The following is a 249,276-nucleotide window of genomic DNA, read 5'->3' on the forward strand; positions in this document are numbered from 1 at the left end:
GAAAAGACCAGCTAGGTGAGGTGGGCCATGGGCAGGTCAGGGTCGGCCTCGGTAAACAGAAATATTAAACAAGGGCCTCTCCCAGCTCCACCCTAGCATTAAACCCCATGGTTTGCAAAGTTTGGCTCCAGAGGCCTCCCAGTGACCCCAGTCTAACTCCCCTCTACTCTTCAGTGATGGCTGAAGGCTGGAAGATAAGTGACTCCTTGAACCAGACAACCCCCAGGGAAATTCCATCAACCCCCTCAGAGGCTGCAGGGGCTCCATAAACGGGCTGGGGTCAGGATGGGAGGTGGTGAGGAGGGAGGGAGGGGGAGATAAGGCCTCTGCCTTCCAGGTGAGGCCTGTGCCTGAGGCAGGGGCCATGCTGGGGGTGGGGGGAAGTCCCAGGGGAAGGCACGTGCAGCCCTGTCCCCAGCCCTAGCTCATGGGGATGGGGTAGAAAGCCAGTGGGAATAATTAGGGTCAAATGTGGAGCTAGTAAGCTGTGGCCAGGATGAGATGTCCTCAGCCTAGGGCTACAGGGCAGGAGAATCCACCCCACTCTGCTTGCCTCAGCCTCTCCTCACTTCCTCCTTCCTCTCTACCCGCAGTCTCTACCTGCAGTCCAGTCCCCTGTATCCTCTGTATCCCCTGAAATGTCCCTGCCTCACCTTCGGGCTCTTCCTCTCCCCCCATCCCGTTCCTCCTCTCCCACTCTCCTCTCCCCAGTCCTCTGGCCCGCATGTCACCAACTGGTCCTCCATCCCGTTCCCCTCCTCTGACAGGGAGAGCCAGGCTCCAGGCTCCCAGGACAGGCTAGTGGTGAAGGGTGAACGCACGATCGTTGCTGAGGTGATGTGGAAGGTAGGACAAACACTGACCAACAGTCAAGGGAAGAGGGTGACCCACAGAAGATCCCAAGCCTGGAGTCCCTGTTCCTCACCCTCACCTGCGGTCCAGCCTGACTCCCATCCTGGGGAGCTGGTCCAGAGGGAACTCAGGCTGTCTGGTCCCCACCAGACTCCCTCACAGCTCCTGCCCCGTCCCAGAGCTGCTGGTCCATACCTAGCCTCCCCAGCCCCACTGCCTTCTCAGCAGCCCTCAGGCTTACTTCTTCCTCTAAAAGACCAGTCCCATCAGGGGAGCCCCAAAGAGGGCAGAGTTCCTCAGGTGGTTGATGAGGTGAACAAAAGACACAACACCTATCGCCACCCAGTGGCCACCAGCTTTGTAGAGGAGGGAGGAGCCGCAGGGCCTGCTTGCTGAGGGAGCGTGGAGGGGGCCTGGGGTTTTGAGGCGCTGCGGGGAGGATTTCTAGAGGTCTTGAAATCAGGACCCAGACTGGATTCTTCCTCATTAGGGGTTGAGTGAGTGCCTGGTGGGCAAGGATGCCATCTCTGTGGTGAGGGAAAGACTAAGTGACGAAGGCCTTGGGACCAGGCGTGGAGGTGAAGGCAAGATCTGTGAGTGGGACCTGAATGAAAAACTCAACGTGCACAGGTGATTTTGAGGCCTGCAGCCCCAAGTCAGGTGCCGGGCCTAAGGCTCTGCTCTCCTCAGGGAAAACCGTAGCACCTGTGACCTAAACCTTGCAAGCCAGAGAGGGCCCCACAGGTGCGCACGTGTGTGTGTATGAGGACACTTGCTGGGCCTGCAGAGGACTCAGGCTATAACTCATTATGAATTATAATTAACTCCTTATTAGTTGGCAGTGTTCCTGGGCCCCAGGGGGCTATCAAGTTATGTATTAGTCATGACCCTTAAATTCATGGGGACACACTCTTCCCAGTCTCTTCTCCCATTCACAGGCCCAAAGCCCAAAACTTCTAAGTGGCCATTTCCCTCCCTCCCTGCAGTGGCCTCAGCTGGCACCCACCATCCTGAGGCTGATGGGCTTCAGAGGGCAGTGCAGCTCCTGCCAGCCCCCTTCGCTCCCTAGTTGTGACCTCAGACCAGGCTTCAACCTTAACCTCTAAGGTCCTGCATTCAGTGAGGCCTGAAGACCCGCGGGGCCTGGTGCCCGGTACATAGTTCTCATCAAATATCTTCTCAAATGAATGACAGTCCTATGCTAGGCTACATGTTCCTTCTTAATCTCTACCTTTGGCAGTGCTAGGCTCCATTTACTTCAGAAAATCAAGCATGTCTATCTGGTGTCTGCGTCTTCAAAGGATCTCCCTCCCCAGCAAGTCCCAGCTCTCCTCATGGTCTCCCTTGGAGATCTTACATTTTCAAAAGGAAACAGTCACACCCATCCAAACCTTCTGAGAGCTGGGAAACGAATAGTGCTTTCTGGAACTGGTAAACCAACTTGATGCCCACTTCTTTTATGCCTGATCCTAACCCAGCTGTCCCCGGCTTGAGGCAGGAGACGGGAGATGGCACCAGTGAGCACACTCTACCTGTTTGCAGGCACACCACAGTGGGAGACACCAAGCCTGCCACCGAGAGAACTGGTTTTCCAGGCAGGGTTAAGTCTACAGAAAAGGCGTCAGAATCCTTGACATCTGCTGTTTGTAACTGGGAGGGCCTGCTACATCTATCAGGTTCTCTAGTCATCATTTTCTTTTAGAATAATACCCTTGGGAGTTGGAGCTTCAGGCAGGTGGAAGGTAAGCAGCCCAGCTGGGGTCTGAATATTGTTTAGTGTAGAGTATGGTATTTGCAATGTGCAGAAAGCCTCTTGGTATAAAAGCTCCAACTGCAGGAGCTAAGTGATAGCAACCCCACTTCGCTTCCTCTCCCTCCTGAGCCAGGCAGGTCATTGGTTTCCCCGGCCGCTAAGACTCTAGACTCTGCAGGACCCACTCAGACACTGGGCATCCGTGAGGTTGATCTTCCACGAGTTCAAGGCCTTACCTATGACGCTGCTCCCACCCTCTGTTTATTGATTGGTGGGGACCAAAAAGAAACACAGTCTAGGATCACCAGTCCCCCAGGGATTCTGGCCAAGAAATGTGACCACAGATCACTGCTTCCCCACAACCCTCCCCTTTCTTCCGCTAGAATAGACAACTGACACAAGCCTTTCTCCACCTGACGTGGATGCTTTTCTCCTTATAAATCGGTGGTATAGCGGTCCTCACAATGTGGTCCTTGAACCTACAGCAGCACCAACACACAGGAGCTTGTTAGAACTGCAGATCCTCCAGCTCCACCCCAGAGATACTGCATCAGATACTCTGGGGGTGAGACCCAGTTATCCAGATTTTTAACAAGCCCCCCAGGGGATTCTAAGTTTGAGAACACTGGCATTGTCTCTACACCTAAGAGCCCCTGGCAGGAAACCTCACTTGATTTTCTGGTCCACACATGGGGAACCTGTCCAGGTGCACGCGGCTTGTGATGCTGGAGTTTGTGCCCGAGGAAGATGGGCTCCCACGCTCCACCTGTAGCAGTCATCTGACCCCCCCCAATAGGGGAGGCCAGCGAAGGCTAGGTTTGGAATCTACTGCAGGGCTCCTCACACGCCCTTTTTTCCAGAAGGTGCAGCAGGAATTCAGATGGCTCTAGGCATTGCCATAGCAACGGTACCTTTCCGAAGCTGTCATGGACTACAGGAGCAGAGTGTAAGCAATGCAGAAGAGGGGGAGTCTGCTGGTGGAAAAAGCATGCCCAGCAGAGGAGGAGGTTATGAAAATAAACAGAATTGCAGCATGGCTCGGATTGATGAACCTGAGCTTGGTGGGGCCTTGACTTCCTCAAGACCTAGGGTGCATCTGGCACCTCTCCAGGGGTCTTCACAGCTACAAACCAGCACCAGGCCAGGAGGCCCACGATGCTAACAGCATATGTCAGTTCTCTCAAAAGATCATCTACCTAGGTTAAATGAGACTCCTAAATGGTCACAGAGCAATTAAGAAGGAAATGCCCACTGCAGGGTGACCACCTGTGTTCCAGGTCAGAACTGAGGAAAGGGACCCAACTTCACGATTCTGATGTGGGTTTGCATTCGAAAGCAGGTGCCAAGCCATCGGGAGGCACCTCAGGGGCCTTAGATCATGGTAGATACTCTAACTTGAAAAGAAATCAACTGTTGAGATTTTTACATAGAAATGGACCACTCACTCATCTGAGGCGCTCTCCAGCCCCCTTACCACCCCCTAGGTGCTGGTAACTAGCGGGAGGCTGGGAGTTGGGAGCCTCTCCTATATTCGAAGATGTTGGTGCTACTTCCTGTCAAAGGCAGGCAGAGAGCGCCCGCCGGATGGAGGGTGGTCCTGCGGCCCAGGCGCGGAGTAACCCAGGAGACAGGGCTATCAGCATGCTGCACTGCACCTGGGCCGAGCACTTGGGCTGTTTTGAAGCCACTGGCGCTCTTAATCTGACTGTCCCTTTGAATCATTTTGCTCTGGAAGAAGCAAGCAGTTCACGTGAGGAACCGGGAGCTGGGATTCTGCTCTGTCCTCAGGAATGGGGTACGAAGTGTGAGAAGTCAGGACTGTGGGAGAAGCACATGGTTACCGAATAGTGTCACCTGGTGGGCCCTGGTCTAGCCCTTAGACGCCTGATTTCACCATTGGTGAGACTGGTTCGCATTGAGTGTCCCCCTACCTTTCCATTTGGCTACTGTCACCCTTGCTCCTCCTGGTCCTCCAGGCAAGCCGGGACCCCCGTTTCCTGAGTGCGTGGGCATACCTTTACACCCATGTTTGTCTTTTTCGAGTGTTGCCGCAGCCTCAGCTCACTGCTGGTCACAGCGTCGGCCTCGGTAGGGCCCAGGAGCTGCCGTGGGAGGCACCTGGCCCGGGGGCTTCTCCTGAAGCCCAGAGTGGGTGTTTTTAACACCTGAGGGGTAACCAGCTCCGCAGCTCCCACGCTCCCTCCCGCTGTCCCACAGCCGGAGCCTTCCGACCTGTCTCATTACACGGAGGAGCTGGGCACTGTCCCCCTGCAGGAGCCTGGCCCTCCTTTAGGAATGTGAGTCATGGAGGGAGAGGGGACCGTGGGGAGGGGAGGGTGGCGAACTCGCCTAGCCCTGTGGTTTCACCCTGACTGCTCCCCTGGGTCCCGCGCAGCCATGGGTGGAGCCACGGGGTCCCGCAGGCAGCGGGCAGGGGTCTGCAGAACCGTGTGCATGGGGAGGGGGGGCGCCGAGAGCCAGCTGTGGGGCCTCTCGCTTCATTCCAGTCACTGCCCTTTATAAATATTTATAGCAGTTCTTCTACTAAAAATAACATCCTGGAGCCCAGGGAGGAGGAAAAAATAAATGAAAATCACCGAGAATTGGGATTGATTATCCTGAGTGCCGGAGCAGAGTGGACCCCGAGAGAGAGAGGCTGGGCGAGCGGCATCCTGGCGGCGCTCCCCCTGGCGGTCACGGTCAGCGCGCCCCGCGGGGCCAGTCCGGGGCTCCAGGGCTCCGGGGCTCCGGGGCTCCGGTGCTCCGCTGCACGGGAGCCTCCAGCACCGCTGCCGCAGCTGCCGCCGCCGCCGGAGGAGGAGTCGTCCGGGGCTACAGTGCAGAGCTCTCTCTGCTCCCGCTTCCCGCCTGGGCTGCAGAGCAGCAGCATCGAACCCGGCGGAAGACTAAGCAGTGAGAGAAAGGAAGGCTATTTTTAGCACTGTGGCCAGGGTGTGAATGTTTGTAGAACTGAGTAAGGCCCGAAGCTGTCTTTGCACGACGGAGGGGAGAAAACATGTTGGGTTTCTAAAGGTCAAAGGTAGGGAGGAAACTTGTGCCCCACTCCCTGGGGAGCACCCCGCGAGCTGGTGAGAAGCCAGCAAGAAGTCCATCAGGTCACACACACAGGAGATTCGTGCTGTTTCTTTTCTCTTTTCAACCTCCAGTAAATTCCTGGTGCAGCGATGAGACTGTGCCCGGAGGGGAGTGATGAAGATGCTAGTTCATGCAGGACTGTGCGAGGTGGGGGCACGCCCGCGGCGGCACCAGGGCTCCCTCCCACTTCCCAGCGGCTTGCACTTCCCTCTCCCCCGCAGGTGGTGACGTCTGGCAGCCTGCAAGCCTGGCCCAGGTGTGCAGTGGGAAAATGGACAGGAACGCGCCTCTGTGGGAGGACCTCGCCTTCTCGTGTCGGTGCCAGCTCACTTCACGTCCCCTGTGCCTGTGTGGGACAGACACACTGTGACTCACGGGCACTGCCAAGGGTCTCTGAACAAATGCTGCCAATGTCTGCTGGGGACAAAATGTACAGGGATGACAATGACGTGGTTGGGACGCTTACCTTTCAACCTGGGACGCGCAAAGAGCTGACAGTACTCACGCCCCCTTTTAGGGAAAAGGGTGTTCTCTTTTCTAGGGGTACCTGGAGTCTTTGCTTAGGTCACAGGGTCAGGAAATGTTTCCAGGAAGGAAAGAATTGTGTTTGCAGTGCAAGGTTTGGAATGTGGTGGTTTTATGGGAAAGAGAATTGTGACTGAGGAGAATGGCAAAGAGGTCGGAGATGTGCCGTGAAACACTGAGTAGAAGGGGAGGAAGCCTTAGCTTCATGCCCGAGGACAGCACAATGTAAGGGTTCATGAAACTGAGCCACCTGAGTTTTTATACTTTTGCTTGTCCACTACTGGTAAGTTTCTCCTAACTCCTGATGGGTCAGAGGACAGCATTAGCAGCAGAAGACCCAGCTCTGATTCCAGGTCTGGCACCAAGCTCCTGGGCAGTGGGCCTTAGTTTCCTCGTGTGCATGAAGAGGGAGTGGGCCAGATGGCTGCCACGCTTTCCTTGTCCCCCAGTTCCTCTGCACCCTGGAGAGAGGGGCTCTGGCAGGCTCCCCAAGGGCAAGTCAGCTCCTGACTTCCTCCTTGGCAGCGGCAGCCAAAGCCTGCTGTCAGGAAGGGCCTAGCCTGCGTGTGCAGTGAGCGCAGGGAAAAGCCTGTCCCGGCCTGGGCGGCTCTGTGATTTCCAGAGCAGCAAGAGAATGTCTGCAGCTCGAGTGCTGCCCGTCTTCAGCCTGCAGGATCCCTGAGTCAGTGGAGGCTCAGAGACAGGTGGTCCCGGGGTGCGAGGACAGAACCAAGGGCCTGGTGCAGATGGGGGAAGGCGGGGTGTCAGGAAAAGGCCCGGAGGCTGCTCCAGAACGAGACTACTCAGAAGGGCCTGGGGAAGTTCCTTTTCTGGATTATGAGCTGCAGCCCTGGTTTTTCTGCTTGAAAGATCTGCAACTGAGGAAGATGGCCTAACTTTTAAACACAAGAGGTGGGGGAGAGGAGGGAAGAAAAGACTGAAAAATAAAGAGAAAACTCACGGCTGCACCAATGGCATCTATCCTTGGAAGAACTCTCTGAACAGACTGGCTGTCCAATTATTTTCATCCCTGCTTTCAGCACGCAGGCCCAGAAGCTGCACTGCCTTGAAACTGGGACTAGATAAGAGTTAAGGTCCTGAGATGGAAAAATGTGAAAGAGTAACTCCTAAAGTGATGGGCATTTGCTTGTGAGGAAGTCTGTACTTTTTATGAATACTTTTAGGAAGTGAGAAGGTACAGCTTGGCCAGGCACTGTGGGAAACGGTTTGGTCGGCTTTATGGGGTCCGTTGGTCTTACACGACAGAAACACGTGGCAGGTTACAGCTCTGGGTGACGGAACCCCAGGGATGCACGGACTGTGGTTTGGACCTCTAGAGAGAAATGACAGTGGCTGTGGGAAATCAGGAACAAGGAGGCATAGGCAGCCCTGGGAAGTGACCTCTGACCCCTGCCCCCAGAGCCTGTTTCAGCCAGCAGTGTCTGGTCTGCCCCCTGCTTCCCGACACAGGTGACACCAAGGCCTGCCTGAGGCCCAGGCCTGGGGCAGTGCAAGACGTCCTGGGTCTGGGCATGGAAATGGGGCCAAGCAGGTATGCCGGTGGGCTACACACAGAGAAGACGTGCAGCTGAGTACAGAAGGGAAACCCTAACTTGGCTCTCACGTGGTGGGGTGGCTCTGGCTTGGGACGTGTTACTGAGGAAAGGGAGGAGGGAAAGGGGCAGTGGGGGAAGGCGGAGAAAACCGTACTCACCCGCGCATCCTCTCTGTCCTGGCTCCTCTGCTAACCTGTGCAGCGGGGACACAAACAACAGACCACGGTCACACCTGGGGTCTCCTCCGGGCCTCCCTGACCCACATACCCATGGGCTCCCAGGCTCGCCTCTCCCCTTTGCTCCTTGTAGGTTGACTTTCCCCGACCAGGTATGAAAACAGGGGGTCACACTACCTATAACCAGCAACTGCAGCTGACATAAAACAGCCTCGGAGACAAGAGCCTCGCAGGAGGAAGAAAATGATAACACTAAAATGGAAACGAATGCACCCGAAATCTAGGGAGCAGCTACATTAGCGGGTACAGCCCATCTGCTTCTGAAAGTGAACAAGGTGAAAATGTTCAAACTTTGATAAGAACAGTATTTCCTTCCTGCAGACGTATCTGCTTGGGAAATCTCAGTCATACTCTTGCTCACCCTGGAATCTTGAACCACCGCCTGGAACCTCAAAAGCCTGTATCTGTTCTCACCAAGGACCACTGCTCACAGTCTGCCAGACGTGCACCAGCCTTAAGTGTGCAACCTGGATTTACAGCTCCCAACACCGTGGTGGCAGGTTCTGGGAGAGGTGACTCTGAAGGACACAGGAGCATAGCATGTGGCCTGGGAGGAGCTGAGATGAATTTAGGGCTCTGATGTCATATGGGGGAAGTTACATTCACCTGTGCTTCATCTGTGTAGCCCTGGTGACAAGTACCACTCAAGGTGAGGGGCTGCAAGCAGGAAGGTACCCCAGCTGGAGCAGAAGCATTCCCCAGGATGCAGCAAGACTGAGCGCCGGGGTGGGGCAGGGCGAGGCCCGGGGCAGGGGTGAATGTGGCTGGGAAGCCCGGCTTGGTCATCAAGTCTTCAGAAATGTCCATTTGGCTCTCACAGTTTCTGCATTGAGCAGACTGCGTACGACAGGGTGCCGACCAAGTTGTTTTCATGTTATGTCAGCATGATTTCAACCCCCAAAGAAGCAAATCTTTTTGTCTTTTTGTGGTTGGCAGTTACATTGCTCTCTAATGCCTAGGTGACAGTAGTTACTGCTACCTCAGTCTACAGTAAAATCTCACGCCAAGTTTACAGTGGAGAATCAGAAGGTCCATCATAAAAACACTTGGTTTTACAACTATACCCACGTAACAGCTACAAGTTAGCTACAGGGGCATATCTGAGGACCTATACAATGTTGAGAGTCAAACTTTGTTTTTAAACCCTACCCATCTCTCATCCCAACTCATAACACTCTTCCCCTTGGGGGTGATACCTAAAAGCCACAGAAATGAAAATTGAGGCATCCTTACAGAAAGGCTTCCCATAGACATACAAAGCAGGAGGGACAGAAAGAGATGTTGACAGGGCAACACAGGAGCAAAGACAGAGGGCCCCTGGGGCCAGCAGGTACCAGACAAGGGAAACCGTACCCAGTCCATATGTGAGACACAGCCTACATCCAGACTCAGGACTACAGGCTGGAGTCTATGGTCAGGGCAAGGCCCAAGTGGTCAGGGCAGAGTCCTCTGTGTGCTTCGGGGGAGTGGGGGAGACTGAAGAGAGGCCATGGGAAAAGCTATGGGGGAAGGGAGGGTATAAGGGAAGAGAGGCCAAAACAGCAGCTGTTATGTCTTCAGCCAAGAACATTCCACACGAATGCCGGGGTCTGGTTGGATGGTGTGAGTGTGCATGCGTTTGTTTGCAGCTTGTGTTTACATAAGTGTAAATCTATCTCTGTGTCTCCTCTTCTCGTCACCTCCTGCATCACAACCCTTCTGCCTTCTTCCTAGTGCCCTGTCGGCCCAGAGAAGTCAGTCTTCTCTCCATTTCTTTGCAGCATTTCTAGATGTTTCAAACACTGCTGCCCTCTCCTTCTGACCTTTGGACGGCCATGCCAAATACGTCATTCTCATCAATTCATCAGTACTATTGTCCACTTTCTCCCAGGCCTCGCTCTGACTCACTCGATGATTTCAGCACCTGGAGTATGTTTTTCTTTTTCTCCCCATTTCTTCCTTGGCAATTCCAGTCTCCTTGCTGACAAACTCCAAAACCCTCCCTCTCTTGTCCGCACCAGACCCTACGGGCAAACACTCCAGACCCCGCCCCTCAAGGTGTGCCCCCCTCCCCATCACAGCCTCCCTTCCTGCATCCACGGCTTCCTACCTTCCTTAAGACTTCTTTCACTTCCCTCGGTCTCCCAGTCTGCTCAGACTAAAGCCTGGGCGCTGGCGTTAGAGGTACCTGGGCTGAGTCCAGGCTCTGTCACTCACTACTTGGGCAAGTTGTTTAACCGCCCTGAGCCCTGTCTGGAATCCTTTCCTCCAGGGGCTAAAGAATCAAACAGGAAGGGTGTGTTAAGTGCAGAGCATCCAGCAGGGACCTGGGAGAGCAGGGCTGGCTCCTTCTCAAGCTCCACCCCTCAGCCTCCCCAGGGTGGCCACCCACCTCTCTCCCTGACAACTGGCTCTCCAGCACACCACCCTGTTTATTTACTTCCTTAGATTTGTGGATTTACTTACATCCCACTACGTGCCAGGCACTGTTCTAGGCACTGCGGATACAACCTGAACAAAACAGACCATAATCTCTGCCTTGTGGATCTTACATTTTGAAGGAATCCAGTAACAGATGTATTAATATGTCACAGAAATAAGAGCTAACTCTCAAATGTCCAAAGAGCATTGTTATCTGTTCAGGGTAACGTAGAAACATGAAGATTAAGAGCATGAAGTCTGGAGTCAGAAAGACCCAGTTCAAATCCAATCTTTACCACTTAATAGCTACACGATCTCAATTTCTCTGAGCCTATTTTCTCATCGGTAAAATGGAGATATTATTATATTACACACCTCACTGGGTTGTTGAGGACTGAGTAAGATTAAACATGGAAACCATTTAGCACAGCTCTTTGAACATAACAAGTTATTAAGGAGGTTTTGGAGACAATAAAATGAGGAAGGCATTACTGTCCTTTGCTGATACCTTTCTCTATTGCTTTTAATTCCTCTGAGAAGCCACAAAACCATTTGGCTGTTCTGTCCACAACAATCTCTTCCTTTTCACAAACACTTCTTGCATTTACAATCCTACACTCAAAGTCTGACGACTGACTTTTCCTGCCACTTCATTTTATCTCTTATTTATTTTCCATATTTTAATTTTGCTTTCCTATAAACTCCCGGAGGCAAGGGGTCATGTTTGGTCTTTGACTTGGATCCACCTCCTGTATCCCTGCCACCCATCTCTCAAGAGCGTCAGGAAATCAGGAAGCTTTTGTTGATCCACTGACATGACCATCTCTAGAGAAAAACTTGACGGTCAGCTGGGAACAGCAGGGAGAAGGAACGGTAGGGGTCTGAAAGCTTTGGGGAAAGGTGGCAGCTGGAAGAAAGGCAGAAACAAAAGGGCAAGGAGGGTTTCATTCAGGGACTGGAGCTCTGGCTCTCATTCAGACTAGGGGTCCTGTGGAGCTGCCTTTACCTCTGTCTTTCCCATTCTGCATCTTCTCTTCTTCTTCCTCTGCACCTTCCTCTGCTGTGAAAACAAGTCCAAGGAGGCCAGTGACCCTTCCGCACGGCATAAGCATGGCAGGAGGGAGAAGGGAGTAACTTGAGAGGCGTGGGATGAAACCCTAGCTAAAGGCTCACGGCTGCAGGCCTCCAAGGGTGCTTAAATCACCTAGCCTGTAGCACCCACACCCCAGTATTGTGTCCCCATAAGCCCTGAGCCCAGAGAAATGTGCAGTCTGATGTCACCCACGTGGCTGCTGGCTCTGTTGCTGGCTTCCCTGAGGTGATGACATCCGCTAGGGATACAGCTAATACCTTGCATTCAGGTTCAAGAAAAGAACTGTAAACGTACCTGGTAGGGGACACCTAGGTGAATGCTGCCTTCTGTTAAAAAAACAAATCTAGACATTTTAGCTGACAACAAACTTAAAATGCCTGAACAGCATAAAGTGGCTGTGTGGGGAAGGGGAGTGCTGTCTAAGACTGCTTTCCTGGGGGGCTCACCAAGGGAGGCGGCAGCCGGCTGTGCTCTGCAGGGGGAAGACCCCCGCGACGTGCAGAAGGGTGTTGGCCCTGGGAACTGGCTCTGAACTGGGGCCTTGAAACACTTGGCCACATCCTGGTGTGGGCAGGCAGGATGGTCCGGTGAAACCCGCATGAGTTACAGCTGAAGGAACGGTGACCAGTTGCCCAAAGTGGGGAAGGCGGAGGGAGAACCCTGCCATCTGCCATCAAATACTTGAAAGGCTGACGTGAAGAGGAGGGACTGAGCTCAGTCTGGGTCACTTCAGAGAGTGGAACGAGAATGCAGGCATTACAGACAGGCAGGTTTTGGCTCCCTGATAAGGAAGAACTTCCCAGTGGGGAGAACTGGTCATGAATGAGCTCACCGGAAATATTCAAACAGAGGACTTATACTGAGCAGCAAGTTGGATTAAATGACTTCTAAGATCCTCTCCAACTCTAAGAGTCCGTTATTTTTGAAAGCATTTCAAAAAAGACGAGGTGGGCAAGCTATGGTATAAATAGTACGTCCGCGCTGTGCAGAATACATGTAAACACAATGTGAACATCTAATCGCATCCTCACAGAGACCTTGACAGTGATGGTAAAATGGTGCTGGTGTCGGGCGAGGCTCTTCCACTCATCGAGAGACTGCAGCCTCGCACGTAAAGGGGTTTTACTTCTGTGTTTTATAGAGACACTGTGCCACGTGTGGGCCTAGTCCACACCTCCCTGTGGACTTCAGGGCTTGGGAGAATGGAGCATCAGTGAAAGGGGCCCTCCTGGGACTGGAGATTTGACACCTTGTCCTGCGTGGGGATAAAGGCAGTGTGGTGGTAACAGCATCAGCTTAATGTTCAGACATAAGCTCTAAGACCAGCTTTGCCCCTTCAAGCTGCACAACTTCAGGCAAATCACTTTTCTGATCACCACTCGCTGCATTTCTAAAGTAAGAGGAGTAGACAGTGTAATCTCTAAGGTACCTTCTAAACACACTGCATAGTTTTGTTAAAAACCATCCTTTCCTCCTATGAGAGATTGCTGGGTGTCCCCATAAACTTACTTTTTTAGGAAGCTATTTTGTCTCTGTGTGCTTTGTGTTTAATGATATCCAGTTACCTCTCAAATCAGTGTGATGAGCTCACGAACCACTTATTTTGCACAAACCCCAAGAAGTGGCCACAAGGCACAAGTGTGGTTAATTTCCACGGCCTGAAATCCCCTAGGAAATTCCCTCCAAAAGTGGGATTTCTGGCATCTGTGGGGAGCTATATTAGGGAAGGGACTTTCTAATCACCCATGACGTCAGCTCTTCGGTTTGTGTATGTGGAGGGGGCAATGCTTCTAACGGGGGCTGAGAAATGGTACCAGACTGAAGACAGCGTCACCATAACTCCCAGCACAGGAGAACTGGCAACCTATCTTAACTGCACTGGAAAAACCAACCCAGGCCATACACTTATTCTCTTCTAAACAGAAACAGCAGATTTGAGAGCAGTAACACCACAGGTGTGTGTGTTCTCCTATGAAGGTCTAAAGAAACACCCAAGGCTTGCCTTCCCTAAGAGCGTGGACTGATGATTTCAGTGTATGTGTTCGGATAAGTATTTGTGTCTGAACAGCCCACAGAAAAACTGCTTTGTATTTTTATTTAATAATCTTGTTAAGCTAGCTCAAGGTATTTAAAAGCACTACATTAGGTGAAAAGAAACAGAAGAGGGCCATCTGTACGAGTGACCTACAGCACTTAGGAAAGGAGTCTGTTTGTTTAATATATAACATGGGAATATGACCACTGTAAAAAAAAATAGTAAAATATCTGGCAGCTACAAAACTGATGGAATCATGGGGATTCTTAAGATACTGATGGTATGGGAACAGCCTTCTATTTTTTCTCTCCTTCCTCGGTTTTATGTAAGGGCAAATATTCCATGAGGTAAGGGTCTCTGGAAAATCACTGAAATAGCCAGGTGACAGACAGAAGGGAGTCACAGATAAGACTGAACATGAGGAGTGAAGGAAGCAACAGACGCGGGTCATGAACTTCCAGTGAAATCAGAGCCTCATCGTGGACAAAAAGAGAGAATAGGGTTTCAAAACCAAGTCAAATAGGAGAGAGCAGAGAGGCAGCGAGAGAAAGTCCAGAAGCTTTTGTGGCTGATTCGGTTCCAGTCATCCAGGAAAGCTCCGGAATGAGACAGCCGAGCAGGCCTGAGGAGAGAGCAGCTGTGGACGAAGCACAGATGGAAGACAAATTAGGTGAGGAAGGGGCCTGACTGCACCGAGAGGTGGGAATTTTTCTCAAGTCTGCACTGTGTCTGCTGCACCAGGCATGTTCTTAAGAGAAGCCTAAACGCAGGACTGCCGCTACATGGTCCCGCGTGGGAGCGGCTCTGGGTCGGGGAGCCAGCGTGTCCTAGAAGGCAAAAAGACCGCAGGGTGACAGGTGGCGGCCTGCGCTCCGGGGCGACGTTTTACCACGTGGCCAGGCGGTGAGGAGGGCCTGGGTGCAGAGGGGGAGACGCGAGGCCGGGCGGGAGCTCTGGGCGTCACCTGAGTGGAGCTCCTTCACCAGGGACGACATGGTGTTGGTGATGGAGTCAGCAGCCACCAGCAGGTCATTGTGGAGGTTCCTCCTCGTACCTGAGGGGAGTCAGAGCAGATGGCGATGCCGGGTGGGTGGGTGGGGAAGAGAGGGCTGAGCAAATGCCTCGGTGGGCCGGGCCCTCGGGTGGACATGGTGCGCACTAAGGGGAGAGGGGCCACGCAGCTCCGCCCGCTCCCAGGCACATCAGGAGCATCGGGTACCCAAGTCCATGGTCCTCCCTCTTCTACACCTGCAGAGCAGGGCCCTGTCAACTCCATGCTTCTCAGCCACAATCAAGAGTTGGGTTGCTCCCAGGTGCTCCTAGCCTAAGGCAGGTCTTACTCTCCAGCTCCACCTCCGCTTCCCTGTGGAGTGAAGTCTCCATCCGAACCTTCCTCGTCTTCCCCCAACCACGTTACACTGCTGGCCATCAGCTCCGTGGACAAGGAGCCTTCGGCAAAGTCTTACTTAGAGTTCCACTCTTCCTTCTCTTGCTTGCTGTAAAGATTTTGCAGGCCGACACGTGGCTTTGGAATGAATCCATCAAATTCCTCCAGAGGAAGCAAAGCCCAAAGGACAAGGCACTTCCCAAAACCCGGGGAAAAAGAGCATAGAAGCCCAGGAGGTTTGTACTCAGCACACATACAAAGCCTGCAGACCTCCACTGGAGACCAGCCCATCTAATGAGAAGGGGTCAGCATTTGACTTACTTTTACTGTATATGAAGATTGGATCATTTAAAGCTAAGCGCACAAAGAAACTGGAAAAGCCTCAGTAGGAATCTTGCTCATGCTTCAAATCCCCTTCTGCTCTCCATTATCCCTGCTCTCGCACTCACCTTGGGCGAAGGCCTCCTGCATGTCCCCGCTGCCCAGCGAGTCCTGCGGGCAGTGGGTTGGGGTGGAGCCGGCCGACGTGGAGCGCACGGGCATGGGCATTGGGCGGCTGCCTCCGTGAGTGGGTGATGTATGTGGCGATCCTGTGGCCTGAGCCTGGGAGAATCAAAGAGATAAAGGATATTATCTCAGATGTCTTACCTCTTTGAGGAGGGGGGAAAGTCCTTTTTCTCAGTCTGAGCCAGCCCAGGGCTTCAGTTCAGTGGTGCCATGCACTCACTGCACTCACATGTGAAAGGAAGGAGTCAGGCTGCCTCCAGGGCTGGAGAGAGGAAGAAAAGAAAAAAAAAAAGGGAGATGAGGAGAGAACAAAAGGGGAGGAGAGAAAAGAGAGCGCGAGAACACTGCAAGAATGGACAGAAAGAGGGAGGGAAAGCACTGCAGAGGGAGGCGGAGGCCCTGCAGGTGGCCAGACTGAGCAGAGTGGCTGGTCGGAGGATCAGGGGTTGGGGGTCACACAGCTGGAAATAGTACACCAACAGCTTTCATTTTTGTTTGCAAACACATTCATGGGCACTATCTCATTTGAGCCTCACAACAACTTGTGAGTAGAAAGGACATACATTTTTGTATCCATTTTATTGGAGAAAACCCAGGATGAAGAGAGTAAGAGCTCGGTGTCAGGCCGCGCAGCCCGGCAGTGGGAGGGAGTGGAACAAGCCGTTCCACTCCGAGGGCAATGACAGCGGCCCAGCACCTCTGCAGCTGCCACAGGGACACACGCCACCCACACCCGCGTCTGCGTGTTGGGAGCCCAGCTGCAGGCTGTTCCCTGGAGCCGGCTCATCTGGCTGTCACACTGCACTTGCCACACACACAGTGAAGTCTTTCGCAGGCCATCCAGTGGGGACTGGGTGAGGATGAACACATGTTTAGTGGGAACCAAACTTTCCTTGTGAAGGCTCTGGTATAGTTTTGGAGAAAGCTTGGAGCAATGGGATAAAATTTTGAAACTTCTGTTAAAGGGAGCTTGCTGAGATCTGGGCTCTGCTGCTTTTCAGAGGAAGGGCAACTGAGTGTGGCATGTAGACTGGGCTTTTCTGTGGAAGCAAAACTGGGAAAATATAAACCAAAGTGTGCAAATGAGTTCAAAGGAAGATCAGTCTCTTTTGGGATCTAGCTCAGAAACCCCACATACAAACAGCATCTGCCCCAAACAGGCTGACAGGCTGTGCGCAAAGCATCACCTCAGTGCTTCAACCAGTGTGAGCACTGGGCTACACGGAAATGGTCTGTTGTCCATCGTTCTTGCTTTGATTAGTGTGTGCATTTTTAATTTGAGAAACTCAAAAAACATGAAAAGCTTAGAAGTAGAACATTACAGACCACCCAAATTGATAATTGTTAATATTGTGTCAAATTTATTTCAACCTAAGAACACGGCAGATAAATCTGAAGACCCCTTTGTCTACCAATTCTTTGAGTCCCCTCCTATCTTCCTTTCAGAGGCAACCATTGTCAAAGATTCTGGTGTGAAACTTCTTACCTATGTGTACATATGTAATTATGAATAATAGATGACATTTCATGCTTTTAAGTTTTGCACGAATGGGTATCATACTGCACGTATCATTTTCCAATTTGCTTTTATCGCCTAGCATACGTTTTGAGATCTTCCCATGATACAAATAAATATGAACTTAGACCTTACCTTACATACACAAAAACTAGCTCAAAATGGATCATGCCAAATATAAGAACTAAAACTATGAAACTCTTAGAAGGAATGATTAGACAATGACTTTTTAGATATGACACAAAAAGCAAACACTAGAAAAGAAAAACAGATACGATGGACTTATAATTAAAAACTTTTTTCAAAGGACACCTTTAAGAAAGTGAAAAAAGAACTCACAGAATGGGAAAAATTTTTGCAAATCATATATCTGATAGGGGACTTATATCTAGAATATATAAAGAACTCTTTGACACTGAACAATAAAAGGACAGATAACCTAATTTTAAAATGGGCAAAGGATCTGAATAGACATTCAAAGAAGATATACAAATGTCCAATAAACACATGAAAAAATGCTCAATATTATTAGCCATTAGGGAAATGCAAATTAAAACCACTATGAGATCCAACTTGACATCCACTAAGATGGCTACAAAAAAAAAAAAAAAAAAAAGACAGGTAATAACACACGTTGACAAGGATGTAGAGAAACTGAGACCCTCATAAACTGCTGGAAGGAATGTAAAATGGTGCAGCTGCTTTAGAAAACAGTCTGGCAGTTCCTCAAAAGGTTAAACATTGAATACCATATGACCCAGCAATTCTCCTCCTACATGTATAGACCGGAGAGAAATGAAAACATATGTATACATAAAAAATTGTACGCAAATGTTCACAGCAGCATTATACATAATGGCCAAAAGGGAAAACAAATTCAAATGTCATCGACTGATGAATGATTTCAATACAATGTGGTACATTCTTATAATGGAATACGATTAGGTAATAACAAGGAATGAAGTACTGACACATGCTACAACACGGATGAACCTTGACAATATTATGCCAAGTAAAAGAAGCCAGTTACAAAAGACTACATGTTTGATTCCATTTATATGAAATGTCCAGAATAAGCAAATCCACAGAAACAGAAAGTAGATTAGTGGTTGTCTGGGGTTTGGAGGCTTGAGAGGAATAAGAAGTGAGTGCTAATAGGTATGAAGTCATTTTGGGGGTGATTAAATGTTCTAAAATTGATCATGCTGATGGTTGCACAACTCTGTGATGATATTAAAAACTAGTGAATTGTACACTTTAAAAGGGTGAATTGTGTGGTAGATGACTTATATCTTAACAAAACTATTATTTAAAAAATGCCACTAAGAAAAATAAAAAGATAAGCCACAGACTGGAAAAAATAATTGAAAGTTATTTCTGATAAAGAAGTTGTGGGTCTTCACAACGATTTTTTGGATTTGACACCAAAAACAAAGCCAAGAAAGGCAAAATAACAAGTAGAACTACATTAAACTAAAAAGCTTCTGTAAAGCAAAGAAACCAACAACAAAATGAAAAGGAAATCTACTGAATGGAAGAAAATATGTGTAAGTCATATGTGTGATAAGGAGTTAATATCTAAAATATATGAAGAACTCATGCAACTCAATAGTGAAAAAGCAAAACAATCTGATTAAAAAATGGGCAGACGAACTGAACAGACCATTTTCCCAAAGAAGACATAAAATGGCCAACAAGCATACAAGAAAAGGTACTCAACATCACCAATCATCAGGGAAATGCAAATCAAAATCACCATGAGATATCACCTCATATCTGTTAGGATGGTTATTATCAAGAAGAGATAAGTATTGGCAAAGATGTGGAGAAAAGTGAATACTTGTGCAGTATTGGTGAGAATGTAAACTGATGCAGCCACTAGGCAAAAACAGTATGGAGGTTTCTCAAAAAATGAAAAATAGAACTACTATATGATCCAGCAACCCCACTTCTGGGTATATATCCAATGATGAAAACAAGATCTTAAAGAGATATCTGTACCCCTATGTTTACTTGTGCACTGCAGCATTATTCACAATAGCTCAGACGTGGAAACAACCTAAGTGTCCATCAACAGATGACTGGATAAAGAAGATGTGGCATATGTGTACAATGGAATATTATTCAGCCACGAAAAGAAGGAAATCCTGCTGTTTTATTTATGCTACGTGAAGTAAACCAGACAGAGAAAGACAAATCACTGCATGGTATCTGTATGTGGAATCTAAAAAAAAAAGGTCAAACCCAGAAACCAAGAGCAGAGTGGCTGTCAGGGGCTGAAGGGTGGGGGAAGTAGGGAGAGGTTGGTAAAAGTGTGTAAACTTTCAGCTATGAGGTATGAGGATCTAATGTAACATGGACTATAGTTGGTGACACACTATTGTATAGCTGAAATTTGCTGAGAGAGAACAACCTTAAATGTTCTCACACACACATAAAAAGATAGATATGTGAGGTAATGGATGTGTTAATTAACTAGATGAGGAAACCCTTTCACCATGTACATGTGTATCAAGTCACTACAATGTGTACTTTAAATATCTTCCAATTTTATATAGCAATTATACTTCAATAAAGTTGAAATAAAAACAGAATAAACTATAAAAAAAAAAAACTTGTGTCCAGAACATATAAAGACTCTTATAACTGAATAAGAAGGCAAGACAACCCAATTACAAGACAGGCAAAGACCTGAATAGACATTTCATGAAATAATATGTACAAATGGTCTGAAAATCACATGAAAAATGCTCAACATGGGTACCCACTAGGGAAATGAAAATTGAAATCACAAAAGATACCACTTACCCACTGAAGTAGCTACAATCAAAGCGACTGACAAGGCTGTGAGGAAACGAGAACTGTTGTACATTGCTGACAGACTGTAAAATGGAACCACCACTTTGGAAAACAGTTTGGCAGTTTCTTAAAATGTTAAATATAAACTTACCATACGATCCAACAATTTCACTCCTGAGTATATACCGAGGAGAAATAAAAACCTATGCCCACCCCAAACTCGTACACAAATGTCCATCAGCAATTGCTGAATAGGCCCAAAGTGGAAACAACCCCAAAGCCCATTGACTGCTGCATGAACCAACAAAATGTGGCTTATCCATTACTACAAAATCTTTTTGCTATTTTTACTACTGTTTAACCTTTATAATAATGTTCCATTGAAAATTCGACATGTTCTATCTTGTGAAATATTCTCTTCTATTTTTGTCAGTGGCTATAAAACACTTACTATTACTTACTTTATCAGGGTATGTATCTTGTCTTCCCAACTAGTTTATAACCATTTCAGGAGTCCTGTTTTGGCTAGATAACATTATCACATATTAATCACTGTATTTTGGGAAACCACCTCTCCCTTTTACCTTAAAATTACCATCAGCCTCTGCTTTCTGGTCATTTTTTATGGGAGTGGGGGCAAATAACAAAGCATACAATTTATTCTAGTTTGGAAAGTGCTTATGATGACCAGCCAGAACTAGCAGTTTCAGCCACAGTGCAAACTAGATAAGGAAGGTGGGAGAGAGGTGAGAGAATCTGGAGAAAAGGCAAGGAAGTCTGATGCTTGGCTTGGCAGGAGAATCCTGAGCCAGCACAGTTTGGGATGCAGAAGATCACAGAAGTGGCCTTTCCTGGGCCGAGGGGACCAGAACAAAGGTCATTTCTTGGGTTGCCTGGGCAGCCTCAAGGAAGAATCCAATGCAGCTGAACGCTTCCCATAGGCTGATACCGTGAGAGGTGATACACCTAAAGCTGCCTCTCAATCACAGAGGAACTGGAGCCTCAGTGAGGTCAGGTGTGGACCCTGGATGCTGGGGGAGCCTCAGCCACGGAACAGGGATGCTGCCTGCAAGAACGAGGCCTGGCCACAAGCAGAGGGCATGATGCCTTCAGCACAGATCAACCTGGAGCCGTGGACACCCCTCTGCCGATGTCACGGCATCCAGCCTGAGTCCTCCAGGCATAGCACTCATTTTTGGTGCAGGAAGGGGAATAATAATCTCTGAAGTGACTGGCTTCAGAGTTTTCCTGGAAATGCCCAGACTAAGTGTCTGGCCCAGACTAAGTGTCCGGCTCAGACAGTTAGTGCTTAAGAGGGAAATTAAGGCCACTTACAGATTTTTTTTTTTTTTTTGGCCTGAGTATGGCCTGTGAAATTCACACTCACTTCAATGTATGACAGTTACCTGTCGTCCCTTCAGAGGGCCAACCCAGCATTAAGCACGTGGCAAGTACTCAATAATCTCGCTCAGTGAGATTTGGGTCAGGCATCACTGCCTGAGGACCGAAGGTCAGGGTCGTAAGACCGGAGATGAACAAATAGGTTGCTTTAACATGAAACATGAGACTAAACCTTTGCAAATATTTTAATAGGAAAATGATGATGGGGGATGAAGCAAGAGGGAGGGACGGGGGTGGACAGGCACATGTGGCTAAAACTCCAGGGTCAGAAAATGAAACCTACTGCCCACCATCAGCTTGAAAATAATCAGGCCCCTTCCCCGGGATGACAGCCCAGGACATGCCTTCTGAGGAAGATGGAAACCAGACTTCGATGTTGTCTGTGTTCAGAGCAGGAGAAAGAGAAAAGCCCAGACCACTGGGAAGACGTAATTTTCCCCATGGATCTCAAGCTCCAGCCCTTGGCTTTAGGATCATGTTGGACTAAAACAGTGCTAGGATGGAGCTGTCAGGAGCCCTGTGGGAATTCTGGGTCCAGCAGAGCAATGTCAGTTTGGCATCCTGGTGGGTCAGTAAATCCCAAAGGCCCCGGGAGAGACACATGTCAGAGGCAACTGATGTACGTGACTTCCTCAGCCAGGCCTGAGGCTGAGGTCTAAGGGGGGGCCTAGAGACGGGGGCTGCCCTGGGATGAGGTAAATGTTAGTACAAGGGAGGTCAACTGACTCTGCTCTTGGGTGGTGTAGACAACAACAAAAAGTACCAGCAAGAGCTCCTTCAATCTGTGGAAAGGACTGCGCTCTCTCCTGCCTTCAGGCCTCTGCTTGCTGTTCTCTGTGCCAGGAGCACTGCCCGCTCCGTGTCCTCTGACCAGCTCCTCCTGGTCTCCCAGCTGTCTGCCCATTGTCACCTCTGCTAGGATCAGATTAGGTCTTCCTGGGATGCTCCCACAGAACCCTGTACAGCATTAATCTCACCTCTCACATTTATCTTCCTCACCATTGTGCCGACCACATGTAGAGGCTTAATGAGTATTTGTTAAATGACAATGAGGTGTATCAACTTTCTGACCCTTTTTCTTCTGTAATGGAAAGTGGGAACGTAGCCAGAGTGGGCAGTGATCTCCTGGGAGGACTAAATCTGTCAGTCATCAATAAAGCTTTATGTGAAATACTTTAACTAGATAACTAAGTGTGGTGGGCAGAGCCCTGAGGCAGCCTCCAGTGACACCTTCCCTCTCTGTAGTCACACTTTTGTGTAATCCCCACCTCATATATATCTGTGTGTATATGTGTATATTTTATTGAAGTGTAGTCAGTTTACAATGTGTCAATTTCTGGTGCACAGCACAATGCTTCAGTCATACATATACATACATGTATTGGTTTTTATATTCCTTTTCACCATAGGTTACTACAAGCTATTGAATATAGTTCCCTGAGCTATACAGCATGAACTTGTTGTTTATCTATTTTATTTTACATATATTAGTTAGTATCTGCACATCCCGAACTCCCAATTTATCTTTTCCCACCCCTTTCCCCCTCCCTGGTTATCATAAGTTAATTTTCTATGTCTGTGAGTCTGTTTCTGTTTTGTAAATAAATTCATTGGTCTTTCTTTTTAGATTCCACATATAAGTGATTTTTCTTTCTCTTTCTGGCTTACTTCACTTAGAATGACAATTTCCAGGTCCATCCATGTTGCTGCAAATAGCATTATTTTTATTATTTTTTATGGCTGAGTAGTATTCCATTGTATAAACATACCAAAACTTTCTTATCCAGTCATCTGTTAATGGACATTTAGGTTGCTTCCATGTTTTGGCTATAGTGCTGCTATAAACATTGGGGTGCATTTTTTGAATTGCATTTTTGAATTAAGTTCCCTTTGGGTATATGCCCAGGAGTGGGATTGCTGGATCATATGGTAAGTCTATTTTTAGTCTTTTGAGGAATCGCCATACTGTTTTCCATAATGGCTGTACCAGACTACATTCCCACCAACAGTGTAGGAGGGTTCCCTTTTCTCTACACCCTCTCCAGCATTTATCATTTGTGGACTTTTGAATGGTGGCCATTCTGTCTGGTGTGAGGTGATACCTCATTATCCCCACCCCTTGAAGGTGGGCTGGGCATAGTGACTGCTCCTAAGGAATCAGGCCAATGGGATGTCACTTCTGGGATTAGTATATAAAAGACCTTGACTTCTGTCTTGTCCACACACACTCTCTCTCCCCTGCTCACGCTAATGAAGCTGGCCATTATGTGAGCTGCCCTGTGGAGAGGCCCATGTGGCAAGGAATTGGGGGTGGCTTCTAGCCATCATCTGGCATTGAACTGTGGCCCTCAATCCAATAACCCATGAAGAATCCTGCCAACAATGAAGTAAGTCACTGAGCCTTGGGGTGACTGTTACCTTGTGAGAGACCCTGACCCTCAGCTGTGGGGACCCAGCTAAATAGCATCTGGATTCCTGACCCACAGACACCGTGAGGTAAAATTTGTTGTAAGCCGTTAAGTTTTGGAGTAAGTTGTTACACAGCAGTAGGCAACTCATGTGCTGGGCTTGACTTTTTTCTTTATATATTATTAGATCAGTCCCACCTGAAGAACATCTGACTGAGAGGGAGTAGGAGGGAGAACTCTGGGCTATGACAGACCAGGCCTAGTGGCCCTCAGGAGATGCCAAAGACCTTAGGAAAGAGGACTGTGCATGAGAAAGGACACAAAGATACAGAATCGAGAAACATTTTTCCTGATCTGAGAGTGTGCCTAGGTGCACAGCCTGTCCTGATGCTGAAAAGTTTCAATCCTCTTTCCTTTGTCAATAATTACAGCACCTGGAGACAATTCTCCACTGGGAAACCAGTGACTCAGGAGAGGAGGGGTTGCTGCAGGCGCTGAGATGGACTCTCACTCTCACCACCACCTCGGGCCAAGACTCAAAGGAGGCAGTGGGGTTCGGTGGGGCAGGCGCGGCTTGAAAGTCAGGAGACCTGGGTTTTTCTTCAGACTTGTGTGGCACGTGCATTTGAATCTTCCTGGGGTTCAGTCATCTCATTTACAAACTGAGCGGCATCAGCCAGATGACCTGTGAAGTATTTTTCACATACCAAACTCTGACTCTACGGCCTTTGCTAAGTCACTTAATCACAGACGTGCTGAGTCATCAAAGCATTGCTTTGGTCATAACCGCACTGTCAGCGAAGGATTCTCCTCTGAGGGCTTTTGGCAGCCACCTCGGGTCACACGAGGCATGTTTACTCCTACTTCACCTTTCTCACGAGTGGAGTCAACACCAGAGATGCCGCCCACTTAGGCCTCACGCACACGGAGCCGCTGAGGGGGTGCAGACAGGGCTGTCTCAAAAGAGACAGAGTTTGAAATCAGGTCCTTCTATTACATAAGGACAGACTGGAGCATCCAGAGCACACACAGCTGGAGGCAGAGCATGCAGCATCACTGCTGGCTTGGCGACCGTCACCTCTGAGCCCAGCCGGCACCGCTTGTCCTCTGCCCTCTTGACAGGTCTGTGCTGGATGGACATGCCGAAGGCAGCGCAGACAGGAGCCCTGTGCTGAGCAACTGCATCCTGCCTCAAGGCCACAAAACATACAAAAGTATGTTCAGAGAGGCAGGCCCTCCCCGGGGACACCGCCGAACACGCCACTGTAAGCAAACCAATCTAGAATAAGCGACCCTGTAGGAGGCTGGGGGTGGGGGGAGTCGGGGAGCATCATCGTTGGAACCTAGAGATTCCGGGGAACCTTAGAATCACACAGAAATCAGCAAAGGTGGAGGGACCAGTTAAGTGGCTCTGGGGGATGGGGACAATGAGGGTAAAAAGCAATCGTGTGCCTCGGGTTTCAAACAGCTGCCAGGAGAGGGGTGGTTAGTCTGGAGAAGCTGGGGAAGCTTTTGAGGTTTTGAGGTTTCCCGATGCGAGGACAGTGGGACCTTGCTGTAGCACAGCCTGTAACAAAGGCTTGGATAAAGCACAGGCCAATCATGTGTCTAACCAACAACTGGACACAATAAATGCCCTGTAACTCAGGTTCTGTGAGTACAGAGGTCCCTTGTAGTTGGAAACAATTCTGTTGGAAAGACAGAGCTAGAGAATGTTATTAATCTGAGAAGCTCTCTTGTCTGCTGGCCCTTCACTTCTTCTAACTCAGCGAGACTCTGAGAGACTCTGCGAACCTGAGAAAGCTATGTATCGTGTTTCAAGAAAACAGCTCAGAAATTATGCTTATAATTTCAGAGGGTTTGTTACCCCAGGAAAACAGCCTCTGTTCTGGTCCAACATTCATAAATATACCTGAGAAGACTGAGGCCGAGAGAGGACACAAGGTCACAAAGAAATTAGGAGCAAGGCTAAGACTGGTACCTGGGTCTTCTAATTGCCTTAAACTGCTGGGAGAAACCGAAGCACACTGGGACCCTGGCACCATGCTTCTGAGGTCAGAAGGAATGTGGATCAGTCGAGACTTCTCACTGCTGAGGCCAAACATGATTTTCGATAGCAATGCAGATTAATTTCCAACACGAGTCAGAAATGTGAGAAAGGAGAGTACGGTGATCACGACTCAGTCTTTTGTCTAGAGCGCAAATCTAATACTGGAGCCAAGACAGGTACAGTGAATGCCAGAGGAGGTGACTTGAGGACACTGAGCAGGGACAGGGACTCACACGCTGTGGCCGAGGGCACAGCCGCACAGGGAGAAAGGCACTGTCTGCAGCAGGGAGACGTGCACTGCTCAGGCCTCCCCAGCTGGGTGCCTGGCACACGGTAGGGGCTCCGTAAAGACTATTTCCTTCTCTTCTTTTTCCTTATGGAACAGGTATGAGATTTTTAAAAAATCTCCTTGATACATGTTATCGCCGGGTAATCAAGCCCAGAGAGGCTTATGACAAAAAGCCTGATTTGGGGAGTTAATGCCCTCTCCAGGGCACTGTTAACTGCACCCCCTCCACACACACACCCCTCCAGAGGAAACTCTGAGCTAAGTGGTTATCATGGTAACAGAAGGAGACACTTTATTCTCCATTTCTCTCTCTGACTCGTGGATACCTGCCAGGTAGCAGATGGCCTGTGTGGACAACTACCTTCCTTTTGCTGCAGTGTATTTAAATTAAACAAACTGGCCTCTTTGCTGCCAATTTTCATAGGCCCACTCAGAAAAACAACAACAAAACCAAGAAAACAACATTGGGAGAAAGGGGAAGTGCAAGTCTGCAGCCACTGTGAGTGTGCAGAGAACTGGGATATATACACAATGGACTTCGTACATTATTTTCTTCAAGAGAAGGTAAAAAAAAAAACAAAACACCAAATTGAGACTACTTTCAACTGGTGCTGATGGTGACTCTGCTAGGAAAATGCAGCTGTCTCATCAAATGTGCAAGGAAAAAGAGGGAGAGAAGGTTATCTGACACTGCACTGTCTGTCCTGCTGCAAGATTTGAAAATAATTGCCTAACATGACAAGAGTTAAGACTGCTGGGAGTCAGGCCCAGGGATGGAAGAGAGCACACAAGAGAAAGGCAGTCACGTGGCAGTGAGTGAAGCAGCAGTCTGGTTCCCTCCAGGGTGAATAAGAAACAGGTAAAGAACACGCCTGGAGACCTGCCTCCCTTGCCGAGGTGTCCACTTGCAAGCTTCAGTGCCGTGTAGCTTTTAAGGATGAACTTGGCTTCTAAACACCAGAGAGAAACGCCAAAGAGTGGTATGAGGTCTCGCTTCTCTCGCCACCGTTAATACACATTTATCTATCACGTATGTCTCTTGGGAGGAAGGGGGCCACCAAAAAGTCTACCATGAGGTCCCACCACAGAGGGTTGACATCTGTCTGTTCCCACATCACTTCAGGAAACTCAGGGCTTTCCCCTCACCTATCACTCCCTGCAGTGGCTTGTGGGGTTGGCTGCTACAGACGGGAAAGAGTGATGGCAGGACTGCTGGGTGTTGGGTGATCACATTGTTGGCAATGGGTAGAAGCTTATAGTTCTCAGTCTTCATGATTCTGCCCCCATTCAAGTTATACTGAATTATGTAGAAGACAAAACTTACCCAAGGCTGACAGGGGGTGGGGTGGGGCAAGGAGTCCAGTTATCTTTCTTAGCAGAAGGAGGGAAGTGTATTAAGTTCCTGAGACTGTCTCAAAAGAACAATCTATTAAAACTCACCATAAACCCAAAGATCAAAAGAAAGTTGAAATTTAAACTTTTAGATAGGGAAGCTCATAAATTCCGAGACCAGAATTACCTTCTTTCTGTTTGTTCCTCCTAGTTTGCCCAGCTCTATTTGAAAATGGTATCCCATTAGTTCTCACTGGAGGATTTCAAAGCCTCTTCAAGGGAAAGATCCCTGTCAAACGAAGACCCAATACTCAGACTGCATATTAGAAACCAAACGAGGACAGGATTCCAGGAGAGCATGGTCGTCACTCAGATGGCTAAATCATTGATCAGGCTGGCAGCCAGAACCTATCAATGGTATTTTAAAGTGCAATGAGTCAAACTGAAATGCTACTAAGTAGGAGAAACTTGCACAGTGAGATGTGGCGCTGACCCAGCACCACCACTCCATGTCGGGTCCCTGTTCCATATAATATGCTGCTTAGGGGTCAAGCTCTGCAGTCAGGTAGACCTTGTTTGGATTCCAGCTCTGCCATTTACTACTGTGTGATCTTGGGCAACTTACTTAAACCTCTCTGTATCTCAGATTTTTCATATCTGAAGGGGAGATAATAATAACTTCACAGGTTGGTCAAGATGCACATAAACTGCTTCTCATACGGGCTCAATGCAGTGCTACCTGCCACGCTTCACTGTGAATGGGGCACAGAAGGGGTGAGAAGGGGCCAGGTCTCCATGCTCAGCCGGCTCACAGCCTCCCAGGCAGTTCGGCAGGTGTGCCGGCAGCATCCAAAGGAGGAAGTCCGTGTCGCAGCGGAGGGACAAAGGGAAAGGGGCATGGATCCCAGAGGGTTTCACTCTGACCTTCTGGAACGGGGTAAGGTTTCACAGAAGAGGTGGCATCTGAGAGTGTCTTGAGGGGTATAATTTCAACAGGCAGAAGAGACTTGGGGAGGGCAATCCAGGTGAGGAAGGGGCAGGAGCAGAGGCACCACGAGAGGAAGCTGTGGGGCACAAAGAGCGTGTGGCAATGCTACTACACAGGGAGCACAGAAGACAAGTGGTGGCACAGAAGAGTGTGGGCCAGTCACCCGGAGCCTGGAATAAATGGTCAAGTCTATTACTAGGCCCTAGACAGGCAGACTACAGCCCACGGCCGAATCCTGCTCGCCACCTGCTTTTTTCCAGTCTGTGAGCTAAGAATGGTTTTTACGTTTTTTAGTGGTCTTATTTTAAATGGTTATGTAAGTCCTTACATAATATCTTTGATTCTGTTCACAAAGCCTAACATATTTACTATCTAACCTTCCAAGAAAAAGCTTGCTGACCCCTGCTATAGGCAATGGCAGAGGGAGCCAGTGAAGGCTTCCGAGGAGGGAACGGTGTCTGGTCTGATCAGAATCTGGCTCTGGGGCAACGTGAGGGAGGGGCAGAGAAGCAAGAGACAGGAGTCAAGGAGACCTATGTGCAGGCTCTTCCAACAGACCAGGTGACAGACGACGGAGGCTGGAATGAAGAATGGCGAGAAGAATTAGAGGAGAGAGATACAAGCAAGGTTTTGGAGGAAAAAGAGACCAGGCTTCGACAACTGAGTGGGAAGAGCAGAGGATTGGAAGGGAGCATGCGCGTAGGGAGTGCTGGCAATGACATTAACAGAAGCAGGAAATAGGGACAAGGGGGTGATTTGTGGGGGAAGGTGACTGGGGATTCTTTACCATCCATCCCATAGCTAAACCTCAGAATAAGGGATGCTGAGAATGGTATCACAGAGACAGGTTCTCTGGGCTCAGGGCAGAGCTTCTTAACCACAGATAATTTCACCTGCTAGGGACTTGGTTGGAGTGGGGAGGGGGCTACCACTGCAATTCAGTAGGCAGAGATCAAGGACGCTGCTAAACATACTACAAGTCCTTTACCTAACCACACACACACATACAAAAAGTTATCTGACCTCAAATGTCCATAGTGCTGAGGATGAGAAACCTGGCTGAGGGGGACAGAGTTACAAGGTCCTAGAGAGGGTGGCCTGTCCAGGGCTTCTTTTTCCAATGGGGAGCTGCTGTAGAAGGAAGGGCAGGCCACCAGTAGTCTCACATCAGGTTAGAAACTTCAAGGGGCCCAAGAATAAACTCTGATAATCTTCTGCACATTTGGGAGATATCCCGGGGGTAGCTACAGGCCTGAGAGTCTCTTAGATTCTCTCTTGGTTTTCCGAGGCCCGAACTGGTTAAATACAGGAGTTGAAATTTGAAATGTGAAAGCAGTGAATACACAGTGAATGTTACATATATTTAAGTTAATAAGAATACATAATACTGAAAGCATGGAAGGGTTTATGCTTAGCCAGCTTTACAGAGCAGTAGTGAGTTGGCATGGATTCTTATTAAAGGTACCACTTTAGCTGCAGTTACCTATCTTTCTGCATTGCCTCCAATTTTATAAAACATGCATCTATATTTTTTCTTCTCCTTTCTTTCTTTTTTTTTTTTTGAAGCATTGGGCATCTATATTGCAGCTCCAAATAAGAGTAATTTTACTTGCCAAATTATGATCAGCAGCAAATGGAGAAGAGCATAAAGGAGTCTACCGTAACTTTATAACATGCTTCTTTGGCTGAAACTAAGCAGGTGCTCATTTCGCTTAAGGACTCCAGGCCAGGAAGCTCCCTACCTCAGCATCGCTGTTGATGTGGAACATTGGAACCAGCCTGAGGGCAGCTATAAAACCCTAGAGATTGGTACAGCATCAGGATTCAAGGAAATGCCTTGAATGCTCTCCAAGTGGAGGGTCACAGATCCAACGGCAATGCCAAGTGAAGATGCTGACTGAGGTCTAACAGAAAGAGAGGGTAGGGAATCCTCTTCCTGTGGGAGGCGTCGCCAAGAATTCCAGAGATAAGCCAAAGGAGAGGGTACCATGGAGCAGCTGATACTGTTTCCTTAGGATGCTTTCTTTTGTCTAGAAAAGTGGGAAGTAGAAGGTTGGCATGAATAACCCCTGGGGAAGGAGTTGGTTAGAAAGTCCAGACAATAAAGGGAGGGCCAGAGGGTATCAAAGTCACAAATGGAGACACCAGTCAAATGAACCCAGATGGCTTTCTGTAGACCCTTCTTGGTTTATAGCTTTTCCCCAATATTCTGATGGGTAACAGAGATGAAAGATCAAAGAATTGTGGATTGGAAGTTTATAGGTGAGAAAACTGAGGTTTGTAAAGGTTATATACATGTTGAGACAGAAGAAATGAGGTTTTGTCAACAAGAGTCTGTGAGTCGGAAGAGCAATCCATTCACACATAACTCAATAAGGCAGACTGAAGATTTAACTCCTTCCTTTGTTGCAGTGAAACCAATGGGGGTGAGGAGGTTGAACAAGATAAAAACTGTTTTTCAGAGCTGTCTACACACCACCATACTGAGAATTTCCTTTCCAAGGTTGCTGATAACTTCCTTATTGTCAAATCCTTGTCTAACTGTCTTACTAACTTTTTTCTTGAAACTTCCTGGCTTTTTATGAGAACCCACAATCCTACCCCTCCCCTTTCTTCTTTTAGTCTACTACAGGGTTTCCCTAAGGCTCATATTCATGGTTTCAACCTTAATTTTACGTTGAAGACTTCCAAATCTACACTGCTAGCCCTGTTTCCCCAGTAAAATTCCAGTTGCATATCCTTAAATATCTAATAGACCAGACAAAAAGCTTGACCACCTACGTATTCTTTGTAACGCCATTTATTCAAATCAGATCAAAGTCTCCTTCCTGTGTCCCACATCATCTCCCCAGTTTCACTTTTTCAGTCATTTCCCACATTCCCGGGCTCAAGGCTGAGAAGCCATCTTCTTTTCTATTGACGTGTTGCTGAGACCCGGACTGGAGTTTTCTAGGGGAAGACACTGTGTCCTAGGAATCCCAATATTCCTCCAGTGCAAGGTGAAATTCTCCAGAGACTCTGGCATATAGTTTTCATATGTTGTATGCACTCTGGTCAGGAGAGGCAAAGGCAGAAATACAGTACAGGAGGGAAATAAACAAGCAGGTAAGGAAATCTCTCAGCTTGTGATTGATGAGAGAGATGAAAAATATTGGAGGTATGGAAAAAAGACACAAACGCTATTTCCCCCCATTTCCTTAGACTATAAATTTCCTGTAGGTACTCAAGGAGTTTTGGGGCAGTGAAATATAAGTACCTGTTTTCAATGTTATAATGATATTTCCTCTTTTTGGGAAAACAGACAAAACAACCGACCAAAAACCCCCAACAAGATGCCAGGTCCCTGCAGTGAGTACAGGAGCCAAGACTGATGAATGAGCATCCTTTGCAGACTTTCACGGGGCCATCTGTGGGCAGCCAGCATGGGCCGAGAGTCTATGTATAGAGACTAGGACCGGGCCCAGGCTGAAGGTTTGGGGCATAGTCACAGAGTACAGCACACTGATCTTTGTTTATGAAAAACATCAGTGCAGCTTGCAAACTTGGGAGGGGAGCAGTGGTGCCTAAGGCTCGGATGTGACTGACCAGGCTTGTGTTTCTGTATTTAGGGCATCATGCCAACCATGAAATAACTTCCATACTATCTGAGGGTGGAATTTGTGTAGGATTTCTCTTTTTATCCTCCAAAAGGCCAAGCTCACTGCCTTGAACATACGTAGTAAGACACTGCTGAAGATATAAATAAATGGCAATCCTTCGCCTTTCAGGAAGTAGACTCAGGCTTCTATTCAGAGTACGGCAGGGATAAGGGAGTCCAGAAGATTTTAGAGAGGCAGGGAATCACTTCCCGATGAGAATGCATCCAAAGGTTAAGTCAACCAAGAGGCACAATGACCCATGAGCACATCAAGGGGTTCCCCAATAATCTCTTTAGTGGACAAAGCGGAGGTTTTCATTTGTTGTGTAGGGTTATTTTTTTTTAAGTACTTTCTCGTAAACTTACAAAGTAAATATTCATGTGGTTTCTTGGAGTCCTCATGGGTCAAGCGTGGTTAACTAAATATTGAGTGCCCTTCCGTTAAGGCATATTTGGTGAAGCCGTGGTCAGAGATGGGGGCTCTTGAGAGCCAGCCCTCATCGTGCTTTCTTTGGTGTAGTCATGGTGGGGTATTTGTTTGGTTCTGGAAATCAGAAAGGGCATTGGGGCAAGATGCCACTTGATATCCCAACTGACTAAAGTAAAAAGAGAAACCCCAAGAGCGGCCATGTTCTCTTAGTGGAATCCCCAAGATTCCTCTAATTACATAATTTTCAGAGTAACACCTATATTACCCTCTGGACCACTACCCTACTAATCTGAGTCAAGGCCAACCTATCCTTATATAGCGCTGTGTACAGTTACAATCTAAGTCTGACATTGATCTGTACATAAAAAGTAATGATTGTCTAAGAGGAAGAACCAGAGATATGTTTAAAGAAATACACCCTTCATGAATAAACTGCACCCCTTGCCTTGGATAGCTCATTTTATTTGGGGTTAGCAATCCAGCAGTGCAATTTTATGGTATGTTGAGTCTCGCGGTAAAATGGAAGTGTCCCTAGAATAAATCTGTACATTGAGATCCCTCCACACTAGGATTGGGATATTGTCTGACCTGATGCAGCAGCCCACAGCTCAACAGTTAACACCACGGCTAGCGGGTCCTCAGTCTGTTGTTGCCCTAGTGCGCCCCTCTGTAACATGCTGGCAAGTCCTGCAGCCACGTTCCTGATTGTAGGCATTGGCTTCTTACTGAGCAATGCTCAAAATATTTCCAAATGATACAGATAACTACAGATATCCTGCATTTTATAGAGTGTCTGAGCCAAAAAAAAAAAAAAAAGGGAGGATGATTTTACTCTTCATAATCAGTATCTGTTCTCTAGACAAAAATAGTAACAGAGTTAATAATAACACTAGTGTATGAGCTTGCTCTTCCCGTTCTCTTGTTTTTCTGATTCCTTACTAGAAAGGACATTTCTAAACCATCACTTAGTCTCTTGACTGGATCTAACTATTACACAGGGGTACCTTGAACAAAATCACTGGTATAGGTACTTGAACCAGTTATGTCCCTTACAAGTAATAAACTTATGAATTCACACTGTTTTTTAAGTCAAAATCTTGTGAATTTGGTTAGTACCAGTTTTCATTCAGCAGCTATTCATTGACTATCACGTGGCAGGCACTGGGCTAGCAGGGAAGGGATGCAGTAGTGACAAAGGCAGACGAGGCCCTTTAATTACAGTCTGATGATTATCAGGGGCCTGATTAACCCTGACTCAACCGATACAATCTAATTCCTGAGCCTGTTAAACTGTAGGGTATATGGTGGGTTGAACAGTCACTCAGTGAAGTCTTATCTGAAATAGCCAAGCAGTTCTACCCTTAATTATAACCCTTGGATCTGAGAAAGCAGAAGGGGCAGGAGGGAGAGAGAGACGAAAGACAGAAGAATGATCAGTTGAGGTACTAATGTCACTCAAAACACTGGAAAAGTGGCCAAGGCTGAAGGTAGAGCCGTAGCCCCTGAAGTCACAGTTAAAGTCACAGTTACCCACTTCTCTCTTCAAATTCCACCACAGCCAAAATTAACCCCTAAAAGGGAATGAAGAAGACGGACTACATAAAAAGTTCTCTATAATGGATTTAGAGAGTCAGTTTGGGGAAGCATGCTGGTAAATTCTTCATTATGACTGAAAAATTGTGCTGTACACCAGAAATTGACACAACATTGTAAACGGACTGTAACTCAAAAAAAAAAAAAAAAGCCAATAGAGATAAACAACAAAAAGAAAAAAAAAAACTCTTTAACGATTATTTTATGACCCATATAGGGTAATACATTTTGATAGGGAAGAAATTAAACTATACCAGCCAGAAGCTGTCAGGGGGAAGAAAGGGTTACAACTTAGCTCTGTGTTAAATACCTTTTGGTGCCTCACTCAGTAATGATAATAGATTAAAACAGAAGTTCAAGTTCTAAAGCTTTACAGTCCTAGCAGTACATGTTAAAAATGCTGTTGAGCTATGGAAAGCCATTAGGTTTAAATCTGAGCCTCACTGCTGAGCCATAGGTGGGTCCAGTTTAAACCTGTGACGTGGAGAGAGGAAATTTCTACCTATATCCACAGAGCAGAATGTCTAACCTCACACCATAGTGGGGAAAGATGAGGAAAAAACAATCTGTACTGATTCATGCTACAGACAGTCCCCTGGGACAGTGAGGACTAGAACATGAGCTTAGATCCTCAGCCAGAGAACTTCTAATACACGCACATGAATGGCTTGACAGTGGCCGGCTTCAGAGCCCTGAGTCCAGCTTCCCGTTTTGTAAGGATGGTCTCACACACAATCAAAGGTCACTGGCGGGAACCTTGTTATTCAATTCCCTGTCTGCTCAAGATCAGCTTTAAATTGACATGAGAAATAATATGCCAGCAGTGATCATTTCTGGTTCTTGGATTACACAGGAATCCACAAAATTAAAAAAAAAAATGAAGTGTCTATTGGGAGTGCTACTGCTGGCATTAAAATAAATATCCGTAATGTCTGCCCTGTTCTGAAAGGAGTTCTCGGGGAAGGAGTGGGCTGTTCCCGATTACATTCCTTGCTCTGAGCCGGCACGTTCAGAGAGGGATCAGGAGATGCGAGTCTGGGTGGACTGCTAGAGGAGGTTCCCAGAAAGTGGTTTTAGCTGTAAAGCACATCTCTGGGATGTAGAGAGGTGAAGAAAAAGAGGGGGACATCAGTGCCAGCAATGACAGGTGAGGATGCCCTGATCTGCAGGAGGGGTATGGTCAACGGCAAGTGGACGAGACCATCAGGAAAGGAGTGGGAGAACGGAGCAGGAAGAACAGAAGTTTTCTCTCCTCCCCACCAACACAACCTCACTCAGCCTCCCACTGTGGTGGGCACTACCAGCATCTGCTTCTCTACTTCTTCCAAGCAAACTGGAGGATTATACTTCCCCTCCCCCCTGAAGTTAAGTGGGGTCATGTGACCTGCTTTGGCCAATGAAATGGAGCAGAAGTGATGTGTGTCACTTCCTGGTAGAAGCATTTAATGGCTGGGCTTGACTTTCCATCCTGGTCTTCCCCTGCTCTGCCCATGTGAATGTACCTATTGATACAAAAATACCATAAGATCAAAGTAATAAATTATGTGTGAATGAGGAAACAAAGCCAAATAAAGCAAAGACAAAAACACACATTTTGGTTGCATTAAAGCCATCGAGATTGATGGGTTGGTGGCCTTCCCTGACACCATACTCTGTCTTCTCTCCCTCTTTCTGACAGTCTCTCTCCTTCACTCTTTTCCTGCCTCTTCCTCTCATTACCTACCTCTCCTTCCTTTCCTCCCTCCTTTACCTTATGATTCCATTGCTCTCCTAAATGGAAATAATAGTAAGAAGAATGTTTTCTATTCCTCTTCTTAATCTAAAACATGCATACATTTGCTTTTTGAATAAGAAATGAGTACATTTTTTGGATTACACATTTCATATTTCTCTCTTTTAAAAAAAGCCCTGAGGTAACTTAAAAATCAGCTTTAGTTTGTGTAAAAAGGGTATGCTTTGAAAATCTTACTACGTTATATAAACATATGGTGTTACTAGTGTGGCTAGGCCCTCAACTGATTTTCCTGTGTGGGTTAGTGGCTATCAGGAAAAATACAAACAAACATAAACCTTCCCTAAACACCATGCAGCTTGGAAAAACCAGAGCTCCCTTTGGAGTTGGCTCTGAACAGGAAGTCACTTACAGCATAATCAGTCACTCAGTTTTCATTGGTAACTTTGGTAAGAAGGCTACTGGAGCTGGAGCACCCAGAAGCCTGTTGGAGACTAAAGGACATTAAAATTGTCAAAAGAACTACTCATCTTCATGCACAGTCATTCTCGACATAGTATTCAGCCCTGAGGTCACCCCCACCACCCTGAAAATTATTTCAAGCAATGAAAGTCACTCTAAACACAAAGCAGCAGAGAAGGTAAGCGCAGGAAAATGCAATTGTCGCCCGGCTAATCATGCATATTTAAATAAACACAAGGGATGTGTTCTCTGAAAACAAATTCAACAAGCTCTGGTTTCAAATAAGAACATGCTCGACTAGGTAAACATGACATGGCCTTGTAGGACATTTTACAACACCATGGAGAGAACTGCTGAGGGTTTTACACACAACTGATTCCGCAGAGAGGGTCTTGGTGCGGCGAGGGGAGGAGGAAGTATGTGACAGTTACATGAAGAAAAGAAGAGCATGCAAAGAGAGCAGAGTCAGGAGGAGAATTGTGACGTTCACTTACTGCCTGCTTTTGCTCTTCCTCCTACAGGTGTTGAAGACGAAAAAAGGCAGAGGGAAAAAGGAAAGAGATTAACGCCCATCACCACAAACATTTGGAAAAAAATGATAGAATGGGGCAAACCAGGCCAGGCCCAGGGGTTCAGAGATCCAAGGCTCCGACCATCATCTGAGCACCATCAACTGGATCGAGCAAACGGCGGGCCTCTGCCCCATCCAGTTCATTAAACGCGAACTTCTAGAGTCAGAAGGAAAGAATCTTATAAACCATCTTGTCCAACTTCCCCTTTTATACATGAAAAAGGCCTAGGCAGCCCTGACTCGCCCCAGGTCACATCCCTATTTAGGGTAAACTGAAAGCAGCAGCTCAACCATGACTCAAAAGCCCAATGATGGTTCTGTTTGACCATTCACATATCCATGTGTGTTTAGGTACAGTTCTCTATGCCAGTAGTTCTCAAAGTGGGGAACACAGACCAGCAGCAGCAGAAGCACTTGGAATACTGCCTGAGATGCAAACTGCCCACCCCCCACCTCTCGCCACCTACGAAGTCAAAACCCTCCGGGTTGTGAGTAGCACTGTTTCCTGAGCCTTTCAGCTGATTCTGAATCCTGCTCATTTGAGAACCACTGCTTTTAAGAACTTGCTAGAAACTGACAACTCCACCTGAACACAGATTCTCTTATTTAGTTCCCTGTCTTCTACTTTTGGAGCTTTTGGGCTGCTTTGTGGTTCTTTGCAAGGATGCACATGCATCCCCTTCCCCCTAGTAAACTGCAAACTGCTCCACGACTCTAAATGGCTTTTCAAAGAGAATTCTTGACCTCAGTGCCTCATTAGTTCCACACAGGTTTGTTTAGTGCTTCTTACATGAAGGTAAGATATGGTCTCTGTCTTTCAGAGTCTCACAGTGACGGTGCTCAGAGCAGGCCCTTGCTAACTCTCAGTTCTCAGAAGGCACCTCTAGACTGAAGCACGAAGCACAATGAAGATGAAATAAACACTTCCGAGTTCTTCTCTCCTCAGTCCTGTTCTCCTCAGCTACTCTGTCTTTTAATGGGTCTCTTCGCTTCCTTTTTCTGTGCCTCATCATGAGTAACTGTGGTCAGAAGCCTCTGCTCTTTGCCCTGAATACATAAATCTAAAAGCTGTTGCAATGATTCTATTTAAATTGGATCCATCCGTGCAGACCATCTCTACTGAACATGTGTGTAGGAAGTCTTAGGATTGGGTAAGTGCTTCTCAGTCTGCAGATCTGGTGCAACGGCGAGAATGATTTCAGTAAAGCCAAGGAATTACAAAAGGGAGCAGGGAAGTCAAAATTTGGAGAAAGTTATTTTATCCCTGCAAGGGAGACATGCACTAGAAATTAAATGGGCACCAAGAAATCTCTTGAGGAGACTCCAACTCAGCACCAGAAGATGTTTTTCATAATCAAAGCCAGCTGCTAGACGCTTGCCCAAACCTAAAATCACAGGCACCCAGGCAAAGAGGGCCCCGAGCACTAGCTGAGTTAGCTTAAGAAGTTAGCGTCTTGAAGCTTCTGCATCTGGTATGCATGGCTCCAGTTAGAAGGGGTGAGAGTTTCACAGGTGGGAAGCGATCGTCCTTCCTGGCCAGGCTTCCCTGTGGGGTAGAACACTTTTCTTCCATTCACTAGGCAAATAGCCATAGAAGAGTTATTAAACAATTGAAAATGTGTTTTTATTGCTGGCGCTAAATGTTGAAATGGAAATTGAGATGGTGGGGGAGGGACAGGGCAATCCTGACCAGCTGGAATTGCATCTGCGATCAAAAGAGCAGGATGTAATTTCTTAGAACTGTTTCTAAGACATCTCCCTGCTTTCACTGTTTTCTCCAGGCTTGGCATTAGAGACAACACTGCTTTGGTTCAACAGAAGAGGGAAACTCAGAAAGCAATGTTTCATGTTTGAACATTTGAACTCTACTGTACACAGTTTATCCGAGGACATGAAATTGTTATAATGTGCAGTAAACACGTGTCTGGTTAGGATGGGGAGAGCGGACAGGGCAGTGTCTTCAGGATGTAGAGGTCGCCCATGTGCACTGGGATTGGGAGAGGGTGGACTTTGGCAAAGTGTTACTTAGGATGGTGTTGTATAATCCAAACTCACAAAAGTTAATCAGATAAAGCTTTGAAGGCTCTGTCAACACAGTAAACAGGTCAGATATAAAGGCCTTAGAACCTTTGCATTATCAGTTAGTCAGTTGGGGTCAGTAAACATTGACTGATGACAAGGCATAGGAGCCCACTTGATTTAAAGGGGGTAATAATACCTTAATTATGAAGGGCCAACCTAGGACTGCTCAAGTCACCTAAAAACATGTGAGCCCCACTCACAGGGGGAATATCTGGCTAGGTGGCCAAAGAAATGCCACAGCCACTGTCGTCATCTATATAAAGACATGTTATGTTCAAAATCTCATTTGCAAATGAGGTTAAAATTCAAAACTACAGAATTCATCTGGTAAATGCATCTCAAAAGCAATAATGGACAAATAGAAAATGAGGCAGAAAAATATTGGGAACAGGATTTAGATACTAAAACACCAACACATAACTATTTCTAACTAAATAAGAAGTTTGAGGTAGACATTATCCAAATACTCATTAATCAAAGGAAAAAATGTAAAGAAAAGATACGTTCTGAAACATGGATACCTGAGTGTCAGGTAATATGTCATTAGGGAAAAAAACCAACAATAAGAAGGTCCCTGATACTTCTTGGTGACAGGGATTAAGTCTTAGTCACCATTGTACCTAAACATGACTCTCAGGAACTCAATACTTTTCTGGTTAAATAAACGTATGGTTAATTTTTACCTTGCCTTGTTCCCCAAAAAAGATTTAAGATTTTTGTTGAATGAATTAATAAACAATGGTGACACTCCATACGTACAGTTCTCTACATTATCGATTTTCAGATAAATAGACAAACTACACAGTATTTCAATGAAGCAGTAAAATGAAAGGACTCCCTGTGAAATGGAAATTTACTGCGTGGTGTATTTTAATTCATGTGTACCCAAGACCATGTGGCTCAACTGTCCATTTGACTAACTGCTTACAGCTGTTTTATGAGAGAATTAAATGCTAGCAGACTGAACATCAATGAAAGCAGGACAGTCCTTTGAAATTAAAATTAGGATTCTAAAGGGTACTTTTATTATGGGCTGGGGAATGTATCTTTTAATAGTAGGAAAACAACTCTGAGATTTTAATAGAAGTCAGTGATTCCTATGATGACCTTCGAAGAGTGCATATAATACACAAATTAAGATTATGCTATAATCCTTGTAGGACACTAAAGGTCTGTGATTTTCAACTGTGAATTTGAATCAATGGATAAAAAGACAACATTCCTGGTTTGTTTGCAAAATTGTCTTCCCTTTCTGAATAACCTCAGCCTGTTGCGTAGGTGAACGATAATGCACTTAACAACTTGGTTGGGGATCTTACAAAATAGAGCAGAGGGGTCTTGCTTATTTTACTGAAATTGTAACTGTAAGACAACAGCTGGAAATATAAAGACACTCAGGGTGGGGATTAGAGTTCCAGGCATCAGCTCACTCGGCTTAGCCCTTGAATATGAGTATCAGAGGTACACGACAAGGTCATGGTAATGCACACGGGGCTGAGCCAGGAACTCCAAGGAACATTGAGGGCAGCCAGCTGACGGGAAAGCTTACTGTAATACTTCGGGGAAATGCATTCTGACTTCCCTTCAGTTTGCATAAACCTTTGCCTTTACAAAAATCACCCTGGGGTACCTTCCCATCTCTGTTTAAGTAACATTTGAGAGCATCTTTCTGAAAAGGAGGTGAATCCCCTATGACCTTCTGTCCTACAAGTGGACTTAACCCCACAATGGCAGGGCTTTCAAAACCGAACAAGGCTCCAGATGTTACACAGGCCAAATGTACTTAAGCATATTTCTGTTCTCTCGAGTGGGTGATTGGGTTGCTTAGCTGAATACTTGACAGCTATTAGAGGGATTTGGGTCAGGTTTTAGGCATAAGGTTTTCTTTAAACAAGACTCATTTAGACATAAAATATTTCTCAGGAGAAATCCTGCTAACGGGCTTAATGCAGAAACAGGTCCATGCAAAACAACTCAAATACCCAGGACCAAAGCTAGAAAAAACTCAGCTCAAGACTAAAAGAAGTGATTGTTTTGAGCAAGTCAAAAGTCAGCTTAAAACACAAACACTCCATTTACCCAAAGTTGCTAATACCCACTGGCTTCATTATTAACGGACCGGTTTAGAATGGAGGAGTTGAAGGAAAGTCTTCAAGCTGACAGGCCTACCCCTCCTCGTCTAGACCCTTGTCACTGTGGGCCTGGATGAGCTCATTGCTCCTACTATTCTTTAGTTTCTCCTCTTCCTAACCTTTGTGCATATCTTCCTAAACTACTGCCTTCAAAATCTTTAATGACTCTACTTCATCACAGGATTAAATCCACTCCCTCAGCCCAGCTTTTGGGCTAGTCCGCACTGTGTGATTTCCACTCTGGCTTCTAACTCTGTGTCATACCATGAAACACAGTGAGTTCACAGTACGGACAGACAGACCTTAGGGATGAACAGCATGAACACATGTGTCCTGGTATTCCTGCTTCCGAGTTGGGTAAATATTTCTGTTCAGTGCCAGTCAAATTGTCCAGGTGAGGACATTTAAATGCCAAACATGCCTTTCTCTGCTCTAGGGTATAAGGGTTGTAATATATTTTTCAATAAAAATAGTGAGACCTGAATTATTCCAGATTTATTCAAGCCCCAATATACCAAGCCTAGAGTTATATGCTATCTTATTCCTCTGAATAAAGTAAAATTATTGATCAGAGTTGGTTAGATTAGGTTGGTATGCCTCTATAATACTTATTAAAATAGGACACAGTATTTAAGTATTTAGGGAGAATATTTGAAAGCTTGCCTTAAAAGAAGCTTTACACAGTTGAGAAATATTCATTTATACTTAGCTCATATCCTATTTATAAACATTCTTATTTTCTCATAAAAGCAACTATTCAAGGACATTACTCTAGTACCAGTTACTAATTTTTTTTTTGTAATCAGGCTTTACACTAATTTAGATGAACTTTATAGTATATTAGGCTAACTTCATGGAGGTTTACCTGAAAGTTGAGTCTCGGCAACAATATGTAACCCTTTAGCCTCATCCTGTTCTGACATCACAGGGGAGGCAGACACTGAGCTAGGGGTGAAGATGGACAAGAGGAGCTGAGCGGTGGGAGGATGAGACCTGAGTAGCCGCTGCTCTTACCTTCAGCAGCTTCATCAGCCCTTCCAGCTGGACCATCAGCTCCCGCCTGCTCTCCTGCAGCGCCGACATCCTCTGCTCCAGTTCATCTTTCCTCTGCCTATCAGAGAGGAGAAGCCCATTAGAAACGAAGAGATGGTCGGGGGGTGGGGGTATAGCTCGGTGGCAGAGCGCATGCTTTGCATGCACAAGGTCCTGGGTTCAATGCCCAGTATCCATTAAAAAAAAAAAAGAAAGAAATGAAGAAATGGAAGAATAGTTAGACCACAGAAAGATACTGTAAATTAAAAACATTAAAAAGCTGTTTGCAATGTGCCTATTGAACAAACATTACAAAAGAAGAAAGAAATGAAGACAAAGGGATCCTCAAAGAAGAGCAGTCGAAGGCCGAGGGAAATGGGTTTCACATCTGATTCTGTTATGGACCAGTGTAGGAGATGCTGAGCAAGTCATTTAAGCTCCTATACAGGGTGCATAAAAGGGAGATAATGTCTTTTTTGCTCACTTTCGTTTACTTTGTGAGACTAGTATGTAAAAATGCTTTGGAAAGCATACACTGCCATACAGAGAAAAAGTAGTTTTGTTTTTTTTTTTTACTTTTTTTATTGATATATAATCATTTTACAACGTTGTGTCAAATTCCAGTGTAGAGCACAATTTTTCAGTTATACATGAACATATATATATTCATTGTCACATTTTTTTCTCTGTGAGCTACCATAAGATCTTGTGTATATTTCCCTGTGCTATACAGTATAATCTTGTTTATCTATTCTACAATTCTGAAATCCCGTCTATCTCTTCCCACCCTCTGCCCCCTTGGCAACCACAAGTTTGTATTCTACGTCTATGAGTCTGTTTCTGTTTTGTATTTATGCTTTGTTTGTTGTTTTTGTTTTTGTTTTTTTTAGATTCCACATATGAGCGATCTTTTTTCTTTCTCTTTCTGGCTTACTTCACTTAGAATGACATAGCAGCACTATTTACAATAGCCAAGGCATGGAGACAGCCTAAATGTCCATCAACAGATGACTGGATAAGAAGATGTGGTATATTTATACAATGGAATACTACTCAGCCATAAAAACCAACAACATAATGCCATTTGCAGCAACATGGATGGTCCTGGAAAAAGTACTGTTAATACTACTAAAGTGACTTAAAAAATTCTTTAGAAAGTCAAATAGTTCATTTATACATAAAACTAGCCCCAATTTAAATTAATAGTGGAAGAAATGTATGAAAACAGCTCAGAGGAAACAGGGTTCAGGAGTCAGTGCTTCCAGAACCATACATCAGGATCAAAAAGTGTGACAGACATCTGGATGACTCTGTGTCTGAGAGAATTCACTTTCTCTGAGGACAGATTTCATGTCATCAATTCTAATTCAATCTGTCCAAAACCAAACTTAAGACATTCCTTTCCACCTGGTTCTCTTTCTCAGTTTCCCTGTCTCTCCCACTTTTTCTTATAGTTGTCATGGCTGGAAAACTCAGTCCTCTGATACTTCCCTGTTTATTTCCTATATTCAACCAATCACCCAGTTCAGGTGATTCTTGGACATTCACATCTTTCTATTTACGCTTCTCGGGCTTGATCCAAGTGTTCCTTACCTCACAGCAAGCAATGGCATCCTAGCTTCATTAATCCCGATTTCATCTCTTATGGTCAGAAAGAAGCAGGAGACTATAAATCAAGAGATTGAGGCCCACCATTTTACTCAATACGCAACCTTGGACAAGTCACTCCACCTGTCTGAGCATCAACTTTTTCTTCTCTAAAATAGGACTAATAATAAGTAACAGCAATATTTTGAGGATCAAGTAAGATAATGGACATGAAAGTGTTCTGTGAACTTTACAATGCTGCTCAAAGGAAAGCTGTGTTCATTTCATCATCCCATGCAATAATCTCAATAGCAGAATTTCTAGCATCACTGGCTCGCCCTGCACAATCTAGACTCTGTTGTCCACTGTGTAGCCACTAGCCACAAATGACTACTGGGCACATGTCTGAACTGAGATGCGTTGTGAGTGTAACATACACACTGGATCTTAAAAACTTAGTGTGAATAAAAGGAAAGTAAAATAGCTTGATAATTGTTCAATGTTTTTAATGATTAAATGTTGAAATGATAATATTTTAGATACGACAGGTTATATAAAAAATAGTGTTAATATTAATGACACCTATCTCCTTTTAGTTTTTCAACATGGTTGTTAGAAAATTTTTAGTATACATATGGCTCACATGACATTTCTATCAGAGAGTGCCGCTCCAGACCCCCCTACATTCTAATCCTTAGTTCCTCACTTCCTATTCCGTTCCATGTCTGGACCTCTGGCCATGGTTCATTTTCCCCTAAGTAGACCCCATCGTTTTACGACTCAAAGCTACTCCTGGACTCTCTTCAAAATGTTATTCACTCCTTAGTGTCCATCCCAAATGTCACTCTTTCCAGGAAGCTACTCCTGACTCCTTTCGGCAGGTATCAGACCCTGCTTAATTATAGAAATTGGTGCTTATCTTTGGCACTTAATTTATTTTACCTTGTACTGCTGTCATTCCTACCATGATGCAAAATCCTTGAGGTGAGGGGATGAGCCTTACTCATCTTTGCAGTTATTAAACGATTAAGAGAATATCATGCATCCATTGTGGACTCAATTAACATCTAGTGAACTTAACAAAACCATTATTTGAAGCCCTCCAAGGATTTCCAATGATGTATCACTTAAGGCTCTCCAGAATCTGGTTTCAATTATCTAACTAATTTAATCTCCTATCATTGGCACTGTAAAGATTAATTCACTGGATGATTGAAACAATTTCTTAGCATCAAGACTTGTTCCCCTCTCTGAAATGTCTTACTTATTTGGGGGATATTGCCAAACCCCAGGTCCACTTCTAATCTGAAATGGTCTGTCCCACATTCCATTCAAACCATACCTACCTTTTCATGGTCTAGCCCAAATTCTACTACCTCCATGGGTTTAACTGCTTCTGGCCTATGTATGTGTTTATATACATATATCTTTCCCTACTCAAATTTCTTTTAATATCCATACTATTTATTAACACTGCAAAATATTACTTAACTGATTATCAAATTATTTTACATTTTGTTTCTAAAACTAGATTATACATTTTTAAGGTAGAATCATTGTCTTCTGGTCTTCATGCTCCCTAAATTTCCAGCACAGGTATAAACTCAATAAGGAGAAGTTGACTCATTCTAATTTTCTAAAAAGCCTTTCTGAACTTCCAAGACTGAATGTAGTACTCTTTCTCCGTGCTGTGAGTGGTCAAATAATTATAATATGTGGCCAAAAATGAATGAACTACAGCTACATGCAACAACATGGAAGGACCCTAAAGAGTAATATTAAGGGGGAAAAAGTCCCAGAAGACTGCACACAATACCATTTTTATAAAGCTCAAAAAACAAAAAGCAAAGCTAGACACTTTATTATGTGGGCATACACATATATTTGACAATATTGTTTAAAAAGCAAGGGAATGATAAACCAAATTCTGGATGGAGGTTAGCTTTGGGGAGAGGGTGGAAGCAAAGAAGTGGGATAAGGGGGGCAGATATGCAGATGACATGGTTTAAGCAATATATGAGGTCTCAAGTAGGATGTGGGTTCCCGGGTGTTCATTTTATCATTATGCTTCAGATCTGACTCATTTGTCACTTACATCATTATTATAACAAACATATTAAAAATCATAATAAAGGAGAAAAGATAATCTTGGTGGCCAGGATTCATAACCACTAGCCCTAAGGATGAAACTCTCTTTTTTGCTTTATTACACTAGCTGGGTATTGGCAGTTCCAGGCTTCATATATACTGATCAAAACCAGAAGGATGTCAGAACCTACAAATGAATCTTGCCCTTTACATGTCTTATGATAAACAAAGGTTTGTACTATTAATATAAGTGAATTCAACAATTTCTTTCATGGCTAGTAATTCTGAGAAATTATTTTCTATTCCAAAATCCTAAAGAAATTCTTCTATGTTTTCTTCTAGGAGTTTTAACATTTTTGTCTCCATGTTTAATCCATCTGGTGGTGTTTTCTGCATATAGCCTGAGGAAGAGAGCCAATCTGTTTTGTCCTTATGCATGACCAATTAATTGATCCAGCACACATTAAATGGTCCCTTTTTTTTTTTCAGTGATATAGAAGCTGCTTTTGAGATTAAATACATTCTGATTTCTCAGGATTTAGACCTTCCTTGGACTTAAGATTAAATTCCTGCTTTTTACTGCCTCATGTGACACTGCTGGATTCAGCCCTTTGGCTATGTAAATCTAGGATTTTTTTCAGATCCCTCCAGCATATGGAAGCACTTCAAGCATCCCAGTTCCAGCAATAGTTAGACTAAAGTATGATAGCCTTTTGCTTTTCTAGATATAAAACAGTCACTTGTGCCTGAGCACTAGGAAAGAAAACAGTGTATCTTATGCCACTAGCTTAGAGTTCCACTTTACCTGAGTCAGCAGCTTTTGCTTTCTCATCCTTCCTAGTGTGACACCAACTGTGCTGATACCCCAACTGTGTGACAGTGGACCCAGAGCAACCAAAATCTCTGCCCAACTAAAGTTAGAAACTAAAATGAACGTTTAGGAGAATGGGCATTTCTGTATCTCTAATGATTTTCATCTGGATAGTTTAAATTCTTCATGATTTCTTTATTAATGATGTAAATCTAAATATCAGGATAGTTAAAGAAAAACAATGATCTCTATTCTCTAAGAAAAGAAATCATGGTTGGGATTCTAAATGACCTGAGCCAAAGGAAGAACTAAGAAAGAATATTCAGGGGGGAGGGTATAGCTCAAGTGGTAGAGCGCATGCTTACCATGCACGAGGTCTTGGGTTCAAATCCCAACTACCTCCTCTAAAAATAAATAAATGAATAAACCTAATTACCTCCCCCCTCAAAAAAAAATCCAATAAAAAAATCATAAAAAAAAGGACATTCAGCTGTGCAGAATCCCAGATGACAGCATATTTAAAATCAACTGTGGACTGTCAAATGTTCCAACCTAAACAGAAAGAACCCACTGTTTGGAAATCTCAAGGTCTGGTGAAAATCAAATCATTCACTTAGTTTCCATAATGTCCTCACTTATGGAAGAGGATACACACGTCTTTCTAAGATTGATAGGAAATAAGACCCTGACAACTTTGCTCGGGTCATGTGCATGTTATAGTCTTCCTGAAGATTCCTCATTCCCTCCTAGACAACATCAGGCAGGAGCTGAAGTTGCTTTCTACCCCAATCCAGATCCTTTGTTCTTAGTCTCTCAAGCCTTGAGACACTTTACATTTATGTTGAAGTGGGAAGGTACCACAGCCCTAGTGCAAGGGATTCCCACTTGGTTTCACATCTCAGAGGACATGTGTAGAATGCATGCTTTTCCTGCAACGGACTCCTACTCTGACTGTGCTGTGCCAGGAGACTGTACTCACAGCACAGGCAGAGCAGAATTCCTGCCAAGAGTCTCTACAGTTAGACTCATTTGCAAGATAAGATTAAGTGCAACGCACTGTCTTCTTAAAGCAATCACAACAGCCTAACCACTGCTATGCTCGTCCATGGGGCTGCAACAGTGTTAGCCTAGTTCTGGAACGAAGGCAGGAGACCTCAGAGTGATTAATAAAGGAACCCAAACATCCGACGCAGTAACAGAATGAGTGGAATGCTTTAGCTGTTTGTTCTAACATGACTAGTTACACTGCTAAACAGATCCTAGCCCACTAGTTTGGTTTCCTGAGCTGTAAGTTCCTCCCGCAGCAGATGAGAACTGGGGGACAGGTGCAGGAGCCTCCACATACCTCAGCAGTCGCAGCTCTGCCAGCAACGTGGGGTTCTGCTGGGCCTTCTCCGGGGTGGGCTGGGACGCCTGCTCGTGCTCCAGACGGAGACGCTGAATCTCCTGCAGGATCTCTCTAGAGAGGACGGGTGAAAAGGAGATGGCTACGTGGTGCCTCACAGCTCCCTCCCTCTCTTCTTTTTCCTGTTAGAAGTCTTTATTCCAGTAGTGCTGCCTCTGCCAATCTTGTTCTGATTGCTTCTGAATGACCAAGATGTGAAACGGACACCTTCTTGAAACTACTTCACTTGGGATTTCCTCAATAAACAATCCTTTGTGGTAGAAAGTCATACAATTCCTCTTCTCGAGAACTTGAAAATCTTCACAGAAGAAAAATGACATCTAGAATACTCCATTCCTCCTGGGGGTTAGGAAAAAACTCCCTGCAACCCCCTAATGCAGGTCCTGTGCTGACATTCCTCAAGTCCTCCTCTGTCTCCTTTCGTCTCCTGACCCCACCCCGCCCATCCCCACCAAGTGCTGATGGTTGCCACCTGTAAATGGCTTTTCAGTGGGAGAACAGACAGCTGCATGCAGCAACATGGGCCAGGACAGGATGACAAGATAGAGCAGAGGCTCCTGAGAGTAGAGTAGAGAAAGGAATCCTGAGAGGGGAACACACTAGGGGAGGGAGAAAGAGTCTATGGGAGGGCACGTGAGCAGGGTTTTGCACTCCCAGAGTGGACTGCATGCAGAGGTATACAAATTAGTGTCCAGGGCATGCACTGGACTTGGGCTGGCCTATCATCATTGAAGTGGGATCTCCCTTTGTGGTCAAAACCCACCTAGTCTGCAAAAAAAAAAAAAAGAGAGAGAATCAGATACTCACGTGATAGGCTCAAGCTTCAGAAACTGGCTTGACCTCTGCATTCTTACCTGTTTTTGTTTTCCAGTTCTGCAATAAGTTGTCTTTGTTGTTTGTTGGCATCAAAGTTAAAGCTCAAGTCAGTGGGAGGATGAGTCTAGAGTGAGGAAGAAGAAAGGTTTTACACCAGAAATTGACACAACATTGTAAACTGACTGTACTTCAATAAAAATATTTTTTAAAAAAGTTTTTTTCTTCTGATTTAAATATATCGAGTCCTAAAGGGGCTGTTGATTTTTTAAAAACAGATTTCTGAGGTATAATTTACATACCATAAAATCCACCCATTTTAAGTGCACAATTCAACAAGTCTTAGTAAATTTAAGCAGTTGAGCAAACCAACCACCACAGTCCAGTTTTAGAACATTTTTCGTCACCACAGAAATCTCCCTCATGCCAGTCTGTAGTCAACTACTGCTCCCACTGCCAACCACAGGCAACCACTCATCTGCTTTCTGTCCATAGTTTTGCCTTTTCTAGAAACTTCACATAAAGGGAATCATGCAACATGCAGTCTTGGTTTCTGGCTTCCACTTAGCATGATGTTTCTGAGGTTCATTCATGTTGCTCCATGAAACAGGAGTTCCTTTCTTTTTACTGCTGAATAGTACTCCATTGTTTCCAGCTTTTGGCTATTACAAGTGAAGCTGCTCTGAACCCTCATTTACAAATCTCTGTGTTGATATGTGTTTTCGTCTCTCTTGGATAAATACCTGAGAGGAAATCTTGAGTTATATGATAATTCTGTATTTAGCATTTTGAGAGTGTCAAACTGTTTTCCAGAGTGGCTGAACCATTTTATGATCTGACCAACAAAGAATGAGTGTTTCCAATTTCTCCATATCTTTGCCAATATTTGTCATCGTCTTTTTGATTTTAACCATTCCAGTGGGCGTGAAGTACCTACCTGTGGTTTTTTTGTTTGTTTTAAAATTGAGATATAATTTACATGTCATAAAATCTACCCTTTTAAAGTATACAATTCAGTGGTTTAAACTTATATTTATGAGGTTGTGAGCCCATCATCAGTATCTAATTCCAGTGCACTTTCATCATCCCAAAAAGAAACCCACAGTCACTCTCCATTCCCCCATCCCCACCCCCTGACAATTGCTAATCTACTTTCCTGCATCTATGGATTTGCCTATTCTGGACAGTTCATATAAACGGAATCATGCAATATGTGATCTTTTATGCATGATTTCTTTCCCTTAGCAAATATTTTCAAGGTTTATCCATGCTGTAGTATCGGTACTTCATTTCTTCTTATGGATGAATAATACTCCATCATACGATATATCATACCTTGTTTATCCATTCAATAACTGACATCTGGGTTGTTCCCATTTTGGGGGCTATTTTGAATAATGCATTTGTGAACAAGTTTCTGCATGGAGACATGATTTCATTTTTCTTGGGTATACATCTAACAGTGGAATTGCTAGGTCATATATAGTAACTGTCTTTTGAGGAACTGCCGAACTGTTTCTCTATGTGGCTGTATCATTTTTCATTCACACCAGCAAGATATGAGAGGTCCATTTTTCCCACATGCTTGCCACATTGCTTGTTATTGTCCATGTTTCTGATCAGTCATCCTAGTCAGTATGAAATGGTACCCTTTGTAAATTCAATTTGCATTTCCTCAATGATTAATATATTGCTCATACTTTCATGTGCTTTTTGGCCATCTGTATGTCTTCTTTGGAGAAATCATGATGGTTTTGATTTGCATATCCACTGATATTTCTGACCCTTGTTACCTCTTTTAAGAATATGGAAGCCACTCAACACAAAATAGAAAATGGATGACTAGGTGACATTTCCCTTTTACTGATTAACCAGAATGGAAGCTCTCAGTGAAGGCTCTGGGATGGCTATGCTTCACTCTGTATTCTCAGTTCTGCCCCAAATATGATCTACGATGAAGCAGAAACCTTGTTTCCTGTCCAGAGCTTAAAGATGCAATAAGTAATTCTTTTCATGTGGAATTTCCTAAATAAACAGGAGTAAAAGAGCATAGTAAATCTCAGTGACAGGCTTTTTTTTTTTTTTAATCAAATTACCAAATATTTTTCTTATTTAAAAGAAAAAAAAAAAGGTGATCTTTCTTCCTCCAGAGAAGAGTGGACCAGCAGCCAATTGAGCAAATTCTCTATATTCCATTTAGAGTCTTGTGAGAGTCTGAGTTAAATCTCAGAAAAACGGCTTACCTGAGACTGAACCTGCTACAGATAACAGATTTACTATTCCTGAAAACTGGAGTTAAAGCTAATAGCTCCTTATAAGAGTGGAACCAGGGGAAATTATGGGTGAGGAAGTGAGCTCTGAAAGGACTTTGCTTCATATGATGACAAGCAAACAGAAACCCCGTAGCACTTCACTGGAAATTTCTAAAGAATCTCTTTAGTTTTAAATGCCTGTACACTTGAAACTAACACAGTATTGAAAAATCAACTGTATTTCAATAAATTAAAACAAACAAGGAAAGTCAGAGAAGCTGTCACAGCCCTGATGAGCCTATGGAATCATGACAACTAAATGTAATGTGGTATCTTGCCTGGAACCCCAGAACAGAAAAAAGATAGAAAAATATTAGGTAAACACTGACAAAATCTGAATAAAGCACAGACTTTAGTTAATAATAATGAATTGGTATTGGCTTATTAACTACAATAAACATGTTAAGGTAAGATGTTAATAATAGGGGAAACTGAACATGGTTATAAGGAAACTGCTCTAGCTTCATAATTTTTCTATAAATCTAAAACTGTTCTATAATTTAAAAGTTCATTAAAAACAATCGCTGCTTCTGCTACTAAGTGGAGGATTTACTGTAGTGGGATAAGGATGGAAGCAGGTAGACCAGTTAGGAATCCTAAGTTTTGCTTACTTGCCATGTAAACCTTGAGTTATTTTATTTTACCATATACCTTTATTTTTTGGTCTGTAAAATAGGAATATTTTTGGAAAGAAATGTGAAGAGGATCCCTTCCTCTGGTACATGAGTATTCTCTTAGGTTTAGGTAATCTCACAGAGCTCCATCATCTTTAATGAGATGGAGACAGATCTGAAAAATATAAGGTAAGAAACAAGACCCCACTGAGTAAAGCTGGGCACATGTTATGAAACCAAGGAAAGCTGACAAGGTCAGCAAACTATAATCTGATAGTATGCATCTGTGGAGCCTCCTAAAAAGAGATTGGAAGCTTCCCATCTGTATGAACTTGGCAGGATGAGTTCTAAAGAGATGTGCCCAGTATCAACTAGACTTTTGTTGTGTCCCAGGGGAAGCTGTCCCATCATCCCAACCCCACTTAGACTAACTGAAGGGCTATGGGTTATTAATTTCTCTCTCAAAAACCCAATAATGTTATTTAGAGTGGTGGTTCCCAAGCTAGCTGTAAGTCAAAAGCCTGGAAATTTTCTTTTTCTTTTTTAAATTAAAATCAATGGACCCTGCTAAAGCCAGAGATTCTGATTCAGGAGGTCTGAGGCAAAGCCAAGAATCTATATATTTTAAAAATGCTGCATACATGATTATAGTATGTAGCCAAGTTTGACAATGACTACTTTATAGGGGTTTTAAGTCATTAAATGTGTGCAAAACGTCACATGAAAATACTGCTGATCTTCAATTCTAAGAAGCCATAAGGCTATTTCTGGCTTGGTGCAGGGGTGGAGCAGCTGACTCGACAATGAGGCTGAAGACTGGGACAGGGCTATGTGAAAACAATCTCTTTTCAAAAATGTGTAAATGTTAGGTAGTATGACAATGGACAGCAGTTTCCCTTTCCTTTCACCTTCCTTTCAAGTTGTCCGTAATGAGTTTTCAATTTTTTCATAGAGGAAAAAACAAACAAACAAAAAACCCAAAAAACCACTTGATTACATCAAATGCTAGTGATGCTTGTGGCAAAATTTTAAGATCTGCTGTTATTACTATGATTTGTCACACACTGTAGTTTTTCTAAAAAGTAATTTAGGCACTTCAGGGAAACAAATTAGCACTCCTGGCTTATCTAAACAACCTACAATTTCTTGATTTGAAGGTCAGCTTGAAGAGGTTTCAGTGGCCATGTCTGCTACCTGGGGAGACATGAGGGTCTGATGCTGGACCACGCTATAGGGTGTAATGCCAGCTGCTAAAATGATTTAATGATATTTCTCTGTGGAAGGTTTTTGAAAAAAAAAAAATCAATACAAAGCCTATCTGACAGGCTATAAATAAATTCTTTTGAGCACTACACCCACTTTATGCAAAGCACTTATATCAGTTGGAGATTAGCAGATTAGAAATTTTCTGTTTAACAGAAATCTAGTCAAGAAGAAATCTTCCTGAGAGACCCAATATTTATAAGATAATGACACTTTAGAAAATAGACTGCAGATGAAAGAGACCATATCAGTATTTAGTCTCAAGACCATTCTAACAATTATCATTTTCACATGAATTAGAGAATTGGCATCAGAAACTATCAGGTGTAAACAGACTTATCTTTTTTGCAGTAAAGCAGTACTAGGATCTCCTTTTCAGGGTAAAATGGCTTTGGAGCTTTTATTTACAAAATTTTAAAAGTACTATGTAAAACCAACAAGACTATATAATGGCATTAAGTACACTTAATTTTAAAAATCCAACCACAATGCTGTCCCATTTCAACAAATTTAATTAATTTTATTTATAAATTTTAATTTCTAGAATAACTCGAACGTTTGTGACTGATTGAGGGCATGTATAAGGTTTAACTAATTAAATAGAACTTGTCTTTTTCCCAGGTTTTTTTTTCCTACTCTGTTCCATATCACTAATCTTTAGCATTGATAGAGTCAGACATATGACAATATTAGATTCTCAAGGAAAAGATTTTGAAGTCTAGACAAACCCAAAGGAATAAATTATTCTTGGAGGGCGAAACAAAGCAAGACTCTACAGGCAGCTTTTATAACTCTACTTCCCTATGAAAAAGTACATATAAATTGGTACATATTTCTAAAATTAATATGTTGTGTTTGTAGAATATGGTCCTTCAAGACCTGGTCTGTATGTCCAGTCTAATTTCACTCTAGTATTGTTCTCTGGAGCACAGAGAACAATACTGGACCTAACGGTCTCTGATTCCTATAATTTCTCTAAGAAATCTATGCCGGCCCCACGGTCATCAAGATATTTTTCTATTTTCATTTAGTAGCTTTATTGTTTTAGCTTTTATGTTTAAGTTTATGATATACTTCAAATTGATTTTTATACATGGTGTGAGGTAGGGGTAGAGGTTCTTTCTTTTCATACAAATGAACAGTTGTTCCAACAGCAGTTGTTAAAAAAAATTTTCCTTTCCCAATTAATTACTTTTGTGCCTTGTCAAAAGTCATTTCAACTTATGACTCTGTTTTGTGGATGATTTGCATACTTTTGCCAACACCACTCTTTCTTGATTACTGTGACTTTAGAGTAGGTCTTGATGTTAAGTAGGGTTGAGTTCTCCAAATAGGCTCTTTTCCAAGACTGTTTTGGTTATTCTAAGTTCTTTGGTTTTTTAAAGATATATTTGAAAATCAGCTGGGTCATTTCTGCAAATAAAGTAGAGATTTTGATTGATATTGAATCTATAGATCAATTTGGGGAAATCTGCCATCTAATAACACTGAATCTTTCGATTCATGGATATGGCACACCTCTCCATTTATTAGGTTTTCTTTCATTTCTCTTAGCAATATTTTATAGTTCTCAGTTTTGAACACCTTTCATTAAATTTATCCATAAGTATTTGATAGTTTTTAATGTTATAGTAAATAGTATTTTTCCTAAATTTAATTTTCTAATGTTCACTGCTTGTAGATAGAAACACAATCAATTTTTACATATTGGGAGAGAAGCAAGATGGTGGAATAGAAGGACGCTTGTAGCTCACCCTCTCCCACAAATACACCAAAACTCACATCTACGGACCTACTTAGCCAACCAGAGCACCTGCCAAACTCCGACAGAACATCACCCTCTTTGAAAGACAAAGATGCCAAAAATCTGGTAGGAGAAAAGGAAAACAGAAAGAAGAAAAAGCAAAACAGTGCAGGACCGATCCTGAGGGGAGGGAGTGGCAATGGAGGACTGGTGCTCATTCGCTCGGTCTCCCTTCTCCAACGGAGAGGCCAGTGGGAAAGAGGGGGAGCCTCCGAGGCTCAGATCTGCCCCGAGCATCCCTTGACCGAAAGAACTGAGTTAAATGGGCACAAAGGGTCCCTGCGACACCCAGCCCGAGATGCGAGCTTGCAGCTGGGGCTGGGCCAGGCTGCCCGAGCCAGGCAGAGGACTGGGGCAGCTGCACTGAGGCAGCCCCGGGGAACTGCAGGGTGCTGCGCACTGTGGTTGGAAAGGGATACAGAGCAGAACAACCTCGGTCCCTCATAAATTGCGAAAAAAGCAAAGCAACACGGCTGGTGCGCCCTGGGGGGAGGGCGCCGTAGCCTTTGTCTCCTCAGACCTGTGCAGCCATTACTGGCGCTTCTCGCAAGAAGAGAGGTGGGGTGCAGCCACAGCCGCCATCTCCTCCTGTGCGCAGTGCCCAGGCGGGGGCGGGGCCGAGACCTGAATCTGCACCCAGGGGCTCCGCAACCTCCTAGGAAGGACTGAGACTTGTTTACAGCCCGAAGCAGATAGGATCTTTCTGCCCTGGCACTGCAGAGAACTAGCGCCGCCAAGACAAATAAGGAGCTGAGATTTGGCATGGAGCAGGGGCGGAGCCATTCTGCAGTCTTCCCCGAGCCCGCCTTCGGGGCGCCCACCCGAGGCGGAGCGGGCAGCTGCACAGAGCAGCAGAGCAACCAGCACCCAGAGAGGGCAGGCGGCCACCCGCCTTCCTGGCAGGAATGCAGCACCTGACCACAGTGCTGGGAGGGGGCATGATCCGCCCACCTGCCTCACCAAGCGCAGCATCTGACTGCGACATCGGGAGGGGGAGTGACCCACCCCCCCACAGGGTTAAGAGCTCAGCATCTGACCCAGTGTTGGGAGGGGGCACAATCTGCTAGCTGACAGCCACTGGGAGCAGCACAGACGAGGGCGCCAACAGAGGGCCCCTGGAAACAGCAAGCTGAGTTCGCAAAACAGGGCGAAGACACAAAGACCTCTCGATAAAATCATTAAGAGCACACTGTCTCCAGGAGAACTAGGTAACTGATACTCCTTAAGCCACAGTGCCAGAGAGATATAAGCAACATGAAGAAGCAGAGGAACCACTCCCAATTAAAAGATCAAGAGAAATCCCCTGAAAGTATGATCAAGGAAATAGACATTGATGGCCTACTAAATTAAGATTTCAAAAAAAGGAGGGATCAAAATACTAAAGGAACTAAAAGAAAGTGTTTAGAGATAAAATATGTCAAAAATGAAATAGAAGCTATAAAGAAGAACCAAGTAGAATTAGTAAACTCATTTGCTGAGATGAGAGCTGACCTAAAGGCCGTACAAAGCAGGCTAGCTAATGCAGAGGAACGAATAAGTGACCTAGAAGACAGGACAACAGAAAGCACCCAATCAGAACAGCTGAGAGAAAAACAAATAAAAAACAATGAAAACAATATAAGGGACCTATGGGATAATACAAAGTGTGCCAATCTATGCATAATAGGGGTTCTAGAAGGGGAAGAAAGAACAAAGGGGATTGAAAAGGTATTTGAAGAAATCATGACTGAAAACTTTCCAAACCTAAAGGAATCAGATATCCAAGTACAGGAGGCTCAGAGGGTCCCAAACAGGAAGAACCCAAACAGACCCACACCAAGACATACCATAATCAAGATGGCCAGAGTCAAGGATAAAGAAACAATCCTAAAGGCAGCAAGAGAAAAACAAAGAGTGAGTTACAAGGGAACTCCCCATAAGGCTCTCAGCTGATTTCTCTACACAAACACTACAGGCCAGAAGGGAGTGGCAAGATATCAAAGTCCCGAATGAAAAAAAGATGCAGCCTAGGATACTCTATCCAGCAAGGCTATCCTTTAGAATAGAAGGAGAGACAAAGAACTTCACAGACAAGCAAAACTTAAGACAGTTTAGCAACACTAAACCCATGCTAAAAGAAATATTAACAGGTCTACTCTAAATAGAAAAGAAGCAGGATGCTACAAAAATGAGAAACTCATAACCAGAAAGGAGATAACTGCCATGAATTACAAAAAGAATAAACACAAAATTATAAAAGAAGACATCTAAATCATTAAGAGTGGGAGAGGGAAGCAAGGAAAGCCACTGTGCAAAACAGTATGGAGATTCCTCAAAAGACTAGGAATAGACTTACCATATGACCCAGGAATCCCGCTCCTTGGCATATATCCAGAAGGAACCCTACTTCAAAATGACACCTGCACCCCAATGTTCATAGCAGCACTATTTACAATAGCCAAGACATGGAAACAGCCTAAATGTCCATCAACAGATGACTGAATAAAGAAGATGTGGTATATTTATATGATGGATTACTATTCAGCCACAAAAACCGACAACATAACGCATTTGCAGCAACATGGATGTTCCTGGAGAATGTCATTCTGAGTGAAGTGAGCCATAGAGAGAGAGAAAAATACTATGTGAGATCACTCATATGAGGAATCTAAAAAAAGAAAAAACCAAAACATAAATACAAAACAGAAACAGACTCATAGACACAGAGTACAAGCTTGGGGTTGCCGACGGGGAAGGGGTGGAAAGGGACAGACTGGGATTTTAAAATGCAGAGTAGATAAACAAGATTATACTGTATAGCACAGGGAAATATATGCAGGATCTTGTGGTATCTCACAGCAAAAGAAAAATGTGACAATATATGTATGTTCATGTATAGCTGAAAAATTGTGCTCTACACCGGAATTTGACACAACATTGTAAAATGACTATAACTCAATAAAAAATGTTAAAAAAATTTTTACATATTGATTTTGTATGCTGCCACGCTGTTATGAAGTCATATAACTGTTCTAGTAGTGTTCTTCCAGAACTTTCCTTAGGACTTCCTATATACAATCATGTCATCTGCAAATAATGACAGTTTTACGTCTTCCTTTCCAATATTTAAGCCATTTTTTTTTGTCACATTGCACTGCCTGGGACCTTGTGTACAATTTTGAATAGAGGTGGTGGAACTAAACATCTCTGACCTGTTCTCAATATTACAGGGAAATATTCCAAAATTTAATCTTTAAGTGTCTTTATTAGCTGTAGGTCTTTTGTAGGTGTTCTTTATCAAGTTAAAGAACTTCTATAGTATTGAGAAGTTTTATCAAAAATGGGTATTATATTTTGTCAAATGCCTTTTTTGCATCTACTGCAATACTACAATTTTCTTAATTAAATTGCTAACGTGGTGAATTACGCTGACTGATTTTCCTGTGTTAAATAAATTTGCATTCCTAGGATAAATCTCACTTGGTCATGGAGTATTATCCTTTTTACATATTGCTGGATTCAATTTGCTGATATTTTGATAAGATTTTTACAACTATGTTCATTGTAGAACTTGGTCATCAACTTTCTCTTCTTGTAGTGTCCTTGTATTGTTTTGGTATTGGGTTTTAGTGGCTTGATGATTTGGAAAGTGTTCCTTCTCTCTCTATTTTCTGAAAGTTTGTGCCAGACTGTTACTATTTCCTCTTTAAGTATATGATAGTATTTAATAGTTAAGCCATCTGAGCCTGGAGTTTTTGAAGTTAATTATGAATTCAATTTATTTAAAGGATTTTAAAACTATTGAGATTTTCTATTTATTCTGATGTCAGCTTTTGTTTATTTGTGTCTTTCAAATTGTCTATTTCATCTAGGTTGTCAAATTTATTGGCAAAGAGCTGTTCATAGTATTTCATCATCCTTATAAGGTCTACAGGATCTGTAGCGATGTCCCTTCTTTCATTCTTGATATTGGTAATTTGTGTTTTGTTTCTTTCCTTTTTTTCTTTTTTTAATTGAAGTATACTTGATGTACAATACTGTGTTAGTTTCAGGTATATAGTATAGTGGTTCAGAGTTTTTGCAGATTATATTCCATTATATGTTATTACAAGATAATGGGTATAATGTTCTGTGCTATACAGTAAACCCTTACTGCTTATCTACTTTATTATGTATAGTAGTTTCTATCCGTTAATCCCATATATCTAATTTGTCCCTCCCCACTTCCCTCTCTCCTTTGATAACCACAAGTTTGTTTTCTATGTCTGGGAGTTTATTTCTGTTTTGTTTATACATTTATTTGTATTGTTTTTTAAGATTCCACATATAAGTGATATCATATAGTATTTGTCTTTCTGACTTATTTCACTAAGTATAATAGTTTCTAGGTCCATCCATGTTTCTGCAAGTGGCAATATTTCATTCTTTTTTTAATGTCTTAATAATATTCCATTGTGTATGTATGTATGTATGTGTGTGTGTGTGTGTGTGTATATATATATATATATATATATATATATATATATATATGCCACATCTTCTTAATCCAATCGTCTGTTGATGGGCACTTGGGTTGCTTCCATGCCTTGGCTATTGTAAACAGTGCTAACATGAACACTGAGGTGCATGCATCTTTTCAAATTAGTGTTTTCGTTTTTTCCAGATACATACCCAGGAGTGGAATTACTGGATCATACAGTAGTTCTATTTTTAGTTTTTTTAAGGAAGCTTCATTCTGTTTTCCATACTGGCTGTACTAATTTAGATTCCCACCAACAGTGTACGCAGGTTCCCTTTTCTCCACTTCTTCTCTCTTTTTTTCTTGATCAAGATTTCTAGGGGCTTATTAATTTTATTGATCTTTTTTAAAGAACCAAATTCTGGTTATTTGACTTTCTTTTATTGATTCATTTTTTAAAGAAAGACAATATTGAAGATAAAATTAAAGGCTACTACAGTCCTTTCCCTAAACCCATTCTCTTCCTCCTGTCTCTGAGGTATCTACTGTCCTGAGTTTCATGTTTACCATTCCCTTACCAATTGCATATTAAAGTAATGCAAATTTCTGCTAGTCCACTGGAGTCCTCTATTTACTCACCATGTTTCCTGCCTCTGCAGCCAGCCGGGCAGCATAGCGAGCTATAAGCCGATGTTCCTCGTCCAGTCGGCTCGGACTGTCCAGGACACTGCCAAGGAGATAAAAATTCAACAGGTGTCTAATAAACATCCCTTACTCTTGCTTCTCTCTCAGAAAGCACAGATGGGAGAAATGCTTCTGAAAAAGAAGGATGACGAAAGAAATGGAGACCTGGGTCATAGATACTACTGGTCTTCTGAGACACAAGGGATTTAGAGAAATGATGAGGCCATGCGTATCACTTCTCTTTAGAAAGATATCCCTGTTGCTCCCACACCATCAGAGGGGAACTTCTTTTTGAATGCAAGGGCTGAGAAAAGACAGGGCATCTATAAATTCTGAGAGAACGATTTTCAATCGTTTAAAAAATCCTCATGACTTTTAGATATAGGTCTTGAATTCAAAAAGACCGAGAGAAAACTAAAGCACCATGAAAAACAGAGGGCTGAGGAAAAGTACACTTAACACTGGTTGAGCAGAACTGAGGAACTCAAGCTGGGGCAGGTTCAATAGAGGGTGGAGTTGGAGAAGATTCCTTGGTATCCAACATTCCCTTTCAGTGCCTCTTTCTCTTCTTTTACCATGCTTGCTCCACAACTGCAGCCCCGTCTTAGACTGAAATTATTTGGTCTGTTACTTTCTTTTCTTTTTTTTTTTAATGGAGGTACTGGAGATTGAACCCTGGACCTTGTGCATGCTGAGCATGTGCTCTGCCACTGAGCTACACCACCACTCCCCTAGTCCTTTACTCTAAACAAGAGTTCTGGCACTCTAAAAATGTGAAGATCCACTAAGGTGCGATATCAGATGGTGCCACACCTGGATGAAAGAAGGGTTTTTGAGTGGTAGGCTAGTGTTGTGTACCTGTGCTGCTAACAGGGAGCTTTTGGCTGATTATGATTTACTCCTTTAATTTAGCATGTTATGTTTAGCCCCATCAGGGCACACCTAAACTAACTGGGACTGTGGCTATATACTTCTCTGTGTTGAAGTCTGGCAGATGCTTTAAGACATGAGTGATGATGACTCACTGACCAGAGATGGCTGCCGTGGCTTGCATCTACTTTGGCTCTAGGTTCTTGGAGTTCCAAAAACCCTTGATTGGGATTTAGCAGGAAGACAAGATACTGAAATATGACAAAAATGTGAAAAAAATTAAAGACATGAGTTCAATATTCATTAAATCTTATTATAATTACTAAGGGGAATCTGGGAAGGATGAAGCTAAATTAACAGAGATCTGTCTGGACTTTTCCTGTATGAAATTAACTATATTTTCCTTAGTTTTTTTTTTTTTTAAACCTTCCTGTATTTCTGTCTCTGTGTTTAGCTTAACTTGGTCTTTCTTCTAAAATGGATTTTTTAAAAAAAATGTGCTGTAAGTCTCCTGCCAATGACACTTCTCAACACTACATAATTTTAGGTATGCAAATGTCAGTCTCTAGCATGTGTTATCATTTTCTCAAAAGATAACCTCGTAATAAGAACATGCCACCATAAGTTGGCTTTAATACTTTAGGGTCAAGGCCCCAAGGTCAGCGCTGAACTGTAATATTTGTGCCTTAAAGATGTTTCTCTGAAATAAGAGGACTATCTTCATCTTTTAAATGGGTGGTGGGTGTGGGCATGGACAACAAAATGAACATTTCACAATACAAGTGGACACTATCATGGAGGGAGTGGCAGCCTAAGAAGAGGGACTGAAAGTGGCTGTCCTCTGTTTTTTGGCAAAGAATACAATAGGTTCCTGTGTGCAAAAGAGCTCTCCTTTCCCCACCACAGCGCATCTCCCTGGGAGGGTCAGCCCTGTTTGTCATTTAGACCTGGGTGCGGATGACATAGTTGCTTTAACTGGTTATACTTTCCAGCCAGAAACTAGAACTTGACGTTGATGAGAGGTTTTAATGTCAGTGAAAACTATGAGGGAAATTAGAAAGGTTCCTTATTCTTCTGCTTGAGCTGATTTTCATTTTCAGAATTAGTTAGCCAGGAAATGTCTGACTTTGAGGAAGTATGCAGCTCAGTTCCTTAGACCTTAAATCAAGAAGAGATGCAGTACTCACCCAATCTTCATGTTCTTCCAGGGCTCCTGGCCACCAATTCTTGCTCAGCGAGCCTAATCCCTAAGCCATGAGACCTGAGATCCAGCTAAACCCTCCCAGCATAAATCTTCCTGGGCTGAAATATCAGGTAGTATTCTGACCAACATTCTGCTGCGATATTCACCGTGGAAACTTTTAATCCCTTGGACAATTGCCCTTACCAATAAAAAATAAGCTGTTCTGCTAGGAGTGAGACAACGCTCTTCCTAGAGACTGAGGGGCTTGGACAGAGTGCTTCGAAATCATCTGCTGGATGAGGAGACACTCTGCGTGATACAACTCACAATTATCAGGCCTCCCCGCCCATAGAACACAGCTGGGAGGCAGGAGAACCCTACAGTCTCTCTAAGGCTTTAGAGATAGGTAAATGCCTAAAAATAATAATGCTATTTGGTCATACTGGGAAAAGTATGGGGCACGCTATGATGTATATAATACTTAAAACAGTCCTTTTCATATACACACATATATAGATAGATTGTTAATTCATTTTTCTGTTATCATTAGGAATAAGGGTTTCCTGTGGAGCCATGGCATGTTAAGGGCAAAACTAAGATCAAAATTTAAGGTTCCATTCTCTCTTGTTTTTTGTTTATAATTAATTGTTTTCAATAATATCAGGTTCTTGGGCATAGAGACTCTTCTTTATTGCTATGTAGAGGGGTCAGATGGCTTTAGGTTATTTAAACTTGACCTGCCACTCTCCTTGCAAAATGGTAGTGGGTGTGGGCATGGACTGGGCAGGTGGCTTTGGGTCTGCCTGAATGGCACTTTGCTTAGTATTAACTCTTTTAAAAGATTAACTTTGCTATAGTTAGTTGTTATCAAATGTTTTTCCATCCTAATCCACTGAGGGATCAGTCATATTCCCATATTAACAGTGAGACACCACTACAGTAGTTTCCAGGGAAAGAGGTATGAGGAGCTATTACAATACATATAATTATTATAATATGAGAGGGTATATATAGTTTGGAAAAAGTCCCTCAGGTGACAATGACCCAATACGACTTTTGAAAATCATTGGTTTAAATAATTAATAATGATTGATTTTGGGGAACAGATGACGATGCAGCATACAAAGATGTAACAAGGTGATGGTGTCAAAACCCCCAGATTAGACAATATGTTGATCAACCCTAAACCTTGAATGTTGATTGAAAGATTTCATTATTTAGGCAAGAATGAACAGTAAGAGGCTGCATCAAATACCTCTGCGAATGCACATCTTTGGGACCACACACCTCTCTGAGGGTCATACACTCTTTAATTGTCATCTGAAGGAAGGGAACTCCACTTTAAAGAATTTCTGACTATATGTTTAGGTAAGTGCCCAAGCTTGGCAAGGCTCCTTCTCTTTTAGAAGCTAATGCTTTAGCAATTATTTAAACTCTGCCAAACACAGCTGGTAGCTTCTCAAGAAAAACCCCACATGCACAGCTTTTTCCAGCTGGCAACCCCGGGTAACAGAGCTCTCCCGCCCTTTGATCAGCCCTTGGCCACCCGCCTGCTGCTGCTACTCTACCACTGACCGTGTGCAGTGCTGCAGACGGGCCACATAGGAGGCTATCAGCGCATGCTCATCAGCCAAGTGACTGGGTATCTCCTGGCTATACTGTAACCTAGGAACAACGGAGGCAAAGACAGCAAGCGTGACACAGACACACACAGGGCGAGAAATGAACATGGATTAAAATGGGCAAACTTCAAAGAAAAATAGAAAAAAAATAATAAATTATGATACGGAAAACAATAAAAACCACAATGCACAATGGAATATGGTGTTAGACCACAGGGAATACACCTCACAAATCCTTTAAACAAAAGCAGTCCCCTAGGAGATGGCTCTGGCCGACTACACTACAGCCCTTAAGAAGGAGAAACCAAGGAAGGGTCGCCAAGGAGCCTTGCCGAACTTTGTCCAGGTTCTGGGCTCTGTGATGAATGCATCTTTTAGGGAACGCCTCCTGGCAGGAAAATTGAGTGGGTCCATTTAAGCACTAAATGGCCCCCTAGTGTTTCTATAGCTTTTGTCTACATGCAAGAGTTTTCAGAGTTACCTCATGACACCGGTTAAACCTTTTTATTCTATAAGGACATTGTCTTTAGCATCTTTCTATTTTCTCTCATAAAATTGGCATTTAAACCAAAATTAAATTAAAATTAAAATTGTTAAAATTGTATATAATTGTAAGACAATGTTGCACACAATCTGAGTGAGACTCTCTTACAGATACACGGAAGGCCCTTAAGCACATGACCTTTTTTTTTTAACTTTTTACCACAGAAATGTTAAAATATTGCACAAAACAGAAAAAGAATAATCTAAAGACTACCCTTCATGTACTCATCACCAGAATTCAACGAAAATCAACATTCTGTCAACTTGTTTAATTTATTCTTCCTTCTTCCAACTTTTGTGCAGGAGGAGGTGGCCAGAGCAATCCTAGATAATTTATTATTACACCTGGGAATACCTGAGCCTGTACGTCTATCAGAGAAGAAATTTATACAAGCTCAACACCATTATTACACCTAAAAAATAAACAGAAATTCTTTAATATCTTAGTCCATCTGAATAATTTCCTCAAATCTTAAAAAATATCCTTTTAAAGTCAAGATACAAACAGGTCTGCACTTTGCATTTGGTTGATATGTTTGTATATGATATTACGCTTCTGTTTTTAATCTATAACAGTTCTTCCTTTTTCCTGTTTCTTTCATGTCATTCATTTGTGAAGAAAACAGGTTATCTTGTAGCATATCCTACATTTTGGATCTGATTGATTGTTTCCTGTGTTGTCATTTAATTCATTTCTCTAGTCCCCGTGGGGTCAGAGCTTGAAGCCTGACTAAAGTTTTTGCTTTGGGAAGGGTCTAGAATCCATCATAAGTAATATGGTGTGCTTATAAATGGAGTAGAAGGCACATAATGGAATGGAAGGTAAATACTGATTAGTAGATTCAGATATTCTTGGTTTCATCTCTCCATTATTCCCCGATCAACTTTTCACCTAATAGTTTTAGCATGTACTGATGATTCTTGCCTAGATTCTCTATTTCATGAGGGGTTGCAAAATGTTGATTTTCCAATTTTATCATCTTTTCTGCTTATTAATTTCGCCTCTTTGCTTATTGTGAAACACTGCTCATTCAGGAAAGGTAAAACAAATGGTTAATATTTCTTATTATTTAACAATGACAAAAACAGAAAAACAAGTTAGTGCCCTAGCAGTTTGTTTTTTTTTTAGTATCATTATGAACTCATAGATTTTTATGTTTCTGATGTGCTTCAATCCATTGCAATCATCTTTTTGGGATTCAAATTGTCCTAACCTTTGGCCAGTGGGAGCCCCTGGAAGCAGGCTCTTGTGTTCTTCTGACATGTCCATTAGAGCTTCCTTGTCTGCACAATGAGATGTCCCAGTCTCATCTTGTATACATCCTGCTTCACACTTGCAATCAGCCATTCTTCCAAGGATCTCAGGTTTCCTTTACTGAGAAAGAGTATTCGGAGGCCACAATCACGGTACTAGGGTGCTCACTGTTTCTGGGTTGTCACTGCTTCCAGGCCTTTTCAGTGGACAAAGATAGGAAATTTTTGTATTTTAGGGAGAATAAAACAAAATTCTCTTAGCACTTTCAGACATCATTCCATCTTCCAGCTTGCATGGCTTTTAATGAGAAGTCATTGGAAAATCGTATCCTTGTTTCCCCGTGTGTAACACGAATTTTTCTCTCTAGCTGTTTTCAGTATTTTCTCTTACCACTAGCTTTTAGAAGTTGATTCTGATGTGCCTTGGTATGGTTTTCTCTGTGTTTATCCTGCGTATAGTATGCTGAGCTCCTTGTACCTGTGGGTTTGTAGTTTTCATTAAATATGTAAAAATTTATTTGGAAATTTGGAAGAAATTATTTTCTTGAATAATTCTTCTCTTCCTCCTCTGTTATACTGTGACATTGTCCCACAGGTCACTGAGGCTCTGTACATTTTTCAGCCATTCTTCTGTCTGTGCTTCACTGTGCATAGTTTGTATTGCTATGTCTTTAAGTTCAATGAACTCTTTTCTGCAACTTCTGATCTACTGTTAGATCCAACCATTTAATTTTTCATTTCAGGTATTATCCCTTTAAACTTTAGAAGTTCCATTTTTTTACTTAAAAATTTTTTTATGGAAGTAGACTCTATATGCAGAAAGTTCTAATTACATTTACACTTGGTTCTTTTTTCTCATGTTTCCTCCTGATTATGTTCATATTTTCCTTTATATTTTTTATTTTAATTTTTTTCCTTTGTATTTTTGATATTTATCATGGTTGCTTTAAAGTCCGTGTCTGCTAATTATATCATGTCTGTTATTTCTGGCACTGTTTATATAAACTAGTTTTCTCCTGGTTACAGGTCATACTTTTGTGCTTCCTCCTATGTCTTCTAATTCTTTTACCAGATGGTACAAATTCTGAGTACCATGTCATTGAATGTCTGGATTTTGTTGTCTTCCTCTTAAGAATGTGGCAATCAGTTAATTTACCTGTGGACAGTGTGATCCTTTTGAGGCTTCTCTTTAAGCTTCATTTGTGTGGATTGAGAATAACTTTTATTTAGGGCTATTTTCACCCAGCCCCTAACATGTGGTTTTTCTGGGGTCTTCACTGAATGCCTCAAGTGTTCAATGATGTCTCTCTACTCTGGCTGGCTGAAACTCAAACAACATGTGCGAGCTCAGGGAGCTGTTCCATTTTCAAATCCCCAGGAGTTGTTCTTTCCCTGGTAGTTGTTCTTTGCTGGTCTCGTGAAATCTCATTCTATGCAAATACAGCTTAGTTTTCAGCTAAAGACTCAAGGGAGTTCTCTTCGGAGTTCTTTCTCTGCACACTTCATCCTCTCTGGTGTTCTGCTGTGCAAATTCCAGCCTCCCCAAACTCCAAACTCTACCTTCTCATTCTCAGCAAGATTGCCTTGCTCCGCTTGTATCCCGCCCTGGAGTTTGGCAAATGCCTCCCAGCAGAAAGCCTGGGCAATCAGAGGCCTCTCTCGTTTGCTTCCCTTCCCTCAGGAATCAGTTCTATGCTACTTACTGGTTCAGACCAGTTTTCTAGCTGTTTATAGTGGGAGAGCTAATCTGATACCAGTTAGTTCACCATGACCAGAGTGGAAGCTCCTATGTAACTCATTTTATCATGCTTTTGTAAAGTATCAGTCCACTTCAAATGAGAAATTAAAACAAGCCAAACTGCTTCTTTATGGCAGACGGACTGAGAAGTAGTGCTATAAAACCTTGCACACCATTACAAAGGCTTTAGCTGTTACTCTGATATTAGAAGTTTCTGGAAGGTCTTGAGCAGAAGTGAGGGATGATGTAGTGTATACTTCAATAGGGTCATCTGCTCTATGAAAGATTAAGTGCCAGGGAGCAGGGGAAGCAGCAGCCAATTAGGAGGCTACTGAGCATTCCAGATGAGAGACAAGAGTGGCCAGGAAACAGAAGTAGCAGTAGAAGTGGTAAGAAATAGCACGATCTTGGATAGACTTTGACAGTGTTTTTGGATAGAGATGACCTCATAATCTGACAGTATAGATGGGAGAAGAATCAAGGGTCTGACTAAGCAGCTAGGAGAATAGGACTGCCATTCACTGAGATGGGGAAGACTAAGGGAGAAGTAGATTTGATGGGAGAAGACACACAAGTCACTTTAAAACCTGCTAATTGTGAAATATGTAGTAAATATCCAAGTGAAGGTACTGATTAGGAGCAAGATAAGTGAGGGAAAAGGGAAAGGCTCAGGGGGAAGGTCTGGGCCAGAAAAATAACTTTGGATGTCACCAGTATGTGGCTATCACCAGAAGCTATGAGTCTGGGTGGGATCACTTACAGGCAGTACAGACAGAAAAGAGAAGTGGTCCCTCTTATATACTAACATTTAGAGTTCAAAGAGGTATGGAAAACCCAGCAAAAGGGGCCGAGAAGAACCAGGAGGAAAACCAGAAGAGCACAGTATCTGGAGGCAAGTGCAGAAAGTGTTCAAGTAGAAGGGAGCGATCATCTACATTGAATGCCACTGAGAGGTCGAGTCAGACAGAGCCTGAGAATTCACCACTGGATTTAGCACCAGTGGAAGTCACTGGTTTCCTTGACAGAAGTGGTTCTGGCAAAGTAACAGGAAGTGAAAATCTGACCAGGGTATGTTCCAAAGGAAATGGCAGAACAGAAATTGGAGACATTCACCATGGAAGCAACAGCCCATTAAACTCCACTTCAGTGTTATACGAAGACTGCTATTTAGAGCAAGTGTTGTTTGCCAGATAATTATGGATCTAAATCAAAATGAAAAGCACTAACACTAGCCACCTATGGTAAATAAGAAATTTAAATGTCCATGAATTTTCTGACAGTTTTGTTTGGGGCATGGTGTTGTGTTGTTCAACTCACATTCAAAACTCTGTTTTCCCAGATTTACTTTTTGAATTTGAACTCTTTCCTTTTTTGACTATATATATGCATAATATGTGTTACATATACAATGCCCAATAATCTGTTTAGACAATAAATTGATACTTCTGAAACTGTGATACATGCTATTCGGACTGATTGAATAAGTAAATGGATGGCATAACAGGAGCCAGTTTCTCCCTGTTGGGGAGGGGAGTTACAGGGCACCGAGAGGGGGACCGCTGGAGTGGACCAGCTGGCACGATGCGTTAGAATCCAATGCTCCAGTGTAATGCACATCCTGCATTTCTCAGAGCTCAGTGAAACAAGCAGGCAATGTTATAAGATGTTATGTGCTTGAAATAACTGAAGAAGAAAATTGCTTTCCTATAAGAAGTGCTGATTAGGAGGCAAGCAGCAGCAAGATTTGAAGAAAAGGAATATGTTTCTGGATAAAGCCTGGTGAGTCCTCACCCTCAGGGAGCTTAGAGTCTAGAAAGGCATCGAACAAACAGGTAATTTCAATACAATGATATGTACAAGATGCCACAGACGAATACTGCATTTAGGGTATTAGGGAAGGCTTCCTGGAGGAGCTGAAGCTAAACTGAGAAGGCAGATTAGATGACAAAAGCAGGGAATAGCAGGAAAAGGATGGGAGGCACCAAGGCTGAAGCAGCATATGCAGAAACCTGCTTGGAGAGCTGTGAGTGATTAAAGCAATTCTGAGCACAGATGCCCAGTAGCAAGGGTGGAACCGGTACAGGTGGAGAGCCCAGCAAGGGTCAGCTCAGAAATGGCCCTGTAAACCACACTGAAAATGTGGGCCTTACCTTGCAGAGCTGTGCTGCTGCGCACTAGCCACACGTGGCTGTTTAAATTCAAACTAATTTAAATTAAATAAAATTAAAAATTCACTTCCTCTCTCACACCAGTCACATTTCAAGTGCTCAGTACACGTGGCTAATGGCTACCAGAGCACTTAGCACGAGACAATCCCATGCTCTCGGACAGCACTGCAGAGAGGACGAGCCACTGGAGGGTTTTGTCCAGGGGAGTAACATACTCAGATATGCATTTCAGAAAAATCCCTCTGGTTGCAAAGACAAGACAGGATTGCTGGGGAGTGGACTGAGGTTTCCTAATAAAAAGATCCAGGAAAAAGGTTAAGAACGGGTACAACAGCACTGATTTGTTTCAAATGTCTGCTTTACTAAAGGAAGCTGAAATATTTTAAAAGTTGATGTTAAAAGGAATGAAAACTATAGTTAAACATGGGTCTAAGGAGGATCAGTACAGGAATTTGAGCTTTGCTATAGGAATTTCCATCATGAGTGCAGACCTGCGGTGCTCCCCATCCTTAGAAAGCAGTGCACTGCACTCAGTCAGCTTCTTAGGACATGGGGCGGTCAAGAGGTACCTAAGCTAACAGCCTCCAAAGCATACGTAAAAATGTAAAAGAGAGAAGGTGAGCAAGAGAGCAAGAGAGCGAGTGAGCGAGCGTGTGTGTGTGTGTATGTGTGCGTGCGTGCGTGTATGTAGGTTCTACTGGTCATTTGTTGGATCTCAGTACTGGTCTGCCCTTTGATGGCATGAATCCAAGGTAGCTGGAAGAATCTGGATGACCAGAACTCATGCTATGGTCTGATTCCCCGGTGTCCCACAGGCATCTCTCACCAATATAACCTTGCTCTCTTCCTGACAAAGTCTTCCTCCTGTGTTTTGATCAAAGCTACCTAACTCAAGTCAGAAAGAGAACCAGCCACCCATTTCTTCAGCCCCTCATCTCCAAAGTCTACAGAGCCTGGCTCCCTCAGGCATCTCAGTCTGAACATGACAACTCTGTACTCATAGTCTTTCTCCCCAAACCTGTTCCTCCTTCCCCTCTGCTCGGCGGACAATCCATAATGGATGTTATTCTTGCTCATGTTCAAGACCTCAAGCCTCAGTCCAATGAGATGAGGAAACTATTCAGATCAAGGTTTTTAAGTATGGACTTAGAAGTACTCAAGCTTTTTGTTTGTACTAACCTGAGTTAGGACTGCTGAAGGGTTTACCTTAAATGCTTGAATGGAAATGGAATTTAATCCCAACTCAGAAGCAGAAAGTTGGCAGGCTGCCCAGGCCATCAGATGGACTTGGGAAATCTGCCAACACCGAGACCCTGCAGTTCCATAAGATTATGTGTTAATTTTCAATTACTCTGCTTTTCTGTCTTTCAAAAAAAGACTAGAGGAAAAAATAATTTCTGTGTTGCCTTGGAGAGGTTCTCACAAAGAATTCATACAAGGTAGTTATTTCACGGCCATGCTGAAAAACTCATTAGTTCTTGCTTTTCACCCGAACTCTATTTTTCTCATTTCACAGAAAGAGAGTCAGGGGCTTGAGTCCACTCATGATTAGTTTCTGACTTGACCAATTTCATTTTGCTTTCTTTCTCAGTTTCCCCAACATCTCTATTGTTTTCAGTCTGAAAAAATAGCATATTGTGGCTTTTGTCATTCTACTGTTTTCTGTAGACAACAAGACAAGCTCTTTACCTTAGCACCCATCAGAAAGCCAGTTTAAAATCCTTGTAGGGAAACTCTTTTCTTAACTTGGTCATGTTTCTATAGCTCAGAAATAATATTTATACTGTGGCACCTTCTGGCCTTTAACAACTGCTTTTCCTTCTTATGAAGTATGTATTAGAGTAAAAAAGCTCTGATAAAATCTTGCCTGATTTACTTAAGATTCCTCGAAATTGGCGACATACTCAGAATCAGTGGCTCTCACGTTTCCCTGTTACCACCAAAGATGGTGTTACGTCCCAACACAATGATATTCATAAACAGAACAGAATAGAAAGACTTAGCCCTTGAGAAAAATTAAAATGAGGTGGTAGGGGAAAAAAAGGTCTCCTGAAACAGATCTATGCAAATAGAGGTGCAATGGAACTTATACATGCAATTTTTTTTTTTCAGAAACCACCTGAAAAAGAAGCTTAAAGCTACATGTCTCTTCAACACCTCTACCTTCTCTCGGGACAGAAGACCCCCTTCTGTTAAGCACTGACCCCCCCACCCATTCAACCACGTTATTCTAGGTGGGGCCACTGAACAAAAAACCCTGGGGTGGGCAACATGATCCAAGATGGATCAAATGGAACTTTCACACAGTTTTCAAACCAGATCCCCGTAGGGTAATGAGGTTACAAAATGTGAACACGTGGGTCTCTTGGCTACCTTCCCTGCTGCGGGGAAGGCAGTTATATTAGCGACAGAGGAGTGGACGAGCAGTGAGAGGGTGGGGAGAGGGGGCAAGCAGGGAAACACCTACATGAATTAGAGTTCCCCTTGCTCTGTCATCGCTGAGGCTATATGCCACCCTGCTCTGCCCACAGTCTGGTTACAAAAACAAAAATCTGTTTGTTTTCCCTAAGCTCATTCAAACTGAGCTTCTGTTATTTACAGAAGCAGCGCAGAGTTCTGACGTAAACAGAAACTAATACTAGAAGTGGGGTGTGACACTCATTGAAATGAGCTGAGTCAGGCTGAGATGTAGATGGTAGCAGAGCCCTCCATCCCAGGGAGGGACTACAGCAGCCTTCGCTATATGGCTACAGCACAGGGCCACTGGTTGAACTGTAACCTCAGGGATCCTGGGACTTAGATCTTGTGTCCTTTACGCTGGAGTTCCAGGCACCTTGAGAGGAATAACAGGATGCTGCACTTCCTGAAGTCTTTAGTGTGACTTCGCAAGGGAAAGAGACGGGTTGTCTGCAAGCCAGTTGCCTCAGCTTGCCCAGGTGAGACACTGAAGACAACTAGGGTTTTTATGGTTGTTGTATTACTCCAGAAACCCCAAATATAAATCTCAACTCTTTGGCGGGGTGGAGTAGGGGCAGGTGCCCAGTTATGCAGACAATCTGAGGCTCTCAGTGCTCCTCAGATCAGCCGGTCAGCCTAGATCCTCCCACCCGAAGCCTTCTCATTCCTGCGTGGGCTTTCTTCTGGGTTTCTTGTCAGCTTAGGTTTCAGTTCTGTCCAGTGTGTTCAGTTACCATTCGTCCATCCGCTTCGCTGCTTCCAAAATGTTGCTGCTATTGTCTCCTCGTTCATTTTTCTCTGTTGTTGTTTCTACTAAAAAAAAAAGTCTTGACTGTCATTTTCGTGGTGTTTCAGGAGGAAATAGGCAAATGTGGCTAAATATGTCTTTTGTTACTTCCCTTTCCCCCTTCTCTAAATTGCAATCATCTTATTTTCAGATCTCGACCTTTGTAGTTTGAGCTGTAGTTGTGAGTTGTGAGTTGTAGAGATGTGTGGGTTTTTTTTATTTTAATATTTTTTTACTGAGTAATAGTCATTTTAAAATGTTGTATCAAATTCCAGTGTAGAGCACAATTTTTCAGTTATACATGAACATACACATATTCATTGTGAGTTCTTAAAACCCATTCGGTCCACGGTAGAATGGGTTAATGAACCATAAAAGACGTACCTACACCTGATCCTGACGAATGAACATGACCTAGATGTCTGGGACCCAGTGCTGTCTGCAGGCGGTGGCTAAGACGCCTGGGAAAGGCAGGTGTGCCCCTGCAGTTGTATATGGAGAGCTGCACTGTGTGAGGAAGGCAAGTGCTGGAAGTGGAAATGTGCATGGGAAGATGTGTGTGTGTGTGAGTGTACACACTTCTGCACACGTCTGTGTGCTGGGTGGCAAAGCAGCATTCTGTCAATGACCGCTGTTGTTTTTCTTCCCAGGGATCTCTCCTGTTCTTGACGGTACCACCTTCTTTCAGGGAAACGCGCCTCCCTCTGTTCTGATGACAGTAGCACTATCCAAGAGAACCAGAATCCTTTCCTGGAGTTTCCCAGCCCAAGAGAGGAGAGGCACAACCTCCTGAGGGACAGGCTGTGGATGTGAGTCTGAGGCCATCGGCACCTTGAGAGGTGGCTGCTCTGCAGGAGGAGTGCGCGAGGACAGCACACTGAGAGAAGCCAAGAGACAGAGAAGCCACAGGTGGACATCCTGGTGGCAGTTCAGTTGGTTTTGTTGTCTGTGGGGACCTCTGCCCTTCCCCCTCTCCTTTTGCCTTTGTCTTGTAGTTCGGCACCTTTTGTTTTCTTCTTCCTCTTCCTTTTTTTTTTTTAAACTGTGGTAAGAAGACAGAAGATCTACTAGAGAGTAATTTTTAAGCGTACAGTGCAGTATTGTTAAGTATAAGCACAAGGTTGTACACCAGATCTTCAGAGCTTTTTCATCTTGCTTAACTGAATTTGTGCTTTTTAGAGTTCGATTTTAATTCCTGAAGCTAAAAGAGTTGAAACTATTATACCAACCAAATGCACAGAACCAGCAAGTTTCATATTGGAGGTTTTTGTTACCAGCAGTCATATGAGATTTCCACAGAATTGTATATGTTTCTGTATGTATAAATAATTAAAGCTAAAGTTTTAGAACATATTAAAAATATTAGCATCATTTTCCACATTGGTCTGAATAAAAGGTGTGATCTAAAACACTACAACAGTACAGATAATTGCATAATCACTTTGAGAACCCTGGGGAGTTAAGAGGGGCAGGAGCAAGCCTTGGAGGAAGTCAGAGGGCAGAGGGGCACTTTAAGTCTCTGTTTTAAAGTTTGGAAAGTTTGTTTATAACTGTACTGTTCTGATTTTTTGACAGACATCAAATTCCCAGAAACCATTTAATCTAAGGCAAAGATGAAATTTCCTTTCAAATACAGAAATGTCAATATGGGAATATTAGAAAAATACTATAGAGGACAAATCTCTAGAGTGGAACCTTTCAGGAACATAATTTACAATTTCTCACATGATAGCCAGCATCTTTGCCATTTATAAGGTTTTCTTCTGTAAAAAGTAACCATTACATTTGAGGTCGTCCTTCATTTGGACTAATCAAGTATTGTGTTTGACCACTGGGGTTTATCACCATTTTTATATGCACTGCCTGTTGAAAAGGTAGAAACTGGAGCCCTTAATTTTTTCCTGCATTTTTGTTACTGTGCATGTTCTTGTCTGAGTCAGTGACTTACATCCTATGCTGAGTTCTACATTTCTGGAGAGTAGCTTTATGCCCCCTGAGGATTCTCTGCCCCAGCAGAGGAAGGAACTATGACTGGGATGACGTGCTGGGTTCCTGGCTTTCATCAGACTCTGGAGACACAGGTCTGACGACATTCAGAGGAGAAAATAAAAACTGATGAGTCCTCGAGGAAGCAAATAGGATACTATCTGGAAATTTATACTGTTTGGTAACCGGGGCCATGAAGAGCCAAATCTATAAATTATGCAATTAATGTCCACATGCTATGTCATAATCTCATCCTGAATAGAAGTGAAATCTAAAGTTCTAAGGACAACATTGTTAGGATGGAGCATCCTGTTGCCATGCTGCCGCTACTCCAGCAACCACTCTTCTTGGTAAGTTACAGAGCCCCGCCTTCCTTTCAGTTTCCTAAGGGCTTTGGCTGCATTTGGTCGGTCTGCTGCTCAGCCCCCAGAGCGTCTGTGATAACCACCTCTAGCGTCAGTTAAGTCCACCTCAAAAGAGATGCTAGCTGAAATGCTGACTTTAAAGTAAAATCTTAACCCAAGCTGCACTACATTATCTGAAACATATTTCAGAAATAGTAAATACTCTGTGACTGACGATTGCAGCTGGTCACTGACTGCCGAGCTGGGGCTTCATACAGCGACATCAAGCCATCGTAGTCCCTCTGCGCAGGCGGCTGCGATGATTACTGCTCCCGGGCCGTCTTCTTTCAGTCCTCTTGAGCATAAAACATCATCCAGAAAGATGCACTCCCTCTAACAGCCGCTAGCAGCTGCATTCAGCTGTGGTCACTGAATGCACAGTGTCCTCAGCCACCATGCCCTCAGGGCCCGCAGGGACTTAGGTGACTCACAGTGACAAAACTCGTAAATGAAGAACTCAGGTGAAGTGAAACCCTAAGAGATGGTGTTGTTACAACTAACATAAAACCTACAAGCTTCTTTCAATAATCTACCTTGTCCTCCTAGTTTTGAAACAGAAATATTTTTGAGTTAATATTTAGATTCTGGGTCTGGGTCTGAATGCTATGGGTGTTTAACATAAAAAGTTAAGGCCAGCAATGGTGGCTGTAATATCCAGGCAGGTGGGAGAAGTTTAATTGCTTTGTGTTCTTCTATAAGCCTCTGTTCCTCCTGGAGGGAGAGGGCATTACTCGTAAACTCTTCCGTCTCTTCCCTACCTGTTCTCTCATTACAGCTTACTTTGTCAAGAATGACAACAATATCTTACATTCTCACAGAAGCCCCACAACATATATACTATTGCTGTCCTCATTTTAGAAATAAAGCAGTGAAGATAAGAATCTTGCTCAAGGTCTGATGAGAATCAGGATTCGAATGCAGACAGTCTGGCTTGGAAGTCTGTGCTCCAGTACATGATTCCACTTAGTTCTGCCCAAAAGAAGCGGCTTGGCTATCCTCCTGCTAGAAGTGTCCCAGTAAGGCTGTGGACAAGCACTCTTGATCAGGGGCTTGAGTCTCCATGTGGATAACACTGTACTACCAAGTCACTCTGATTTAGTCAGTCCTTAAATCCTCTGTTCCAGGGCAGAGGATTCCTACATTGACTCCTTTGCTTCCTTCTATGGCAATTTCCCAAATTTGCTGGATGCTAAGAATTGTCTGCAATACTTGTTAAACGTGTAGCTTCACAGGATCTCAGGATCCACTGGGTCCGATGTGGTCCCAGAAACGTTTATTTTTAACGAGTGAACCAAGTGATTCTTCTTATCACTCAAGTTCAAGAAACACTGGTCTCGTGGTTTTAGCCAATGGGAACATAGCTGATGTTAAGTATTATATATTATAAATATTAAGTCAAAGTGTTATTAAGTAGATGACATTTCTATAGCCAAAGTAATCCAAAGCAATCAGTACATATGGTTTTCTTCAGGTTTGCAGTACGAAGTGCTTTTCTTCAGGAAGGATTTGGGTTGGAATGTCTTCGTTTTTTTTGTTGTTTGGTTTTTTGTTTTGTTTTGTTTTTTTCTTTTTGAGTGATGACTGTTAGAAAAAATTCTTTAATGGTTGTGCCCTTGAGCATGTTTCTGCATTGCTCTGGTGACGGAACAGCTTAAATCAGATAGAAAGTAAACCATTTCATACAGTTCTTTTAAGTCCTGCCTAAGAGAATTTTGGAGAAGAGTAAACTAAATAAAGAGGAGAGAGGAGTACACAGTTCTTGTTCCTTAAAGGACCCTAAGGAAACTCTTCATATAACTAAGAGGGGGACTCGGGCTTTTCAACTTAAATGTTTATGAATCCTATACAGGATGATTTAGGAGAAATAGGGATTCGTTCAGTTCACATAGTCTAATCAGGAAGCAGAAAAAATCTTTGACGCTCAAAGAACTCTAATGCAAGACTGTTGAAATTTGTGCTCATCAAAATATTGTTTAATGTTAAAAATAAAAAGATCTAAACATGCCTAATCTGCTTTGACACTATGTTCACTGCTTGTCACAAATGGAGAGTTTCCACCTCAGGCACCACTCAAAAGCGGGCTCCTTCAGTTGCTATATTTATAAGTTAGCAGGGAGCAAAAAAAGAAAGAAGATTAAAAAGTAGAAAATAATATTAAAAGACAGGCAAAAGAGAAGAAAGCAAGCCAGTCTCTTCTGCCCTGTGGAATGGCCTGCTTCCCAGGCCAGAGGCTGGGACCCAACTCTTAGCAAGACCCACCTACCTCTTGCTGGGAGTGGGCGCTCCGGAGGACAGGTGGCTCACCATGGTGTCATTCATATTAGTCAGAGGGCGAGGAGGACTGAAAGAAAAGACATTTACATTACATTAATAATTACTAGTGAGACCAGGGGAAACAAATGAAAAAGCGACAAAGGCAAAAGGACCAACCATCATTCCTGATAAGCACAGTGAGGCCCAAGGGGTGGAAATCCCTACTTCCAGCCTACGTAAACTCAACAAGAAGGGTTCTCTCGCACAAAGCCGAAGGGCCCCGAGCCGTGCCCTCGCAGGACAGGAGGAGCACTAACTGTACCCACATGGCCACAGGGATGTCGCTCCGGTGGCCCTTGTTTTATACTTTGAGCACACGAGAGGCTGAGTTCTGCAGTTTCGGTGTTTACAGGATCACTAGGTGTGTGGCGTCTGTGGTATGTTACAAAGGTCACAGCAGCAACACGCATGTTTTTCCTGAGATTTGGTTAGAGCTCACTGTCTTCTCTCTGATTAAGTTTGTATACTTTTTTTTACCAAAAACAAATTGTTAAAACTAAATTTTTTATTAATCCCTTACCAGAATCTTAACAATGAGTCCACATTTTATACCTGTACTCTAATCAGAAGGCTGTCCTTCATAACCTAATCCAGATTTAAATTGGAAGGTTAGCAATTTTGAATAACTTGTCTTAAGCTGCTGGTTTTCTGGACTCAAGATCTCTTTCTCCCTCTTGTGAGAGTCTTGAATGAATGATTTCAAATGTATCAAAAGGAATCTATGAGTCTGCCTTTCAGCCATCCTTCAGCCCTTCTCCCTCCTAAGCAGGTTTAGCTACAAAGGGCTTCTGTCTTGCACTTGGAGCCACATGACTATTGCTAAATATTCCTCCTGGGAAATTTTTCACTTCCTCTTCTAAACTGAAAGACGTACTTTTCAGAGAAATTTGTCCATCGAGAGCAGAAAAGTCCTCTCATATTTAGGTGTTTGGGAACTACCTCTTGGTTCCTCCTTATCTTTAAGAGCTGAGTTAATTATGAAACTGGTTTTCAGAGGTTATACTTAGCAAGTCTTGATGAATATTTAGGGACCAGAATCTTCATTGTTTCTGTAGGTTTCATAGAACATTCAGATATGAGCTCAAGGGAAAATTTTCAGGTAGAGCCAACTTACCTAGAGAAAAAGTTAAGAGGGATGGATGGATGGATGGATCTATCTCTACATCTCTCTCTACATTCCTTTTTTTAAAAAAATCAATTTCACTTCTGGGTAGCGAAATATCTTTAATGATTTCTCATTTAATGGAGAAGATCAAAGATGGGAAATAATTTGCAGGGAATGGATTTCGGTCTCTTGATTCTTAAGCCACAGCACTATGTTTCTTGTTACACATTCCTCCTTTTACGTGACAAAGTAACCAGATATTCAGAATTGAAATATGCCTTTCTAGGCTAGAATTCAATTCCATATTATTTATCTCACTACCCACCTTCCCAGTTTTGCCCCCAAACTTTCCAGCCTATTAATGGTAGTGCTGAGCTGAGCTGAGTTATAATCAATTAATCAACTGTTTTAGGTTGACCAATAATGGAAGTGAATACAGAGATTAGCTTAATTTTAAGTCCTAAATTTATATTTTTGTCTCTGATTTTTTTTTAATCCATTGTCCAAAGAGAATAGGGAGATAATTCCTATGAAAGAAACAAATCCAGTATCATAGCTTTTCATACTTGCAGGCATCAGAAACATTCTGGTATAGAAACTTACACAACTCATCAGATCAGTTTTGTTGATCTTCAACATTCAAAACATATCAAATACCCTGAACATGTAACCAGATGTTCTATATCTTCTTTGACAAGATCTCAGCAAGGTATCTTTATCTTTAGACACTGATAAGTTCCATGATACCCAAATGATCACCAAACATAACTTGGTACAGAGATTTGGGAAGTTCCTTTTTGTTAATGAGACAGACCAAATTTTTTTTTAAATGAGATTAAAACAGATGAATGATATAGGTGAAAGATAATTTTCTAGTCAGAAGAGGTGGGGGTAAAAAAAAGACATAATTTGTTAATTCTTCATCAAAAGGAAAGAGGCTTTCTTCCTGGGTGCCTACTCATACAAGATAAGGAAGACTATCTTTATCTCAATGACCTTATATATATATATATATATATATATATATCTGTGTGTTATATATATATAAACAAATCATCACAATGCAAAGTAATGAGAGTAGCAATACAAGTATACACAAAGTGTTGAGGTGTCACAGATGAAGAGCAGTTACTCCTGCCTGGAAGAATGAGGGAAAGAGCAGTCAGGGTGAAGTAACATTGAGGAGTTTCCCAGATGTAGAAAAAAGTTAAGGGCAACCTAGACAGAAGAAACTGTACGGAAAAAGGCACAGAAATCCAAAAGGATGTGGTGTATTTGGGTCTAACTTATTTGGCTAGACTCAAGGTCCTCAAAGGGAAGTAGTTGAAAATGCATCTGGAAAGGGAGATTAGGGCCCGGATGTGAATGATGCCTGTTCCATCACAAGCTAAGAACTAGGACTTTATGCTGCAGGCAGTGGGGGAAGCATTAAAAGGTTTTAAGCCAAAATGTGATGTGACTATAGCTGGGTTTTCAAACAATAGCTCCAGAAGCTTGTAAAATATTGGCTGTAATCCAGATGTGCATAAGAATCATCTGGGAAGATTTTGTGTGATGAGGTACCCAAGCTCTACCTTCAGTCTAGTGAATCTGAACCTTCAGGGGCAAGAGGATTCTTTCTAATGCACACCCTTATTTAAAAATTTATGTGGAATAGGTTTGGAAGGAGGAGGGAATGGAAGCTGGGACATGAATGAAAAGGTTATGGCAGTTGTCAGATCAGTGATTATGAAGAAGGACAGTGACAGTTAAGATGGGGAAGAGACAAAAGGAAAAACAGTGGGGAGGTAACACAGAGAAGATGTGGTGAAAGGTTAAGTCCACAGGGTTAGTGAATAAAAAATAATGGAGATTTTTACTGTGACTACTGGGTGGGATGTGATATCATGTCCAGCCTAGGGAACACAAGAGTACGAAACAGGATTTGGTGTTGGACGGGTGGGGGTAGAGAGAATAAGCAGGAGGGTTAGGGTGAACGAGATTTCAGACGGAATTTGCTGAATTGAAGAGCCACTGATAAGCATAGGTAAGCGATATCTAGAAAGCAGCTGGAAACAGGAGAATGGAACCCACGTGAAATGTTAAGTTTGAAAATATTTGAGTATCATCAAGTTAAATCGCAGCCGTTCATTTGAGTATTCTGATCATTATAAAGGTGCATTTTTATTTATTTTTTTAGGTGGAGCAGGGTAAGTTTGGGGAAATATACAGTAATAGGGTGGCTTAGATAATAGGTACAGAGCCTCTGGTTACTGGTTAGACAATTTTCCTATTAGGTAGTAAAAATGTAACTCACTGTACAAGTCATTTTCACTTTACTTCTCTTATGACCAGACCACTCCAATTCATTCTGGTGGATGCTCTGGAATGTAGACTAACTTGAAATTAGCATTACTACAGAATCTCTCTCAAGGCTTTTAAAGCTAGGAATAGATGAGGAATAACTCATCATGCCTTTTAAATCTCCCAGGACAAATTATATATAACTCTATATATTTCTTTATTTCATTTATCAAATATTTGTTGAGCCTCTACAGAGTGGAAGGTACTGTGCTAGCTGCCGGGGATAAAAATTAAAAGGATGAAAACTTAGAAGGGGAGGGTATAACTCAGTGGTAGAGTGCATAAGGTCCTGGGTTTAATCCCCAGTACCCCCATTAAAAAACAACCAAAAAATGAAACAAATAAACAAAAAAGGATGAAGTCTTAAGTCTTATGAAGAAGAAAAATTCAGAAAAAATAATTACAGTATAATGCAATAAGTATTTAATAGAAGTAAGAAAAACTGCTATGTGCTACGGGGAAATATTGAGATCACCTCACCCTACAAAGAAAAATATATTTCCAGTGTGTTAAGGAACTAAATGTAAATGTTTAATTATATAAATCAAAAGAAAACATATGGGTCTATGGATAGAGAGGACTTTCTAAGCTCAAAAGCAATGGAAAAATTAGGAAGGAAAGGATCAATTAACTTGAATGATTTAAACAATCAGAAAAGAAAGAAAAATATAAATTTGGGGAACTATTTCAACAAATGTGACAGAGCAAAAATTAATAGCTTTAATATACAAAAGATTCATATAAATTTATAAGATAACTACTAGATATCAATTAGATAAATGGCAAAGTGAAAATACACCTTTAGAAAAAAAAGAATACAAATAACTCAATTATAAAAATGTGTTAATTATGAAAAAGCAAAGAAATCTGCTAAAATTACAGACCCATTTTCTCTTATGAAAATATAATGACTTTTTTCTTTTAAATTTAAGGTAATCTTCAAGGCTGGAGAGGATTTTGACACAGGCCTTTCACTGACTACTAGCCAGGACTGAAAGTACAAGCTAAGCAAAATTTCTAGGAAGCAATTTGTCAATACATCCATCAAAGATCTTTAAAAAAGTTCAAACATTTTGACTAATTCCCTTCCTAGGAATCTATTCCAAGGAATTAATCAGAAATGCAAAGATAATTTTATATTAAAATATTTAGGGAAATATTATTTACAATAGAGTAATTTTGGAAGAAACCTAAATGTTCAAATATGAGAGAAAGGAAAAAGTAAACCATGGTACATCTGTGAATGTAGCCTATTATGCCGCCACTAAAAAATAATGCTTATGAAGAGTTTTCTAATTACACGAGAAACAGCTTAGCATGTAAGAGGTAAAAAAGAAGGGCAAGATAACTATCATACTAGCTAGCAATTACTAAATGTTTGATATATATCTATCAGACATAGGGTCTGGGGCTTTAAATACATTATTTTATCTTCACAATAACCCTATAAAATAAGACAAAACTGTTTATATGTACAGTGTGGTCTCAGTTAAATAATATAATAAGCGTAAAACAAAATATCTGGAGAAAAAATATCAAAATGTAAGAAAAGTGGAATTCTGGGAATTATTTTTCTTACCTATTTATACTTTCCTGTACTCTTCCAATTTTTCCTGATTTTCAAAGAAAAACATGCTTAATGTTTAAATCTATATACATAAAGAACTAAAAAAAAAACAGAAACGAAAACTTTTAATAGCAGTGAGTCAAATTTTATACAGTGAGCCTATACTGCTTCTGGTATCATTAAGAAAGCAAACTGAGAAGGTAAGGGAGAACGAGAGGGAACTTCGAGACCGTCAGTAGAAGAAAGCCCTGTTCAATGGTGTGAGTGGATCCAAAGTTCCACAACCCCCCAACATCCCTACCACCACACCCCCAAAAGGAAAGAAAACATTTTAGCTCCATGTGCATTATCTCCTCTATTAGACTGTAGGAAATGTGTGTAATTTTTCATCATTGTATTTCGAGTATCTGGCATAGGATGAGACATGGATCAGGCTCTCAGGAAATATTTGACCATGAGTCAGCACCACGCTGTGGAACACATATGAGTGTAGTGTGTGTAAAAAGTAACCTTTCTGTTATATTTAGCTTTGGTGAGGCTATCCTCTGAGAATGGAATAATGACATTACTAGTTGTTATATTTGGTAGGTATGTTTGTCATGTTTGCAGCCTAGCAAGTTTTCATCTGTGACTTAGTAATGGAATCAAAGTGGAGAGTGTCTTTCACAACAACTTACCGAGTGCTGAACATGTGCCAGACCCAGTTCTAACATCCCTCATGGATTCACTCATTTAAACCTCACAGCCACCAAGGAGGCAGATGCTACTACCACCTTTATTTTACAGATGGAGACACTAAGGCACGGAGAGAAGTATGTACCCGTGGTCACCGCCAACTTGTGTGGCAGAAGCAGGATTTGAACCAAGGCAGTCTGGCTCTTGGATCTGTGTTCCTAATCTTTATGGCGTAGTGTCTCTACTACCTTTGATTGCTGCACTTAACGTAATCAAGCCTGTTTGGCCTATAAATTAAAACCAACAGCATGATGCTAAATCATAGCTCTTGTAGAGTTGTTTCTATAGGAAGGCAAAACAATAATAACCCCAGGGTATGGCGTGGGGTGATTTATTGTTTCCTCTATCACATCATTAGAACTCTGAGTTATAAATGCCTCTTTCAACTCAAGCCATTTGGTTGCAGGCTCTCATTCTTAACCGCCTCTAGGCTGTCCCAAGGAAAACTAAGTAAGCTAGCATGAACTGTGTCCTTCAAAAACATATCTCTGTTAGAATGACTTTAAAATCTAATCTTAATTTCAAAGATCTTTTAGATTTGTCATCTAAGCCTGACAAAATACACACATTTAATGAGGAAATTATTGTATCAGCCAGACTATTGGTTAAAAAAAAAGTTTAACACTGGGCTCAGGACCAACATTGGGTGTAATTACTTGTCCTGATTTTCTAAGTTGACTTAGATCCAGGGGTAAACAATTTCTTGATAGGATTCTCTTACCAAGGATGTAAAAGTATAATAATGTTGCTTAAGCAAAATCTCTACTTAAAAATAGTGAGTGAATAAAGAGGTACATGAACAAAGCCAAGTCTGAAGCCTGAGAGGATGGGCGAGACCTTGGGCACCTGTCACTTTTCCGTAGGCCCTTTGATGAACCTTTTCTGGGGGAAGTCATCCAGGGAGACAGATACTTAACCATACCCTATACTTTTAAAAACATTGCGTCATTATCTTGTTCTTCCTCCCAGAATGTTTTTTCAGTTGTAAAGGTTAAGGTTACAGTCCTGCAATTTTCTATTCCCTTGACAGCTAGCTATATGTCACTCATGCACGTTTGGGGACTTTTTACCAGGTTTCATTATGCTATATGCTTTCATTTACTTGATTACTTTTTTTGCAGTTCCTACAATAATGCTTTACATGTGAGGTACTTAAACATTTTAGTTAAGTACATTTAATCACTTATTATGATTTTTGTAGCCAGCTATGTGGCCTTCAATCCTAGACACCTACGTTGCTTCTGAAATTATCTTTCCCTACTCCTTTTGATCATACTTTCGTCGTCTTTAAGATTATGCAGCAGATTTCACCATACTCTAAGACAAATTCAAAACCCGGACTCTAGACTACTTCATTCTTTTATCTATCAAACTACTCACGCCTTCCACATTTCCCAAGCAAGTTTTTTTTTTTTTTTTTTTTTTTTTTTGCTTTTTCTAAGCCTCTACTTTTAAATCTTCTCCTAGGAACCCATCCTGGAATGTCTTTCTTCATAGACTTGTCAAGGTTCCACTCTTTCTGGCTTCTCTTATCAGAGAATTGGCTCCTGAAATTTTAGTATCCCCATAACGCCATTCTGATTGACTACAAACTCCATTTGAATAAACAAGGGCCTTATCAGTATTCAAACAAACAAAAACCCATAGTCTATTCATTCCCTACACTTAAGGGCTTTGAGCGAAAACAAAAAACAAAAACAAGCCGAAGGCTGTCCCTGCCCACAGGAGGTTTATAATTTCCATTAGTCTTCACCCTTACCGGTTATCACGGCAATAGGCGTTTATGCTTTAGCTTAACATATTACAATCTTTAGGTCAAATCGAATTTGATAATTATCATTCACAATAAAACATACGTAAAATCATTAATAACAAAGACTACAACTTATTTCAAATAATTAACCACAGACCACTACAACAAAAGAATATGAAAAATCCTATGACGTTAACAGTTACCAGATTTGCCGTGTATTTTGCATAGATTTACTTCTGGAACACTGGAGAGGGTCGGGAGGGAAGGGGTACTGCACTTACTAACATCTGTTGAGTATGAACACTGCATTAGCACTGAGCTGGGTCCTCAGATATCTTACTGGGATTCTTGCTACTACTCATGATGGTATTCCTATCTTACAAATAAAGAAAGGTCAAAGAGGATAATGAACATGCTCAAGGTCATGAAACTAGCAAGTGCCAGGACCAGCACTGGGATCCACTTTTACCTGGTTCTAACACCACTGAATAGATCAAACCCAAGATTCACCACCCTAATGCAGGCATCTCTGTATCACCCAAGTGAATTTTTCAGAGTAGAGTTCTCAGGGAAGAATAAATTATCATCTTTGAGAAACACTGCCCTGCTTCAGGACCACTGGCTTCAAATCTAACCTGAAGTATCCTAGAAAAAAAGAGATGAATTACTAATTATCATAACTGAATGACAACTAAATTCGTAACTAAACTTCATGAAGGTTGGTGAGGGGAGCTTCCAGGACCCTGGAAAGTCATTAGGACACTTGCTGTTACCTTTTCTAGGATCTCATCTTGAATCAGTCTATAAGGATCACACAGCTTTATATGCTTAACAAGAAACAACTTCCGCCTAACTTATGGTAGCTTCACCCTTTGAGGACAAAACCTCTTTCCTCGTTCCAATTTGAAATTTCCAGAAAAGACTCAAGGTGACCCACCTTGAGTCATCTGCCCACTCGGGTAGACAAAGGGCCCAATACTTTGATTGGTCATCCTCTTAGAACAACACAGTTAGGGTTGAGAGAGGACCACTTCTCCAAAGAAGTGGCTTTTACTCCCAGAAAAACAGCTGAAGAGCAAATCAATGAAAAATATTCACTTTTACTTAAGGACGAACTTTTACAGAAAGACAAGTGCCAAATGGCCAGTGTCCAGGATCCAGGCATTTCTGAGTCTCTGCTTGGGGTGATCAGCCCAGATGACACTGCTTTAGGATGAAGGTGGCATCTGTTTCTCTCTTTAGTTGCTACCCTCCAAAATTTAGTAGCCTGTAAATCTATTCACAGACCTCCACACTGAAACAATATATGATCTAATGAGAAAGCCTGTTTATCTAATTATTCCGTTATGATGAAGAGGAAATTGGGACTTATACTGACATGTAACAAGGGCACACTGCAGCTCTGATGAAATACGAACGAGGACAGATTCTACGACCTCCTTAATCCCTATTATTTCCATTACCCTCTCAAAAAGCATCCTGCCTCTAGCCAACGGTTATGACAAGTGAGGATCCTTTTCCTCCTCCTTGAGTAGTGTGAAGTTTTGCTCCTTATTCCTGTCTGTGTACCAGACCAACCATCTCCTGTTACTCCACTCATTCTGTGGTTATCCACCAAAGCAATGAGGTTAAACAAACCAACAAAACTGCCTTTACTTGCCAAAATTGCCTCAGAAAATCATTTAAAAAATAACCATCTGGTACTGTAACTGTAATGTAAACATCATGTTACACATTTACAGTGAGGCTTCTCTGACTGCTAAGGAAGTACATTTACTTTACTGGTCACTGACAATTCATTAACCAAAAGAAAAGATTTATAATTTCCAAAACGAACCACTAATCCAAACATGTTGCAACTAATTTATTAATGCAAAAAAGACCTATCAACAGACACACATGCCTCAATTCCTATTTCCAGCAGTTCAACACAGCCATTTGTGGTATAAGACTTAGAATGAACAATTTCTCAGGAAGGAGAAGCTTACCACAAACACATTCTCTCTCTCTCTGTTTTTTAGAATTGACTTTCCTATTTATTTCTCTTTAAATTGTTTTTTTTAAAATACACAAATATATTCTTATACAGAATGTTCACTAGGCAGCACCTGGAGATACTCAGAGGAACACAGGTATCTCAAGTTAGCTCTGGGAAAGGACAGAACTGTAAAATGAGGCAATAATTAGCAAATTATTGAATAGTACTACTCATTTTAATATTATTGTATTGAAAAAAAGCAGGCAAAAGGTCTTACAAATGAGTTAACTAAATCAACAGAAATGTACTATTTTATTGTAAAAACCTTTCCACAATCCCTGAATCCTTCCTTCTTTGTTCTCTTTGTTCATTAAACTTAGAAAGGAAGTTGTCAATATTTTATATAGATGTCAACTCCTGTATTTCTAGAAAGATAAGAGGACAACTTAAACTTCCACAAGTTACTGTTCACAGAGAGGTCAAAGAAATGCATGACACAATGTCACTTCCTGACCTGTTCATATGGTCATTACTGAAACTTGTTTTCAAAAGTGGAAACATACATTTTTATAGAAGCCAGGCTGACCTGCACGTATTTTTTACAGTTAACCAGACAGGAAAAGATATAGCGGGCTTCCCCTTTTTATAATAACTGTCTGGGAAGTTCCACAGGCTCTAGCATCCTGCCAAAAATAAACACAATCGTCATCAGCCCAGCAGCTCAAGCAGCAAAGACATAAAGGCAAGGAAGCGCTCTCAAACCTTTACGTTCTGTAGCAAATGCTTCTTCTTTTTCTACGGATCTGGCATCTAATGCATTACCCTGCTGTTGTCTCTAAGGAAACAGAACAGCCACATGACGAAGAATCTTCTCTCCAAGGTAGTTTATCCCACAGAGCATTTTGGGAAAGAGCAGGTACGAGAGAACAATTCATTAGAAGGAAGCGCACGTCTGCACTTCGCCAGCAAGTCCATCAAGCAGTCGAACGCAGCCAATGACAGGAAGGCAGACGCAGCACACAGAGTAGGTACCACTCCTTAGAAGCTTAAACATGAAACGCCCCCTCCTGCAACAGAATCCAAGTTCCGCTGCAAGTTAGCGACCTAATTAACCCTGTCCACAACTCCACTCCGATGGGGACGTCAAGGAGCATCCCCCACCTCCCCTCTCCTAGGGCCTCTCCTAATTGCTAAATGCTTGATACGGAAGCAGCCTGCAGTACTGTGTCTGCCAAGCAGTCTGTAGGTAGCAATTAGGAGGTAGGGAGAACTAACAAGGCTTGATTTTTTTGTTTTGTTGAAGAGGAGTTAAGGGGAACACCAGCAGAGTGAAAAAAAAAAAAAAAACAGAACAGTGGTGTCTACCTACCCCTTAGATGCAAAGAGTTCCTTACTTCATAAAGGCAGAGCATCAGAGGGTGGCTGAAACAGGGCCGTATGGTGTGAGCTGCTGAGAGAGTGGGCTTTCAGGGACACCCCAAGCAGGGTGTTCAGAAGACTGAGGATGTCCCTGACACTCAAGAGTCACCCTGTGGCCTCTTTTCTATTTCATCTACTCGATACTCTTAAATTGACCTGCTCTTGGTCTCCACCTCACTGGCATCATCACATTTCAGCACGCATTTCGTTAGTGCGACTTAAATATTGTAAAAGTTTTCTGTAAGTCCACCAGTGTCCACAGAGAACCTTTCAACTGTGGCTTATCTGATTTCTCATGGTTAAAATTACTTTCCTAAGCACAGTGCTCATGCTACCATTCTTCCCCAAATCATCAGTTCTCTACTAGTCTCCCAAATGAAGACAAATACCTTCCTCTCTAATGTCACTACCCAGATGCTACAGCTCGAGCCTCCCAGGCCACCTTAATTTTCATGACTTCCTTACACTTCTGAAGGGCAAATATGCTACTCTATTCAAACACAGGCTCTGAATTTTTCTGCCACAGTAAAGCAAAAATAAGACAAAATGGTAAAAAGATACACAAGTATTTACACTAAACACAGGATGAAAGCCACACTAACAACCTAAGTGCTGGGGAAAGAATTCTATCATCTGCCGAGATAGATGAAGAGGTGTGAAAAGACAACCCAACAAATCAGATTGCTAACCAGTTAATATAAACATTTTGATATCAATAATAAAAGTCTAAAGAATAAAAAAAGATTCATGTGTTCAAATGTTTGGCAGAAAATGAGAGTACGACATAGCAAAAATATAATAAAAACAAAATAGCAGTGGGTAACATCCTTCAAGGCTACAAGCTAAGTATACACAGGAGGGAGCAGAGCACAGAATGTGAAGGATAAGTGTGAACAACAACAGGTAAAACTAATTTCGGGGGTAAAAAAGAACTACAGAGATTGAAATGCCATGATTTCATAATAAAAATGCATCAGAGGGGAAGAAGAGGCAGTGGAGAGGGGGAAGAACACAAGTGTGGGAGAACCGGGTTCAGCTCCTGATTCTGGTTCTAAGCAGACGAAGTGACCCACGTGACTCTGGACAATGAAGCCCTTTGTGCCTCAGCTCACTGGTCTGTGAAATGAAGGGGGCTGGCTCTAGAACAGCAGTTTTCACACGTGTTCCCTGGGCATCAAAGGATTCCACGAGGTGCTTCAGGAATCACTGAGGAGAGCAAAGGGATCAGGCCCCAACCTGATTTCAGTAAGAGTAGCCCCGTTTCTATTCCACATAAGGGTTCATAGAAACAAAGTGTTCCACTGTTGTTTTAAAGTTTGAAAACCCCTTTCCTTACTACAAAATTTAAAATAGAAGTCTCTGCTATACTCACTCCCAGTAACCCGCTCTTTTCTTTTATAATCCTTATCACAATTCACAATTACATATAATCAGCGTTTACTTTTTGACCGGTCTCACTTGAGAGGCTGCAGGCTTCACGAGGGCAGGGCCCACCGGGCTCATTCCACCACCATGTTCACGCTGCGTACCTCGCACCGTGACAGGCACAGATTGCATGTGCAACAGTATTTTTCAAAGATAAGCTCTTATGATTCTACTTTTCATTCCAATCTACTTGAAACAATGTATTAGCTAAACCTAAAAATGCAAAATTGGTGAAGGCTCACCTGAACTGAATTTAAATGGAAAACGTGTTCAGACAAGGAAGACAAAGATGGATAGCTAACAGACAGGCCATTTGGGATCACAAAAATTCTTGAGTGGGAGGAGTCCTGCTGACTAAATAATGTTCTCAGGAGCTTAACTGGACACAGAAAAACATCAGTACTTCTCACAGGTACTAAATGCATCTGCCAACTATGCCTGTTAAATCAGTCTTGGTATTTAATTTCTCAGCTAAAAGAATCTAAAAGTAATTTTAACTGTCCTAATACATTAGGGAGTTTGCCAGGGGAATAAAGAATGACATGTCATTCATTAAATGTGTATCGAAGTCTCTGCTGAAAAGGCCATACACAGACCTTTGGAGACAGTGCTAAGACAGTGAATTATAAATCAGCTGAAGGTGTAGTCTAGGGACTTCTGGGTCAAGTTGGCAGACTGAGCACACGCTGAGAGCTCACACTCCTGTACCAAAGAAAAATGACTTAAAGATATAAAAATCAATTGATGCACGCATAGCTAGAATCAAATTTTTAAAAAGGGAAGCTCTGTTTAAGCCTCAAAAAAAAAATGAGAAGTATCACCAAAGGAAGAAAATAAGTAAGAAGCCATTGTGGTGAGCAGCGGCTGCATTGAGCTGCCATCAGCCACACACAGGGCCACCCCTGAGGAGGCTGGAAGAACTTAACCAAATCCACCCCACACCTCCAAAACACCACCTCTACACACACAAAAACCCCCCACAGAGAACAGTGCATCTAAGACGGCCTTTAAAATGAACCTACTTAATATCCTCAGGCACCTAGAGGATAGAAGAGCATCTATAAGATGTTCTGAAAAATAACCAATTAGAGATTTTGTAAACGAAAATCATAATTATTGAGATTTTTTTCAAAAAAACCTCCTCAGATAGACTGAATACAGCTAAAGATTGATGCTACTTTTCCCCTCTAAGTTAAGAAACACGAGAACTAAATCCAGTTTTAAAGCCTGTAACTCAGAGTTCCAGAGAGACCAGAGGGGATGGAGGAGAGGCACTGGTATTTAACACAGAGAATGGCTGAGAATTTTTCAGAGCTGTTGAAAGACATGAGGCTTTACAGAGTAAGACTCCTCTGAGTATAAAAATTAAATTAAATAGAAATAAACTTTAAAAAAGTTCATATCCAGACAAATTATAGTAAAACTTCAATTACCAATGTTATAAAGAAAACCCTAAAAGTTACTAGCAAAATATGAGAGATTCAACAGAAAGGAAGGAGAGTCAGATTGTTATTAAAACTGGTTATAACAGAGGAATGATATCTTCAAAGAATGAAGGGAAAACACCTTTTGGCTAGATTTTAAATCCAGCCAAATTATCATTCAATAATGAGGGTATACCACAACAACTAGGCAAGAAAAAGAAATAAAAGATATCGAAACTGTAAAAGAAGAAGTAAAACTATCTCTATTTGCAGATGATGTGATGCATATATAGAAAACCTTAAAGAATCCAACACCCCACCTCCCCCAAAAAACCTACTAGAGTTAATAAACAAGTTCAACAAAGCTGGGTACAAGGTCAATATAAAAAAATTTTCTATGTATTAGCAATGAACAATCTGAAAATGAAATTAAGAAAACAATTTCATTTATAATAGCATCAAAAAGAATAAAACACTTTAGACTAAAGTTAAAGAAATGCAACACTTGAACACTGAAAACTACAACGCATCGTTAAAAGAAATTAAGATCTAAATAAATGGAAAGACATTCCATGTTCATGGACTGGAAGACTTAATATGTTAAGACAGCAATATTCCCTGAACTGATCTACAGATTCAGTGCAATCCCTATCAAAATCATAGCTGCCTTTTTTGTAGAACTGGACAAGATGATCCTAAGTTCATACAGAAATACAAGAAAGATAGAATAGCCAAAAATCATCTTCCAAAAGAACAAAAGCTGCAGGATACATACTTTCTGACTTCAAACTTACTACAAACCTATTTCAAAGTAGACTAGTTTGCTTTATGTTTGGAGGTTCAGAGATATTCATAAATTATCCATTACTCTCTCCAGTTAGACAGAAATCCATAATTAGTATCTGAAATTACTGGCTTTGAAAAAGTTTCTAAGTCTAAACCCTGTGTAGGTGTTAAACCGCAGATCATGAAGGCTTTCTTGGTAGCTACCTAACTGGTGCCCCCGTCAGTGCCATGAGCTCCACCTCACACCCCATACCCTCTGTTTTCACTGTTTGTTGGAATGCCCGGAGTAGAAGAACAGCTGATTATGGTACTCTTACAGCTTTTCCACTCAAAGTCTTCATTATTTCTCCTCTGTCCCCACATAAAGGTTGGGGGAAATGACAAAGGGACGCAGTCACAGGAAGACGAAGAATGCTACTGCAGACAGGGAGTTGAAAGTGACGCTGACAATGTGTCAGAAGGGGTCTAGAGTATTTCTCATTTCAAAGATGTTAAGCTTTTGGCTCCACCAATACTTCTTCACTTGTAACTTACTCCAGTGTAACCACAGTAACAAGACGTTTGATTTGATTCATTTAAAGGTTTACGTGTTCAAGTCAGCTTTGGAGATCCTTTCTTGGGAAAGATCACCTTATATAGTAGGATTGCTTCCCCTGTTTTTTAAAAAAGAAAAAAAATACCAAAAGCCTGCCGTCCCTTACACTTCTCCTACTTATCCTATTTCTCTTCTTCCTCCCACTGCTACTTATAACATTTAAGATCACAATAAATTAGAAATATAACTTTGTTTCAGTTTCATGACTCAATTTCATCCAAACTCTCTAAATGCATCTTTGACATCAGTGTCTTCGTCATCACTAAAGGCTCTCTGAGTCATCACACTGTTCTCCAGAGTACATCGCGGTCATTTCTGTCCAAACTGTTTAGAAGTAATTCCTCTGTATCTAATGCTCTCAGTGGAAAATGTACCACAAGCTTCTCCCATAATAGTAAGCCAGCTGGCATTTTCATCTATAATCACTTAATGCATTTTTATTTTTAAAATTAAATTTAATCTTTTCTACACACATAATTAATAAGCAATCTACTGGGAATATGAGGAACACAGCACTCGGTACTAATCTGAGAGTCTTTTTTTAAGCGTACAGAGGATGTTTAGAAAAATTGTTCAGATAATTGCCCCTAAAAGAAATCTCAATTCTATCAAAGAATCAATGTCATACAGAATACCACCTCTGACCAAAATTTAATAATATCAGAAAGCATCAAAAAATACCCACAAAAGTCTCACGTGTTTGGAGATTTTAAAATTAATCTTGACTGTGCATATTAGAAAAAAAGAATTTTTAGGAATCAATTAACTGACTAATCACCTAAAGAAGTAAGAAACTAGCTACAGGGCTTGATCCTTACATGTCTTCTCCTCTCTGTCTAAACATCACCTCTAAGTTGCCAATTCTGAAATTTATATTTCCAAACCACACATGTCCCATGAGTGTCTTCAAGACTTATACAAATTGCCTATCTGACATCTCTATTTAGGTGTCAAAAAAAACCTCAATGTGCCTAAAACAGAGCTCTCATTCTACCCAAACTTGTTCACCTATAGGTTCCACTGTCTTTCTCTCTCTCTGTCTCCAATGGTTCAGGCCAAACCGACTTCTCTCTTCCTCTCATACTCCACATCCAACCTGTCAGCTAGATTTCTATCCCTCCATATTGTACCAGTTCCAGATTTTTAAGCTTTCAAAGGGCTGAGCTCACATAGACAACATCAATGGCAGTTTAATCACTTTCTCAAAATGAAGATGTTAAATATTCATCTCAAGAAACTCTATAGAGAAGCTCTTAATAAGAACGTTTTTCTTGTAATAAACTGGACACAGGAAGTGAGGGGAAAAAAACAGCTGGACTTACATAGAGTTAAACATGAAGTCATGACAGCTTGGAAGAAATGACTAAAGAGAATAAAGAAGTCACTTAAACTCCAAAAAGAATTCTACTGTAAAAGCAAAAAAACCAATGAGGAGGATTATTCAATATTATTTAACAGAATATTTTCTTAAATTCATGCTTGGAGGCAATATATCCAACTTTACCCTTAAAATGATCCCATTAAACTATCCAAAAGGGAAAAAATAAGTAAGACAAAAAAGAAAGGTTCTTTCACCAAAAGAGATGCCATCTTCTTTTGACCTCTAAGATTATTTCAAGTAGTAAAATAAGAACCTCACTCCAAAAGCTCATTAAAAAAAAAAAAAAAAAAAAACAGATTTTAACGGTATGAGTAACCTTTCTTTAATTGCCTTCCAAAGCTTCAGTAAGATCTTATCAAAGTCATTATCAAATAAACAAGTTAAGGACCTATAATGTGACCTTGAAGAGAGGGACAAAAAACTTGTCAAATTTAACCTAATTTAACAAGAATTTACAATTGTGCCCCATACTTCAAATGCACAACAAGTCAGCAGCCACACCTGGATTGTGCCAGGTACTAAGGTGCCAGACTGAAGAAGTTGATGGTGAAAGGAGGTGCTTACAGTCTTCAAGAAATCCAGGTCCGATACATACTCAAGAAATCCTTAAAGAAGGAGAGAGCATGTTATTGGGTGCCCAAATGACAGATACAACAAGGATTCAACGAATCCAGGTAAGGAAAGAAGAGATTCATGAGTTAGCTGCTTCTAGGGTTCAAAGAAGGTTTCATGAATGGAGCAGAATTGAAGCTTGGCTCATGGATGTACAAAGTGCAGGCAGTCTGTGGCATTCAGGAAAGGGGGCAGCTGGGTGAGGGCATCACGAGCCAGCTCAGAGGTGTGGGAAGAGAAAAGCTTTAAAGCGTAGGAAGGAGGCAGGTCTGGTCAAAGCAGAGGCTTTGTCCTGTATAACTTAGCAGCAGAAGATAAGATTTAAAAAGTAAGGTGGGTCCCGATTACACAGGGCCTTAAATTCCAGCTCAAGGAGTGCCTCCTTTAGTCTACAGGCAGTGGAGTTGTGTGGATTTTTAAATAGGAAAATAATATGACAAAAGCAGTGATTCAAGAAGATTGATTTGTTAGAAATATGTACACAGAGTCGAGGTTTAAGAAGAATGAAAAAGGGCTAATTTAGTAGGTGCTAAACACAGGCACTAGTCAAAAGTAGGCAAGACCTGTGAAGGTGCTAAGAAATATTCAGATTGTTTTAAATTGCAACCAGATCAGTATATACATTTCATTAAGAAATTCAACTTAATGAAATATAATTCTGAGGCTCGGTATCTGCATGAAATTACAGGTATACCCTAGGTTTAGCTAGGGAAGAAATAAAGCTCAAAAGAAAAGCAGACTTCTCCAATATTAATAAGGATGATTACTTTTCAAGGATTTTTTAGTAATCATAGAACTGGAAGATCATGACTTTAAACCCCAAAATGTTGTTATTATTAGCTCTAGCTCTGTAAAAACAAGAAAAAACCCTACCTTATCCTCCCTCATCCTGACATACTGATGTAATTTCTTGCAATAACCTGAAAGCTTTGTGAAGATCATTACTGTTAGTAAGTTGTGAGCACATACACACACATTTATTCACTCCACAAACACTTATTTAAGGTCTGCTATTTGCCAGGCCCATGCTATTTCCCGGGGATACAGCAGGAAACAAAGTAAAGTCTCTGTCTTCAAAGGGTTTACAATCTAGTGGGGTATAAATTGTAAACAGATACAAAAATGTATCAAATAACATCACATAAGGTAAAGTGCTGTGAAAAAACTGAAACAAGGTAACGGCACCAAGTGAGCGATGCTGCTGTTTTAGATAAGATAGTTAAGACCAGTCTCTGAGGAGCTACCTTTGAAGGAGAGATCGGAGCGAAGTAAGGGAAGGAGTCACCTATCAGGATGAGGAGCCTGTCAGGCAAATAAAACAGAAGGTTCAAATTCCTGAGGTAGGAGCATACTTGGTGTTTTCAAGGAACAACAAAACCAGTGTAAGAACAGAGTATAGAGACCAATGGGAAAGTGTAAGAAACAAAGTCAGAGAAGTTATTAGGAGCCAGATCTTATGGGGCCCCGGGGACCACTGTACAGACTTCAGCTTTTAAGTGTGATGGGAAGTCACTGAAGGGATAAAAAAAACAAGCAAATAAGATATGAACTGGATTGCACACCGGAACAGATACAATAAGAAATCAATTCACTGGATACTTACAGTTCTGAATTTCTCCAAATACATCTGACACCCTTTCAGAAAAAGGTGATTTGCATTATACATTCACACAAAAATGAGAATCTTTGAAAAAAATCTCAAAAGGATTTTTCACTAACATTATTAAATTAGGATGTAAAAGTGAATTGAACCAAAAGGAATATACCTACGGCTGCGGGCAGTTAAGGATTTGTTAAACATAAAAAATGAGTGTGTTCCAGGCAAGATGAGCTACTCAAATGCAAACACAGAAGAGAACAAAACAAAAACCCAAGCAGCCAACAAACACAAAAGAACAGGGAGAAGGGTAGCAGAGGGGGAAGAAAGAGAAAAGTAGAAAACTGACCTATAGATTTAATGGAATCCCTAACAAACTCCTCACAGGTTTTTTGCTGTTGTTGTTGTTGTTAAAATTGACAGGTGTACCCTAAAATTTAAATGGGACTGCAAAGGACCTAGAATTGCCAAAATAATTTTGAAAAAGAAGACAACTTATACTACCCCAAATCAAATTTACAGGAATCAAGATCAGGTAGTGACAAAAGAACAGACAGCCATACAGATCAAGGGAACAGAACGGAGAGTCCAGAAATAAATCCTTAAGGTGAATTGATTTTGACAAAGGTGCCAAGGCAATTCAAGGGGCACAGGACAATCTTTTCAGCAAATGGTGCTCATGCAATTGAATATCCACATGCAAAAAAGGGACTTAGACTCTCATCTTAAACCATACACAAAAATCAGTTGAAAATCAACACAAAAGTGGATTATAGACTGAAGTGTTAAGGGTTAAAATTTCTAGATGAAAACACAGGAGAAAACTGTTGTGTCCCTGGGTCAGGCAAAGGTTTTTTAGATATGACATCAAAAGTACAACCCATTAAAGGAAAAAAACTGATAAAGTTCCCTTTCTCAATAACAAAACTTTTGCTCTTCAAAAGACCATTAAGAAAATGGGCGGTGGGGGAGGGGCGGGGGCAGGTGTAGCTCAAGTAGTAGAGCACATGCTTAGCAGGCATGAGGTCCTAGGTTTAATCCCCAATATCTCTTCCAAAAATAAATAAATAAACCTAATTACTCCTCCCTCCCCCCAAAAAAGATCATTAAGAAAATGAAAAGATAAGACATAAACTGGGGGAAAAAATGATCTGTAGATCATATATCCAACAGGGAACTTGTGTCCAGAATATATAAAGAACTCTTAAAACTCAGTAAGAAGAAGACAAACCAACCAATTATAAAATGGGCGAGACAAACTGTCACAGCCCAGAGGTACTTAAGGAGGTAGGATGAATAAACGTAATGTGGTGCCCTGGAATGGGAACCTGGAACAAAAAAAGGACATTAGGGGAAAAACTAATGAAGTCTCAATAAAGCACGGAGTTCAGTTAATAATAATATCAATACTGGTTCATTTATAAAATGTCAACAATAGGGGAACTGAGTACAGGGTATATGGGAACTCTGTCCTATCTCAGCTACATTTCTGTAAATCTAAAACTACTCTAAAATAAAAAGATTATTCAAATATTTTTTAAATGACCAAGGATCTAAATAGACAATTACAGAAAGAAGATACATGAACAGCTTATTAGTACATGAAAAAGGTGCTCAACATCATTAGTCACTGGGGAAATGCAAATCAAAACCACAATAAGGTACCACCTCACTAACTAGGATGGCTATAAATACAGAAGATTGACAATATAACCAGTGCACTGGTAAGAATGTGGAGAAACTGGAGTTCTCAAGTATTTCTGGTCGGGATGTAACAGGTACAGTCACTTTCAAAAATAGTTTGGCAGTTTTTTAAAATGTTAAATATACACTTATCCTGCATGACCCAGCAATTCTACTCCTACGTATCCACCCAAAAGAAATGAAAACATATGTTCACACAAAGACACAAATGGTCATAGCAGCATTATTCATAATAGTCAAAAACTGTAAATGAGCCAAGTGCCCATCAACTGGTGAAGGAACAAACAAGACGTAGTATATTCATATAATGGGATATTTCCAGCATTGAAAAGGCAAAACCACTGATATTTGCTACAACGTGGATAAGCCTCAAAAATATTATGCTAAGTGAAAAAAGCCAGAAGCAAAAAAACCACATCTGATTCTGCTCACATAAAATTTTTAGAAAAGGCGAAACTATAGAAACGGGAAGGATATCAGTGGTGACCTTGGGGCTGCATGTAGGAGCTGGGACTGACTGGGATTAAATGGGTGCGAGGGAACTTTTTCAGATGATGAAAATGTTCTAAAACTGGATGGTGGTGACAGCTGCAAAACTAGATAATTTTACTAAAAATCATTTAATTGTCACAGTGGATGAATTTGATGACATATAAATTATACCTTAATAGAACTCTTAAGAAAAGACAAATCAAAACCCCAATATTCTACTACCTCAAACCCATTAGGGTAACTTAAAAAAAAAACAAACAAACAGAAAATAATAAGTGTTGGTGATAATGTGGAAAAATTAGAACCCTTATACATTGTTCATGAGATTGTAAAATGGTGCAACCCTTATGGAAAACAGTACGGAGGTTCCTCAAAAAACTGAAAACAGAACTACCATATCACCTAGTAATCCCGCCTCAGGGTATATAACCCAAAGAACTCAAATCAGGGTCTCAAAAAGGTATCTGTACACCCACCTTCATAGTAGTAGTATTCAGAACAGCCAAAAGGTGGAAGCAACCCAAATGTCTATTGGCAAAGGATGGAAAACAAAATGTGGTATATACACACAATGGAATATTATTCAGCCTTGCAAAGGAAAGAAAGCCTGACACATGTTACAACGTAGATGAACCTTGAGGACACTATGCTAAATGAAATAAAAAGGTCATGTAAAGACAAATAGGACATGATTCTATTTCTATGAGGTATCTAAAGTACTCAAATTCATAGAAACAGGAAGTAGAATGGTGGTTACCAGGGTCTCATGGTAAAAGAGGAGTTGATGTTTCAGATTTGCAAGTTGAAAAAGTTCTGGAGATCTGCTTCACAGCAATGTAAAATATACTTAACTCTATTGAACTGCACACCTGAAAACAGTTAAAATGGTGAATTTTATGTTTTACCACCATAAAAAAAAGAAAGAAAGAAAAGTAAGGGATGGTGTTTTGGCCACGCTAGAGTTAGAGTTCAAAAGCAGAGTATCTTATGGTAGTACAGTGGCAAACAGAGTGAGGAAAATCCCAAGGGGAGGGTGACACTGAGTAGACTAAAGCCATAACCACTCATAAATAATTATCCTCCTAGGATGAAACCTTGAGTTTTATTGTATTAAATAATGCTGTTTCTCCCCACTGCATCATAATCAATCATCACATTTGCTGTCCATGTGACCATCCCTCTCCATCACACACACACAGGTACCACTCACATATACTCACATGTGTGGGTTTGTGAGTGTATGCAAGTCCTCCTATTTCTCCAACACACACACCCACCCACCCACACACACACACACACACACACACACACACACAGAGAGTTCAGGCAAAAATCTTATCCTATTTCTAAGATGATTCATGATCCTTGGTACCAGCGCTTTCTGTGCTCCCTCTTCCTTTTTTGGAGAGATACACTTTCAGGGTCAGCTACCCAAAGCCTAGAAAAGAATGATTATCTGGGACCTTCAGCCTGCAATGGAGCCAAACAGACAACACCCAAGCCAGAACTGAGTGAAGCTCAAGGCTCTAAGAGGATCTTGTGTTCCTCAGCTGCTAGGTTCTCAAAAACCACCCCAGCAAAATGCAAAACATAATTAATATCAGATGACCTATGATCTAAGAGCCAAAGTATAAGAATTGCCTGTTGGAGACAGTTCAAAATTAAAATCTTCCAAATAGGTTCAGTCTCAGGAGACCAAGATACCCAGAATGGATCTGATACTCCTTTCAAGTGACTAGAACATCAGACTCACCCAGGAATCTAAGAGGAAAATATCATCTTGTCAGTTTTCTCAAATAAGACTCCCCTCAGCACCAAGCACAGAGCTCTGTTCACAATTCACATTCAGTAAATACCTGTGGAAGATAGTGATTTCAACCCACATCAACTTACCAATATCATAAATTCTATAATAATTTTTGGGAGAATTCAAAGCTAATTCATAACTTTGAAAAAAACCAAATTTGACTAATAAAAAAAGTTGCCAACAATGAGGCATTTGGTTTTGCACAGGACAATTAGCTAGAAACACCCTCATCAAAAAAGCCATTTAGAATTCCAGATTCACTCATTTTAAAAGAAGTATCAGAAATATGTGCTTTAATAGCTAAACAACATAAACAAGAATTCAGACCTGTTTTTTGTAGGGTTACAAATGGTCTTAAATTATTCCAGGTCTGGTGAATTTCTACTGATTTAAAGTCACTATGAATTAAGAATAAAACAGGCAGAATTTTTGCATTATAATGAAAAGTTCAAAACACTGAAAGCATCAGATATTTAGGCACAGTGGTCTAAAGTTCAAAAAAATAAACCTATGACTTGACAAACTCATAAAAACAGAAAGTCAACTGCAGTTACTGGGGTCTGGGGGGAGAAAGAAATGGAGAGTGGTTCAATGGGCACAGAGGTCCAGCTTTGCAAGATGGAAAATACACTTAACACTACTAAAACATACACTTAAAAATGGTTAAGATGGTAAATTTTATGCTATGTGTTTTTCTTTTTCACCATCATTACATACTTTTTTAATTATTAAAAAAACCTCCAATTGAAATTATCACCCACAGAAATGGCATCTGAAATTTCAACAACAAAAGAATGAGTTTGTAATAAGTTTCATCAAATAAAAACTTGAACTGAGAAAAAATATCTATGATTTTGTAAAAGAAAAAACAACAAAGAGGACAGATTGGCTTGATTAAATCGTGTGTGTGTGTATGTGTGTTTGTGTTTGTGTGTAGAGCAACTAAGTCAGTATTAAACAGAAAAGTAGCTACAATAGGACAAATAAGAACCATATTAAAGTATTGTTGTAATTATAATTCTATAATTATAGCATAATTTAACAGCTTTTTTTATTGTCTAGCTGAATTCTGTTTTGATACAAGATGTGGAGAAAACTGGTTGGTTAGCTGTTCAAACATGTACATATTTATATATGAACAGAGAGAAGCGGTAAAAAGGTAATCTGGTTTCTAGGTAACAAACTTTATCCAAATGCTTTAACAGAAGAAGCTACCAAATTAACCTTCACCCTTGGGTGGAAAAAACAACCTGGACCATCAAACCAAAGGAGATGATGAGCATTCAGAGAAAAGACTACCAAGAAGCACAAAGTGCCCTAAATTTGCAGTTTTTAGCAACCCTTCCTTAAGAGTAGGGGTTGGCAAGCTTTTCTGAAAAGAGCCAGATAATAAACATTTTAGGCCTTGAGGGTCTTATGATTCCAGTTGCAAGACTCAATTTTGCCACTGTAGCCCAAAAGCAGCCACAGAAAATACGTAAATGAATTAGCGTGGCTGTGTCCTAATAAAACCTTATCTATGGACACTGAAATCTGAATTTCATATCATTTTTCACAAAACATTCTTCTTTTCCTCTTCAGCCACTCAAAAGTAGTTAAAAAAAAAATTCCTAGGTCATGAGCCATACAAAAATGGGCGACAGGCTGGATTCAGCCTATGGTTATAGTTTGCCAACTCCTGCTGAAGAGACTAGATCAATCACAGGTGTATCGAGGGAGACACTGGTCATGCTGGAATTCAGAGAACAAACATACTAAGCTGACATCGGGAAGTTCTGCTTTCTCTCAGAAATAAATAACCACAAACTGAAATGTAATGGTGATGAATTGCTAATTAAAGAAATCAGATATAAGGACTATGTGGTTAGATAATTAGATCGTAAGCACCAACAAATTGCTTGAATTAGGCTAGCGGAACGCTTATCTGAGTCTCCAAGGGCTAGAAGTTTTACAAAAATGCTTTAAGCAAAAGAAACAACTACTTCTCTCAAAGACAGAAGAAAATTTGCTACAGCGTTGATGATAAGTAAATTGGTTTTGTTTGAGATGCACTTGAAAAACCTTGTTTACTTAATATTCTCAACTCATCAGAAAAGAAACACAATGAACCAATTGAGAAAATATGCCTGACATCTAGTGGAGGCTTCAGGTACTGTAGGCACATGACTTATTTACTGCAGGAAAAACAAACAAACAGAGGAGGATGGAGTCTGTTTATATAAATCACGTTTCGCATCACTCATTCATGCAATATATTTTACATGCCTACCATGCCCAGGCACTATTTAGGCACTGGGGACTCAGTGTAGAGCAAGATAGAGTCCCAGCCTTTGCAGAGGGTCCATTTTTGTGGCATGATTTACTTTATTCCGAGGAAAAGACTTTAAGAGTTTAGAATATAATATTTATAGCATCCTAACCTCTCAGAAGCACTTTCAGATACATTATCCTAAAACACCATCTTGAGATAATTAACATGAGTTTAAATACCACCATTTCACAGAAACACAAACTGATGTCTCCTGATTTTTAACCTAGTTTTTCTTCTGTCATATCACACTGCCTCCCTTCTGTTTTTCAACCAACAAAGGTATAGCTATTCCACGTTGTCCCTTGATTCTAAACCTGACCACAGGGTTCAAACAATGGTTCAATTAGCAGATGTTTCTACAACAATTTCTGACTGGGTCAGCCTGTTAGGAAACTGGGAAAGAAGGCTCGGCATGGAGCCAGGAGCTCAGGCTCTAGCCCCAACTCCGTCACTTGGTAGCTGTGTGATCTTGGGCAGGTCATTCAACCTCCCTGATACTGCCTCCTGATCTGTTACAGGTTAAGGCTACCTATGCTGCAAAGTTTGCTGTGAGGGTTAAATGAAATAACATACACAGAAGAGGTGATCAAAGGGCTTGGAACGCTGGGTGCGCAACAAACACTTGAATCTCAAGTTTGTGAGGATCTGAGTTGATCTCTAACCTATGCTAACAGTGAAATGTAAACAATTAACATTAAAATGTTTTATCATCATACTTAGTTTCAATTCCTGTCTCAAATTTCCACTGGAGTTTTAATTTTATCTCTGGGCATTTAGCAAAATCTAAGATTTTTAAAAATGTGTTTACAAACTTTTCCCCATCTCCACTACGACCATAATAGTCCAACCCACCATTATCTCACACCTAGCCCCTGAAAAAGACCCCTAGCTGGCCTCTTCTTTATTCACCCTTATCCCACTCCCTTTTTACACACAATAGACAGTGATTCCTTCAAGTGCAAAATTCAGCATGTCCCTCTCCTACCTAAAACCCTTCAATTTGGGATAATATCCAAAATCAGTGCCTGCTTCTGCAGCCTTCCTCCTGCTCCGCTCTGCTGGGAACGCTCCTCCCTACCCTCCACGTGCCTAATTCCTATTTATCTTCACTATAAATGTGATACTTCACAAAACCCTTTCTTAACCTACTAATAAGATAAAGGCAGACCATAAGGTAAAGACATCTTGTTAGAGAAGTGATTTATATTATTTCTCAGAGCTTTCAAAGGGAATTATCAACATTGCCAAAAGGAAGGCAAAATTAAAACTGCAACACAGTTAGCAGGAAAATAATGGAGTTGGGACTAACGGCTATCCATTATGGAAAAAAAATAAATTCCTATCTCACACCTGATAACAACAACAAAAAGTACAGAAATAAGAAATTTACTGTCAGAGGTACTCTTATCATCTTGAAGTGAGAACGTAAGTTTTGAGTATGACATGAAAGCCAGAAACATAAAGAAAAACTGAACAAATTTGACCATCAAACTAAAACTTTAGCAAGAAGCTTTATTTTCTACTGAGGAAGATCTAGTTTGAAATGGTCAAAGATACATACCTTCCAGCATGTCCTCTCTTTTTTTAAAAGTTGTAAACAAATAAGCATGGTACATAAGAAATAACTGTAAAGGGTGAGCTTACTTAAAAAGTGTTTAACTAGTGGCCCAAGGAAAGGTCCAAGAATGCTGGCTGTCCATTCCCTTGGGTCCCATCCCTAACTCTCAACCTCCTTGGTAGATGGTGTTCATCCCAATCTGATTTTTAGTAAAACAAATATAAACAACTTAAGTGTTTGAAAATAATGCCTACAGTGTTGTAAGACCCTGAAGTGCAAGAAAATTACCTATTCTTTGTCTAAAAAAAGACCATTTTAAATTAATATAGGAAGACAATGATTAAAATAATCATGATCCTATCTGAATGGAATATTTTGCTGACTTTAAGCATTCAAATATAGGAGCTATCTTCATCTCCTTCATCTCTAAGTGCAGAACAGCAAACATTTTTTTCCTGATCATGATGAGAAATGCACACAGCAGCCCACGCCTTCCAATTTTTTCATCGCTTGAGCTGTACTTGTAACTCTTTCCTAAGGAAGCCAGCCCAAAACACCGCACTTCATAAAATTGGCTTCCTCACTCACTCAAACCTATTCGCATATAAGTGAAGTACTGTGTGAATACTGTTTGTACTTTGGATAGTACCTGGAAAGTCCTCAATAAATATTTGCTGAATGAATAGAAAACTTAAATCTCAGCAAACATTAAGAACTGAGATTCACAGAATTATATTTCAGTTGTACTCTATCTCCGCTTTTGAATGCTTAGCATTGAATTCTTAGCTTATTGTTAACATGGCTAAAACCACTTAAGTTCTAATGAGGTGGTTCCATAATCTGAGCAGATTCACTAGGAAACTTTTTTAAAATGTAGATTTCAGGCCACCCCCAGAAAAATGATTCAGTTGACCTAGAACGGAAGTAACCTAGTAAGCTATACTTTTAAAAGTTTACTGACCCTGGTATCAGGCAGGTTTGGGAATCAGACATGTGGCAAATATTAAAAAAGAAAAAAAATCTACAAAACACAGAACCTCAAAGTTGAATGGGACTTTAAAAATTGTCTAGTTAATCCAAATGGGATTAATTACTCAAAATTTCACCAGAATCTAAAAGGGAAGCTATCATTGAGTTTTCTGAGTGGCCTGCTGACTATATACTTGGTTTGGGCATAATTCAGATTAATAAATACCTGAACTATAAAATTTGAGTTCTAGGTAATATCTACAAAGTTGCATGCACTTAACGGCATACAGTACTAGAGCTGATCAGTATCTGGTTCTCCTCTCTTTCCTAGGTACATGGAGTATGATAAATACTTGAAGTTAGGTACAGTAGGGAGGGAAATGACACATGTCACTTCTGAACCAAAGCACAGAAGAACTGATATGATTCTTCTGTATAGGATAGGGAACTATATTTGATATCTTGTAATAACTATTAATGAAAAGAATATGAAAATGAATATATATGCATGACTGGGACATTAGGCTATACACTAGAAATTGACACATTGTAACTAACTATACTTCAATTAAAAAAAAAAAAGCCCATGCAAATACCCTCCCCCAAAAAATCGAATGCAAAAAGAGAAAAAAAAAGACTAAGTGGCCCCCACATGCTCTCTTCCCCAGGCCTTGACTGAGATGACGAAGCCAGAAACTGAAGCAGCCTAAGCCACCGAGCCACTGCCCACAGTTCAGCTGCTCTGGAGTCCTTCCAATCCACAATGGACTTTGCGTGAGTGACAAACATTCATGAGTTGAACCATGAGACTTGGAGGTTAATTTTCTACTGCATTATTATCTAGCCTATCCTGAATATGCAATATTCATATCTTAGGATCCAGGAGTTACACTTCCACCTTAGAGAAACTCTCTGTACAAGAATGCCACAGCACCACTGCAGGCTGTAGTGAAAAACTGGAAGCAACCTCTGTGTCTGCCAACAAGAGAATGGATTACTTGTGGGATAGTCACTCAATGAATATCATTCCAGATTTTGGATAAATCTCAGAAGTATAGTCTTTGATAAAGTAATAAACTTACAGAAGGATACGCAGAGCATAACCATTTATATAAAGTTTTAAAATATGTGATTTTTAAGATGTATAAAGATTCAGTAAAAGTATAAAAACACATACAGAGTGACAGATACAAAATAAATGTTAGTGGCTACTCTTTGGGAGAGAGAAACAATAATAGGATTAGGAAGGACATAGGAAATGACAACTTTTCAATGTTTTATTTTTATTTTTTTAAAAAAGGTCTGAGGAGGGACGTGGGTATAGCTCAGTGGTAGAGTATGTGCTTAGCATGCATGAGGTCCGGAGTTCAAGTCCCAGTACCTCCACTAAAAAAACAAAACAAAAAACTAATAATAAATTTAAAAACATAGACCTAATGACCCCCCCATACACAAACACACAATTTTTTTTTTAAAAAAGAAGATTAGTTGAAAGTCTGCCTGAGAAGCTGAGCCTCCCCGCCTCTTCCACCTGACTGCCCATCACCACTCAGTGAGATGACTACTTCTTTCTAGGCCGGTGGGAAACTGCAGCTTACTCTCTAGTGAAATTGACCAGAATGTCTCCAAACTCAGGCACACCAGGTGGAGGTGGGGGTACAAGGTCTGAATTAAAATGGAGATTAACTGAAAGTCTACACTAAACAACTGGATTCCCCAACACATGTCTGGTGAGGACATACATAACCCTTGACCCAACGACTTGTATCCAAGGTATAAATTCTTACCCAGTTCCACTGGGGAAACATCTGAGGTATTTACTACAGCATTCTATGCAGAGACAGAGATCTGAAGGCAACCCAGGTGTCCGTCACAGGGAATGGGTAGGTAAAATATTGTTCAGCATACCACATATGTAAAATTTTAAAAAAGAAGATACAAAACAATTCATAGTTTTCAGGAACAGATACTGAAAAAAGGATAGACAATAAGTACATGAGAATGGTTACCCATGGGGGAAAGGGTGACTAGAGTGGGATATGTGAATAAAGGGGAATAAAAAATATTATAAATAGCACAAAAGAGAATAGAAAAAGGTCCAAATATAATTTTATATAATTTATATAATTTTAATATAAATATATAACTATAATAAATATAAAATATACTTTATTTAAAATATATAATTTTTATTTAAAATAAATATAAAAATATATAAATATAATTTTATAACTATAATTTTGTAACTATATAAATCAAGTTTAATTATAATAAATTACTAATTATAATAATTATGATGTAATATATTTAAATGGACTAAACTCACCAGTTAAGACAGGTTGTTACATTACATTTTTAAAATCCAGCTTACAATTTATAAGAAACATACTGAAAACCTAAGGGCAACTGAGAAAATCGAAAGAAAAAGGATGGGAAAAGTTATACTAGGCACATAACTAGCATAAGATATTAAAAGATGTTACCAGCAGATAAAACAGACTTGAGAACAAATAGAATAATTAAAAATAAAGAGAGTCACTACATAAGAAAAAAATTTCAATTTCTTAGAGAAATATGTATAATTTTGAACAAGTCAGTAAGGCTGGTTAACAAATTTGGTTAACAAATTTGACCTAATTGACATACATTCATTCACTATCAACTCTGCACCCAACAAGCACAGAAGAAACATTTTCAACTTTACTTGGAACGTAACAAAAACTTGATCATATAGTAGATAATAAGCATGTCTCAACAAACTAGAAATTAATAATGAAAAGGCAACTAGAAAAACCCCCATATGTTTGGAAATTAAGAAAGCATACTTTCCAAAGAAGAAACCATAACAGAACTTAGCAGATATTTAGAACTAAACAATTTTTAAATATTACATAACAAAACTTGGACTTAGGCAGTGCTTAGAGAAATTTATAGCCTTCAATGCTTATGTGAGGGGGAAAAAAACCTGAAATGAGTAAGCTAAGCATATCTTTCAATAAGTTAGAAAAAGAATAGCAAAATAAACCCAAAGAATCTATAATAAAAGAAATAATAAAGGGTAGAAATATGTAAAATTTAAAAAAATATACAATACATCCAATAAGAGAATCATCAAAACCAAAAGTTGGTCCTCTGAAAGCCTAAAAGATTGAGCAAACCTATGGTAAGACTTTTTGAGGAAAAAAAAAACAACTAAATACATGAGAATAGGGACAAAAAAGAGATATTATTTAGCAAACATACTGCAGGTAAAATATTTTAAATTTTGTGCCAATAACTGAAAGTTTAGATGGAATTGACAAATTCCTACATCTATAAAATGTTCCAAAGTGACTCAAAAATAAATAAAAAATAAAAATAGTCTTATGGTTGTTTTTTTAAATGAAATTAACGGTTAAAAATCTTCTCACTAAGAAGGCATTAAGCACAGATAGCTTCATTGGTAAATTTTTTTTGCCAAAAATATAAGGAGCAAATAATTCCAGTCTTAAGTAAGCTCTTCCATATAAAAGAGAGAATGCTCTTCAACTTCTTGAAAATAGCAAACTGGGCAAACTTTGCCATTAAAACAAAACAAAACAAAACAAATCAAGGGAAATTATAAGACACTTTAACTTATTAACATAGAAAAAAATCCAAACATAATATTAGCAAATGAAATCTAGCAGTGTATCAAAAGGAGGGTCAACTTATGTTTATTCCAGGAATGTAGGGTTGTTTAAAAAAACAATGTAATTCACTACATTAATAGAACAAAGAAATCACACTATCATCTTGACGCAGAAAGTCTTTGATAAAATTTGACATCTATTCATGGCAAAAAGAAAGCACTCTTAGCAAACCAGGAATAAAAGGGAACCTCTTCTACCTGATAAACAGTTTCTACAAAAAACTTACATCAAATAACATACTAAAATGAATGCTGAAAACGTTCTCCTTGGGATTTAGTAATATGCAAGAATGTCTATTTAACCATTTCTATGCAATATTGCACTGGAGGTTCTAGCTGGCATAATAAAACCAAAAGAAAAAAAGTATGATTAATATTTAAAAGTATAAAAAATTGGAGGGAAGAAAGAAGGCAATCATTATTTACAGGTGATATAATTATTTATAGGAAATCCAAAAGAATCTGAGTACAAACAGCTAGATTTATGAGCAATTTATGCAAGATGACTACACAGTAAATTAAAATACAAAAGCAATGTGCATTCCCTACACCAGCAACAAACTGTTAAGCAACGTAATTCAAAAAAGGTACCGTCTGCATGACTGTGTACATTTGCCAAAACTCACTGATTTGTACACTTAAAGTAGAAGCCTTTACTGCATGTAAATTATATCTCAAAGTAACTGTAGGAGAAAAGGTACTGTTTCCAACAGCAACAACAAATGTAAAGTACAAAAGATTTCATTTAACATACATAAGACCTTTCTGAGGAAAATTATAAAGCTTTACTAAATAGCACAAAATGGTATTTAAATAAACAGAAAGATACAACACATTTATGGAAATGGAAGACTTAATACTATAAAGATGTCTTTTTCTCCCCAGTTTGATCTTTAGATTCAATGAATCTCTGATCAAAAGTCCAACAAAATTTTATGAGGGACTCAGTACGCTGATTCTAAAATTTATATGAAAGAGCAAAGGGCAAAGAATAGACAAGACGTTCCTAAAAAAGAAGATTACTTAATCCCTTACAGTAATTAAGATAGTATGATATTGGTATAGCGGTAGACATTTTGACCAAAGGAACAGAATAATGGGCCCAGAAACCAGACCATGGGTACTTGGGAACTTCATTTATGACAATGGTAGCATTGTAGTTAAGTGGGGAAATGGTGGATTATCCAATCAATGGCCCCGAGACAAGTTATTATTCAAACGCAACGAGAGAGAGAAAAAGAGAATTAGATATTCTACATTACACCATACACAAAAATCCATTTCAGATAACTTAAAGACACATGGGAAAGGGACATCCTCAAGACTTAAAGAGAAAACCACTACAATGTTGGAGCAGGCAAGGGTTTTTTTTTTTTAAATAAAAACTGCAAATAAAAAACACTATCAAAAAAGGGGAAAGGTTAACAAATTTAAACCCCCCCCCAAAAAAAAATGGATTACATACAGTAGGTAAAATCCACTATGGAACACAGCGGGGGAAAAAAGCATATTTTTTTCCCAACAAGAAGAAATCAATGGGAAATCAAAGGAAAAACCACCAAAAAAATAGTACAAGAAAGCCAATCCATTTAGAAAGTCAACAGGCATGCTTCTTAAAAATTTTTTTACTTTTTTGTTTAATTGAAATATAGTCAGTTTACAATCCGTGGTGTGTAAGAAAGAAGATGTCACTGAATTCTGATGAGAACCGCACAGAGATCACAACACAGGAACTAAACAAAAGGATACACAGAACCACGGCACGCTATTCAGCTTCGTAATGAATGGTACTAACTGCAAAAGCTATTGTTTGGTTTTCAACTTTCAGATTTAGCCCTCAATAAATCTCAGAAGACTCAGTTATGATCACAGGAGAGAAAAGAAATATTATCAGCTCTGACAATACAAAAGCAATGGCATAGATGGCAGAAATTAGGAGGCCAAAGGAGAAGGGAAAAGTAGACAGAAGGCAATCAGTTCCTCAGTTTACATAGTGGAAGTCAAAAGAAGTTACAGAAACTTGAGGTTTAAGAATTACATTTAAAACTACAAAGGTAACTAATTTTAAAAATGGTGATAAAATTATGAAAAGCTGAGGTGGGTTGATATGTAGAGCTATAAATGAGGTTCCTCTACACCACAGAAGCAGTTGAGTAATGTCCAAAACAGATAAATCAAGAAACGGTGCTCTAAATACATTATTTAGATACGAAGGTATCCATTAGCAGATCTAAAACCCAGACAAAGCACAACGAAGGGTGGGAGGATGTGCTGCGTTTGGTTGTATGTATTATTGTATTTCTTCTGTATTAATGAATTTTTAATCTATGTATTCTTTAATAAATATGAACATTTTAAAAATTATTGAATGAAAGAGAGAAAGAAAAGATCAAGAACCCTAAGAGCTCGTTTAGTCAAACTACGTAGCTTGAGTAGGTGGAAGAAAAGGGATGTCTATTCCAACAGAAAAACTTCCAAATGCCTGAAAAAGACTAATGGTCAAAAACCCACTGACTTTATCCAGCAGAGTCCACTGAATATGCTTATTTAAGAGGTTTAGAGGCTGATTATTAGTTTTTGTTGTTCCTCCTCCTTATTTTCCTTCTTTCTCTATTTCTCCAGCTTTTTTGTCCCTCTCTAGCTTTCTTTTCTTTAGCATGAATATTCAACTAAAAATAAAACACTAGTTTTATTTATAGAGTATAGTCTTGTGTTTCCTAATTTTCTCTCAATACAAAAAGAGCAAATTAGGTTGATTTTCATTTCCTTGTTATTTAAACTAGCTTTTAAAACCTCTATGGGCATTATTGTTGTAGAGAAGAAAAGATCTCTACTGGCTGACTTAAGGAAGAACACACATACAACTAAAGGGAACCTTGTTAGACCCAGCACAATTAATTACTCTTCAATGTATTCATTTCCTGGTGGAGACTGCTACAGTACTCAGGCTTCAGGGCTCAGGAGCTAGGTTTCCACACAGATATTTATGGTGATTTAAAGAGCTGAAAGCTGGAAGTCTTAAGTTCCCCAAAAGTAAAGTAAAAACCAGAAGGTTAAATGCTCATGTTAGGTGATATTTGGTTTTGATCCAAAAGAATTCAGAGCAAGGTTTCCATTTCAGTATAATTCATATCCATCTCCAGGTATATACTTACACTATATTTGCAAGGTCAAGTGGTTTCTCTGGTTGCTCAGGAAAAACAGGATGCGGGGGTTCTCTGGTGGGTACACACCCCAAGGATTTACTAATTGCATGGCTCAGCTTCTTTGCAGGGGATTTCTGTGTCAAGGCAGAAAATAAGGAAATCAGGAACGGAATTTTCAAAAGAACGAAAAAGAATTTTTACTTAGTGACAAGAGCTGTAGAAAACATCTTTTCAAATACAAACTAAGTGGCACTACGACAGTCAACTTTATTGAGCCTTGCAGAAAGGAACCTGCAGTTGTTCCGAGGTCATTTGTAGCCCTTCATTTCTGTGCTCAGCTTCCTCATTTCTACTCTGCAGTCACACTATCCAGCTAGTGTTAACTTTCCTTTTGAGCATCTCTTTGTGCTTTTTGCAGGAACCCCCTCTTTTTATGCTTCTGGATCATTCTTGATTAAAAGTTATAGTTAATTTTGATCAGAGTCAAAAATTTTTGCTGTACTGAAATACTAAAAGGTTAAGATAATGCTGAGAGCTCATGGCTCTTGAATGTTAGCCAATTAGCTGACTAAGATATTAAGAGAGTATTCCCCAAATAAATGTGAAACAGAACATTTTGTGTTAAGGGTCTGGCTATGTATCCGGATACAAATGTGTGTCCTCACACACGCAAGCAGTAAGCATCAGATCTGTGACTCTAAATTATGATATGCTGAAGGTACAAAAATAAGTTGGCATACTAATACATTACTCAGGAAGGGAGAACAGTACACACCAAATCCAAAGACTATCAGGCCTCAGGTTTAACAGTAAATATGCACAAAAGTAAACAATATGCCACCACTAAGTTATGCAGAATATGAAACCCATATTTAAAGAAAGTTCTTTATATACTTATTTTATTGTCCACCCACTTCCCTTTAAATAATGCTGTTGTCTGAGATTTCCTTGGCAGGATACTAATTGCAAAAAAGTATAAATATTTCAGTTTTCTGCCTCTGTAGTGAGTTACCATATGTACCACTCTTACTGGAAAATGGAACTTGTTTGCAGCTGTGTGTCTCATCAATAGCACATCTCCAGTTTTATATGCTGCTTACCTGTATTTTAACACAAAGTAAGTAAAAATCTGTTTACCTTTAAGACTATATAGGGAAAGTTAATTAATACCTTGCTTCTAACAGACTGAATAATACCAACATTTTCAGAAACTTCATATATTGGCTCCAAATCACCTACCACTATCCCCTTCAACACATTAAATTCTGGGAAAAATCTGTAAGTAATCTAATTTCCTGAAAATCATATGAAGCTAAACAAAACAGAAATTCTGAACTTCCCCACAACTGTTCTCCATGGTCCCTTTGCTCAACAACCAACTGTAACGTGACCCTGATTCTTCCTCCTTTATTCCATCTTCTACAAGACCCCAGACATCATGTCAGTCTTCTACTTAAAATCCTTCAGAGGCTGATTATCATTTATAGACTAAGATCTAAACACATGCTATCAAATTCTATCATATTCAAGAGCTTCTCTACCAGGCTCCTGCCTCCCTCCACACCCTTCTCCGCACATCAGCATAAACAAGCTGCTCAGTTAACCCAACGCACCATGCTCTCTTCGATCACTGTACCTTGGCACGTGCCTTTCTGAGGTCTCCCTTTCCCAATCTACCTCTTTGTAAGTTTTTTGCTCACCTCTCAAGACTACTTGTCTCCCTGCCTCTCTGAAGACTTTCCTCACTGTTCCATAAGTTGGTACCCACCTTTCCACGCTACCCACTTGCCAAGTACAAATTTTCCCTGTTGCCCGATTCCAATACAATACTGAACTTTTAAATTTATGTGCCTATCTCTGTTAGATCTGTGCTCTTGAAGGGTACGAGCTACACTTTATTCATCTGCGTATTTCCAGAACCTCATCTCCAACAAGAATATGTTATTTGAACAAATTATTTACCGAGATGAATTTTCTAGATTGCTTTTTCCTGACTAAACCACATAAGCTTAACTTTTTGAGAGTTACGATATGGGTAGGAGACAGAGGACACCAATGAATATCCTAATTCACCTTTACAACCAAACACTACATCTGTAACCTATGTATTCAGTTCCTGATTTTTTGCTATATCTGAGAACCACCTGGGCCATTAATTCATGCAGTCTATGTGAGATAGATTATCACACAGACTACTTTAGCTGCATCCTGAGTAACACCAGCCATGAAATCACAGGCCACGAAAATGTGTATTTTACAATAAACATTAAGACTGTTAAAATAAAAAATGTTTCCCCTCGTACCACCTAATATTCTCTAGCAGCATGCTTGTTGTGCCTTCGAAAATACTGCTCTAAGTCAAGGTTTAAGATTAGATCCCATTTCAAGTCTCAAAAATATAGACAGGAAAATAAAATCAACACATCAAAGCTAATTCCAAACATCATGAGATGCTTGATATGTATGGGAAGGAGGAAGCGGAAAAAGACTGAAAATAAATATATACAGGAATTAACTAAGGGTTAGGATCAAACCAAAAAGGATACCCTGAAGATTTTCCAGATAATGCATTCAATTAGGTTGTCTAAATAGACAAATGATTTCCTTAAAAAGGTCTCAACGAGTGAATTATGAGATGGGTCTGAAGTGAATTTCACTGTGGAGCCAGGTCAGGAAACTGAGATTAGTAAAGCCTGTAAGCAAGAGTTCAAAACTACTATAAATATGTACCAAGGAAGGGACATTACCTCTTCTGGCTACTCGGGCCCTAAGACAATGCCCAGGACTTGGCAGTTGGTCACTAAATATTTATAGAAGTGAAGGGAGTGAGGGAGAAAGAAAAATAATCCAGGTGTAGGGACTGGGGAGTCCCACACTTCACTTCATTTAAGCTACTAGGCCAGAGATGTTCCCTTAGGTCTTGGTACCTACGTCTCCGCTTACTTGAACCCTAACATGTATAAGGGGAGACATGCACCTAGAAAATCAGATCTCCTCCACTCACGCGATGATTTTCAATCTTAGCGCATTTTCAATACTTTAATCCACTTTACCTAATTTCAAAATCTCTTATAAATACTGCAAGTTACATTTTTAAAAAATACATCAAAAAGCGGATAAAATGTGTGTGTACAGTCTAAAAAGTGACAGAACAAATACCCATTACCCACTACTATGGCTGAGAAATAGACCATTTCCATCACTTTGAAGCCTCACTGTGGGCCCTTATTTAACACAGCCCACCCCTTCCACACCTGCTCCTCTACTGGTATTTTGTATTCATTATTTCCCCAACTTTATTATTTTAGCAATTATGTACTATAAGTAATACATGATTTATTTAATATATGCGTAAAACCTATATAGACAAATATTTTTTCTGCAACTTGCTTCTTATACTCAAAATTATGTTACAGTTAATCCATGTTGATACATATAACTGTAACTCATTTTTTCCCTGCTTGACTGTATTTCATTGCTTAACTACATCATAATTTATACAGCCATTCCAGTGCTGATGAACATTTGGGTTGTTTCCATTTTTTACGACTCAGTCACAATAAGGCTATAAAACTTTCTTGTCCATGTCTCCTGGTGGCTATGTGAAAGAATTTCCTAAGAGTGGAATTATTGGCTCATAAGTTATACACGTTCAGTTTTACCAGGCACTGCCAACTTGTTTTTACAAAGTGGTTACACTAATTTCCACTCCCATCAGCTGTGCGAGGGACTTCCTGACTGTGTTCTGGCCAACCCTGGTTACGGTCAGACATCTAACATTTGCCAATCTGGTGGGTGATAAATGTTACTGTGGTTTGAATTTGTAATTCCCTTATTACTAGAAAGACTGAGCACCTTTTCCAATGTTCACGGGCCATTTGTGTTTCCTCGTCTGTGAAGTGCCTCTTCCTGGCTTTGGCGTAGTGTTTCACTGGGCTTGTTTACTCTTACTGATTTAGTAAGAGTACTTGAAATTTTTTGTATTTTAACCCTACAAAGGTTAAATCTTATGAACAACTTACCATTTTAAGGTTTATTTTTCACTGTATTGCTTTAGATGAATAGTCATCTTTAAATATACAGTAGTCCCAATTCAGTAATCTTTTCTTTTATATTTTGTGCCTTTTGTATCTTAAGATATATTCCCCTCCCTGAGGTCACAGAGAGATCCTCCCAGATTGTCCTCATTATTTTAATAGTCATTTAATATTGATCATTTTGATTATCAATTATCTTTATCCCATAATTTTAGAGGTTTATTTTCTCTTTAAACTTCAGACACGTATACAAGGTTATTTTTTTCTTTATGTTGTTGATTTCTAATCTTACTGCATGTGCTCAGGCAAGGCTCCATTCTGAGTAAAGGAAGAAGGAGGTGAGGGAGTGAGGCATGTAGACATTTGGGGAATAAGCTTTGCAGGCAGATATATATATATATATATATATATGTGTATATATATATATACACACACACACACACACATATACATATACACACACACATATATACATACATATATATACTCAGTGTTATCATGAGCAGGACAAACAGGCTCACAACTGATACCAATTCTTATAAATTATTTTTAGCATTTTAAATTCTCCATCTTTGCCCCTTCCAATGTTGTTTGCCTTGTTTTGTCTCATATTAATATTTTATACTACCTTTTTCATCCCTTAATCATCAACTGTTTGTATCCATCTCTAAAATAGCATGTGGTTTTTGTTACTTTGTTAACTTTGAGTTTTTCACATTTTTATTAGGTAAGTTTGATTCACTTTCATTTACTTTAATTACTGCTATGTATGTTTAAATGTATTCCTAGCAACTTATTTTATGTTTTCTATTTTACCATGATTTTCTATTTTCCCATTTTCCCGTCTTCTATTGGATTGGTCAAAGTTGTTTTTGCTACATTTTTTTTCTAATAGTTTTGAAGTTTTATATCTAATCCTTCCAGTTGTTACTCAAACTTTTAATGCATATTTAAAATTAAAATTATATTTTCTTACAAGTTAGAGTTAATTACATTATATTATCCTCCTCCTGAAATCTTTAGTGTGTTTTTAATTCCCCTTTTCACTCCATCTAGCCACAAATTCCATGTTGCTATTTTTGCTGATTCAAGTTACATCTTACTAAAAATCGTCATATATTTTACGATCAGTATTTATTTAGATTTAACATTGTTTTTCTGGTTTCTCTGCTTCCTTTTTTTCTTAAATCCCATTACTACCTCTTGATTCATTTTTTTTTTTCTTATTGCATGTATCTTTAAATAGTTCTTTCAGCAAAGGGCTTTCAAAGTCTTTAAATTCTGAAAATGTTATTGTAGTGTCCATGATGTTGAAAGGCAGCTTTGGTGAGAACAGAATTCTAAGTTCAGATTTATTTTCTCTCAGCACCTTGAAGACATTCTGCTGTTGTTTCTTAAAACCACTGATTGTCTAATGTCATTTGGATCCTTATTCTTTTGTAGATCATCCATCTTTTCTTTCTAGTGTCTCCTAGGAATTCCTCTTCATCATTATCACTAGGACTTACGTAGGTGTTGACTTGCGTTGTTTCTTTTTAAAACGTATTCTTTTTTTAAACTGCTTTTTTAATTGAAGTACAGCTGAGTTACAATGTTGTAGTTTCTGGTGTACAGCACAGTGATTCAGTTATACGTACTAAAATGTATTCATCTTCACAGTTAGGAGACTTTCTACCTAACAGCTCATACCTTTTCAGTTTTGGAAATTTTTAATACATGATTTCTTCAAACATTGTCTCTTATCAACTTTCTTCACTTGCAACTCCTATTAGAGAAATACTGGAACTTCCACAGGAATTTTAATGCTTCGACCTTTGTTTCATACTCTTATCTCTTGATGCTGAGTTTCAGGAGAATTTCTCTCCCTGATCTTTCAGTTCAATAATCTGTTCTTTAGCTGTACCCACTCTGCTATGCAGCCCATCCAATGAGTTTGTTCAACAAATATGTTTTTCATTTTCATTACTGTTTATAGTTTCATAACCTCCACCTCTTATATTAAGCATGAAAGTCTATCCTTGGTCCTCTAAGGAAATTAAATTGACCTATTTTTAAAGTTTCTTTCTGACTGTTCTGTTTCCCTAGAGTGTAGTCTTGCTGTTTGAATTTCATTGTGCCATGCTTCCTCTAGGTTTTCATGGTCATGCAACCATCTCCCACAGGACTGTTCACATGCCATCTTAGCCATTAGTGGCCTCTTGGCTGGGGGCCTCATGCTGAATCTGTTCTGACAAAATCAGCAGAGTAGCTTCAGGGCCCCGGCAGTAGTGATGGCCTCAAACGTGCAGTGTAAGCAGCTCCTTTCTGTAACTTCTCCTTTGCTTAAAGATGTCTTACAGCTTCAGGTCTAGAACATTCTTTTTCTTTCAACCTTGAAAGGGAATTTATTAATCAAACTTAATGTTCTATCATTTCTATGGGCTTGGTGCAGGAGGAAGAGAGAGTGTTTGTTCAATCATCTTGAAACTGTATCTATTCTTTAAATATCATTTCCCTGCATTTTCTTTAGCCTCTTTTTAGAACTGTTATCAGATGGCACTCCACAATCTGTCTCCCATGCCTTAGTTTTTTTTCTCCATTACTCTATCCTTTTGTGATGGCTTAGGAATACTTCTCTTCTCTAGTATCCAGTGCACAGACCTGCTCTTAAGCTGCAGACACTATTCATCAGCCTATCTAATAAATTTCTTATTTTGACAATCAAAATGTTAATTTCCAGATCAACAGTTATTTTTGGTAGATAAAATAACTGCTCGTATCTCTCCAAGAGTTCAACTACTCATATTTTACAATCTAGTTTTGCTCATCTATTAATCCTACATCCAAAATAAACTCTTCTGCTATCTCCTCTGCACGGTTGTTTCTGGTGATTTTTAATGAAGTGCTCATCTTCCTAGTCAAGGCTCCCTGTTAAGACATCTACTGTGTGTGCACTGCCTACTTCAAGGGGAGAAGTGGGACGTGTTTTCAGTGAGAGTGAAGAAGGGGTAGAATGTACCACCTCATGGAAAAGCTCTATAGCTAGCCTTATGAATACGGGATTCCTCTTCCCCAGGAATTCACCAAGCACCTGAACCCCAGCTCTCTCTCTCCAGCCCAAGGTCCTATATACACTACATCTGCCCAAGACACCACCAACACCATGCTATAGTACCAGAGTCACTCTGTCATTTGCCCTGAGCCCCATTCAATTGCCCACATCAACTATTTCTGAGCAGGAACACTCTAGATGTTATTCCTATCCTAAGCAACAATGCTTTCCTGCCCTTGTTTACAACCAAGGCTTTCTTTTGCAAACTGACTCCATCTACTTTTTGTAGGGGTTCTTCACATCTGGGACCTGCTGTGGGCTTCCCTTCTTTTCTTCCCCTGTAGTTTTCTTTCAGATCAGTTTTAAAATTCTGATCTATCATTTCTAAGTATCTGGGGCAGGATGGAAAGGTGACAGCATGTCCTCAGTCCCCCACCCTGAAATGGAATTCCTAGTTCTTATTTTGTTTATTAAAGTTTATTAAAAATTTATTTTGAAAATGTTATAATATATCTTATAAAATATTATTTTAAAAGGCTTCCGAATAACTGATTTAGAAAGTAAAAAAAAAAAATTATAATTGCTAAGCTCCAGTTTAACTTAATTTGTAAAGCTATAATTTTGACTGATTAATATATGAGAGAAAAGGAATCCATATAATTTTTGTTACTCTTCCAAGATGTGACAGTATGAGCTCTCTGACAGTTAAGAAAATGTAGCTAGGTAGAGTAATATGTAACTAGTTCACATACAGCTTCTGAAACATACTTATAAATTACAACCTCTTAAGCTACAAAATACAAACCACTGCTATCTCAACTGATTCAACAACATCTAAGGTAGGAGCTGTGTAAAGAACAGCGGTGTCTTCGATTGAGCACCAAATAGTTTTAGCTTCCTTTCCGGGGGGGTAAAAAAAAGAATACAGATTTGTTGGAATTCAACACCAGTAGACTGCCATTCCTAGCTACGCCACAACAGCCAATAGAGTATTTATGGTTGCACACATACCAACCCTGGCGGTGGAGGGGTACCTTTAAAATACAAACAATTGCAACATTAAACATAAATAAGTTATAACTGAAAGAGCTGCAAATGTGTGTAAGCAAAAACAAAGCTCAAGGCCAAACTTGGCTGCTAATTGAGCCATGATATCAATCCACCCTGGGTGGAAAGCGTCCCATTTTGTGTGGGGGTTGGCACTCTTCACAGTATATACGACAGGGGAAAATACTGCACTGAGTATTGGTTTGCCCTAAGAAATATCAGTTTGATGACATGGACAGAATTCCCTTTCTCAGTAGCCTTAGCTGGCAGTGTATATTCCCATCTTCACAACTTGTTAAGAGTCCTGTTGCTCGATAAGAGAATAAAAAGTAAACTATTCCGTATAAATGAAGATGTGAATACACAGTAAGGCTCACACACTGCTGGTGGGAGTATGAAGTAGTAAAGCCCCCTTGGAGAGCAACTTAGCAAACTCTAAGAAATGCACAACCTCTGGACTCAGGAATTCCACAGGTCTAGCTCAGCAGTAGGGAGCATGCTTAGCATGCATGAGGTCCTAGGTTCAATTTCCAGTATCTCCATTAAAAAATTTTTAATTAAAATTAAAATATACCCTAGAAAAACCAGACTGCACAAGATGACCTGTGCCAGAAAGTCCACTAAAGCCTTGTTAGGAAAAGTAGAAAATTAGGAACAAGTTGAATGTCAATACCACAATAATGTGGTATATTAATAGAATTGAATTTTATATGGCACTGAAAATAACCATATAGACATGGAGATCATTTTACAAAGTGTAAGAGAATAAAGGAAGATGCAAGAGGATACATGTACTCTGATGCTCTTTTGATGAAATTAAAAACATGAGAAACAATGCTATATATTTTAATGGTCACATGCATATGTGTAATAAAAATACAGAAACATGAATGGAAATATTAGGCACTAAATTCAAAACAGAGGTTATCTCTTAGGAGGGAGGAAAACTATGCACCTCATTCCACATATGTACATATAGATCTATTTCACTGTTTTTGACTGTTACACAGAATTCCACAGCTACAGATACATATATATATATATACACATATATACACACACATATACATATACATATACACATACACACACACACACCCCCATAAATTCCATAGTTATAGTTACATATATACCATAGTTAACCATTTTGCTACTGTTGGCGATTCTGGCCATCTCCTCATACAAAAATCCTAACTAAAAAACCTATACTTGGTACAAGGGTCTTTCCTATATTGAAATAGAGAATTGCTGGGTCAAAGATTACATTCATTTAAAATTTAATTTTTCAAATGTATCAATTCACACGCCTATCAAGAATCTTCTAGAGTCATCTACTCCACACTTGCCAAAACTGAATATTATCAATCTGTCATATTTTTTGCAAGTTGAGTAGACATAAAATGAACATTTCCACGATCAAAAGTAGTTTAAAAACTGGAACAAGTGCAAGATGCCAACTTTACAAGTTCTTTAACAAACATGGGGGTAAATGGCCTAGTAACACACTAAAGACTTATGATCTAATAGAATATGCTAATGAACAGATAATTAAGAGTAGCATGGTAAGTGCCTTCAAAGAGGTAATCTGAGTGCCACAGAACAGCATGAAGAGATGTAAGTCAGCTTGGGGGTCAGGAGGAGAGGCAATAGCTGAGCTGACTCTCAGAGGGTATACAGAAGTTGGCAAGGGAAATTTGGGAGGATGGGGAGGGGAGGCAACAGAGTCAGCTAGACTAACACATTCCAAAGACATAAAAGTAAGAAAATATGGGTGAACAAGCAACTGGAAATAGTTCAATACTGTCCGAGTGCTGTCTGTGAGTGAAAGATATAAATAAAAGTTCCAGACCAAAGACATAACTGGAGACGCTTTCAAAACATTACTCCATAAGAGGAAACCAGTGAGTTATAAATCATCTCTGGTTTAGAAGTGCTTCTCACATACACTGAACAGATAGTTCTCTGGCTCAAATGCAGTAACAGACTGCATGGCAGGAAAGAATAAGGAAGAAGTGTGACGGACACTTCAGGTTTTGGCAAACAAAGGGTCTAGTCAGCTAAAACAAAAAGGAGCAGAATACATGAGTACTGTGAAAATAGATTCACAGGCGGCCAGAGTCCCAGGAAAGGGAGGCTGGAGGTTAGAGAGAGCAGGAAGGTCAGAAAACCAAGACCCGCCACGTGCTACTTCGTAGAGCAGTACTCTCCGGACGTGGAGTGTAACAGGAACTGGAAGTGTTTATTGAGCAACTACAAGGGCAGAAAGCTCCTCATCTGGTTATCTACTTAGAAGTCTAAGAAAACTGACTGAAAAATTATTAGAACCATGTATTGACAGAAAAACTAGTGAGACTTCAAGATGGAAATGTCCACAGGGCCACTGAATACAGGAGTATTAACCTGGACCAGAAGTCTGGGCTGCAATTAAGGACTGCAGGGCAGGTCACCTAAAACCTGGAACTGTGTGGAAACACCCAGAGAGGGTATTGCAAGAGAAGAAAAGACAGCTCACTGAATCACAGTGTTGTACACCTAAAACTAACATAATATTGTAAATCAACTAGACTTCAATTGAAAAAAAAAAAGAAGAATAAGAAAGTAGCTCAGGAGAGAATGCCAGGGAACCAACATCCAGTTTATTGTAGGTAGTAATCAGAAGTTTCGTAACTGGACATTCTGTAGTCGCTAAATAGAAATAAAAGGTAATGAATATAGGGGGAGGGTATAGCTCAAGTGGTAGAGCATGTGCTTAGCACGCACGAGGTCCTGGGTTCAATCCCCAGTACCTCCACTAAAAATAAACAAATCTAATTACTTCCCTCCCACCAAAATAAAATAATTAAATAATACAACAATGAATACAATTTTTTTAAGGTAATGAATATACATGTGTATTAGATGTATTTAGTTTTACCATAAATCTGTATCTGTAGATCTCAGAATGTACTATATATATACAGGCAATAATCACTGATATATCTGAATTTTTGTAGAAACAGGCAAGTAAGTCACACTGCTGGGTCATGTAGATCCCTCTAACCCTTTCTACACATGGAAGCAGGCTATGCATTCTCCAGTGCAGCTCTGGTGGCCACCTGTAAGAATCAAAAGAGATCCAACGCTGGAGAAAGGGCTGTGGGTAAGTGATGACTGCTAGAGGAAACCGCTCATTTGAAGAATTGCTTGGTTTCAGTTAAGTCACACATTTTTCTGCAATGGAAAAAATCTCTCTGTCATCTCTTTGCTCTAAAAATAATCAGGCTAGCTGAAAAAAATGTCTTATTGTTTCATAAACTGTATACCAATACTCTCTTTGATAAGCATCCATCTTTTTAAACAGCTGGGTCCATTTCAAATGTTCTCCTTTCAAACTCAGCACTTCTGCAGCTGTAAATGGGTTTAAGAATAAATAGTGCATCCAAACACCGCAGCAGAATGGGGGCAATGTTCACATGCTGAAAAGAACAATATTTAAAACATCCCACTCAACCTACTGAAAGTGCTGATAAATGCTGTCAGAATACCTCTGGCTTATTTATCTCTTGGATGGCCAAGAAATTCATACTTTCAGAGGGAGGGCTTGGTCAATGAGGCAGTCAGTTTAGCCACTGTCAGAACTTCAGGGCACTTTTCCCCAGGACTTCATACCACCATTCACAGGACAAAAAGATGAGAATGCGGAACTACGCAAGCTCCTGGCAAGACCCTCTGCCAATAACATTCAGTGGCAGCAGCACCACGATCCATCTGGGAAACTATCTGGGGCTAATTCCAGCACAACCTTTATTACAGGTTATGCCTATTTCATAAGAAACCCAAGGCTTCCACTTGTATTCTCATTCCCAGACAGCTCTGCACACAGCCTCACATGACCCTCCCTCCCCCTAATCCTCCACTCTCAAATCCCTCCACTTGTCTTCATAGTCTGCTATCAACAAAACCCCTTCCCTGGGGCAGAATCCTCTTCTCTGAGGGTTACTTTCACCTTCTTGCCCTATGAGGAAACCTGGCTTTCCCTGGAGGCTTGGCTTCCCCGGCAGCCATTCAAGTGGCAGCTGCTTTCCCACCAGCAGTGTCCTAGGTTCCTGCTTCTTCACCTTCTCAACGTTTGTCAGTCTTTATTTAAGCTGCACTAGTGGGTGGGAAGTGGCATCTCGCGGTTTCGATTAGCCATTTCCCTAATGATTAATTGATACTGAGCAACTTTTCACATGATTTTTGGCCATTTGTATATCCTCTTTGGAGAAATCTCTATTTGGATTTCCCCCCATTTCCCCCTAAACTTTTTTTTTAAATTGTGGTTAAAAAAAAAAATGACATAAAATTCACCATCTTAATCATTTTCAAGTCTACAGTTCAGCAGTGGTAAGCATATTCACATGGTTGTGAAACAGATCTCCCGAACTCTTGCATCTTGCAAATCTGAAACTCTACAGTACTGATTAAACAACTTTCCTTCCCCCCTCACCCCAGTTCCTGGTAACCACCCTTCTCTTTCTCTCTGCTCGTGTTTAAGCTGGATTATTTGGTGTTTTCGCTCTTCTTGTTGCTGCTGAGCTGTGAGAGTTCTCTAAAATTCTGAATCCAGGTTTTGTCAGATACATGATTTTCAAGTATTTTCTCTTTTTCAGTGGGTTGTCTTTTTACTTTCTTGGTGGTATCCTTTGAAGCACCAAAGTTTTTAATTTCAATGAAGTCCAAAAGTTATTCATTTTCTTCTGCAGCTTATATTTTCAGTATCATATCTAAGAAGGTGTCATATAGGCTGAGGTCATGAAGATTTATACCTATGTTTTGTTTTAAGATTTCTTAGTTTTACCTCTTATATTTAGGTTTTTGATCCATTTTGAGTTAATTTTTTTATATGGTATAAATTTGGGCTCTGGCTGCATTCTTTTGCCTCTGGATATCCAATTTTCCCAGCACTGTATTTAAAAAAAGACTATTCTTTACCTACCGAATGGTCTCATAACCCTTGCTGAAATTCTACTGACAATAAATGTAAGAGCTTAATTTTAGACTCTTAATTCTACTCCATTAACCTATATGTCTATCCTCGTGCAAATAGTACATAGACTTTATTACTGCTGCTTTGACATAAGTTTTGAAATCAGGAAGTGTGAGTCCTCCAAAGTGTTCTTGTTCGAGGCTGCTTCAGCTATTTGGGGTCCCTTGCATTTTCATAGGAATTTTAAGATCAGCTTATAGGATTACACAAAAAGCAGCTGACATTTTCACAGGAATTGCATTGAATCTGTACATAAATCTGGGGAGTACTGTCATCTTAACAATATTAAGTCTTTCAATCCATGAATCTATATGTTTTTCTACTTACTTAGGTCTTTTTAAAGTTCTCTCAAAGATGTTTTACAGTTTTCAATGTGTAAGTCTTATACCTCTTTGGTTAAATATATTCCTATACTGTTCTCGTGGGTGCTACTGTAAATGAAATCATTTTCTTACCTACATTTTGTTTATTACTAGAATAAAAATAAAAATAATTTTTGTATATTGATCTTATATCCTGCAACCCTGCTAAACTTGTTTATTACCTCTAATAGTTGTGTGTGTGTATGTGTGTATTCCTTAGGGTTTTCTATATACAAGATCTTGTGGTCTGCAAATAGAAGGCTTTATTTCTTTATTTCCAACATAGATGCATTTTACTTCTATTTCTCGCCTAATTTCTTGCTGACAACGAGTCAGTACAACGTTAAGTAGAAGTTGCAAGAGGAGACACACCTGTCTTGCTCCTATTACGGGGGGAAGCTCTCAGTATTCCACCAGTAAGAGTAATGTTAGCTGTGGGTTTTTCATAAACGTTGAAGAAGTTTATCAGATTAAGGAAATTCCCTTCTATTCCTAGTTTGTTGCATGGTTTTTAATCACGAAAGGATGTTGGGTTTTGTCCAATTCCTTTTTCACATTTATTGTGAAGACCACGTATTTTTGTCCTTTATTCCAATAATATGGTATTATATTGATTGATTTTTACATGCTGAACCAACCTTGCATTTTGGGGTAATATATACTTGGTCATATACTTGGAGTATAATTCTTTTTATATGTTGTTGAATTTGGTTTGCTAATAATTTATTGAGGATTTTTGAGTGTATATTCCTAAGGAATACTGGTCTGTAGTTTCTTTTCTTTTGGTAACCTTTTTTTGTTTTGGTTTTGTTTTGGTATCAAGGTAACACTGCCCTGACAGAATGAATTAGGAAGTGTTCCATCCTCTGCTATTTTGGCAAATGTGTAAAGGCCTTGTATTAATTCTTTAAATGTTTAGTAGGTTTCATGAGTGAAGCCAGCAGTTTGCTGACCACTGTATTTTAAGTAGCTATTCGGTCATCTTTTTATCATATCATGACATTTTACTTTTCTATACAGAACTTATTGTCATTTGATATCTTCTTTGTTTATTTATTTTGGGGCTTTTGTTTTTCAGATGTTTTTATCCATCTCTCCCCTTTAGAATGTAAGCTCCATGAAGGCACAGACTTTGTCTTAGGCTTTTCTAAGTTATCCCCACACCTAGAACGGTGTCTGCTATGTGGCAGGTACTTGAGTAGAATTTGGTGGATAAACATAGAAATGAGTTAGTGAAGCGGGCAGCAGAAAGTTATGGCTTTTATTTTCTCTGTGTAGTAAGAAAAGGGTTCATCTGCTAAATGAGAGGGAAGAGTGGGGATAGATTCTTTAAAAAGAATGGAGATTTTATTTCTATGTGACTTTAACTGACCACTGCAAAGAATGGAAAAGCAAGGTGATCTGAGAAATGTAACAGGACTGCAATGCTGAGGGTCAGCATGAAGTTGGTGATCATGAATCTTAAGGTAATACTACTCTGTCCTACTGTATGGATTTCTCCAGAAGTACTACAGAAAGCAGGTAAATTAGTTCATCCACCAATTTAATTGGCAGAGACAGGAATAAAAAAGTCACAGGACAATGGAGTTCATGGTACAGGAACAAAGGGCCACATCTAAAATCGTAAGCAGAGAAGAAAAAAGAGAGGACTGATGGATAGAGAGAGAGGAGACAGGTCAATGGATTAAGGGTTGGAAAGAGATTAAAGGATGACCTTAGAGTAGTTGAAAAGTTAGCTGTAATGACAGTGGGATATCAACAGAGAATAGGATGTCTAAATCAGTGATTTTGGGAGTAGAGTGGTTGGAGGTGGTGAAAAGGCCCAGGGTATAACTGAGGAAGCAGATGTCTGAGGTTCACTGCAGGAGGAGAGTGTCAGAGTTGAGGAAGTCAAACAACCATGTGGCCAGGGTCTTAAGAAGTTTGACTATACAGATACTGAAATCACACGAGGTGACCATGAATCTGGTACCAGTCCACCCAGGAGTGAAGGAGTATGACCAAAAAGTCAGGAGATAACTGCACCAAAAAAGAAGAAGGGTGGCAGAACTAAAATGACACACTCCTCAAAGCAACATCTTGTTTGCCTTTTTTTTTTTTTTTTTAATCCAGGAGATTCAGGGTGTAAAGATCTAGAAGTGTCAAGGTGGAAAGAAAGGAGGAAAACGACCAGGGTGGCCAGTATACAGTACACAGAATGTTAAACTGGCTCTCAGTAATCCTCATCCTGTATCAGCCTTTCCTCTTTGAATGTAGGAGAAATCTGTGAATGTGATAAGCTATCACTCATTATGTTACATGGTAAAAGGGAGATTACCCTGGGTGGGCCTGGTCTAATCAGGTAAGCCCTTTAAAAGAAGCATTTTTTCTGGCTGGTTGCAGAAGAAGATGTCAGATGTACTCTAGCTGGCCTGGAAGAAAGCAAATGTCCATGTTGTAAACTTCCTATAAGGCCACATGGCAAGGAGGTGCAGGTGGCCCCTGGGAGCTGAGAGTCTTCCCTGGCTGGCAGCTCTCACCACCACAGCAGCAAAGAAATGAATTCTGCCAACACCAGTGAGATGGCAAGAGGACCCCCAAACCCCCGGTGATAACTACAGCCTCAGCTGACACCTGATTCCAGCCTGGCAAGGCCCAGAGCAGAGAATCCGGCCATGCCACTGGCTAGACTTCTGACCTACAGAAACCGAAATAACACACTTCCACTGTTTTAAGCTGCTAAGTTTGTGGTTATTTATTATGCAGGCAATGAAAACTGAAACAGCAACCATAAGCAGTTTACCCAGGATAATTCCAGTTTAGGCACTTTGTCCCTGCACAATTAACAGGGTTCCCTTCTACTCTGAAATGAGTCCTGATTATATGATAAGTGATACAGTCACTCTAACAATCATCTCACCTCCCAACCTCTAAAAACTCATGAGGATGCAGAAGAGGCAGCCACCACCCGAAAGAGCTGTGGGAGAAGCGGAGCGCCGAGCGGAAAGCCAAACTGCTATTAAGACAAGGGGGTGAAAGAAACGCTTAGAGAGGTAGGAAAAGTGAGGGCAGCTCGTTGATTAAGGAGCAGCAGTTCTCAAGGGCCTGGAGATGTGCAGGGCTGTGAGAAGGCTGGGAAGCAGTACAGATCACGGTGGGAATGAGGGTGTCATGTGAGACAGAGTGACCAGATGGCTTCTGTGACACTGACCGATAAAAACAAGTAAAAGCCACAGGGCGTGAGTCTTGGCAGTTTCTACGAGGAGTGTAGGGCACAGGCCTAAAGGACTAGATTTGGGAGGTTTTGTTTGGATTTTCTTTGTGTGAATTACTTACATCCTGCTATAACTTGCTACAAGTGGGGATGGTGCTTATGCCTTTAAAAAAAAAACCAGTCCTTCTGCCTAGTTCTGCACTACGTACAAAGTTACTTGTTTACTTATGACATGTAACTATTTAGAACTGAGTAGGAGCATGGCCAAGAAGCATACCTTTTTCTCAATGAACACGTATTATCTTTTAGAACCCCAGAGATGTGAGGAGAGGTTACGCTGATCACATGAAAATTCAACATCGCTTCTGACAAAGTCAACAGTCTTAACTGTTTCAAATCTATAACAACATAGTTTTGTGTGACTCCTTAAAGTAAATGGTTTACTATCATTAATGCCCAAACACCTACACAGGACATATGTGAGGTGCCCATTAACATTTACTAAAATAAAACAAAAACAAAAAAAGCAAGTAATAATATTAATAGAGATTTTTAAACAAATCCAAAGACCATCATCTATAGATTCTGAAGACTAGGATAAGTAACTTTGCTCAGAGGCGGAGTCTGCCCTCTGCTGGGAAGAAAGGTGAAATTTCTTATCAACTAAGTTACGTAACTACCTCTCTGGAGGCCTTCTACCAACATACTGTACTGTGGTACAAGCGTATTTTGTGTGCGCACACACACATTTCCTGCCATGGAGTAACCACATGGGAATAGGTCAAATTTCTCTTGGGAAAGTGAAGGCCAGAATAAGCAGAGATCTGAACGTAAGGCAAGGGGGTGGGCAGGGAATGGGAGTAAGATCGTTTATTTCCAGCCTTCCTTGTGTATCAAGAAAGGGTTAAAGATTTCAGTTTGGGAAGATGAAAAAGTCCCAGAGATGGATGGTGGTGAGGGTTGCACAACAATCTGAATATACGTAACACCACTGAACTGCACTGATTTAGCAGAAAAACTTGATGGTCTCCATTGCTGAATGGAAGTCCTCGTTCAGATGGTAAGGCTTTATGCCCTATGTGGCAGACTCTAATTTCCAAACAAAACTGCAGTGATCTCTCTCATCACCCATGCTCCACTGCAATGGGACGTCACCCCCTGCCCCTGCCATCCCAGCATCAAGAGGGGAAGCCCCTCTCCTTCCCTCCAGCCTTAGTGCCTGTAACCAACAGCACACGGCAGATGTCGCCTGTGTAATTTCTCAGCCAGGCCGGACAAGGCCTTGCAGCTTCCCTCTTGCTCCCCAGGAACACTTTCTCCAGGTGCTTCCTCTAGGGATGCTCTCTCCTGCCACGTCTGAGGCTGCTCACAGCTGGCTCCCACCGACTGTTCCAGCCTCATGACCTGAACAGAGGATTTCTGTTGAAGTGGTTAATTCAGTCACAGAGTCGATCAAGTTTTCTACTAAATTATACTTTTTAAAAGAATACTTTATTCAAATAACTCACTGCTGAATGATCTTTATCCCTAACCTTCCCCATCTCAGCTGATGGTAATTCCATCCATCTAGCTTCTTAGGGCAAAGTCTTAGGGTTTCCCTTGACTCATTTTCCTTTCACAAGCTACATCCAACCCATAAGGCAGATCTATAAAATATAAAATTTTATATTTAAGATTCTATAAAATTCAACTCTTTTTACCACCCCTAACATCCTATCCTATCTTGTTTTAACGCTATAATCATCTCTCTGAAATGGTCTCCTTCTATCTTTTCCTTCCACTGTTTACTCCTTACATGGCATCCAGAATGATCACTTTAAAATATAAATCACCTCAAGCTATTTTTCTACTCAAAACTCTATAGACTCCTCATTTAACTCATAGTAAAAGCCAAAGTCCTTACAATGGACAGCAAGGCCCTTGTTAACTCTTTGACCCTCTTTCCTCCAACTCTCCCCCTGGCTCATTCCAGTCTGCCTACTCTGGCTTTTTTGCTGTTCCCTGAGTTCCCAGACACACTCTTGCTCCACTAAGAACGCCTGCAGGAGGACATCTAAGCCTTTGCTCAAATTTCACTTTCTCAACAAGGCCTGTGAGACTCTCCCCACTCCTCCTCTTGACTCCTTTTCCTGATTTCTTTCTCACGTGAGAGTCCAGTGTAAACTAGCAGAGGGGCTCTCATCCATGAATTCAGGTTCCCAGCCTCTGTTCATCCTTGCACTCTGCCTCTGCCAGTCTCTTTGGAGATCCTTTCATTTGGGCCAATGTACACAGGGAGCAGGAAGGGCAAAAAGAGAGAGGATAGAGAAGACACAACTGCTTTAACCTGCCTTGATCCAGAAGTAACACAATCACTCCCAAACAGATTCCACTGGTGAGACCTCGTCACATGGCCCATCTGGCTGCAAGGAGGATGGGCTACCTAATCTAGTTATATGTCCAGGAAGAAAAGGAAAACATGGATGTCGGTAAGTACTTCTAACCAGTAAATATATTTTGCGCCCTCTTCCTACGCCTAGAACACACTCAAACTTCTCCCCCTCCCCCATGGAAAACCTGAAGTCCCACGTAGTCACTGCATCTAACTACAAGTCCAGGATCTCAGGCACTGGCACAGTCTCCTCCATCAAGACGTGCAGCTCCTTCTGATGCAGCTTATGAACTAAAAAGGCAAGTTATCTGCACCCACCCTCCCCAGTCCCAATATACAACAGTGGGTCAGCAGAAGGTTCTTTCTCATCCAACATCTTCTTGGTCACATGGAGGGTTCTGGCATACCCTCCGAAGGAGCTCTAAAACCTTCATGACCAACCTCTTTCCAGGACAAGTTAAAAAGTGGTTTTACAGCTCAAATAGTCATGCTCATGGTTCCATTGCCAATATCCCTCAAAAACTTCGCAGGCCTTTGATCTATTTGTTTCCAGTCGGTTCCATGTGCCAGTAACCACACACAAAGTTCTTTCCCAGACATAATTCTCAATCCTGATTTATGTGTTTGCCTCCATGCCTTTTTGCTTTCAACTAACGGAAGCCACCTGGAGGCCATATGAAACAATAGGTCAGCGGTTTCCAACTTTGGCTGCAAAACAGAATCACTTGGGGGAACTTTCAGAAACTTTCCTGTACCCTGGATCCAATAAATTAGAAGCAGTGTAGGTGGGAGCAATGTGATTCTGATGAGCAGCCAACAAGAACTCAGACCCTTCATCTGATCTTTGCCACAGGACTGAGCCACTTTTTTTCAGCTGAGAAAGTTTAGTAGGTCTTTGTTGCTCAAAGCCTTTCTCAACTCTTACCTCTTGCTTTCTAGAAACAGTCTATTTTTCCTTTCACTGCCCCAACTGTCAGAACCTTCTCTATTCCCTTCCTTTTCTCTTTTTTTTTTGCTTGAAAAGTAGCCAATACTTTCCCAAGCTCCTCCCTTTCTTACAATACCTTACCAATAACAATCAACATATTCTCTGATCTCTTCCAACATTTGACCTAGAGTTCGCTCGGCATGAAGAAGGTCTTCCAAGTTATCACAGATGACAAATTTACCAAACTGGTCACCACTGTGGAACTTGGTTTCTGTCTTTCCAACCTCTGGTATCAGTGTCCTCATCAGGGTGCTGTCTGACTATTAAGCCAATGAAACAAATTTTAAGGTTTTGTTTTAAGAGAACACCACTCCCAGCACCAACCAATGTGGCAAAAACTAAAACCTAAGTAGCTTAAACACAGAGTCTCTCCCTTGCTCCCATTCAGAGTCACACAGGTTGGCAGGATGTTCTCTGCCCCTTGTTCAAGGACCAAGTTTTCTTTCATTTTATGGTTTCTCCTTCTTTGTGTCCTGATGAAATTCTCTCCACTAAGCTGGTAGAGAGGATAGAAAAGGCACCTAGCTATTACCTGTCTGGTTCTGGGACGACACATATTACTCTGATCACATTCTGCTGGTAAGAGGTATGCACGTGGTCCTTCTGGATACAGTGGGGCTGAGAGATGAGGTTGAGATGTGTGCCCAGTAAGAACAGGAAAATAAGATGTTGGTGAGCCCCAGTGGTCTCTTCAGTACCCCTTAAAATTTAAGCTCCACCAGGGTAGGAATCTTTGTCTGATTTGTTCATAGATGTACCTCACATGCCTGTTAACAGTGCCTGGGACATAGTAGGTGCTCAAAAAATATCTTTTGAATAAATAATGAATGGACAGAATGAATCACAGGTATTTTTTCCTATAATCACAGGTATGGAATTTTTTTCTGTAATAAAGGTAAATGAATGGATTGGTGACTAAAAGAATAATGAATTATAGTCATAGTTACTTAGATGAAACATTAAACAGAAACTTTTGGAAAAATCAAAATAAATTTCCAAATACCAACACTACACGTATCAAATTTACAATGCAAATTCACATACCAACTGGTTAAATGCACACTAAATGCATCTGTTGTGAACACAGAGAAACATTCATTCAAAATATTAGCACAGATATGGTGGGCAATTTTCAAAGAAATTACTATTAAATGGATTACACATTTTTTTCATTAGGTGAAAAGTTCTTCATCCCCGTCAGCCTCAAAATTCACTCATATCTTCCTCAAAGAGCAAGGGCACTGCACAGAGTCCTGATCTTAAAAACAAGTTACATCCATGCACACACACGTATGCCCCTAAAAGACCTTACCAGCATGCATCTACCATACATAATGCACATACTCATCAAAATTCAGAATTGTTACATCTATAATACCAGCTTCAAAATTATGCATGCTGATAATACTAGATTTTTCCTGAACTCTTAAGTTACCATAACAAAAATTAATAAACTAGAAAAAAATAACAAAGCTGAAATTAAAATAACAATAAATGGAGATAAGACTTACTTCCCAAGAGTGTTGTGAGGATCAAATAGAAATAAAAGAACTCACTTGTGATTTCTATACTTTCCTTTATGTACGTTATAGATCAATGCAAAAATTCAACAGAGTATATGAAAAACAGCCTTGCAAATCATAAAGCAATATTCAGTCACTTATCTTTAAATAAATGAAAAATTCCATTTCTATAAGGGTTATATATTAGTTAAATGAGCCAATTCAAACTAAGGTGAGAAGAAAGTTCCTCATCTTCCTACCCCCAACATCTAGAATGAGAATGTTCAGTAGACACATGCCAGAGAATCCAATTGTGAAAGGTAATAGAGCAGAGAGCTGTCTCAGTCTAAAGAGTTAGGCTCTAAACAACAACAGTTAAAAAACATTAACAAGTAATTAACACAGTGGGATACTTGTACTTTAAGAAAAAGTAACAATTTTAATATCCATAAATTCTCTCTAGTCAATGAAAAAGAGGAAAAACTATTAGGTTTTATTTTTTTTCCTTTGCTTGTTTAAAAAAGTTAAAATAATGACTCTTCAACCAAAAAAAGATACTGGAGTTTACAACACAAGACTCAGAATAGGATGTTCACTTTAACAAAATTTTATGGTTTAACTGTAACTGAACACCTGTCTAACAGTTTTTAAAAATTATCTCTAACACACTGTCAGAGATGTAGGAAGTACACACTTTGATCAAAGTTTGATTTTTGTTTTTAGCTAATTCCTATTATGAATTTATTGCTTTTTTTCTTGGTTGAGTTTTAAAAAGGTTAACGAGGGGGGAAAAAAAAAGAAAAAACCACCTTGGTTACTGAAGCTTTCTAATACTTAAAATCCAGTAGGATGATCAGGCTTAAGAACCTAGATTCTGAATTATACCTATGACTCTATATATTTCTTTTAGCAAACCAACCAACCAACAAACAAAAGCTAGAGGAAAAGGTTTTGAAACAAGGCCATAGCAACTGGAAATAAAAGTATGGCATATTTAAAACTCTGGAAATAAACTGAGAGAAGGGAAGAAAAAAATGATTGATGCTAAACCTGTCACATGATTTATAAACACCACAGAAAAATCAGACATTGACCTTCACTCAAATATTGTTATTTAAAAGGTTACTTTTGAAAGTAAGGACATCAATGTGGAAATTGTAAAAGACAGTATTTCCCCAACTTTAGAGAGGTAAAAATTTAATTCCTTCATTTCCAGCAGCTTTCTTTGCAACATTTAAAGCTTATGAGCATGAAGAAAATTTGCTTGAAAAAAAAAGAACTTTAAATCTTCCTTAAAGTTCAGAGAGTAATAAGTCTTTTGGGGTGGGGGGTGGTACCCCTTGTACAATTTTAAAAGACACTTTTTCACTTGGAAAGGGAGCACCGTAACATCGCATTTTACTGAATAAAAGGGACCATGTCAAATGTAACAATATCTCCATCTCCTGGGATTTTAAAGACTGCTTTTACAGACTCACAGATAGAACTAATAACAGGGCAATAACTGGTAGGGGGATGGGAGGTACAAACTACTGGCTGTAAGACAAGCTCAAGGATGGATTGTACAACACGGGGAAGAGACCCAATACTCTGTAATACCTGTAAGTGGAAAGTAATCTTTAAAAACTGTACAAAACTAAAAAAAAAAATTTTTTTTTAACTGTTTTTAAAATCAAGTGATGAAGCACAGCATATCTGCAACCCCCATCATGAATGTCAGTGTTAACATGTTGTGACACCACACCCTTATTTAGTAGGCATCTCTCAGGAATGTGGCCCGAGTGCTGTTACTGATGAAACAGATGACCATTAGGGACACAGACTGAGACACAAAGCAGTTACCCAGGAGGAATGCTCCTTCATCTGGTGTTGGTTGCTGTGAGGGCCACTGGCGTGGCCACGCCAAAAGCAATTTTGGCAGAGCTGGTAGTTGTGGCACTGCTGGCATCGGTACCGGAAACCCATCATACTCTCACACCGGCAATAGGAGCACTCCACAGGATGGAAGACTTGGAGGGGGAAAAGAAGGCGGGAGAGATGGAGGCCAGGGAGAAGGGGTGGGACCAGAGGGAGAAAGAAATCATTTTCATTTGGAGAATAATGTCAATACAGCAGAAAACCAAATTTAACATAAAAGCAAAAGTGAAAACAAAATTAGAACTGAAGAATCTAAACTATCTTCTATTTAGCTAATCTGATCAGTCATTTACCAGAATAAAAAGACAATAAGAACAAAATTTTCAATTTATAATAGATTATAATCCACTTTAGAAAACAGCCAACTTCCTTCTTTAAAATGAAATTCATTTCTCAAAATTTAGGTAAACATACAAGTAAGGGATTTCTCTTCCAAACCTTTAAAAAATTTTTTTAACTTCGGCCTATTTTATTTTATTTTATTTATTTATTTTAATGGAGATACTGGGGATTGAACCCAGGACCCCATGCATGCTAAGCACGAGCTCTACCCAGTCCCCCTCAGACCTATTGTTTTTTAAGAGAGCTATCATTGTGCTCGAATTTGTTTCCTCCACTGACACAATATTCGTGAAAATGCTGTGTATCTGTTACCTACAAGTGCTTTTTTACACAGAACCTTGGACTGAAGGCCTTCAAATGTTTGCTAAATTAAATACTATTACAATACCTGGGCACAAATGGTAACTGGTTAAAAAAAAACAAACAGGCTAGCCATATTAAAATACTAGTTTTAAGTAAGAGCTCCAAGTATCAGCATAAAATAAAGTACTCTAACCAAGGAAGGGAAACTCAGTGACCTGCTGCTCTTTTTTCTACCTCATACAGCATTTCAGCTCATGAAAAGCTGCCAGGCAGCAGTCAAGAGTTACAGGGGTCACTGGGATTCTCTCGTGGCCTGAAAGTTCAGTTCACTGAGTGAAAAATGGGCAATAAGTACACAACTGTATACTACAGATGGTTATTTATTATTTTAAATGTTGATAGAGTAATTGTTCCCCCTGGCAATTCAATTCTGAACACAAGAAATAGAAGACAACAAGAAAGAGGGATATAGTATTTGAACCTTCATTTGAACACTCTTGCTGGCACTGTGTATACAAAGGCAATCTTAACACAAGCATAAGGATTTTTAGTCAGCTTCCAAAACTGTATATTAACCAGAGAATCAAGACTCAAAACAAACAACAACAAAATCTAAGCGCTAGGTGAGGAAAATAACATACCAAGATCACTAAAGAATAAAAGAAAACTAAAATCTGCAATGAGAAATCCAAAGGACATACTTCTAAGAAATTCAAACTTTTTGTCATCAGGATGATGCTAAGGAATAATGAAAGTGCTAGAAAGAGTCTGTGCTTCAAATTAAAACTATATAATCTAGCAGAGTCCTGCCCGAGGACCTACTCCCAAATCAGTCTGGAGCTAACATTGATGCAGCCAACATCACTGCAGCCAATGTTTATGATTCTGCATAATAATTTGGGTTAATAATAAGTAATATATGTACATTAATATTAAATTATCAAATATATTCTGGTAATTTTAATTGAACATGTGTGACTATTGTGGTTTTTCTTCTCTTCTAAACCAGTCAAGAGCCAGTGCTTACATCAGTCAGCGTAATGGGTGACCAGGTGGAAAAGCAGAGAACCAGAATGAGGACAGGATCAACAAGTGTGCATTTCATAGGAAGTAAAGGCCCAAACAAAAAAACCCCCTAGAAATGCCATAATTTCAAAATTTGTTTCCCAGCATAAAAATTTACATATGTAAATAAATGTTAGTGTGATAGTTAACATGTTTTATTTCTAGATATTTCAATGACTTCCTATTTTTCTATCTCTGAGAAAAATGATATCATTAACCACATAAGGATGTAATCAATAAATATACTACATACAAAGTCACAACAGAATGTTTCATGTGGATAACAACACATCTCAGCAAACAAGATTCTCTCCACTTGGTACAACAGATACAAAATGACTTTATGAAAACATTTAAAATAAGTACTACCCTCTAAAAGAACCAATAATACTGTAACAACAGCATAAATCTCCACCTAAAAATCCTGTTTGGAAAAAAATTTATTTGTTTTAGTCTATTTAAGAGATTCCAGAACTTTAGGAAATAATTCTGAATCTAAGGACTTGTGAACTAAAGCCATAATTGGGCAAAAGGCTGAGAAGTTTAAAAACTAAAAAAAAGGCCTGACTAGGAGGTGAGAAAATAAAAACAGCATGTTAGCGCTCCCTCATTCTTACAAAATGAAAAAAGAGGCCTCTGCTTCCTAGTGCCGCCTAGATGTCACTCTTCCTCTTTAGTGGAAGGAGGAGAGACAGGCAAGAACCTTGATGGAAGGGAGGTTCCAGAGAAAAACTAGGGCCTTTCTTTTAATGAACTCAACCTAAACAAGGAGAAAAATTGATGGCAATAGCAGAAAAACCCAAGAACTTACTAAGAGGTAAGTACCATTTCAATTCTAAGTGAAACAAAGATTTAAGTCAAACTACAGGGAAGGATACTGAGAGTAACTCAATAGTAAAGAAAAAAACTGAATATAGGTGAAAACCAAGACCCAATTCTATCTTAGCTATTTTCCTTTAAACTATTCCAAAATAAGTATAGTTTTAATGGTTGATAATTGAATATATCTAAATTTTTGGAGCTATGCTTTTATAAATTAAAACAAACAAACAAACAAAAAAGAAGTCATGGCTAAGTAAGGTGGGTTCAAGCAGAAAACCACCATCTGGAATCTTGGGGGGGGGGGGGAAGAGCCTAGAGTCTGAACCACCAAGTTTTATGGCCCGATATGACTACCTCTTGGTATCCTACCTAAGTAGTAAGTCCCCTCTCGTTTTTTTTTTTTTTTTTGGAGAAATAAATATTCTTCTTTTGAAAGCTAAAACCATAAGTTCAAATGATGGAGTGCAGTTATAATTTCCAATGATAATAGCTAAGGACATCACAAATACTGTCCGTTCATAGGCTTCCTACAACCTAAAGAATGATACAAATTCTGCTTACCGTTCTCGACATGGGCAAGCCTGTGCATCAGAGGCAGCCAGACAAGGCACTGGGGAGGAGGATCGGCCATCATGGTGTCTAGAAACATGTTTAGCATTATCTTTTTCTGTGAAGAGAAGAAAAAACAAATACATGCCATATTTTTCAAGTCACTCTGAACTCCAAGATTAAGTTAATTTAGGATTTTCCCAACCAAGGGAGAATGAATTACATGGGAAATTTTATAGCAAAACAAGCAATATTTTGCATTACTACAGACACTGCTACACACTATCCTATACACTGCTGCTATATTCAGATGCAATTCCATGTACGTTATTTTGAGTCTTCAAACAACTGCATAAGATAAACAGGCTAAGTATTACTATCTTCCTTTTACAGATGAGATCATGAAGGAACAACACATTTAAATGACTTGTAAAGGTCCTACCCAAATTAGGACTACAACTCAGGTGTCCCTCAAATCACTATTTTTGTTATCCAGCCGGGGAAACAGACATCACACAATTGATTATAAAATGTCAACAGGAGCAGCTGGTGTTGGCCATCTGGTTGTCTGCCATATTTCTAGCATTCCTAACACTGCCGGGCGCACCCCAGGCACTAGGAAGTAATTGCTGAATAAATACTAAAGTGAGGAGCAAACACTCAGATATCATTTAACAACCTTCCCACTTTATAGAAGAGAAAACTAAAGCCCAGGGTAGTAATTTGACCAAGTCACAAAGATAGTTATTATAAGGATGAGATTATAACTTAAGTATCCAAATGTCCACCACAGTACTCCTTTCAGTATACCATCTCCTGGCAAGGCTGCATTTCTCTGTTCCATCTTTATTTCTCTTTTTTAAGCAAACGTATAGTAAGTTTCCACAGTATGTGAAACACTGATATAATTAAGTTCCACGGAGACACAGAAAATTAGAACACAGTCTAGGAAAAAGTCATAGGATGTTGACAGAACAAATCCTTAACAATATTTCAAACTAATGAATTTTCTTTTTATTTCCTCTAACCCACAAAATATCCTTCCAGCTCTAAAATGAAAAGAAAAAGGAGGAAAATGCAGTGCCACACAACTTGACACGACAGTTTTGTAACTGAAACCTGGACACTGAGGCCCCCACTTCAAACTTTATTCCAAAACAAGAGTGGACTCAAAAGGGGAAACACAGGAGAACAGGAGATGCGCAGCCCAGCAAGCAGGTCTTTCCCAGGCGCTGGGACCACCATTCAAGGTTGGGAGGGGCGGCAGCGTAGGGCTGGGAGTCAGGTAAAGCCAAAAGGCATACAGAATTTCATCTCACTCTCCCAAGTAACTGTGTTCTCTGTCCCACCACTTTCCTTGAAGTGAAAAACAGGGTATTAAAAAAAATGCAGCCTTTCCCCATAAAACTTTAAACTACTTTATTTCAGGGGGAAAAAAAAGGTAAAAGAGATTAAGAATTGGTTCGAGCTAACAAAGATATTACTGATTGATTATAAAATAACTTTGATTTTTACCACTAAAATATTCAACAAAAATTGGAAGTAAGGAGCAAAGGCATTGTGGTGTTTAATCAGGAGGACAGTGGCCTCCAGGATTCTCCTCTGATCCACCATGACACCTTCCCAACAATGGTTCCCATCATGCAAACAGAGGCCAACACAGACTTACTTCTGTGCATCTTTTTGGCAACTGTTAGAATCTTGAGTCCAGTGTATGTAAACTGGAAGTCATTCTTACTGAGAATAATATTTAAAAGAAACTGGTAAGCAGGGAATAGAAAAGGGAGGTAAAGGAGATGGGAGAGCAAGAAAGCAGCTTTTACAATTTTAACTTCAAAAAAGATGAAGAAATCTGAAGGAAAGTCTCAGATCCAGGACAGAGACTCCAAGCCAGCACTGACTGGAGGGAGGGGAAGGTTCTGCCATGTATGCAAGAGGGCTGAATGAGGGTGACAACAGTATAAAGTTATCATCCAAAGGCCCTTAATACATAGCTGTGCATTGATGGTGTGGTTTGAGAAATGCCTACTCAAACAGGCTAAAGAAAGTTTTCAAAGTGCTTTCCATCTCAGACATTCAAGTCATTAATGTTTCTGCGATCTCACTGGAATCTTGGAGAAATGGGTGAACAACATTAGAAATAATACCAGAAAGTCACCCAACATTTGAGTGGAGGTCCAGACACGGAAAATGCCTCTGGTTATGGATATGCAAATAACCGCAATAAGCCAAAATGAAACTGGAAGTGTCTACTTAGAATTATTGAGAAAGAAGATGCTAGGGAGTTTTCTAGCTAGTATGAGGTGGTTAACAAACATTAAACATGCTATTTGTTATAAACTTAATGTTTAAATTAATATTTCTGCATCTTCTTATATTTGTTAAAAATTACACTTTTACAAATCCGCTTACAATCCTAATGCTACATTCCCTAAAAAGTTCTGATTCACCTATCATGGAGTTTTGTGGAGATTTTTCATCTTTCAGATGAAAAGGAACATTTATATTTGATATCTCAGAACTCCCTCATAAGTACACTCATGATCAGTTTCCAAAAGTTGTCCTAAGATCATATTGTAATTTGAAGTCCTCCAAAAGCACGAGGAACGGAAACCAGAACTATATCCCAGCGCTCTGTTTTCCCGTAACTACGTGATTTGGGGGAAATCATTTAAAATTCTGGTTTCCCTTTTCTCACCCCTGTGGGGCCAGAGCAGTGGTTCACAAAGTATGGTCAGAGGCCCCCTGGCAGGTTCCTACAACACTGTTTTTATCTAGCCCATGAGGCCAAAACTGTTTTCATAATAATACTAAGACATTATTTGCCTTTTTAAATCTCTCTCATGAGTGTACAGTGGGGGATTCCAGGGGCAACATGGCATATCCACAATCATCTGGAAAAGCTATTAAAATATTCCTCCCTTTTCCAACTACACAGCTGTGGGAGACCAGATTTTCTTTCCATACTTTAACCAAAACAACGTATCATGACTGAATGGATAAGCAGATATGAGAATTGAGCTGCCTTGAGCCAAATATTAAAGAAATTTGCAAAAAATAGAAAACAATGGCATTCTTATTAAATTATTTTGCTTTTGAACACACATTTTTCATAAAAATATATTATTTTAATGTGTAATAGGTCTATCATTGTTCTTTCTAAAGAACTTAATAAATATTTTTAAAATTTATCAATTTTAGTTTCTAACATGGAAATATTATTAGATATAATCCACATAAACAAAAACTCTCTGGGATCCTCAAATATTTGGGAGTGGGGGGAGCGGTATAAAAATGTCCTGAAACCAGACAGCTTGAGAACTGGTGGGACAGAACTGCCAGCTCTAAAATTCCAGGACTTAGTAAATAACTACGTGAATGATAGGCTGGCTCTTTTTCCTACCTTTTTGGGGTTTTTTTTTTTTTTTTTTTTTTTTTTTTTTTGCTTTTGAGTTGAACACATTCTTTGTGTTTCTCTATATTTTTTATAACACAATATTTACAACAAAAACTGTAATAAAACTGTAAATAATGCACATTCCCACAATTCTTATTTTTCTGTATTTCCCTCCAAATGTGTATGTTTCTATATAATTATGCACATAGGGTAGATAAAAATTTATAACCTGTTTTTTTACTTAATACTGTATTAAATATTTCATTGTTTTGCTATAAGGTCTTCTTTTCTAATCATTTTAACAGCTGCCTGATCCACTGAGCAAAAACATCATGATTTATTTATGCCTTCCTCAATAAAACACTGAGGCTGTTTTTATCTCTGTATGCACTCATATTTTTCTTAGAAACCGTGTTCCTATTTGTCGCCTACCTCCCCACTCTTTGTTATTCTCATCCTCAATACTGACAATTATTAGTCTAAATGCCATTCTCACTTCCCTCCCTCCACCTTGGCTACAACTTTCCTATTTTAAAAGAGGGGAGGAACCATGTCTTAAAAATGAGAACTCCAGTATCACTAAAATAACACGACAAAACAAGTAAAATAATTCAGCATTAGATCATCATAGCTGCAGTTTCCAATCTCATCATTTCCACCAAAAACTCCTATTTCCTTATGGGCAACAGGTAAATGTTTCTTATCCATTGCCCTCTCACTTACTCGATAATCAGTTAAACAGTGTATGACATTTAGCTAACAGACTTAAAAAGAACATTTTAAAAATCTTTCAGATTAAAATGTTTCTAAATAAACTTTTATGCAGAGTTACAGAAATATTTTGGGCATACATTAACTGGTTACAGGGCCAGCGCTATGGGTCAGCCTTTCAATTATTACTAGACCCTGAATTTGTCCACATCACAGACTTCTTGTGGACTTTGAAGATGAGAGCACTTTGTAATGACACAACAATGCAGTGTTGCTGTGCTTTTTTATCAGAGATACTTTTTACTTAGTATAGCTTTTTTTTAAAAGATTGAAAAACCCTCCAAAAATTCTGAAATTCTGTATTTTCCTCATTGCAAAGATTGCTTCATTTGAGAAAATCATGGTATAGTATCATCAATGGAAACAAAAATGTTAGTACATCTGTGAGCTTTAAGCTTGCGATTAGAATCCAAGCCAAGATACTTTCTCATGCCACATTTGATTTAAAACCATTACTCAGTTAATCCAACAAATATCAAGGAAGTGTCGATTTTCCAGATACTGCTGAGTTACGGGGACATAAAGATGAAGGAAAGCAAGGTGCGTCCCTTCAGGGCACAAGTGAGCTAGATGCAATGTGCCAGGGACTGCCGAAGAGGAAGCAATTAATCCCACATGGAAAGATTCAGAGCATCAAAGTCGAGGAGCTATTTCAGCTGTGCTTTGAAATATGCGGCCTTTGATGGAGGAGAGAGAGACGGTCCAAGGTTACTGACATTTCAGTGAGAACTAATCGCATAAACAAAGAGAAGAAGCGTAGCATTTTCGCTCACTCAAAATGCACATTACTTAAAACAAGGGAAGTTTCAAATCAAAACGTTTCTCATCTATCAGACTGGCAAAAATTCCTAACTGTAAGAACACGTGCTGTTGGCAAGGCTGTGGAGAAAGAGACAGCTTTATATATACGCTGCTGGTGGGAATGTGAATGGTACAGCCCCCGTGGCACTGGGGCAATATCTAAAAAGAACCCATGGCGTGCCGAGGGAATCAGGAATGAAGGTGAAAAGACAGGTTGGGGGTTGGATTGATAAGCACCATTTCGTCTGGTTAAGAATCTCATCCAGTAGGCAACAAGAAGTTAGCAAGGTTTTTTAAAAAGCAAACTAAGGACATTAACAAAGCTGTTTTTTAAAATGTTGACTTAAATTCAAATTTGTTTATGATTAAAAGGAATAATGAAACAAAAGCAGTCTCTGAGCGGGCATCGTCCTCTTCTTTAGACGCCATTTGGCTGGTAAGTAAAGTGACTATGAGACCAGAGTCCTGAGGGTTTCTTTGGCAAAAAATCTTCCTGCTTTCCCTGAAGACTAGTGAACCCTGCAGTTCTCGAGTAGGGAGCGCATGCTAGGCTGTGCCACCAGTGAGCCCCAGAGAGGCAGCTGGGCCAGCGGCCCCCAACACTGCACGTCCAGCAGCCTTCAGCCCTGCCCTGGGGCCAGGGAACCAGGACTGATTTCATCAGAACCTGTTTTCAGCTCATGAGTAACAACAGAGGGGAGGACCTTTCCCATAGCATCTACACAGTAAGCACTTCTATCTAACAAAAATCTTTTTTTTTTTTTTAAAGAGAAAACAATCTTGGAGCCACTTGTCATTCCTACCTAAGGAATTTAGTAAGACACTGTCCTCCACAGGCCCGACAGGAACAAAACCTCAACAAAACAAGACCTCCTAGGTCTCTACAATTTTGTTCAATCTAATGAATGCCAGTGATACACACTTCATTACCATAGACCTGTTCATTACAAAATCCATTTTATACGCTGTATTTCATCCAGTCTAAGACACCACCACTTATAAGATACACCATTATTTTTTTCCTACCACTAAGAAAGAAAAACACTTAGCCAATTAAACTAACTCAATGACTTAATTAACTGTAATCCTTCGTGACATGTGAATCCGTCACACCAGCCTCTTGAACTGAAATTCCTTTCATCTATTCAGAAGGATCTAGCAATTTCGCCAAGGTTCAGTTGTGCTACTTTGAGTGACAAGAAATTATTTTGGTCACATCTCAGTAAAAAAAAGTAATACAGCCACATCTATTTGTGGATATTTTCCTTTAAAAAAAAAAGGTTCTGAAAGCACCTGGTGTTGCTTTGTAAGAAAATACGGAATTCCTCCAATAATCAATATGTATCTCATTAATATTAAACTTATTCCCCTGTTATGTCCATGGCTTTCTGTACAATAACTTCTTATTTAATGCTAAATCAGAGTGCATCCTTTCTGAGAACATTTGAAATGACACCACACACAGTACCAAAAGTGGACATAATTCAGCTGAAGTGACAACTGGAACAGCTGTGACCAAGTTCATACTTGGAAGTGACAATCCATCATAACCACTGCCTGGCCAACTGCAATGGTAAGATGCCACTGGCCATACGAGGTATCCTGAGAGATGTTAAGGTGTGAAAAATGTCTTCCAATCAATGAAACATGGTACTAACCCACACTAGATTATAATGCTAATGAGCGGCTGCTAACAGAGGCTGTAAAATCTGCTTAATTAGAATACATATGAAATACACAAATACAGGTATTCATGTGCCAGGCAATTTTTGCCAAATTTTATTCAGTATTCTGGAAATCAAGGTCCAAACATCCAGAAAATGTCTCATTTCAAAGATACAGTGGGAAGAAAAGTCACTTTGGCATACAGCAGAAGAATGTATGTCAGTCAAAGTATAATCAAAGGACATATCCAGGCAAGAAATATTCTTGCTATTTTGAAAATCGGCAGTAACATAATCCCTTTTCTACCCTACTTCCCTCTCCCTCTGTGAACCACAGAGATGGCGGTGCAGTGTCCCATAAAGTATTATCAACCATATCTCCTGCAACATTGATTGAAAAAATGCACCTGTTCCCTCTCTCACTTCCTCTCCCTAACTCTCCTCTCTACTCACTCAGGTTTCCCTTTCATAAAGACAGGCAGCAAATTTTAAATCCTCTGCAAGGTGAACGAGACTCTTCAAACTAAGGTCACCATGAACCTAAAAAATAAATAATAAAACAAATAGAATCATCTTTCTAAGGAAAAAATTTTAATGCATCCCAAAACTCTGAAGTTTGGAAAAACTGGGGTGAAACTTTGTTTCATCTATGCCTTCTCTATCCCTTTGACCTGGATTATTTTGAAGCAAATTCCAGACATATTATCTCTTGAATTAGCTTTATCCCAATGTTTTATTACTAAGGATGCTTTCTAGGATGCCTCTGAGGCTGCTAAGTGCATTCCTGTCAAAGCCTTTTTGTGGACATAAATTTTCATTTCTCTTGGGAAAAACCTAGGAGCAGAATTGCTAGGTCATGGGTAGGTGTCTGTTTAGGGTTGTAAGAAAACACCAGGGCTTCTCCAAAGTGGCTTATATGAGATTTCTGGTTGCTCCAAATTTGACCAACACTTGGTGTCAGTCACTGAATTTTAACTATTCCGGTAGATGCATTCTGTTGAATTGACTTATAAATGCTTTTAATTTTTGATGTTTTTAAAGCTACTAAGTTACATAAATCCACATCCTTTATTGTGAAAAGTAGGCAAAATTTTTTTTCACATTAAACATCCAAATTTAATAGCCTTGACTAATATTTCACATAATAAAAAAGGTTCCATGATATAATTTTTGGTAGATGTATGCTATTTTATGGCATAAATATCCCATAGTTTATATAATCAATTTCCCATTTTGGGACTTTTAGGTTGTTTCCAACTTTTTGCTATTATGAACACCAATGCAATACATATTCTTGTAAATAAGTCTGTGTTTATATCCATGACTGCTTTAAGATAAATTACTAAAAGCAGAATCCTCCAAACCAGCCACTTCTTTCACTAAAGGAAGGTCCTTCTGCAGGATTTTCAGCTTCTTTACTAAAATAATCATACTTTCTCTTTAATCACGATCATTTCTTTTTCAGCCCAGAGCATGAACATGCTGGGGGAAACTACATATAAATCCAACAACACAAACCCCACTTTACACCAACACCGCTCCCTACTGAGGGTGCACAGGCTAACGCACACCAAGGGAATACATACATAGGAAAACAAACTGCACAGGAAACGCTCATTTTCAGAAACAAACAAACAAACAAACAAATTTATTGAATTTAACTCTTGCTGCATGAAACTTTGTCCAAACTGTCTTTCTCTTTCTTTCTTCTTCTTTGGTCATTCTATCAGCAGCTTGTATTTCTTTTGCAATAAGCTTTTCTGACTTTTCCAAATTTGGCATATTATCAAAACAAGGCTGAATTGTTTAAATAAGAATCTGAAGCAGGTAAAAAGCACCAATCAGGTGGTGAGTTCAAAGGCCTCACAAAAAAGGTAACATGTAGAATTCTAGACAGAAGTCTTAGAAGAAGACTTCCAACTTCTAGAAGATAGAATTAACAATTGGAATTTTTTAAATCTTCTTTAACATTTTAAACTGTTACTCCAATTTAGGTTTTCATTTTAGCACTCACGTTACAATTTAATCAAAGATTACTTTAGGTTTAGTGCACCATAGAATTATCATCCATTGGTCAAATGTTCTACACTGATACTTCCTTGTATAAGTTCCCTTCCCCGTCCTGACACTGCTTTACTTAATAGTAGCATTCCAGAACTGATCAAATTTTAGCCTGACCTCCAGGAAGCATCTGTGTGAAAAGCCACACGAACATCACATACAAGATTCCCCCAGAGCCCTGTGGAGGCAGCCGGTCAATGTGATGGCACTAATAAAGCAGCAGCAGTGAGATGAGTTCTAAATGAAAAATGGTTGTGGTATCTTCATCCTACTCATCCTCACTTGTATCTCTGTAGGGCATTTTAATACCTGCAGCACATCTGTGGACCAGTATATGTTTGGACAGCCTCAAATCCTTTGAAAATGCACATTTATTTGGGGGAAAATGCAAACTATGCTCTACTAGAATAATTGAAGCATAGATACTTTTAATTTGCTAAAGGCTGATATTGCCATTTATGCTGAGAGAAAAAAAATAATGTATAGAGACGAATTTCCACAAAAGCAACCAGCCAAAGTGTGTACAAATTTGGGAAGAACATCGCTTCAGAAGTTATTAAAAATAACTCCCGTACTGTGGGCTCTGCCTTCAGTGCTAAAGGTGAGTAACCTCTAGACAAACTGTAAAATATTATTTGGAAGTCTGAATTCAGACAAACATGAGTTCTTAATTTTAAATGTAAAAAGGGATATGTGCGTGTTCGTTTTTTTGTTATTGAGTTGTATGAGATGTTTGTGTATTTATTTCTGTTTATCTTTTACACATTAGGTTTTTAAATTTTTTTAAAATCTTTTTCCTCTAACAGAGGCACTGGGGATTGAACCCGGGACCCTGTACATGCCAAGCACTGAACTATACCCTCAGCCCCCCTACCCATTAGTTTTAACATAGATTTTTTTTTTCTTAATTGCCTGCTTTCCCAAACTTTCTAAGTCTAGTGTGAAGCTTCTTTATCTCATCTCTACCTGAAAAAAACAGATGCTACAGCCAGCATCCACTCTGCTCTAAGTCCTTGGAGGTATAGTTTAAATCTCAGGAATACACTCACACCAGCCTCTAGAGCAGGACCACAAAAGGACACCCACAAATAAACAGGAAACCAACTCTATCTTCCATATGAAAATGCACATTGAGGGATTCTGAGCCGGCAGCTGAGCTGCACAGCATTCCTTGTCTTCAGTGCTCGGGAAACAATGATCCAGTATTGTACTGAGGTTTATATCAAAATTGCTATATTTCACAGTTGAAAAGTTCATTAGGGAGAGGAATATATGTCCAGTGGCAATAATATAATCACTTCATCCTAAATATTTTTTCTTGAAATGTTTAGTAATTTAAAATATTTCAAATGTTATCCTTTTTTCAGAGAAGACTCCTCCCCACTCCCAAAAAAGAGTTCTCAGGTGAATTTTTTTATCCCCCCTCTTTTCCACACCCCCTCCCCTGACTTAAAGCTCTTTTTCGTCCCCAGCTCAAGGCCTACATCCCTAGACTGAAGCAATCTGGTGAAATCTGACAGAAGGTGGAGGAGGGGATGGGAGCTCCTCAAGTCCTAGATTCTAGAAAACTGTCCTTACCTGCTGTGGAAAACAGGTGCGGACTGAGTGCTCTGTGTAACCAAAAGATGGCCCTTCAAAGACAGCTGTTGGGAGCTTCAGCACTTCCTTCAGAAACTGGTCAAACTTGCTAATTATCATTAAGCCATTGGAATCTGACATCTGGGAGAAAACATCTATGAGAACAAAACCAAATAAAGTCAAACTGTAAAAACAAAAAACCAACTTTTAATAAACAGCTCTATGTCATTTGTATACCAGTCCAAAAGTATCATTAAAAAGCATCATAAAGTTAATACGATTTTTAGTTAACAGGTATTCTCATTCGCTGTGTGGTTACTCTGCTGGTGAGGCCCCTCTGCCCCACCCACTTAACAGAAGAACCTGAACTTCAAATCCAATAACCATCCACACAGGACTACCTCCCTACTCTTTCTGTACCTAACCGAATGATATATAACTTTTCTTTTATTCAATTATACCTCACTTTGTTCCAAGAAGAATTTGTAGCAGCTGTCTTTCTCGCTTACATTTACATACGCATTTATATAAGACATGTACATGTTTGAGTGTAAGAATACATTTGCATATTGGTGATGGGGGATGAAAGAAATTGTACTATATTTGTATGTTCATATATTAATGATGTAATATATTTCTATACAGGAAAATAAATCTCAAGGAAGCATATAACTTGTTTATTTAAATAATCCATTTGGGGGGAGGGTATAGCTCAAGTGGTAGAGCACATACTTAGCATGCACGAGGCCCTGGGTTCAAACCCCTGTACCTCCATTAAAAAAAAAAAGAACTAATAATAAACAGACCTAATGACCACCCCCCTCAAAAAAAAATTAAAAATTAAAATTAGAAAAATTCCATTTAGTAAGTTCCAGAGAAGAATTTTTAAAAACTCATAAAAACTCTTCTATCACCAGATACTTTGTTACTATAAGATCCTATTTTTACATAAAGTCTGACCCATAGATGGGAAAGACCTTTCCAAAAATACGACTATTTATTTTTTTGCAGAGTTTCCAGTCTCCCGTTAGTTATTCCTCTCTTCTCACCCAGTTGGGGAGAAAAAGAAAAACAACTAGGAGCTCAAAACAACTTGACAATTATTAACCTAAGCTTTTTTTCAAACTATTCAGCTTTCTTACAAACAAATCAGTGAGTTAAATATGCACAAAAAATAATTTCCTGAGGCCTTTCCAAACATGGCATTTTGAAAAATCATATTCTATATATGCACAATGAACAGGTATATTAGATATATATATGATAGATAGATGTAAGGTACATATATGCATTACTCTCTAGGTTCAACCTGGTATTTCATCCTAAAGCAATAGGTGTAGAGAAAAAAAATTTTTTAAACCAATATTTAAAATACATTAATCAAAGAAAGAAAAAATTTAGATTATCAACTCCATAGTATAACTTTTAAGCATTAGAAAACAGGAAATTACCAAAGAAATAAAACTGTCTGTACATTCCTCTCATGATAGCTGCTAGGTTGTAGCTGAAGGAAAAATATTAAATACCTATTAGGTGGGAAAAATCTAACAAGAGGCTAAAAGTATGGTCCTAGTGGAAAGTAAGATGTTCTTACTAAGTGGTCCAAGTACCAAGCACTCTGCTAAATATTTTGAAACACAGCAAAGAAGTATGATACATGGTTCTTATCCCCCAAGAAAAATTCAGTGTAGCTGGAAAAATAAGATACTTATGAAGCAACAAAGAAGTAAGTCCTAAGCTGACTCTAAATAGAACAGAAAGAAGAGAAACAAGGTATTTGTTAAACCTCACCATTTGCCAGCAGGCACCACAATGGGTAACTATGGCTGAGTCTGCCTGCAGCTACCCAATATTCTTATCTCCTTCCTTAGTAGTAGAACACCAATTTCATTTTCTGCATCAATGCAACCAAGTAAGAGGTTAAATTTTGTGGCCTTCTTTTAGTAAGTTGTGGTCAGGCAACTAGGTATTTGGCCAGGGAGACTATAAGCAGAAGGGTTGTGAGAGACTTTCAGGAAAGCTGGTTAAAGAAAGCTGACTACACTGGGAATACACCCTTTTTTCCTTCCTCTTTTTGCTATTTGTAATGCAGCTATGATTGCTGGAGCTCCCACAGCCACCTTGGACTATATGGCAATCTCATTTTTGATGTAGAAATCATACACTAGAATGGTAGAAAAGAAAGATATAGAAAGTCTGGATTCCAGATGAACATAAAGCTACCATACCAGCCTCTGGACTATATACTCCTGGACTTCTTTTATATAAGAGAAAAATAAACTTCAACTTTGTTTAAAACACTGTTACCCTGGGGTTTTGTTTTCACGTGGTAATCTCCAATATTAAGTACTACTATACTTCAGTAAACATTAGCTCATTTTACTGTCACAAAAAGGTGTGTGTGTGTTTGCACGCACATGTGTATGTACATAATCATTTAAAATTTAGATAAGGAAACTGTTTGGAAAGGTTAACTTTCTTAAGGTCAAAAAGTTAGTAAGTGACTAAATCAAGATTTAAACCCACACTTATCTGACTCCAAAGAAATTCCATTACACCACACTTCTTCAAAACATAGTGTAGAATAGATCTAAAACATATACATACACACATACACACACACACACACACACACACACACACAGAGGCAAGAATTGTCAAAAAAGAAATTTAGAAGCTTGGCCTTGAAAAACAGGATCTGGAATGATGAGGTCAAAACAGGCTGAGAGTAGGGGTTTGGGAGCACAACCAGAGATGAGTAGGACAAATGAATATAACAAAACAGAAACAGACTCACAGAAACAGAGAACAAACTAGTGGTTACCAGTGGAGAGAGGAAAGGGAGGTAGGCAAGATGAGGGTTGGAGATTAAGAGGTACAAACTACTATGTATAAAATAAATAAGCTGCAAGGACATATTGTACAGCACAGGGAATATAACCAATAATTTATAATAACTTTAAGTGGAATATAATCTATAATTATTCAATTTTCTATTGTATACCTGAAACATATAGCTGAAATCAAGATAATACTGTAAATCAACTATAACTTTTTTTAAGTGGGATAAAAAGTCTCTGTGGCAGGAATTTATAGAGTGTAACTATCAGTGGTAGGAGGCAGGAAACAGTGCATTGAGAACATTCTGACTATGACAGACTATGCTGAGAAGTAAAGATAAAGATTGAATTTAGAAAGTATGCTATGAGTGAAAATGCTAAAAGAGGAAACATTTTGAATTTTGTTTAAAAACGCTCAAGTAGGGAAGAAATATTTTGAAAGCTAGGTTTCAAGAAAATTAGACTGTTAACAACTGGCAAAATGAATAAAAGAGGAAGAACAGGATTGGAGACATCGGCTAGAAAACCTTGTAAATAATGCACAAGTAAGGAGGTGAGAGTCAGAATTACAGGAGTGACAGTACTTGGGAGGAAGGGGGGTGTCAGTTCCAAGACATCTTCAATTTCTTGAAGAAAACTGCACTTGGTGGCAAACTAGACTAGGGAATAAAGGAATTTCAAAAATTAAGATTATTCTAAATATCTAGCTCAAAAACATGCTGACAACCCTGACTGAAATAACCAAACTGAAGATAGATACTTAGCTTTGAACATAACTATATTTGAACTATTCAGCAAATTTCCAAGTGGAACCATCCTGCAGGCAGTTAGAAACAGAGTTCAAGACAGCAGACAAACAGCTTTAAAGACCGATTACGAATTATGTGAATAACTGATGCCTTTTGAAGGAGGGAAGAGCATAAAAACTTAATTTTCAAATAGCTGGCTGCTCTTCTTGTAACAAGGAAAATAATCATCCTCTTAATCTAAGTGAAAACTAAGGGTCAATACGGGATGTGGTGGGCACTGCAAGGTGCCCACTACTCTGTATCTATTTTCCCATTCTCGCTCTCTAACTGAACGCTGATGTGCTCCCCTTAAAAAATGACTTCCCAGCCTCTTTTGCACATTGTAATTCTGGAGTGAATTTGTGGTAAAGCTTTTGCTTTCCTAATAGAGGCATCTCTTTCTTCTTTCTGCTTAAAATGGGTATGAAGCCTGGCATAGAGCAGTCACTGATTATCTTGAGGAAAGACATATGGCGAGCAGGAAGACACAAGGAACCCAAGTCTTCGGTGACATCTCTAAGTCATGGTATCAATCTTGAACTTGCCAGCCTTTGGACTTATTTTTACTTGAGAAAAATAAATCCCAATGGTTTTAAGTAACTGCTAGTCAAGTTTTCTGTGGCCACTCAATGTTTTCATAACTGATACAAACTAGCAAGTTATTACCTTGTAGCCACTAATGGTAGGAATATTTAAGACTGGAGATTTCAGCTATCCAAGTATATAAATACCATGTGTATAGCTTCCACTCACAAAAACTTAAGTGTATACATCCACACCAACAAATCTACATCTAACTTCAGAGCAATAAAAGGAGGGATTGGATAGTGAAATGACTAAGAGTATTATTTTCAACTACACTTAGCTGCTTTATCATACAATAGATTCAAAGTAGTAAAAAAATTTTTAATTCTTGAAAAAAGAAACTATACTTACTATTTAAACTATTAATAGGCCCATATAAAAGTAGTAAAGGAACAAGCAGAAGCATGTTTGTTGGTTGGTTGGTTTTAAGAGAAACACTGCTAGACCCCAAAACTGAAGGCACAGTTATTACTTAGAAGTTATTACTTCTTGAGTTACTGATTTAAAACAGCAATTTTTTTTTAAAGATTAGGCTTCTCTTATCTGTAACAAAAACACTGAAGAGTGATTGTTAACTTTTTTATCATAAATAAAGTGTAACAATGAATCTAAGTGTGATTCACTACATACATACAAAAAATATTTTACCAAAGAAACAAATACAAGACAATAAAATTTAATAAAAATATCTAAAAAATTTAACTAGTCCTCTAATTAAAGCCCTAAACCCTTCCGGCATTAAGGGAATAAATTACTTCCCAGATGACCGGTTCACTTCCCCAGTAATTTTTCAATTTATATACCTCTGAAAGAAGGTATGCTAATTTCCCATTAGTTATTTCCAGATAAAAATATAGGCCTTTCCCTTGTGAAAAATCCATAATCAAGCCCTTAAAGACACATGTGTATACACTTTAAAAAATATTCTGGCTTTTGTGTAATGGCAAAATAATGCTATTATTCTACCATCTTTACATACATATTTTTTTCCCCTGGTGATAATGACCCTGGTTTTTTTTTTTTTTAATTTATTATTTTAAGAAATTTGGGGTGGGGGATTTGGGGGGTTAATTAGTTTTATTATTTTTTTTTTAAGAGGAGGTACTGGAGATTGAACCCAGGACCTCATGCATGCTAAGCATGCACTCTACCACTTGAGCTGTACCCTCTCCCAACCCTGGTTTTACTCATTGCATCTATACATCTATCCATTCCCCTCTGGTCCCCACCTGACCAACCATACACTTCTGCAAGATGATAGGGCTGTTTACAATAAAGACTCAAGTCTACACATGCAAAGCCATTTTCTTCTATATGTCAGCTTTTCTGGCCAATGATTCATCTCCTCCTGTCATCTTTCTACCAAATGAGCAACCTAACCCACAAAAACATGTACACACATCTGCATGTTCATAAATACCTATATGTAACTAAATCCAAGTGTGTGTTATTTTCAAACTCATGAATATTCCTACATCATTCATTAAGTCAGAGTGAGGCTAGAGGATGGGATTCAGCCTGCCTTGGGCTTGTAGTGTTAACTCAGCCAGGAACTAGCCAACACAAGTTTCCAGGCCTCCCTTCCTTCTTCATAAAATGCAGATGGAGGACTTACCTCTTACTTATTTCCAGTTCTAAAACATTTTGGTTATATGAGAAATGTAAATGTGGAAAAATACTCAGATTAAAGAGAAACTTTCGGCTAATGAAGCAAAAGGATGATTAACAGAAATTGCCGGGATAATATGCAGTGACAGGTAGTTAAAAAAATTACACAGAGGATGCTAAATTTTGAACAGGTGAAACTGCTTAATTATGACTTCAAAGGTTGGCCCTCTATAGTCTGTTAATGAAACATCAAGGAAGCAAACAACTGAAATGTCAGAACTGCCAGTTCTGAGCAAAAACAGCACCTCAGGTCACCTTTCCTCTGACTACTCAAAGTGTAGTCTATCAAAAACACACAAAAATGTAAGTAATATAAATTATTATTATAAAACCATTTTCATGCTACAATCCAGAAAAAAATACCTAATAGCACTACCATTTTGATATATTTCTTTCTTTTTATATGTGTATAATAATTTTTTATAAAACTGTATTACATTTATGCATTTTGATCTGAAGCATATTTTTAAAGGCAGTATATTCAGTCGTGTGGATATATCAAAGTTTAACTGAGCTCTCACTTTTGGACACTAAAGCTGTTTCAAGTTTTCACATGTTATTAAAAATGTTGCAACAAACATACATAAAACCTGGGGTACACCTCTGATTATTCCTCAGGACACCCTCAAGAAGCAGACTGAGTCACTGGATATAAATATTCTCAAGGCCACCCTGACACACGCTGTTAGAATGCCCTTCAAAATAGTGGCACCAGTTTTCTAAAGGATTTAAAGATAAATTGCACAAATCATCTGCTCCTATCTTTTACTATCAGACAGATGGGGCTTGAATAAGAGATTAAGTTTCTTAGAAAACAGCAGAATTAGACAAATGAATCACATAGTTAAATCAGTTGATAATTAGGTATGATTTAACAAATAATGTGGGCTTTACAGCCTGTATATTTTGTTTCTCTGAGTTATTTTTTGGGTTCCTGATGTTACTGAGGTTTTATCACACTGATAATTAAAGTCAGTATTCTGATTATAAATCATTAATATCTAGAATCCTGGCTTAAGTTGCCTCTGAATCTAGAATACAGTCCCGAACAGCTGCAACAGTTAACCGCTTATCTATAAATAACACCTGGGGACAGAAACTCTCTTAAGTGAGACCTGGAAAATCTAATTAAGAAATGTTTCAAACTAAAAGCACAAATATTGCTTAAGTCATTTTAAGTGCTATTGTGACACTAAAAAAGGCAAACAAACAAACAAAAACAGGTCAAGTAAAAGGGAGCAAGGGGAGAAAAAGGAAAAAATTCTAAAATAAGAGATAAAAGGAGAAAGATCAAGATAAAAGTAGAAACACTAAGGCATATTCCATAAATTAGAAAAACCTAATGTAATGGGAACACTAACAGAGGTAAATAGAAGTGGGGTCAGTGGGAGGAGGATGCAGAAACAAAGAACAAAGATGAGGGAGTAAGTAGGTAGAAAAAGTGAATAAATGGTCAACTATCATTTGATGTTACAGTACAGTGTTAGCTAAATTCTTCTACACAATTATTCAGCCACCTGAACTAAAGAGGACACAGCTGTGAACTAGAAAGCAAAGGAAAAAAGAATTCTCACAATAGCCAAAACTAACAATCATACTATGAAAGTAAGTGCTTGTCTCATAATATATGAGTAATTACTTCTGTCCAAACTTTAGTAGAATACTAAGAAGGCTGGTTATATTTTCTCTGTCAGTAACATATTAAAAATAAATTAGAAGCAAAGGGAGATTTCTAGAGATTAGTACATAGATAATACCATCACATTTACCAGCAATAAAGGAAACGGACACATACACCACCACCATCAACAAAAAGTTCAACAGCTGAAAAAGCACAGCAGTCTGGAAATATGAGGAGAAAAAAAACAGGGCCTCACAATTAGCCCTAGATGCATCAGAGAACATCCCTAAAGGATAAAAAAAGTTTAAATTATGATCAGAGGCACAGACCACATTTAAAGAGGTTTCCACCCTGGATGATTAAAATTAAAAAGTGGAGACAGGCTTCAATACCTGAAATTTTTACTTACGTTAAGCGTTCTCCAGCCAAGATAATTACGGTATGATAAAAATACTGAAACAGAGCTACAGATGGTAAAGAAACCATAATTTTCAATATGAAGAAGATAAACCAGGTTTTAAATCCATCAGAATAACATAAACATGGCAATTAGTGACCTAGTGTGGTCTGTATTTCATTAATCCATACACGATGTGCAATGATCTGGTGTTGAGAACACACTGATGTGTCACATTTGCTGAGGCATGTGCACTTTTGTGCCACTTGAATGATGGTCACTTGTGTTCCTCTAAGAAGTTCAAAAGCCACATTAAAAAACAACAACAACAACAAAAAAGAAACACCTGCTATCACTTGGATCCCTTCCATACTTCACATAGAACTAGTATTTGCACTTTTTCACTAACAGTTACAACAGAGAATTACAGTAATTTTAGTTCTCAATCAATAATTAATATTTGGCAAAATTTTGGCACTTACTATGTGCCAGGTACCAGCTCTATGTAAATGTAGCAAGTTTAATCATAGAAACTTATAAAGCACAGAGTCATCTAGCACGTGCAATTACACAATCAATTTTCTACTTTCAACCAGTTTCTCCAGTACTAATAAAAATGGCAATGCATATTTCTTTATCTGGTATCATCATTGTTAAAAAAAAACAACACAATCCCAACTTTCTTTTTCTTTGTGTTTGAATGAAATATAATCATCTGTATTACATTATCTTCCTCAGAAAAATACCATGCTAGGATAAAGAAAATACTAAGAAATTGCAGTCCAAAAGAATAATATTTTGAGATACCATGTGAAAAAAACTCAGAATAGTATTCACATAAAACTGTAATTTTTTCTACCAAAAATTGGTTTTACGTTGCAGCTGATTTTAAATGACATACCCAGATGACACTGACCAAATATTACCTAAGACCTTTCTTCAGATATCTAAATCTGTATCTAGTGAGCCATCTAGCTTTCCAACTTTGAGTAAAAGTACAGAAAACAAATGCACCTATGAAGTAACCTTGCCTAAAAACTTGTACTTGAATCTGATGAAGCCTCTATATCTTTCAATTAAAACAAAAAATGTAGGGCACAGAGGAACATCACGAGGATGCAATCATTGAAATCCAGTGCATGAGAAACACTACAGGACAGATGACCCAGTTTCTTCAACAATCAACTCACAGGGTATCTCAATACCTCATTAAGCCCACAGCTTCACTCTCATGTCCCTGAGATCTGCCACAGTTTCTCACTCCATGGCTACTTGTAAAGTATGGCACTTTGATCACAGCTGTGCCTCCCATTACAGGACAAGCATAGTGGAGTACAACACAGTAGCTTAGAACAGGGCTCTGAAGCTACAGACTGAGTTGAAATCCCAGCTTTCCCCCCTCAGTTAACTCACCCATAAAACAGAGAAAATACCACCTGCCACTTCAAAGAAACTTTAAGGATTCAGTGAGAAAATATATGTAAAGCACCTAGCACAGTGCTTGGTATAGCGTAGGCAGGGATGGACTATCCAGTGACTGAATAAATGAAAATGATAAGCAGGAAACCTAAATAATTATGAATTTTACCTCCTTTGATTTCATCTAACCACCCTCTAATATTATCTACTGAACAGTAAAATGCCAAAATGGCCAACAGGAAGAAAAAAATTAAGGAAAGATAACTGAATAAATAGGCTGTCAATTTCTAAATAACTACACTTGACCTTAAGGTACTAAAAAAAACAGTTTAATCACAAGAAATACCACCTGATAAAGCATGGCGTGATTAAGAAAAGGGCTAAACTTGACCAAGCCCAGTGAAAGTAATGACATTTATTTTCTAACTAAAAGTGCTCAACATAATCATCTTCAAGCAAAATTTTTAATAATGTGGGAAGATCTTTTAATTGTCAACATTATATTCTGAATCTTTTCAGAGTTTTCTTGCTTTAAACTAAAAAAAGAAACACTAACAAATCAATTCAACCAACTTTTCCCTCTGAACAGTAGGTGGCATAATTCACATACTCTAAGCCAGTTGCTGCAAAGTGAGTGATGTGGTAACAAAAAAGCTAATTCAATAGACCATTATCCAAAATTCTGAAAACATTCATTTAAAAGTGTTTAAAAGTCCTAATTTGAAAATAAAATCTTTCAAATAATACAAAAATACTTACATCTCAATTTGTCCAGCATTTTTCCACCACACATGGTTGCTAACATAGCTTTAACTGAAAATACCGTCAACTTGCCTCGGCCCTCACTGCAAAATAAATTATATTAGAAATAATTGCTATCTGGAACCACAAAAGCAATTAAATGTATCACTAAATATCAAGCAACCAGTATACTGATTCCTACCCTTATGTTACAATGTTACCACATTTAGAAACCTTGGATTTTTTTTTCTTTATAGAATTAAAGCTTCACCTATGCTATGTGAACAGTGTTAAAACTAACCTGTTTCATTTAGAAAGGAGCTTAGAAACACCCTGTAAAGCAACCTCTATTGGCTTTGTAGGCAAAGTCCAAATGGATGAACCTGAAATAAACTTCCTACCAACTTGGTCCATTAAATCCACAGCTGAGGTGTTTATATATTCAAATCTGAGGCACCATCTGGTTTGAATAATAGTTCAGAAATGTGTCCTTCCATCAGGATAGCATCACAACAGCTTACTGTTATGTATTAAAGCGACAGGATGCATACTGCTATAAAGTTTTATAGTATATTCATCTTTGCTTTTACTGTAACAACTTTTATGTCACCATGTGTTGATTCTAAGAAGCTCGTCTGTCCCATCTGAGACATCAGTGTCAGATCTTTTACCACAGCTGTGAGAAAAGTGAAGGGAATGGGACAGTAATATTAATTCTTCTTCAGGAACTAGAAAGATGAAATGTAGAACATAAATGAACTACCCAAATTATTGCTGTACACCACCTGCAGAGCCAAGGCAACACGAGCAAGGCCCCCCACCCCATCCTCTGCACCGTGGCCACTGCTCCAGCCATTCAACTACGCCCTGGTCTCAGAGAAGATGAAAACGTCACTGGCCGGTTTTTAAAGTCATATGTGTAAATTAACAATGGGCTTGTGTTAATTTTAGAAAGCTTGTCCTTAAAAAGTTTCATAGTAACTTTGAGTAAAATATCTTTGCAATAATGAGAACTATATCATCTTGGTTTTGAAAAGCAAATGTCATCCTATTTATATTTACCAATGGTCCTAATAGAGTGTCTCCTATTTTCCAAACCTTTTGGATATAATAAGATCACAAGTGAAAAAGGCAAATGGTCAATAAGCCAGAAAATTCTCAGTGAAAATGTTGCCAGGAGATACCAATGTCTGTTACAGTCTAATTTTTAACTATCACATCTCATTAAGTTTATTCATGAAACAGGAATCCCTAAAACTAGCTCAAATTAGAATGGGGTTTTTAAAATATATAGTTTTTCAGAAATACAGATTCTGCTCCATGTCTTATATAGTACCTGGCAATATGGCACCTAGAAATGATAAGGAATATTCCTACGCTAAATATTCATTGCATTATATGAGCAACATGAGTGGCTACAAAGAGCCTCAACTACGTTCAAAATAATGGGTTTCTAAGACTGATAGAGAACTTTTACAGTGGGTATTTCTCTTCAGTCACCCAAATGCTGGGTCTACATTTAAGCACACCCTACCTTATGCTACAAGTACACTTTCCACTATCAAAGTATGAAGAAAAGGGAAAAAAAAGATATTTGCTTTCTCATCTTTCTTTGAAACTATGACAGGGGCACATAACACAAGCTCCACCAATAAGATGCACCCTCTCTAGCCTACAGATAGAAAACAATTAACTGGTAGAAGAACTCCAAAGAATCCACCTGGCAAGGATGGAACAGGAGCAGTTACATCCAGTGTCCTGAGAGCAGGGATTCTTGCAGCAGCGCCCACTGCCCAGCATCAGTGGTGTCTGGAGCACAAGCAGCAGAATCTATGCTCAGCTTGGTAGCAGAGGTGCGCCCCGAGACCAGTTTTGGGGTATGATTTTGAGCTCTGTTCTTGGTCTTCAAGCCTACTTTCCCAAGGTTCTCAGAGAGCCAAGGGGCTGCCTCTTAATAAATTAGCCAGAGATGGATCCTATTGCTTACACCTAAGAACTCTGATGCACGCAGCTTCCATCCTGAAGCAAAGTGGCCCAGAAAAATGAAGCAGCAGGAAAAAACATTCCAGAAGCCCCGAGCAAGGGCCAGTAAGCCTGATGACCAGTAGAGCAAGAACGAAGAACATGTGCCCGCCAACAGAAGAGTTAGGCCTTGCTGCACAGCTAACAACATTTTTTAAGGTAAACTTCCTCAAGACATTTTTTGCATACACAGATTTCATGATGCAAGAATGCCAGGGAAATTCCACCGGGGAAAGTAAAAATTAACGTTAGAAGAGATTTCCACAGAAATCAGGATACTGATTGCCTCTGGGGGAAGAGAGAGAAGTTGTAAGACAGCAAGGACAACACGAGGGGCATCTGGGATGCTGACAGCACTCTATTTCTTGGCCTCTGTGTATTTACATGGGTATTTGCTTGATAATAATTCATTAAACTGTACTTTGTTCTAGCTATTTTTCTGTAGGTATTTTCTATTTCTGAATAAAAACTGTTTTAAAAAAATGAATCCTGAGAAAGTGAGGGTTATTCGACAAAGCTCCTGGTTTAAGGGGGAGAATGACGACAGGGAAAAACTACATGTTAAAAAACATTTAAGATAAACAAACTGCAATGCATAAAATGTTCCACAATAAAATTTCTGTAATAAAATGCATAAAAAGAATAAAAACATTAAAAATCTCAAGACCCAGGCCCCATCTTTAGATGTTTATTAATAGAAGACTGGCTATCAGGCTATCATAAAAAAGAATGAAAAAAACATAAAAGATAAAGAATTATATCCAAGTATCCAAGATAGATTACTAGGTTCAAAAAAAAAAAAGCAAAGCATGGGGTAAAACAGAATGCAATCTAGCAATTATGTTAAAAAGGAGAGAGTAAAAATAATATTCTCATATATCTGTATTTTATAAACTGTCTGAAAGGATACTGACAAAATAACATTGGTTGCATCCAGGGTGGAAAGCAGGCAGCCAAAGGAAAGCAACGAAAGGGTGGGCACTTTTTACTTTATTCATGTTAAGCGTTTATACTAGAAGAGAAGGTTCTCAAGCCAATAATCTAAGCTTCTAACTGAAGGCACTTCGAAAAAGAACAGCAAATTAAACCCAAAACAAGCAAAGGGGGAAAAAAATGAGTAAGAGCAGAAATCAATGAAATTGAAAACAGAAAAACAATACGAAAATTAATGAAACCAAAAGCTGGTTCTTTGAATACACCAGTAATATTGATAAACCTCCAGCCAGACTGACTAAGAAAAAAAGACACAAATTACCAATATCAAGAATGAAAGAAGGGTATCACCACAAGTTCTCTAAACATTACAGAAATAATCAGGAAATGTTCCAAAAACCTTATGTCCATAAATTCAACAACCTGGATGAACTGGACAAACACAAACTAAGCCCTGAAAAACACAACCTACAAACGCTCATTCAAGAGGAAACAGGCAACCTGAAGAGGCCCATGTCCATGATGGAAACTGAATCTGTATTTTTAAGCCTTCCAAAAAAAGAAAGCTCCTCATTCAGAGAGCTGTTCTGGCGAATTCTACACACTTAAAAGAAAAAATAATTGCATTTCTACTCTCTTTCAGGGAGTAAAAAAGGAAGGAACACTTCCCAATTCTTTTGTGAGGCCAGCATTATTCTGACACCAAAAACACATAAATACATTACAACAAAAGAAAATAACAAGTCGGTGTCCCTCATGAATAGAGAGACAAAACCTTCAACAAAATGTGAGCAAATCAAATGTAGCAATATATAAAAATGATTTAAAAACCACAACCTAGAGGGGAGGATATACTTCAAGTGGTAAAGCACATGCTTAGCATGCATGAAGTCCTGGGTTCAATCCCTAGTATCTCCTCTGAAAATAAATAAACCTAATTACCTCCACCCCCCACCAAAATTAAGCAATACAATAAAATTTTTTTTAAAAAATCACAACCCAGAGGGCTTTATCCCAGTAACACTAGTTTGACACTGAAAACCAATCAATACAATTACCATATTAACAGACCAAAAAAAAAAGCCACGTGATTATCTGAATAGATGCAGATGACAAAATTCAACATCTACTTTTGATACTCTCAGAAAACCAGGAAAAGAAAGGAATTTCCTCAGTCTGATAATGAACATCTTTAAAAAAACAAAAACAAAAAACAGCTAACATCATACTTAATGATGAAAGGCTAAGCGCTTTTCCTCTCAGATCAAGAACAAGTCAAGGATGACTGCTCTCACCACTAGAACTCAGTATCACATTGGAGAACCCAGCTGGTGCAATAAAGCAAGAAAAAGAAAAATGCATACAGATTGAAAGTTAAAAGATAAAACTGTGTCTACTCCAGACAATATGATCATCTGTGTAGAAAATCCCAAAGAACCTACTAAAAAAAATCTGTAGAACCTACCAAAACACTATAATAAGGGACTTCAGCAAGGTTACAGAATACATGGTCACTATACAAAATTCAACTTACTTCTACAAATTAGCAAAAGATAACTGGAAATACAGTAGCTCCCAAAATATGAAAAACATAAAAAAAAATTTTAAAAACACATTCAAGATTTGCACATTGAAAACTACAAAATACTGATGAAAGAAAAAGAAAATGTAGAGACACACCACATTCATAAAATCAAAGACTCAATATTGTTAAAATGTCAGTTCTTCCTAAACTGAACAAAATCCTGTTGTGATTCAATGCAACCCCCAATTCACAATAGGATATTTCTGTAAAAATCAACAAGATGATTATTTAAATTTCCTTAAAGTTCTAAATCCATACAAATCTCAGTAAGGTACGAGATTAAAGATACCATTCATATGCCTAAACACCCCCTCCCGCCCTGCTCTTTTAAAAAGTTCCTCGTGTTATTTTAATATGCATCCAGAGCTGAGAACTACCAACACAGAGCTGTGAATGCAACACAAAGACTTCAGCTTTTATTTTGAAGGCAATGATGAATCAAAGAACATAATAAAAGATCAAAGAGAATTAATCATACTGTGTGTAACTCTTTCTGGCTCCAAATGGAATGTTCTTTCTTCAAAGAGACAAAACAGTATCTATTCCTTGCGGCAAAGAAGTAACTAATGCCATCTATGCAGACTCACAGGGGAGTGTGGCAGAGCCCAGCATACTGGCAAGAGGCCCAGGTCAGAATCAACCCTGCTACAGAAGAGAGTATTCATCAATAAATGCCATACAGCATGACTTAATGGGTCTATCACGCCTGAAAATTTTAAACAGCCTTTTCCCCTTGTCTTCAAATGCTTTAGAAACACTAATATTTACAACACTTCACATCCCTTATTCAAATATTCTTTAACTCAACTCTGTTGCAAATCATAGTTCTAGATTCAGAAAGTCTTCTGTTCAAATACAGAGTAGCAACTGTACTTTTCAATTGGCCTGGATCAGCACTAAAACACCTGTATCCTTTTCCACTTATTAGGATTATTACTAGTCTCAGCAGCTGGTCTCAGATCAAGCAGTCTGTAGCTGCATTAACAGAATAGTGCATTAACTCCCCAACTCCACACATTACCTATAACTATTAACTCATCACCTCTCATACCTACTTTCCAACTGTTTCCACATTCACAACAGCCACACAGCAATCTCCCCAATCTCCCACCCAACCAACCGTGGATCTTCTCTCTTCTCTGCCTGCATGCCCTTCTTAGTGTGCAAATGTATGTATGCTTAGCACTGCCTGCTTTATTGAAGGTGAGGAGATATGCGTCTAAGTGTAGATGTGTAACTCAATAGGATAGCAGGAATACATGTCAGGCTGAGGGCAATTTAGGCATGGGGAAAAGGAGAGGTATCTGAGATTAAGGATCACAGTAAATATGAGGGGGATGAATTTGCAGGCAGGAGAGATTTGGAAATGGTGCTTAGTGAGCCTTTATATTTAAGAACCTAATTATATGTATGTAACTGCATTCTGAGAACAGGGGGAGTGGGCTCAGGCCATAATTATGAGCTCATCTTCCCTACATATAATGCTTACCATCACTTATAACTTTAGGTTCACAGTTTCAATTATCAAAAGGTTTATTCACCCTTCAAAAGGAAATATTAATATAAACAAGTTAATAAATTATATATTTAAAGATATTTATAAATACTTATTAAAGATACTGATATAAAAATCGAAGTATAACAGCATAAAAAAATAATAAAATTAGTGAAGGGGTATTGTCACAATTCTTACTTCCTCAAGTCATGTTATTTTTATTTTTCTTCCAAAAGAAAAAAACTTAGCTTCCTTCTCTCAACTACTTGCTTTGTAGGCCAAACTTCAGCATTTACGCCTTTGCTCTGAATGCTTTTCTTGGCATTGCAATCCCTCGGTCTACTTTAAGCCTAACTACAACTTCCTATAACGTCCCCCAAACACAGCGAATGGAAAGTGTCCCTTTCACTTTTCTCCTGTTTCCTTAGAGCTCTGCATTCTTCCTCTGAGATTAGAGGCAGTGAAGAGAAACTGCAGTCTCAGCCTGCTGCAGCCTAAGACCCTATGATTCTGTCCTTTATCTAATTGATTCCTTCTTCTCAGAGAAATTCCTTCTTGATCCTTCCCACCAGACATCTGAATTTAATCCATATACCCTGGTCAAGCTACATTTAAAACTGAATAGTCAGCTGCCCCTGGCCATGGTATAGATAACCCCACCAACATCCCTGTCTTCAGTACTTCCAAAGTCAAGTCCAAGTTCATAGCAGAATCAGTTCTCTTCAAACGAGATTTGGAAGGATCTTTAGCCTGGTTTCATCACAAAAAAAAGTGATTCTCTTAAAATCTGGCCTAGCTGGAGGGCTGATTAGTAGGTCAATTCTTAAATATAACACAATTAACAGTGATAGTTAACTCCTGCAGAAAGATACTAAAATGAATAAATGGATAAACAGGTAACATTTGTTGAGGATGACTGGCGAGAGGAAACTTGTTACTTTAACCCCACCCCCACAGAATCTCTCCAGGGAGCACCCTCCCTCAACAAGCAACACGATTCTCCTTCCCAGACTTTTCTGTGTGATTCATCTTCATAGGCCTACCATTTCACAGTCGACAATACACCGTGCGCACGACTTCTAAAAAGAGTTCTTAAGATCCAACACTGAGAAGATACCGTGATTAGCTCTGTGCCAAGCTAAGCAGACAGTGAGTCACCCCGTAAAAAACACTGTTATGTTGTAACATGCAGGCACCTTCAGACGTCTCTGCAATCCTCACCTGTGCCCTCTGGACGGGAATTTGCTCATTTCAATTTAGTAAAGTCTCAAATTCTGCCTATTTTGGGATGTTTAACCTAATCTGGATGGTGTTTATAGCTTTCCACTATCTATCTAATAAGAGCTTGCTATTCAAATTAGTATTTCTGAAAACAAGACTACAGGGAGCGTTTTTCACTTTAAAAAAAAAAAAAAGTTGTTTCTACATCTTTGGCAAACAACTGTAAACGCTGCCAACCTATAAATTAGTACTTATCACATAAAAATAGACTTCTACTTCAGAAACACTATTACCAGTCCAAATATCACACATAATAAGAGCATTTCTAAAGCATTTTCTAAGCTAAAAGTAATAAGGGTATTTCTCCTTGATTTTCAAAAATTCATATTTTTCCAGTTAATCTTAATTTACAAAACTTCACAGTGAACAGATTATGTAACAGTCAACAGCAAATCAAGAATCCATTTGGCAAATGTCAAATAACTTAAGCGAAATCAACATAGAATATTACTCAAATTTATCACAATCAGAATGCCTCCTAATTTTCATTTCAATCTTACAAATATTTATTAAGAACCCAGCACTGTATCTGTTGAGGTATCAAAGAAATACAAGGTAGAATCTCTGCTCTCAAGGATTTAACTGAAATAAGGATCTTATTTTTGTATAATTAGGAAGCAGTTCAGAGTATTATATAATTGAAGGTCAAAATAATGATACGGACAAGTACTCCAGATCATCATAGGGATGAAAATGGGATTGGTGACAAAAAGGAAGCCTACAGGGTAGGTACAAACTTGACTGCAGAGGGGGTGGGGAAGGGGTGCGGGACAGGAGACCAACCAAAATGCATGGAGAGAAGAAATGAGCATGCCACATTGGAAAAACTAAAAAGTGCCTCAAATAGCTTAATTAGAGTTTAGGGTGAACATGGAATTAAGGACTGCCTGATACCATCCAGACCTGAGGAGTACCAACTTCAATCAGAAACCACAGGTAGTCTTTGAAGGTTTCCGAGTGGGAAGTTACATGATGAAAACAATGTCTTAATCAGATTACTTTGGAGATGAGTACTGAATGGACTGGAGAAGTCTCTGTTACTTCCTCTCTCCTCACTTTCAGAGAAAAACCAAGGCAAGGAGAAATCAACACTCAGAAGTATTCATCTTGCTCTTTAAAAAAAAAAAAAATTATAAAAAGGAAACGATAAAATAAGACCAAAATAATAATCAAAAAAGTTTTTTTCTGAAATATTAGCTAATGGTCAAACTCTTTGCAGGTTTGCATATCCTGAAATCAGACAGATTCCTCTTTGAAAATTAGTACAAATGGATGAATTTTCTTGGGAGAAAAGAAAAGCTACAAAACAAAGAGTAAGTGATGGGAAGAATACTAAGCGAACTTCAAGCGCTTAGACTGGCGTTGGTGGTGTCACATCAGGCATCACACCCTCCACACGACATCAGTGCACACGACAGCAGCATCCTGTATCCTCCTCCACCATAGCAGCTGTTCTTCTCTATTCTGCAATAGGTTTCCCCTTAGGATTTCGCCTCCTTAAAACATTCAAAACCCCTAGTTCAGTCCCCACCATCCTCTGGAAATTTCCTAAAAGAGTTATGATCAGAGCCTTCTATGAGTTAAATGTGCTACTATCCAGGGCATCAAAAACTTCCCACTCGGCACTAGTTCTCTTCTCTTTTTATTTGGCCTTTTCCTGTCATCTTGAATCCATCAAAGAACAAACAGGGGTATTCGTAAATACCGTACATAAATACATGAAATGTTTGTGCCTCCTAGGAAATTATAGTTTTGTTTAAAAATCACTAATGAGGAAGACAGTAACCTAACATTAGCTTTTTTAGCAATGTCCATTCCATAATATGCTAGCCAGGCACATTCAGAATTTAAGAAATACATTTGCTTTTATTTAAAGTGAACTAGTTTGGTTTTGATTTGCTTTTTCATATTGCTTCATTTTCCACATCCAGCATTAAAAGGGAACTATGGAAACTTTTAAATATATCCAAATTAAACTGCTAAAACAAGACTTTAAAATAGTTCTCAGCCATACTTCCAAACTACACAGGAATTTTTTTTAATATAAAAATCATCATAAGTTAGATATATAAAAGTCTTTACCTTAAAGGAATCTTTTGATTATTCAAGTTAGCAAGAGTGTTTTCTATTGTTATTTTCGATGGTAAACAATATCCCTGGGCCTTTCATTGATATGTTATATTTTGACGATTTTATCCAAGCCTAGTTTCATTAGATACATGATTTTTTATAGGTTTGTTCCATTTGAGGTGGAATTTCACTATATCTCTGAACCAACATTTTTGGTGAAGGCCACAGACTCCTTTTCTAAACAAATCCTGATAAAAAAATGGGAGAGAAAATAAGGTTCAACAGTCAGATAAAGTCAGGAACTCATTATAGAACATTTGTCTTTCTGGAAAACAGAATACAATAATGATCCAAGAAGAATGGCTTAAAACATAAAAAGGATTAAAATGTAAGAAGTTTAGAACAGCAGTTCAAAATGAGATAAGTCTTCTAGGAAATACATTTTTTGTCAGAAATCACTACGGCCCAACCAACAGCTGGCACCAGACCTGCCCCTACAGCAGCAAGATTACAAAAGGAGGCCCTATACATACATCTAAATATTAAACTTATCAATCAAGCTAAAACGTTATTAATTAAAATATGTCCTATCTCTGTTCAATGATTAACACGCCTTCATAATGGCCTGGAAAGTCAAATTCAGATTGAGGACTCTGAGACACTATACATTCCCACGTGGGGAGAGCCCAGTCCCCTTTTCCTCCCACTTCCAACAGCCATACTTCAAAGAATCACCCATGTATGTGGACACTCCAACTCCACGTCCACGTTTTGCCCACATCCACTACAAACATCCAAGCCAAGACCACCCCTTGGACCCAGGGGTACAACTACCTTAAAACACAAATGTTGAAAAACAGAACTTAACACCAGTTTCAAAAGCCTAAGTATTAGAACAAATGGACCGGGAACTTAAAAATTAACATGATAAATACATTAAAGAGACATATGAAAATAGACATCTTTAGGGAAATACAATTCAAAACCACAATGGGCCATCACCTCACATCTGGCTATTATCAAAAAATAAATGGCTATTATCAAAAAAACACAACAAGTAACAAGCGTTGGTGAGGATGTGGAGAAAAGGGAACTCCTGCACACTGCTGGTAGGAATGTAAACTGGTGCAGCCACCATGGAAAACAGTATGGAAGTTCTTCAGAAAGTTAGAAATAGAACTATCAAATGATCCAGAAATTCCACTTTCGGATATTTATCCAAAGAATATGAAAACACTAACTCAAAAAGATTCTCCGCCCCCCCCTTCAATGCACCATTATTTACAACAGCCAAGACACGGAAATGATCTAAGTGTCTATCAACGTATGAACAGGTAAAGAAAATGTGTGTGTGTGTGTATAAAATGAAATATTCAGCCACAAAAAAAGAAGGAAATTTTGCCATTTGCAACAAAACATGGATTTTGAGGGCAGTATGCTAAATGAAATAAGTCAGACAGAAAAAGACAAATATGATCACACTTATACGTGTAATCTTGAAAAAAAGAAAGAAAGAGAAAGAAAGAAATCCCCAGTTCATAGATACACAGATTGGTGGCTGCCAGAAGTAGGGGGTGGAGAGTGAGCAAAATGGGTTAAGGGGGTCAAAATGTACAAACTTTCAGTTATACAATAAATAAGTCCTAGGGATGTAATGTACAGCACAGTAACCATAGTTAAAAATACTGTATTGCATATTTAAAAGTTGTTAAGAGAAATTTTATATGTTTACATCACAAGAAAAAAAATGTAACTATGTACAGTGATGGATGTTAGCTAGACTTATTATGGTGATCATTCCACAATATATACAAATATTGAATCATTATATTGTACACCTGAGACTAATATGTTATATGTCAATTATATTTCAATAAAAATATTAAAAAATAAAAGTCAAACTAAAAAAAAGGAGACAGCATTATGAAAGAAGAACCATATATCATGAAAAAAAAATTTTAGCTATACTAAGTGTGAAAAATATAACACCTAAAAAGTGACATAATAGATGGGACAAACAGTAGAACGGCTCTAAATGAAAAAGAAATTAATGAGTAGAAATGCAGATTGATAAACTCTACTGAAAGGAAGCAGAGAAAGTTGAAGAACTGATCCATATTATGAGAAACATCAGGAGATAGAGGAAGTAAATATGACAACCTTCCAAAAAAAGAGAAAAAATAAATAAAAACAGAGGAAATCTTTGGAGAAATAATAGGTAATGGCAGACCAGTTAATTCTGATCATCTCTTCCTCTGAGCAAAAGCAGAAAAGATGCGGAAAAAATTTTTTTATCTCCCTGAATGCAAACAAGGACTAACAATTGAATTACCTAATGCAGGGGAGCTGGATGCCCAAGGAGGTGAGTGCAATGGCTGAAACCACTTTTTCCATGCAAGCGATTTTCAGATTTCAGAGGGGGAACCAGAAAGGCTGAAATACAGAACAGTAACTCTTTGACAGCATTAAGGGGCTAGAAGAGAGACGTTGGATCACTGAATCCAGATGAAACTGCCTACTCTGGCTCCCATTACTGTGGGCTGAGAATGCAAAGGCTGCACCTAAAAGCACTAGTGTGAGGAAGTAAAACAGGTCCTCACATGGGCCATATCACAGACTGAACTCAGGGCATTCTGGACTGTTAAGGTCTCCAAACAACTGGCAAAAGTAAACACAAATCCTCTCTGTAAGAAAACATTATCCTAGGCCTCAAAGTATTTCTGCAAATAATTCTGCAATATAATGTCTGGTACATAATAAAAATTAAAAATAACTTTGCAATGTTTCTCACATTATAAAAGGTAACAAGGCAAAAGGGAAATAAGACAACATGAATGAGAAACAGGAACAGCAAATAATACAAAAAGAATCACAGAGAATCCAGATAATGGAGTATAAGCACAGATCTTATAACTAGGCTGATTATATTTAAGGAGTAAGAGACAAAATGGCATAAAATGACATATTTGGCATCTTGGCTGAAAATGAAGAAGGAGGAGGATAAGGAAGAGAGGAAGAAAATCTTAAATGTTGCCAGAGGAAACTGACAGATTACCATCAAAAGAAGCTAAAATTACATCCACCACTGATTGAGTAATAATGGAAGCTAAAAAAAATACTAGAACAATATTCTTAAAATGTTGAAAGGTTTAACCACTGTCAACCAAAAATATCATATACCAAATGAAAATATTCTTGGAAGTGTGAAGGTGAAATATCCATACAAAAACAAAGAGAATGTGTCACAGTCTGACTTGCAGAAAGGAAATAACAAAAGGTGTTCTTCAGGCAGAAAGAAAATAATTTCCGATGGAATCTTGAAAGTGCAGGAGAGGACGAAAAAACAACAAAATTAACGTATTTAAAGTTAAGCAAACATTATTTTATTATACAGTAAATACCAGTTAGTTTACCATAGACTTACCTATAAATAAATGTTTAACTATATAAAAAATTAATAAGGACTGCTTGGTTTTAAATATATATGAAATAAAAATACACAATCTCAATGACATAAAAGAGGAGGTAAAAATTAAAGCGTTCTGAAACCAAAATGGTATAGAAACACAGCAGTCTTTGCATTGCCTAAAAAGAGAATAATGGTGCCAATTAATATCAGACTTTGAAAAATCAAGAATGCATACTGCAATCTCTAGCACAAAAAGAGAGAAATGAAGGGAACATCTACAGATGAAAAGAATCTTAAGGGAATATCAATCAACTGCAATGCATGGACCTTACTTGAATCTCAAATTAAACAAAACATTAAAAAATTATAAAGAATTAGTGAAATGGATATTTTAAGATATTAATAAATATTTATTAATTTTTAGGTGAGATAATGGCATTATGATAATAAATTTTTAAAGGAGCCCCATCTTTTAGAGATACAGATGCACTGGAATATTGACATGTGAAATGATAATGATATGTGAGATCCGCCTCAAAATAAGCCAAGAAAGTGGGGAAAGGGGAGGCAGAGAGCCTGGGGATATAGATGAAGTAACACTGGCCCTGTATTGATAATTACTGAAGCTGAGTTACAGGCACATTGAGTGTTATTACAATATTCTTCCCATGTTTGTATATATTTGAAATTTTTCATTAATAATATTTCAAGAAAGGAGGTTGGAGGAGTGGAAAAAATATTTTAAGAATAAGATATTTAAGAAAACTAAAAAATCAATTGGGAGAATATACATACAAGACACAATCAAGAAAGGATTATCTAGATTGTATATATGAAGAACTACAAATCAATACAAAAAGAAAAAACATCACACTAGAATAATGGGCAAAAGACACAAAGAGGCATTTCACAGAAGTAATATATACGGCCAACAAACACAAGAAGAAACTCAGTAATCAAGAAAATGCAAACCAAGACACTGAGAGGTCATTTAGCAAAACTACAAAGGCTGACAATTCTAAGGCTTACACACTGTGGATCAAAAAGATCTTATGCACTGGCACTATCTGGAAAAATAATTTGGTATCTTCTAAATCTCAGTTCAATTCTAAAGCTGAACTTTCATATACCTCACAGTTCAGCAATCCTATTCCTCAGTTTAGAACTAAGAGAAACATTTGTATACACTGTACTAGGACACACATGTAAGAATATTCCAAGCAGAGTTGTTTCTTAAAGCAAAAATCAGGAAAAAACCAAAATGGCATAGAAACACAACAGAACGTTATACAGCAGTGAAAATAACTCAACTACAGCTACAGGCATCATGAATCTTTAAAATATACTACTGGGTGAAACAAGTAAATCAGATAATAGCAGGTTCGGCACAGCACTCTTATAATTGCACAAATAATTAAAATCAAATAATACTTTGTTTATGTCTGTATATGTGGAAAAACGTTTTTCTAAGAAGCAAGGAAATGATAACACAAAATCAGAACAGGGTTCAAATTAGTTAGGTGCAGGTCAGTAGGATGGGTTAGAAGAGATAAATGTAAATTATTGTCAACGTTCAAGTTTCTGGGTATGTAGATGTTAATAACTTCTAACAATGAACAAGGGAAGAAGAGTATATACTAAGAAGACCAGTTAGAAGCTACAGCAGTAGTCCAGGCAAAAGCTGATGCTGGTGGTCTGGGATGGTGGCAGTGAGGATGGAGAGAAGTACACAAATCTGAAGGATAGTCCAGAGGTAGAAATGAAAGAACTTGATAACTGACAACTTGTGGGGGCTGACTGAGAAGGAAGACTTATAAATGATTCTCAGGTTTCAGGTTTAAGAAACTGGATGGACAGTAGGGCCATTTAGCAAGAAAGGGAACCACAAGTTTATGATGTATTGCAAGGAGTTCAGGGGTGAACACTGTAGTCATCACCTTCATACAGAGTTTAATCATCCCCAGTGTGAGGCAATATGCAGTGAAGGTGAGAATTAAACTATCCTCTGCTCTAGAGGCACAAATCCTTGGTTTCCACTAAAAAGCGTAACACACATATATGGCCCAAATGCACATTTCTGGAGGTTCAGGTACATCTGTTTGGTGCTGAAAGAAAACTGGCTCTTTCCCCCTACCCAGACTTGAAAAAGGAAGCACTTAGTAGCTGCCAGCAGGCATTTTCTGAAGTCAGCTCTAAAGATGAAACTGATATAAGAGGAAGGCAAAGCCAAGACCACTATAAAGAAATGAAGCCAGGGTGCTGATGGAACCAAGATCCCAGACTGGCCTGCCTCTGGCTCCTCCGTTATGTGAGCCTACATTCCTCTCACTGTAAAAGTCCATCGGAGTAGGCTTTCTATTGCTTACAACTGAAGACACTGAACTAATGCAGAGGATGGAAACAGAAAGGAGGTTTATAAATCACAAATCTAAATCTAAGCCAGCTGAACTGAGGAAGAATAAGGAAGGTTTCCTATCCCTCATGCTGGGAATTTGAGTATCTGTTACTCAAAAAAAAAATTATATATAATGTTGGTTAAAGTATCACCTGCTGTACCCTCAGATCAGACCATGTAACTAGCAATACTGTAGCAGTGAGGATCTGATAGAGGAAAAAATGAGGCCATCAGAATGTTTTGGCTATTCCTTATAGCTTTCATTGAAGTCCTATACACAGATGTTTATAACAGTATTCTTTGTACTTTTCAATGTTTTTAATTGTCAAGTGTGAAATATTTCAAATCCTAAGTACTGAAAAAAAAATCCTAAGAAAATACACACTTCAGGGAGAAAGTCTTAGACCCTATTTGTTTCTGGTGGTTGTTTTAACGTCTTACAATCTATTAGAATAAACAGAAACAACCTGGCCAAAAATCTGACTATGAATTTGGAGGCAAAGGAATTCAATAATTAAGTAATTATTGCATCCAAATTTTAACTTTGAGAAATTATGAAATACAAAAGCCTGAAAAGATCAATTAAAATAACAGAAATTCTACACATCAAAGGGACTCGCCAGCCTAAGTAACAAAGTGGCCTATCCACGATGGGATTACTACTTTTTGAAGTATTTAACAACAAAATGCCCTGATTTTCAAAAAATAAAATTCTGATAACTAGATCCTTTATTTTTCCCAGGACGTGAAAGCCAATTTCAAATTTCTGGAGAGCTAACTAAATAAGCTCTTACCATAAAAAAAAATAATATAACCTAAAAAAACCCAAAAAATAAGCTCTTACCATAGAACGATTTCAAGGTTAGTAAAGATGCGATGATTTATTCTGATGCCCACGTTCAAGGTTTTAGGCAGCACATGACTTGAGAATTACCAAGCTCACCACTGCCATACTATAGTCCCCACTCTTCTTAACTCTTTCATCTCTTTTTGTTTTCCCTAGTTCTCTTTAGGGTGCCCTTCTACTGATCTGTCTTCACCTGATTTACTGTCCATTTCTTCCTTTCCTTTGTCTCTGAATGTGTCCCAGGACGCTTCTCACCCTCTCCTCTTTCATCTGGTCTTCCCATTCTCCCTCTGCTATCTCTTCACTCTCCCTTCTTCTCCCTTCTTTAGCCGTAGTACTTATTTGGTATGGAATCAAAATTTATAATCTCTGCCTTATTTTTAGGCTGTAAGACAATTTTTATTTCTGACTTTAAAAATATTGTTTCTTAGGGGAGAGGGGAGGGCTCAGTGGTACAGTGCATGCCTAGTGTGCATGAGGTCCTGGGTTCAATCCCCAGTACCTCCATTACAAAAATAAATAAATACACCTAATTACCTCCCCCCATAAAAATTTTTTTTAAAATTGTTTCTTAAATTAATTTGTGTTGTGTTGACCCTGAACTGACTTACTCAAGTGAGTCAGTGTCAGGATAAGGTACTGTTTACTGACCACAGAGTGACAGTTTTTACTGAGGTTTTGGGATCAGAAGAGTCATTCCTTGGATAGTATAAAATTAACCTCCTGGATTAATTTAAATTGCTAAAAAGTGGTATTAGAATTCTAGAACTTATGTCTCATGTACACTCTTGTTTTAAAAATTCAGATTTCTTTAAATAAATTTTACTAAATGGATGGAATATCTAATTTGATAACATCTTATAAAAGTGTTGTGAATTTAGTAAGTGCCTATGTTGTTACTTGGCCTTGGCACTTCTATGATTTTACCATTAATTCACAGAATCCTCTATATTATAAAGTATTAGCATTCTACAAATATATGAACTCATTTCGTACAGAGAGAAAAATGAAGCGGAGAGAATTAATCCATCCAAATCAGATGGTACAGTACAGCAAGGATCAGAAACCTGAACCCATGGTTCCCAGAATATAAGCATTAACCTCTGTGCTTCCATCATTTACCATTTATTTTCTGTTTTTTTAATCATACCCAACTTAATTCTCCATAAATACAAATATAGCAACTCATTTCTGTTTTAATTAGGGGTATGTTTAGTTTTCTTCTATCATTGTAAGGTTTAGAAGAAAAATGTTCTACATCGAAAAAAATTAAAATAGAACCCTAAAAATAAATAAAGAGAAAACAGGTTACTATAGTCCAGGGGCAATTGCTGTTACATAATAAAGAAAAGTTAGCTTTAAAAGTCAAACAGGAAGCCTCATAATCAAATGTACAACTCAGCTATATTTCACTGGAAGAGAACAGCTTGACTAAGGTAACTACAATTTTACCAAACAATGTGTCTCAAGTGTTGTGAATCTCCCTAATATTACACAGGTTAAAATGTGACATACCCCAGGACAGTAAGTCATTCTGGCATCTAACCAGTCTTCAGTAGTGACTTAACACTGATTCATTTCCTTTTTAACTGTGATTCTAAGTTGACAACCCTTGGCAAGGCAGTACAGAAGAGGGATGATTCGGAGATAAACATTCTTAAAATGGAGTAAGCAGGTGAGGTACTAGCCTGTCATATGCAGCAATCATGAAGTTGAGGAGGAGGCTGATGGACTGCTCCACGCTGATTTGGTGAGTAGAAGGAAGGCGCTTGTTCAGCTGGTAGTAGATGGATGAGATGACGGTCTCGAGGCGGGACACACTTATTTCAGTGGTATGGTCCAGTGTATTAAGGCCATTGTCTCGGAAGGCTTCAATCATGTTCCAGATATCAACAAGATGGACTAGAACACAAAGAAAATAAACTGTCGGCAATCTAAAAGTTTTAATCCAGCAGAAAGATAGAAGAACTTTACATTTATTTACATCTAATAAATAGTGAAAGATAGCAGAATATGTCCCCCTAAAATATGCCACTCTGGCATAAGGATTAGTTTGAGCTAAAGACACCTGCAAAACAGCAGATGCCAAGAAGAGCACTCTGATCTCCCCTTTTCTTCCCAAAAGCTGGAAATAAATGTCCCTTGTGAAAAATGTCCTCCCTATTCCAGGAGGAAAGAAATGTCCTCAACACCAGAGACAGTGAATTGAGGCTAAGAGAAATCTGCACAGACTTTGTTAAAATAACTCTTATCTTTAGTCTCTTGATATATTTTAGTTACTTTTCCATAATCGCTACTCTTTGTTCAGCTTAGTACACAAGCACCTGGGCCTGCTCACTTCTTTGAGTCTTCATTTTCCTATGTGAGCTCCCATGTACATGTAAAATCTGTATGCTTTTCTCCTGTTAATCTGTCTTACGCCAATTTAATTCCCAGGCCCAGCTGGAGACCCTGAGAGGGCAGAGGTAAAATTTTGCCTCCCCTACAACAGTGTCAAAAACACACAATGCAAAATGTAACAGAACCTCAAAGAGACAAATTCTCAAACTTTGTGGGAGACAGTAACACACCTCTCTTAGCAAGTGACAGAGCAAACATACAAAAAAATAAGTATAGTCATAGACAATTAAACTCCGTGACTAACAAAGCATAATGGACACTATATGAAGTCTTGCCCCTAATGATTAGAAAACACGCTTTACTGTGACGAGCACAAAGAACAAGTACAAAAATTGACCTTATCCCAAGTCATAAAGGTAATCTCAACAAATCTCTAAGGATTGAAATCATACAAACCATGCTCTCTGATCAAAATGAAATTAAATCAGAAATCATTATCAAAATGAAAGCTTTTTATAGGATCATCAGATCCTAACCAACATAAATATGCAGTAATTATTAGTACAAGTAACGGAAATAAAGAAAGGTAACTGTCATTATTCAGAAATGACAAAATTATACACATTGAAAATTCACAGATTCTACACATATCGTCACTAAAATTAACATTTGGGTATTTGATTGACTGCTAGATACGAGACAAGATATGAAAGTCCCTGTATTTCTTTATATCAGTAACAGATAATAAAATTTTAAAACACAATTTATACTAGCATCATAAATCATCAAAGATTTAGGAATACATCCAATAAAGGATGTACATCTCTACCGAAAAAATTTATAAATATAATCAGCAGAAATTAGAGAACTAAATAAACAGAGGGATATACCATGTTCATGGGATGAAATCTCAATATTGGAAATATGTTCATTCTTCCCAACTTGATCTACAGATTCAGTGTAGTTCCAACAAAATCCCGCAGGGGAATACATTAAAAGGGTAAATTTTACTACATATAAATTACACTTTAAAAAAGAAATGAAGAAGGAAAAATATCTCAGCATGGTTCTTCGTTTAATTTTATTTGTTTTTAGCACAAATTATAAGCAGATTCTAAAAGCTGTATGGAAATAAAAGTAAAAAAGCCAAGAATGTCCCAGATAATCTTAAAAAGAAAAACAGAACAAAGCAGGAAGACGTGATCTACCTGATAACAAGAACTTATTATAAAGCGATAACAGTGATTATTGGTATAAGGATAGATAAACAGATCAATGGAACAACGAGTCCAAAAGCAGATCTTACATATGGACACAGCTATGAACATTCTTGTACATTTCTCCTAATGAATATGAGGAAAAGATGTTTTTAGCAACAAAGAAAAAGAATGATCTTTTCAATAAACAGTATAGGGACAATAACATACATACAGAAAAAATTGAAATTTGACTCCTACTCATACTCTCTACACCCATAAAAAAATTTCAGGTGAATTGAGGAAACACATGTAACAAAATAAAACTTCGAGAACAATGCCTCTTTTACTTTATAGCCTGGCTCAACCCATTATTCTATGTTCCAAGAATAATTACAGGAAGAATTATAAAAATGGTAGTTGCTCTAGGACAGCGGTTTTCAAATTTTTTTACCACAACCCACAGAAATATATTTAAATCAACACACACACACACTTCTAGATGTATAAAAAACACGTTTCACAAAATACCTTACCACATTAAGCTACATTCTTTTTTCTTTTTTTTTCCTTTTCTCTATTATATGCTTTACATTCGGTTACAGCCTACCAAAAGGATTTCAGGAAACATTAATGGGTCACAGCCCGTAATCTGAAAAACACTGCTTTGGAAAACCAGAGAAGAAACATGACTTCAGTCTAACTGAAGTAAACTCTTCAGGAGAATTTTAACCTAGGATTTTTGAGTAGGACTTAATGTAGTGTAGAAGTATTTAGATCAGAAGTGACTTGCCCAAGGTCACGTGTTTATAATAAATGGTAAAACTGAGGTTTTCCCATTCCAAGGCAAGTGTCCTTTGACATTACACAAAACAGTTTTTCATTAAAATACATACATGCCCGTAAATGAAAAAGTACAATAATTCAGTCTAAGTTAGTTCATCTGCACACAAATTAAGAGAGATTTTATATGCGTGTGTCTATACAAACACATATATACATATATTTTATTTACTTATTTTATATGTAGCAACTGTGGAAGCAATTGCTTATAGAAAAGGCTGATGTGTTATATTAACTTTAATAAAGTTAATTTTTTATACCTTTATCAAAATATTAGTTTTTCTTTTCCTCTAGAAGCTGATAAGTTGTATTAATTTTGTATAAAACTTTTAATTAAAAACGGTGACAAGGAGAAATCAATTCTCCCATTGAGAGAATACTATACCAGTCTCAAAACTAGTTACATTATTGAGTTTCTTAAATATTTTGAGGGACACCCAGAATAAAACAAGTTCTCTCCATTTCAAAGCTTATATTCTGATAAATACTTAAGACAAAAATAATTAAATTAACATTATAAGATGACTAAAAGATATTAAAATCTTTTACACCATCAAGGGCTTTATTCATCTATCACAGAAATGAGTAGAAATAATGACTTACGGTTGCATCGTTTTTGTACAAATCGTAATTTGCAAGCTGTTCTGTATGTTGATAGTCGTATGACATCAAAATTCTGAGCACCTGAAAAAGGACAAGTAAAAAATCATCATCTAGATCTACCATTTAATTTCTACGTGCTGGCAAAGTGCTTCTACTCCACTGTGTTGGCACAGTCATGCCAATAGACAGCATGTCAACCAGGCCTTCTTTGGATGCAACACAAAGAGGGGAGGAAGGGTTAAGAAACACTTTCTGTGTGCCTTCTCCATGCCAAGCACTCTGCCAGTAGTTTTCCCTACATCATCCTGGCTGCCAGCCTAAGAAAACTCTGAGAGGAGGACCGCTCATGACTTGAATGAAGGAACTGTATACTCAGCAAAGTGAAGCAAACTGGTATAGTAGGAAAGACCCTAGCCTAGAGTTAGGAAAGCTAAATTCCAGCCCTAGTTTGCCCACCAACCTGCCAAGATTGCGGCCACATTATGTATCTCTTCTCAGCCTCAGTGTCCTCATCTGTAAAATGAGGGAACTGGACCAGCTGATCCCTAAGGTCCCCTTCTGGTGTGTGGTAGCCTGTATTTTTCAAAAAAATGGCCACAGTAGTATTTCCAGACCGGTACTCTATGTGCGTCTAGTACACTGCCCCTCCCCATCAAGAACTAAAGAACATGCCCCCCACTTGCATCTGAGGCTGTTCTGACTGTCTCGGTGAACAGAGTGTGGCAGACGCGACACTGCGCAACTCCTGAAGACAGGTGATGAAAGGTGGGGCAGGCTGCCCCTGCTCTCACTCTGAGGATGCTTGCCCTTGGAGCCCAGGGACCATTGTTGGGAAGAAGTCCAGACTAGCTGATGTGGAGAGACCACACAGAGATGCTGACAGTGCGGAGGAACTGAGTCTATCAGCCGAAGTCATCAGCAACCGTCACACTTGTCAGTAAGCAAGGCCTCTAGTGATCCAGCCCTGAGACTTCGAGTCTTGCAACCGAGACCTCGGATATTATGCAGCAAAGACATCGGCACTGGATGTTGTTCTAATTTTAGACCCCAAACATTCATAAACAAAAAAAATGACTCTTTGGGGATAAGTGATATATAACCACAGTAACTATAACAAAGCCTAAATTACATGAGTCTACAAATCAAACTTTGTTTTCATGTCAAAATTTGCTATAAAATTCTCCTTGAATTTTAAGGTCACTTCAGGGAACTTTGTCCTCCAATGTGAGTTTTTCACTTCATCTATGCTGCCTTTGCAAGATCTAGCAGCAACTTTGACTCAATAAACGGAAAGTGAACTAGCATGAATTATCTTCTACCAATATTTATAGTCATCTCTCATTTCTGCTCATTTCACAAAATTTTTTTAAAAAGGAAGGATTTTTCCAGGTTTTTGGTGAAAGTAATATTTATTGACCAAAAAGTGAAGCAAAGCTTTCTCTTACTCTCACTTCAACCTTTACCTTGATGTCACGATTAAAATTATTTCCTCCATCATCCAGTTCTCACAAAGCTTCTATCCTTTTATATATATATATATATAGCCCTATTTTTTTAATATAAGAAGCTTTTTTGAAATATAATTCACATGTAATTCACCCATTCAAAGTATTCAATTTAATGGTCTTTACAGAATTGTATAACCATCACCACAACTGATTTTAGAACATTTTCATTATCCCAAAAGGAAACCACTTCCCTTTATGAGTCACTTTGCCCATTTTTTAATTGGGCTTTTATCTCTTCATTATTGAGTTGTAAGAATTCTTTGTATGTTGTAGATACAGTCCCTTATGAGATATATGATTTGCAAATTTTTTCACTCATTCTGTGGGTAGTCATTTCAATTTCTTGGTTGTTTGCATGAAAGCACAAAAGTTTTTAATTTTGTTCCAATATATCTACTTGTTCTTTTGTCACTTGTGCTTTTGGTGTCATACCCAAGAAGGGTTGCCTAACATAAGTTCATGAAGATTTATACTTATGTTTTCCTCTAAGAGTTTTATAGTTTTAGCTCTTACATTTAGGTCTATGATATACTTTTAGTTAATTTATTATGTGGTGTGAGGCAGGGGCTCAAATTCATTCTTTCACATATGGATATTCACTTGTTTCAGCACCATTTCTTCAAAAGACAATGCTTTCTTCATTAAATGGTCTTGGCGTCCTTGTGAAAAATCAAGTGAACAAAGATGTATGGGTTTAATTCTGAACTTTCAATTCTATCCCATTGATTCTATGTCTGTCTTTATGCCCGTACCACTTAATCTGGATTACTGTAGCTTTGTAGTTCTCAAATTCGGAAATGTGAGTCTTCCAACTTTGTTCTTCTCTTTTGAGATTGTTTTGGCTATCTTGGGTCCTGTGAATTTCCATATGAATTTTAGAATCAGCTCATCCATTTCTGTAAAGAAGCCGTCTTCTATGGGGATTGCACTGAGTCTGTGGATCAATTTAGGGAACACTGCCATCTTAATGATAAATTTTTCTGGTATCTTACAGGATATCTTTCCATTTATTTAGGTCTTCCTTAATTTCTTCCAACAATGTTTTACAGTTTTCAGAGTATAAGTGTTATACTTCTTCTATTAAATTTATTCAGTATGATTTTCTTTTACTCATTTATTTCTTAATATATTACTGTCTCAGCCTAAATATTTTAAATTCGAATCATTAAATATTAATTATTCAAAAATTAAACCAAACCAATGGTTTTAAAAAAGAATGCTGACAAATGTTCAAGGGCACTTAATAAGTAACCTGTTATTAAACTACTGCAGGTAATTTTAATGTCTAAATATTTATTTTTATGAAATATTTTTATGAGAAACACTGAGAAAACTAATATGAACAGCTAGGAAAGGAAAGTTCCAACCCCAGCTGACCAAACAGATAGACTACTAATCTGATTGACAAGACTGCAAGGCATTTATTAGGCCATGTTTGCTAGTGAAGAAGTAAAAGTGCAGGAAAAAGTCAGTGCACCTGTTGTAACTCACTCTCTTCAGACTTTTTCTCCAGTGCAGTTAGAGTCAGATTTGGGTACTGCAAAAGATGAAACAGAGCCGATATCACCCAAGTCCAAAGCTAGCTAGTTTAGGGAAGCAGGAAACTCCATATGCTTCAGCCCAGTTTGCCAGAAATCTCTACACTGAAGTATCAGGAACTAGTAAGAATCAAGTTATCACTCTGCTTTCCTCTGCAACTGATGCTTATGAAAACACATCACTCTAAACCCAATGGGGAAGAGGTAGAGATAACAGTGGGATGGTATAGGATTCAGAAATTCTAGGAAGTCCTGGCCATAATACCATTTTTTAAAATCTAGTAGCAGTCCAAATCCAAAAATAATTCCTAGAAGTTAAGATATAATCAATAACCTTAGAACTTTATTAAAATCTTATTGTAGCAACATTCAACCAATCAGGTACTCAAACTTCCCATAGGTTCTCCTCCTTCTGGAGCAGTCACCTTTACTGATTTCCAAAAGGAGAGTCCTCATACACTGCCTAAGTGTAGCCTTCAATTTTTTAATACTTCCCCTACATAAGTATCATATTGATTTCCTGATCAGAAAATATGGTAGTTTGGCACATACAAAATAGAAAAGCTCCCAGCAAAAAAACTGAAATGATCAGATTATCCCTTTGGGAATTCTGGACTTAAAAATAATTACTTTTCATTATCATTCATTTCAAGAGTATTTCATTATAAGAAATACAGTAAAATGTCATTTTAATTCTAATGTCAGACAATGTTTCAAGCTCATCAAAAATGGTACAGAGTCCTAACTAAATATCCAAGCAGAACACTGGCTCCAGTTAGAAAGCCCAGTGAAATTCCTGAACAGACAGGGGACAATATGGAGACACTGGGTACCCAAGAGGTACAGGAGAAAGACAGGGAAATGATAAGAAAGGATTAACCCTTCTTTGTACATTATGGCTCTCCTTATTCATGAAACTAGGATATGAATGTTCTATAGTATAACCAAATCCCAAGAAAAGAGAAGAGTCAAATGTAAGAGTTTTATTGTTATCTGTTTGTATCAGAAGCTTGTATCAAAATCTCCAGGGGAAGAATCCGCAATCCTCATTCTTAACAAATGTCCCTAGAGAGTCATATAAAGCAGCTAGTTTTGGAAAACACAAGACTACCCAACACAACTTAAAGGTTTGGCTCATGCACCTCTCAAATTTTACCGCACACCCAACTCCAATCAGTCTGGACTGCATACAATTACCCAAACATGACACGCCCTCCCACCTCTGGGCCTTTGTGATAGTGCCCCAGCCCTCCCCTCACCACATCATTGGGCTGACTCAGCCGAGACACTTCCTCCCAGATCCCTTCCTTGACCTCCCATGCTTCCCCTACCATGGCTCCCACTGCCCTATCATTCCTTGTTTCCATTTCCTGGAAACTAAGCTCCATGAAGGCAAAGACCCACTTACTGTTGTATTATTCATTAATATATGCCCCAAAGTAGGACATAATAAAACTAGCAACTAAGTATTTATTAGAATAAATAACTGAAAATTAGGAAGTTCTCAGTTGCCTGGTATAAAAGACTCTGATCTCCTTTTTCCTAAAAATATAAAGAGTAAATAAATACAAAAGGTTAGACAAACTATACAACTGTGGACACTAGCAAGGAAAAGCTAATGGGGAAGGTGATAAAAACAGTGGGGAAGCCAGCTCTGTTTCCTGGGTAAACATGCTGATGCTTTTAGCCTTCTTCAGGTAGGGCAGAGGATTCCAAACCATGTTCTAGGAAGCCACAGGATTTGGTGGAGGTGTTCAGCAGACCAATGGGAGGTATAACAAAGAAAATATACTTTGTTGAAAAAGGAATCTAACTGGGGAAATGAGGAGAAGGGAAGGAGAAAGGGGAGAAAGGAGAGAAAGGGGAGAAAAGATTATAAATCTAATAAATGTAAATAGAGTAACATTTCTGAATTGTCTGAAAATTTTTACAAGCACTTCTAATGAGGAAAAAAATTTTTTTCAAAAAAAATTAGTCTGAATAAGCAACAAAAATGAACATGAATGACTTCCTCATTTTTTTCTTGGTGGTACAATTAAAAACCCTAGGGACCAGAGGTGAAGCCAGAGGTCCCAGCAGAGAGGAAGGTACAACCACTGAAGGGTGACTCCTTCAGCGGATGAAGTAGGAAAAAAAGTTTAAAAATTCCACAAAAGGAAATGGTAGAGACACATGCCTAGCGCCACCAAAATTTAGATTTAAATTTTTTTAAATAATGGCAAGCAAAGAAAGTGATAACCAAATAGGTTGGATAAAACAAAAATTGATTATACAAAATAAAGTCTAATATGGAGTTCAAAACATAATACAAAAGACAGCATATATTTCATAAAAGAGGTACTCTAAAATATTCTAATATTCCTGTATTACTTTGAACAAAGTTATATTTATTGATAGGATCTGGACTTCATTTTAATTGATATTAAAATTTCTGGGGTAACCACAAAAAGAATAGAAAAAGAACATAATATAACTCACAACTAAGTAGAGGGGAAAAGTAGAATAAATGGAAGGAAGCTCAACTCATCTGAAAGAAGTCAAGGAAGGAGGAAAAACAGAGAAAGGACAAAATTGAAGTACAAAATAAAACGTAAGAAATAAAATATATCAGTATTCATAAAAAAAGTTAAACAGAATAAATCCTTCAGTGAAAAAGCCAAAACTGTCACAATGGTCAGTTTTGTTTTGTTTTCTAAATAAACTAACTTATGCTGTTTATAGGAGATATACATAAAACATAAGGATACAGAAAAATTTTTTAAAGAATGAACAGATATACTGTACTAGGTGTGTAACTAAAAGAAAGCTGGTATAGTTATATTAATATAACACAAAAACAGACTCACAGTGGGAAGGGTAACAGCTCAGTGGCAGAGCACATGCTTAGCATGCATGAGGTCCTGGGTTCAATCCCCAGAATCTTTATTAAAATAAATACATACATACAGTATTTTTTTTAAACTAGACTTCACAGCAGAAAAAAAAAAAAGCATTACTAGAAAAACAGGTACCCATATAATGACAACAGATCCAACTTCCTAGGAAGGCATAACATTTTAATATATATACACTAAGAACAAAAGCTTCAAAACACTGACAAAACTATAGGGGGAAAATTTCAAATCCACCATCAAAGCAGAGATTTTTAACATCTTTTAATAATTAAGATCAACCAGTCAAATCAGTAAGAACAAAAAAGATTTTAATAAAACATATAACAAGCTTGACTGAGATAATAATGCAGAGAACATACACATTATTTTCAAGCATTCGTGGAATATTTAGAAAAACATATAATGGAGAGGACCAATAAAGCCAAAAGTTCCTTGAGAAATACAATAAAAGTGACATTTTGGGGAAGGAAAAATAAAACCAGAACCTCTGAGCACAAAGGCCTGGTGTCAAATATTTTATAGACTCATCTAGACAGCTTTTACTTTAGCACCAGAGTTGAGAAATTATCACCTTTCATTTTTCTTAGTAATTTTATATTATGTAAAAATTATAAACTATCAAATTTTTCTATGTAATTTATTCTCCTCTTCCTTTAATAAATATTTATTGAGTTGCTGGAGCTACCATGATAAATACATGTGATTCTTACTCTTGTGATGCTTAGAGTCTAGAAGATAAAATACTAAGCAAAGAAAGAATGAACCAATTCCATCACTAATGATGTGTCAGTGTAGGTCCATCAATTGTAAGAGATGTTCCACTCTGGCGGGCGGGGGTTGATGGTGAGGGAGGCTATGCATATGTCAGGGCAGGGGGTAAATACGAGACAGCTCTTAATTTTGCTATGAACTTAAAACTGCTCTAAAAAAAATAAAGTCTTAAAAAAAAAAGATATACATGTAGTTACCTACCTAAGTAGAAGTCTATAAACTAACCATTAAGATTAATAAAAGAGTGAAGAAAGATCATTTGGTTCAAAACTGACATACTACAATCAACCCAACACCCAGATGACAGGGCCAAGTAATAAGGCTGGCAAAAGGTGACTTTTGCATTCTTACAAGGTAATTATGCTGGAGACTTGGGGTGATGTTGACAATGAGATTGGGGCTTCCAACAGCACTGTACCACTGGTACCAGTGCAATTCTTTCTGTGAAGAAATGGAGTAGACTCAGGGAGCCACCTCCACCAAACATCATATCCTTGAGTTTGTTACAGAGAATGGTAACTTATACAAGGTTTATGTGTCAGTGATAGCATTCACTAAAGAGTAAACTCAATTCTTTGCAGAATACCCAATTTCTACTTCAAATACCTACCCTACCACGCTCTCTCATATGCCCATGTAAGTGTACCTACCCTCTGTAATTCTTAGTATCAAGAATTACAGTTTATTTGGTTTCTGTTTTTGTCAGTTTCCCCTTAAAATGTAAGCTGTGGGAGAGAAGTCAGGGACTGTGTTTTGTTCTCCCCTATAACCCCAGCACCTAGAATGGTGCCTGGAACATAACAGATTCTCAGTAAATGTGTTAAAAACTAAATGAAAAGATGACCCCTATGCTGAGTCTTGAAGGGTAGGCAGGAGCAACAAGCCAGATGAAGGCGGAGGCAACCCCATACACAACAGCACAGAGAGAGGAAAACCACCATCTCTCTGGGGGAAAGCCAGGCCAGGACTGCTGGAAACAACACAGATGGTGAGTGATGGAAATCAGAAACTTGTGAGCCAAGGAAGAGTCCAAAATGGCCTCATTGGGCAACTCAGGAGCTCGGGCTTCTTCAGGACAGTGATGAGGAGCAACAGAAGGGATTTAAGGAGGAAGTAACCTAAGGTTTATATAGTTCAGTCTGGTAGCATCAGAGATCACCGACTTGAGCGTCAAGACTGAAGGAAGGGATCAGAAACTGACTGCTTCCGTTTAGAAAAGTAAAAATGATTAAAATATATATATATATTAACTATAAACACAGCTAACCACATTAAATAACTACGGTTCTGGGTCAAGCATGGCGTGAAGTGCTTTAGTCCCATTATCTCATTTAATCTTCACAATAATTCTATGCAGTAGGTCCTATTTTATGGATGAGGAAATTGTAAGCCAGTAAGTGAGGGAGCCAAGATGCAAATCCAGGCAGTCTGACTACAGAGCCTGGATTCAAAGCCATTATAATTTGAGGGACAGACCGATTCAAGACTCACGAGAGCTGCAGATACTATTATACATAAAGTGGATAAACAACAAGTTTATATTGTATAGCACAGGGAACTATATTCAATGTCTTGTAGTAACCTATACTGAAAACGAATATGAAAACAAATATATGTATGTACATGTATTACTGAACTATTATGCTATACACCAGAAATTGACATTATAAATTGACTATACTTCAATAAAAAAATAATAATAATAAATAAATAAAACTAAAAAAAAAAAAAAGACTCACAGGGGAAAACTCAGCTGCGCTTTGTAATTTCTTTGGTGGAGGAGGGTGAGGTGGAGAGAAGTGATTCCAAGGTGCCCAGCTTAGATGACTAGCAATGAGAGACTCAGAACTAGGAAAGTCGTTAAAGATCACCCAGATCAACTGCCTAAGCCAAAAATTTCTTTTTCTGCCATCTTTAACAGACAATTATCTAGGCCCTGCCTGACAGGACAACACAGATCTGAGTTGAGTCAAACTCTGCTTCCCCATTACTAAGACTCTAACAATTTAGAAAATCTTGATAGTTGAAAGGGTCTGACCTGCTGATTTTCACTCCATGATATGCAGAATTCTAGAATTCTGCAGCTACCTCGGGGGTATCTCAAGCTGACTCCCACCTCCCTCCTCTGGCTTCACCAAGCAGCACCAATTTTACAACACTCATGTTGAAGGTCCTTGTAAGCTCTCATTGGGGAAAAAAAAAAAAAAGCACAATGCTCTTAAAAGGCTTCACAATCACTGGCACAGACCAATAACCCCATTTCATGGTTAATGAATTTGAGGTCCGCCAAGCGTCAGTGCATTGGTCAAGGCCATGCAGTCATGGTCACATCGACAAGTAATTGCAGACCAAACCAACCCTCCGAACACTGGGAACTACCCTATTCCTCCCAGCCATCTTTTTTTTTTTGCTTGAATTTTATGTAACAACTATATAAGAATATGTAAGAATATAGGAATACATAAGAATAGATAAGAAATATATAAGAAGTTTTAACAGATTTTAAAGTGTATACAGTAAAGTAATATACCAAAGTACACATTCATGCTTTTAATTTTTCCTACAGCTGTAAGTGCTGTGCTAACACTTAGTCATCTCTACCTTAGAACCTTTATCTAGTGGGAGGTAATTTATATAATGCATTAATTATTTATCACCACCTGCAAGCTCACGGTAACAATGGAGTTACAGCAAGAGGTTTAAATTGACAGGCAAGCCTTAAACCCACAGATGATCTAGGTTAACATTTCTGCTTTATTATTTATGATCTTGCTTAAGAAAGAAGTTCAAGTCAATTCAGTTAAAATACGTGCTCTGTCTTGGGGGTTCTCCAACTCCACGATTCTTTAACCCCCATTCTTCCCTTTCTAAAGCTTGTAACATAAAACTTCTAATTTTTTAAAGCTATGACTTGATAAGGGAGAGGGAAAAAAAAATGCCATTCCCACACATACAAATAAGGATTTCTAGAAGCACTCGAGACTCACGCATTTCTATGAACAGCTGCCTCTTCTCTGCCATGGTCTTCCGCTTGTTCCCACTTTCCTCAATCATCCTAGAGACAAAAAAGGATACAATAAACCACTATATAATTTGACAATTCAACCAAGTGCTTATCATGCTATTGTGAAGAAGAAATTAAGTTGTATAAGCACACATTAAGAGGGTAGCAGTAAAAATAAAGTGGAAGCCCAATATAGAAAAAGATAAACTGTGGTCCCTCTATCTGATAGCCTTGAAATATCAGAGTCAATACTTAAATGAGCTCGTACACTTGCTTCCTTTGCTGAAAATAATGTCTTATTGCTAACTTTATTTTCTCTGCAGAGTCCTAGATTAGCTGAGACACAGTTTCCCATATACCTACTGTTTTACATAGATAAACATGTCACTAAATATAAATTTAAAATAATTATAATGAAGAGCTACAAAAACACATAAGGATAATTAGCTTATATGTAAAATATAAATAAAATCTTTTATTTTTATATTACACAGTATTAAACAAAAAAGTATTCATCCACAAACTCAAACAACTCCTAAACATAATTATTTTGTCCCATGATTTAGGCTATGCCAGTCATTTTGTTTCTATGCATTATCTCATTTAATCGTCCCAACAACCCTGGGTGCTGGTATTTATTATTTTATTATTTTTATTATTATTATTCCCATTTTACAGACTGGGAAACAGATGCCGAGGAAAGAACACTAACTTGCTCAAGGACATACAACTCAGAAGCAACAGAGTGGAATCCCAACCCATTCATTAAACTTCTTTCATAATTGTTGCTTCTACATGCATATTTTCAAATCTCTATGCCTAAAAAGCTGGAATACAAATAGCCCATTGCATGGACCCTACTGATGCAAAATTCATGGCAATTTCAGCCAAACTTTGCCTTACTTTGTGAAGAAAAATATCTAGACAATAGCATAAGCTAAATGATTTCCCTAAGCAGATTAAACTGCTATAATCATGGAGTGATTTATCTAACATATTCTCAAATATGTTAGAATCACAAATTAAGTGATGACTACACAAATTACATATCCATTAAAGCAAACTGCCTGCCAGAAGTTTATAGATAGATATATCCTAAAGAAAATTTAGAATGTAAATATATATCTTAACATTCTGCAATTAATATTTTTATCACTAAGACTGACCCTTAGATCATTTTGAAATGTTATCAAATAGGCTTTAACATACATAATGGTTTCTTTTTTCTTTTTTTAATTAATAGACTTAATTTTTTAGAACAGTTTCAGGTTCACAGCAGAATTGAGCAGAAAATACAGAGTAGGCACAAAGCCTTCCTCACCCACACATATATACTCCCCTACCCTCAACATCCCTCATCAGTGTGGCATATTTGGTACAATCGATGAACCAACATGGACACATTATTATCAACCAAAGTCCACAGTTTACATTAGGGCCCACTCTTGATGTTGTACATTCTATGAGTTTTGACAAAAGCATAATGACATGTAGCCACCACTATAGTATCATACAGAATAATTTCATTGCACTAAAACTCCTTTGTGCTCCACATGATTTTTTTTTAACAATCTGCCCCCAAGAGGAAAAAGTTTTAAACAGAAAGAAAATAAGACAAAGAAAAAGCAGCCAGAAACAGCACAAATCTACTGAAATCTAGGTCCTAGAGAAAAAACAGGAGCTGCTATCTGCAGTTACAAAGAAAAGAAAATATTCAAAAGTCTGCTCCCTCCCCCTAGTCTTGGTCTCTCACTAGATTAATGCAAAATTTAAATGCAAAACACAGATTACAACAAGAGAATCACAATGTCCTTTATAATATATATCATTTATTATATCCTTTTTCTACTTTCATTATTTTTTTCTTAGGTTTTTTTTTGGGGGGGGGGGTATTTGGTTTATTTATTTATTTTTACAGGTCATACTGGGGATTGAATCCTGGACCTTGTGCATGTCAACCGTGTGCTCTACCACTTGAACTATACCTTACCCCCTTACTTTTGCTATTTCTTTACATCATTTTTTTTCTGAAAGTAAGATCTAAGAATTCCTGGAGATCCCTAAGTTCTTCACGGTAGTTTTCTAAATTTTGTCTTTATTTCCAGATTAATCTTGAAAAAAATTACTATAAACATATTGTGGATCATCTGGATGACCACCAAGCTACAAGGACTGCCAAAGCCACTTCAAAGCCACTTCAAAGCCCACATCTGCATGTGTGATTACTGTGACATTGGAAGCAAGAGATCACCTAAAGCAAACTAGAGAAACTAGAGTTCCCTGGACCAGATCTGGCCTGCCACCTGTTTTTGCAAACACAGACTTACTGGAACACAGCCACACCTATCATTTACATATTGTCTGTGGATGCTTTCATGCTACAATGGCAGAGCTGAGCAGCTGCAACAGAGAGCATCTGGCATGCAAAGTCTAAAACAATCAACATCTGGTCCTTTTAAGAAAAAATAAGTCAACCCAACCTAAAGCAATAGTAATCAATATTGCATTACTACCCATGCCTGGCTGCAGTTAGGTTATTCCACTGTCAAAATGACAATTATCCCACATCCCACCAGGGTTTGAGTTTCAGTTCCATTACCAGAAGTTTACCCTGGACAATTGGCTTTAATCACTCTAAGATTCATTCCTCATTGCTGAAATGGCATAAGAATCATATATGCTTCGCTACCCTTCATTTAACAAATACTTACTGAGGAGTTCTTATGTGACAGGCACTCCTAGATGTACTGGAAACATTGCAGTGAATAAAAGAGACAGTCACCACCTTCATGTAGCTTATGAGAGGATTAAAAACAGTAATTCATTTAGACAGTGCCTGACCTTAGGTAAGCACAGGACAAATGGTGGCTGCTATTCCTATTATAATTATTATTATCACTACTACTGTTTTCTTCTCTCTAGCTTACTTTATTGCAAGAATACAGTATATAATACCTATAACATACAAAATAAGTGTTAGTTGACTTATCGATAAGACTTCTGGTCAACAGAAGGGTTTAGTAGTAAAGTTTTGGGGGAGTCAAAAGTTATACGAAGATTTTCAACTGTGCACAGTGTCTGCATCCCTAACCCCCATATCGTTCAAGTGTCAACCGCACTTAAAAGAATTGTACAATGTTTAAATGTATTTCCTTGGAGGTAATGGAGAAGCAGACACTCTCACAGACTGTTAATGAATGTCAACTGACAAGCATTTTAAAGGGCAATTTGGCAATATTTACCAAAAGTTTAAATGTATACTACCTTTGGCCCAGTAAATACGTGGGTTTTTTTTTACACTTCCTACAAATATTTATTTTTTAAATATATTTTATTGAACAGTCATTTTACAATGTTGTGTCAGTTTCTAGTGTACAGCACAATACTTCAGTCACATAGCAACATACATACTATTTATTTGTTAAAAAAGGGAAAGAGAAAGAAGACTTTAAAAAATGGAAAGATATTCCATGCTCTTGGATTGCAAGAATCAATATTGTTAAAATGGTCACACTGCCCAAGGCAATCTACAGATTTAATGCAATCCCTATCAAATTACCCAGGACATATTTCACAGGAACTAGAACAAATCATGACAAAATTTATATGGAACCATCAAAGACCTAGAATTGCCAAAGCATTACTGAAGAAACAGAAAGAGGCTGGAGGAATAACTCTCCCAGACTTCAGACAATACTATAGAGCTACAGTCATCAAGACAGCATGGTATTGGTACCAAAACAGACATATAGACCAATGGAACAGAATAGAGAGCCCAGAAATGAACCCACAAACTTTTGGTCAACTAATCTTCGACAAAGGAGGCAAGAATATACAATGGAATAAAGACAGGCTCTTCAGCAAATGGTGTTGGGAAAACTGGACAGCAGCATGTAAAACAATGAAGCTAGAACACTCCCTTACACCATATACAAAAATCAACTCAAAATGGATCAAAGACTTAAACATAAGACAAGATACAATAAACCTCCTAGAGTAAAACATAGGCAAAACATTATCTGACATACATTTCAAAGATTTTCTCCTAGAAGAAATAAAAGCAAGAATAAACAAATGGGACCTAATGAACTTACAAGCTTCTGCACAGCAAAGGAAACCAGAAGTAAAACAAGAAGACAACCTACGGAATGGGAGAAAATTTTTGCAAATGAAACCGACAAAGGCTTGATCTCCAGAATATATAAGCAGCTCATACGACTCAATAAGAAAAAAATAAACAACCCAATCCAAAAATGGGCAGAAGACCTAAACAAGCAATTCTCCAAGGAAGACATACAAATGATCAAAAGGCACATGAAAAAATGCTCAATATCACTAATTATCAGAGAAATGCAAATCAAAACTACAATGAGGTATCACCTCACACCAGTCAGAATGGCTGTCATTCAAAAATCCACAAATGACAAATGCTGGAGAGGCTGTGGAGAAAGGGGAACCCTCCTACACTGCTGGTGGGAATGCAGTTTGGTGCAGCCACTATGGAAAACAGTGTGGAGATTCCTCAAAAGACTAGGAATAGGCTTACCGTATGACCCAGGAACCCCACTCCTGGGCTTGTATCCAGAAGGAACCCTACTTCAGGATGACTCCTGCACCCCAATGTTCATAGCAGCACTATTTACAATAGCCAAAACATGGAAACAGCCTAAATGTCCATCAACAGGTGACTGGATAAAGAAGATGTGGTATATTTATACAATGGAATACTACTCAGCCATAAAAACCGACAACATAATGCCATTTGCAGCAACATGGATGCTCCTGGAGAACGTCATTCTAAGTGAAGTAAGCCAGAAAGAGAAAGAAAAATACCATATGAGATCGCTCATATGTGGAATCTAAAAAACAAAAACAAAAACAAACAAACAAACAAAAACAAAGCGTAAATACAGGACAGAAATAGACTCATAGAGAATACAGACTTGTGGTTGCCAGGGGGGTGGAGGGTGGGAAGGGATAGACTGGGATTTCAAAATTGTAGAATAGATAAACAAGGTTACACTGTATAGCACAGGGAAATATACACAAAATGTTATGATAACTCACAGAGAAAAAAATGTGACAATGAGTGTGTATATGTCCATGAATGACTGAAAAATTGTGCTGAACACTGGAATTTGACACAACATTGTAAAGTGATTATAAATCAATAAAAAATGTTTAAAAAAAAAGGGAAAGAGAAAGGAAGGAGGGAGGGGAAAGAAGAAGGGGAAGGGGTAAGTTGGAGAGGGGGAAGAAGAAGGAAGTAGAGGTGAGTGGTGGAGAGGGAAAAGAAAAGAAGGAGAGATCCAATATGAAACTGCTTAAATAACATGGTACAGCCATACAATGAAATAGTGTAGTTCACAGATAAAAAGAACGAAGCAGGTGAGTCCAACTTAGGAAAAGATTCTCAAGGCATGTAAGTCAAAGCATGTAAGGAAACAGTATTACAACACAGTAGATGCTGTTCGTGCCCTGCTCAGATACCCTTAGCTGACCTGAGCTTTACAGATGCCCCAGCTGATGTGAGTGCTGGCTGCTGACTTGTCAAAGATGCACTCTTCTTTGGAAAATGGCCTTCAGCTGATTGAACACTCCCTTACCAAGAAATGCCCAGCAAGTAACTCGCTCCCTATAGGAGTCATCAAGCAGCTATAGCCAATGACTAGTAAAAGGTATAAAAGCCCACCCCTGGGATGTTCTAGACCTCAGTAAAGAGTAGTAAGCACATACCAACCTTACTCTCCCACCAAATACAACTATAAACCTGCATAGAATGTATGCTGGAGATAGCTGCAGTCTGTGAAAAGTAAGTATCAGCAGGTTGGCTCGGGAAAGAACACAGAACGCAAAGACCACTGCACAGGCAGTGAGTTTACATTTTTCCCTTCTTGCATCCCTTGGCCTGAACCCCTGAACCTAGCACTGTGGTACTCACACAGAGAAATCCAGGAGAAACTCTAGTTCTGGCCTGAAGAGATGAAAGAAGACTAAAGCCCACCTGGAGAGAGTGGGAAAAACTTTCCAGGTCTTTTTTTTTCTCTCTTTCTCTTTTTTCTTCATTTTCTCCCACTCCAGCCAAGAGGCCATCCTGTGGTGAAGGCAGTGGCAGTATCAACAAAAGCAGCTGGCCTGGGGAGCTACCAGCATCAAAAATGCAAAGAAAAGGAAACTTCACCTCTGTTCAGTCAGCTGCAGCTCTAAGCAGGGCCCCGGTGACAGTTTTTTTCTCTCTCTGTCTTTATGCCACTGTGGTGCAATTGCAGAAGTGGGCAGTTTCTGGCCAGAGGACGGAAAAGGGGAGCCCAGAGTAGCCAGAAAGTATCAGAGAGGTATCTGAGCAGGAGACGCTCAGGACAGCAACCCCAGATATCTGTCTGTGAAACACCTAGGATCTTCTCCAACCCGCACATTCAGGGAATCTGATCTTAATTAGCACACCAACAACTCTGAAAAGTGAGCTTGCAGGAAGACCTCCACCTGGGTCCCAGACTGACCACTGGTGGCACACACACATGGTACAGATCTGAATAGCACTGAAAAGGACTTGAAAATTGAACTGACATTAGAACCACAGCCATAATGTTCTAAATGTCCAGGAAACGATACAAAATTATATGGCGAACAAAGAACTAAGAAAAATCTTAACTCACAATGGAAAAGAAAATCAACATATGTCACTGACAAGATGACAAAGATCTGTAATCTGTAACAGACTTCAGTAATCTGAAAGAGACTTGAAAGCAGCAATTACAAAAATGCTCAAATAAGCAATCACAAACACTCTAGAAACAAATGTTAAAACATTGTTAGCAGACAAACAAAAGATATAAAGAGGAATCAAATGGAAATGTTAGGACTGAAAAATACTATAACCAAGGAGGGGTGGCATTCACTGGATGGATTCAACAGTAGAATGGAGATGACAGAGAAAACTGCACACTAAGACAGATCAGACAGAAATTATCCAATCTGAACAACAGAAAAAAATTCTTTAAGGAATAATGTCTCAGGGATTTCGTAGATAAAAACAAAAGGTCTAACATTCATCATGCCATCAGGATTCCAGAAGGAGAAAAGAGTGTGGTGAGTGGTGCTAAACCGATACATAAAGACATAATGGCTGAAAACTCACCAAATTTGGTGAAAGACATATACCTACAAATTCAAGAAAGTGAGAAAACCTCAAACAAGTTAAAAGCCAAAGAAATCCATCATAATGGATACATCGTAATCAAACTGTTGAAAACTAAAGACAAAGAAATACTCCTGAAAGAAGCCAGAATAAAAGAACACATTACCCCCATAGGTCAGGGATCAGCACATCTTTTCTTACAGAGTCAAACAGTAAATGTTTTGGGTTTGCAGGCCAAATGGTCTCTGTCAAAATTACTCAACAGTGCCACTTTAGCACGAAAGCAGCTACAGACAAATGTATGTAGACAAATGGGTGTGGCCTTGTTAAAACTTAATTTAGAAAACAAATAGGCAATCAACTCACAGGCCATAGTTGGCCAACTCCTGCTAAAGAGGAATAATGATATTGTCTTCTTTGGATTTCTCATCAGAAATTATGGAGGACAAAATATGGTGAAACAATACTTTTAAAGTACTAAAAGAAAAGACTAAACCCACAATTCTATACTAAGAGAATAAATACTCCAGAAATTTAAAAAAATAGAATTTGTAACCAGCAGACATGCTCTGAAAGAACTGCTAAATGAAGTTCTTCAGAAAGAAAAGAAATGATTCCAGAAGGAAACCTGAATGACAAATGAAAGAACAGCAATATAAAAGATGTTAGAAGAAATAACACCAATTCCACAGTCTCTACCAGAAAATACAAAAGAACACATTCCAATTCATTTAAAACAGCCAGTAATTCCTGATACCAAAACTAGACAAAGACGGTACAAAGGCAAATAAACAATATCCCCTGTGAACACAGACACAAAAATTCCTCAACAAAATACTATAAATTGAAGCCAGTAATATATAAAAACCCCAGAAGCAACTGGGGTTTATCACAGGAATAAAAGGCCAATTCAATATTTGAAAATTAATCAATATAATCCAACATATTAACGTCTAAAGATACACGTGATCATAGCAGATGCAGAAAGTACACATGACAAAATACAGTGTCTGTTCATGGTGATAAACTCAACAAACTAAAAATAAAAACTTCCTCTACTTGATAAAGAGCACCCACAAGAAAGCCTGCAGCTAATGTCACACTTAATGGTAAAAAACTGAATGCTTTTCCCCTAAGACTGGCAACGAGGCAAGGATGTCCACCCTTACCACTTATATTCAACATTATATGGGTTGTCTTAGCCAGTGAAATAAGAAGAAAAGAAACAAAAGGCAAACAGATTGGGAAGGAAAAAATCAAATTATACCTATTTGCAGACAACAACACTATTTTTGCAGAAAATCCAAAATAACATACAAAAAAAAGATCCTAGAACTAAAAAGTGAGTTTAACAATGTTGCAGGAAACAATGTAAAAACACAAAATTTACCCACAGTTCTATATAATAGCATTACACGATTAGAAATTGAATTTTTTTTAAGTTTTTATTTAAGTATAGTTGGTTTACAATGTTGTGTTAACTTCTGGTGTACAGCATAGTGAGTCAGTTATAAAAACAGTATTTTCAAAATAGCACTTACAACATCTGTAATAAAAACAAGACTCTGAGGTATACACTAACAAAATAAGTACAGGATCTATAAACTAGAACTATAAAACACTGATGACATAATTTTTTTAAAAACCTAAACAAAAAGAAAGGCACATCATCTAATCAAAATCCTAGCAGTTTTTTTTGTAAATATAAATTCTGAATTTTATATGGATAGGCTAAAGGAATAGAAAAGACAATTTTGAAAAGGAGGGATAAAGTTCAAGGCACATACTAAATTTTAAAAATTACTAAAAAGCTACAGTAATCAAGGCAGCATGATATTGGCAGACACAGATACACAGATCAATGAAACAGAACAGAGACCAGACAGAGAGCCACACAAATATGACCATTTGATTTTTTTAAGGTGCAAAAGAAATTCAATGAAGAAAGGATAGTCTTGGTGTTGGAAAAACATAGTTATTCATGTCAAAAGGATGAACTTTCACTTATGCCTCACATCATATACAAAACTTAATTCAAAATGGAAGATAGGTGTAAATGTAAAATATAGAAGTACAGAAGCTTTAGAAGAAAACATGGGAGAAAAATCTTCATGGCCTTGTACATCACACCAAAAGTGCAAGCCATAGAAGAAAATAATAGTAATAAATTGAATGTCACCAAAATTAAATAATTTTGTTCTATGGAAGAAAGCAGTAAGAAATGAAAAGACAAGCTACACACTGAGAGAAAAGTATCTAGAAATCACGTGTCTGACACAGAACCTGTATCCAGAAAAATGTATTTATTTTTTAAAACTCTCAAACCAACATAGAAGAAAAGCTTGTTACTCAACAGTAGCAACACTGACCTTATTTGCTGACTTAGCAGGTGTGGCAGAACCTGTTGATGCCCTGCCTTTATTCTCTCACCCATATTACCACTTTGATGCATAAATGATCAGCTGCCAGTGGCCAGCATCTGCATTTCTTTACCTAAGGGCTTTTTCTGGCTCCTGAAGACTGCTTTGACACCTGCAGGGCAGTCCAGAAGTACCAGAGAATTAACATCCCTGGATAGCAGCCCTCCCACTCATGGAAGTTAACATATAAATACTCCAGCTCCTTTACCCATCAGAGGGAATAACTCTGAAGCAATGTTTTCCACTGGCTTTCTGAGCGCCCCATTAGAATTAACTTCGCTTACTCATGATGCCTGATAAGAAACCCTTTATCAGCTAGTTTCTCTTCTTTGTCTTACTTCTCCATTCTTCTTAGTAGAAGTATTTCCTAGGGCCATCTTAAAAAATAAAAATTAAACATTAAAATTAAAACTTGCACTTGAGTGCTTGTAGAGCATTTGCTTCTAGGGTAATGCAAAATAAGACAGATTTGATCCTGTAAAACAGACCTTCAAGATGAAATCTCTAAGTGGATCACTCACTAACCAGATGACAATGATCCAGCGCCTGTAGTAAGTGGCTTGGTGAGAGCCCCTGGCGTGCTGCTGCACTGATACTACTAAGACTCCTGATGTGGTGGAGCGAGTAAAGGGATATGGGTAGGAGAAGACGACTGGCTTATGCAATAGCTTTAGCATTTGGTGGGGGGGGCATCAGAAATTTTAAAGACAATTAAATGGTTGAGCTTTTGTTAAGTAAGATTGATGCACAACAGAAAGAAAATGTCAAGGCTTAAATCAGCCAAGTACCAACTCAGAGCATGGCATGACAGCCAGAAGACCTCTATGGCAGCATCTTAAGGAACCCTCAGCTCCCACAACTTGAGAGCAGATTGTGTTAAAAATCAGGCTCAAATTCTGATTATGAAAGTCAGCAGCTTTTTCCAGTAAGCAGCCTGAGGTGACCTCTAAAAATGGTTCGCTATTCACTTGACCCAGAAAACCCCATAAAATCATGCAAATAAGAGGTTCAGATCTTCGTGTTCACTTTAAGAACACTTGTGAAGCTGCCCAGGCCATTAAGGGTATGTATATCCGAAAAGCCACCAAATACCTGAAGGCTATCACTTTACAGAAGCAGTGTGTGCCGTTCCGTCGTTACAGTGGAGCTGGTAGGTGTGCCCAGGCAAAACAGTAGGGATGGACACAGAGTCGATGGCCCAAAAAGACGGCTGAATTTTTACCGCGCATGCAGAAAGTAATGCAGAATTTAAGGGCTTAGATGTAGATTCACTGGTCATTGAGCACATCCAGGTGAACAAAGCTCCCAAGATGCGGTGCAGGACTTACAGAGCTCATGGTTGGATCAACCCTTACATGAGCTATCCCTGCCACATTGAGATGATCCTTACTGAAAAAGAGCAGATTGTTCCTAAACCAGAAGAGGAGGTTGCACAGAAGAAAAAGATATCCCAGAAGAAACTGAGGAAACAAAAACTTATGGTCCAGGAATAAATTCAGCAAAAAATAAATGCAAATAAAAGTTAAAAAAGAAAGAAAGAAAGAAAGAAAGAAAGAAAGAAAGAAAGTCAGCAAATTACAAAGAAGATTGAGTTCACAGTTCAGCCAAGATTCTCCTGAACCCTATGGGCCAGAAGAAATGGCTCCCTTGCCCTTGCCACAAGGGCAGTCTCCTCTGCCTAAAGACTGTGCAAAGGCCTCATCTGAGATGCATGTCTCAAAAGATGCTGACCCTCCCCAGGATCTGTCCCTGCCCTCCTCACTGCTTCTAGGCTAACAACTAGGGTCAAGTCTTGGCATCAGAATAGGGAGATAACGTCCTCGCTTTGGATGGAAAAGGGATGATTCATCAAAACGGCTGCTGGACCTGTCAATACACACCGGCAGGAACTGGGAGAACATATCTGGGAATGGATCTTGAGATGCTGAACTTGGGGGGCAGATGTAAGGTCGGTAAGAAATAGCTTGTTGATATGGCGGCACTCATCCCATGACCTAGGATTTAATGTTCTGAAAAGGACACCTGGTACCAGTCCAAATGTGCTGCTGGACTGGCTCACTTAAACTGATTGCGGGGAGGGCGTTGGTGACCTATAGAAACGAATCAGAGATGCTAGAACCACACAGCAGGGTATAAAGAGTTAATAGGGTGCTCCCCTTCCCACGTATCCCAACCTTTACTGAGTCCTTCTATACTAGACTGACAGCATCTGCTTTTTTGTGTGTTTTAAACAGAGAATCCAGCTTTCTCTGATCTCTGAAGTCCACTTTGCTCCTTGCATGACAGGCCTCAAATACTACAGATTTACCATTCCCTGGAAACAGTCTCGACCAATGATTGATGTAGGTGATACATAAATACTCTACCTGTCTTGCCCTGTCAAGGGTTGTAACTCTGAGGACATGTTTTGCATTGGCTCCTAGAGCTCTCCGGTGGGAATAAGCTCAGTTACCCGCGGTGGTAACTTGCTTGATAACAAACCCTTTATTTGCTGACTTCCTTCCCTATCTCACTTCTCTGTCCCCTGCTGGTATTTGCTGGGATAACCTCCAAAACAAAACATTCGCACTCAAGTTCTTGTCTGAGAGTCAGCTTCTGGGAGAACTCAAACTAAATATTAAGTCTTTTCATTTCAACCACGCTTAAAGTTCAGATTTCATAAAATCCAAATTTATGGGGTACACATTAACTAAGATTTCTATAAATGATTTCCCTTGGCCTTAGTGTGACTTCATCCCCGTGCTCTATACGGATACCTCCATCTTTGTAATCATGATTTTAATAGTCCACACTCGACAAGGATCTAATCCTATCACCACACCTGATTATAAATCCTTCTTCCTGATATAACCTTCAAGATAAACACTTCCAGGAGTGTAAACACATCTCTCTTCTTCCTTCCACTTGGATTCCTGGCACTTTGCCTTTTCTTAGTCTCATAATCCAGAGGTAACCAACACCTCCTTATCATTCACTTCACATACTAACCCTGATTTCAAACACTGCCACTTCCTTCCTCATAATCACTCTCACATCCACCCTTTTTTTTCCCCATTTCAACTGCCAAAATCTTTGTCCGCATAAATGCACAAATAAAATTCTATGACACCGTGATCTCAGGGCTCTGCAACCTCTTCTTCCTGTAGTTCATCCTGTGGATATTCAGAGAAATCCACCAGATACATCCATTCAAACATGTCTGATCTTCACTGGATTCGAATCACCCTACTCAGGAGCTTCATTCCACTCGATTAAAAAACAAAACAAAACACAGAGCACAAAGTGAAATAAGCCAGACAGAGAAAGACAAATACTATATAATCTCACTCATATGTGGAATCCAATAATACCAAAAAAAAAGTCAAACTCATCATAGAAGCAAAGTAGATTAGTAGTTGCCGGGGTCTGGGGAGCGGGGGGAATGGGGAGATGTTGGTCAGAGGTACAAACTTTCAGTTACACAGTGAATAAGTTCTGGGGATCAAATGCAGAGCATGGTGCCTATAGTTGATAATACTCCAGTGTATACCTGAAATTTGCTAAGAGAGTAGATCTTAAACCACCACCGCACACACAAAAAAGGTAACTGTGTGAGGTAATTAACTTAATTGTAGTAATCATTTCACAATGTATACAATTATCAAAATCATCGTGTTGTACAATTTAAACACATACCATTTTATTTGTCAGTTAGACCTCAACAAAGCTGGGGGAAAACTTTAAACAATATATTTGAATACCTTTCCATATCAAAGCCATAATTTTGAATGATGGAATGGAATTTTATCACATTCACCCAAGCCTTGACTTTGGCAATTATTTCCAACTATCTATTACTATGAACAATGCAACAATAAATACCATTAAAGCAAAATTTAAAAAAAAAAAGAACCAGAATATAGCTTCAGTGTACAAAATGAAAGGAAACCAGGGTCCTAGCTCTGAGAATTTAAGTGAAGTTTCTTCCATCTGATAGGAGTTGAAACTGTTAGGTTCCTAGAAAAGGTTATTTAATGACATAAGCCCACGGCCAAACTGAATGAATGATACCAAAAGCACAATCCATGAAAGGAAAAATTGATGAGTTGGATCTTATCAAGGTTAACTGCTCTTCAAAAGATACTGTTAACAGAATGAAAAGTAAAGCCCCAGAGTGAAAGAAATATTTTCAAAACACATACCTGATGAAGAACTTGCATACAAATTATGAAAAGAACTCTTACAACTCAACAATAAGAAAACAGCCCAATGTAAAAAATGATCAAAAGATCTGAACAGACACCTCACCAAAGAAGATATACAGATGGTAAGCATATGAAAAGATGTTCAACATCTTTTGTCATTAGGAAATTACAAAGTAAAACAACAATGAGATACCACTGTACACCTATCAGAATGGCTAAAATCCATAAACTGTCAATAGTAAATGCTGACAAGAATGGGGAGCAACAGGAACTCTCATCCTGCTAGTAGGAACACACAGCCTTGCTGGTAGGCACTTTTGCAGCCTCTAACAAAACTAATCATAGTCTTACCATGCAACTCAGCAACTGCACTAGGTATTTACCCAGCTGAGTGGAAAATGTATATTAACACAAAGCTGACCCAAATGTTTACACCAGCTTTATTCACAACTACCAAATACTGAAAGCAACCACGATGCCCTTCAATAGGTGAATGGATAAACAAACTGCTCTTTTCATAAATGGAATGTTGTTCAGCAATAATAAATAAGCTATTAAGCCATGAAGAGACATGAAGCTTAAATGCACACTGCTAAGTGAAAAAGCCAGTATGAAAAGGCTACATACTGTATGATTCCAATTTTATGACCTTCCAGGAAAAACAAAATTATACAAATGGTAAAATGATCAGTGACTGCCAGATTTGGGAAGAAGGGAAGAGGAATGAACAGGGGAAGCACAGGTGAATTTTTAGGGTGAGAAAACTTCCATATGATCCTGTAATGTTGGGTACCGACACTACGCATTTGTGAAAACCAAAGGAAATTTACAACACAGAGTGAACCTTAATGCATGCAAATTTTTAAAAAAATCCTTTAGGAAGTCAGAGGATCCCAGGATACAATGCAGAATATGAGAAAACAATCTAACTGAATTATAAATATATGAAACAACCCCACTGAACGGTGGGGGTAGGGAGGCGAAGTGTAGAGACCTAAGTAACTCCGGAAGTGAATGGACGCTGTAAGACTAAAGGTAAAATAAAATATACATGAGTACTGTACTCTAGTTTCCCACAGGTTATGGGTAAACAATTCTGATATTGCTATGCACATATGCATAATTGAACAATTAAGTAAACAAATGGCAGATGGTGGAGTGTGAGGTTACAGATAAGCAAGGTGAGAAGCTAGAATGATCCAGGTGGTAATGGAATGGATTACCACTGGAGACATCAGTATAAGTTCATGGTTAACTTAATATAGACACATGGATAGTTACACATAAAAGCGTTAGTAGGTATGTGCATATTAGCATAAACATAGACACATCCTTGCTCTGCCAACTAACAGAGCCTAGAAACAACAATATCCCAATAGCAATGAGCACATCTAGTACCCAAATTTTTGTTTATAATATAATTCTCCAATAAAAGGAACCAGGGTTTCTCTGAGAAATGCCTGAGTAAGAAGTATACAAGATGAGCCTGGAGCATCTTATAACATAGAAAGTGAAGACATCCTGGGAGAAAAAAAAATATGATAGGTGTATACCAAAGGGACATAGAGACCAACAGAAAGAGCGCCCAATGGCCAAAGTTGGAAAAATTTCAGCAACAAAATAAAATAGTATTAAACATCCTTAAATTGATTCTGATAACAATGACTGAATAAATTAATAAATGAAAAATCTATAAATATCCTGTACAGAAAAATTCCAAATAATTTATATAGATACTCTGCCCTGAAGAAGACGGGAACATAATTCCCCACTCCTTATGCGTGAGCTGTGCACAGTTGGACTTTCTTCCAAAGAGGTGAAGGGGGAAAGGGAAATAACTTGACAGTGGAGAAACCTGATAAACACTACCTCAGCCAGGTGATCCAGCACAACATCAGCCATAATTAACCATGTTGACAGCAGTACCCTTGACATGATGTGATGAAATGGCATTTTACCTCTGTGGGCTTCCTCCCAAAAACCTATGAACCCAATCTAATCATGAGGAAAACATCAGGCAAATCTCAATTGAGGGAAAATCTACAAAATACCTGACCAATACGCCTTAAAACTGTCAAGTTTCATCAAAAGCTTGCTCAGAAAAGCCTGACAAACTGACAAACCCGAGAGAAATCTAATGAAACATGACAACTAAATGTGATGTGGTATTCTGGATGGGATTCTGGAACAGAAAAAGGCCATTAGGTAAACACTAAGGACATCTGAATAAAGTGAGGGTTTTAGTTAATAATACTGTATCATCATTAGTTCATTAACGGCAACAAATGAATCATACTGATGTAAAATGTTAGCAACAGAGCGAACAGGGTATGGGATGCACATAGGAGCTCATTATTATTATTCGATTTTTCAGTGAATCTAAAAATATTCTGAAAAAAGTTTTTTTAAGACAGTACAATTACATATTTCTTTCCTTTATTCTCTTAATTGATTTAAAGAGCAATTGTTTTTTAATACAATACAGATAAAATAATATTTATAAATTATATTGTGGGGCCTGTAACATACAGAATTCCCTAAAAAGACAACAATCCTAAACATCTACATACGTAATCACAGTGCCTCAAAATACACTAAGCAAAAATTGATAGAACTGAAAGGAGAAATAGACAAATCCACACTTTTTTCCCCTAATTTTTTTATTTTTGGGGGGTTTGGGGGGGTTGGGTCTATTTATTTATTTTTAGAGGAAGTACTTACTGGGGATTGAACCCAGGACCTCATGCATGCTAAGCATGTGCTCTACCGCTGAGCTATACCCTCCCCCCTAAATCCACACTTAGACTTGGAGACTTCAACACTCCTCTATGATCGACACAAGTAGAAAGTCAAGATGGATATGGAAGGACAAAACACCATCATCAGCCGACTAGATCTAACTGACATTTGTAGAAAAATCCACCCAATAATGACAAAATACAAATTCTTTACACGTGCACATAAAACATGTATCACCAAACTGAAAAAAGCTAATTCCTCTGGGGATGGAAGCAGAATAATGTGACTGCAGAGGGATATCAACTCTATTAGTGATGATGTGTTTACTAGGCTGGGTTCTAGGTACACTGTATTATTCTTTACGCTTTATATGCCTATTTCACAATACAATTTTAAGTCATTTGAGTATATTCCCTGGTAAACCTTTCCTTTTAGTGGTTTGGGGGTTAAAGAGGCAGGTCTCCAGACATTTCATTACTAAAATGGACTATACCAAAACCATAAGCTCTGAACTTTTATCCAAATGTACAGGAATGTTCACACACTCCATAATTTGATATAATACTTATTATGTCAAATCCTCAGTAATGTGTTCTATGAGTACCAGAACAGCATTTGCGAACAAAGGACATTACAGTTCGTCACCAAACTAAAACTCTTAATTTGTCTATATATTATTTCAGCCAGTTTTACTAAAACAGGAAGAACAAAGATTTATGGCTTTTAATCTTTTACCTCTAAAGTAGGAAATCTCCAAATAAACGTCTAAAAATGTATCATTAGGTAAATAAAATTTTAAGATTATTAATTTGCACATGACTATAACCATCACTGAAAAAAGCTCAATAAGTTTATCTTCATATTCTGAATGCTTAGTTTTAAAATATCTCAACTAGCTAGAACACTCCCTTACACCATACACAAAAATAAACTCAAAATGGATCAAAGACTTAAACATAAAACAAGATACAATAAACCTCCTAGAAGAAAATATAGGCAAAACATTATCTGACATACATCTCAAAAATGTTCCCCTAGGACAGTCTACCCAAGCAATAGAAATAAAAGCAAGAATAAACAAATGGGACCTAATGAAACTTACAAGCTTCTGCACAGCAAAGGAAACCATAAATAAAACAAAACGACAACCTACAGAATGGCAAAAAATTTTTGCAAATGAAACCCACAAAGGCTTGATCTCCAGAATATATAAGCAGCTCATATGACTTAATAAGAGAAAAACAAACAACCCCATCCAAAAATGGGCAAAAGACCTAAACAAGCAATTCTCCAAGGAAGAAATACAAATGATCAATAGGCACGTGAAAAAATGCTCAATATCACTAAATATCAGAGACTATGCAAATCAAAATGCAAATCAAAACTACAATGAGGTATCACCTCACACCAGTCAGAATGGCTATCATTCAAAAGTCCACAAATGACAAATGCTGGAGAGGCTGTGGAGAAAAGGGAACCTTCCTACACTGCTGGTGGGAATGCAGTTTGGTGCAGCCACTGTGGAAAACAGTATGGAGATTCCTCAAAAGACTAGGAATAGACTTACTATATGACCCAGGAATCCTGCTCCTGGGCATCTATCCAGAAGGAATCCTACTTCAAAATGACACCTGCACCCCAGTGTTCATAGCAGCACTATTTACAATAGCCAAGACATGGAAATAGCCTAAATGTCCATTGACAGATGACTGGATAAAGAAGATGTGGTATATTTATACAATGGAATACTACTCAGCCATAAAACTGACAGCATAATGCCATTTGCAACAACATGGATGTTCCTGGAGAATGTCATTCTAAGTGAAGTAAGCCAGAAAGAGAAAGAAAAATACCATATGAGATCACTCATATGTGGAATCTAAAAAAACAAACAAAAAAAACCCCATAAATACAAAACAGAAAGAGACTCATAGATATAGAATACAAGCTTGTGGTTGCCAAGGGGGCAGGGGGTGGGAAGGGACAGACTGGGATTTCAAAATGTAGAAAAGATAAACAAGATTATACTGTATAGCATAGGGAAATATATACAAGATCTTGTGGTAGCTCGCAGCAAAAAAAAAATGTGTGACAATGAATATATGTATGTTCGTGTATAACTGAAAAATTGTGCTCTACACTGGAATTTGACACAATATTGTAAAATGACTATTACTCAATAAAAAAATGTTTCAAAAAAAAGTCTCAACTGATATTAGCCTTGTACTGTCATTAAGCTTAAGAATAATACACTCAATGGTATATATAAACTTGTATATCAAATGGTATTTTTAAAAGTTTAAGGTTTCTTTTTTAATGATTCCTCTTCAAACTGCTTAGATTATTACTATTTTGTACTTTGCATCTGACCGACAACAGGTTCATAAGTAGAAGCATCAGCTCGGCTTGTTTCCTGCTGTTCATGGGTCCTCATGTTATCACTTCAATCATCAGTTAAATCTGAAACTTCAATCTGCAGTTTCTTTGCAGGAATCTTTTCAAGCCCTTTGTCCATTCATTCAGCAAGGTTCATTTCATGGCAGTCAGATAATATAATCTGAAAGACCACTAAAACAGGCAGAGTTAACTGTAATATGTCCAAATAGGATGTAAGCAAACAAATAAGGAGGCTCAGGCTGTCAGTGCCTCCAGGTTGTGGTGTCCCCACGGTCCCCCTCTCAGGGTACCCCACTCTCCACACCGGGTATATATCATCAGACATACAGATGGAGTCAACTGTCAACCTATGGATTAAATATTGGTAAAGTTAATTGCCCTTTTTTTTCCTGTTATACCCTGCATAGAAGATCAACCTGCATGCCTCCCACTTTGGAAACCATTACTCTTTGAAAAAAAAAAAAAAAAAAAACTAGAATGAAAAGATGAGACTGTGCTAGGCTTGAGGAGCAAATGAGCAATATGAAGGGTAGGATCAGACGAGGAAATTCAGAGCCTAATTGGTAGTTAACTTGGCCCAAAGTTAAAGCTAGTAATTTGTGGAGTTAGGCCACCAATTTGACAATAAAGCCTACTCTCTTTCCACTGTACCACATCGCCCCCTCCAGGGGAAACACGGGGACTCCAGGACTGAGGAAAGAACACAGGTCCCCAAACCGTGGAGCTGGAGCAGACCCTAGGCCACAACTAAATGGGGTCCAGAGGCTAGTGCAACAAAACGTCTGGACCCTCGTTCGTCCTGTCAGGGAAGCAGTGTATTCCAGAGCTAGATTCAGTCTGCAGGCAGAAGTTAAGTAAATCCCACAGTAAAGACTAAAGGAAAGAAGAGCAGGTTCTAGAAATGTTTCCAGAAAGTCCCTGCACTGCACCTAAGTGTTAAGTATCCATCACTCCCCTTGAATCTTTCTGTTCATGTCTTAACTTCCAGGTCTCAGTTACTTCAAAGCATCTAGGTATCAAAACGACTTGTACAAGTTCACTGTCTCCCAGCAAACTCCTGTCAGTTTTTCTCTGGATGCTCCCTTCAATAAGGAGTCAGAGGTGACTGAGATTGTCACTAATAAGTCCTTAGCTGTAACTAATCAAACTTCCCTCAGAGAGAACTAACTTCCCTGCTTATTTCATGAAAATTCTCAACTATCCTTCCTCTAATACTTCTTTCCTCTTCTCTTTGAGATTAAAAAAAAAAATGACAGAAAAAGCAAACTTTGTAAAACCGTAGAGATTGACTTTTTTTTTTTTAACAAATTTGAGAACAGTCTCTAAGTTCCAATGAAAAGTATTCATGACTGCACTCCATAACTACCCAGTGCTCTGAATAGCAAATATAACCCCACAGAGCTATGGCAGCTGTTAAATAAATGATGTAAAGCATTTAGCACAATGCCTGGCACAAAATAAGAACCTAATAAATGTTAGCTACTATTACTGACATTATTATGTAACTACTCTCTTGGATGAAGCCTAGATTGGAATTCTATTGGCAAGGCTCCTTTCTCTTAATTTACATTTCTTCTGATTTAAAAGTATTAAAATATAAAGTTGGAAGAAGAGTAAATACTTTGTTATCAATCGTTTGCAACATTTTAAATTTGGCATAGAGAAAGGGTTTTAATACAATGAAAGGAGGTAAAGAGGTAGAAATGCAGTGTTCCCAAGGAATCAAAGAATAGAATATAAGAAAACTGGGGGAAAGTAAGGCACAAAAAGGAGAAACAGATGCCTCTAGTCTGCTAAAGACAAACCTCAGAGTTTTTCCAAAAACCTGCCATAGGCTGCTTAGTTCATAAGGAGAAAATTTCAGTTCTAAGCAAAGATACTAAACTACTTACCTAATAAGGAAACATTAAAAGCTAAGAACCAGAAAGGGTACAGTCTTGAAATGACACATAAAACTGTAGTTTTCATAGTCATATTTCAGAAAAAAAAAAAGGTATCCTTGTTAGTTATTTTTATAGCTAAGCTTGTCCCTAAAAAAGTTTTTTTAGAAAGATATATAAGAATTACTATTAATTACTTTTTCAAATGACTTTGGAATTAGTTGGGAGGAAAATAAGACCAATTAAATGTGTTCCAACTTAAATCAAATTATTCTATTTTTGTTTGTGCAGTTATGAAAGGTTTAGTCATTATAAGAAACTGTTCAAGAATATGTGAAATGTCAGACTGGCAAAAAACAGTGAAGTATCTGATGAAGACCAAGTCCTTCACAGAAATCTTATTGGAAACACATAGTGGTCATATCACCGTGCTCAGGAATTATGTGGGTAAGCCAAAAGGCAAAATCCAATTTGAACTTGGAACATGAAACAGTCTTGTTTAGAGACAGCATGTGGAAAGAACATGGGCTGTGAGATTGGACCTGGGTTCAAATACGACCCCCACAGCTGATTAGCTGTGTAGCCCTGAACAGGTTTTTAACTCCTCTGTGCTCAATTTCCTCACCCATACACTGTGATATCACACCTCACCTCCACGCTTGGTAAAGACTAAAGTGTAGCCATGATCTATGAAAATTCCCTGACACACAGTAAGTAGCATCACAATAAATAAGTCATTGTTACTTGCAAAAGAAAGTCTCTGGCAAAAGGAGACAGAGCAAGTAGAGATAAAAGGGGGCAGGCAGTAAAGAGTCTAGAAAAAGAAGCCAGGAAGAAGCTGGAAACATTAGGGGCTGAAAAAGTCCTTATAGAGTCCCAAAATTTACCAAAAAAAATTTTTTTTTACTGAGCCCTATTTGATTACAATGAAGCTGAGTTACAAGAATATTCAGTCCAAATGTGATTATTGCTGAAATGCTGTAATACATAGCTTATAATGTTATAATATACAGTTTATAATGTTGTTAATAAACAAAAATTCAAGACAAAAATGTGTTCTCTTTAAAAGTTTATTTTTTTGTTGTTAAAAATGTATTAACAAGTAAATCATATACAATATATCTGTTTCTCTCAGTTATCTACAACTCAGAAAGGTCTGCCCTGCTCTTAACATATTAAAAGGAAAACAATGATAATTTCAACAAATGCCAAAAAAGCCTCAACAAATGTCTCAATAAAATTCAACATGCAATAAAAAAAACAAACCAAGAACAGAAGAAAACTTCCTTAACTTGACAAAGACATCTACCAGAAACCTTCAGTAAGTATCATATCTAATAGTGGAACACTGGAAGCTTCCCACTCAGGAAAAAGATTTAAATGCCCCTTATCATCACTGCTATTCAACTTTTGCACTGGAGAGTCTAAGCGTTGCAATAACACAGAAAACAAGATAAGTGGGATAGAGTTTAGAAAGAAGGCTGGTCAATTAAGTCTGGTCAAGGTAGCCCTGTAAGTAAACACTTTGATGCATCCCCTCTGCTCCAAATACACAGGAATAGATAAAATAGTTTAAAACACATTTTTAAGCTACTAAGAAGGCTCAAAAACAACATAACCCTCCACTTGGATCAGAAACAGAACAGATACACAAAGCTTTGAGCAGGACGGAAGCTACAAACTTGCTGGACTCTGGGTCTAGAAGCAGGTGGATACTTCCTGCAGGGCGACAGTGACACAAAGTGAAGGAGGTAAAGAAATGGGACATCTGAGCCAGACCCACTGCTTAAAGCCAAGGATGAGGTTGGAGCTAAAAGGAAGCTAAAAAGTACTGCTGCCAGTCTCTGCCTAGAACTGCAGTTTACGTGGTGCTCTGGGCTTAGAAAAGCGAGAAAATTAAAACCCAGCCTTATGACCAAGAATTGAACCAAAACATTCACATACTGAGTGGATCTAAAATAGCCCCAATTCCTCAAAGAGCAAGACCCTGACCCACCATCATGATATCTGATTTGACTAGAGTTCAGGAAGTCAATGGAAGCACCTGAAATGTCACCACACAGAGAAGGTGAGCACAGAAATAAGAGAAACAAAATCAAAAGTACTCACCCTCAAATGAGTCTGTAAATCAAAATTTCAAAACACATAAAGAAATGTAAGGCTAAGAACGACAGCCAACAAAAGCAACAATTAGAACATAAATTCATACCAGATGTTTAATTTTACACAACAGTCTAACAAAGACTTTTTTAAAGTACATTTAGAGTGGCAGGATATATATTTTTTTAATTATTGGGAATGTAAAATTTGACAGCCACTTTGGAAGACAAGCAGTTTCTTACAAAGCTACACATACTCTTACCATACGACCCAGCAATCAAGCTCCTAGGTATTTACCCAAGAGAGTGGAAAACTTATGTCCACACAAAAACCTGCACATGAATATTTATAGAAGCTTTATTCATAACTGCCAAAAACTGGAAGTAACCAAGATATCTTCCAACAGATGAATGGATAAACAAACTTTCACACAATAAAATATTAGTACTTTCACACAATAAAATATTATTCAATAATGAAAAGAAACGAGCTATCAAGCCAAGAAAGGACACAGAGGAAACTTAAAGGCATAATGCTAAGTGAAAGAAACCAGTCTGAAAGGCTCCAATACTGTATGATCCAAACTAAGTGACATTCAGGAAAAGGAAAAATTACAGATGTAGTAAAATGATCAGTGGTTACCAGGAGCTCAGTAGGAGGGAGGGAGGAATGAATGGGTGGAATACAAGGGATTTTAGGGCAATGAAATTATTCTGTATGATACTGCAATGACATTACCTGAAATGTCATACGATAACATTTTGCATTTGTCAAAACCCACAGAACTGTACAACACAAACAGTGAAGCTTAATGTAAACAATGAACTTAAGTTAATAACGTATCAATACATATTCATCAGTTGTAACTTATGCAAGATGTCAATAATGAGAAAGTGCACATAAGGAAAAGAGGGTATATAGGAACTCTCTGTACTATCCACTCATTTTGATCATATTCATTTATGTATATAATTTTTTAATTATCAAGGACAGTTCCACTTCTGGGTATGTACACAAGAGAGTTGAATGCAGGGACTTGAACAGTATTTGCACACCCATGTTCATAGCAGCATTATTCACAGTAGCAAAAAAGGTAGCGGCAACCCAAGTGTCTGCTGATGGATGACTGAATAAACAAATATGATATATACATGCAACAGTATAATATTCATCCTTAAAAATTAAGGAAATCCTGACACATGCTACAATATAGATGAACTCTGAAGACACGCTAAGTGAAATAAGCCAGACACAAAAGGACAAATATTGTATGATTCCACTTATATGAGGTACCTAGAGTAGTCAAACTCACAGAGACAGAAAGCAGAATGGTGGTTGCCAGGGCCTGGGGGGGAAGAAAGAATGGGGAGTTAATGTTTAATGGGTACAGAGTTTCAGCTGAGAAAGATGAAAATGTTCTGGAGATGGATGGTGATGGTTGCACAACAATGTAAATGTACTTAACGCCACCGAACTGTACAATTAAAAATGGTTAAAATAGTATACTGTATGCTATGGATATTTTAGCACACTAAAAAAAAAAAAGAGTTGAGAAAAAGTACTTTAAAACTGGTTATCCAAAATGAAAAAAAAAAATCGTTTCTCTTCATTATACCATATAGAAATTCTACACAGAAAGCAAAACTTTTTAAAAATTTTTAGAAGAAAATACAGATATATATATAATTCATACCCTGGGGCAGAGAAAATTTACTTAAACCAGAGACACAGAAACCATTTTTTTTAATTTAATGGAAATTTTTTTCGTAAGTATAACATTAAAATTTTAAATGTGTATACGACCAAAGCCATTGTTAACAAAGGGTAAAGGCAAGCCTCAGACTGGCAGGATGCTTTGGCAACATATAAATCCATCAATGAATTAGTATTCAAAGTAACCTAACTGTCTGTCAGTGAGTGAAGGATACATAAACAGTGATGTAAGTCTACAACTGAACACTACTCAGCATTAAAAACAAATGAACTAGATCCACAAGTAGCAATGTGGTTAAGTCTCCATCAATTAATTTAAAAGTGCACCCCTTTGACCCAGCAATTCTACTTTCCACTCACTGCAGCAGTGTGTAAAATGGCAAACAGCTTTAAGGGCCATTAATGAGGAGAGGGTAAATAAACTACAGTACAATACATACTGCATAAGGGATTGTGTAGCAGTCAAGAAGAATCAGGCAGATCTTTATGTCCCATCATGGAAAGATCACAGATGCCCTGTTAGAAAAAAAGTTGCAGACCAATGTGTACAGTTTCGTGTCATTACTGTGGGTGTGGAGGAAAACCCTAGTTTTTTCTGTATTATCTATATATAGATGAAAATGCATAGAGAAAGATCTGGAAGAATCCCAACAAACTGATAACTCCAGTTTCGGTGGAGAAGGGAGTGGGTCAGCGGGCTTTCATTCTGTCTTTACTGTCTGAGTATTTTCTAAGAGTGTGCATTCATGAGCCATCTGCAGAGCTGCAGTACGCAGCCACAGGCTGTGCTCACAACAACCCCAGAAGCAGCCATTCACAGGGACTCCAATGTGACTGGTACCCCCTAAAGTTGGGCAGCACACCTCCTGCACTAGAGGCCACAGCCCTGATGCCTATGTAATTAGAAATAAATAAAATGAGAGAGGATAAGAGTACTGACTGCAAACCAGCTTGAGGGAGTTTCTGGGATGATGTAAATTTCTGTATCTTGATTGGGATGGTAGGTACAAAGTATAGACAGTCTGCAACTTACAATGGTTTGGATCACAAGTAAACAACTGAGATACTCACAACCATTCTGTACTCATACAACCATTCTGCTTTTCACTTTCAGTACAGCATTCAATAAATTACGTGAGACATTCAACACTTTATCATAAAATAGGCATTGTGTTAGATGATTCTGCCCAACTGGAGGCTAATGTAAGTATTCTGAGCATGTTTAAGGTAGGCTAGGCTAAGATGCATTTTCAACATACTACACTTTCAACTTACAATGGGTTTATCTAATGTAACCCCACCATAAGAGTAGGAAGCTCTGTATATACATTTTTCAAACTCATCCAAATCTGCATGGGACATCTGTGCATTTTATGATGTGAAAACCATACACCAATAAAGTTGATTTAGAAATAAATATAAGGGGGGAGGGTACAGCTCAGTGGTAGAGTGTGTGCTTAGCATGCACAGGGTCCTGGGTTCAATTCCCAGTAACTCCATTAAAAAATAAATAAACAAATACCTAATTACCTCTCCCCTCCCCCTCAAAAGAAACAAATATAAATTAAATACATAAATTAAAAAAAAACATAATATCACAGAGAAAATCTGGAACAAAGCATACAAAATTATAGGACCTAAGCATTCCAAAAGAAGAACTAGCAGACACCTGCTAGCTGCACTCTCAAGTACACAGCCCTAAAACTAAAGAGAAATAAACTTAGTTCTTCAAGGCTTACTACACAATGCCAAATTTGAATTAACATTTTATTTTTATACGAGGAAATATAGGTCCTGAGAGATTTCTATTAAACACATAAAATAAATGGTAACTTGGCATTTGATTGGTTCTAAGTCTAACTTTCTAATGAAGTAGAAATTTTGTCTCTCAAGCATACTGGACACTCAAAACTCCTGCCAGAACTACCTTGACTACACAACCCCCTTCAAAGGTAATTCCACTTATGTATGATAAAAATCCTCCCAGAACTCATAAAAGGTCAAGTTTTGATTTGGCAGGCAAAGTAACCCAACAGGCACTGCAACCCAGGCACCTGAAACAGCAGCCTGGAGCTAGGGAGCCCAGAAATCCAACCACGGTAGAGAAAAGGCAGAATCCCCGCCCTTACAGAAGAGCTGAGATTTATCCTTTCACTACAGATCTAAGATCCAAGAATCAGGATAAAAATGAAAGAATGTTCTCTAGAACTCTCCATCCACAAGTGATAGAAAAGAGAATGGCTAGAATGGGATGATTTGAAGCAAAGGCCCAAGGAGTAGGCTCCTGGCCGCCAACACGCAATAAAGATGTGAAGGCGGCAGCCAGGCCACCAGATACCACCACTCCATCACCTTAGCCACTGCTTTAAATGCCCAGACCCAAGAACCTGGGTTACCTTACATGGCAAAAACAAACAAACAAACAAACAAACAAAACAAATCTTGAGGAACAAGGGAAGTCCATCAGCCATCCCTAACACCAGATTGATCAACAGTGCTCAGTGTAAATAGAGCATGGTTCTATGCTCGGTTCATTCACTCATGCAATAGGTAGGTATTCAGTGCCTGCTGTGGGTCAGGCACTGTTCGTGTCAGGATTTAGCAGTTAATGGTCATGGAGCTTCATTCTACGTGGCAAGGAAGGGAACTTCTTACCTCTTTCCAACCTCCTGTTCCTTTCGCTTCCTTTTTTTTTTCTTTCTCTTCCTTTAAATGTTACACAGAAGTGCTTTCAAAACTCTTCCAAATTCCTCCCACGAGCTCCTTTGACCCTCCTGCTTTAATCCCCAAACCAAGCAATTTAATGGCTCCAATTTCCCATTACTGGGAAAAAGAGACCTAAAGTAATTAAGGGATGAGACAAAATTCAATGCTGCTTTTATTTTATATGCGTAACTTCATAACCAAATTGTCAGCACCTAAATAGCAAATGATGGTTGTGTTTTACACAATTTTGTGGCCCCAGTGCTGACCACGGCTTTCTACCCACGAGAGCTAATCAATAAACGTCTGCTGAGAATGCTGGAAGGTCTTCCTAATCCCAAGGCCTGGCACAGGAATTTAACAGCAAGCATTTGTTAGCTACATCCTCCCTCCTTTCAGGACACTTTCCTTTAAAGGGTGACCTCAGTGCACAGGTTCAATGCTAGGCGTCTCGGGAAATAGTGTTTTGGGATGATATGAATTCCCTTCCCTCTGCCAGGGCCTGCCTGCCTCACCTGCCCTCTGCCAGGACCTGCCTCCTTCGCCCCCTTCAACACCTAATGCAGAGCCTCTTCCCAGCGAGCCGGGCTCCAGCAGCATCTGCCCGGCGCCTGCACCCCGGTCCCCGCCCGGCGGCCACAGTGCGCCGGGGACCTCGGAGCCCCCTCCCCAGCCCCGGGCTCAGAGCCCGGCGGCGCCGGCCCGGGTCTCCGCTCCATCCCCTCCGCTCGCCCCTCCAAGGCCGGGCACGCAGCGCCGTCTCCGCGCACAGCGCGGGCGGTGCAGCGGCCCCGGCTCCCCGCGCGCCGTCTCCCCGCTCCCTGCCCTGCGCCCCCGCAGGCTCCCGAGGTGCGGGGGCTGTGCGGACTTCTCGCTCCTAGCGGGCGCGAGGCTCTGGCACCGCGCTCCTCTCTTGCAGACTGCGGCGGCCGCCGCCGCAGATCCCTGCCGTACTCACTTCCCGGCCGGAGCTGGGGGGCGTTGAGAAGGTCTCCGGCGGCCGCAGCCTCCTCCGCCTCCTCCGGCCCGGCCCCCGCGGCTGAGACGGCGGCGGCGCCCGCTCAGGCCCCGGAGCCGCCCCCGAGGCGAACGTTCTCAGGCGCCCGGCTCGCGCCGCTTCCCTGCCCGGCACGCGCAGCGAGCCCGCCCCCGGCGCCGAGGGCGCGAGGGCGCAGGGCGGGAGGCGGGCACGCGCCGCCTGCGCGAGCGCGCGGCTTGGGGCAGGGCTTCCGCCGCGCCGAGGAGGGGCGGGCCAGCGGGCCGAGTTCCCCTCGAGCCCCGCCCCCTGCGGCCGGGCGAGACCCGCCCCCCAGCTCGCCCTCAGTCTTCCCGGCGGCTGGGGGAAATTTGCCCCCTGCTGGCTCCTCCCGCGAGGCAGCGGCGGCCGGTGGAGGTGCGCTTCAACTCCACAGGTATGTGCCCCGCCAGCTGGATGCTCGATCCGACGTGACTACAAGGTGAAGAATGCAAAGAACCACCTCCGTGAATCATTCATGCGCGCCTCGAGCACAAGACCCTGCCCTGAGTGATTTTTCCAAATTAATTCAACTCAGCAAGCGTTTACTGAGCACCGACTCCATGCCTAGCGCTGTAGCGCTGTACCAGGTGCTGTGTGGGTACACAGTCACGGTCACGGTCCCTGGTCTCGAGGAGCACATAACTTAGTGGAAAAGCAGCCGTGTAAACAGCCAGGTCTGGTGACCCATGCAAAGCCAAGCCATAGTGAGATGCTGTGGGAGGGCAGAAGAGGAAGAGATTACTTCCGCTTGGACGATGCGGAGGGGTTCCTGGAAGAGGTGGCATTTGTGTTCCGCCAGCAAGGAGAAAAAAGAGAGAAGTTCTAGGAGAAAAAAAAGAGAGGGCATCAAAGGTTAGGTAAACAGCTTGGGCAAAGGAATAGAGAGTGGCCAAGGTTTACCATCTCAGCATCAGCTTTTTTGTCTTAATATCCGTTTTTGATAGAATCCTTTCCAAACTGTGTGAAACAGGAGATGATGCCAAATGAGGAACAGCAAAGCTTTTTTTTTAACGACTCGAAGGATAATTTTTCTCAACATTATTTAAGGCTCAACACAGCAGTGTCCTTTAAGGATTTTTGATATCTTAGCGAAGGATGTAAATCCCTAAGCTAAGAGAGTCCAGGCCTGTATGCTTTGAATCTGGTTTTTCATTGCCTTTTGGCAACTTATGGTAAGGCAGATCGTGCCATCTCCTGCTGTCTGCCTGCTTGCCTCCCTTTAGAACATCCTCTTCCTCCTCCTCTCATTTTCCAATTTTAAACTCCTATAGTGAAAGAAATGCTGGTAACCTACTTTGTTAAGTGAGAGTAAACAGGTTCCTCAAAAAAAAAAAAATTGACATCGCCTATCACACATGGATTTTTGTGACATTTTGCCTGCTCAGAAGACATTTCACTTGTATGCAGAGTCGTAACTATGTTTTGAATATGTTAAGATACTCGGAACCCAGGTTAGAGACATTTTGTTTATTCACTTACAACTTTGAGGACCACCTACATGGGAGGCATTGAAAGGATAAAACATTGATCTTGTCCTTTGGAGAAAAGATGTGTAAATGATGTAAAATAAATTTGTGAATATTGCTTGCTATGTTTGCCCTATTGATTGAAACCACAGTAATTTCAGTATGTGGGCTGGCAATTCTGGGAATAACCACCTTAAATAAACTCATATTAGCATTTCTCCACCTTGGTTCTGTATTTCACCACCTCTCACATCCTCAGAAAACTTCTTTCAAACATATCTCAATCATCCTCCCCTCCATCACTCCCAATGTTATCCATTTATTTTACCTCCTTGTCCTTTTCCTTCATTGTCTATTCATATTCAAGTTTTCCTGTTCTAAAGAAAAAGGAAGAAACCACTCTGTCACTCTAGATTGTGCTCTGGTTACTACTCTCTCCCTGCCTTTTCCTTCACAAGTGTCTTAAAGGTAGTTTACACTCATCTCTGTCAACTCAACACCTTCTCCCTCCCCAACCCATGGCTGTGTAGCTTCTGTCCCCATCACATCCCTGCACTGTACTCGGTCATGGTTTCTTTCTCTCTTTGTAGTGTCACTTGAATACAAGCAAAGAATGTCCAGCATATATGGAGCTGAAGTTTCACATTAGAGTTAAAACTCTAATCTAAGAAACTTGCTGGAAAAAAAAGAAAATATAAACCTACAAAATGAAAGGGCTCACAAGGACTGGGGGAAATGACCCCAGAATGACCAATTCTGATAGCTAGCCTCTTAAAACTATTAGGAATACTAATAATAAATCTTCAAGGCCTCCATGCAAAAAGCTCAGATTATTTAAAAAGGTAAGAAAAGTAGGCTGCAGTACATTAAAGATGGCTGTAAATTCTTTTTTTTAATTTTTAATTTTTTTAAATGTAAGTATAGTCAGTTTTCAATGTGTCAATTTCTGATGTACAGCATAGTTTCAGTCATATATACATACATATATTCGTTTTCATATTCTTTTTCATTGTAGGTTACTACAAGATATTGAATATAGTTCCCTGTGCTATACAGTAGAAACTTGTTGTTTATCTATTTTATATATAGTAGTTAGTATCTGCAAATCTTGAACTCCCTATTTATTCTTGCCCATCCCCTGAACCCCTTGGTAACCATAAGTTTGTTTTCCATGTCTGTGAGTCTGTTTCTGGCTGTAAATTCTTTATCTCTTCTTTTGATCCAGGCTGGCCTAAGTGAATTGCCTGACCAATAGAATGTGTGATGTTATGGACTTCCAAAGCTAGGTCAGAAGAAGTCTTGAAGAGTCCACCTGGGTCCACAAGGGAACACTTGCCTTTAAAGCCCTGAGCCACTATATAAAATATCTAACTCCCTGGGAAGAGCATCTGAGCCTACATGGACAGCAAAAGGGGCCTACCTGATTCCAGCTGATACGAGTGAAGTCATCATGCATTTTCTCTATCAGTCCAGTTATCAGCTGAATACCACTGAGGAGCCGCAGTTGAAGCCACGTGGAACAGAAGAATCATCCAGCCAAATCCTACCTGAATTCCTGACCCCAAGGATTGTAAAATTACAATCTAAAAGGTTCTTACTTCAGCTGTTCCTTTTAGGGTAGGTAGTTTGTTATAGAATCTAGTAACCAGGTATTTGGCATCAGACTTCTCAAGAGCAAAGGAAGGCAACAGTGATGCAGCAGTTTCAGCATTTTCTAAAAACTCAAGGAAAGAAGATGCAAGCTAAGGATTTTATATCCATCCATCCATGCTGTTTTTTAAGCATCAAAAGCTATATAAAAAAAAAGAAAGAAAAATATTTTTTAAATGCAAGAACTCAAAAAATACTATGCACATAAGCCCATACTAAGTAGCTACTAGAGCAGGGGTCAGCAAGTTTTTTCTAAAGCACCAGAGAGTAAATATTTTGAGTTTGCAGACTTAACTATTCAACCCTGCCAGCCAGCACAAAAGCAGCCATAAATAATATGCAAATGAGTGGGTGTGGCTATGTCCCGAATAAACTGGATTTACAAAACTAGGCAGCAAGCTAGATCTGGCCGTGGGTTGCAGTTTGCCACTCCTATACTAGAGGAAAAGAAAGAAAGTTATTTCTTCCAAAAAAAGCACAAGGCCCATATGATTTAAGAATATAATCATACTGTGGCCAAGTGGGTTTTATGTATTAATTTGGTAGAACTACCATAATAAAGTACCACAGACTGGCCTAGAGAACAGAAGCTTGTCTCCCCAGAATTCTGGAGGCTAGAGGTTCAAGAACAGCCTTGCTTTTGCACAGTCAGCAGGGTTGATTTCTTCAGAGGCCTCTCTCCTTGGCTTGTAGATGGTCGCCTTCTCCCTGTGTCTTCACATGGTCTTCCCTTTGTGCTGTGTCTGTGTCCTAATCTCCTCTTATAAGGACACCAGTCATATTAGAGTAGGGTCCACCCTAATGACCTCATTTTAACTTAGTTATCTCTTTAAAGACTTTATCTCCAAATATGGTCACATTCTGTGGTACTAGTTAGGACTTCAACAATCTAAATGTAAAAGCTAAAACTATAAAGCCCTGAGAAGAAAACAGAAGTGTAAATCTGTATTATCTTGGGTTTGGCAAAGCCTTCTTAGATACACCACCGCAAGAACAAATGACAAAAGGTACAATAGATAAACTGGACTTTCTCAAAATAAAAGGCTTTTGTGTGTCAAAGGACACCATGAAACAGTGCAAAGACAATCTACAGAATGGGAGAAAATACTTCTAAATAATATATATGATAAGGGATGTATAACCCAGGATATATAAACCACACAACAATTATAAAACAAATAACCCAAGTGAGAAATGGGGAAAGGATTTGAGCAGACATTTCTTCAAAGAAAATGTATAGATGGCCAATAAGCACATGTGAAGATGCTCAACATGATTAGCTCTTAGTGGAATGTAAACCAAGGACACAATGAGATACTGTTTCACCCCGACTAGGATGGCTATAATCAAAGTCACAAGCAGTAACAAGTTTTGGTGAGGGTGTGGAGAAACTGGAACCTTGATGCTTTCTGGTAGGAATGCAAATGGTAGGAACAATTGCTCCAGAAAACAGCTTGGCAGTTCTTCAAAATGTTAGACATGAAGTTATCATATGACCCTACAATTCTACTTCTAGGTATATACCCACACAAAAACCTACACACACATGTTCATCAAGTCTTATTCCTAATAGGCAAAAAGTGAAAACAACCCTAAACTCCATCAGCCAATGTATGGATAAACAAAATGTGGTAAATCCATCCATATAGTGGAATATTATTTAGCAATGAAAAAGAATGGGGTACATGTTATAACATGGATGAACCTTGAAAACATTATGGCAAGTGAAAGTATCTAGTCACAGAAGACCACATATTACATGATTCTATATATGTGAAATGTCCAGAATAGGTAAGTCTATAGAAACAGACAGTAGAATAGTGGTTGCCAGGGGCTGGGGTGTTGAGGGATTGGGAAAGAACTGCTAATGGGTATGGGGTTACTTTTTGAGTTGATGAAAATGTTCTGAAGTTGATTGTGGTGAAAGTTACACACTCTGTGAATGTACTAAAAACCACTAAAGTGTACACTTTAAATAGATGGATTGAAAGTGGATTATGTCTCAGTAAATCTGGTTCTTTGAAAAAAGAGAGCTATAAAACCATCTTGAAAGACACAAAAATATACTTGAAAAAGACAATCCCTTGGTTTTGGTTAAAATATCTCAATATCATCAAGATGACAGTTCTTATGTTAATTTATAGATTTAACAGGTTTCCCCCAAAAATACAAACAAGTTTTTATGTAGCTAGACAAATTGATACCAAACTTCATGTGGGAAAATAAGCACTCAAGAATAGCTAGTAAAACACTAAAAATGAAGATGTATGAGAGGTGACTAGTCCCAGCAAATATTAAAACATAACACAGAGTCTCTTGAGTGAAAACAGCATGGTTCTGACACAGGAATAGGCAGACAGGTGTAACTGAAGGGAAGGTACAGAAATCAACCCCGTACATGATTAACAGTCAATGGCTGCAGCAAAGGACTTTTTAATGAGTGGTGTTGGGACAACTGGACAGCTATCCACAGCCTTACTCTGTTGGTGAGATTACGGAAGACAAGTATTACTAGAGGGAATTAAAAATAGTACAGCCCCTATGGAGCAGTATTTGGCAATATCTAATGAAACAATTGGGATATTTACCTTTCAACCTAGCACTCTCATTTCTAGGAATTTACTCTAAAAATAACTCCAAAAATAATATGTAGCTTACATATGTAAGCTTCTTCATTGTACCATTAATTGTATTTGCAGGATATTGGAAACTACCTAAATGTCCAGACACAGAATACTGGTTGAGTAAACTGTGGGACTTACAAACAATCAGCTACTGGGGAGCAATCAAGAATACCTTTACGAGTTGGGGGGAATAAAAAAAAGATTATCTTTATAAACTGACATGAAGTAATTGCCAGGGTCTGTTATTCAGTTATAAAAGCAAAGTACAAAACAAATATAGTGATTAATGAAACTATGAGATGTCCATGAGATAGAAGATGCCACAGCCATTAAAATCACGATGTGAAAGAATGTTTCATGTCTTGGAAAAGTGCAAGACAGTATGTATCACAGGATTCAAATTTTGCTTAAAAATTTGCACGAGAGACAAACAACCCAATAGAAAAAGGGGCAAAAATATAAGCAGACATCTTACAGAAGAGCAAACACACATGGCAAGTAAACATATGAAAAGGTCCTCAATTTCATTTGTATTCAGGAAAATGCAAATTAATGCTCAGTGTTATACACCTACTAGAAAGGCAGAAGTTTTAAAGCCTGACAATTCCAAATGTCAGATAGGAGGTCAATCAGATGGGAACTCTTCTGCATCAATGTTGGGAATGTAAATTGGTGCATCTGTCTTGGCAATGCCTCATAAAGGTGAACGCTGCATACTTTATATCCAACAATTTCACCCCAAAGACACTCTCGACACTGCATCAAGAGACAAGTACAAGCACTAGTTATATTGGCAAACTGCTAAGAACAAGCCAACTGTCCAGCAAGAAAAGGATGAATAAATAGTGTATATCTCCACAATGGAAATATTAAACAGCAGCGAAAATGAAAAAAACTGTATCTACATAAACAACATGGAAAAAGTGAACCAACGTATTTTTTAAGTAAAAAAAGCAGGAGACATAGGAGTATAGTACGAGCCCCACTTTTATGCTTAAAATCAAGTAAAGCCAAACAATTTGTAAAATTACTTTTATAAAGCAAGGAAATAATAAATCCCAACTTCAAGGAAATAGTTACCCTGTGGGAGGAAACAGTAGGCTGAGAGAGCAATTCGGTAAGTGACGTTATTGTCAATTATTCATGATGTTTTGTTTCTTGGTGCGTGTGTGTATGTGTGTAATGTTAATGTATTTTTGTGTATATCAAATATCGTATTTTTAAAAGATAAAGGGAAAGACTTTGTGAGTGTGTGTGTGTGTGTGTGTGTGTGTGTGTGTGTGTTGTGCTCCCTAAATAAAAGAATGGAAGATTATAAATCAAAATATTAGCAGAGATGATCTCTGAGTGGTAGGATTAGGAGTGATTTTCATTTTCTTTGTTAATATTTTCAAAATATCTGAAATGAACATGTACCTCTTTGAAAACTGGAAAAAGTACTTTAAAAAAATCTGTAATAGAACCTGTCACATTTTCATTCTGCAGTCAAACATTCAAGTCTTAATTTCCATGATTATAAATGATCTGGGGCAGAGGTACGCTACAGAACCTCCAAGGTCATTTGCAACACCAGGTTTGGCCAGGTAGTGATCTGACAGTGGCAGGAATAAAGCTGCAGCAGGATGTAAAGAGCTGCGTAGGAGGGCAGGCACCTGCCGGCTGAGTGTCATGTGGGCAACAGGAAGGTAATAATGACTCAAAGAAAATAATTTAATGAACCTGAAACCACTCCTTGAAGTCATGGGTCTACTCTCCTGCCCCCCAACCCCCAGCAAAAACTCCCAATAACATGCAGATAAGAATACTGGGAACAAAATATCACAATCCCATCCTTGTATCAAATTATAGTAAATTGACACCATAATGTGTGTCATTCTGTTCTCTGGCACTTACAGATGATACAACAGGACTGGAAAGGGGCCCGGAGAGAGTGATTAAAACAGCAAGCAGAAAACATGTCCTTTACATAACGACAAGTAAAAACCAAACCCTGGCCTTCAGAGGATGATGAGAGCTTAGACTTGATGTGCCTAGGATGTGCGTAGTTGGAACCCACATACAGTCACCAAATCTTAGAATGCCAGCACTAAAAGCAGCTAGTGGTGATTGAAAGAGGAAGATTTGGAAGAAATAAATAGGGAATTACTATTTTGCACAGTGAGTAGCAATGTGTAAATCCTTCCCTCCAGAAGCTGAGTCATTGGTTCTCAGTCTTATCCACACGCATGATGGTGACGCAGAAGACAAGTTGGGAGGCCCTGGCTGGGGATAGGATGACCAGGAAGAGGGGCAGTGCTGGGACAGGACTCTCCCACGCTCCCTAGCATCTTGTGGCTTCTGAGAGTCTGTGACTACCTGTATGGAAAACCTTTATGAATGAAACCTTCTAAGATTAGTATCGTGAACAGCAGTACTGCTCTTCCACAAAACTGTGCTTTGGTGTCACGATGAAGATTGCACTGGACTGGACAGTCCGCGATGGTATTTTCTGTGGGCTTGTGATGACAGGCGTGATCTATTCTGTCATAGTGTGGAAAGCTTAGGAGGCCAGAGCCTAAATGATCCCCCAAAAGATCCTCAAGAATAACCCCAAGACTATAACTCAATTAAAAATTTTTTTAAAAATGACCCCAAGAGTTTAGCAGATACGAACTAGTATAGACAGAATAGAAAAACAACAAGGACCTACTGTGTCGCATAGGGAGCTATATTCAATAGCTTGTAATAACCTTTAATGAAAAAGAATATATATATATGACTGAATTACTGTGCTGCACATCAGAAACTGACACATTGTAAATCAACTATACTTCAATTGAAAAAATTTTTTAAAAATACTAAAAAGTGAAAAAAATAAAAAAGAATTACCCCAAGAAGGCAAGCCAGAGGCCACAGTCTCCAAAATCTCCTAGGGTTTGCTAGTTCATTATTTATGTGATACTTTCAGATACCCCCAAAGATCAGCAAATTCTGTGTTGACTAAACTTTCTAAACTGGCTCAAGATTAGTAATTTCAGCTGTTCTCAATCTGGCTGCAGGCCAATCACCCGGTGTGCTTTTGAAAAAAATTCCAACATCTGGGGCCCACCCTGAATGAACTGAATTTTTTTAAAGTGCCCCCAAGCGATATAAGGCATAGCTGAAGTGGAGAAACCCTGAGCTTCTCCACTGGTTAAAGTTAATTATTCAAAGAGGTTCTGGTTGTAGGAAGAGTGCAAAGGACACTGGCCGGCAAGCTAGGCTGGAAGGAAGAAGGCACTTCTGCCCGCTCGCTGGTGCCCACACGTGCTTGAACACCATGCAATCTGCCTGGGTGCTGAGGGGAGGGGGAGGCTGAGCTGCTTTACATTCCAGAAGGTACCAGGCAGCTTTGGGCTTTGGAAATGGAAGTTTCTCGGCTCCCTGTGTTCGTGTGAGGAAGGAAAGACAAAAGAGTTATGCGGTCCCCACTTCTGTGTCCCTCCTCAGAGCCAGAGAGAAGGATACGGGAGGCCCACAGCCCCCAGGAACAGGAAAGCACTTTCTTGTCGCTCAGGCTGAGCTATTCCATCTTTTTGTGCTTCTCAACACGTGCCGATGTCCCTGTTCTGGGGTTAAGTCTTCTGCTCAGTTATGTTCCTCATCTCAGCATCTCAGCGCTCAGGAGCAGTCCAGGGCCTTTTCTTGTTCCCCATAAGGAATTCCTTTAGGGCCTGGATCAGCACCACTGAGTGCTTCTTGGACCTACTCAGGGGCCTCTGTGGCTCCATCTCATGTCATATTAAAGGTGCTTCCAGGATAGATCAGAAACACCATATGCCTAGAAAATTCCTCCTCTACCTCACATTGGTATCTTTCCATCTTTTACGAAAATGCAGGAGCAATGAGCCCAAATTGCAAAAGGGAAAAATATCACCCAGTTGGAACTGGAGGGGCCACCAGAGCTGCAGCAAATCATGTGGAACACGGGGGAACCCAGTAGCACCCTCCCTGCTGGCAACTCCCCAGCACTGCTGCACAGAGCTCTGCGCCCCTGGGGCAGCCATCACACCGCCTTTACTCCTCCCTTAAATTGGCAGCACCAGCTCTTCAATTGTTTCAACTGCAAAACCATTTCAGTGTAGGGTGAGGGAATATCCAAAAACAAACTTCATCCACAGAGGCACCCTCAGGTACCCAGGCGACCCACTGGGAACAAACAGTTGGATTTGATTTGCTCGGGTTTTGAAAGGCACATCTATCACCTCATTTATTCCCCAACCTGCTTTTTTTCCTGCCTCCATGGTCTGCTTACTCTCTCCACGCATCAGATGCTAATGTCTTACCTCATTCATTTGATTTTATACCTTCACTGTCTCCGTCAAGGTCTGTCTGCATCCTGTTTCAAGGTCCAACTCAACCTTCACCTTCTCCAAGGAGACTCCTTCCTTAGACTGAACTTCACTCTGTTCTGACCACTTTTATGTTGTATCCCCTTCACATTCAGGCCCAGGTGTAGTGCACGGGTTTTTGCACATATGGACAAGTTGCTTAGTGAGTAGTTTGGGTTGTTTCATATGGGCCCATTCTGTTTTCTCAAGTTCCTCAAACCCGGGACTCATGGTCAGAACACAGGATGATTAAGAGCCTTGAGTGATGAGAGGGAGGCCTCGGGTTTGGGTTGGGCCTCAGAGGGTCTGCACCTGCCTGGGGTGCAGGTGCTGAGTGTGATTATGACAGAAAAGACTTTTCTTGATATTAAGACTAACACCTTCCCACCTGTCAACATCCTTTCATGACTTTCCAGAAAACTGGAAAAGTCACAGACCGGAGGGGATTCAGAACCCGTGCAGTTCTTTAGGTCCTCGGTGAGAAACATCAAGGAGGAAGCCCTTGCCAGTCCTACACAAACCACCGTGCCCTGGGTTGTGTTGCTGGGACTCTGTCCCTAGCAGCTCGTACTGGCTGAACCCTTACTGTGCTGGGCTGTGAAATGGAAGGTGAGATGGAAAACAGGCCTGGCATTCTCTGCTTCAAGCAGCTTATAGATGGCAAGTGAATTACATGGAAATGACTATGTTTCAAGAGAAACTAGATTAAGGGTATTTTGATAAAGGTTCAAAGTGCTGGAAGAGCCGGAAGGAGAAGACTCATTCAGTCTAAAGGCTTGGTTTGGTGGCCCGGAAGTGAAGGTCCCCACGGTGTGGTAGACTGTAAATGCTGGTCCCCATGGTGTGTGGCGGACCTTAAGCAATGGTCCCTAGTGAATCATGCCTCATGGTACACATGCTCTTGTGTCTTTCCCTCCCACACTGACTAACTAGGCCGTGAGACTTGCACTGGCCAGTGGGACAATGGCACTCATCACGCAACCAAAGGCTTGATGATCCTTGCGCTTGAAGGCTGCTCTCTTGGAACGTTGCCCTGTGAGTACCATAGAAGGAAGCAAATGTAGCCTGATGGGGGATGAGAGGCCATGTGGAGGAAAACCGAGGCACCCCAGCTGTTGGCCTGCACCTCTTCCTGCCGGGCATGTGAGTGAGGCCATCTTGGTCATTCTAGTCCAGTTGACCTTATAGTAAAAGTGCAGCCACATGAAGGGGCCCTGGTGACACCTGCAGAGGAGCCTCTCAGCTGTCCTGCAGAATTGAGAGAAATAATGCGTTAATATTTTTAAAGATTTGGGGTGATTTGTTACTCAGGAATAGGTAGTATACAGAAAACAGTACCCAGAAGGAAGTGGCACTGGAACAAAAACTCACGGCGTGTGGCACTGGCTCCAGACTGTGTGGACAAACGGAGGCAGGCAGGGAGGCAAGGAGGCCATAGCGCAGGCCAGAGGTTTGGGGGGCACTTTGGAGGCTGGAAAGACAACCGCCTGTGTCTCACAGCCATGAAACAATGACAGGAATGAAAGCAGTCCTGCGCATTGTCACCTGCAGGAACTTGAAAGATAGAAAACATACTTAATGAACTTGTGACTCTGGCTCAGGAAATCTCCAGGCAGAATGTTAAAGGTGTAAATTGTCTTTTTTAGCAGCTTTAACCGTAAGGTGAGGGAAGGAGGAACTGTGCAGTTTGCAAGTAGAATTTAGAAGAAACACAGAAGGTCAGGTGTCTGCTAGGCTCCAAAATTAAATGTTTCATTTTTCTAGTCTGTCTGCCTGACAAAAGAATCTCAGAATAAGATATGGTTTCAGAGTGAAGATAAATTAAGTTCAAGGCTGTGACTCTTTGTTAAGACCTTAGGAAAATTTAAGGTGGTGCATGGTAGACCCTCTCACTTAGGAAAAGGGGTTTTAAAAATTATTATTTTTTTTAATGGTGGTACAGGGGATTAGACTCAGGACCTCGTGCCTGCTAAGCACACGCTCTACCACTGAGCTGCACCCCACTTGAAAAGGGAGCTTTTAAGATTCTCAAGGTCATTGCCCCACACAGCTCTCCAACACGCCACCCTCGTGTGTTGGGTATAGAGAGAGAAGGGGGTGCTTTATCGTTTCACTTCACCAATCCTTGGATCAAGAAGAACCATCTGAGGAACCGCACCTGAGGAGCCCCTCGCACCCTTCAACCCGATTCAGGTCACGAGACCCTGCACTGTGAGCCTGGGATCATGATGGATGAGATTCGAGGGCCCTGGGAGGGGTTGAGGGTGTTTTGCATGTGGGAGAGACATGAAGCATTTGTGATAGAGGGAGAATTGTCTACGTTGTTGGAGTGATGACCCAATGCAATGCATCATGCCTCCCCATGTACATCCCACGTGCATCTTCTTCTCCCGTGGACTCTGAGCTTGGCCTTGTGGTTTGCTCTGGCTAATGGGACAGTGGCTCACATGGACAACTAGAGGCTGGATGAGCACTTGCATGCTAAAACATTGCCCTGAGACTGCCATGGAAGGAGACTGGTCTGGCCACGTGAGGGAGAACCAAGGTGCCCAGATGTCAGCCAACAGCTGCTAGATGTCTCAGACCATCAGCCCTGCCTACCCCATGCTGAGTGAAGGCTTTCTGGCCAGACCAGCAGAGGACCACTCATCCAGTCCAGAGAATTGTGGGAAATTATAGGTCACTGTTTAAGTAAAAAGTTTCAGGATGACTTTGTTAGGTAGCAGTAGATAACTGGTACACAGGAAAATTGAAAAAAGCCTTCTTGGAGAAGCTTGTACTTGAAGCTCAGAGAGGGTGAGCACATAGAGAGCCTGGGCAAGGTTCCTCCCGGCACCGCAAGAGAAAGAGGGAGAGTAAGCAAGGCATGGATGGAAGGCGGGGGACAAGGCATGGCAGGCCACTTCATGCTCAACATGCCACAGTCTGCAGGAAATACTCCAAGAGGAAGGGAAGGAGCCCCTTTCAGAAAACAGCACCTGTAAATCTTTCACTAGTCAACACAGGTCTTGGCTTAGCCGTGGGATCTTAAAGGTCCAGAGCCTTCCCACTTCTACTGCCCAAATGCACACCGTGGAAGAGACTGTCAGGGAAGGGGTGGCCAGAGGACAGACATGCTGTCACGTCTCTGCTGAGCAGTCACAGGAAATAAACAAACACCCGAACTGCACCAGCTGGGCTGGGGGGAAAGCGCAGAGGACTGGAGGCCCTCAGATTCAGGTTTACTGTATGTGACGTGCTAGTGTTTTCACTCTGCACCCATGAATGTTGCACCTAATTCCTCTGGGTCTCATGTCTTCATTTGTAAGATGAGCAGATGTCCTCCAACTCTGAAAGTCTAAGGCTCCAGGATGAGATTCTAATGCATAAATAAATATGTAAATACCTCCCACATAATAAGCAGTTAAATATGTGTTGATCTGAGACAGTATTAGCAATCAAATGGTCTATGGTAGCACTGAAATACTATTATCTGTAACTCGCTACAACTCTTTGGAAAGCAGTATGGGAATAAGAATCAAGAGTCATAAAAATGTTTATCCTTTGACTTTGTAATCCCATTCTTAGGTAGGAGGGAGAGAGAGACAGACAGACAGAGAGAATTATGCTACAAGGCAGAGTATTTGAAAATCAGGAAACCAATGCTACCAAAGTCAGGAAGAGGAAAAGATCATGTCCAGCCAGAAGGATCACATGTACTGGGTCTTAAAGGATGGGTATTGTTGGAGATGATAACTGGGGAAGGCATTTCAGGCTGAGTAGCCAGTGGAAGCCAAAAGGCAAAGATGCGAAAGCCCTGGGGCACTGAGGCAGTGGTGAGCAGTCTGGTTAAGCTGGACAGAGGACACACAGCGAGGACAGTAAGAGATCTGGTGGGAAGAGAGGTTGCAGCCAGGAGGGGCCGTACCTTGCATGGTCTGCCTGGCTGTGCTTTAGAATAATACACAGTGACAGGAGCGTGGAGATTCAGAGAACGGAAGACAAGAAGCAAGCAGCTAGGCAAGGGAGGGATGGTGGGAGCTTGATTGGACTGGGGTTTCAGCAGCTCAACCAAAGGGAAAAGATGGGGTGAGGGACCTGCAGGAACAGGACTGGTGGGACTTGGTGACTGACTTGTGTTGGCGGGAGGAAGGAGTCATGAATAACTCCAGGGCTTAAAGCCTGGGAGACAGTACTGGGGATGCTGACAACAGAGACAGGAAACCAGGAGGAATGGGCTGGAGGAGGGAGGGAAAGCAAAGGGTCTAGCCCAGGATGTGGTGACTTAAATGCAAGTGACCATGTCCAACAAGCAGGTGGACATTAGGTGTGAGCTTGTTAGAGCAGTCAGGGCTAGATTTTAGAACCAGTTGTGGAGAGGTAGACGTGTCCAAGAAGAGAGCTGGGGGCAGAAACTTAGGGAACCATGTGTAGGCATCGAAGGAGGAGAAGCGAATGACCGATAAAACTGGCAGACCAGAGGGAAAGGAGGGGACACAGGGTCCTGAGGGCTTGGATGACTAATGTCGACTGAGATGGAGCAGGGGGTTAGAGGGCGGGAGGTCTCAGAATGAGTTGAGGCTGGAGCAAAAGCCAGACTGGAAGGAACAGAGAGCAGGGTCACAGGGTGGGGACAAACTTGGATAACTTTTTCATTATGTTTGGTGGTAGGGAGAAGAGAGGTGGGGGGAGCAACCTGAATGGGTTAGTAGGATCAAGGGAAAGTGTTTTTTAGTGTGTACACCTTTGAGCATGTTTGTAGGTAAGAAGATGTGGATAAAAGAACAACTGAGCATCAACGCCCTAGAGAAGAGTGCTCTAGGGCACTGGTGAGGTCAGCTCTATCCAAAGAGAGACAGATGATCCTCCAGGCAACGCTGTTTAAAATTTTCTTAATAGAAACTTTCCTTCAGGCAAACTTTATTCAGAACCTGTAAATATACATTCATTGGTGCTGGGTTGAAATAGAGGATGGTCATTAGAAGCCTGCTCACGGCCCTGGAGCATCAGCTCTGAGCAAAACAGAAAGGGCAGGTGGAGACCAGATGGAGAAGAATGTAATGAAGTTAGTAAGGAGCAAGGGAGATATTTTGCTGTGGGCATGACAGCGGATGTTGAGTAAACGGCAAGCTTAAAGAAAGCAGAAAGAATTGGGAAGAGTCACAATGAAAACTGAGCTACTGATTCCATTTGAGCTGGGAAACATGGGATTTCCAAGCAGCACAGAAGTCCCTGCTGAGTTTGAGAGCATGAATCAGAGGTGCCTCCAGCTGGCACGCAGATTTCCCGGCAAGGTTGGCAGAAGCAGAAGCAGCACATGACGGTGATTATCCAGGCTGGGGGCTGACACACGTCTAACTAATGGAAGGTTGGGACAGGAGGGGATCTCAAGAGCTTCCAAGGACATACGAGTGAGGGAGAGAGAGAGAGAGTGAGCGCGCGAGTGCAGGCCGGGGGCAGCCTTTTCTGGGGTCTCCTATTTGCCAAGCCAGACAACAGGGCTTCTTCTTGCATTTGCGGCTGTTTTCCCTCGGCTGCTATCAGTGGGACACAAGGGTGCTTTAAAGGACAGGTACACTACTAACTTGGAACTGAGATTTTCAGTGAGATTTTTGTTAATTTTTTAAATTTTCAGTGAACCAAACTTGACAGAAAATTGACCTAATTGACCTTTTTAGCCATTTTTAAGTGTATAGTTTTGTGGCATTAAGTACATTCACATTATTGTGCAACCATCACCACTGTCCATCTCCGAAAGTTTTCCATCATCCCCCTTCGAAAGTTTGTACCCATTAAGCACTGACGCTCTGTTATTCCCTCCTTCCAGCCCCAGTAACAACTATACTACTTTCTGTCTCCCTGAATTTGACTACTCTAGGAATCTTATATAAGTGAAACTATGCAACGTTTGTCTCTTTGTGTCTGGCTTATTTCACTTAGCATGATGTCCTCAGGGTTCAGCCATGCTGTAGCGTGTGTCAGGATTTCCTTCCTTTTTATTCCATTGAATGCGTGCACATTTTGTTTGTCCATTCATTAGTGAATGGACACTTGCATTGTTTCCACCTTTTTGACTCTTGTGAATCACGCTGCTGTAGCTATTGGTGTAGAAATATCAGCACAGTTCCTGTTTTCAGTTCTTTTGGGTATATACCAAGAAGAGGAGCTGTCCATAATATGTTTTTTTACATGATATACATAATTGAATAAAAATAGACCAATGCAACTTTGACCAGAAAGGGTGGTACAGACATGGGAAAGCTTGGGTCAAGGAGACCTGGGCACCAACACCTCTGCCTGGGCAGGGCAGGATGGCATTCCAGACACTCGGCCCTACCCATTTCTGGAGCCCTAGGTTGGGATTCTGGTCAATCTTTTAGGATTCAAGGGCCTGATGCTAGAACACTTGGCTGTTTTAATTTGGGGGGAGAAAGGAGCCATGCCAACCTTCCAAAGCACCGTTCCTGGTAGACAAACACCCACACACAGACAGCTTATGTGAAGCAGGAAGTTCACCAACAGCTGTGATTGGGCACGGACGATAAGAACAGAGCTGGTCATTGGTAAAAGATAATAATAATAATAAAGCCAAGTTTTAGTGAGGCACCCTAGGCTTTCCCTTCTGGTACTATTTGCAATCAAAGCACAGACTTTGGAGTCAAGACAGACTTCTGTTCAAATCTGTGCTCCACTGGTCTTAGCTCTGTTGGGCAGGTCATGTTACCTCCTCGATTCTCAGTTTTCTCATCTATACACTTGGTAGCTACAGGGATTAAATAAGTGCTTCACACAGAATGTAGAGCACAGCAGACCATCAGTAAACGTCAGTTTCCCTTGTTTCCAATCTCAGTGGCTTCCTTCACTGCCTCTCCTCTTTTGAACTTGGGAAGCCTGGAACCCCTCTGCTCTCTGGCACCTTCCCAGGTAGCTTTACGCTGCCCAGAAAAAATAAAAAGGCAGAAACACTGCACCTTTGCCTCCTAGTGGTGAAGCATGCCCGATTGCAGGTACAGACAATACATTACTTTGTCGGTTTATGAATCAGAGTTTAGGTTTCGTTTACAAATACATATCTGAGTCATGAGCAATATATCACTGTAACTAGAGTTTATTACTTATTATTCATCATTAAATACTATATAGTAGAAAAATTAGAAGTCATCATTAAATATATCGCGTTCATTTGGTCTGCAGACTGACAAGAACACTAACTCTGTATATTTCACCTCATGTTCATCTGCTTACAAATGTTAGGGAGCTGATGACTGAGAATAGCAAGAGACCCCTGGGTAGTACAGCCTGGACTTCTTAAGCCCAGAGATATTATAACGTCCTGGACTGGAGTACAGACCAGGGAACCATGGAGACCTGGAGAAGTGTAACTTTGAAGGTGATCCAGGAGGGATCCAGATAACTGAGAGTGGGACGCCCCTGCTGTTTTTCAGGAAGGCTGAAAAATGGGAGCTGAAAGTAGATTCAGCAGCTGCCCAATGCGGCATTCATAACAGCTCCCCGCACGTCTGTTCTGAGTTCTGACGGGAGAGCAACTCTTTCAGAGGCAGGATGGGCCCAGCTGAGAGGAAGTGGGACCCAGAGGTCAGACGCGCCCGGGGAGGGGTGGCGTGCAGGCAGCTTATGGAGTGGACCCAGCAGCAGGTGAGAGGGGAAGGCCCACGTGTGCGACGAGGGGCGGGGCCGAGGAGCCAGGAGACGCTGCAGATTGGTGGGAGTCACTTCAAGCAGTCACCTGGTGAGTCCCCTCACAGCCGGCAGCGTAACCGTGGTTACGACGCAGAGGTTGTGACCCACATTCCAGCAGGCGGTGTCATGGGGCTCTGTGAGCCAGTAGCGGGGTCCAGCCAGGACTGGGGCAGGGTGGGGAAGCCGGGCAGAGCTCCATCTCCTGAGAACGAGGCAGAGAGCACTGGTAGGACCCAGCTGCAGCATCGGGAATGGGTTCCAGCTGGAAAACAGTCTTGTTTTCCAGTCCTGGGCTATGTCCTAAGGCAGTGTGTCTCACGTCCTCTGACCACGGTGTCAGGATAACTGGCGGACTTATCAAGAATGCTGATTCCTAGGCCTCACCCCAGACCTTCCGTTCCAGAGGTGGGGACTAAGAACCTGCATTTCCAGCACTCCTTCTCAAGAGGGCTCGTTTCACACTGAAGTCTGAGAATCACAGACCTGCAGGATGAGCCCGGGTGCTCGGGCAGGGCCAAGTGCTGTGGCTGAAATAAGTTGGCACACCACCCACCTCTCATCCCCAAGGCAGAAATGCCAGCGCAGCCGTGCTCATCGTGGGGCCCAACAGACGTCTCACCATTGGAGACCACTGGGCTCTGGGCACCACTTGACTGATCCAGTGCTAAAGACAGGCTTCAACATTTTTTTCTCTATATATTTTTCTTTAAAAAATGACAAACATGCATCGATGTATACAGAACCAGGAATAGACTCTGATGAAGTAGGTGAGGGGTTTGTTGTTGGCATTGTATTAGAAGCCCACCCCTCCAAGGTGCCTGTCACCTCATGGCAGTGGACACCAGAACCCCTCTCTGTGGTACCACTCACCAGCCCCCTGTGGGGTACTGCCTTCAACTAAATGACTTCTGCAAAAATCTAAAATTGCACCAAGTAAGGAAACATATCATCTGTGATACACATCAACTCAGTGAATTAGGTAGTCATTGAAATTATTATAAAGGTTGTATAGAAACTTAGGGAAGTATTTATAAAATGTTATTAAGTAACATGTGTTATGAACTTTAGAAAAATCTACATCATTATAGCTAAAAATATGAAAGATAAGACAATATGCAAAAAATAAAACTTGCTCGAGTTGTGACGACCTGTTTCTTAAAAACTTATTTTAAGATGTGCTATCAGTTAATGAAAAGTTATGTTTCTGCTGTCCTTTTCCGTCTATGAATTACAAGATGATAAACATACTCAGGACTGAAACGTACAATAACTGAACTGTATGTAACTGCTGAATATTCACTAAACTTGAAAGTTCAAAAAATATCCCCCATGACGTCCACAAGAGACAGGCTGGCTGGCAGCTCCGAGCCCAGCCTGTTCTCGGCAGCCAGAGCCCCAGCTACCCGTTTAAGCAGCTTGTTAATGGCCTGATGCAGATGCAGGTGAAGATGAGCAGCCCCTTAGCAGCTGCCAAGGCAGCAGGCTGGGAGATGCTCTACTGAAAGCACAGAGGGATAACGTCTGGACTAGGGCGTGTGAAGAGCTCAAGCCCTGACCTTTTATTTGGACAATTTCCGTTTGAGCTGGGCTGTGAGTTGATTCATGCCTCGTCCCACGCTGTACTCCTGAGGGCTGGATTTCCAGCCTCTGCCAGTATGTGGATGAAGGGAGAAGTAAGCTTGAAAGTGCCAACTTCCTTTCACAGCCGGTGAGGTGAGAGGAGCTGTGATAACAGCCTATAAATATCACAGGGTGGAAATGCCGGGGGCCGGCCACCCCAGGATGGAATTGCATAAACAAGTGGTGTTTATGCAAAGAAATGCAATCAGACAAATAGTAACCTGAATGTCAAGCTTTCCTACAGTGAACTCAGGGAGACAGTAAAATCATCTTCCCCTGGGAAAAGAGGGCAGTAGGAGGGAATGCTAGTGCTTGAGGCATAATGAGAGACTTGGAGGACTCTGTGGGAGAGAGGAAGCCAATCCCTATGGGATACATGGGGGAATGCCTGTGAACTGGAAGAGCATTAGCACCACCACGATGTTGGGTGTTGTGGGGAGGAGATTGGGAGAAGGTGAAGAAAAGCACCTGCTTCAGAGGGAAACAATAGGAGGTTCAGTCTCATTGTGATGCTTCCTTTTTCTGCCTTTGGCACTTCCAATCCTTAGGAATCCTAAGGATATAAAAGCTCTATCATTGAGTTAATCCCACCCACCTGGTCTTCAAAATGGTTCTATAAAATGGAGGTGATTGACTAAACAAAAGGTTGCTGGCTTACAGATAAAACTTGAAACAGTGATGCACTGAAATGAAAAATGCACATTGTACATCTCGCTTTAAGATTATAAGGTCTATTGAGGCTCCTCTTTCTGAGCACAGAGTTGGAAATTTGAGAACCTGACAAGATATGTGCAGTGGGATCAAACTTTGAGCACCTGGGAGGATGCTGTTGCCATTCATTGAGACGGGAGGAGCCGCTTTCACACGGAGCAGGAGATCAGTGTCTGAGGTTAAGTCTGAGATGCCACATCCAAGCAGAGATGCTGAATAGGCAGTTAGACGTGCATGGAGTACAGGAGAGAGGTCCAGGCCGGGGGTATGCATCTGAGCTGCCAGGGTGCAGACAGTATTACAGACGTGAGACTAAATGAAATCACTAACAGAGCAAGTAAAGGGAAGAGGCTGGAGGCCGGAGCCCGGAGGCAGCACACAGACTGGAAAGGAGCTGCCACATGGATAAAAGGAGAAGCAACCCTCGACACAAGTCCGTAAGAAAAGTCTCAAAGGTATAAGGTCAATAACAGTAACAGCTTACTATGTGCCGGGCTCTGTGCCAAGGTCTGTATAGATATATACTCTAATTTAATCCTCATCAAACCACGTTAGCAATTTAAAAATACCAATGAATGAAACAATTCCAAGGCATCATTACACAAACCAAAATAAATAAAAATGAAACTCTGTTTAAATGCAGCTGTGGGAAAACCCCATTGCCCTGAAATGTGGCTGGTGACACTTTAGCCGGAGAGGAATCTGGTGGCAGTGTAACCAGAGCTCTAAACTCAGCACACTTTTTGACCTCATTTAAGGAGGAGAAGATAACTCATGTTTGTTCTTTGTAGCTCTATCAATAAGCAAAAAAAAAAAAACTGGAAATGACCCAAGTCATTGCAAAACATGCTGTGAGACATTAACTTGAAGGAATGGCCACTGAACCATTAAAAATGACAAGTATGTGGACGCCGTTGATGCAGGGAATGTGACTTGTCTTGGTTAGGGACTGCTTCCTTCTGAGGACAGAATTCCAGACAACTCACTTCAGTGAAGGAAAATTTATACTGGGAATACAGAGGTATTTCAGGGCTCCCAAGAGCAACAAATAGAAGCAGGTCCCTGAAAGGACTGGGATGTGGCCCCGGAAAGTCATCAGGGACAAGACATTGCATCTGAATGGTGACACCATTCTCTCCTTCACCAGACTCAGCCAGGCCCTTCTGGGCCCTTTCCCAGTGGCGCCTCAAACTTGGTCTATAATGACTTGAACAAACACTAACATCGTTTCTAACAACTCAAGGCCACGTTCTTAGGATGACCCTAGGCTCCACTTAAAGTGCCCGCCTGAGAAAACTCAGGGCTGCCAAAGGAATTTACAATTTATTACAGCAACACCTGAAGACAGGGCCCCTTCTCCCAGTCTCTGTGGGAGGGTGGGAGCCTCACTTTGATAAGTTAGTTTTCAAATTTGTTAGTTTTTAATTTTTTTTTGACAAAAGCCAGAAAAGTTTAATGATACATACAATATAGATATTTATCAAATTCCCTTTTCCCTGTAAAAATTTCTTGTACTCATTTTAAAAGTACATTTCTGAACAGTTATATAGTGGTTTCCACATACATAGAGAGGGAGAAATGTTCAACTATCATGGGGTTGTATATTAATAGGGAATAAGACTTAAAAGTTGGACTTAGAATCATCAGAAGAAATGAAAGAAGGCTGAGTGGCTGCCAATTTGAGGCCAGTAATTCTATGTTTAGAAGGAAATTGTCCCTTATCATACATGGCCAATTTCTGGTTTCCACGGTCCTTTGTGTGTGACACCTACGCACATTCTTTCTCTATGAAGCTTGCTGTTATTTTGTTAATGGAGTCACACAAGGGGCAGAAGCACCTGTAACGGAAAGAGAGGCTGGGTGAGGCAGGACTGCAGCTGCTAAACAATGCATTTTCATGGCTTCCTCCTCTGCCTGGAACTTGTATTCCTTCTTCTTGTTGAAATTCTCTACACCCTTCAAAGCCTCGATCAGATATTTCTTATATGGAAGACACCTCTAATCTGCTAGTCAGAATTAATCCCTGCCCTGTGTTCCTCTGGCAAATCTGATCCTTTATTATGGAATTTTATATATTGTTTTGTAATTAATTGTGTGCACATCTGTTTTTCCTCAAGGTCAGAAAATATGCTTCAGTACCTGGCTCTCTCGTATCCATACAGTGTGTGGCAAACTGTAGGTGCTCAGTAAATGCTTGGTGATAGGTTGAATTCCCTGTGTCTTCCTCACTCGTTTATTCCTTACAGAGTCCTTAATTGGCTGCTGGGGAATAGATACCAGGACTAGTTCAGGCTGGTCTTTCCAGACCAGTCAAGCCAGTCCAGTTCAGTGCAGTGTCTCTCAACTGAGATCAGAGAGAGGCAAAGAGGAGAGACTTTAAAACAAGGCAGGAGGCAGAGGATTAATGTTAGCTGCTGGAGAAAAAGGAGATTAGATTCCCGCTCTCCCATGACCTCGTGCTCTAGAGAACCCCATCATTTTTCCCAGCTTCCCAAATTAGGGCTGCTCTGCAATCAGACAGAAGAGATGGAACCAGAATGAGAAGGATTCCTACGTTTTCCCCTCGGAGATCTAGATGAAAACACGCATGTCTTGGTTTCCTATTGTCACTGTAATAAATTACCAAAACTTGGTTGTTGAAAATAACACATAATGATTCTCTTAGAGTCTTAGAGGTCAGCTGTCTCAGATAAGTTTTACAGGGCTGGAGATCAAGGTCTGCAGAGCTATTTTCTTCTGGAGGCTCTAGGAGAGAATTCTCTACCTTTCCAGCTTCTAGAGGCTATGCTCATTCCTTGACTGGGGGTCCCACCTCACGTAGCCTTTTTTCCCCCCTCTGTTTCCATCATCCCATCACCTCCCCATTTCAGTCCCCTGCTTCCCTCTTCTAAGGCCCTTTGTGATGATCCAGATCACCCAGGATCGTTGCCCCAGCTCAGGATCCTTAACTCAGTCACACCCACAAAGTCCCTATTCCCGTTTGTCATATAAGGTAACATTTACAGGTTCCAAGGATTAGCATGTGGACAGCTCAGGGGGGCCATTATTCAGCCTGTTACAACATGCTGAATGTCAAAGTCTTCACCATAACAAAAAAGCCTGCTTATCCTAAAAGCTCTTCCCTGGGATTTCTAGCCTCTTTAACAACTGCAGCAAATCGATGACAGAACTGACTCATTGATCGTTCATGTAATTTAACGTTGCTGGGAATTTAACATTGCTGGGAAAAAATATGACCCAAACCTAGTCCATTGAAAACGTAACAGCTTAAGAGCTAAGTGCCACTGCTGAAAAGAGGAAGATGAGCATTTAAGGTTCACACTCGAGGACTCCAAGGAATAGAAAGAGAGTATCAGTAAAATGAGCTTCACGATACTGTATAGAGCAGTGAGTGTAACTTGGGAAATTGTAAAGCATTGTGTCAATTTTAGGGGTATGATTATCCCTACGTAGAATGATCGTTATTTGTTTACCTGTAGGTTTCTTTCCCACTGTTCTCCATTGGAATGTCAACGCCACAAGAGCAGGATCCTCCTGTGTCTTATGTCCCTAGGGTCTCGAACAAACCTTAGAACACAGTAAATATCAATAAGTATCTGAATACATTTTAAAATATATATACGAACTCTCCATTCCTTAAAAAATAAATGAGAATGAAGGACCTAGCATTTGGGTTCCTCTGCATCAGAATTTGATTAGTGGAGTAATAGGAAATACTTTTAATATGTAATATATGACATGAGTTTATACTATAAAGAGAAAGGATGTAACAGGTACAATTGTTCAAAGACCATTTTCTCTGCAGAATTGAGAGAACATAGTTTGATGTGAAGGTTAGGAGTACAGAGATTCTTGTCCTGCCAGGCCCAGTGTATCTCCTCTGTCTTAAAGAGCAGCTCCACCTCAGTGGAGGGGAAGGTGAACCCCATCCCATGTCATTGCTCTGTCTACCGCTTGGTCTTTTCATATCAAGTAGACCTGCTCTCTTGTCTGGGAAGAACCCACCCCCGTGGCTTACATCTGGGGGTCCTGACACCAGCCTCCCCTTTTGGACTATGTTTCTGTTTGATTTTCTATTGGCTCAGCTTACATCTCCCAAAGCTGACCTGGCTTCCTCCCTGTGGTGGGATTCCTGGTTAAGGAAGATGGAGTCACTGGGCCTCATGGCTCTTCCCTGAAGTAAAACATCTTGGCTCCAACCATCTCTGCCAGAAATGCTTATATGCTTGGCTTCTCTAACCAGCTAGATTCTTGGTCTGTAGCCTCTGGCATCACTCAAGGACACAGTTAATGAGACTGGTGACCGCACTGCCCAAAGCATAACATCTTTTTAAAGAATGAGAGTTCTAAAAAATGAAAAAGGGTATGTGTAAGGAACACTAGCTTTCTCCAGTAGCCAGCTGGCATCCTTCCCTGCAAACATATGTATGTGCATGTAATTTAACAGGCTTGCTCCCCAACACTATGCCTTCCTCCAGGGGAGAGAGGAGGGCCAGTTGCCAAGACCCTGGCTTATCTGATACCAGGCATCCAGCTCATGCCTCTTTAAAAGGCAGTGATCCACTAAGTGGTCCTATGCACTGCAGGAGTGATGAGCACGCAGCTGGTCTGGGTCCTGCCTCACCTTGTTCATCTCCACAATAGACCTGCCTTTTTTTGCCTCTGCCCGTTCCTACCAGGCCAGTCCAGTCCTGCCTGCTCTTCATCCTGCTATGCCTGCCACACTCCTGCTTGACATAACTTTGAGGCTGTTAGCTCCAAACCAGGTCCTGTTCATCTGTCCCTCCCCAATCCACACAACTGAGAATATGACACACCCCCCCCCCGACGCCAAACCATTCAAGGGAATTATAACACATGGAATGCAGGAATGACCATCACCAGCTTCGCTCTGGAAGAGTATGTGTGGAAAGAGTATGGAGCCCTACATAGTTCAAATCTTGGGTTACCATATAGTAGCTTTGTGATTTGAACAAGGCACACAATCTCATAAAACCTCAGCTTCCTCATTTGTACCATGGAGGTGATACAGGAAGACCCCTCCCCACCATAAGGTGATGGGTGGGCAAAGGAAGTCAATCTTCTAATCTCCTTATTTTGAGAGGTAATGGATTTGGGCTCTGGCTATGTGAACCAAGTCACTTCCCTGTCTCAGCTGTGGTTTGGTGATACCTGGGCATTGTTTACTCTGGTTTAAATATTGATGGGACAAGTATGGGTCCCATGGCTGGCTAAAGTTCCCAGGACAGCGGCAATAATTCCAGGAATCTCCCAGTTCCCTGGCAGCCATTGTATCTTTTGGATCCAGGGAAATGTGGCTGCAAGAATACTGAAGACATAGGGAACAGCTCTCTGCCTCCCTACCTCCTCAGAGAAAGTTGCAGCCCTCCCCACTCTAGTTGGTAAGAATTTAAGCTCATCCCATTTGAGAACAGAGGCTGGGAGAAGGTCGGGAATTGGGAGTCAAATAACAATGATGTGAATTTGCTTTACTGAAGAGCTTTACTTTTAATGCCTATTCTGTTAGTGTTGTTGTGAGGATTAGGGTTAACGTTTGAACGTGTCTTGGTGCTTGGCATAGTGTTTTCTTCTTAAATGGTGCACTCCACAAATATTTGCTAAGCATCCTTACGTCCTGGGCACTATACCAGGTCCTAGGACTATGGCGGTAAACAAGATACATATTGTTTCCACCCTTATTAAGCTTATAGTTTAGCAGAAATAACAGTTTGGAGCAGCTTGGAAGCTATGAATGTTAAGCTATCATATTTTCCCCCTGAACTATCATCTTTCCCTAAACATTTAAACACACTTAAGATCTTCTGTGTGTATTTTGTAACAGAATATTCCATTCACTTCTCTAAAAAAGTGGTTCTCAACCAGGGTTGATTTGGCTGCCCGGGGAAATTTGGCTATGTCTGGAGACATTTTTGTTGTCACAACCTGGCTTTGGGGGGATGCTACTGGCATCTAGTGGCTGGAGGCCAGGGATTCTCCTAAACATCCTACAGTGCCCAGGGCAGCCCCCAACACCGTCTTACCTGGCCCCCCATTTCAAAGTGCCAAGACTGAGAAACCGTGGTCTGGAAGGGACTTGCTTGGTCCACAATCTGTTATTTTTGACTACAAAGGGAGAGAAATGTGTCCACCTTACGAGTCTTAGAAAAACTGTCCCTTTCATTCTCTGTGCTTCTTGCCCGTGTTAGACTAGGCTCTTCCAACTTCTCCATCCAGAAGTACATTCCTCTTGGGAGCAGAGAGAATTGACCTGGGGGTCTGTTTCAGAGTACTCAGCCCTATAACTACATTTGGTGAGTTTCTAGCTGACTGATTCTCTTACAGAAGGAAGTTTTCAGATGAAAAGCTCCTGGAAGACCTTGTCTTTTCTACCCTTCAAAAACCCTACAAAATATGCAAATGAGCCACATTATCTCAAGTCCATTGAACCCAAGTTTTCAGTTCATTTGGTTTTCTTTCTTTCTTTTAAAAGTGTTTTAAAAGCTTGTCTGGACATAATTAATCCAATTTGGTCTTTAGGGCGGTCCGGGCTTCCAGAGTGACTGGTTTTTGATCTGATGGTTTTTTCCACATATGTGCAGCAAAGCAATAAAATTTTGGACAAACCAGAGGATGCAGAGGAGGGAGGCAAAATAAACTAAAGCCAGAAGGAGAGAGACGGAATGAGGGAGGGAGAAGAACCAGGGGAGTGGGGACAGAGCTGTGGGTAACAAGCACAGAAAGAATGGAAATGGCCAGCCTTAACTTTCCTGGCTTCAAGAGCCCTGGTTTCTCACCTCTGTACTTCTTTGCCTTCTGTACTGCTTTCCAGAAGCAGTTGCATTGGATTCTAGTCTGCTTCTCTATCCTCCAGCATCTGGGTAGAGGTGGGAGCTCCTGGTCTCATAGCTGGGTTCTGAAGCAGAACCCTGTGTTGAGATATACCCTTCTGAAGAAAAGCTAGGATGTATTGTGAAATTCAGGGCTATTTTTTCATGCTCATTCACCTTATCCTAGTAGATTGTCAGTCAGTACGTACACTTGTTGATGATGAAGTTTGAATATCCACTAGTCAGTACCAAACACAGGATGTGTGAATCATGTCCCCACTCATATGGGCTGGGTGATGATTCAAACTGCGGCATGAACCCTTTGAACTCTGTATTTCACGTCCCTCTGGCTGAACGAGCTATATGCCTTTTCTTAGAAATGAGATCTGATTTTAAAATGTGCAGACATCTGATCTGAAATCTGCAAAACACTTTTTTTCCCAATGCAGTCTTTTACTCGGAACTTATTTCAGATGTTAGAGGTGCTGGTACAGATTCTTGGATGTAACGGTTTGTCTGAGCCCACCTGCAGATGTTACGCCTCTCATAAAAGCCATGCACAACAGACAGTAACCTTAATCAGAATCATTTGTAGTACTTGCAGTTAAAAGAGAACTTTGTGTTCTACGAAGCATCATTCTTCATTTAAAAACTTTTGTTACTGGCTGATACCAGGTGTTCCATAGCTCTTCCCTAACATACAGAAGACTTTAATTAAAGCTTCGTGAGACTATTTCATTGCTTACACTTGCCCCTGACATATTGGCCTGCAATAATGAAATTTTTCTTGACCCCAAACCTTAATGGTATAAGTATATGTCTTGACCAAAGTGCCTTTCCTTCTCTTGAATTTCTCTGACTTTGGTTTTCAATTCAGCTCTTAGGGATTCGGTGAGAGTTTCGTTTAGGGCTTCTTTACGTCATGATATTTAATAAGCTTGCCACGTGCCTTGCACACAGCCTGTGTTGGATGGAAGAACTAGGAGAGCTTTGCAGAGTCAATAGATTGACGCAGCTGACGGTCAGGCTGCATTGTCCACGGAGGTCCTCCCCTTTCTGCCTCATCCGGGCATTTCCAGGACTGAGGGCGCTCTCACCAGGCCAGTCTGCCTCCCGCTTTAAATAGAGTCGTTGTGCCAGAGACAGAAGCAGTCTTGCATCGCCGTGGTCTTCCTCAGGGCAGCCCTGACATTCCTGCGTCCGCTAGCTCTGTTAACACTGTCTCCAGGCCCGGAGGTCAGGCCGCTTCCATGGAAGCCTAAGCTAGTGAGAGGAATGGGGATGACGAGGCCTGAGAATTCTTGGCTCTTTGTTCTTCTGATGGGTGGCAGGATAATTAGTCCAAATGAGATGCAGCCTCTCCCAGACTATATTTAGTCCAACAGCAGAGCTTTCTTTTCCTCAGAGGAGACTGGGAATCCTCCCTAGTAGCTGGCAGTACCAGAAGGGGAGCGAAATCAAGCAGGCTGGTCACAGCCCCACAGGGCGTGCGCTCCCCTGTGCAGAAGCGGGGCTCATGTCTGGGGTTCAGGAACTTGGGCTCCACTTCCAGCTTGCTACTGACCCACTGTGACTGTTATCCCCTCTACCCTCAGATTTTTATATGTTAAAGAAATATGATAATCTCTTCTTCATAGGAGAGTGATGGGGATGAGATGTGATCAGTTTTGTAAAGCACTTCATGAACTGTAGATGTGTGATACAAATGTAGGTGTTGCCAGAAATAATAGAAGCACCCAGACCGCCCCCTTTCCAAAGGGCCAGCACCCACTTAACTCTGACAGGTGAGGCTCTGTCATACTGATGAGGAAAGTTTGTCATCATCGCCTGTCCCATCCTCCTCTCTGGGGTCACTGTTTCTCAATCCTTAAGCACATGGTTAATGCTCAATAAATATTGATTGTGAATATCACTATTTGCAATTAAAATTCTAAAATAGAGAAAAATTAATTAGTAAACAGAAAAGATACACTGTATATTTAGTTGCCTAAAATGCATATTTGCAAATAAATTGGGGAGAGGTAATGTTTAAAACGGCATTTTAGAATTTCTAACAAATACACTTAAAAGAGTATATAATATTGATACGCCTTTATTTATCCCTTCAGCTTTTAAAATGTAATAAGTTTAACATAATTTGACATCAAATTATTTAATATAATTTAAAATTAGAGTATTTAACTGATCCCTCTTTCTGATAGGACTTTTTTGGGGAGTGGGGGTGGGGAGGAGGTAATTAGGTTCATTTCTTTATTTTAAGGGCAGTACTGGGAACTGAACCTGGGACCTCATGCATGTTAAGCATGCTGCTCTACCACTGAGCTATACCCTGCCCCTATAGGACTTTTAAAAATTTTTCTTCCCCTTCTCATTTTGTTTGTCCTATTTTCCCATCTCTCAAATGTAAAAGAAACTTTAAAATTACAAATGAAGAATTCTATTTAATTCAACAGAGATTTACTGAACACCTACTAGGCAGAACTGAAAAGCGAGATTGAAATCTATAGTGGTTTTTTTTTTTCTCCAACTCACCCCTGTCATAAAATTCCAGTTACAACATACACATGGATGGACAACCATTCGATATCCTGTATCTCGGTGTTTTGAACTTTTCTTTAATCTAATTAACATGTGTAATCCATAGTTATTGGATAGTGATGTACTTTTCCTTCTCGGTAATTTATCCTCCACCTCCCACACCCGTAGTCAAGCCTTTCAGTCAAACAAGAGATTGAAGCTTATTGCTCCAGGAAAGAGAAGGATGGACACTGGCTAAAACAATGAAATTATGGTTCAGCTTTGTGCTTAAACTAGACTTTTTAAAAGGTCATTTCATCAAACTAAAAAGCTTCTGCACAGCAAAGGAAATGACCAACAAAATGAAAAGGCAACCTACTGAATGGCTGAAAATATCTGCAAATCATATATCTGATAAGGGGCTAATATATAAAATATATTAAGAACTCCTACAACTCCACAGCAAGGAAACAAACAATCTGATTAAAAACTGGGCAGAAGATCTCAATAGATATTTTTCTAAAGAAGAGGTACAGATGGCCAACAAGTACATGAAAAGATGCTTAGCATCACTAACCATCAGGAGATGCAAATCAAAACCACAGTGAGCTATCACCTCACACCTGTCAGAATGGTTGTTATCAAAAAGACAAGAGATAACAAGTGTTGGTGAGGATGCATGGAAGAGGGAACAATCCTGCCCTGTTGGTGGAAATGTGTAAATTGGTGCAGCCACTATGGAAAACAGTATGGAGTATCCTAAAAAAATTTTAAATAGAACTACCATACAATCCAGCAATTCCACTTACTGGTATTTATCGAAAGAAAACAAAAACACCAACTTGAATATATGCACCCCTAAATTCATTGCAGCATTATTTATGACCAAGATGTGGAAGCAACATAAACATCCATTGATGCATGAATGGATAAAGAAATTTTATAAATGACATGGAGGAACATAAGTGCATATTACTGAAAGAAGCTAATCTGAAAAGGCTACATACAGTATGATTCTAACTACACGACATTCTGGAAAAGGCAAAACAATGGAGACAATAAAAAGATCAGTGTTTGCTAGGGGATGGGGGGAGAGGGATGAATAGTTCGAGCACACAGGAGTTTTAGGGCAGTGTAAGCATTCTGTGCCATACTCTAATGGTGGCTACATGTCATTATACATTTGTCAAAACCTATAGAAGGTACAACACTATCGTAAACTATGGACTTTGGGTGATAATGATGATGTCAATTGGTAAATTAATTGATTTTAACAAATATACCACTCTGGTGTGGGATGTTGGTAGTCAGGGAGTTTGTATGTGTATGTTAATTCTCTGTACTTTCCCTTCAATTTTGCTATAAACCTAAAATTGCTCTAAAAAAAAGTTTATGGAAAAAACACATGAATCAAAACTGAAAGAATTGAAAGGAGAGAAGTCTACCACTATAACTGAAGATTTCAGTATTCCTCTCTCAATGACTGATAGAACAAGTAGACAGAAAAATCAGTAAAAATGTGGAAGACACAGACAACTTTATCAACCAAATTGACTTAATTGACATTTGTGGTGCTCTACCCCAATGGCAGCAGAATACACATTTTTCTTTTCAAAATAACACAGAATGTTATAGGCCATATCACAAATCCTATTACATTTAGAAGGATTCAAGTCACACAAAGTTATGTTCTCTGACTACAATGAAATTAAAATAGAAATCGATAAGAGACTGATATCTGAAAAGTCTTCAGATGTTTGGAAACAAGATAATACATTTCTAAATTACATATGAGTCAAAGAAGAAATCAAAATCAAAATTAGGAAGTATTTTGAACTGCAGAGAAGTAAAACAACATATCAGAATTATTGGGATGCTACTAAAGCAGTACTTAGGGGGAAATTTGTAGTGCTAAACACATGATGAAAAAAGAAAGTTCTCAAAGTAGTGACATCAGCTTCCATATTAAGACATTATACAAAAAAAGAACAAATTAAGCCTAAAATAAGCAAACAAAATGAAACATAATAATAAGTTTCAGAATGGAAATCAATGAACTAGAAAACAGAAAACCAGTAGAGAAAATCAATGAATCCAAAGCTGGTTTAATAGTCTGAAGTCAAAGTAATTCATCATATTAGTAAGCTAAAAAGAAAACCTATATCAAGACAATAGATGCAGAAGCTTTTGACAAAATTCAACATCCATTCCTGATTAAAAAGCAAAACAAAACTAAACAAAGAACTCTCAGCAGGTAATAGAAGGGAATGTCCTCAGCCTGTGGAAAGGCATGCAGGAAAAACTTTTAGCTAACATCATACTTAATATGAAATACAAAATGCTTTCTCAGTAAGATCAATAACAAGGATTTCCACTCTCACCACATCTATTCTACATTGTACTAGAGGTTCTAGCCAGTGCAGTCAGGTAAGAAAAAGAAAAGTTATTCAGAATAAAACTTTTTGTCTTTGGAGATGACATTCATCTGTAACCCGACAGAATGTACAAAGAAGCCACTACAAC

At 39.9% G+C, this 249,276-nt stretch overlaps 1 protein-coding gene, 2 long non-coding RNA genes and 1 pseudogene across 16 annotated transcripts; 3 read left to right on the plus strand and 1 right to left on the minus strand.

The window, feature by feature from the left end:
• Positions 1-5,733: 5,733 nt before the first annotated feature.
• DTNB (dystrobrevin beta) lies at positions 5,734-220,269 on the minus strand. 14 transcript variants are annotated; one of them, XR_004326183.1, is made up of 23 exons: positions 220,196-220,266; positions 189,001-189,068; positions 179,303-179,383; positions 176,009-176,222; positions 158,302-158,387; positions 148,225-148,379; positions 137,965-138,070; positions 134,797-134,963; positions 111,425-111,549; positions 76,989-77,066; positions 63,342-63,431; positions 59,669-59,756; positions 48,640-48,725; positions 47,726-47,839; positions 41,877-41,973; positions 36,572-36,592; positions 15,383-15,536; positions 14,511-14,600; positions 11,806-11,837; positions 11,425-11,478; positions 10,108-10,272; positions 7,941-7,975; positions 5,943-6,047 (listed from the first exon to the last, which is right to left on the minus strand). XR_004326183.1 is itself a non-coding variant. In XM_032497159.1 (22 exons), exons 1-22 carry the CDS (start codon positions 220,225-220,227, stop codon positions 5,825-5,827), a joined length of 2,196 nt encoding a protein of 731 aa, XP_032353050.1. In that variant the 5' UTR covers positions 220,228-220,261; the 3' UTR covers positions 5,734-5,824. The 14 variants fall into 14 exon arrangements, 11 of the variants coding, with proteins under 11 accessions (XP_032353050.1, XP_032353052.1, XP_032353053.1 ...); XM_032497159.1 differs by lacking the exon at positions 10,108-10,272 and having other exon boundaries at positions 5,734-6,047; positions 220,196-220,261; XM_032497161.1 differs by lacking the exons at positions 10,108-10,272; positions 220,196-220,266 and adding an exon at positions 217,250-217,501 and having other exon boundaries at positions 5,734-6,047.
• Positions 24,812-30,575, plus strand: LOC116668916. The gene is made up of 3 exons (XR_004326187.1): positions 24,812-25,046; positions 25,725-25,728; positions 30,565-30,575. It is a non-coding gene; the product is annotated as an uncharacterized LOC116668916 (long non-coding RNA).
• LOC116668915 lies at positions 173,564-187,659 on the plus strand. The gene is made up of 3 exons (XR_004326186.1): positions 173,564-173,574; positions 177,475-177,477; positions 187,510-187,659. It is a non-coding gene; the product is annotated as an uncharacterized LOC116668915 (long non-coding RNA).
• Positions 199,528-200,102, plus strand: LOC102515368 (annotated as a pseudogene).
• Positions 220,270-249,276: the final 29,007 nt, after the last annotated feature.

The sequence above is a fragment of the Camelus ferus genome, chromosome 15 (assembly GCF_009834535.1).
Source record: "Camelus ferus isolate YT-003-E chromosome 15, BCGSAC_Cfer_1.0, whole genome shotgun sequence".
In the NCBI taxonomy this organism is placed as follows: domain Eukaryota; kingdom Metazoa; phylum Chordata; class Mammalia; order Artiodactyla; family Camelidae; genus Camelus; species Camelus ferus.

Excerpts from the sequence above, each read along its gene's own strand:
- DTNB (XM_032497159.1), bottom strand. The coding sequence starts at position 220,227 with ATGATGACTTCACTCGTATCAGCTGGAATCAG. Across the intron at positions 111,550-134,796 it reads TGAAGGAGCATTCCTCCTGG|AAATCCCCTGCAAAGAAGCT; the intron begins GTAACTGCTTTG and ends GCCTTGACACAG. Across the intron at positions 48,726-59,668 it reads CTGCAGAGGCAGGAAACATG|ACTCATCCTCCCACTGACTT; the intron begins GTGAGTAAATAG and ends TCCTCACTCTAG.